Source organism: Vespa velutina, chromosome 18 (assembly GCF_912470025.1).
Source record: "Vespa velutina chromosome 18, iVesVel2.1, whole genome shotgun sequence".
NCBI lineage: Eukaryota > Metazoa > Arthropoda > Insecta > Hymenoptera > Vespidae > Vespa > Vespa velutina.
In genome coordinates, this window is record NC_062205.1 from 3,673,165 (window position 1) to 3,961,522 (window position 288,358).

Sequence of the window (288,358 nt, forward strand, 5' to 3'; positions counted from 1 at the left end):
TTGCACTTATCGATTAGTCGCAGTACCCGTAGGTAGAATGTTCTGGAACATCGAGAAGCGCCCGGACGGCTGCGACCTGAAGATCATACGCAGAGATTTTTCAAACAACTTCGTAATTAAACAATTCTTCTATAATTTTGTATAAAATTGTATGACAATAATCGAATCAGAGAAATAAGTAGATAAATTGAACGTATAAAAGTTGGATTATTTTTCTTTTTGTTATCATCGGCAAAGTTATAATACATTGATTATAAATGTGACAATTTTATCATTTGTTTTTCAACGAAATCATATTAATATTTATCTATCCTTTCCTGAGTTATGTTCTATGAAGGAGATTCTTCATGCATAACCGTCGAAACCCATGCAGTTAGCATGTATGACACACGCAACGATACTTGTATCCTACATTCTATATTTAGGCAGAGTTTGCGGTGTTCTACAAACCAGTCTCAATCTCTACATGTTATCTCATTCTTTTACAAATGTATATTTTTCTCTTATTAGATCGTAATTTACAAAGATATTAATCGTCGTTTCCATTTTAATTCTAGACTAGTTTAATGGCTCAATTTATAAGAATTTATAGTTCTGAAACGAGCGATCGATGAACTTGATAGATTAATTCTTTGGTAAACTAACGATCCATTATGTTATAACAGATTCATCGAGCAGACGGTACTTCCGCTCGTGAGAATGAAATCTCAACGGATCTTTTCCTGCAGAGCGCAGATGCACAACATTTCGTAATGCTCTAAAGCGATCCGGACCCCTGTCTCATTATGCATAAGAATAAGAATATGAGAATAATGCGTATAGAAAAAAATTTTCGAACGTAGACGAGGTAGACGAGTGAATGCTCCTCGTTACATTTATTCCCACGACGGGGAAATTGCATCTAATTATAGATATCGAAATATCTACGTTATATATTTTCAAAACTACAGCCGATATTAATTTATCCTCGTTCGTTATAAAAGGAAAAAAAAATAGAAAAAAAAAAAAAAAAAAAGAAAAAAAAAGAACGAGAGAAAGAAAAACAACGATAAGAGAGGCGAAAGAAGGAAAGAAAACTACGTTGTAATCAACATCGATGTCCTTGCTAGCATATCACGAAACGCCTAAAAATAACGTAGCATTACGAGTTCCCTTCGAAAACGCGTAATAAAAAGGTCATGGCGTAGTTTCTACACGTTCATCGAAGGTCATTTCGGGAAGCTACGCAGTTCCAATACGTTGTGTTACGGTTAACGTTCCTTCCACAGGGAACGAGAATCCCCTCTTTCTTCTCTCGTCGTATTTATTAGCAGGTCATTCTTTACGGTTTCGTGCGTGTTTACATGCGCGTTTCACGTCTTTTTGTTTTTATTCCAAGTAGAATTCCTTCCTTTATCCACCATATAACTTATCATGTGGTTTTCCGTTTTTATATTTTTTCAAAATTTCTTTCCTTTAAAAATTTACACGACGTTCATATTTTCGATATATTTTATCTCCCCTTAGAACTGCGAAACTATGACTTTTTATATTCGAGAGAGTCTTTTTTTTTTAACTACGTAAAAAATATGAAATTTTCTCTTTGCCTTTGCAAACGTATTGAAATTTGTCACGTTATTTCTCGCCTTTAAATTATTTCCTTCCCCGAGTTTTCCTTCGAAAGACATAAAATTATCTCGTACTGTTCTTCTCGAAGAGGGAAAAGAAACAACGCAGTTAGAGAAGCAAGGATCATTCGAGAAACGTCCTTCGAGAAGGGAACTGCGTAGTGTACTCGGTTTCGCCCTTTTTTAGGCTCGAAGGAAACTACGCAGAGGCTTCTGGCCATGGTCACGTGAAATCGAAAGAGGAGAGCGAGCGAGCGAGCGAGCAAGAGAGAGAGAGAGAGGAAGAACGTTACAGCAAGCAAGACGCAATATTATCTCACGACCGACTCGGTCGGTCGTCGTCGTCGTCGTCGTCGTCGTCGTCGTCGTCGTCGTCGTCGTCGTCGTATTTGATATTTCTCTTTCTCTCACTCTTTCTCATTTATTCTTTCTCACTCTACTTGCTACACGGTCATTCGTATATGTGTATATGCGTGTAAGCCGGTTTAATCTTGTATCAGTGCATATATGTATTATTCTCGGTTAAGTGTGAGATACGTTATGGTGGGGTCTGGAGTGGCGGACGTGCCAGAAATCCTGTCCGCTTTCGACCGATCAATACTCTATATTTCCTCGATTTTCGATAAACCATTGAAAAATTAACATTGAACTTGGTGTCAATCGGTGTATCGCGTAATGATCGAGATAACAGTAAGAAAATATTGAATCGTTACGAATAGTTAAAGGCCAAAAAGAATGGAATTAAAGGAAATTGCGCGTCGGGAATAAGACAGCGTCGTCGCAGCGCCATGCAGCGGCCGACGATTCTCGAACGTTCGATGCCCGGGACGTGCCGACTATATAAACGCAGCCGGCTGCCTTGGCTCGGTGCATTCGTAAAGAGACCTCCGTTCAGTTCGGACGCAGTTAGCATCCAAAGATTCCCCCTCCATTGAGGGACGAGTCGGAACCTTCACCGGCTTCTGAACCCTTCGCTTTTGTTTTTTTTTCGTGGTCGTCCAAGGCTACGGGACAATACCAGTCGTGAAAATGTAGACGAGCCGGGCATCGCTGCGGAGCGCGACAGTATACCGTAAGTTTGTTTTTATATATCACTTTTCTTTTCCTTTTTTTTTTTTCATTTAGATTTACTTACGTTAGTATTTCAATAAGCCTTTTCAATGGATTATATTCCGATGTTTGGAACGGTCAAAGTTATTCAATGTATCTTTACGATTACGATGCTTTTTTTTATTTATAATAAACAATACGATATATACGAAGCGTGATATTGATGACAAAGGTCAACAACGATCCTGTAGGATGGATGAGTGCGTTTTATATTTAAGGATATAAATGTGAATTCTGTTTAGTATCTCTACATGTTATTGCGAACGAGGCTCATTGATTGTATGTAAATCGTGTAATAATATTTTCTTTTATTTTTCCCCACAAAATCGATAGTGCTTTGTTTTCACATCGATATCCATATCACGTAACTCGAAATGTCTATGGAAATGATTTAATGTTAAAAAAAATGAACGTAGAAACGAGTACGAATTTAAATATTTTTATTATATCGTATACATTTGAATATTTATATAGGTATATACATATATAAAAATATTATCTATAGAAAGATCATAGAGAGTTTATTATATCATTTTTCTTTTGTTAAATCATTGTTCCTTTGTTTCTTTATTGGTTTCATTTTCTACTTTAGTCTCGATCTTCGTTTCTAGCGATTTTTCCGCGGGCACGCCGGTCTTAACGATGTTTATAATCCTTTCGGTTCCAGGGGGTTCGGGCTTCTGAAAAAAAAAAAGAAAAAAAAAAAAAGAAAAAAAGAAAAATAGAAAAAGAAGAACGAAAGTACAACAAACAAACACAGACATATTTTTATTTCACTCTGATTCCTATTTGTATGAGTTATCACGATTGTTTCTTTTCTAGTGAACCCTACGGGGTCGGTGCTTGAACAATCCGTACGCAACGAAATCTGGTCCGATTAGGCTTTGAAATTTCTTCACGTTTCGAACAAGTTCGAGAAGAATACCTCTGAATATAGGTAAGCGGTCGATGTACCGAGAATATTACGAAGTACATATTTTCTTTAGTATAACATAAATATATACGAATCGGTGTCGCTACTAACTAATTCGGAGGTGCGCAAATTTTGGAAATAGAAAAGAATTATCGTATTTCTAAACGAATCTACGTATGTTAAAAAAAGGAAATCCGTCGATTCGTTCAAATACATTAGCGTTTTGGAGCTAAGCCGAATAATAATAGGATAATTTCAAAATTACGAATAAAAAACTTGATAAATACAATGAAAACAAATTGATAAAAAGTATAAAAAGGAAGAAGATACAAACGCAAAATATTTGAGCTCTTTAACGTTTGAGTTACGTAGCGTCACTTTAAATATTTCAATTAACAAAGAGAAACCTATGTTTATTTATCGGCTAAATAATCGTATAAGCTAACGAATTATTAATTAACTAATGACGAAGTTTATTCGTAGAGTCGAGGAGGCACTCGAAGATCGTTTGCTCTTTGTTTTTTTTATTACGTTAAATGGATCCAATTCTTTCTTATAAATTCTTAACATTCGTATCGTATCGATCTCATAAGAATTTAAATTAAAACGAAGCGCTAAGATGCAACGAGCGCTTCTCTCGATCTCGAAAACTGATAGAAAGAAAGCAAAAAAAAAAAAAAACAAAAAAAAAACAAAACAAAAAAAGAAAAAAAAGAAAATAAAAAAAGCTAACAAAACGAAAAAAGTGTACTTTTGTCTTGTCAAGTACTTGAACGTTAATAAGTTGTATATTCTTTTTATCGTTTAGCTCAGTGTCGTAAAATTAGATCGTGTGGGCAACCATCTGTAAGAGCACGCAATAGCCTAGCAGGGAGAAAAGAGAAGCCCCCACGGCATTGGAAGGTTGGAATTAAAGGTTGGAAAGAAAAGAAAGAAAAAAAAAAAGAAACAAAGAAAGAAAGAGGGAGGGACGAAAGGTGTCCCGCTGTCCATTCGCGGTTTTCGTGAATCGACAGTAGCGGAGAAAGCAGAGGTGGGCGAATCCGAGGCTTATTATAATTTCGGATTCGCCTGACGATAGGAGTGAGGAGGAGCGGGAGGGAAAGTGGCAGCACAGATAAAGAGAAAGAAAATTACCTTTCTCGGTGCCGTAATTGTTAAAACACCGTCGGAGGAAAGCGTCGAGGTAACGTTGATCGCATCGTAATCCGTGGGCAGAACGTATCTCCGCACAAAGTGTCTACTGATAAATCCATGTTCGTCTTGTCTCTCCTCGTGTTTGGCTTCGACCACAACGTTCTTCTCGACCGTCTTCACTGTGATCTCGTCCGGTGAGAATTGCTGAACGTCCAGTATTACCTGAAAATTAAATGAAACGAAGGCCGAAATAACGAGAATGAGATTAGTTCTTTCCGATGACGAGAGAGAGAGAGAGAAAGAGTAAAATATGTATGATCTATAAAACAGCGTTGGGTTCACACAATCGCGGGTTGGACAACCTCCTCTTTCAACGATTTTCGTTTCACTTTTCGACAATTTGAAATCATTACTTGGAATAAGGGAATAGAAAAGCGAGTAGGCAAATCTTTCTTTACACATCGTGACGCCGTTCAAGCGGCCGTTTTTACAAATTTCTTAACATCGTAAATAACATCCACTTAAAAATTGTTCTACATAATTTTGTCAGAGAGAGAGAGAGAGAGAGAGAGAGAGAGAGAGAGAGAGAGAGAGAGAGAGAGAGAGAGAGAGAGAGAGAGAGAGACGAAGAGGTGATATCCGAAACTTTATTGTTTTTTATAACCGGAGAGGTTTAGAAGAGATTAGAGAGAGAAGTATCATAAACGTGGTCGATCACCGGACGATTTCAAGTAGGTTTTCTTTCGAGTTTAACATTTCTTTTGAGAAGACTCTTTAAAATCTGTCTTTTTTTTCTTAACCGATGGTGTCCGAAATTGAGAAAAGAAAGCTATAGAGTTCCTATTCGCGAGCTTGTTGGAGCTTACTTTTGAACGATTTTTCATTCTAGAAAGTAAAAGGAGCAGCGTCGATTGGAAATCACAATCATGTAGGATCGTCGTGCTCAAACGGGATTTTTTATATTGAAATTTTCATGTAACTTCGAGTCCTGGATTATTTTGCATAAAATCGTACAAAAGATAACCGGGAAGATGTAGTTGCCAGGTACACCTACTTGTTGTGGAATTGTTCTTTTCGCCTATTAACAAAAGCACGTAAGAGCACACATACAAGTAGGTGATTCGAAAGAGAAGAACGCGTGAGTGCGATCGCATCGTATAGATGACGAAGTCACATTTTCAGGGGACACAAATATTTTACACTTTCATCTTTGAACAAAAAATAAATCCATAAAATCAAAAAAAAAAAAAAAGAAAAGAAAAGAAAAAAACAAAAGAAAACAGAAGAAGAACAACAAGATCCCAAGGTAGTTCGTTTTTCGTCGTCCCGCTCGAAGAGCGTGGACGGAATCATCATCCATTGATTGTCTCGCGATCGTACTTTCCGTGAAGACTCTTTCATACGGGAGCAGAAAAATAGTGTGAGATCGGTTTGTACGATTCCGTCGTTGAGAAGTAAAAGCCTTTATTTTTCTAAGAAAGAGTTTATACAGGAGAAACCGCGACTAGGTCGTCGATTTACATTAACGAAAAAGGGCGGCCCCCTCGTTAGGGGACGCTTCTTCCGTACTTCATATTTCTGGTTCGGTTTATTCTCCAACAAGACTGATACGCGATTTATATTAGATCAACGTTTTCTTTCATTCTCTTTTACCGGTATAGCTTCGTCGCATTTTTCGAACGTAAAAAGGAAGAAAAAAAATTGTCCTTCCTCTGAGATTCAACTAAAAACGTGCTGATGAATACGTCGAATGCGGGAAAGTAAAGAGAATAGGAAAGCTGAGTAGAAATAACGTTGAGAGAGAGAGAGAGAGAGAGAGAGAGAGAGAGAGAGAGAGAGAGAGAGAGAGAGAGAGAGAAAGAGTGAGAAAGAGTGAGAAAGAGTGAGAGAGAGATCATCGTAAATCTTTTAATATCTGTGATTACGCGACGTATAGGCGCATGAAAAAAAAAACAAAACAAAGGAATCGTAAGTCGGAACCGCTCGAATGGTAACATTTTACACTTCTTTTCCTTTAAGGAAAATCGTACTCGACTTTTTGTCATTGTCTTCTCTTGATAAATACATATATACGTACACGCATACACGCATATATATCGTTTCGTCTCAGGAACACTTTAGATACCTGTCTCTTTTCGTCTGAAATAGAGCCCCCCTTCTGCGGGAGGGGGCCGCTCTCTCGATAATAATTCGATAGCTCAGAAACGAAGAGAAAAACCCGTGCTCGATTTTTATTAAGAAAAGAAAAGAGAGAAACAAAGATATAACGCGATATCGCTGATCAAGTTGTAAAACGCTGCTAAACATTTGAATCCGCACGCGTCTTACGCGAGGAGAGATTTTAAAGCGAATAAAAAAGAGGAAAAAAAAAAAAGAACAAAAAAAAACAAAGAAAAAACAACGATGACGATGAGGAAGGATCGTGAAAGAAACGCGAACGATAGCAGCAGCAGCGGTGGTAGTACCGGTAGAAGAGAAAGAAGTGGCAATGCCGGTTGTAGCGGTAATAGAGAACAGTTTCCGGGCCTTCTGGTGTTCCGTATTTTTCGCTCGTTTCGTTAGCCATCTTTCGCACTTATTTTTTCACCCTTTTTACCTTACGTTCGACATCGGCTATAGCCGTTCTATCTATATTCCGTAGGAACGAGACACTCGAGAGAGAGAGAAGACTCTCTTGTTGTCTCACTTTTCTTTCGAGTTTTGGTTACGATATTATTTTTGATCACTCGGTGAAGGTTTTCCTTTTGTCTCTCATTATCCTTCTCTTTTCTTTTTTTTCTCCTTCCCTTTTAAAATTTACCTTCCCCCTTATCCCCTATGTATCCCAAGTTTCCCATCCTTCCTTCCTTCGTTTCCTAATTTCTTTTCCTTCACGAATGCGACTCCCATTTTTTTTTTTTAGGCGATTCCAATCTAAATAATCTGATTCCTAGATATCTACATATTATATGTATATTTAAATACGATTTATATGAATAATATATATATATACACACACCGTTGTTCTTTCTTTGTCGGAAAACGAAGATACACGACACATTCTGTAGTTTTGACGCTTTTTTTATACTTGATAACAAAAGAACGATAATCACTTTAATCTGTATATCTCAGTCCAGGTTTATAAAAACAGCGATTCGTTTTTTTGTAAACGACACCGATAGATTTAGGGGGCGTATGTTTTATGTTATTCGACGAAAGTAAGCCGACTTACCGTAATAGAAATCAAAAACCATTCGAAAGGCTAACTTTTGATATATGATAGTAATACTATGCTATTGTAGGATGATGTATCTCCCAAGCCATTTGATATTTTGAAAGTTGTTACTACTACATATCGCGACTGTTGTGTAGTGCTTCGAATAGCATTCTCTGCTTCTTTAGAGTTCACGATATTGATAATATCGAAAGTGGAAGAATATTAATCAGACTCGATAACATTCTACAGAGAGAAAGGAAAGGATACTTGCACTTCTTAAAGCTGCAACATACGGACCGAAATTCGTCCGAATTAACGAGTCGTTTAATCGCAAAGAAACTCTTTACCAACTTTTGAAGCTTGAGGCATTCCAATACACGCGACACACGAGTGTCGCTTTTTCTGCTTCTCTTGTCTCAAAGTATAAAGATCCAAAAGAGATATACAACGAAAAATCATGTAAGGAAAAAAAAGAAAAAAAAAAAAAAAATAAGGAAGGAACAGCGACGTGGGGAAAGTATTGAAACGTTTTATCCAGTTAATGTCAATGACATCGACATGTAAATCAACGAGACAAACTACGACCTTGAAAAGGCATCGAAGAATATGAACGGAGGAGTGCCTTTTTTATTTTAACCTTTTGGAAGTTCGCTTCTTTCGCGATAACTTTTCTTTAAGTTCGAACTTTGAGTCCATCTTTCTTTGAGGCATACATTGAATGTCATATTTTCTAGTCGAGAAAAACTGAATTATATATATATATATATATAAGAAAAAGAGAGAGAGAGGAGAGCAAGGGTCGCGAGTGTTCATAAGGAACATCATCAAAGCATCGACTTGTAAATTTTTTTTTTTTATAGAAAGAATTAATACTCTAAAGAGAGCGTGTACCTTTAGATAAAAAATAAGCTGTCCCGGCTATCCCACGACTTTCAATTATTCTGAAAGTCGTGGGATAGTCGTCGACCGCGTTTCCTCGTTACTGGTATTACTGCGCAGAAATTCAATGTCTAAAATTATAACGGTGATTTACTAAAGTATCCTTTCGTCTGTTCTTTGGAAACGATTCAAGAGAAACGCGAGTTTCTACGACGTTCCGACATATTCAACGAGGACATTATTTCGATTTAAAATCGCACGAAAACTCACGCTCGTATTTTGCGATTAATTATTAAAAGATATTGACAAAAATTACCTAAAATCGCGTAAGAAGCCACTTCCAATATCGAAAGAAGAGAAACGGAGATAATAATAATAATAATGAGATAATAAATAATATTAAGAGATTTTTCGAGGCGCGGAGAATTTTTAGGATAGTGTTTTTTTATTTTTTTTCCTTTGTTTTTTCTTTTATCTTCTTGACTTTTTTTTTTCAATGTATGACTGATCGTCAATTAATTACAATTACTCGAGTGTAGCATTGAAAGAGAAAGGAGAGAGAGAGAGAGAGAGAGAGAGAGAGAGGGAGAAACCGTATTTGTATTTCCTTTGTTATTAGTATTGTGAAAGTGAGAAGAAAGTAGATTAGAGTTCTACTAGCAATCGTCATTTTTTTTCTGACGATCCTCTTTCTTTGCAGAATCATGTATACATCGGACATCAGATGTATACAGGATTCTGCAAAGAAAGAGGATCGATTCTGCGTTGCAGTATCTTCGCCGCATAATTACATTGTTGCATAATTTTCAATAAGTTTAGATTTCATAATCGCGAAAATAAAGATGGGAACAGGAGGTGAACGTGAAAAAATAAAAAAAAAAACAAAAAAGTAAAAACCGTTTCGTATAACCTGAGAACTCCGACAATATCTCATACCGTCGCGTCATCTTTTTGCAATGCTAAACTTTTATCGCTCGAGGAGATCATTTTTCGTGTTATTGTGCTAAGTTCCTGAACATAATATATCTCCGCGCAGTAACGTGTTAGGTTATACGAATGTGATACAACACGAACGGGTAACGTTCACTGGCATTGATTTAATTGGACCAAAGTAGTAATGGAACGCCAAAGTTGCAGCGATGTTTCCATTTATGCCGTTTTACGATGTAAAACAGGTTTCTATCTGTCAGTCGGTAAAAAAAGTATCATCGACGAATAATAAATAAATTGCACGAAATTGTTGCACCAGATCGCACTAAATCGCACATAATTGCACTTTGACCCCGACAACGATTCGCGATTTGTAACTTTCAAACAAAGTCAAGAATATACACTTTATCGATAATTTGACGAAAATAAAGAATCCAAAGAATTGTGGAATATACCAAGTCTTAGAATAAAGAAAGGAACAAAAAGAAATATCCAAGCTCCAACGATGAGACTTTGAGAATCGCATAGAGTACGAAAAATCAAAGTAATCGAAGTAATTGAAGTATCGAGACTCTCGAATGCATCGTCTTATGTGTATAACGAGATAACAAAAAAGGAAAAAAAAAAGAACAAAACAAAAAAAGAACATTTAAGTAACGGATGTGTCAAGGTATGAACGTTCGAGTTTTTTGCCTACCTGAAAGTTATCTTTCTCCATTTTGATTGTACTCGAACCACCAGAGTTTTGTCGTGTCACCGTTCTCCATGGTCGGTAGTACGTGCTGTTGTTCCCCAAAAGTGAACGAAACGGAGTTGGAAATGGTCGGTTGATGCCGAGGTTGGAAAATTCAGAGATCAAATCGTCTCGATTTAGTCCCCTACCGAAGTATTGATCCCAGATTCGTGACACAGGACGATCCATATCCTCCCACCAGTCGCGGAAGACGAGCGGTACAATGGACATTTCTATAAACACAGACGATTCAAGAAATACAATTCCAATTGTTTTGGATATCTTTCTCCATCCTTGGTAGTCAACCGATAAAATAACAATAAAAGAATGCGAAGAAAAACTTGAAAAAAGAAAGGGAGAAAATAACAAAAATAAAAAAAAAAAAAAAAAAAAAAAAAAAAAAAAAAAAAAAAAAAAAAAAAAAAAAAAAAAAAAAAAAAAAAAAAAAAAAAAAAATAAAACGAGTAAAAAATACAAAAAAAAGAAAAAAAATATTAAAGCTAGCGCAAAATAAGCAGATGTGTGTTGGGTTTACGTAAACGCTAATGACTAACGATCGTATTTCTTCGAAAATAATCTTTAGACTTATATCGTTAGGATAAAAACGCCGGTACCTCGTAAGGTTCCAGATTTCTCTTAGGTCGAATAAAAACATCTAATCGCATTTATTATCTATTCTCGTTTTTCTTTATTTATTTTTAATCTATTTATTTATTATTAAAACACTGATACTATTGGTAAAAGTTCAGTGTATAAGTGAACGCATTCAGAAAAAATGGCGAGCACTGTTGCATCATCGACACCCAAGCGTTTCGAGTGAAAGCAAAAGAAAGAAAGATTTATTCTCGCCAGGTGCATGCATTATAAGGGAGACACATTTTTTCGTCAAATTCTTTTCCTTCCTTTGATATCACTAATATTCGCATTTAAGTGCGAACGACAACTCTCAAATAATTTTTACAAATTTGAAAATTCCAATGCAAAATCAATTAGATGTTATTTCGCTTACTATTATTATTATATAAGCGTTACGATTAGGGATTATCATATTTACGAATAATAGAATATAAAAATTCTGTTTATCTTTTCGCAAATTCTCTTTCGATATAATAAAGTTTAACGTACTTACATTTAGAACGTTAAAAGTTACTACTCGCGCGCACAATTAGGATGGTAATTTTATTCAATTAAGGCTCTTTCTACTAATCTTGTTATCTGATTATACGCAATGCATCCTGACGCAATGTTTAATGTCTATCGCTTATTTAGAATTGTGGGTATCATCGTCCCCGTTTCTAAAGCATTTCTTAGTTTTATTTCTTAAATGTCGATTATCATTATTAATTTTTTTAATCCACGATAGGATAATTATTATCTTCTTTTATATGCATTATTCTTTTATTAGAAACAATGTAGAATATTTTTTAAAAGTTCCGTCGTGTTTTTAATCATCGTATAAGTCAGCTCACATATCGATCGATGCTTTCTGTATTCAAGTAGATATGTTTTCAGGGTTTACACTCTCGTTATGTTGTTACGTATTATAAGAACCAATCAACGATAAATATCGTTGAGTTTGAGCTCGAAATAAATATAGTACGACGATAAATCTATATATCTATATATGTGTGTGTGTGTGTGTATGTGTATGCATATATATATATACATATATATATACACATACATACATACATACATACATACATACATATACAGATATAAGTTTTATTCACCCGATCACACACGCATGATAAAAGCGCGTAGATCGATAATTCATCAGGAAGAAAACTTTTGATCGGCGGACAATCGATCGACCAACGAAATGATTAAACCGACTAATTATCATTCCGTAAGATGAATCAATAACATGATTCAACATTAGTCGTGTTGCCAAGATATACGAATATTTAAAAGTCGAAAAGAAAACCGACGAGGAAGTGTCAACATCGAATTATCGGTCGCGTATTCTGCTATAGAATTTAAATGTTGTTTCTAGAATAGTTTTTAGTACACTTAAGGGAGATTGCGAACGTAAGGATTAGCTTTTCGAGATAAGTCATTGTCGGATAAAAAAGAATGTGTAAAATCTTAACGTGTTTTTCCGGTAAAATGGTTTTAATGATACATTTGAAAAAGGAAGTAAAATAAACGCATATTATAGCTCGACAACGATAAAGATTTGCGACGTTACGTTATACTTGAATAAGACTATTAAAGAAATAAAAAAGAAGAGAGAAAGAGTATTTACAAGTTTGAATGTTTTATCATCATTGTCGCTTCTATATCCTTTGAAAGAAGAGATGAACCAAACCTGACGAAATCCATTTTCTCATAATGAAAGATCAATATCAAGATCCGGAAGAGGATTTTGTTAAAGATGATGCTTTATCCGTCAATGATATACATTACTAACATTCCTCGAACGTGTGATCATCGGAAACAGTAGGCGGTTTGTTCGACGAAAGTTACTTTTCTCTGACGGTTTTAGAATCATCGTAGAAACGGAAAATGTGACCTTTCGGTTTCTTAACTTTAACAACATAATCTCCGAGTATCTTTACATACTAGCTTTAGACTTATTGTGAGACACCGTGATGATATAACCAGTCGTCTTTATCGTCCGAAAGCTATCTAATATGTGACAAACGATTTTTTCGTGATTACGAATACAGAATGTTATAATAACATGTAAAAGTTAACATTAATAATTTGATGTTGATCAAACGAGATTATGGACTACAGTTAGAAAGAGAAAATCAATCTAAAGGATACTTTATCGAGCAGATAATAAACCATATGAACAGAGAAAAAGGAGTTAAGGAGAATTCGATAAAATAAGTGAATAGGGATAGACATCCTTTCGAAATAATAATTACAGCTACGTTGCAAGTATAAGCGATTCAAGCTAACTTATTATCGAAATGTAAAGAGAGTAAAGAGGGGGAAAAAAAAAAAATAAATAAATACACGAAAAAATAATTAAAATGCAAAAAAAAATACAAAAAAAACAAAAAAAACGATAACAAACAATAAAAAATAAAAAAGAACGATAACAAACAATAAAAAATACAAAAAAAAAAAAAATTGGAGAAAGTGAGCGAAGAAGGAAAAATGCAAAAGGGGAACATGGAAAAAAGAACAACATGCAAGAAAAAAGTCGTACTACCGTGCTTTTCTGTTCTTTCTTTTCTGGACAGAACGGTGAATTCTAAACACTTGGAAAGATGAGTAGAGAGAAACGATATGGACGGTCGAAAGATCCCAATGGGTCCGAGTAAATTGTGATTTCACTTTCTAATTCGCATCGGCAAAAGCGCGCTGGGAGCTTAAATAGTCCGCGTCTCGATCTTTCGAAATGGAGAGAAGGGGCGGGCGCCTGACGTTTCCCTAAAATGTCACGTGACGCGTATACCGACTGACTTACCCTTCTAAAAATACATTCCTACTAATCGTCGCGAAGAAATACGTACCGCGTCAGCTACCTACCACCCCCGCAACTCTGATTCCATCGACAGACAACGTCGTTTTTCATTTTGGGGTTTCTTTTTAGAAACGCGAATGGCTTCTCTCGCGAACGTCAGCAACAACGCATTGCATCGATAATCCTTTGAGATAGCATGCGATCTACGGATATTTAATCGATACACGCGATCTGTCGTCATATCGATCGATCTCGTTTCTCTATCCCCTCCCCTCCCCCGCCTTCCATCACGTTAGTAAGAATCTTACGAGGGACGACACGATGACAGTATTCTCCAATTAGGAAGAAAATAAGAAACGATGTTTCATTGTGTCATCGCTTTTTCCTCTATTCTTAAGTTAATGATACAAACATATCGGAATAGAGATCGGGGAGGAAACAAAATGGAAAATACACAGTGACGAGCATGGTGGTAAAGCTACGTAATATCAACTTTCCTTTAAAAGAGGAGAAAAAGTGCTAGAGAGAAGAGAAAGAGTCTCACTTGTTTTATCATCCTTTGATATAAAAATAAACAAACGGAAATAAGAAGAGAGAAAAGAATAAGACGCGTGCTTTTAATACTGAGAAAGTCTAAAAGTTACTCGTTATGGAGGAATAGTATCGCAGAACATATATATATATATACACATATAAAACCATACGTATATATTTATATATATATATATATATATATAATCGACAAGCTAATTATCTCTGTCGTTATCAATCCTTTTCTCTTCGTTTCGTCCTTTAGAATATCGTCCAGCTAATTCACTTTATCGCATAGATTACCTTCACTTGGCAATGCTCCCGAGTATTACTCTTCTATGCATGTAAGAGTACGCTCTACATGTTATTTAGGTTATTCTCTCTAATCGAGAGTTAAGAGTTTCGATGTCTAATTTTTCATACGTTAATAATCATATCGATATACGAACAAGTCGCTAAGACTATTTTCTTATATTTAGGTCAATGGGTAACACCTTGCGACATATTAACGGGCTACCGATTTAAGATCATAATAATCGGTAAATTGATAAGAAAATAGCAAACTGGATAAGATAATATAGGTATATGTAGCGCATATAATTCTTCTCTGAAACAAAAAAGAAAAAGAGGACGGAAGAGCATTTCCTTAGTTAGGTGCGAATACGTGTGACAGCTTGATGATCGTAAAGTACTAACATTACTCTCCAATAGATCTTTTTCTTTTAATGTTATGTCGAGAGAGAAAAACAAAGAAAATGGACGAGGAGTCGTCGCCAAAAAAAAAAAATATAAAAAAAATGAAAAAAAAAAAAGAAAAAATAAAAAAAAAAAAGAAAATAATGAGTTTGATGAGTGTATTTGTTAGTTTATGAAAACAGTGTTTAACACTTTCTTTATTCGTTAGTTACGAAATATAAAAGCAATTATCGTCGTATACTAAAAGATAATATCTACTATCTATTAAGATGCTCCTTGTGCTGCGAAAATCTATATCCATTAGCGGCAAGTGCGACTTTCGATATTGCTTAAAAACTGCACAACAGTCCCGAGACAATTGGGGGAGATAGTTTCTCGTTAATCGAGAAAATTCTCGGTATCTTTTCGCCGATAAAAGAAAAAAAAAGCGATCAAATGTGTATCCTTATAGGAAGGAACATCTAAAATCTTATCTACCGTTCGAGAAAAAGAAAAAAAAAAACTATTGAAAGTTTACCCATCAAAACATTCGCCCGTTTTATGCTAAATAAAAAAGCGGGAAGCACTGGTTGATTGCATGATAAGATCTAAAGTAATGATGATATCTTTGCTTTTGCATTTCTTCGAATAACACACACACATACACACACACACACACACACAAAACACACATACGCACGCACACAGAGAGCATTCGAAATAGAATATTATAATATCGTTCAACAAGGTAATAGTTGTAACGATAGGCTGGATTAAGTGATTAGTTTAACATATGCATAATCGACTGGTAATATTAATTCCAAACATATGATACTATACTTGTACGAATAACTCACGAATATCGCATTAGACTTTAGCAGAAAAAGCTCGGTGTATTTTCGTCTAGAGATAAACTCTTAAATGTCTCGTTGGATTACTGGATAAAACGACTTTGTTTTTTCATAAAAAAGAAAAAGAACAAAAAACCCGGTAGTGTGTTTGTTGTTCGTTGTACAACTCCGTTAACATGCATATACATTAATACATACGTGTATATATATATATATATATATATATATACTTATGTATAAATACTTGTATGTATATATCTATCTATCTTTTTAAATACATGTTGCTCGTTATACGACAACTGCGTGACGTGCTTATACATTAATACATACATACATACATATATATATAAGTAAATTTATATATACTTATGTATAAATACTTATATGTATATATCTATCTATCTATAAATGTACACAAACCAAATAAGGCACACATGAAACAATAATTACTATCAGCTATAAAGTTTGCGATTTAATCGTCAATGATTTCTTATATATCTTGATGGCTTGACGGTAGTATACATCATTTTGCTGCTTGTGTTTAGAATACGATAATCGTGAATTCTTATCATCATTTTGTTATAACTGTGGGATTGGTACTAACCGTTTGTACGATGTGTATAACCAGAATATTTATAGCGATACCAATTATCTCGTAGGTCTATAGAAACGTGTAGATGTGTATCTACTACTACTACAGTGTGTGTTATACATAATACTGATTCTCATCTCTTTAATACAAATCTATTGTACGCTCCTGAAAGATTTTACATGAAATTTTTACTAAAATAGACGAGTTTCCGGCTATGTTTATATAAAAATATATCAATGTGTGCTACGTTCAAAACTAGAATCCAAAACTCCTTTTACTGGCTGAGAAAAACAATAAAGTGAAATCAGATATAAATAACCGAGTATTCTTATTTTTTTATTTATTTATTATTCAACCAATCGTCCTTCCTATAAAACAAATAGATTATATTTGAACTTTACGCTCCCAAATATATTACATATGTAATAAATGTATCATTGAAGCTTGTACACGTCCTATGATCAAAATCATTGAGGGAGATCCAGAGGAAGATGAAATTTTTAATGGGTGAAATAAAGGTATGAAAAGTTTTATTTTGAAATTATTTAAACAAAACAAAAAAAATATACGTATCTATATAAGCAGTTTTTTTTTTTTTTTTTTTTTTAAATATACTTCCTATGAACGTGCAATGAACGTAAAGTGAATCTAAAACTAACTTGAGGTGGGATATATATCTATGTAAAAAATAATGTTGGAATGCGCAAACATAAAGAACAGCTGAAAGTATGATTGAAAATTTTTATTTCCATTTACAAAGTTCTTTGATAGAGTCACAGTAATATAACGCGTAGAAAATATAATGAGCTTTAAAAAGTAACATTTCTTATTTCTTATCGTCTCTTGTTATTTTACCTCTACCATGTCTGTCCTTACATGCGTTCGGATTGGCTTGTTGAATTTTTAATAGTAACTTAGAGGTTTCAAGCACACATCTTCCTATAAAAGAAATAGAGAATTAGTTAACGATGATCGTTTTGTCGCAACAATGAAAATTTTTCCATCACTTTTATAATATTAAAATTTTAATGAAACTACGGATATAGCGTTTCTATGATACAAATTTTTAAATTCTTTTCCTATGTATTATGCAACGTGTTTTATTAATGCTTCTCATTGCTTTTATATATTCTAATATGATGAATCAAATTCTATTTATAAATATTATAGTAGTTTATCGTGACAAGATATAACGATGCTTTATGAGAGATAAAATTAAATGTATAGAAAAATATCCGTGTAATTTTAGTAACACTTTTACTATCTTGAAAACAAAATTTCTTGCAGTGTAATTAGTCGATTGATAAACAGGCTCTGCTGAGCATACTGCGAATTCTAAAGATGGTAAATATATATCTGTAGAAATGTTAGCGTCATATTCTATATTTCTACAAGTACTTATACACATCGTTTAGAAAAGTGTGCGATGATGATAAATGAGCCGTTTATGCGAATAACTAATTATTACACTTTACGAGTTATAAGAAAAACTCTATATATTCGATAAACAAATTCGAGACAATTCTATGACGATAATTTTGTCAAAACGATGATCAAGATCGTCGAATGAGAAACCATTTTCGAAGAATACAATCCTTTTGAATTATTAAATCTTTAATGAATTATTAAAATATCTTTGTAAAATTGTGAGGTATTTCTTCAAGTAAAAAACACTGGAAAAGGTAATAACATGAGACTATAAACAAAAGTTTGAAATTCGCATACAAATATTTTATTATTGTAAAGTTTAGAAAAATAATTTAAATTGCATCGGAATAAACTAATAAGCATGAATGAAACTGAGAAAATGCACTATTTCTTAAGCCGATGAAAATATTTATTGCGATTGATTTTATATGAATAAATAAGAAGATTTGTAATTTTTCTGAAACAAGTTATGGGTAAAAAATATAATACATGGTAAACTGGAAAATAAGATATCAAGAGAATTCAAAGATTATCAAGGCAAATAAGCGTTTTAAAAATTCTAATGTGATAAAGAAATATTTAAGAGTATACACTTTAAAGTTGAAAAAGACATTCGAAGTTGTAAATTCTTTCTGTGAAGAAGAGAAAATAAAATATGCAGACGAGTAATAGTTACGACAAAAAAAAGAAATAATCTCATATGAAGTAATAATACGTATTGTTAGAAAAGGGAAGAGAAAATATCAAAATAAAACATTAAGCGATAGTCGAGAAAAAAGCTTTCAGACAAGAAACGTTTGAATCATTGATCGTTTGAGAGGCTTGAAAACAGGATGCATAAGTACTTGAGTAGATAGGATTCTAGACAGATTTAAAAAGCACGACATCCAGAAAAAGCATTAAATCTAATGACGGATTATCTTCCATGAAACAATGCACTAAAATTTACTTGCAATTTAAGGTATGTACAATGACGAGTCGTCGATAAGTATGGACAAAGGAAAGGTAGCAAAAAATCGTACAAAATTTGGAAAAAAGTAGACACATGCCTGTTATGTCGCACAAAGACGAGAAAAAGTGAGCGAATTATTAATAGGAATCTTAAGCATGGATAAAACAAATCTTTTGCGAATATTTACCTTTTTTTTCTTTTTTTTTTTTTTTTTTTTTTTTTATCGATGAGTAATCGTGTGAAATAAATCGCTGGATATAAAATTAGTAATTCGATTGTCCTCGTCGTTGTCGATTCGTTTTCTCTCCATTTTCACGTAGAAATGGAAATGTTTGATCCGTGCGATCGCGGTCAGTCTTAATTTTCTCTTCCTCTTTTACGCTTTTAACACAATATATGGCACAGTCGAGAATCCAATCTTTCGAGCTCCCGTCGTAGTCTATAGACTTTACCCTCTCGGAGCGTCTATAGACACAGTACGGACGAGCTATGTAAAGACAAGATGCGCGCGCCTGTTTAACGATCGTCTAGAGAAGACATGGTAGGAGAAAAAGGAGGGCGAGAGTAATACCTCCTTTAACTTAATATTTAAAAAGCGCGAGATAGCCGACGTCCGAGACGTCTTTCCTTTTCATATTTCAACGGCGCATTTTTTATGAACGCGGATCACGAGCGATTTATCCCTTTTACCACGCCTCTTGAAACTTCGTAAAATCGTCGTTGCACTTTCAACAAAGTCGCCCCTTTGGTATACCCCCGTGCTCGCCTCGCATCCTCAACAGAAGGCGAGCTTTGCTTTTGTATTTTTAGAATTGCCAAGCCAGCCAATCGTTCCGCGCTTTAACTTCCTTTTCACTTATACCTAACTCTATCTACGTAGCTTTATATGTATGTATGTACGTAAGGGACAATATATGATGATAGGAAAGAGTTAGAGTCAGAAAGAGGAAAAGAGAGAGAGAGAGAGAGAGAGAGAGAGAGAGAGAGAGAGAGAGAGAGAGAGAGAGAGAGAGAGAGGGGAATTTAATTGCAGGTTTGCTGTCCTTGCGCTATCTCTAATGTCCCGTGAGAACGAATAAGTCTGTCTGCCGTACAGTTCGTCTTATATTTTTTCTTTCCTTACATTTCTTTTCCTTCAGCTTTTTACTATTTTGCTATCCTTTCGTTCACTCTAACTTTTATACAAAAACTATTTGCTCTTGCTTCTCTTCTTTTTGTTGGACTCCTTTATCTATCTACGAAAAGGTCTATCACGCGAGAGAATGAAAAAACATTCCAATTCTATTCTTCCCTTTAATATGTCCATCAATTTCAATAGTCAACATTCACATTTTGTATACTCATTATTATTATTATATAAAAAAAAAAGAAAAAAGAAAAAAGAGGATATTCTTTGACGAATCTCTACTTTCTTCTATACTTGCTCTTTTCTACAATCGATACTTTGCTTTCTCTTTGTCTAGCTTTTTGTCTATTTCGTCTTTATTACTACTTGCTTTTAGATACTTTTTTCTCAATCTCCGTCACTTCTTTCTCTAGATTCTCATATCTCTATCGTATCTGTTAATTAATTAATCCTATATTATGCTTTCCTATTTATCTTGTATCTATCGCAATATTCCTAAATTCTATAATATCTTTCCTATTTTTAGCTCTATCTATTCTAATTGCTATCTATCAATGCTTTCCTTTCATTTAAGTCCTTTTTGAATATCCTATATATCTTGTACATTATCTATTCTATCTATTCGACTTGCTATCTATCATTGCTTTCCTTTTACTTATATCCATTCTATATATCTTATATATTATCTTCTCTGTCTAAATCTTTCTTTTACTCTTCGTTTAAACAATTTCTCATATCTCTATCTTTCCTGTTTTTCTTCGCTATCCACTCTTCTTACAAGTCTATTTATCGATTAGAGAAAAGAGTCGTCAATTAAACATTCTTACCCCGTCCGTCTCCCGCGTAACTCCAGATTTACTAAACTAGAAGAAATTATCGTATAACGCGTGTCGATTCGTTGATATTCATGAATTGAATTCAATTGATCTTCTAATTGGTCGATGTAATATTTCATTCGAAAACTATATATAAAAAGTATACTTCCTCAAAGAAGTTCGTCGTGTGAAATAATAAACGGACGATAACCGTGTGCGTAAAAACCTTCGGCTTTTGTGTCGTGCAAAGTACAGGAGCACGTCGATCGGAAACAAAAAAAAAAAGACAAAGTAAAGCAGTTTAGCGTTAGGCTACGATTTTAATACAGATATAGATTAGGAGAGAATAAAAGAGAGAAAGAGAGGGAAAGAGTACAATGTACAAATTGATATATTCATCGTTCAGGTTCGTGCCGACGTAGCACCAATTTGTACGTAACATCGAGACGTCGTTGGTTTAACGCCCGGGAGAATACCGTTTCTCTTCTAATTTTTTTTCTTATTTTATTTTTTGTCTTTTTTTTTTTTTTTTTTCTTTATTTTTTTACACGGCTTACTTCGATGAAGTATTTTTATTTATCGATTTCTCCAGATTGAAAGTAGTTCGCTTATCAATTCCTTTTTTTGGGGATATTCGATTGAAATGAACTTTGCTATTTTATTTAGGATTTTGTCGCGCGCGTTAAAAGATGTTTCTTCCATCCTCTTTACTTGCTAGAAAAATATTTAGTCTCAATTGGAAGCATCGTAGAGCTGTTTCACGGATGATCAATATTATATTGTATTATGTTCGTGTAGAAATATCTTTTCAAATCGTATAGAGTTTTTCTTAATATAAAAGAAAGGATTTATCTTTCGAGATAATATGCTGCAGTTTTTCTTCGATCTGCATGTATCTTTTATGTATTTCGATACCATTGCGTAAATTATTACTCTCCGATATTTCCTAGTCTATATTTATATATATATATACATATCATATCATATTTCCGCGTATATAATCTAATTTCTGACGTGTTTTATATTATACTATATATCTGCATACATGTACATACATACATTTCAAAATGATTTTCCGTCAAGTCAAGTAACAATTACAATCACTTTCTTTATTACATTTATATTCGTATCTATTCGATAAAAAAATAATTTAGAATTAGTATTGATCGTTGAAATATTTCCTAATATTAACATGCTGATAACATGCATCTGCCAACTTATAGTTCTCTTAATGAGTATTTATTTTAGATATATAATATTTATCAAGCTGCACGTAATCTTATAAATGTTATTTCTAATTAACGCGACTAAAAATGTCGCGCCGTTTATATTTTTTTTTTTTTTTTTTTTTTTTTTTTTTTTTTTTTTTTTTTTTTTTTTGATTAAATGAACAAATATACTCCATTCCTATATTGACGCTGCACGACTTTCGTTTTTTGCATGCAACGACGATAGATGTGTCGCTTGTTTACGTGAAAATCGATAAAATCGATAATGTGTTGTACATATTGATTATGAAAGAAATTGATCATATCTCAATGGCAAATGATAATTTTATATTGATATATGCCCAAGTTATTTAGAGATTCGTCTACACGTGAGAGCGATAAGAAAATGACACGTCATGAACAATACTATATATATATATATATATATATATATATATATATATATATATATATATATATATATATATTCTGCCCAGATAACTGATATAAGATAACATAAAGAAATAGAAAAGATTCATAAAGATTTTTCAATCAATTTTTCATTTTCATAGTAGTAATACAAAGTATATCGTCCATCATTGTAATGATCAAATTTACTAATATTACTTTGGAATATTTACGTACATAAAAATTTGTCAAGTAATTTGTTATTTAAATATGATCACTGTTTCGAAAGCATGAGTATGAAGTTATACACTGATACAATACTTTATTACTGTATCAATTTTTCGGGGACGGTGCTTGTTAAATATCACGTCTTTCATCAAAGAAACAAATACAACGAATTTTATAGAGGTTCCTTTTTCAACTTGATTATCTCCATTTGGATTCATTTTGTATTAAATCTTTAAATATTTATAAATCTGGAGAAAGAATAGAAGGCATAAATCAATTGCAAAGCAAGTTTTTAATCGCTTTACTATTTATATTTCATGTGTGTGTATATAATTCACATATTTTCCGATGTCACAGAATTATTTGCATGCCTATGAATAAAGATCGAAGGCACTATATATCCATAAAATATTTGATCTTTTGTTTTCATTCCGCCGGTATTACAATCTGATAATTTTACTTCTTATTGTTTCATAGTGTTTGCAAATTGAGATAACGTGTATATAGGTAAGAAGCCTAATAGACCATATGCTAAATCTAATCTATTCTATTATATTAGCATAGCCATTATTGTTATGTTAATAATCTGATACTGTGTGAGAAAAAAAAGTTGAGCAAACTAATGATAAGCTAATCATATAGTGTCTAGATAAACCAATAGAAGTACGCTTTTTGTAATTGGCCGAGTTATATATTTTCCAATTTATATTCGCTTAAAGGGAGCGTAAAGTTACATTTTATAAGACTACTAACATTCGATGAAATATTTTTTAAACGTATAAGAAGAAATAGAAAATCGTATAAGCGAGTTATAGAAATAACAGAAAGAAATATTACAATTTTAAAAGAAATTACAAAGAGCAAAGAGAAAAACAAACAAAACAAAAAACTGAATCTAAAACAACTATGCCATTTTTGAAATATTCAAAGATAAAACATATACCTCTGTGTATATAAAAAAAAATATACTTTATAAGAAGATACATAAGTTATGGGGGAATAAAATGAAAGAATATATCGAAGAAATTGATATAACGACGATTCCTATTCTTAACTTTCCCTTTTCTTCGTAGTAATAGCCAAGTAACAAAAGGAACCGTGATGAGGTACAGGTTGAGAAGTCAAAAAAGCACCATCGTCTGGCGATAATGACATTATCATTGATTTCTCTTCAGCCATATCCTCTAAATTGATTAATGAGTCCAATGGATCGTCAGTAACGTCGATTTTGCCAGGCTAAAATATTTCGACAAACACTATAAAAATTGTTTACATGATTTTCTGATCAGATCGAAAATATAATTTATAAGAAATCTAAATGTTCCCTATTGAATTAATGAAACTTCTCTGACATCAAAATGCAAATCTATTAAAAAGCCAAAATAAAAAAAAAGATTAGAAAATCTAAATAAAAATCGGATCCTCTATCGAATAAGTACTAACAAGTGTTAATGAACATTCGAACTAGTTGCAATAAATGAGATTTGATTAAATGACAAAAGGCGTTTACAATTTTATTACAAGAGTCATACCCTTTGCACAAATTGGACAAGTTTTATCACTCTAGAAGATACATTTGTTTTATACACGAGATATCTGTCAAACATTGCAAAATATTAAATTAATAATTTAACGAGGAAATAAAAGAAAAGAATATCTGATATCTTCCGATTGGAAAAATTCCAAGTAAATCTTCTTTTCTATCAATTTTTTATGCTACAAATATATTCAACATCAAAAATACGCTATGCACATTTATTGTGTATATATATATATATATATATATATATATATATATATATGTGTGTGTGTGTGTGTGTGTGTGTGTGTGTGTATAAAATGATTATAGAGAAAAAAGAAAGGTGATCAATTAATAAAATACACTGACTATGAATCTGGCTATATCCGTAAGACATTCGATAATAGGCGGTGGTTTGTCGAAAGGAGGCCTCAATTGACTTTCTTGAAGATTCAATACTAAATAATGCATAAAATCATTTCTAAGTCGCATTGCTGCAATATCGTGGTTGGTATTCATCAAGAAACGTAACCACTTTACTGCGTTTTGCCGATCTAAAGCGAAATAAGTAGATAAATTTTCAATAAATCGATGATCTATAACGAATCAATATCGCAGCATAGAATATAAAAATGTTTTAAAGGGATCTGCAGGCAAACGTAAATATAATTAATTACTTATGTATAATATAAAAGAAAAAAAAAAAATGATTGCAAAATAACATGCTTTAAATTTCACATTCACAGAGATGTCATAATACGCTTATGAATGTATTAATGTTACCGAAGTAATAAGATTCTTTTAATAAAAATATAAAGAATTATAGGAACAAAAGATCATATTTAGAATAAATTTTGGAAAGCGAGTTTTTGACAGACAAAAATATATTTATATAACTATATGGAATGAGGCTATATGGCGGATGTTTAGAAAAATAGTAATTAATACGAAAAATTCCAAACTAAGCGTATAATAAGTATACACGTAGATTTTCCATTTTAATTAATATACGTGAGTAATAATTATTAATTAAAAGGAATACCGCGAAATCTCTTCATGTCGATGACCAGGCGTTTGGCCAGGTAAAGGTTATAATTGCAATCGTAATTAAGACTAGCTATGTCATCGTCCATTCCTTTTTAAAGTAAAAGAACTATTTGTATCTTTAGGTGAGAAATTTAGGGATATCTTAATTGTAATTCACTGATGATTCGTTACAAATTGAACAAATCAACAAATAATTTTTCTTTCTTATCGTCTCGAGGCTTATTATACTAACTACATTCACATATTCGGAAAGGGAAGGTCGATACTTCTTTGATTTTTGTCTCCCTTACGAAACTACATTCGATTGTCTGACAATAAATAATATGCAAAGATTTACGAGGAAAAATATCAAATAGAATTATGGATAATTAAATTCTACAAGAGCAAAAGAACGAAACAATTCTTTCTTAGGAATAAATGAATAAGGTTCGTTGCAAGAGTATATATATATTCATACATATATACACATAAGTGAACATATATACACATTCTTCTAAACATCTTTATGTAATATAAATTGACATTTCTTGGCCATTTTTCTTCATATTTTATTAGTCAAGGCTGGAAACAAAAAAAAATCATTGAAAATCTTAGGCTCGTTTATCAGAAATATACTGAAGAGCTGCGATGTTCTAATTTATGATTTTCTTATTTCATGAATAACTCTCTTTCTCCCTTTTTAAATATTTTACATATTCATATGTATATCAAATCTATTTTCATGTTTCTATTATCTCCTTTTATCTATTTTTAAATTGTACTTTAAAATATTTCTTGATCGTACTTGTCATGTTTTTGGCCTTTCAAAAATTTCATGTGATATACTTACTCGAATTAATTGTTATTAAACCAAGTATAATAGTATAAACATAATAATTAAATTAACTATTGCATATTTTTCGGATTCTACTTTTGGAAGATTTGAGTTTTCAGATATCATCGGACGAAGTGAGTGACGAATGGATGAGAAAAAAAAGAACGATGTTACATATATTGTACATATATGATATAATTAAGGAACAATAATGAGGAAAATTTTATCTTTTAACCTGCACAATCATGTGTATATATATATATATATACATATATATAATATATAATATATGAAATAATTAATTATATAAAGAATTAAATGGAAAAATTGGAATACTATGATGCTGAAATTGTATAAATTGATTTACGATAATTTATTATGGAATGGCAATGATATAAATAATGATAAATTCAACAAGATGTAATCAACTCCCATCCAATAGGCATGAAATAATAAAAGTATAAATGAATTGCGGAATATTTCCTCAAAATATTTCTTCATTAATACAGGTTGGTATTTTACATAATAATGTATATCTTACATGTAAATAATATATTTTGAATATTTGATAAATGTGTTACATAATGATTTTTTTTTCTTTTTTTAGGGATATTCGTTCAGAAGAGAAGGAAAAGAAAATTCTAAATGTTACAAAATTTGACGATTGAAGTATGAAGAAATGACGACAGAAGACTTCTTACTTTGAAAAAAAATTCTATAACGAATTACCTGAAAAATAGATATAAGAAATAATGTGATTGGATTGTAGTAAGAAAGACACAACAAAAAAATATTTCTAAAATTATATTAAAATATCTTTACATTGTAATTGATCGATTTATTAATGTATTACTTAATGAAAACAAAAAAAATTCGAAAAATATTTGTAGAGTTTACACAACGTAATACTATAGAATAATTCCAAATAAATGAAATCTAAAGATTATTCCCAAATGTAATAAATTGTATACATATTAATTATACTATAATGAATTAATTACAAGCAGATTTTTATATAAATTATATATTATATATGAATAAATCGAAGGGATTTTTTCCAAAACGTAAAACGATTTAATTGAAAAAGAGTTTGAAGTTAGCTTTTAAATATATATTTTGCTTGAATGAAATTAAAAGAATATAACAATACTTAAATCAAGACGTATCGATATTAATCCTTAATCAAAAATATTAAAACATGAAATTTACATATATAATATTGAATTAAATGTATAGAACGAAATGAAACATATAAAAATAATATAAATGACACAAATTAATACATATTGTCGTAAGAAATAAATGTAGATTAGAAAGACATTGAATCATCGAATTGTTTGAAATTGTATAATGAAAACTATTGGCATAATGTAATACAAAAATTATGATACAAAAAACAACTCAGATTATCACACACACACACACACACACATATACATAAAGATTAAAATAAACATTGTTTAACTACAATAAACACATAATTAATTTTTTTGTAAACTCCTTGCTCGTGCAGATTATCCGAAAACCTTATCTGAAAAATCCTACCACTTCTTTTGACATCACATTCTCCTGTCACAGAAATTAATTCTCTAAGCATTGAAATGAAATTCTTCAAATGTAATTCAGGAGAACGTGATGATTATAGAATTATTATTCTTTATAATAAAAATCATTAATAATATATCTGCAGATAAATGATCAGTAAAGTCTAAGGCAAAAAAGTCGGTAATACCGGTAACTGGTAATTTCATTGAGTTGATGATTGCGCTTAGCTGGTTATTTCGATGAGTAGGCAATGTCGATAAGGTTGGTAAGTCGGTAAGTCATTGATTAATTATTATAGAGACACTGAATTAATGCCTTACTATTTCATAGACACTGTAATTCATTGATTAAATTCGATAGCTACATTCAGAATTATTTATAAACTATTTCATAGATACTATTTCATGTTTATATTAATAATTTATTTTCAATTAACGAAGAGAATTTTATTCATACATAGTAAATATAAAAAATTTAGGATTTTTATGAATACATATCAATCATAGGCCGCCCAGATAAAACCACAGATAAATTATACGTAGTATAAAAGAGATAGGGAATTTGTAAAAGTTTACATAACATCGATTACAACAGTGCGATAAATATTGAACGAGAAAAGTATTGTAGATAGCGTTTTCTATAAAGAAGCGCAACCCTTTCATTGCATATATATTTCAGAAAACTTTATAAAATCTCTGTCTACATTTTTTACGAATCACTTTTATTCGTACTATTAAAATCGATATATTCCTTTAGTATTTGTAACGTCTGCAAATAAACATTTTTTATATATCGAGAAGCTTACATGCAGTATATAAAAAGATTTATTTAAAGTGAATTACGATAGAATTATTTATAACTTATAAAATTATAATGTAAAAGATTATTTGTATGAATATGAAAAACACTTACGTATCGCGTTTTTTTTTTTTTTAAATAGATTTTATAATTTTTACTACTTGAAAAAGTAATGATTAAGTTACTGTTCGTAATATATTGCAATATGCTGCTGCTGTTTTGATAACCTATAATCGAGATACATTTAATTAACAATATTAGGGATTATAAGAAAAATTTGTTGAACTGTTTATATACCTGACCAAAAGTTTGAAGAGATAGTTCTATTACGTTTCCTGCTGTAATTCTCATGGGACAATGAGATATAGCCATTATTAAAATGACGCTCTTGGCCTTGTTGTTTGGCAAACGATACCAATCGAGTATGCAGGACGTTACAGCCACCTTTTCTGCCTATCATTATCAATTACTTTAAGAGTTATATATATATATATATATATATATATATATATATATACTCTTATAAAAAAATCTTTTAGTATACGTACGTAGATGAGAGATAGTAAAATGTCTACCTGTAAACTAAGTTGTTCACCGACAAAACAGAACATGAAAATATGAGATGTTATAGATAAAAGCCCGACGAAGTATGTACAAATACTAGTCAGGTTGTGGTTGCCCCATTCCTTTAGAATTATTGAGATCGTGTTAGAGATAATTCATGTTAGATAGGAAAGAAAAGTAAAAAATATTAACACGAGTACCGTAATTAAACAATATCCAAAGAAACACATGGTCAAGGTGCAACCCATGAGCTCGAACAAACATATCTGTTGCATCGTAACTTCTACCGTTTGCAAAAAACTACGAAGATGCGAAACGATTAGATAAATTCAATAATTAACATATGACTACTACAATAAAACAATTATGATCAAGTGGTAATAAAGCGATGTTTTTCTACCTTCGTACTTTAATTTGATGCTCGACCGTTATAGAAATCAGTTTATTCGTTTGATCTTCTCCGTTATCTGTCTTTTTAACGATACCTTTGATTAATTTCACGAGAATTTCGAGTTGTCCGCAAGCATGCATGACGAAAAGTGCCGCTAAGCCACAGATCGCTGTGGTAATTGAATAAGTTACCAATCCGGAGACGCACTGCAGGCAAAAGACGATCTCATAATTAGGACTGATTTGATCGTCGAAGAAGACATAGTATCCGGAACAGGGAAGAGGCCTGATCGTAATATTTTGAAGGGTTACTATCTTGCCCCTAGAAAGGGGTAGAAAAACTCGATTGAAACCACCACTGCTATACATGAGAATGCCGCAAATGAGAAGCAATCGCCTTCCGAGTTTTGCTTTTTTTTTCATTATCACACGATAACTTTCGATTTTAACACTTTTCCAATCCTCTTCGACGTGCCTCAGGCAACGAGCGATTTGGTTTTCCTGCAAGAGCAATCCGCTATATTTCGCTATCGAAATGACGTTGTAAAAGATGAGCGGTAATTTTTTCAGCTTCGAGCCAGAATCTTTTTCGATCAAGATCAAATGAAGTATAGCTGGTACAACGAAGAAACCCAATAGAGAGTAGCTAAATAAAATGACGAGAAGCTTTAGCAGACTTTCCGTACATTCCTTTTTCTTCTTCGAAAATGGCCATATGCCGAGTGTACGAAGCAAGTAGTCACACAACTCGGTCGTATACCCTATGTCTTCTTTGTAATTTTTATTCCCTTCGGTCATAACAAAGTTTTGATTCCTTATCGATATTTTCTTTTAGCTACTTCTCTTTCTTTATAACCCTAACAGAGTTGCAAGATGGTTGCGTTTGAATTGCTTCTGAACTATCGAGAAAATTGCCGCGTTTAAAATACTCCCTGCGGAACAAAAATTACAATATTGTGCGCCTGCGTATTGTTCGATAATTCATGAAGCTTAAACTTTAACGTTTTCTTTAATTCCTTCGAATGATTTTCCGAACTAAGAAAGAATCGAAAGAACGAATAGAAGCGTTATTTCAGTGCTTTTATTAAAAAATTCAAAAGGAAAGTTTATCGTGATACTGTCATTTTCTATGTCTATTATAAACTTCGTTTCTCTTCTTCTCCCTTTGACGATCCCTTCGAGAAAATTCATCCGATCTCAAATTTCCATTGTTCTATATTTATTAATCTTTATACCATTCATTCGGATATACGTATTACATTTATACGAACATAAATTTAACGGGACGACACCTTTATTTGTGTCGAACGATAATTGCGTCGTTTAATTGTAAGACTCGAAGAAAGAAAAAAGATATTAAATCCTTCCGACGTTTCTCATTTTCCAGAATTTATTGCGAATCTTATGCAACCATCGTTCGGAGAAAATTCAGGTAGGCAGCTGAAGTCTTGCAAACCTGGGAAAAAGCACGATCATCTATAGAGATTTAATCAGGTTCGTCTATCAACGTAAGGGAGACCTACTCACGTCACAAAAACCTTGAAGAGATAAATCAAATATCTTGCCGGCTGTCAAACGAGATGGCCGACTAGAACGTATGATTATCATTACCAAGTCACTTATAATGGCATTGGGAAGACGATACCACTCGATCGAGTATGTTGACTCGCCGACCAGCTCGCTCTTTCGATAATAACGCGGAATAAGTAAAGATACATTTAAAAAGAATTATTAAAATTTTGTTAAAGGTGAATACCTCTTCTTTAAGGCGATCACCAATAAATGATATTATAAAGACATTGACGAAAATCGAGGTCATCAGTACGCCATACGTCATCATACTCAGAGTTTCTTTATCTTCCAAATCCTGACAAGTTGAAAAATTTATTTTGACTTGAAATTAAACGTATGAACTTAGGTAAGGAAGAAGGGAAAGGAATGTAATGTTTTCCAAGGGTAGATTATAATTATCAATATTCACGATCAATAATCATTGAATTAGTTTCTTATCTATAATTATAATCTTCCTCTATGTGAATGTGCGAGTAAACAAATTCTTTCTCTCTCTCTCTCTCTCTATCTCTTTTGTACATACCACAAGGACACCAAACTCGAGGAAACATATGATAATGGTACAGCCAACCATTTCACAAAGAAATACGATATTCAATGCCTGTTCGATCTTCTCGGCGTACCTGTAACATGGATTTCTATGGATTCGATACATGGATTAACAAGGAGGAAAGATGAGGTAGGAAAAATAAGAGCAATGTAAAGACTTGCCTGATCGCTTGGAGATGATTATCAATGATGTTGCATATTCTCTTACGTAGACTTTCATTTTCGTACTCGAAAATCGTGTCGATCTGTCTACGGACGACCTCGAAGAGACAGCAAGCATGCATGACACAGCTTGCGATTAGACTGTAAACGCCACAATTTGTCGAGAGTATGAGACTACTGACAAAGATTTGGCCGACGAAAAAGATCTCGAGAATGGGGGAAGTCTCGACGACGAAGAAAATGTAATCACTGAGATAAGGTAGAGGTAACATCGTCGTATTGTCATCCTTTACAATTGGATCGGCTATCAAGGGTATAATAATATGATAGGGTAGAGCCCCGCCGTAGGATAAACTCAAATAAGCGATGGTGAAGAGTCTACCGATCTTGGCACTCTTTACCATCACCGAACGATCCTCCTCGCACTCGACATCTTTATATTGCCTTTCCATTTCCAGCAAACAATATCCAATCTCTTTTCTGTTGATAATCACCGTCCAAAATTTCACGATCGCTAGAGTACTAAATACCTGGGCTGCGATAACCTTCATCATTTTGGTTAATTTTTCCGCGTCGAAATACGTATAGATCAAATGAGGTATCAAAAGGCAACACATCAAGGTAAAGACCAGGCTGATTTGTGCATACATTTTAATCTTGTCAGACAAGCTATCACTTCGATAGAGTGGCCAGATACCAATCGGCGTCAAAAGCGTTCTCGCCACTTTCACCACGTAGTCAACATCGGATTTATATCGATGATTACGAAAGGCTAACTCTCGATTCATTCTTCCTTAAGAATCTACCGAATGAGTTTCCCTCGCGCTTGTCGTCGCAAACTTATTTCAATACTTGCACTTATTGTTTTGCGGCTCGACCCTAAAATACTCCCTGCGTAATTCAACGATCGATCCAAGACACGTAATTTCGAGTAAACTTTAACGTCTAAAACGATTGCAAGTATACGGAAAGAAAATTGGTCGCGTTTAGAGACACGCGATATCAAACACGAAAGCAAAGCGAATCCATTGGAAATTGTTATGATAAAACAATCGTCAGATGCGACGCTACTTTTCGTTGCTATTAATAATGCAAGAAGATGATTTTTTTTTTTAGCGGACCGTACGGCTCAGTCGTCGTTCGAGGAGCGAACCGAACGCAATATTTCGTTCTTGTGAATCGTATTTATCTTGATAAACCTAATTTCCTCTCATTTTTATTTTATTGTTTTTTTTTTTTTTTTCTTTTCTTTTCTCTTTCTCTTATATAACATATACTTGCTGAAACGTATAAACTGCATTAATTTATGGCATAAATATGCGCTACGACGTACTGGATGCCAAGCGCTCATCGGAGCCGTCTAACGTTTTTCAACAACTCGTTTCTCGTTTTCCAGTAAGAAAGTGAGCAGGACGGAGAATTCAAAAAGAGAAACGTCGTTCGTTTCGTCATCGTCGTTCCTCGGGTAACCTGGTTATGTTCAAGTCCGATTGCATTTGAATCTTCTCGATATCCTGCAACGTCGTTACACCCTGATCCTGTAAGGAAAAAAAAAAAAAGAAAAAAAAAAGAAAGGTAAAGATCTTATTCAATATCGTCGATCGAATATAATTCGGCACTTCGACTCACGTTTAATTCTTTCCATTTGTCGTAATTGTGTCGCATATAAGTAAGCATTTCTGGCATGTCAATGAAAGCTACGAGAAATAAGTGTTTTATTATAATTCGTTCGAGTCAGATGTAAAAAGAAAGAAAAAAGAGAAACGATTATAGATAACGCACAGTCCCAAGCTTCTATCATGTCGTTTATAATGAAATCGACGAAACCGATCTGCGATTTTGGTATCGAACAGGTCATCCGATCAAACATGGGCATTACCACTGGTATCTTCAATTTTTTTTCCTCGTCCGTCTGAAGAAAAAAAAAAAAAAGAAATAGAAGGAAAGACCTTGAATACAAAGTTTATTGGCAATTTTATAACTAGCTAATTAACTAAAAATATTCTTTCTAATAAAAGTAAAATCTGATGTATGAAGTATGGACGTGCTTTCATATCTTTTATCTATAAAAAATCATATCGATGATAGTTGAATGAAACTAAATTAGAAACTCCAGGGACAGAACGTACTTGACTAAAGTATTCCTCAGCAATTCTTCTAGCCCATTCGATGCAAGATCGCAAAGGCCTTGTCGGATTTGACACGTCGGCACATTTTATCATCATTCTCTTTACCATCATTACATTTTCCGGCTGTAAAAGTACCGTCACATCCACATTTTCAGAATTGTACTGGAAAAAAGAAAAAAAAGACAAGAAAATAAAGAAATACTTTATTAATACAGTAGTAGGAATTCGACGAAAGATTCGTCCTACCTCCATCGGTTGATCTTCCCCGACTCTTAAGCTACAGACGTTCATAAATCTCGCCAAATGTTCGAAGTGTTTCGTCATTTCCGTCGCCAGAATCATGTCAATTATGTTAGTCCTTAATAGCTTATACGTATCTCGATCTAAATTCTGAAATGTAGACACGATGTCGACTATTTTATGATACTTTATTCGTTCATTATTAATTATCGTAGAGAATTCGTAGTAGAAGGTAACCTTACCTTGAAAATATTCACTTTGTCGTCCGAGAGAGATAGCTTGAAGGTTAACGCTGCATGGTGCGATTCGAGGACCGATAGATCATTATAAAGGATTGCCAATTTGCTGTTCGAGTTACTTAAGAATTGGCTATCGAATTCGAAATAGACAAATGTTGACATGATATTGGAATTTGAAATGGCCTGTAAAAGAGACAAACGTGATTTTGTCTTTACCTGGATCGACCAGGATGATCTATGTCATGGGTGGCAGCAGCGATCAAAGCAGCAACCTCGTCGAGCGGATCCAATATTTGCTTCAGTCTCTCCGACTGCATAAATCTTGCCGTAGCTTGCATTACGTCTGCGGCATGTGTCGAATTGTGATAACTGTTGCTCGATATGTAATTGGCCTCGATTAAGCTCAGCCAATTGTGCATGACCTTTTCGTCGCAGCCCAATCTAGTCGGCACATCGTACATGTTCATGATGTTCGTACCGAGAAAGATTAATGGCCTATGAGAATGAAATTTTTCTATAATTTTTCAACTATCATATATAACATAAATGATTGAAAAAAATTAAAACTGACAGGGAAAAGAATTGCATAAATCTCGTACCGTTTTTCTGTCAAGATCTCGAGCTTAAATATATCAAAGTTCCATTCGAGACTGTTTTCCAACAGTTCCATGATCTCTTGGGGTCCTCTAAAAGACTTCGGGTGGGCCCTTGTAGATGCGACGCTTATACCTCTTACGTTGGATAATCGAGCGGAATCTGCCGATGATCTTCTCGAGTCCCAAGGATTACGAGAAGCCTGAGAACGATTAATAAAATTAAAATCATACTGAATAGAGAGAGAGAGAGAGAGAGAGAGAGAGAATGGTAAATAAAAAAGAAAGGAAAAGGAACTGTTACCGAAAGTAATGCTCCAACGAGATCTGTAGCGACAGGATCGGTGTAGACTTTGTCGTCTCGAAGATGCGGAACATACAATTCCGTTGTTTTCAATATTTCTATTGCCTGAAAAAAAAGCCAAGCTCGCGAATACGATCGAAAACGAAATAAAAGACATTTATTTCTACCTTGTCGATCTGAGCGGCTGTTTCGGTATTCGTCGTTTCCGTGATGGCGTTAGAAAGCAAAGTGATAACTTTCGTAATTGGTGCTTCCAATTGTAGACTATGAAGCTTTTGCAAGCTTGATCGTCTATGCCCTTAGACAAATATCGAATAATACCCATGAATAATTTTGATAATAAATGTAAGACGATAGTAAATGTGAAACCCAGTTTACCTTCGCTAAGGGCAGATTTCACGTCCGACGATTTTCGGGTCGAAAGTATACTCATTCTTTGCATTGGTTGCAAAGGACTGTTGATCGGACTCAACGGGCCCGAATTTTCCAATAAATATAACGTATCGTAAACGTATATAAAATGAGTTGCCTTCCTAAGAAAATATTAAAATATTAACTCATGTCAAATGTCTTAGTTATTAATTGGTTAAAAGATTAATAAAAGATCAAGGGAAGGCAGGAGGGAGGTGGGGGATCTAAATTCTACTAACTTTGGTGTAATACAAAATGGTATTATTCTGCAATTGATCGTTATCATTTGATTGTTTTTCCTCTTGCAATTCATGTTTCCTTCGAACTCTCTGCCCTTGCTCAACTGCTGCTCCATCAGAGTAAAGTTTTCATAATGGACTATTTCACCGAGATTTCTTCCTACCAACTCCTCCGTTTTATATCCTAATAATTTTTCGCTCACTTTGTTTAGAAACTGGAAGAGAAGAAGAAAAAGCATAATGGATCGAACGGAATGGATCAAGGAACTAACTGAGATAATTTTTTTCTGGAGAAAGAATGAATACCTGTACGATATTTCTTTCGTTAGTTATGTGAACCATATCGTGACATCTGTCAAGAGCCAAATACAGTGCGTGAGCCGCCGCCAACTGTGTTTTCGGTAATACTGAACTGGTATAAATTCCTACTAATTCGTTTATCAATATACCCTCGTGCGAGCACTCCATAAGTGCCTAAAGTTTAAAGATACGAATACTTTGTTTATTTAATTAATAATTAATTAACTATTTTTCCACGCATTCTGCTCTATTTCAAAAGAGCGAAATTAACTTACTCTTGAAAATCCTTTCTCCAACAAATCCAACGTCACGATCTCGTCTTTCTCACTGTTCATAAAGTATCTATTGTAAATGATACTTGATTAATTTAATAATAATAATAATAATAATAATAATAATAATAATAATAATAGGTTTCTTTTTTTCTTACAGAAAGGATTTGTTATCTCACTTACGATTTTTTTACGAGTGCAATAATAACGGAACTGTGATAAACTGGACTAGATTTGATTGCTCTGAAATAACGAATGCGATCAATCAAAACGAATTAAAAAATAAACGAATAACGTACAGTATCGTTCAAGATTTATCGCATTTTCCCGTACCTACAAATCGCATCGCCCTCGACGGCTCGTTGTCCTCTGTGATCAATGATCACTAATTCGTGACCTCGAGTTTGAAAGATTTCTACGGCTTTTTCCGCGTCTTTTGCCACCGATACGCTCCAGCCCAATCTCCTCGAAATATTTGCAAGAATTTCCATTTGCTGATCATCTTTGCTAAAAACTAATAATATCTACAGGAAAAGGAAAAAGGACGAAATGTTGATTAAATGGAAATAAATAAGCTAATAGATAATCTCTAAATACGAATAAGATACGTTCGATGCTTGATTTTCGGAGATGCTTACTTTTATAAGCCCAGGAGCGCTTGAGGTCAATAGATGCGAGTCGATATCCTGCGGTCCTTTCTACAAAATGAATTAATGGAACAATCTTACGAGTCGGAAATTAAAGAAAAAGAAAAAGAAAGAGAAAGAGAAAAACGAAAAAGAAAGAAAAACAGAAGAAAAAGTAAACGTCAGATTTATTGTAAGAAAAAAAGCAAGGCTGTCCAATTGATTGAAGGAATCGATTTTTAACGTACTTCATACAATTAGGTCACATCGTCAAGAAATAATTACATACACCTATAAAATCGTTATCAAGATATTGCGATTTCAGCTGTCTGTAAATTATCGTTCGTCTTCTAGATCGTGGAGTCGACGAAAATCCATTTACCACCTTAAATTCAATCTCTAAATCCTTCATCTTTATTTTCTTAATCCACAGGTTACTCTGAATAAACTTTGACGTGAAATCAAGCAAGAAACAGTGCCAACTACGTTCGAAGATAATTTATAATCGTTTTTCTTATTTATATTAATTCATATTGACGTACCGTTATCGGTATTGAGCTGTTCTTCGACAAACTTGAGAGATCGTGCATTTGATTTTTGGTCTTATGCACCGACCATTTTGAGCTCATGCCACCACATATCGCATCAAAGAGACTCGAGTACCACGGGTAAGATTTGTTATTACTGTTATTGTTATAATCCTCGGTCGAACCAGAAACGTATAATATCGGTTGAGTCGATCGTCTTGGGATATTCATCCTTTAAACGATCGTTCACACTCTATGTACAATCCATAAAATTCGTTAAAACTCGTTTAAAAGATGTTTAGAAAGAAATATCTTTCCGGAGGAAAGGAAACGATGCAGCGTGACACTGATAAGGATTAGAAACTGCAGAAAGTGTTTCTAAGGGACAACCGTAACGATACTGATCAACGTTGATCGGATAACAAGATTGTCTTTACGATATTGTTAGAAACAGAAGTCGAGCTATCTTCGATAAGCAATTTCTTCCAATGAAATGTTCGTGTAGCTTCGTAACAATTACTGATAATGCATTTTACGTACATCCGATAATATTTCTCATCTTACGAAAAGGAAATCGTTGTAAATAATCATTTTTTATTTTCCATGAATTTTATTTTCTATCAATTGGCATCGAATGTATCTCGCTTTTTAACGAAACCGAAACATCCTAAATGCGTTCTTGGCGAATGCACCCGACAAAGTTTATATATAGAGTCGAATGTTTTGTTTTTAGACGACTAAAAGACGATACGTTTCGTTGATACGTAAGCTTAATCTTTCTTTCGTTCGGTCTATCCTTTTTTCTCTTTTCTTTCGGACAATCGACGTGATATTTTTTATATACCTTGAAAAATCATTCCAAGGTATGATCATCTTCGATCGTACTAACAAAGATCCTTTTTTTACAGACACTCGGTATACGGACAATATGTACAATAACTGATAAGGGATTCGGAGGATGAACACGCAGCGAATTGCCTATTTCCTACCTACGTTAAAAAAAAAAAAACGTCATGTAAAATGCTTCACATTCTTATCTCCGATTAAAGGCGCGCGCGTACGTGTAAATGCGCGAGAAGAATCGAAACGTCATTCGTATACGTCACTTACGTAGCGCCGATAACGTAGTACAATTGAAAAAGATCAACTCACTATCGCTGGATAATCCGCATCCTCTTCCAAAGAACGACGTATTTCCTCGAGCATTTCCTTTTCCGCCACGATATCATACATGTCCGCGCGTTCTGAAACAAATCAATTATGCCATTAAAGATAATCCAAGATCATTCCGAAAGAGAAAAAAAAAAAAAAAAAGAAAAAAACGGAGAAGTAAATTAATGAACAATACATTCAAACAAAGTTGCGTCAAACAAATTAGAATTGGTCGATCGAAAAGCATAATTTTTTCTATTTAATTCGCTTATCGTCTTCTTCAAACGAAGATCGACCTTTTTAAACTCCTTGAAAACATGTGCCGGCACTAGTCCTCGGGTTTAATTAAAAACCATTAATCGACAATCTATGACAGTCGTTGACTCTTCTTCATGAGAAGTCAATCGATCGATAGGATAATCCTATGTAAATCTTATGAAAGAAGATAAAACGAGAGAGAGAGAGAGAGAGAGAGAGGGGGGGGGGCAGAGGGAGGGAGAGGGAGGGAGGGAGGGAGGGAGAAAGCAATCTTACGCCTACTTACAATCATCAGTATCGCACTGAAATATCAATAGGCCATAAAAAAAGAAGAACAACGAGGTTAAACGAGATACACAGCTTCTTTCTCGAACGAGTTTCTTTCGGTAAAGTTTATTCGTATACGAATAGATCCGCGTTTAAAGATAATTGAGCGAAAGTGGAACGGCTTAATTGGTCGTAACTAATACGTGATCTACGAGGTCAATAAAACCATTCTACAAAACTTTTCAATCTCGCGAACGTCTTTACGACATTGTTTATTGTTGATGGAGCATTCGTCAACGAGAAGAAATTTTATTAATACTTCATTAACGTCTTGCAATACGTCATTATTAATCCATACTATTCTAGACTTTTCATTATGTGCTATGATAGTATCATTCATTAGTTATATCAATAAAACGAAAACTATAATCGTTCTATTCTATCGTAACCCACGAATATATCGTTTGAACGTTTGATAAATCTTGAGTGCCGATAGACGCGAACTTATATTAAGATCATAGAATTATTCCGTCATGATATCAATAACAAAGTTATCACCGTTCAACGTCCGTTCTCTTTCTATTTATCGCCGATATGAAGAAAGTTTAAAACTGTTTCCATCGGGCATGCTGTGCGATTCTATAGATTTATTATACCGATTGACAATAAAAAATATACATCACTCGTAGGTGATGCGAGTTTGGCTATTACGTAGCATTTACGTACCATCGTCATCGGTGAGTAATTTATCGTCCAAGTTATCATCCTCGTCCGAGAAATAAAACGAGTCCAAAGGCGCGTCCATATGAATGATCTCACGCAAAGTAGGGTCGTCTAATCGTAGATAGCCTAATCGTAGATCGATATTCCCGGGGGCTTTTCAATTCGAAATAAATCGATAGCATGTCCTATCGATCTTTCACTTCGAGCACTCACTTTGATTAGATTTTCTTAGCGAACTCTGACGAAAGTAAGCGAGACAAAGTCCATCGCCGAATTAAACGACAAATTTGATAATTTATATTTTGACTTAAGAAACAGAAAAGTTTCAGTTCTTTAGAACGAGATCGTTCGGTGCTACTTGTCGTTATCTCGACAAATATTTCAAGGATATCATATTCACGAGCGGATTCGTTTTTGTCGTCAATCCGGATACGGCTTTGTCCTCCGATATGCCGATGAGGAATTCTTTAACGATACTGATTATCTCCGAGCGATACATTCGATTATACCTTCGATCGTCTTTTGTTCACCGAAGTTTTATATCTCATCGAGTATCGTTGAAACTCTGTCGAATTTTCGTTAGTTCGTTCGGTGGCACCTCGCGAGAACGATATCTATCGAGTGTAAGAAAGATTGAAGGTTTAATTTGATAAAATACTTATTACCGTGATTACTACTGTTAGACGATAGGATAGGATAGTACGGCAAGCGGAACGCATGGTGAACGATACTCTGTAAGCGGCACAAAGACAACGACTGAGACCGCCGGAGAGAACCGAATCGCTTTGAGTTCAAATTCTACAGGCGAGAGTGACTGGCCCGAAAAGTAATGTGCGATAGTGTCGTCGGAGAAACCTCGATACGATCCTATAGAAGCATACACTATACAGCGTAGTACCTTCGTGCACTTGAATTTGAGTGACGCGCGACCACTCGTTCGACCCTCTCCAACTGTGTATCGTTTTTATCCTCTCTCTTTCTCTTTACTAATCATTCAAACACCACGCACGGACTTTTATTCTAGTAAACGATATTAATATTTTTTTTTTTTACCTAAGGTAAGGCACGTGTCGAGTGTTAACACGCGATTCGACGATAATAGGGACATGTATTCTCTCATTTGCACGATGATCCCTAACTTCATGATAGTTCCATTGATATTTTCTTTTTTATCCTACTATTTATAATCGCGCGAAATTCCAGTCTCCATCTTTAATTTGCCGACATTTAAAACCGATGATTAGAAGGTAATCGTCGTATTTTCGATCGATTAGAAATGAGACAAAAAGAAATGACTAACTTATTTCCACGCTCGAGTCTTCTTCGTAGAATAAGTCCTTCAAATCCAACGTGAAATGGCCGCTGTCCTGTTTTCTCCTGAATTCTGGCGTATCTGCAAGGAACGTCGTTGTCGTGGATTATCTCTCTTTCTCTTTCGTTAAATCTCGGCGTCGTTGACGAATCTCATGGATGAAGAAACGAGATTTTTATTTCCAAGGATCCCGTTCGAAAGTGAGATCGTTAGAAAATGTGCCACGAGTAAGTTCAAAGGCGAGCACGAGCTCGGCACTTTTCATTCTGATTCTATATTAAGATCAAAACACGTAGAGCGGCATTACGATGCGATATATCGAGCGGAGAAAGTTCAACGCTCACGCACGTGCGTTTAAGCGGCTTTGAGTTTAATGCACCCGCCGTGTATTCGGCATTTGAAAAATTTATGATTGATCGTTGTGACGTCCAAATGAAATTTATCGCCGAGAGCTGGATCTCGAGTGTCAATCTTGCCGATTAGCCAGAAATAACCGATTTTGCGATTTGCACGATTGATAAAAAACGGAAGAAACTTTTGTCGTATGTTTTGATTAAAAGCTACAACAAAACGTCGAAGTGAATAGAAAGTGAAAGACAATGCGCGTTACTGATTGATATGAACGTGGAATTCGACCAACATATTCTATGGTTTCTGGTAGACTAGGTCAAGGAGAATTACTGTTACCTAAAGTTCCCCTTCCCTTTCGTTAAAAAAAAAAAAAAAAAATTAAATAAAATACAATAAAATAAAATAAAATAAAAAAAAATAAAAAGCACTTGGTACGTATACGTCTCACGGTATCGCTCGCACTTCACTTTTGTACGAACTATTTTTTTCGAATCTTTCATGGATTTATCCTAACGCTTCGATCTATGTTTCAAATTAATACTCGTAATCTATATTACTGGATTTCGAAATAATCGGCACGACGAAGCACGAAATATGAAATAAAAAAGAGACCGGTAGGAACTCTTTGTAATAACTTTCTCGATAATAACATGGCCTAATTTTCTACGAAGCAGGTGAAACGAGAGGGATAAAACTGAAAGGGTATCAAGGTTATTTGAAAGTAGTTTTGTTAATAAATACTACGGGAGATTCGTTCATTCACAAAATACTTTTCAGGTACGACGAATGTTTGAGTAAAAAACAAAAGAATAAATTATTAGTGTGATCAAATAGCACGAAGAAAATTCAATAACATGTTGGTGAAGGTTATACCGTTTTTCATTTTTTCTCTCTCTCTCTCTCTCTCTCTCTCTCTCTCTCTCTCTCTACCCCGTCTCACGATTCGTTCGATGAAAATCGATACACCAACCTGCACCGATCGCGGAGTCTTTCGCGTCCAACTTGGCCCCATTATGCGATTCCGAATTCCTTTTGTGGCCCATGCACTTGAGTGCACTGGACTTGCATCCCATTTTCACGGCAAGTTCTCCGCCAGTTTGGCTATCTATCTGTATCGTTATTTTTCCGTCGATTTTCTTTCGTTCGATGAATCTCGAAAGATTTTTATCTCGATTCCAAGCAAAATAGAAATGCGTATGTGTTAAGGATTGACAAAGGAATGACGGGGAAAGATCAAAGAGAATCGCGCGGTGGATGGGTGGGTGACTTTATACTTGATAATGTTTAATGTTCTTTTTTAATTTCAAGTTCCCGTAATCGATGTAAATAATAACTTTTTAAAATGTTCACGACTATTAGCCTTATCGTTCTCCGACGAAGATAGAACTTCAATACGAAAGCATAGTGAATATAAACTCGAACGTGTCTTATCGAGACGAAACGTATGCAGTCTTATCAGCGTTTGAACAAAGATCCGTTTGCAAATATGTGAAAAGAAAAAAATCTGTAGAAAAGCGATTCTCATTTATACAGAAAATAAATGGAGAGAAGGAAGGAAGTAAGACAGTTTAGAAATTCTCATTGGAAGGAAATCAAGGAGTTCCTTAAATAGATACAGACAAACACTATTTGTATTCCCCAATCATAGATTTATATGTAGATATTAACTATTTTCCTTCGACGTAGAACAATGTTCAATTCACAAACTCGCACACGTGTACGCACATCGACGAGTACTCGATCACTTATCTGTCTTTGCACATCTTCATTGTAGTATTTTCTCCCTTTTCCTTTTCTTTCTTTGCGATAATGTGTAAACATCGAACACTCATCAGCTGGTACGAAGAAAAGGCGTCATCGTGGGATTAATCTTGCACGCCTACGATGACGATAAATAACAGCGAAGTTACGTTGAAAAGAAGACAACATATCGTGGCGTAAATTATGACGCGATCGAGCGAAATGCAACGCAATTTTTTTTTTCGTTTTTGTTTCTTTTTTTATTCTCCTCGGTTTTCTTTGCTTTCAAGGAAGGAACGACTTTAGAGCATCGACGGAGGATCGACTATCTGTTTGGAGTCTAAAAACGTCTGAGCAGCGTCGTGACGGTGGCATACTGACGACAACGATGAAGACGACAACGATGAAGACGACAAGGATGATGGCGCCAATAGCCATCGATGAGACGCTTATAGTATCGCGAGTAGCGCATTGTTACGCATCACATAGTGTCGAGGTGTGCGCCAAGTTTTAATAAAGGCGAATCCACTTGTAGACGGCATGGTGGCCTCGAACTCACTGACTAAACTTTGCGATTTCTCGAGGACGTCTTTGTTCGAGAAAACGAGAGAGAGAGAGAGAGAGAGAGAGAGAGAGAGAGAGAGAGACTCCAAATTACGCCTATTTTGCACTACGATGCAATTTCGTAAAATCGATAAGCTCACAATCAGACATCTTTCGATATTTCTTCGTAAACGTCATTAAGGTATAAAATGTTTCGTCATTGGGAAATCTAGATTCGATTGTGTAAGAAATTGAGTAACGGCAGCATGTTTCTTCTTTATTTCGTTGTCTTTTTTATATCGTGCTACATAGTATTTTTTAACATAGGAACACTTACATCGGATAGAATGATAGAATCAAGTTTGTTTATCATGAATTACTCTATCAATCTTGTATATACTTTCATATCAATAAGTAAATAAATATTAACTATGTAAAAGCAAAAGAAAAAAAAAACTAATAAAATGGATCATTTTTCTACAATTAGCATTACTATACGTACTCTGTATATATATGTACATAAGCTAGAAATTAATCTAATTGTGTATTTTGGAAAGTTCTCAATGGAGCTGCTTTTTCGATTAATGGAAAATTATCTTAAGTGCGGACTTAAGTGTTATGTCCAAAAGAAATTGAAAATATTTCCTTGAGTAGATGATTATCATTCGAAAGGTCAGCCGGATGATCTTTGATACGTTTTTCGAATTTCAAATGTTCGATCCTTCTTCTCGATTTCCATACGTACTAGATTCAAAGACGATACTATCCTTGCTAGCCAAACGATATATAGGCGAAGGATTGTCTCAAGAAAGCAACTTTGTTTTGTTAAAGAGAGAAAGAATAAGAAACGGCATACAATTTACCTATGACAAATAAACGTCTGAAGAAGCCGGCGATCATATAAAGCGACTATTTGTCTAGGGTACGTTTTAGAATTTCCGTGACGTAAGTTATCTTTACTCAGATCTTATCACCCATTTGCGTGAATCTCTCTCTCTCTCTCTCTCTCTCTCTCTCTCTCTCTCTCTCTCTTTCTCTTTCTTGATATTTTTTTTTTGCCGATCTATTCGTATGTTAGAAACTGGTATGCGCTTGTGCCGCTACGATTCGCACATCGATGTTACTCTTTTTATTGCGTCGAATCATTTAATCTAAAGATTATCGAAAAAAAAATTTTTTAGTGCTCGTTTCGATTTTCTCTTTCTCTCTCTCTCTTTCTGTTCTCTCAACCATGTCACTTTCTCGAGATCTTGTATATCTAGTGACTAACTATATATTTATAAGTATACATATATCTAGTTATTTGTTTGTCGTCGTCCTTCTAGTGTTTACGTGTTCAGATGATAAAAGCTTTTTTTCCTGATAATAACATTAAATGACACGCATTTTTTATTATATTTTCATAATCGACGTCACATAATTAGTATCGATATTATCGATACTCTTTCTAGAAGCTACGTTCTCGTCGTTTGACAATGGAAGCTTAAACTCATTTCGTGACTTCCGTTTCGAACTGATTTTGGAGGACATTTCTAGCTATAGATAGACACGTATAGATAGGTTGGGCCATATGTAGATATATATATATATATATATATATACATATATATATAGGTAGGTTGGGCTGTACATCATCCAATGTCGATCATCGAGGCAAGTTAACATGCAAGACCACAAGGAAACGAACGAGGGCGAACAATTCGAGCAGGTTTATAAGGTTCGTTTTTAATGCCGTTTATATAATATTTTCAAAAAAGAAAAAAAAACGAGCATTCTTTCTCCTCTTATTTTATCATACGTTATAACGAGCTCTCGCATCGATAAGGTTCTCTGCCATGAACGAAGCTTGAAGCATCTGCCAACCGTTGAGGCTTATCTCCGTGAGAAGCACTTGCGACTCTGCGCCGATCATGTACGACTCGAAGAATGGTCACCTATAATAGGTAGCATCGCGAGGAATCGAGATCTCGTGGAAATTTTGATCTATAGCCGGTCGCGACGTAGAAAGGTGCGAGAGAAGATTAATAATGAGGAAAAGCTCGAGACTTTGTGGTAAGATGCCGTTTGATAACAATCTTTATAAAAAGTGATTGGCGAAGATGCTGAATTTATGCGCATTCGAAAGTGCGAATAAATTATACACAATGATGGACTTGAAAGACAGCCTACTGCTGTCTGGTTATATAAATATTTCTTTTCCACCTTTAAATTACAATTGTTTTTCTCTTGTTAACATTGAATATTCTATTTTATTTATATGTACATATGCAAGACAGATTTAATATATAAAAAGCAAGATAGATAAAAATAACGTTATATTTACGATCGACGATCCGACAGACGTATAGTTTCTTTAAACAATAAATTTTTTGCAAGGCGATACAGAGCAAAGGAGCAACAACAGCAACCGATACTCTATACGAATTTCTTGCTACGTTGTTTGCTGAATTCCATCATGATCTGCACGAGAGAATCTTCGGCGTTGAAGTCTCTCGTACTCGATGGCATTCCGCTTTCACCGAAATATTTGCGTATATTGTGCGACGGTTTCGTTGACAATATTACTTTAGAAAATCTGTCTTTGCCGAAGTGTAGCATCGGTGATACAGGTCAGTAGATATTCGTAATAGACTTGACGAAGAAGATACGTTCATGGATTGAAATGAACATTTGATGACGTAGGTTGCGACATGTTGTTGAACGCTTTACAAGACGTTCCAAATTTGAAGACTTTAAATCTTTCTGCCTGCTGTTTGACAAGCAGAAGCGTCGGATCGTTATCTTTGTATTTAAAGAAAAGAAATGCGAATATTTCGGAAAATGTTTGTAAGGACTTGAATATCGAAGAACGCAGGAAAAAGGTAACCCACTTTTCTTCTATTTCTTCTATTTATCAATGAAAATTTTTAAGAATTCAATGATGATTTTAGAATTACGGATTGCGTACACTCGTACTGAATAAAAATAACAAGTTGAACGATAATGGAATACGACGATTGATGAACGTTTTGAAGAACGATTTTTGGCTGAAAATATTAGGACTGAGGCATTGTGGCATCACTAAAATTGGAGCTGAGATTATCTTCGAAGTTCTTCGAACGAATGGAGTATTAACGACGATAGATCTGAGGGAGAATGATATACCGAGTGAAATTTTACGATCGATCACGAAGATATTGAAACAAAAGAAAGGTGAAAAAGAGGAATGGATCTCGACGAGAAAGAAATCGGATCGGCGATACGAAAGAGACGCAACGTTTCGTGAGAAAAGATCGAATCGTACGAATACTGCCCGTCGAGTACTCATCGATAGAAAAACGACGGAGGATTTCACAATATCTTCTCGCGAGATGAAAGATTCCGATGAATATGAATTCGAGGATCTCTTTGATTTCGATAATTTGGATAAGTTCGAAGAGTCCAAATTGAATTTGCAAGATTTGCAATTGCGACTATCGAATCTAGTTTCGAGCAACGAGGCTTTGGAGAAAGAGATAAAGAAAAAAGGAATATCATTGGAGGAGGAGAAAAATCGACGAATCGAAGCTGAACAAACTTGCGAGAAGATAAAATCGTTGTTGGAGAGGTTTAAAGATAAACTTATCGTTCGATCGTGGACTCGTTCCGAGGAGGACAGTGGAGATAATCAACCTTTCGACGGTCTTCGGGGAGTTCTTAGAATTTTAGAAGGGTTTTCTACCGCCGGTAAGTTATCCGCAATCGAAATGCAAGAAATTCATATTGAAGGATGAAGCGTTAGTTGATAAGATAGAACGTTTCTTACGATAAAACATTAAATTGCGTTTTCATTGCTAACGAAACATCTAATAACAATATATTTGCTTATCGCATTGAAACGTTTACTTTTTAGATACGACCACGGAGAGTTCCTTGTGCTCTCGGTATTCCGAAAAATGATAAATTTTCATTCGTTTAAGCGTATGTATTCTTTATAAATATTACGATTAGAAAGATACGGTGTTATCAATGCTGTAATATCGACTATTACAATTTTAGTCGTTTCGAGGCATCGCTGCAAGGTGGAGCGTGTAGTTAGATTTTCCGAAATGCTCGCGATCCGATAATAATTTAAAATAATAATTTAAACGAAATTATTCAAACAAATTAAATTATATCTGTATCTATTTAGACAAGCCAAGAAATGATTATTGGGCCGTTCTAATACGTCAAGTTCTGCTTTTGGAATAATTCAGACATCGAATTTAATGTCGAACATAAGTTGATTTATAAATAATTTCTATCTTCGAGATTGTGTCCGAACTAATTTTTAAAAGCAACTCATGAGACTTATTAAACATCTATCTTTCGTCATCTTGGATCAACGCTAGATCAAAGCATTTAATTTATGCAATCGGCTAATTTACCCTTCGCTTCTCTTGTTCTTCATCTCTGCCTTCTTATATTTCTACTGCTGGCAGGCATCTTTTCCCTACGGAATCGCATGAAATTACTTCTTCCTTTAGCTACGCTTCGCCTTTCACGGGTACTTTCCAGTTTTCAGCTTCACTGACGGCCGCTTATGCTAATGTCGGAAATTCTAATCCCGGATTAAAATTGTTAATTCGTTAAATGACTCCTGCGAGTCTGCGACTTATTTATACCCGTCTTTTCTCTTTCTTCGCTCTTGGAAAACGAAATGACTCTTTTCTAAAGTATTCGACGACCACAAATCGTGACGGTCGGTGTCGAATTCATCTCGAAGTTAGTTCGTTAGAAGTAAACTCGGTTAATTGTTCGAACGATCAAACGTTCTTCCGGAACATTAATTTTTTCTAAAACGCGCGCAAGGGCGGCATAAAAAAGCGGAACGATGCTGGCAGTAAAAAAGAAAAAAAAAAGAAAGAAAAAAAAGGAGGGGGAAAAGAAAAAATCAGAAAAAAAGGAAACACGCAGTTTTGGAACGTTGCCGTGATGATATTCTCGCGAATTCTAGAGATCGAACGAAGAAGATGGACGAGGCGATAAGTTAAGAGCGAAGGAAACTAAATTCTTTTTATTCTACATCGTCGAGTTTATTAGCATCGAACTCAGTGTTTCAGTAGTATTTCAATTCTGTTAGTACGGCCAGCGATATTAGATAACGTAACTTTGGATGTGGCACGACATGGTGTTCGATGGATATTTGAATTTTATCAGATGGAAGAATTTGTTAGTTAGAAAATCTCCAGGAGAGAATTTTTTTTTTTTTATCTCAAATCGATCAAAAACGAAGTGGTGTGGGCACACGCGAACTGTTCGATTATCGGACGAGAGAAACGAAGGGAACGAAGAGAAGGAGAAAGAGAACGAGAAAAAGGAGGAGGACCCTACCGCGGATAAATTCTATCTGTCGAACGTCCGTCGGCTGTACCTGCCAGCATTCGTTGCACGGCAAACTGCAATTAATCCGTTTTATAGATGCTGCCGATGTAAATGAAGTTTCCGGCCGAATGTCCAGCCACGGAGAGAGAACGAGAGAGATCGTCCGATGCCGAGAGTCCGTTAGATAGAGCGAAAAAGTGAGAATAAGAGAGGGAGAGAGGGAGAGAGAGAAAGAGAGAAAGAAAGCATCGATAGACAGAGAGGAAAGGAGAAAGAGGTAAAGTCTGAACTTGGTCGATAATCGTAAAAAAACTGAAGCTTTAACCATTCGATAGTAAAAGAGAAAGCAATTAATAATAATCACCCTTCGCAGCTTTTCTAACGTTTAAAAGCGAGTTTCTTAGTCTTTCGATAGATTTATAAAGAAATTTGCGAGACGATTCGCAGATAAAAAACTTCTCTGCTACGATTTCTTCGATAGAGTTCCTTCAATGATTTTATACGACTATAAATCTCCTGTCGTTCAAGTAATAAAAAAAATCATTATTATACCTATTCTACTAGTACTATTTGTATTCTGCCTCAAGTATTGATATTTGTTGAAAAATTGTAGAAAGTATTGAAGAGTCCAAGATAGAGAGAAACAAAGAGAATACTCGAAACATCCTTTAACGTGTATGTCTAGTCGTTCTCTCGGGCATGTTCGTGGCCGAGCAAAAGGAGTTTTCCGTGTCGACGGGACACGATTTACGAAGAAATCGTAACGTTATGCCCTGATATCGGGAGAAGAGCTTCTCTTGGCATTTGGCCCGTAGACGATGGTTGTGACCTGACCTTAGGCGTTCATGATGGATGAGAGGACGCAGACTTTGCCGACAGCGGCGCAATACTGGACGCGAGCTAAGGAAGACGTAGATGCAACATGTGCAATTCGAAAAGTACCTATGTGTTTTCGTCCTACGATATTACTGCATCAAAGGAACAACTGCAATGTCATTCTAAGGAAGAAAGGCGAGAAATTTTTCAACGACTATTCTTTTCGAAACTCGATAGATATTAAAGCGTATCTACGTAAGGGATGCTTCGTCGCATTTGTGCTATGGGGCTCACATGTCGAAGTTATGAAAATTAATAAGAAAAATTGCTCATAAATTCGGTTGAAAGCCAGCCCTTCTGCGAAGGACTGAGGCACGCGCTCGCACGAGTACGATAGAAGGAGGGAGGGAAGAGGCTGCATCTTGGCTCGGCAATAAAATTAGAATTATGTCGCGGCCTCCTCCTTCTCTTCTTCCTCCTCGGCACCAACGAACTACTTTGGAGCGAACGAGGAAGGATGTGGAGGGGGGTAACGGAAGATCCTGGCGTTTGTTAGCGGCGCCGGAATGTGTCCTTGGCTTCTTAACGTATGAGTTACCCACCAAGATTACATCCATGTCTTACACCCGAGAGCTCTTCCTCCCCCAATGGTTATTAAATTCTCCCAGCCCCTTCTACCCTTCTCTCTTTCTCGCTCGATGCTTCTGGAGTTGACTTATGGCCGTCAACGATACGTTGGAAAATAAAAAAAGCCGGAGAAAACGGGCCGCGTTTTTCAACGCGGGAAAAGCGAGTGAAGAAAGAACGAAGGGCTTCGTGTGGATGGCGCGCAAGAATTTTTATGAATACTTTTACCGACGCAGTACGTGAGAGAGAGAGAGAGAGAGAGAGAGAGAGAGAGAGAGAAAAGGCGGAAGAAAGCGCGTAGCGTTTGCAAGAGATTGGCTTCAGCTTTCAAAGGGAACGCGATACGCTTCGATCGAAAAGTAAGATGATTCAATCGGGAACGTCACTATCTTTTCTTCTCTTTCATTGAATTTTTAGTAAAAAATAGATGTCCAATTCCAATCTCACATTTTTGAAAGAAAAAAAAAGGGAAAAGAGAGAAAGAGGGAGAGAAAGAAAAAAAATAAGCGAACGAATCGTGGCTAACAAGTTGACGAAAAAACATGGTCCTCCCAGATTGATTTCTCTCTCTCTCTCTCTCTCTCTTTCTATCTCTCTGGAAAAGAGGAAAAAAGAAGTGAGGAACACGGGGCGTTTTCGATCGAGTGAACGAGCGACGATATCGTATTTGGTTCGTTAAAATATAATAACGAAACGAGACTCCGTCGGAGGTCGAATCGCTGACGAGCTGCCAGTCGCGGAACAGCAATTTAACCGTGAAACGAGGAGCGAGTCGTTCGCCGCCGACCGCAAATAGCCTCTGCCGCGAATTCACCCGAATCCGGCCAAACTCCATTCGCTTCGCGCTCTTATCTTCTATCGCGGTAATCGAAAATCCACGGCAATCGACAGGAATCTGCCGTTTGGTATGTAACTTCGTCTCTTCGTTCAAACGAGGGCATCAATATCTATGTATTAACCACGTACCTACTAAATACGTAGGTGTATTATAAATATCCTAGCTTTCCATTCATTTATATACATATGTTTATGACTTTCCCTACGTATTTGCCGATTTTTAAAAAAGCTCGCTCGGCTTGGACGACGACGACGACAACGAGAATGACTCCATTGATGTTTTATTCGCCTCTTTTCATCCCGGTTCATGGTAATCACCACACAAAGAGAATTTTTCGTCAGACATTTCTTTGTCGTGGTAAATAACGCAAGAGTCGAGTCTTTCCTTTTTACGAGAGTATTAACGGCACCAATCATTTTCTCCTCTCATTTAGTTGCAATGAATTCGGCGCCATCGTATCTCGCGTCTTATTTATTTCTATGTTAATTTCGTATGTTCTTTCCTTTTTTTTTCTTTTTTTTTTTTTTTTTTTTTTTTTTTTTTTTTCATTATTATTTCATTGTACGTGAAAAACTTACTGGAAAATGTGTTTTTTCTCTTTTACGGGAAAATTCGTGGCTGATGCTTTTATCATCCAACGATGAGAATTCTTTGAGGAAGGATATGGTCGTAACGATTAAAAGGAAGCTGAACCAGCTAGGATGGAAGTAACAATTTTCAAGGGGAAGTAGTGTGGACTGGGCGGCAGCAGCGACGTCGACGCCGCTTGGAGTGAAAGCCTTTAAGAAGCTTACCTCGATGACGGTGTAGACTCTTTGGAAAACGAGAGCAAAACATTTCGTCAGAAACGATACGCGCTCGCAAGCATGGAACTGAGAGACAGAGAGAACGAAAGCGAGGGAAAGAGAGGGAGAGAGAGAGAGAGAGAGAAAGAGAAAATATCTTTCATCCCCTTTTCCTTGTGTATTAATAATGGAAGCAGATCCAAATATACGTTTCCGCGGATGGCCTTTCGAGTAAAGCCCAGCGCGATACTTTCTCATTTCCGACTTGGATCATCCCTTATCCTGAATTATTTCTTCGCGATGGTATCCCATTCTTTAAGGAAGAAGAAGAAGGATGAGATGGGGATAAATAAAACGTTCCGAAAGGCTCATCGGAAACCGGTTTCGTCATCTTTTATCATCCTCTCTTCTGTTTTTTAACGAAATGAATCGATCAACGGATCGATTAAAGCTTATATTTACCATTTACGTCATGCGTCAAAATCTTCGTGCTCATTGGGTTATTTCAAAAAGAAAAAAAGAAAAAAGTGAAAAAACTTCAAGATGGAATTGTGCGGTCTCGATAAAAAATTCGTAATTACGAATCGCTCTGAACGTTATCAAATGTGATGTTTGAACGATATAAGGTAACGACGAGTGTAAATTCATTGTTCGTGAATGGGGTAGTAATCTAGAGTAAATTTTTACAGTCGATGTAATAGGTAAGGTCGACGCGTCGACACGTTCTCTTAAGCGAGCAAAGAAATCGGAATATTCCAGAAGGGTAAAATGGTACCTACTCTTCCCGATTCGACGGTTTTATAAATGGTGGGTGGGTTTGAAAAGGGTGGTCGGGTGGGAGGGAGTTGAAGGGGGAACGGTGGATACGGCGAATTAATTCTCCGCGCATAATTCTCTTATCGTTGACCGTCCTCGGGCCTGCCACTTAATAGGACGTTTGTATTCCGAGTACTTTCTATTCCACCTGCCATTCCCGCCGTTGCTGATCCTACAGAGTCGTAGCAGTAGCAGTGGGAACAACGATGGTGTCGGGAGAGGCCCTTCGCAGGCTCACGATCCTCCGATAACCAATTCGTTTGCGAGGTACGCTTGCGCATATAATGATTATTCAAATCGTCAGGCTACGTTAGAATTCCTATGCTGCTGGTAGAAGAGAGAAAATGGTAAAGCGAGAGTAAGAGAGAAAGTAAGAGAGCAGGAGAGAGAGAGAGAGAGAGAGAGAGAGAGAGAGTTCGAGGTTAAAGGGATGCAAGCAGAGAAGGTCGAAGAGGTTCTAGTGGAAAGATCAAATCCAACAAGTATGCAATGATCTGTGGTGTGTGATCCGGACCATTAGGTAAAGCTCCGTTTGTCTTTGTCTCTCTTCGTTTCGATTCTGTCTCTCTTTCTCTCTCACTCGCTTTCTCATACTCCCTCGTTCGAGGACACAGACAGAAAAGGGTAAAACACGTGTTTCCGCGATGGTTTTTGTCTGAAATCTCTTAGAAGCTCCCCCTGGCTCTCTCTCTCTCTCTCTCTCTTTCTCTCTTCGGACCTGCTAAATCTTCGACTGCAATCCGCGGCACGTGCGTTTCCAAGATTCATCCTCTTTTCTCCCCATGTTGTCATCGCGACGATATTCGACTAATATTACATTCCAAAAAGAATACTTTTCTGGAAAGAAGAATTTAAATTTCTACGAGGAAAAAGAAAGCGGTCGGAAAAACGCATTACGTCGATTTCATTGACACAACTTCCCGAATGATGTAATTGACATTATCAAATTACAAACGGAAAATTGAAAGAACAGAAAGATAGCCAATTCTCGTCAGATAGGCTAGAATTGTGGCGAGTTTTTGTTGCTTGTGTCAGGACATTTTCGAGAAAGAGGCGTAAGTGCAGAACGAGTAGATCGGACCTAATCCCGTTCAAATTTCCGGCCTCGATGCGCCTAAAGGAATTAGCATTCGATCTCGTCGTTCGTGAAGCGGATTGAAACGGGGGGAGGATGTTTCTCTTGGGAATCGTTCCTGGCTTTGTTGGGGAAATTCTTGTCCAAGAGAATATTCGTTTCGTTCTGTTTCTCTCTCTATCTCCCTTCCTCCCCCCCCTCTCTCTCTCTCTCTCTTTCTTTCTGTTTTATTTTTTTTCATATTGCTGTTCCAGTAAAAGGATAAAAGAGAAATAGAAGAAAGAATCAAACAAATGCCCGATATTTTTCAGTCACTCGTTACATCACTACGTTTTCAAGATTGTTGAACGTTTCGAGTTTGTACATTCTCTTGTTTTCTTTTTCTTTCTCTCTCTCTCTCTCTCTCTCTCTCTCTCTCTCTCTCTTTCCATTTATAATTATCAACATCTACGGGTCGCATCTATCGAAGACGTTTGTAACAATAATCAAGAAGTTGAATTCGAGAAGTTTTCTCTGAATAAACGGACAAAGTGATTAAATGGGCGGTCGCAAGGAACGAGTCGAGTTTTCACACTTCGAAATGGAAAGACAATTCTACCGCCGACGTAGAAGGAAACGCGAATTTCCTTCGTTTTCCAGTTCGCCTTGGAATGATTGAAAACGCTTTGCCAGATTAAGTTTCGTAATAGTCCTAAGAGAGAGAGAGAGAGAGAGAGAGAGAGAGAATAAAATGACGACGCACCGTGTTAATTTGATCGAACAAGATGGTATGTATCTTTTGATAGGTAGATAATCTCATAGAAAAATTTTATGAAATACTTTGCGAAGATTGTTACACGTTTTACCTAGTCGTGTATAAAAACGCACGAGTAGATGTTAAAAATGTTCAAAATTTGACCAACTGTCTCGTGCATCGAGCAGAATATAACTCGAGGAAGGAAACAAGATGGCGTGTTTCAGCGACATAATCCAGAAATGGAAAGGTAGTAGGTGGCTGTGTAATAGTAGCTAGCTGCGAGATAATGGCACGATCCGTAGAGCTAGCGTTAGGTAATAATGTTACCCTATCAGGCATCGATTAGGCCCTTTAAAGCACCGGCAATCGAGCATCGCTGGTGCTGTTCGCCTAGCTCCCTCATTAGCTTGATTACCGGAATTGAGAAATGATTATCGCGAGGAAAGTGAGAAGGAAACGATGAGAAACAAAGATGGATTCCAGCTTTTCTACGTGTTTTCACGATTGAGAATATCGATTTAGAACATTTTTCTTATTCCTTTCTGTCGTTACTTCAATTCTTTTTCGTTTTTCCTCCTTCGAATCACGTTATCCCCGTCGCAATAATTCCCTTGTGGCGCTCGTAACGCGCTAGATACGCAAAAGGATAGTAAAAAAGGATCCAAGAGGTGGAGGAAGAGGAGGACAAGGGGAAGGAACGAGGAGAAACAAAAGTACAACAATACGCTCATCTCTCGAGTGGCAATACGAAATATGGGGGGTGGTTCCAACGTGAAAGTGCATATGTTGTACGCAACTCCCATGAGCGCCCAGATTGAAACGGGGATGAGGGTGGCCGCGCGTAGTAGAATGAGAGAAAGAGATAGAAAGAGAGAGCAGGAGAGAATGGGACTGGAAAGTGCCATGGGGTTGCGAGTTATGAATTAACTGTCACCACGTCTTTGATTTGTGACGTCTCTCTGCTCTTTCTCTTACTCTTCTCTCTCTTTCTCTCTCTCTTTCTCTCTCTCGCTCTCTCTCGCTCTCTCTCCTTCGTACATGCTTTTACTTCGCCGCATTCTCCTATATACATCGATTCGCTAGCTTTCCGCCGTGGCTCTCTCCGTTTTCGCGCCAACTTTCTTTTTCCTTTGTTCTTCCGCCCTCTTTTCTCCATTTACCGTCTCGATTTGCCTCCGTTTGATTGATTGAGCACGATGGAACTCGATTTCAGTGAGTGGCTTTCTCCCGTCCATGGTCACAGACACACGCACACACACACACACACACACACACACAGACGGGCGCGCGCGCGCACACATACCATCTCTTTCTTTCTCTCACTCACTAGGTGTCCCTCTATCTGTCAGTCTATCTTTCCATCCGTCTCCCTCTTCCTTTCAGCCGCTACAGTCACGGTACTAATAACGGCGTTAACGTTCGTACGGCCTCAGGGTCAATCTTGTTTTCTCCCTCTATCATTCGTCCTTCTCGTTCATCGATCTTCCGACGAAGCTAACGCTTTCGCGCGTGACGTTCTTGATAAAAGAAATTATCCGAATGTCAGAACAACTGTAATTCAGTGGCGTGCTGCGAGTATATTTCTACGAAAGATTGCGATGTCGACTTATAACAAATCAATTTTCCACGGAATATCTTCCTTCGATCTCTTTTTCTTCTTCCTTTTTTTTTTTTTTTTTTTTCTTTTAGATAATAATTTCCATTATTATCGATAAACAGAAAATCGCCTTGAACGGAATTGGTTTATGGATTCAATATTGACTGATGATTCTTCTTTCTATTAGTATTTACTAAACGAGCATAAACTCTAAAAACGTCCTTTAGCTATGAATCATGAAAGTATATACGCTGTGTAGAAAAAAAGAATACAACACGTAGTCATTAGGCATACGTCGCTTCGTACGTTCGAACGTGTGTTTATTTCCATTGAGGATTGCTTCGGGTAACATTCTCACAGAGAAGATAACTATGATCCTGAGGGGAAGGAAGATGGTGGAAGATAATGATTGATAGTGAAGCGTATTCCGTTTTACCGAAAGTTCTTACTTTATCGGCGAACTTATCGTTGAAGAGTTAGCGACGAAGAACCCTCTTTTCCTCCCGTCCTTCTTATCCGCATCTTCGCCGTCAACCTTCCGAGACATCGATGCCTCGCACTCCCGCCGCGAGTCTAATTAATTTAATTAATTATCAAGAAAGTTTTACGTGAACTCACACGGTGCCGAACGTAAGACGGCCGACAATTTCCATGGTTCGCCGATAAAACCTTGCCGGATATTGCGCAGATCCAACGGCAGGTTCGACGGAAACGCCATCGCTTCGTTTCGATGTATCTTCGTTATATCGAATCTTTCGATTTAAATCAATATCTTATAAGCGAAGAAACTCTTTGAACTCGAACTAATGAAGGAGACGCAAATAAGAAGTACGTTCAAACGTTTCTCTCTTTCTATCTATCCGAAGATTCCTCTTCCGTAACGTTAATTTTTTAACATTCGAAGCAAACCCTTGGCTGGAGCTGTACGAAGTAAACTCCCGAGTTAACTCGATACAATTTGCCTCGCAAAGATCCGAAGTACTCGGAGATCGTCCGTAAAAGTAAAAGCTCCGACTACTTCGCGTTCTTTGGCGACGATTATCGAGCGATTTTAATAATTCATTTCGCTGCTACGACTACATCGACGCTTCACCGCGTTCCCATTAAGGTCTCTTTAACTTTGTCGATTCTCTCTACTTTAGTGCATCGAGCTAGTCCTTCGAGCTCGATTCTCTAACGTTAACTTGGTGGCTTCGAAGACGGCGGTCCCCTTGGTAATTCTAAACATTTTTTAAGAAGGAGATCGAAAATGACGAAGGAAAAAAGAATGAGTTGAAGAAAAGCGGGTAAAGAAAGTAATAGAGAAAGAAATATAGAAAATGAGATGGTATTAGAAAAAAAAAAAAAAAGACGTGTAAGTAGTTGAAAGGAGGAATAAGAAGAGGGGAGTAGGAGGAAGAAGAGAAGGAGGGAAATAATGCGGATGCTGGAGGAGAGTGGTGCCCGACAAAATTACAATTTGGGGGATGTAATTCCGGCCGGGAGAAATGGCCTCCACATACCGAGACTCCCGGCTGATGGTGGTAGTGGGGCCGAGTAGATGTCTCGGTGTGCAGAAGAGAAAGAGAGAGGGGGAGAGAGAGAGAGAGAACGGGGAGAGAGATTTATCAACAGCTCGTTTCGCACTAACTAGACGGCGGAAACTCGAAAGATATTGCATCAGCGAAGCGATGATAGCGCCACGACGACTGGCATTAAATTGCATCCGGTCGTTGCAGGAATTTAGCCGCCATTACCGTGTCCCTCGCACGGCACCGACTCTCTGAGAGACTCCAGCTCCTTGGGCCGAAACTGAAACCGCCCGTTTCGGAAGACTACGATCCTCTATATGTGACACATACTCGGAGACACGTACGTAAAGTTAGGTGGAAGATGGTAGGAAGACGCGTCAGGTGTCCCAAGGATAACGCTTCGTGATAGTAATCGACGAGCGAATATGGATGGATTCCTCGCTTTCTCATTAGGTTTCCATTAGAGACCTTAGATATCTATTCCTAGCTCGACCCGCATTTTCGAGAATCTATCTGGTATTTCTGTCCTAACGGAAATCATCAAATATTTCTAGATAATTCGTCCTTATTATGTTTGTCAAATTGTTTATAAACTGATCAATGTATTTTTATATTCTCATTGATATTGATTCTTATATTTTAATAATTAAAATAAAAAAAGAAAGAAGGATTAATCACGACTAACGACGAGTAATTTTTTCAAAATGTTTCAAAAGAGAAATCATGATCCTATAAAAAACGAGATCCGACAAATTTTTTTCTATTCTCTCTCTCTCTCTCTCTCTCTCTCTCTCTCTCTCTCTCTCTACCTTTCGCTTAGAATCTCAGGAGTGAAGATGGACGAGAGGATGAGTAATTTATCCATTTGGCGGTTTTGATCAGAGTAAGAGCCCTCGAGGCACGAGTGTCCTAAACTCCGACCTCAGACAATCCCCTCTCGGTGGATCTCTCTCGTGGAAGCGATCCACCTCTGCTGCCTCTTCGCCCGCAGCTCTCACCAACGAGTACTACCGACATCACCGACGTCACCAACACCACTACTACTACATATATGCTTAACGCGGCAACGTTTACTCGATCCACTCACGTTCCATACCGTAGTTCTCTTTACGAAACAACAACCTGTTATACTCCTATCGTAATTTGCATTTACAGTTTAAACGAACGCACCAGACTCAAGTCAAAATATTCGTCATTTTAAAAAGTTTTTTGCGCGTTTTCTATTTCATATATACGTTTGATCTACGATCTACAATTTTCAAGCGATTATACAGTAAATAGTATTTTGATGTTCATTCGTTCGTTTGAAATGTTCGTACGTACAAGAAATGATGACATTTGCTCTAATAGACAACCCGACGAACCCAGCTTTTTGTGATTTTTTCTTCATAAAGCTAGATATTGAAAATAGAATCTTGATGATCCTTCGCGAATAGGACTTTTAACTTAATAATATATGTATATCACGGGTATCGAGAAGAATCGAAGATAAGCTAATTTATTCGCCAAAGGATCGGATCGATCGACCGATTGATGAATTACCTTCTCTGCCTTTTCATTTTCGTAAAACGAAGAAAAACCTCAACGACGGCTTTCTTTACGGAGTTACGATAAACATCGACGTTGGATGGTGCTCTTAAATTTTCGCAAAAATACACAGCTCGACAATTTGCGTCGGCGGCATTAAGAACGCGGTTCGAGTATGCATTAACCTACATTTCTAGCTTACATAATTTCAATGATGGTGCGGCAATACCACGATCGATACCACTTCCTTTTTAATTTCTGCAACGGGTCCGCCTTCGGCAAATATCTATTTGCAACTTCCTCCATCTACCTCCATCCTTCCTCCCTCTTTTCTCCGATCGTACCGAGGACGATGCGTAAAGTAAAACGCTTCGATTATGCGCGTATCGCGCGACATAGTGGTAAAAGCGTAGCACACGACTATCGTCATTAACGGCAGACCACATTTAACGCGTCCCGATGTCGATGGTAGCGCCGCGCACGAATTCAATCCTTAAAACGCTTCTCGTACCTATCTTGTCCGCTATTCGATAATAATTACAGAGAGGAACAAGATTTCCAATAGCATGAGAGAAGAGCGCATACATTGGGTCTACATTGTTTCGGACAACACGTGTGCCGCGCTGCGCTGCGCTGCGCTGCATTGTGTTAAGCCGTACTGTTATGCGGAGAGAAGACTTCCGTATGCCGCGGCGACTGCCACTAATTCGTATTTAAAGCTTTATCGAACGCACGCGTATCCGTACAACAATTTCATGGTTCACAGAACGCATCCTGCAGGCAGCGCCGTGGGTAACAGTACGATTTTACCGCCATTCCCATTCAACTCCCTACAGGCTTGCGTATATATTACGAACGTATAATCGTGCTCATACTCAACGCGAACTAATTCTTCGCAACCCCCGAAGGTACCAGCCCTTTTCCAACGGTACTTGAATCTATGGGAATGTCTAGGCTAAAACCCATACGTATAAATCCTTCCTGTAATTCGTTCTGTTCAACGATACGTTCTAATTTATTCGTCGCATTCTTCAACAATTTATATTTAATATGGTAATGGAGGGATGAACGGTTGAGAACGATCGTCGAAGCAGGAACGCCGAATTAAACGCGACGGTAACGCCCTTACGAGGATTAAACGTCTACGAGCGCGTGAATCCACTTCGAGGATTAATCAAAACGATCGTACATTAAGGGAGTTTCATCTTCGTTGTATCTATCCGTCCATAGACGACTATACGATCGGTTCAACGTGCTTCTCGACTCTCTAAAGCGCAAAGCTACACAATCGAAAGATCGAGTAAAAGCTGAAGGAGTTTGATCGTTTGACCAAGCGGAAACTCAACAAGACTCTAAGTTTACTGGCTAACCCTGCGCTCGCTACGATGCCTTTTCAAGACTACTTTCTTTATTCCTTCTCCTTACCCTCCTCCTCTTACACCATTCTTATCACTAAAGTACTGATACTTGCACATTTCTTCCGCTCAAAGAATTTCACGCCAATATTTTTCCTCCCTTGACAATTTTTTTATCGGCTAATATTAACTCTCTATATCGCCGGTGGATCTCCAATCAGACTTGCTTTTAGATCACTCACTTTTAGACGACTTTCCTTTTCTCTCGTTGTCTCGCATATTGTTTTACTTGCCTTTTATTTTCCCCTTCCTTCGTATCCGATGCAATTTTAATCTCGAATTTCACGAAAATTATCCTCCCGTTGGAACGGCTTAAGCGACCAATGCACGAGATTGCATGCCTGTTATATCTATCGCTGTCTATACCAATACCGCCGCTTACTTTTCAGAAAATATCAAACTTGAGAATAATAGAAGATCATATGGGAATAATATTTTTAATTTATACCTATTAGAATAGACATCTTTCGCGTTATTTTATACGCTATTATATTTTAGCTCGACTTATTTCTCTGTATTTCGACTTTTAATGATTATTCGAAAGAATAAGCTGCTGATTCTTATGATTCTATTTACTTACGATTTCGTAGAATTGTGACGTGCTGGTTGTCCGACGGCAAACGATGATTCTGTGACGTTACTTATAGCTACGGGAAAAGTAAGAGGCTCGTCGCGACGATTAATAATAATAGTAACAATAACGACTTTATTGCCACATACATAAATAGATGGACATGGCCGACGTACAGCGTACAAGCTGGATCGCATCCTGATCCTTTTACAATAACTACATTTTTTTCTTTTCCTTCAGGTTTACCACAAAACGCGATCGAAAATAAACAATCCTGAATTATACGATTTACCACTAATTGGCATTACGAATTAGGCGTTTTATCGCGCATTGAAGAAAGATTCGTTTGTCGTCGCTAAAGGAGAGAATATCGTTTGTCGGATCGAGGTTACCTCTCGCAATGTAATCGATGTTAGACCACTTCTTCGTTCGCTCATTTGCGAAAATAAAAGACAGTGTGTCTAAGAAAAAGGAGGAGAAATAAAAAGTTGAACTAAGAAGAAAAGAAAATGTAGAAAAAAAAAAAAAAGAAATTAAATGGTTTACGGAAAGCGGATAGACGAGGAGCCGTAGACTTTTGTTATTTAATGATGCTTTTGATGTCTAAACGGTAACCGCACGTTACACGTTTTCACTGCTATACAAGATATACATCGCGGGGTAGCGCCAGCAACAATGCTACATACACATAGATGTCCGCAGAACCCTAGGAAATCCGCATCGTCGTCGTCGTCGTCGTCGTCGTCGTCGTCGTCGTCGTCGTCATCGTCGTCGTCGTCGCCGTCGTCGTCGTTGTCGTTGTCGTTGTCGTTGATCGAGTCTCCGCGCATCACCGGGCACACACGACTTGCGCGAAGTTACTCCGTGGGTCGACGCGGACGCACTCTACAAAGGGTAATATACAATGTGCGATCGAAATCCAACGAATCGAAGGAGCGATCGAACTTCCTAGCGACTCTCTCCTTTTCGCTACGTAGAAAATCTCAGGTCGAGCGAGTATCGAGGAGTAATTCAATCGCTTCTTCAACGGGTTCGATTCGTTTGATACTGTTGCAATGTTTTCCAAAAAAAGGCCTCGTCCTTTGATCCACCTGCGGTAGATCGCGGTGTGTTTTCCGTCGTCCGTACGAGGATCTTAAGTCGCACAGACGGTTCTACGAACTTTATTTGCACAATGCGTCGGCGCATTAGCAAACGGATTTGTCCGCTTGACAGATACCCTCAGGTCTGGCAAGAAAGAGCTTCCCGTTTGCGCAGGCACAGAGCTGATAAATGCTCGTCTCTCTTTGATTTTGATGAGTAGAAGATCTAGAAGAGCGTTGTTGTTGTTGCTGTTGTTGTTGTTGTTGTTGTTGCTGTTGCTGCTGTTGTTGTGGTTGCTGCTGTTGTTGCTGCTGTTGTTGCTCTTGTTCTGGTTGTTGTTGCTGTTGCTCCCTCGAGGATCGTCCTTGGACCGTTACAGCTGTCTTCAGACCTTTTAGAAAGACGGATTTGGAATCGAGCTTTATAGCACCGTGAATGCTTTGTAATTTCAAGTCGGTCAAACAAGATGCCGAAATCTCGTTCGCCCACGATTCCAATACTACCCGCTGAGGTGCGCTGATCTTTAATGATCTTGTCGCAGATTCCAACCTACGAGAAAACAGATGGAGAACATTTATCATTCTTCTTCGTCTTTTCCAATGATTTATTTTCGATGACATTCGTAATATTCTTCTATGCTTACCTGAGACCTCTGCCAGATTCTCCTCTAACTAACGGGGTCTGCACGCTGCCCTGGAAAACGGCACCCCCATCACCGGTTACCTTCAACATGTCTGCTCCTACCAGAACTTGTTCTCTATTCGCGGAGAAAAGAACACCTCCTCTTGGATCGGTTATTCGGAAACTTCTCGAAATGCAGTCGACGCGATCCTCACCTGAAACAACATCGAAACTCTTCAAAATCGAAACCCTTATACGTTCTTTTTGCTTTTAGAGCGAGCGATTAAATAAATCGCTCGTTCAGTTCTCTCAAAATTATAACGTATTGTTATTTTTTCTTACCCACGGTTAATTTCGCTAACAATCGACCATCATGCGACCTCGCCGTGGCCGTAAAATTGCTCCACGATTCGAGCACTAAATTTTTACCTCTTCGAGACCTAAGGCTCGAGGCCACGAGGGCGTCTAGAATAGCGGCCTGACCTCTTAGCTCGATCCCCCCGGGCACCACTTTTAGCGAGCCGATACCCTCCTGAAAGAAGAGGAAATGATTGTCAGGGAAAGAAACGGACTATCGAACTTTTCTTGCGACGAGAACGTCGATAAAAATGCATCTCCCTCTCTATCTCTCTATCGATATCCGCTATTTTCCTTGCGAAACGCTCGCATTGTACGCGACCGCCTTTACGAGCTTGCGTATTATGCAAAAAAAGAAATGGAAAATGGAAAAGAGAGCAAATCAAAAAATTTCAATTCGAAGGAATTGTATCTCGTGATAATGTCAAAAATGTATCTTGTATAATAAAATGGCTAGCATTTGGCATTCTTCGAGCTTTGTAAGCATGCAATAGCTATCTGCCTCTTATCGTTTCGAACCTTTCAATAATAAATCCAGTGATGAGCCACGTGCACTCTATACGCTACGGCCTCTATTGTGCCACTACTACCGTCACTGCCGCCGCCGTCGCCGCCGCCGCCGCCGCCGCCGCCGCCGACGCCGCCGCCGCCACCGCTTGAAATATTTCGTGTAATATTGGAAAATCGGCGTAGGCAGAATTTTATTTCTACGAGGTTCGTCTACCTCGTACATAAAATATATATCGAACAAGGAATAAGATTAGAAAACGGATCGCAAAAATGAAATGTATTTATAAATTGTCAAATCAAAAACCGATATGTTAATTTATTAGATTTTCCATCAGTTAACGGGAATATATAAAATTTCTTTCTTTTTATTAAAAATAAAATTTTATTGAAATGAATATGTAGGGAGCATTATGGATAAATGATAAAAATGTTCTAACGCTTTCTTAGTTATAGCTTCAAAGAATTGGTCTATACGAAAAAGTTAACTTATCTTAGAGGTTTAACTTTCACAGTCATGGAACGAACGAGGGCATTTTAAAGATTTTATATCGCCAAGGTACATATATCTTTATTCATCCCTTTTGATTGATTTCCAATGATTGGTCGTTCGATCGAGGGACAATTTATCTGTTATTGCTGTGGAAGAAAGGAAGAACGTGGTCGTTGGGTAGTCGCCAAACCTACGATAAATCTAAACTACCGACTAATTTTCCTCTCGGTATGCGCGCGTATACGACACGTTGATTCGAGTTCACCAGGTTGATGAATTTTTAATGCTCGGAAACGTGCGGGAATTCATTAAAATGAATCGTAATCGTTTCGACTTAAGCTACGACATACAAACGTCTTTTTAAAGTGTTAAACTCCAGCTACGTTATAGTCCGTCGAAATCTTGAAAGGGAATGGAATAGATCCGTATTTTTTGCGGACTACCTTTATAACGGCAGTACTCTTTCAGAATCCTGCATCGATCGGGCGAGCGTCATTGTGGTTGCAGTAGGTTTTCAAGGTACTGCCACTCGATTAGCCAAATCGTTCGGAAAACGATACGATCTTTGTGCCTCTTCTACTTAACCGTAACCGTAAACTTCGATACCATCGAGAACGATGAGAGTTCGAAGAACGAGAGATAACGTTCATCCCTGTTTCTTTTTTTCTTTTTTTTTCGATCTTCTTTTCTTTAATACCTTTCTACGAGCTGAATTTAGAATTAAAGTGGATATTTTTCTGATCTTCCTTTTTATTCTTATATTTAATACATTGAATGCCAAATCTCCAGTGACGGGCATTCAATTTCGAAGATTTAAAAAATGTAAAAATGTTTAAAATGAAGATTTTTGAAATTTATTTTGCGACATATAAAAGACTAAAAGCAGACTTTAATACGAGTAAAATGTATAATAAATGGTATGACAGCGAGTTGTTCTATAATTTTTATTAAAAAGATTTATCCAAGGAACGTAGATTAATATACCAATTTTTAATTAGATCAGTAAAATTGATCTTTCCTCGTAATATCTTTGAAATTTCTATTTCTAAAAATTAAATAAATCAATTTTGTCTATTGCTCTTTCGTTTGTGGCTATTGGTTTTTATTGACACGTTGATTGATAAATTATATGTTGAAGGAAAGAATGAACAGATGATGATAAAAAAAAAAAGAAAAAAAAAAAATTAAAGCCATTTTTATTTTATAATCATGATACGTTGGATGTAACCGAGATGAGTGCGAGTTGAATCGAACGCGAAATAATTGAACGTTAAAGTTACAATCGTACCACCCGAACGTTATAACTTAAAACTTCTTGGCTCTTTCGCATACTATTTTTTTAACGGTATGCTATTATGAAATTTTAATCCTCAGATTATAGGAAAACGAACGTTCTTTCCTATATTTTTTTTCCTCACTTGTCCACATCGTTCAAACGGTAGATTATTCATCCCAAGGAAGAGATGTTTGCAATAATAAATAAAGATCCAACGCCAATAATAAGATTAATAACGGAGACCGTTTTCTGGTTGCGTCAAAGTGTGATCGAAGGAGTAGATTGAAATTACTTAATGGTCAATGAAAATCCGTGATAATCGATTAATATACTTACTTCGTATACTTGTAGATTATATCCTTCGACGTGACCGATGATTAATGTACTCGCGTTTCTCCTTATAATCGCTTAAAGTATCGTTTTCGTAGAAGCACAAGATAGTTCCATCTTACGTAAAAATATTATCCGTTTACATTTTTTCGTCTCTCTTAGAGCGCAATTTTTACATTTTAAATATAATTTTATTCATCGTCGCGTCCATTGATCGTTTAAATTATTCGTGCTTTTACAACTCGAAGAATATTTCTCGTTCATCGTGGTGATCGATTTAAATTTATTACCCGTGCGGGTGTGCTAGATATATACATATTATAATACACGAATAGATATGTATATTTACAGGCGTCCGGTGTGGTGCAAGGGTGTCGTTCGTGGCACGGGCATTGCTCCAATTTCTCCCCTTCGATATCGCCAGAAATGCGGAAACACGATTCGACGGCGAAGCATACGTGTAGGAGGAGCTCCTCGTTTCTCCCTCTTCCTCTCTCTTCCAGGTTGGAGGACGTAATGAAATCCAAATAACATCCCCCCTCCCTCCTGTAAGCGTATATCATCGTAACGACGCCCCCGGACGTTAGTCGGCTGCTCGCCGTCCATAAATTAATACAAAGCGCGTTATTTACAAGGATTATAAGAGCATTTCGTTTTCACGCCCTCGCCCTTACTATAGACCCTTGGTACGGCTTTACTTTCGTCAACTTGTTCTTCGTTTTCCGATCGTACATCGAGATACGCCGGATACATTATCGACGAATAATCAAAAACTTTTTATTATGTGAAAAGTTACGTTTTACGTCGTATAATTATACTTTAAGTTAACAAACAAGGATGTAAGACAAAGATTATAATACTTTGAAGGGAAGCCACTTTAATCCATACCAAGGGAAACATTTTTTCCGCATAAGGGACAGAGAAAACAGTCTTATCAAGACAGAAATGGAAAATCATGCGCGGATTGTACGAGGTTGAGCGCAACGACACGTTGGATGCTCGTTTAACTGCGCGTGTTTTATACGTGTGCGGTGTGCGGTGTGCGGTGCTTACACGTGGAAACGTGAATGCAAAAGCACATCCTTGCGTACTGCTAATTACACGTATGTATGCATGCGGTACATACACCGATGCTAATGTACCTACCTACCTCACGTAATTATCCTGAGCTGGACGAAACTCGCCCAACTCTCGCCATGACTAAGATAATCTGACTCGAAACCTACTGTCATCGCCCTGCAGAGAACGACCTTCCACCTTCTTTGCCACCCTCTCCATCTACCTTTATTCGCTTCACTCTAGGGTATTCCAATTTCGTCTTGCTCCACGAGCTTTCTCTCGCATGGCTTACAGATTAGATCAGCTTTAGGAGAAATCGAAGCATACAATGCCGATCTCAAAGCCGATGACAACCTCTACAAAATTCGTGCTTCAGGCGAATATATGGAAACATTCCTTATCTCGTACAATTATATGCAGGATGGAGTAATAACTTTGATCACTTTGATTATCTCCCTTTTTTTTTAATTTTATTAATTTTTCTAATATTATAAATCAGTTCCAATCTAAACTTTTTTTTGGCAAAATAAAATGAGTTTCTAGTTCGTGAGAATTTGTTTGTAAAAAAATTGTTTATAACAAATTATTAATTAACAATTAACAATACGCTGGAAAAAGTAGAGAAAATTTTGCCCTTTAGAATGGTATCTGATTCAAGTCTCTACGACTTTTAATTCCAGAGATATTCCCATGTAAATGAAAGACGTGCCTATAAATAATTATTTCTCTAGTAGAAAAATAATTTGTTTATTAATTATGAATGTAAGTAAACTTATAAGTCAATCTCGATCTGCTTCGTTTCATTTCTTTTATTCTTTTTTTTTTTTTTTTTTTGATAAAATAAGAAATTTAGTTTATAAGAATTTGTTTATAAAAATTGTTTATAACAAATTGTTAATTAATTATTAACAATACGCTGGAAAAATAGAATAAATTTTGCTCTTTAAAATGGCGTTTGAATCAAGTCTCTATGACTTTTAATTCCAGAGATATTCCCATGTAAATGAAAGACGTGCCTATAAATAATTATTTTTCTAGTAGAAAAATAATTTGTTTATTAATTATGAATTTAAGTAAACTTATAAGTCAATCTCGATCTGCTTCGTTTCATTTCTTTTATTCTTTTTTTTTTTTTTTTTTTTGATAAAATAAGAAATTTAGTTTATAAGAATTTGTTTATAAAAATTGTTTATAACAAATTGTTAATTAATTATTAACAATACGCTGGGAAAATAGAATAAATTTTGCTCTTTAAAATGGCGTTTGAATCAAGTCTCTATGACTTTTAGTTCCAGAGATATTCCATGTAAATGAAAGACGTTTATGTTGACACACTGACCTATATAATTTCATTCATTAGCTCGGTGACACACTGACCTACATAAATTCCGAGAATTTACGCGACCGTACTACTACTACTACTACTATTACTACGAACAGCTGTAGCATACGAATAATGAATGAAATCTTTCGAAGGCGATATCTTTGGAACGGAAAGTCGTAGAGACTTGATTCAAAGACCGTTTTCAAATATAATTTATTCTTTATTTATTTAAATATTACAATAATATTGTTATAATAAAATCGATTTTGTTAATAATTTTTAAAATCAATTTTTTTTCGTTTCTTTCGTTATAAGAAGATAATTATAATGTAATCATAAAAATTTTTATTATAATTACATAAATTTCATTTTGTTTATTTAAAATAATAAATAGAAGATCTATTAGCAGTCGCTAACGTACGTAACCGAACGACCGAAAATTTGAAAGATTTTCCTTTCGTAATTTATTATACGTAAGCGCAGAATAATAATACATAAAATAAACTAAGAAATCATTACTATCTTACTACTACTATTTACTTACTACTACTATTACAACGTTTTAATCGTATCTCTCTACATCGTTCCTTAGCGGTATTTAAATTAAAATATCTCTTAAACTAATAATTTTTCGACAAAAATGGATTAATATCTTTCTATAGAGAATGGTCCAGCTGCTTCGACCAATGTTATTAAAAAAAAAAAAAAAAAAAGAAACTTCGTTTCCTTCACGCATCTTTCTATAACAAAATTATTATTGCCATATTATGGCCTACTCTCGCGAAATTACAATTTTTGTGAACGAAGTTTCTTCTCCGTGTCTTTAAAAAGAACGGAGATATTTAAAATGATCAAAGTTATTGTCCCACTCTTCTCTTTTATTTCAGCTCTCTCTTTTTTTCGTTCGATTGATTTAATTGCTACGTACGCGTAATAGGAATTATCGATCATACTTGCTATTCAGAAATACCCTTTCCTTGGAGCAAGTCCGGATGCTATAAGAAAAAAAGGGTACGACTTGCAACGAACTCGTTCGTCATGAAGAGATCTCTCTCTCTCTCTCTCTCTCTCTCTCTCTCTCTCTCTCTCTCTGTCTCTCTCTCTCTCTCTTAAAAAATAACGAGCTGCCTGGTGACGGCAATGACGTCACTAGCGGCTACTGTTTTTCTTGCCTTATTTATAACATATACTATCTCTATATAGAAAAAGATATATATTTGTGCTAATGGTAACAATTATATAAAGACGACTCCGAGAGGCAGCGTGCCCGAAGGGCATCATTAATGCCTCCGAGTCCGATTTTCTCTTATAACGTTGCCTCGTTCCTTCTTCATCCTACCATCTTCCTTCTTCTTCGTCCTCTCAACCCACCCAACTTTATCTTCGTATTGCCACTCTCATTCGTTCTAGCACAATAATTTATCGTACGTTTCGTTCTCTAATTACTTTTTGCCTTCGTTGCTCAAAACGATGAAACTCCCGAGGATGGCGAGTGAGGACGGGAAGAGCTTTTTTCTTTTTCTCTCGAGTGCGTGTTTTCACGTCGCGCGTTTAATTACAGCTGAAAGTGAAAAGACTCAAGGCGAGAGTAACACAGCTTTATACGTCAATATGAAGATATAGAATTATATTGCAAAGCGAATATTTGTTTTCAGTAGAAATTTTGATCCGATTGATTACTTTCATTAAAGTCTCTCAGTATTAAACCGTTATAGTAAATCTTTGCGATCGTGCTAGATGAAAATGTGGTTTAGGAGTAACAGCCGAAGGTCTACGTCCAATCCTGCTAGATATAATCTCGCTGGAAACAATAAACTCGACTTTCTCCGTGTCTCGGAAAGCGAACGAGCGTGCGACCGAGCGAACTAAAGAGAGAGAGAGAGAGAGAGAGAGAGAGAACTAGGAAGGGCCTATATGCACTAAGCTACCACCATGATACTGCTTACTATACGACTCAAAATTCATGGAGCCCTACGTACTATATTACACTCGCACTTGGTGGCTAGGTGTTATAATGGATATCCTTTAATACCGACCTGCCGTACATTTGTACGCGAGGGAAGGAGAAAGAGAGTATGAGAATTTGCGTTTGTATGTACAAACAAAAGTGCGTGTATGCGTGGCTTGAACACAAAACACATAGACAAGCTAAACGCAATGAATTTCTTGCTCCTTCCGTAATGAGAATAAACATGATTTAGTTATTATAGTTGTTCCAACTATAACGACTTGCTTTTGCAAGCCAGGAGCAACGGATTGATTATTATCCGAGATTCATTTGAGCATTCGATGATATAGTTATATGAAACGCCGAGCATTCTGGTCTTTAATAACGAATACCCTTCTACTATGTTTTAATTAATGCCATCATAGGACGATCCTTTAATCGGGAAAATGATTTAATTTCGTCGAGATATTGCTCGAAGCGAGTTGAAGTAACGGCGGCGGTTGAAAAGAGAGAGAAAGAAGCTCGAAGATAGAATGGTATAGAATAGTAAAGGGTGAGAGGTCGACGGGAAAAAAGGGAGGACGAGACACTCATCAAATATGAATAGATGGAAAAGAATGGTGGATGAAGGAGAAGAGAAAAGCACGAAGGACATAAAATATTTGCTGGCTCGCGGAATGCATTCCAGTCTTCTCTTCTTCTTTCTCTTCTTATTCTTTTCACGCAACCGAGAAAGATGCCTTGCGTAAAAGCGACGGACTATTCGACTATACTAGACTCTCGTTGCACGTGTCGTCGCTCGACAAAAAAAATGTCAAAATTCTATTCGCATCGTTTTTACCGTCGATTTCTATGAATTCTCGCGAACAATGGCATCGCGAGTATATCCATCAAAAGAACTTTATTATTATTGTACTATTACGTTGAATATTATTTCGTTCTATTATTTTGATTTTTTCCTTTGTATATTTCAATAGTTCTTACGAGAACGTTCATTTACGAATAAAATGTTTATAATATGAGTTTGTAAATAAAAGATGAACGACCGGGAATGTATATCTAATAGAAGTCAAACGTGAGAATTACTTTGCTGTGTATAAAAGAGAGATAGAGAGGGAGAGAGAGAGAGAGAGAGAGAGAGAGAGAGGGAAATCGACGTGATTCGACGTGTCTCGACGTGTCTTGATGAGAAGCGACTTGGAGCTGGCTCGCGCGAGGTGCTTTCGAGAGGAAGTTGAAAGGGATAACTAGAGGAAGAAGAGCGGAAAAAAGAAGCAGAAGGGCTTACATTTCCCACGGGGCATTCTTGGCTGCTCCCAGACTCCTTCTTACTTACGGATTGATACTCAATTTCCAGCGAATTTAGCTACCATCGAGGGATCATTGCGCCAAATCGCGAGGCTCTTTTCGATTTCGAATAAATTCGATAATGGAGGTAGTTGAAGAACCGGTTGTGCTGGCAAGACTAGAGAGATTTTCTTGGTGAAAAGTTTGGTGTTTGTTAAAAATAATCTTCGAAAAAAATTATGTGAATGTTCATCGTGAAAGGGCGTAGAAGAAGGCAGTGAATAGACTGACCATAGTGCCGAGATAAATCGATCAGTGACACATCGAACGGAAAGAGAAGTAAAAGGAGTGTTTTCCTTAGGAAATTATGCTCGTACGGACCACCAGTAACTGGTTCTCTGTAGTAATTTAAACGCGTTTGCTTTTGCGCCTCCCTCGGGAATTACGAGTCTCGGCTGAGAAGGGTCGGTTAATTATGATTGCTCGAATTAAAGCCCACGAAGAGAAGAAGTGTAAGCGACGATTTTCTCCGCGTACCGATATAACGTTTCCGGCAATTAGAAGAAATTATATTAACCGCCAGTAGTGGACCTTTTAACCTCTCTTTCGCCACACCTTTCCTTTTGTCTTCTCCCTTTCCTCTTCGTGCGCCAATGGAAACGAATGATTATCGGTTGGTTTGTTATACGTATGACAGATCTCTTTCCGACGATTTTTTCGAAAAAAGAAAAAAATCATTGGTGTCCCTACGAAACAAACGTTGAAATTTTTGGTTGAAATGTAAATTGGAACGAGATGTAGTTGAACCTCGAGAAATCTCCATTTATAGGACGGATTCCGGGACAACGTTGATAACAATACTCGAAATTCGTAGGAAAAAAGAGCACGTAGAATCGAACGTACGTGCGACATTCGAGTGGTAGAAACACAATGGATCCTCGTTCGCACCAATCGCGAGTGAGGATGTGCAACGGCTGTGACATACCTCCAAACTTAGGATTCATTATCGAACAAAGCCATCATACACGTTTGCTTGATCTTCTCGAGCGATCGCGAAGCCTTTTATGAATCGTATACATTAGTATTTTTTATTTGCTCGCTACACTAGTTCTCTATTAATTTTTGCGTCTTCCTTTCAAATTGTTCTATCGCATCTCACAAGTGTCATAACATAAATCAACAAATACGTAATTGCGACTATATTTTTTGAATTAGATTCGGGAAAAATCCCATATCGTTTTTCGAGCATCCACAAGGATACTCAAAGAATCGATACTTACGGAAGTGAATCCCATGACTTTAAGAAGCCATACAGTGAGAGCGAGATTGAGGATGACGATGACCATGAGTGTGAGGACCAGAGAATACAAACACCTTTTCCTCCAACCGTAGATGCCTAACCTGAATCCACCTTTGCAGGTTGCAGCAGAAGACGTTCTATCTTCGAGAACGGCGCTGCTTGTTTTTAAGGATTGCGTTGTACCGAGCGTCTGTCTCGTTCCGCTTCGTCGTTGAACACCCTCCGAACTTCCTGCCTCCTCCGACCAACCACTTTGATTACGGGACATTCTGGAAAATCGATGATTAGAATAGTTCCGTTAGTACTCACTATAAACTGATATCGAAGTGAATTCAAATAGGGATAAAATATATCCAAATTAAATGACAATATTGTTGAAAATGGATAACAAGAGTTTTAAATTGACACGACTTGGAAATATTTAATAATCTTTACTATGATATTTTTAAATAGACTAGTCGGCAATAGAAATCTAACATCGTTGCGAACCACTTAAAGTTTCATGTAGATTGATAAAGCCCGTGCAGTAAGTGAGGAAGGGAGATAGAGTTAGATGTAGAGAGAGAGAGAGAGAGAGAGAGAGAGAGAGAGAGAAAGCGGAGAATAGCTTATGTTAGATAGAAAATCGAAGCATAGAAGACCCGCAGGGTTATGTAAAATACAAGATAGTATCTTCCCTATTGGATCTGTCCTCATGCGTATATGTATGTGTTCGTGTCTCAAACGAAAACAGTGGTAACCCACGAATGAATAAATTATGATAATAATTAGTAACGGACTAAAGAGCGATTGTGCATGTTAATGGAAAATCGCTTTTCTCACACTTCTAACGGCCTGGCGATTAGCAGGGGTAGCAAGCGTATCGTTCAATCTACCATTAACACGATTCGACGCGTTAGATTTGATGGAGCCCTCCCCCCTTGTCGATAATAAAATCGATCGAATTTCATCCTGATTGACTCGCTTAGGATCTAATCATTCGAAAAGAATCTCTTCTGGGAAAAATAAAAGCAATAGAATAAAAGTTAAGACTCGTTTGTATTCTTCGAGCAATGGAAAGAGAAAGATTAGAAGTACGGAGAAGCGTGAGAACGTGGTAGGTGGAGGAGAACTTATGCAAATCTGTCCGCAAAATGCCTGACATTACTTTCCTTCCTAATCCCTCGGTTGGAGTTTCTCGAACGAACAAGCCACCTTCGCTCGCTATTACTTCTTTTTTTTTTCTTCCCACCACCACTCCCCCCCCCTCTCCCCGCCCTGTCATCGCCTCTATTCATCTACCTCCTTTTCTCACCCTCATGCTCTCACTCTTCTTCTCTTAGCTCGTTTGTATCTTCGAAAGGAATCGAGCATGGAAGAAGCCTGCCGTAGGAGAAAAAAAAAGAGAAAGAGTAAAAGAGAGAGAGAGAGAGAGAGAGAGAGAGAAAGCTGAAATATTCAGTCCCAAGTTTCGCGATAATTATGCCTCTCGTGGCAGTAAAGAGCTCGGTCTGCTTGAAATTAAAAGCTCCGAAGATAAACTCTCCCGAGAAAAGGATTCTCTGCCGTTGGTGCTGCCGATGCCGTTGTCGGTACTAACGCTTCTGGCGTACGAATTTTTCTTACGGCTGGTCTAGACGAAAACGTGAAAACGAGCACGGCGTTTGCTTCACTTTTTTTTTCCTTTTCCCTTTCGAGCAAATCGTGCCGCTGATTAAGAACTCGAAAAGACTAAAAGGAGGAAGGTTAAAAAGAAACGAAAAATGCCAAGGAGCTTGATGTTTCATTATTCACCGTTAGCATTAAACGTTCGAAACGTTTTCTCTATTTGCATTTTTCCACCACTTCTCTTTCATCATCCCCTCCTCCCTCATTTCCTCCTGAGGGATGTCTTCGCGTCCTCGAAAAGAGATTTCTTTCGCGTCTGCTCACGGAAAAAGGCCTCCGGGGAAATTGGAAAAAGCTTTTCCGAAAATTTCCTTTACGATATCATAAATTTGGATTAAAACGTAATCAGCATATTTACGCCTTTATGGTGTGAACCAACGGTAGAAGGAGAGTATGAATTTATTTCACACCCTTGCATGTACCTTTTTCACGAAATATGAAAACGAACCTGGCGCTTCTTCGTGCGCGTGCATAGATATCAGCGTGCAGATATATAATCGATCTAGAGAAAATGATCATTAGTGTCATCGAACGTCTATCATTTAATTTTTTTTTTTAATAAATCCAATTTTTACTCATTACGTCTAATTAATTAACAATTGTAATCCTTGTACAGGAACGTATGTTTTCCATGTACGTTTCCGTAAGTTCAAATGAATAATGTACCTAGTACGAGTTGAAACGAGTAAGTACCAAGCAACGAAGAGGTAGAATGAAAAAGTTACGTGTTGGTTTAACCGCGCACGAAATCATCATTGTATACTTAAAACCCTGTTTAAATCCCTTAAGAGCGTCCGACGTGGTACGTGGAAACTCGACTCTTTCACCCTCTTCCACCCCTCCCCCCCCCCCCCACGCCGCCGCCTCTTCTCCATCTCTCTTTCTCACTCTCGCAGCTTTTATTCCCTTCCCTTCTTTATCTATCTCTTTCTCTTAGCTTCGTTTGGATACACGCACGTTTTCACGTCCAAGAATAAGTTAACTTCATCTTTCATTGAATGCGTTGTAATTCCTCCTTAACACCGTTGTTACGTTGATCGTATATTCGATAAATTTCGTAATATTTAAGGGAGTTAATTACAATATTATATTTGCCGTTATTCGTAAAGCTCAGTATTCTCAGGAATTATAGGCGTGCATGGGAGCGTCGATATTCGCGCGGTCGTCTGCTTGGCGCCTCGATAAACGATCGTGAGCACGCAAAGATATAACTTCGTACCGTCGATTGGTACGATTCATTGGCGAAAGAGACGCACGGGAAAGTTGCGGGCACGAAAAGGAGTCCGGAAGATAACGATTCGCAGTCACGACAACGTTAAGAGGAAAGAAGAGAATGAAACAACGTTAAGAAGAAAGAAGAAAGAAATTCAGACGAGAAGCAAAGCCATTTGTAAAACGTTCATATAATTTACGCGGCCAAGTACGAAGGTACTTTAATAAAATTATACGCTACGTACTTTACTTCAAAATGAATTTCCAAGCAAAGTGGACCATTTTTCTCTTGGCTAATCCAATTGTTGTTCTGATTTTCAGACACGACAGGCATATCCTGAAATACTTGAGATACATAAAATTTTTTCTAGTTTCTTACGTTTAATATCAAAATTTAAATGTCTAATCCAACGTTTAAACGGTTAATTTTATTAATTAAAATTTTATAGAAATAATTAAATTAATTTATTTCGCTATGACGCGAAAGTACGTCGAAGGACGTGCGTTTACGAAGATAGGAAAATCTAACGTTCTACAAGCCCAAGTTTCCTGCCATTAGTAAGCCAGTATCTATTGCTTACGCTTATGTAATACTGTATTCCGAGCTCATACCGACTGCCATCGAATTCCACGTTGCACGCATTTGATTCGAATTTCAAGCGAATATAGCTCGGTCTTATAACCAACAGCTAGTATTATCGCTACTATTGTTCGTTATTATTCTATATTCACTGTTGCTGGAAAATCGTGTCTATAAAGCGAATATGCCTGACTGTTTTCAAGCGTAGTCAACCATTATACTTTTCGATTAAAGTCTCTGGAACTTAAATAAAATATTTAAACAAAAGTATGCGATCAATCTTACGGCCACGTACAATATTAAAAAAGATAATAAAGTGATATTGCGCGAAGGAAAAATATCACATGGGAATATCACGTGGAATGCGACGAAATTACGAAAATCTTTCATCCTTTTATAAAAGCCTACTCGACTACAGGGAATGTAAATCTGTCGTTAAATTCTTTCCATGCTGACCGGTACAATAGATCCAACCACGGGCTCGTTCGATCACGATGAAAGGATCGCGGTGGACCGTAGTGGATCGTAGTGAACGAATCCTTCGTTCCTCTTCGATCGACAAAGAGTTTAAGAGCGACGAGTATCCCGATAAAATGATACAACGAATAGGAGAAACGTTTTCAAGATACTTGGATATTTTTAACTCAACCGCTATTTCTCTGGTTTCTATCGGTTCGCGAGAGAACTTTTATTTGGCGAAAGTTGTTCGAGCGAAAACTACAAATCGAGCAGGCACCTAACGGAACTTTCTCGATTGCATCATTAAAAGGAAAGAAGCAACGGACGCGTATTCTATTTTTCTTCGACAAATACACATCCATCGAAAACTAGAAAGACAAGAGAAGAGGAAAGAGAAAGATGTATATCATCTGATCTTTGCATCAACAAGGCTTCCTACTTGCAATACGCTCCGGGCATACGCTACACATTCGTTTCCTCTGAAACAACGCCGGGAGAAACTTTTGCCTTGCCTACTGACCTAATAAAAAGAACAACAGAGGAAATGGAGACTACGCAACGCTTCCAGGCGGAAACTTCTCGAGGAATGGGCTTGGAGAGGTTCTTGAGAAATGGGCGAGAGAGAGAGAGAGAGAGAGAGAAAGGGGGGGGGGAGAAAGAGGGAAAGAGAGAGGAAGAAGGAAAGAGATAGCGAGTGTTTCAAGGACACGGACGAGTTAATTTTCCGGCATCCACGTCGAGCCTCCATTGGAAAGCCAAGGGTTTATCAGGTGGTCCTTCGAAAGCCACAATTCTGCGGTCTCTTGCGATCCTTCTCTAAAAGGAGTGAGTTAGACTTTAGGCTACGTTGACCAATTCATTTCGTCAGTGGACAGATAGTATTTGTGCAGTTTGAAAAGGGACACGTTGCTTTATACATTGGCGAGGATCGCTCTGCCACAAGTCAAACATAATTTAACTCGAATCGCCGCTAATAGACTCGTTTTTCGTACGACCTTTCTCTCTCTTTCTCTCTCTCTCTCTATTTCTCATTCTGTCTCTTTCTCTTTCTTCTTGAAGCCTTTCACACAAAGAATAGGGCAGAGCGGAAATTGCTCGGTAATTTTCATGAAAAATGCCAGAGGTTTACAATACGACCGTTCGAAGGCCATCCTCGTTCTCGTTTGTAAGGGACGTGTGCTACGGAAATTACATCCTCGTTTCCAATTTTCCTCCGGCTACGACGACCTTCATTGCGATATAACGACCGTAGCAAAGTCGTGTTTAAAGGCGCACAAGTATTACTAAGAATTACTAGTACCGATACAGCGAGTATTTTCATTTCTTCTCCTCTGTCTTCCCATCTCCTAACCTCTCTCTCTCTCTCTCTCTCTCTCTCTCTCTCTCTCTCTGTTGCATTTTAGAGACGGGTGAGAACAATTTTACTATGCTTGTCGCGATTGCCGCGAACGACAACGTTTCTTTCGAGTTGTATTAAAATAAAAAAAGAGAGAGAGAGAGAGAGAGAGAGAGAGAGAAAAGGTATCATCGCAGAAGCAAATATCGACGAAATTACTCGTGTGATGGTTATCGAGTTTACGAGCAGAGAATGGGAAGAACATTTTGTCGATTGCACTCGCTCGCGGAATAGGAGGATGCTCAAAGAAGAAGAAAAATCGAGGGGCAAGAGCGAGAAGGTAAAATGACTCAGGAGCAAGATGTTAAGGGGCTCGATATTTCCCGAGGGAATGGGCAAACCCTTAAGGGTGGTCAGTTATTGGTCATACGATTCAATCGGAAGAGGAAACGTGGCAAGTCCACCATCTTTTCGTCGTATATAAAAGAATCTAGAAATCTATTCTTCTTCCCTCAAGATAATAAATCAAGTTATAAACACAATCGAATAAAAAGTAATGGAGATAAGAGTGAGCTTAGTTAACGCTGACTTAGTTATTGGAAATAGAAACAAAAGACGATCGATCGATACTACTTTAGAAATCGTTCAATTATGAGTTCCCAAACTTTCATCCTCTTTCGAGCGTCTAGCATGAGTTAAAACTTGTCTTAATTTATGCGGGTTACCCCTCTAGCAAGCCCTCTTCTCATTAGGAACACTAATCCGTGCTAAAAATAAATATACCAGCCATTCTCTCGAGTTGGTTCGCTCTTTACAAGCACCCGCTCGGTACGATAATAAATTTCACGCAAGAGTCGGTGAGCGTAAGTAATCAAACGGTAGACGACAAGTGGGCACTATGTTCTACCGCATCAACGTTTCTCTCTCTCTCTCTACTCTTGTGAAAACTCGTGTCGTCGTTGCAGCTTCGTGTGACTTCCTGCCGAATTACTCTCCCTCTGTGTAAACACTCGGTAACCGCGGAAAAAAAAGCACTATTAAAGAAGAGAAAATCTCTTGCCCTGGTCGTACTCCCTCGGGAATTTTCACCAGCTTCAAAGATGGAGGCTCAAATGATGAAAAAGGGTAGGGAGATTCTATTTGAAAGGACAACGATTGGTTGGTCGCGAAACAACGCGATAATAATGACAGTAAATTGGTTCACTTCCGACATTTCCAAAGAGATATCAACGGGAGAGAACAGTTATGCTCGTACATTTATGCATAAACTATAAATGTTTATTAGCTGACCGCATCGGGAATCATTAAAAATCATAATTTACGTTGCTTTATTGGAATAATAACAACGGGAATATATCGCTGAATCCAGACTGAAATTATTATAATGTTTGGCTATGATATTTATAAAAATATCCCTGGGAAAACAGATTATTTTCATTTTTAGAAATCTATTACCGATTAATCATCCTATCGTCCTTTATAATCTTTGCAGGAGTGACTCGTTAAAACTCATTGATAAGTAAAGTATTGATTCTCTCTCTCTCTCTCTCTCTCTCTCTCTCTCTCTCGGTGTAAAATATAGCATGATCTATAATATCGCATCATCGTTGTTCATTCTACGTAATCCAACCTTAGCCTTCAGTTCTTAGGCTGAAAATGGGAGAGACAACGAGAACAGGAGGAAGGAGGCTGAGTAAACCGTCGTAGAATCGACGTACCGAGCTCCTGTCTCTTGGGTCCATTGCACTCTCACTTTGGCTGCTTACCAGAATCACTTCGAGAAAGTTCTTGCATTTTCGAGTCGCTTCGCTTCAACCATTCTAGCTATAACAAGTGCATTTTTATTTTTTTCCTTTCTTTTTCTTTTTCTTATACCGAGAAACTGGAGGAGCAAAATTTAAAAGCCAACGGTACGTCGTTGAACTCGAGCGATTTTAGTTACCGTTACTTTTGCTGATAGAAATGGACGCGAATCTACCAGTCTCTTCTAAGAATAAAAAAAGAAAAAAAAAAGAAAAAAAAATAGAAAAAGGATAACTTGTTAGAATGCACGCAAAGATTTTTTAATCTCTCAAGAATAACTCGCACAATTGCAGATTACTTTGCACGTCATTCTACTACATAGGTTAAAACGTTATTGTAAATTAATAGAAGAATAAAAAAGTCAACATGTTCAGACTTGATCGTGCATTTCCGCAAACCAAAAGGTTCAAGAGATCCTTCTCCATCGTTGCTATTGAATTTATTTTGCGATATCCAATGGATCTAAAAATACGATCGTGAGAAATGAAAAAGTCGAGAAGAGACGAGATATCGAAGACACAGAATGAATAACGCCCCGATAAGAAAAAGAAGAAGAAAAAAAAAAAATGGAAGAAAAAAATTACAATAACGTTAGAAGAGAATTCTTGAGCCATGAGAATGAAAGAAATGCTGTGATCCTGGTGGGTCAAGAAAGACTCGGAATAAAATGTAGCACTTCGGAGAATTTGTCAGGAAAAAGAGAGAAAACAAGGGGTACAAAGAAGTGGAATGAAGAGTCAGAGGTAAAAAGGACTCGGAATAGCAGAAAGTAGAAGCGACGGAGAGGAAAAAGAGGCAATGCTTCGTGCGGCACGTTTCTAGGAGTCAGAGGAAATCGGTTTAGCGACCGGAAGGTGCTTTGATCGCGTTACCGGCCCTATCTCGCGGATTACGAACGATCTTCGACTTTCTTTCTCTTAACGTTAGTCTGTTAGTCTTCATCTCTTCGAACCCAGCTCTCCCCGTCTTCTTTACTTTTTTACCCTCGCTTAGTTCACCCTCTACCTAAAACTCTATGTCACTTTCTCATTCCAGTCATTGCATCTTCTTCGTACTTTCATTGAACCAAATCCGTAGATATTTCAATCGAATTTCATTGTAATCGCATTGTCGCACTTAGATTGAGGCTTGATATTTCTCTGACGATAAACGACATGCGAGTCACCGTGAATCGGCAAACGCGACCGACATTAGACGAAGTGAGGAAGGAAAGTCCGTGGGGCGGCTAATTCGTTGCGGTTAAATAGAAAGAGAAAGGAGAAAGGAAGGGAGGGGGGGAGAGAGAGAGAGACAGAAAGAGTGGGAAGGTTGCTGTTGACTTTTCGCTTTGGCATCGTTGACATTTCCCAACGGGCAGGCAAAGAAGACGACGACAAGGAAGGTGATGCTGCCAGCTTCGATCTCTTCGCCCTCGAGCTTTATAACCGTAGCTATAGCTCTCACTCCACCTCGCTCTTAACCGCTTTACGTGTATCCATGGCTTCTATAAAGGCACACCGAACGGCTCTTCGAAGCGAAGAAGAAGCTGGAGCATCGTCGAAGGTACGCGTAAGTAATATCCTGGCCAGAAGCGTTCGGGCAATTCCCCTTCGAGGTTGAAAGAACGACTGGTAAAAGAAGGAGGAAAAGAGAAGAGGATATATATATATATATATATATATATATATATATATTCGCGCGCGCGCAAGCGTATCTCGGATAATGGATTTATCGAATTTCGATTAATTTCGCTTTAAATTTTCGCTTCTCTCTCTCTCTCTCTCTCTCTCTCTCTTTCTGTCTCTCTCTTTTTCTCTCTTTCTCTGTCTACTTCTATTTTACGAACGAGCTCACGAAGAAAACGACAAGGTTACATTATATTACATACGTCTACGTGCATCCAGATATATAACATTTTACGTTATCCGAATATATCTCCTAATGGATACAGTACGCCCATTGGATATGTATATCCGCGTACACATTTCCTCGATCGAGGTAACACGCTCACGTACGAACGGACACGCGTATGGACGCGAAACTACGTGCTGGTAATATGTAAACTTTAGCGTAGACCTCCGTATATTGACAACGTAATGTAGGTGGGATCATGAAGGGCATCGGTTCCTATGTGCATATCGTATCACACCAGTATAGGACGTCATAAAGCTTTAATGCATTGACGATCATAGACGAGAATTCTATTCAAAATTTCTCTTTCTCTCTCTCTCTCTCTCTCTCTCTCTCTCTCTCTCTTTCCTTCTCTCTCCCTCTCTATTCTCTCGTCCTTCTTAAGTACAAATTCGTCAAGCGAACAAATTAAATGCCGATTACTTTCGTCAAGAAACTAAAATCTTTGAGAGCGAGGACTGCTCAAAGTTGACGGTGAACATTTTCCGCTTTCAAACGCGCGTCAACGATTTCAAAGTCACAGGAATTAAACTCGATCATCGTGCAATCACGTTACTCGCTCGTCCGCGATATAACTTCAAGTAGAAATTCAAAAGTCAACGTCGACTTTAATTGCGTTTGATAAACTTAACCAATTCTTTTCTCGTATACGTGCCAATTTAAAAGCGATATTCCCTTTTTTCCTTCCTTGTGGAAAAATCGATCGAGCTGTATTCTTTAATTTTTCTTCTACATTCATCTATCACGACGGAACAAGTCGATGTTTTTATCCGGCTCTCGCTCGCGGTTTAACTTTCGATGCACGCTAACTTTTATTTTCGCGCTACGTTTTTATTATCCGTACGTACGCAGCGAGTATTACGACTTGCCGGGTAATAAAGTAATACCCTTCTTCTACTTCCTCTTTCATGTGAACGGAAAGAGAGAGAGAGAGAGAGAGAGAGAGAGAGAGAGAGAGAGAGAGAGAGAAAGAGATAGAGACTTTGGTCTTGTATAAACGAAGGACGCGATGGTTGATGTTATCCGTAGAATTCCAACGACCCTTTCTTCGTCTCCCCATTCCTGTCTGTTCTGTCTGTCCTTTTCTATTTAAACAAAAACGATTCTACGAGGCTCATGGAACTACGCAGAGAACGAAGATAGCTAAGGTCGCTGCTGCTTAATACCACACCGGTTACGTCAGCCAATTTTCTAAAACTAATTGAAAATCCTAAACTGCTCTCCGTAAGACGAAAAGAAAGTGGAAAAGAGATAGAATGGGGAGGGGAAGAGAAAGAGAACATTGTAAGAGACTTCCTAACTCTGTCCTCCTAGAAAGAGAGAGTATCTTCACGCCATAAAATCGGTCGAGACCTCTTACAGAAAACGATTAAAAATGTCGATCGATAACCTTGGAGAATAAAATTGAGATTGAGAAGTATATTTTAAGGGATAAAGTCGCTCGATACGTTCAGCTTAACATATATACACGTTCGATCTATCCATAAATTGTGTATACCGTTGTGAACAAAAAGGTTAGAAAGGTCGGGAGATAGAGAGGATGCGTACTTGGATCCGATACACATGGGATTTTCCATGAACTAACGTCACCTGCACCGTAATAATTCTTTTCTCTCTCACACTCTATCTTTTTCTTTTTTCGCTTTGACGCTACGAGACCGGCTTCGCTATTTTCTCTACGAATGAAAATGATGTCAGCCATCGATCAGGAACAAAGTGATATTTGCTTTCAGTATAGCTTCCTTTAAATTTAAAATTAGAGGAAACCACTTGTTCGTCGTACCTCTTGCTCGAAACGTTCACGCGTCGTCACGCCCCTACCATTCTCGAGTTATATTCGATTTTCAAAAAACGATCATGCTCCTTTTCGTGACGCGTTTGGGTTAAACTAAGTTAAGCTTCATACTTTTTGCCTCTCTCTCTCTCTCTCTCTCTCTTTCTTTCCTTCCTTCTCACCTTCGGAGTCGAACGTCGTCGAGGTTTCGGTCGGATGCGGGTTGGTGTAAATCCTAGGCAACGCGCTGGACGTTTGGGAGCTTCGAAGTCGGTGCCAGTGGTCGCGTCCGACGAGGGTTGAATTTATAACGAGCCCTGGCGAATTTATGAGACGGTATTTTCGGGATCGAAGCTACGTGGGCTTCGTGTCCCTATCCAAGTCGCTCTTGCTAGTACTAAAGCATTGGCAAGAATAGAAAAGGGAGCACGGGATAGTGGGAAAGCGAAGAATATGTGCAAATGTAGACTCTAATCCGAGAGGTGGTGAACCATCGACGGAAAGATTTATCTCAACGAGAGTAGCACAAGGTGACTATCCTCACCCACTATCTCTCTCTCTCTCTCTCTCTCTCTCTCTCTCTCTCTCTCTCTCTCTCTCTCTCTCTCTCTCTCGCCATCTCTTCTTCTTCGTCCTTAGCATTTCCTATCCTATGTCTCTCTCATCTTCGATCCACCGACGTTTTCAAGGAATTTAAACCCTGGGAATTAAATTTGCCGGAGTACTCTGTTAACAATATTTTATACGTACATATGCCTCGAAAGTTTCGACTCGATGTCGCCGTTCATTCTCGAGAGGAGCAACGATCTCTTGCTCTGAAATTCTAATACGCGAGATGTCCATAGACGAATCAAGTCACCTTAGCAGTCGCGCGCAAAATCGAATCCCACGACGTGCGATAACTCGTCGGAAACTTGGCCAAACTATCTCAAAGGCGCGTGAACGATCATGTCGATAAATTCAACATCGACCCCGATTCGCCGGAAATTATCGGGGATTTCCGAAAATGATCGGCCGCAGGACTAATCGTCGTCGAATGGTCGCTCGGCTAAATCTGAATCGACTATATTCGCAAGACGAATAGATTCTAATATTTTCTCGAGGTTCGCTTCGAATTTCGATTCGTCGTCGAGTAAATCGTGTCGATATTAATTCGATATGATATTAATTTCAGCCTCGAGCGAAATCGAGAGTCGTTCTCCTTCCTTGCCCTTTCATCCTCGTTCCCCTTTGGCCACTGGGACTCTCTATACACAGGGTTTGAGCCTTCACCCTCTGGCGAAACTAATCGAATGAATAAAACAGCAGCCGTTAACGAACGGGTCGGTCCCTCTTGGCCACGGTAGCGCCGTTCTAGAAACTTTGCTAATGGAATCGCGTTCGTTCCTAAAGGAAATATTAAATGCCGCTTTTGTATGATCAATTTTATGTACTTTGTCGAGCTATCCGCGAATCTTGCGTAACGCATGTCGAACGAGAATCAAATAATTTTTTTGACAATTGGTCCTTCACTGAGAAATTCTCCATAGGTTTGAAACCAAAGTCATATCGTCCCAAAGCTCATTTGTAAGAAATTAAAGGCCCTTGAGATAATTGAGCCCTTGAGTTAACAAATTTCTTTAGTCAATTATACCTTATTTCTTATTACGTTTCTTCTCATTTTAATTCGCTTTAAAGGAATAAAATGAAAATATATAGAGGAGAGTAAAATTTTGCGTAGGCTCGAGCGTTCTACCGTTTTAACATTAACTTGACGCGATTAATTGAAGTTTAGTCTTGCGCGGACAAATGCGATACAGGATGCGTTGTCTTCTCCGCTAAAATGCCATCATTTTGGTCGACACGTCCAAGTGGGCTACTCGGACCAAAGCCGTCGCCATAGTCGTTGTCGAGTTGGAAGGACCGACCGCATCGACTCGTAGAGAGTTTGAGAGAAAGGAAGAGAGAACATAGAATCACATTACCTACCGGCTTGAAACACATCCTCTCTCTCTCAAATAGTACGTCAGCGAGAATACTATGGTAGAGATAGAGAGAGATAGTAAAAGGGACGACAATCCGTTTAGTCTAACTTCGTCGGACGCGAGCATAAGCTCGCACGAAATTATTCAAGCGTTGTCCGAAAACTCAACGTTGTCTCTTCTCGAACAACTTTGAGCCAAGTTATGTTGGTGAAGAAGATGAAGAAGATAAGCAAGAAGTTACATTTTCCGAGTTATTCACAAATAAATTATTTTCTACTAACGATTGATATAGAACCTAACTACAACATTCATTACGAATTCTTCGTTTTAAATCCAGAATTTATTACCGCCTGTAACTTAACCATTTTTAATGTTTCGTAAGTGTACATGTAAAATGACTAATAATGAACAAACGATAAATTCTAAGCGTTAATATTTCGCTTGTAAACTCCGGAAGTCATTGTCACTGTGCTTTCGCAATAAGTAGATAAGTAAATGTAAAGAGTAAATGAGTGAAAAAGAAAGGGAAAGTTAGAAAGGGGGGGAGAGAGAGAGAGACGCAGAAAAGGAGAAGCGGCGTTAAAGTGGAAGGCAGATCGGAATCCACGTGTATGTGAATGCGAAGGGATACAGAAAGACGAAGAGAGAGAGAGAGAGAGAGAGAGAGAGAGAGAGAGAGAGAGAGAGAGAGAGAGAGAGAGAGCAAAGCGACATTCGAGACGGAACTCAAACATTGGCGTAGCCTTTAATTCCCTCTCTCATTCTCTCCAAATCTCTCTCTCTCTCTCTCTCCCTCCACCCCCTCATCCCTCGTGTATACATACACTTACGTACACATTTGCGCGAGCGTACAGCCGCAAAGTCAACCGAGGCACGGTGCCCTCTCTGCGTAGCTACCAGCTTATATTATCTAGTTACCCGCGCGGCTTGCAAGTCAAACAAACGAACAGATAGCGGGGCTTCGAGTTTACGATCTTTGATCTCCCATTCACCTCTTTTATTTTATACTTTTTTTTTTTTCTAGCAATTTTTTCATTAATCAAGCTTCGCGATATTATTTCGTATCCGATTTTGAAATAATTCTCATTAACACGAAAGGATCGTTAGATAGTATACAAGAACTGGTACACATAGTAAGGAGTAATGTTTCGATAAACATTCCATGACTCGCGTATGTCGAATTACGATCGTCGAAACGCCAGTCTCGAAAATGGGATGGTTAAGGATAGAGAGATGGACAGGAGAGCGGTTTAAGTGGGGAACGCGCGCGGAAGGAAGCCGAACGGTAGGTACATCGCGTCTGGAATTTCAAGATTTGCTCGACGTGTACGTGTCACCGAGAAGCTCCTCTCCTCGTCTAGAGAAAGACAAAGACATGAACGGAGAGAGAAGTATATCGTTCCTCCTTGCATTCTATCTACTCCTAGACTTCCTCTCGGCTTTTAGGTCGGGTAAGCTCTCGCGGAACTTCCGTAATGCGTTAATCCGGCAGGCACGTATCTACCTTGTAGGAGATAAGGTCGCACCGGTCGGATCGTAACGACCGCGATTCTCTTTCTCTCACTCTCTCTCTCTCTCTCTCTCTCTAGCTCTCTCTCCCTTCCTCTTTTACTCTTTCTCTCTTCTCCTGCTCTCCTATTCGTGTCTCGTCTCTTACTCATCGGTGGACTTGGACCTGGTCGTTGTCACGGTTTCTATGTAGATAAATTTTCTACCTATTCGCCAACTCTCTCTCTCTCTCTCTCTCTCTCTCTTCTATAGCATAATCGAGTCTATGCGATAATCAAGATTTTATCTCAAGTTTTACGCAATCTTCTCAACATTTATTCAGAATCTTCAAAACTGGAGATCGATTAGAACATTACGAGGCATGACTTTGAGTTACGACTTGCTTCGACTTGCTCGACTTGATAACAAAATGAATACTGAATAGGAATTTTTTGAGAGGAGAATGATATCAAAAGAAGAAAGAAAGAAAGTAATCGAGAATGACTCTAATCACGCGGTAAGCCCATGAATCTACTTGACATTTCATTACTAGTTCGGCCAAGTATTCTATACAAACACGATTTAAACGCATCAGACCTTCTCTGGCGTGAATATCGCAAGTTAGTAGTTATTTAGCTTCTCGACGTTCGTGCGAAGTATGTATGCTCGTACACATAAGATGAATAGATAGATAAACAGAAAGGAATAGAGTAAGACGAAAAGCGCAAAACAAAACAGTAGATGGAAGGAAGATGACATACGGTAAAATCGACACGGCAGGTTAACTCGCTGGGATGAGAACAGTTTGGTTCCGAGCGAAATTCGACCTAAACTTTGTTTGTCACCGACGCCATTCTGTTGTCTCTTTACTTTATCTCCCACCTCCTTTCACATCGCCCTGTAGGAAACAGCGCGGCGGCATCGCTCGAGCTTTTCCTACTTCCTCTCCTTTACACACTGCGCCTTTTGCATCGTACCGCCCAAACCTGAGCGCACAGGGTGATTCCATTATCGTCGAGTCGACGTCTTGAGATACCCCCGTGGAATATTCCATGGTTTAGACTTGTCTCCTATCACGGTACTCCTTCCTCCGTTCACTGCCTTTGTTCTCGACTATCATCGGGATAATTCGAAGAAAGTCAACGCGATTTTCTTCCCTCGAGCTTAGGATTTCTGATTATCAAACTTTTTCATGAAATTACGAGGCCTCGTTTTTGGAGAAATTCGATGAAATACGAAGATACAAGCGGTTCGAAGTGCAACTCCGTAGGCTCGATTTTCTCGAGAATGAAGATGAGATGAGGAAAAATCGGGAGCAAACAAAAACTTTCGAGTGGCGCATTTTTCCGAGATTGGTAAAATCTAGCCGTCGCGTTGAATACAACTATCTATGGAAAAGGGCGAAGAGGGAGGTTGAAAGGGAAAAAGACGGAGCAGCAGCGATCTATATAGGAGCTTTCAATTTTCGCCTTCGTCCACCTACGTCGTTTTCTAAGCGGTGCGCGCATCCTCCTTTCTATCCTCTCCCCTTCGACGTCTCTCCGAACAACGAACTTATATTCCCATCTTTGAAACTTTCCTAAGCGCTTTCCTATCCAGTTCGAAGAAGAGGATGCTTGCTACGACGATGGCGACATAGGTAAGTGATTAAGCGTCAAGCGTACATAGCGTCTTGGCTGTGCGATCGAAGAATTTCAAGCCATTTAATCTGTTATCGACGTCAGATATTGTGAGCGCGTTTATCTTGCCTCCGATAAAAGTTATTTTACACCTTTTTCGAGAAAAATTATTTTACATTTTTTTCTCTTCGCAATCTATTTCCTTTCAGTTCAATTTTGGAATATTTTTACTGATTTATAAATTATCGGACGATCTTAATATTTGGTCAATTATTTTTAAAATATAGTTATTATAGATTCGAAATGAGCGCTCGGTGCCAGGTGAAATGTGAAAACGATTCAGATCAATTTGGATTTTTGCACAACAGGTTCTTTTTGACTCACTTCATTATTAAAAATTACACGTATGTATTTTCGACGTGATAAAACGTGTCGAAATGAAGTCGAATTCTCTCATTTCTTTGTTTTCCCGAGGAATTAAAAGTGAACGAGGACAAAAGAAGATTGCTGAACGTTTTGTAGATAATAAGGAAAGTACTTTATCAAATTTACTGGGAGCAAACGAAATTGGGACATCTAATTAGTTCGTTCTTACTACAGTTTCTATCGCTTAATAACATGATACGCTCTTCTAAATCTCTTTATGTTAGTAAATTATTACGTTTGTTATCAAATAAAAGCATAAACGCATGGAACAATTAAACCAGTAGTTCTAATATCTAAACTCATCTATTTCTCAATTTAACTAAATTCTCAATATTCAATATAATTTTGAAATATATCCGTACATTAGTCTGTATATCATATATAACAAAGACGAACATTATTTCTAATAGAAAAAAAAAGAAAGAAAAAAAAAAAAAAAAGAAAAGAAAAAGGAGTGGTAAACTGTGATTCAATTACATCAAGACTCCATTATAAATCGTCTTTCTAACAGTTTGCATATTGTATAGATCGAGTGAATATCGAATAAGTTTCTTCCTTCCTTTCGTTTAATATTGGAGGAAACATTAGAAGCGAAAATGTAATAGAGAAAATGGAAGAAATCGAGGGATTCAGAAATAGTTGAGATAAGTAAAAGAGGATGAGGAACGAATTTAGACGGAGAAAGCGAGAGAAAGGGAGAAAAATGGAAAAAAAGAGAAGAAGGAAGAGGGGTTGGGGAAGGTGAAGGTGGAAAGAATAGGTAGCGACGGGAGAGTTCCTATTTAGCGAAGATCTCGGGCAGATCGCCTCGAGGGTAGGAGACAGTTTCCGGCTTAGCAATTCGTTAGAAACTCCACGAAGCCGGCCGAACCTTTCGCTTCCTCGCTCTTGCGGCGCACAATGAACATTTTCACAATGGTCATACATTGGTCATTCCAGATGGTCGGGTGGAGAGACGTTCACCCTGTCTCCGGTCCAGCCCTTTCCCCCGGGAATAGCAGCTCTAACGGAAAGACCTGGAATGGAAGGAGCTGGATAGAAGGAAAGTTGCTTTCACCTTTTCCTTTACCTCTACGTCTACGTACGACTCGTATCGACTCGACGATGGAAACATTTTGTCGCGGAGAAGGAAGAGGAAGGTGGTCGAGGGAGTTGCAGGGAAGAGGCCGACGAACGAACTTTATTTCGCAATAAATGCAATATAACTTCCGTTTTGTACGAGAGCGTGCTTCCTCGCGATCCAACCGAAAATATCTTGTGGTAAATGAAATGGACAAATTCCAGTATGGACTTTCAACGTACGCGAGGCATCTCTTGGATTTCTTCGTACGATGGAATGAGATTTGGGGAATAAAAGAGGGAAGAAGGAAAAGAAAAGGAGGAAGAGGGGTGTATTTAGTTGTTCGAACGAAAGCGTTTGCTTTTCTCGTTCGACGTCGCGCTCGTTAAATTCGACGAGCGATTTCTTCCTATTATCTTCCTTCTCCCCTCCCTATCCCCTTTCGGAGACGATCCGAGCAAGAAAATTTAACAGGGAAATCGGTATATGTACATATATCAAATTTCGAGAGAAAGAGAAATATAAATGTCGATCTCTTTCTAATTTCGATCATGCGCGTTGCGTCGTTACATTACCAGAAATGTCCGAAAAATAAATCGGTCGTAGCTCGTGAAATGGTTACATACGAGCGTCGGTATGCATCAAACGCCTTGATATCATTTATCCGTCCAGCGTGTTTTTAACGGTTTGTATACAGTGCGCGCTCGCGCAAATATATCGATCGTCATTATCGCTCGTCTATGTGTGTATGGGAAAGTACACCGGACGTAAACCTATTACTGTGGAAATGATTTAAGCTATGAGATAAATTTGGTTGCTCCGACAAATATTTCCTCGAGTACGAGGCGTTCATTTTATTCCAGTCGAAGTACGATCTATCGCGAATAAAATCGATCCTTTTATTTGTAACGTCATCGTAATCGTATTTATCGACCAAGAATTTTCCTGAGACTGTTATAAAAGATTGGAGTTTTCGACAATTGTCTTTTCCTTTTTTTTTTCTTTTTTTTTTTTTTTTTTTTCTTTTTTTTTTTAGCGAAGAAGGACTATAGATATAAAAACGGTAGATGAGCGAAGAACAAAGAAGAAAGATGATATCAAACAAAAAGCACAAACGAGGCACGAAAAGGCTTTTTCTTCTTTGAGGTGCCTACGAACAAAGGATAGTCTGTTTATTTCCTATTAGCATAGCTTCTACTATTCGCATACGAGTCTAAGGTATTTATTTAATAAAATGCTATGGACGATAGTGGTCGAACACGTGGTTTCGAGGTAAAACGACGAACGATAGTACGGTAAGCACGTTGCCTGCGGAAGAGCCAAAAGAAATTCTCGGAGCTTTACCTCGCCTACCATATTTCCAACTCTCTCTCTCCTTCTCTCTCTCTCTCTCTCTCTCTATTTCATTCTGTATGGTTTACTTTTTCTCTTCTTTTATCTCGTTCGCTTGCACAACTTTGCGTTTCTTCTGTGCTTTAAACGATCTTACGTTAACCTTCTCAGGTTATAAAAATAAAGCGATCTCCATTCATTTAGGAATATGAAAATGTCCTTGAATCTTTCGCGAGATCAATATGTTTAATCTAATAATTATTTCGTTTCATTTATTCGAGACCAAGTGTAAACAAAGATCTATCTACTACGTATAAACGTTGTTGTTTACGTGTATAAATATATGTAGCCAAGTTGACATGCGAATCAGTTGCTTACAATTTGCCATCGAAGTAACACCGTGAAAGCAGCGTTAGGCAAACGGTATCATTTAAGACGATTACCGAGACGTAGTAACCTAGACGCAACCCATGCAGGATTTCATTTACTACCGTTTCTCCGAATCAAATTCGATCCTGGCAAATGCCAAATCGTATAACCATATGTTCGTAACTACCACTTTCTAAGATTATTATATTGTCGGCCAGTGATAACGAACTTCTCCTTGATACAGCATCCTCATTTAGTCCAGTTCATCCAGTTGCTGTTCCAAAGTGGCAAACCGCTACCACAGGAATTCCTATGGCAACTTGCCAGATCAACGTTATAGCGCATAAACAGTTAACTCGCGCTGCTTTCAGAAATCATAGTACGTTAACTGAAATTAAACTGTTCCTTTTTCCCTTTTTCTCCTTGCTCCTCGACGTTCTTATAGTTTCTATAAATTTTATAGATATTCTTGATTAGGTTTTTTTTTCGAATTTCGTAGGAAAGAAAAATTTATAGGTACGGAAATTAATCATCATTGTTAATCGTATGCCATTTTAAATAGAGAAAACTTGAAAGCTTAAAAAATATTCTTTTATACGCGGAGAACAGATGGCATTTACAAGTTCTACCTTTTGTCGGTATTTGCTTTGTCACTCTTTTTCACACGAGCATGTCACGTTTTATAAAAATCATTTCGTTCTAAAGTCTTGTTCTTATGGTTACGTTTCCGCGCATTAAAACCACAGATCTTCGGTTTCTCATCGGATACGAGCGTTCGTGTTTTTTCTACCGTCAGTATGTACGTAGGTCTTCAGGATTGTATCTTGTATCGATCGAATCGAACAAAAAAGATCTCAACTATTTTAAAAGTAGCGTCAGCTTCTCTGAAAAGAATTCGATAAAAATGAAAAATCAGAATTCGCGATTTGGACTTAATAGTTTTAATAGAAAGTAACTAAAATCAATAAAAAAAATTTCTGAAATATTTAGCATGGAGGAAATTTTTTTTTCTCTTTCTTTTTTTGTTTTTTTGTTTTTTTTTTGTCTCGTTAAATCGAGAAAGTATAACGTTAAACTACCCTATTAAAATTCGATATTTTTCGAAAATACCGCTAATGGAAAAAACTCTCAAAGTGTAGTTTATTTAGAGGAAAAGTTGAACGAAAGGAAAAAGAAATGAAGGAGGGAAAGTAGGAAGGGAAGAAAGAGGGTCGCTCCGTTTGCGTTAGGTCATACAGCACACCTGCCGTGCACGGCTGACGTATCAGCATACTGCCGCGAACTTTATCCTTCCTTTCTAAGATCCAAGAAGGTAAAGATGCGCGCAAGACCGATCAACATCGGTGCCACCGCCATCCAGCCGAGTCTTTTACCACCTTTTCCTTACCTTCTGTCTCTCTTTCTTTAACCAAGCGATAAGAGTAAAAGAGGGATAAAGAAAGAGAGTCCCGAAGGAATAGAGACACGACAGAGACCGAAAGAGGTTTAAGAGTCTAGGGAATAAGAAACAAGACACGTCGTACCGATATGTACCACTCGTTTTCTTACTTTCAAGATTCTAAAAGTTTCAGCCGAAGGTAGTGACACTGCATCCATCTTATACCATTATTTCTTACTCGACATCGCCTACGCCTAGTTCTCTTTAACCAAAAATCAGCCATGTACATCATCCATGTACATCGTTAGTTAACGAGTAAGCGTATAGAAGTGAGAGTAAATAGTAACGAGAAACTTGGCAATGATATCGATTAGAAGAAAACAAAACTGTTAATGAGAATAACTTTTATGTACAGAAGGTCATATTCTTCTTATCTTCGTACATTACATGTAGGCATATCGATTATTTGAGCTACGATAATTCTTAACCTCTATCGGGAATATTCGTCTCGATCATCCGACACTTCTACATCTCAAAAAAAGGTATATCAGAAAATTAGTACCCGAGGTAGCTTCTCTATTAAATCTCTCAGGTCGCGCATTCTATGTTGAAGGAACCGCTAAGTCCTACAGTAGCGGGTTACGTGATCTCGTAAAAATGTTAATGGTGGTGTCGTACGTGTGCCCGAATGTGTAGAAGTCTTGCTGAATTCGTACGCGCGGATGTGTGCTGGAGTAAAGCAAAACGAACACGTACGAAGCCGGAATACTCTTCCTCTCTATCATCCAACAGGGCTTCCACTTCCGACTGTTTTCTTTTCTCATTCTCTCTCTCTCTCTCTCTCTCTTTTATACATACATGGTTAGTCGTTTCTTTTCTTTCCTTGTTAGTCGTCTTTATTTATTTTTCTTTACCATTTCGTCCAACGCTTCCGTCGCCCTTCATCACATGGCAAGACGGATTCCACCATTCTTTTCTCTCTCTCTCTCGTCCTCTCTTCGAGGAACGATAAACTCTCAAACGCCATTTGTCTCCGGTTTATGGACGCCACGTAAGACTACTGGCATCAACACCGTTGTTGATGATGTCCATTTGGACGCACAGCGTGGCCGCTCAACTGTTTCCCAACGTAATTCTCAACTGTTTCTTTCCTCGTTATTGCTAGAACTCTTCGCGGATAGAACAGAACGAGGAGCTTCTCCAAGATTTGGAGAAAGAGCTTTTTTTTTATTTATATCTACTTGCGAGAGCTTAGCGAATCGAGAATTTACGAGTACGAACTCGACGTTCTTAATTAAATAACGATTATTATTACAGTAATATATGAACGTACTACGGTAATATATGAACGTAATACGGTATTGGAAGATGAAAAAAGAATAAATTGATGTAAAATGATATATGTCTTGTAGAACAATCGTAAAAGGTATTAAGTAAAACTTGACGAAATATTAGCTTCGAGATGCTTTTCGTTAAACGTTGTCATCGAAATACGCAATTAGCTGCTCGCTGGATTTCCAGACCGAGGACCGATTCGATTAACGCGACCACTGCACAGAATTCGTTTAGAAAATGAGACGACTAGCTCGGTAACGCGGTTAATTGTTTCATTCACAGGCATCGCGACAATGTCGTCGTCGCAGTGAACGAGCTGTGGAACGAAGGGCACTAAAAGCAAACGTCCACGTCGTTGCATCTAATTTCGTATTTTGAAATTCCTCCTATTTCGAAGACAGCAAGATTATTCGCGGGTGGGAAGAGGAAGAAGAAGCAAGAATATAACAGAAGAAGCGAGTTTAACCGTACTTCAGCTGTGGCAGCAACAAAGTTTCGCCTTGTCAGTGTTTTACCAGTCGGTGGAAAGGGGAGGTTGGCTCGTCTCGCGAGAGAACGAGAAGGACGAGTATCTAGAATAATGTTGTTACACGCTTCCCCGAGCTAAAGTGCAATTTTCGGAAGATCACATACTGAAACAAACAAAACGAGCTTGCTGACGTTAGAGGAAGCGTGCACCTAAGAGGACGATCAAGATAAATAGACGAGAGTCTTTTTGTTTTCCACTGGAAATAGTCATTTTACGAAACGTTTCGTTCTTTGCGAGGCGATACCTTCTTAAAGATAATGCAAATTTTAAAGACAAACCTTTGAATGGTATGTGACAAACTAAATCGTAGCTTTTTGCTGGCAAATAATTCGTGTATCTCTTGGAGTGAGAGTCCGAACGATTCTCGGGGGAGGCTCTCGAGCAAGAGGTGTGGCGAAACTCCGTAGAGAGGAGAATTCTGGTGGAGAATTCGGGAGGAAAAGCATTGCCAGGCCGTGAGCATTGCTCTCGGACATTGAGAGGCGTCGTGATGCCGATGGGTTTACCAACGCGCGGCGTGTGTGCTTCGCCAAGGGTAGTTGCTAGAGAGAGGGAGAGGGAGAGAGAGAGAGAGAGAGAGAGAGAGAGACCAAATGGGGAGGAGGAGGATTGGGTAGAGACGTGGCGATGCCAGGGCATCCAGGGTTATCTTTCGCATGCAAACGCGGTCCTGCGCCTGGCTGCATTCCCATAGAAATCGCACGTTATGCAAGTCGTATACACGTGTTGTACGCCTAGTTGCAGGTATATGTCGAGAGTTGCGATATATCCGACACTGACTTCTCTCTCTCTCTCTCTCTCTCTCTCTCTCTCCCTCTTCTCTAGCCTCGAACAAGGTACCTAACGTTGAGAGATGATAATACAGACCCATGGGAGCCTTTTCGTCTCATGCCACATGACCGCCTTATGCATATCTCTCTCTCAGACTCCTCCCTTTGTGTTCTATCCTTCAACGAGATGAGCGAGAAATAAGGGATCCTTCGCCAAACGATTTGACATCGGTGTCACCATAAAATTCATATTACTTGTATACTGTCCAAACTTTCATTATGGTTCTAAATATGCATATAGGAGTACACGTGCATTACATTTGGCACGCGTGATATATCCATCCTGCCATTCTTGATATCTCACGTGCGACTCGTAGAAACCGAAGATTTTCTGCGTATTTTCAAGATTGTGGCAGTCGAGGCGGCATATAAGGTGAAAGGGTATTTGAAAAGTACAACTTGAGATGGGATCCCATGCCAGATCCTATTTCCAGGAATATAAACGATCATGTCTGAATGGAAGCGAGGAATAAATCTAAAGGAGCCTGTTCATCTTGGCAATGATCCTGCGCATCTTATACCTTATACTTTCCAACCTCGATCTCTCTTTCTCCGTCCATGCAAGGCCTCCTTAGTAGACGTCTGCAACTTTACGCGCTGGATTTTGCCTCGACGCAATCTCTTATCCTCTCTTCTTTGAGTATAACCGTTTATCGAAGAGAGAAAGAGGGAAGAAGAGAAAGTGAGAGAGGATCCAAAGACGCACGGATGATCGTTAAAATATCGGCAAGCTGGCGAATCGCATATCCACTCGATCAATTCAAAAGTATCTTCCATCTTTCTCCGATTCAAACGTCGCTACATCGAACATCGTATTGCTGCTTTTCTGCTACGAGGATAAAACGTTTTCCGTGATTCTCGATACGCCGGGAAAAAAAGAAATCGAAAACATTAATTCGCAAAAAAGCAAAGGGGACGATTTCGAAAAAAAAAAAAAGGAAAGAAACAAAAGGAGAAATAAAAATATTTCTCTACGACTTACGATGAAAGTCCAATGTCCTCGAGTCCCGAGGGTTAACCCATTTCCAATTTTTCGATATTCGCGACGTTTCATCGGTGTTTCCCCGATTGAGGTTTTCCTGCTTCCCGAGTCCCTTTATTTCCGACGTGCGTTCGACAGCAGACAGCGAGAAAGGGAAGAATGATGCAGGATGAGAGTAGAGAGAGAAGAGGAATGAAGCGAGGAAGCCAAATAGAAGAACGTTTCTTTGTACGCCCAACCCTTCCTCTCTCTTTCTCTACCTCCAGCTGCTCTCCTTCTCCCTCCCTCTCTCTCTCTCTCTCTCTCTCTCTCTCTCTCTCTCTCTCTCTCTATCTCTCTATGTTGCTTTCTCGGTTGTATGTAAAAAAGGCCGATGCTGATCAAACGAGGACGCTTCGCGAAACACGGCTTGTGCATCGAGAAGGAAACGGAAGACGAGTATGTTCCATCTTCGAGAGCGACGCCGTCGCAGTTTGGAAAAAGGTAGACACCTGGTGCATCCTATTCCGGTAATCCTTGAATCGAGATATACGTCTGCCTCACAATGGATGAAAGGAACGTCGTTTGTCGCGTCGTTTTGTCTCTTTCCTATGACGGAAATACCACTTTTCTCTATCGGTCGAATGACAGTGACGCTTCGTTAATATGACTCGCAAAGAAACTCTTCTTTTCTTTACCAACCGCTTTTCTTGGCAATTCACGTTTTACAAGTTCATTTTAACGTTTGAAACGCAAATCTTATCTCAAGGATATATACAGGATATATACGAATACGAGAAATTGAGTCAACAGATATAATTAAGGCATTACTCGATTATTTACAACGTACGCACACCCTTGATACGCCTAACGAAATAGCAATGACTTCGAGAACGAAAGAATAAAAGGAAAGAAATATATATACATTATATATATTTATATATAAAGGAAACTATCGATTCGTTTTCCTTTATCGTGCCCATAAAAATGCCAGTTTTTAAAAGGGCTAGCGAAAAAAGACGTCGGTGCATAATCGTATTGTTATCTCTTGATTCGTAGAAACGTTTCCGTCTTTCGCCCGGTAAGCACACTGGCAAAATGCTACGGGAGGCAGCGATATGTTGTATGTATGTACGATAATGCCTTGCTTCGACGGATGAAAGGTTTCCTTTATTCGGGAATATAGGTATACGTAGAAGTAATATATAGATTGTGGTACGTGAGTGTACCACATATGTATATTTATAAACGCGATAATATAGTATATGTAAATATACGGATGTATGTACTTAGGGTCTTGGCGGACAATGGCGTTGTATTTCGACTCAAAAATATACACGATCTACTCCTATATCTCGAGGCCGTATTTTCGAGTGCCTCGATAAGATGGACGCCGAGCTCGAGGATTGTTTCTCCCAGATTATTCGACCGTTTCGACCTATTTTACGATATTAATCGTTCCGTGGCCTCTCGTTCTGCCAACGTAAAAACCCTTTTCATTGTCTTCGCGTACCGTGAGATTCACGTAGTTCGTATGAGAAGAAAACAGAGAGTGAAAAAAGAGAAAAAAGAGAGTATCTCAAAATTCCAAATACAATGGGAACTCAACTTTATCGATATGTTCATTCGAACGACCGAGATTCTTCTCTCTCTCTCTCTCTCTCTCTCTCTCATATCCCATATGAAATACTAAAGCAGCTGTAATACATCACATAGAATTTCCTATGGTTTAAATAAACGATATTCGGACAAGAATCAATGTATAGGAACTAGTACGTGAGAATCCGAACACTTTCGATATGCATTAGCGTATGTAACACATACGTACTTATCCACCTATATTCCTATGTTTCTTTTACGCTGACGATGCAAAGCATTACAGGCTGCAAGTAACTTTAGTTAATTTCTATTAAATTCTACCGGCATTTTCGTCACGTGCCGTATTCCAGTCACAGGTCGCGCGTCCATGTTCTCTCCGAGTGTAACAGTCGGGACTTGCAGCCTTCTCTTCCCCGTACGTCACAGCTGCACATCATAGGATACTATACGTGTATGTATGTTTCTCTCTCTCTCTCTCTCTCTCTCTCCTGATGCATCCTTTACATTCATGCATGTGTGGACGCACGCGCACAAAACCGACATTTCTACATAACACGTTCATCGTTAGAAAATATACGTAACTTGTACGCGTTCGAAATTCTCTCTCCTTCTTCCCCTCTTCTCTCTCTCTCTCTCTCTCTCTCTCTCCCCCTCCCTTTCCCCCAATCGTAAATACATAAATAGGCAGTATCGAATATCAAACGGTTTCGCCACCGATCCTATTGATATCGATATCGAGTTACAGCGAGGTTTAACTCTAGAGCCGATGTACGCTTCAATACGGCCAACAAGATAGATGTAGCACTCTGTGCGTGTCTCTTCTCCCTTTCTCTCTCCCTCTTTCGTGTGCACGTAACACGGCACCGTTAACAGCGCGACTAGATCTTTTATTTTTGACATTTTCGTAACGCTGAATCACGGGTTTCATGAACGAGAATTTCCTATGATCGAAGCGAGAAAACATTCCGATTGTACATCCACTACTGCGAGATGAGATAATATCGATTCTGTAGATAGATTCGAATAGATTCAATAGATTATTAGCTTCGTATAAATGATAAAATGATTAAAAGAAACATTTTTCGTAATATCATTCTCTCTCTTTCTCGTTCAAGCAATAAAGGTAGATATTCATTCATTAAGTCCGATAGATAAAAATACGGCTAGGAAAAGATCTAACGAGTTTTTTGATACTGTTTCTCTTTGTTCTTATTTTGCATATAACTATGTCCATGTATCTAGATGTGCACCCTTACCTTCCGGTCTCGTGATTTTTTCATTTTCGCACGAAGCGGCTCTCCGCTAGTGAACGAAGACATTCCAGCCCGTTCGCTGCCCCTACATTTTCATTCTTCTGTTTTTTTTTTCCCCCTTTCCAATTCATCCGCATCCTAGCGTCTCGCTTTTTCGCTCTCTACACTTTTTTTACATCTTGCTTCGCCAATACTCTTTTTCTTTTTTTCCCCCTCGCGAGAACACTATCATCAACGATGGACGTTGTCTGCGAAAGAAAAATATTTCCAATCCTCGATACCTGTCCTCGTTTGATACTTCGCCGTACGCGCTATTTTAACACGATCGCAGCAAATGACGTAAACCGATTATATTTTTTCCAACTTATAGACGATTAGTTTTTGGTATTTAATGCAGAACAATTATTATTACGGTAATCTACTGTTTCATTGAATATAATAATTATAATTATTTGGAAACAGGAATATGTTATGTAAGTAAAATAGTTATGGAATCAATAAAATTTTTGATGCAGTTAATCAGTACTGCGGTATTTCACTGTTTTATTGTATATAATAATAATAGAAATTTTCAATTAGCATTAAATTATTATGTAAGCCGAGAACAATAATAAAATTAATAAAATGTATGATTGCTAATGTAAAAGGGAAAAATATTCCTACTGATAAATTTTGATCTCTAAATATTGCAACACGTATCCTGTCAGTTCATAATGTCAGTCATTGCCAGTTTTGATATTCTAGGACCAAAGGTGAATTGGTCATAGCAGTAGGATTGTTCGAAGGGAAAAGAATTCGAGGTAGCACAATCTTTTTCCTTTCTTTTTTACGAACCTATTGGCGATTCGCTTGGGAAAAGGATATAATCCTGGATTCCCGTGTCGAACATGGAATATAGAAACGAGGAATAAATTTACGCGTACGTCGAGAGGCGATAAATATTTTTTCTGAGACAGGCTTGCGCTCGTCGACGAAATGATTTTATGAGGAAAGTAAAATAGATTTCTTTTCGATGAAACCATAAAAGTTCTTTATTTTCCCACGAAGAGAAGAGAGAGAGCGGGAGAGAGAGAGAGAGAGAGAGAGAGAGAAAGAGAGAAAATGCAGATATCGACGAATTAATTAGATTTTCTAATTTTCCTACATTGCCGTCGTAGTGTAATTCATCATAACAGATAGAAAAGACGTGCTAAAATTAATCTATATTTCAGCGACGTCAGAATAAATTGCCGGAACTTTGGGGGAAAAGCAACGCTTCGCAGTTTGAACTAGGAAATACGCTGTCACGTTATCGAATTACAAATAATATTACTTGATATAATAACGATTTATCGTTGATATCGAAACGGCGAAAAGTCAATATTTCGTATAACCGTTGGTAATTTTAGTTAAATCAAAGTTCCTAGGGACAAATAGTTCATCGATCGTTACAAATACTGCCACCATTCTTGGATAAAGCCAAAGATAATTATTTCCACTTTCAAAATGTTGCGATACTTATCTTCACTTCGATACTTTCGAACTTCCATTTATTTTGATAAAAATCTATCTCAAAGAAAGAAAGGAAAGAGAGAGAGAGAGAGAGAGAGAGAGAGAGAGAGAGAGAGGGGGGGGGGCGAATAAACGAAGAAGCGCAGCTTTTACAGGCCTCGAAAGCAAGCATCTATCGAAAACTTATTCGAATCTATTTTTATTCTATTCGACTACTCTTGGAATTTATCAGGCGTCTGTAAAGTGTATAAAGTATGTTCTTTGTGTCGTAGTAACGCTCGCTATAGCAGTGAAGTATCTGCCAAACAGAGAAGAATTCTTCCATCAAGTAGGAAGAAGAACGTGATCGAGCTTTCGAAGCGTTAGCATTCAACCTAGTTTCACGCGTATCGCCGAATAAAGAATCTGTATCTTTCTTTCTATCTCGCTTTCTCTTTCTTCTTCTACGACGCCAAAATACAAATCTCGAAACGATACGAAGTGATTCGAAACGATAGATTATGTATAGTACGAGGGAACCTTTACGCCGGAGGCGTCGATTTCGAGGGCGTTAGTAGTGAACGACAGAGGGCCAGGGGGTAAGGGAAGGGAATAGTGGGTATGCAAAAGGGATGGGGAGTAGAGAAAGCCGAAAACGCACCTAAACGGGCGCATCGGGCTAGAGTAATGTAATCTCGTCATCGTTGCTCACGCTTGTCGCTGGTAATAACGATTATTTTCGTGGTTCCCGACGTGAAATAAACGCCTGGTTCGCGTATCGCTGCAACGCGCCAGTTCTGCAATATGCTTTGCGATATAAATTTCACGCGATTTCGCGGGATATGTGGCGAAACGTCAATCTATCCTCGATCGAAGCGCCACTGTACGATAAGAGGAGGAGAAGTAATAATATTGCGAACGAGTAATAATATCGCGAGAGATAATGCTGATTGTCGCCTTGCTATTTTAATTATCATAAAACTATTGCTATAATAGCATATAATGGAGAGAAAAAAAAAAAATCCTCGTCTATCGAACGCTGCAACAGAGAAATGGTTTCATGGAAGAAAAGAAAAGAAAGAAAAAAAATTTCTTATTTAATCTAGCATCTCTATGAAGATTTACTGATATCAAATTGAATAAGATTGAATAATAAATAAAAATCGAAAAAGTTGGATTGTCTCGATGCTAGGCGAGAGACTAGATCGATCGAGAATAAATCGACGAGCGATTCAATAATTATTGAAAAAACGAGAAAGGCTAGCGCGTGAAACGACGTCGACGACTAGAAGAAGTTTTGCGAACTTTTACTTTCCCCCTTTTCTCCCTCTGAGCCGAACAAACTCTTTGGCTTATTTTCCAAATGCAAATATCCGGAATAATCCATATTTTACGTCAAGATGATACCGCGTCCTCCGTAGCTAGCAGTCTAGGCATCCACTTTCCTTCCTTCCTTCCTTCCTACGGTCTCTTCTTTTCACGCGTTATCTCGCGTGTGGAAAGTTTATTCGCAAAGTTCTCGAGTTTCGTCTTCGCCGTCGTCGTCGTCGTCGTCGTCGTCGTCGTCGTCGTTGTTGGACGAAGAAAAGAAAGACGGTAGGAGCGTGCGCCCCCTTGTGAATCTTTCTTGATCCTATGGAGTATTACGCGAATCTGTCAAAAGTATCATCTTCTCACCTCCCTCGACGTCGCCGCTCCTAAGTCGTCGGAACGTTTCCACTCGAGAAATCGTGCGGAACGGGAACGAAATGATGCTTATTTTTCGTATTCCACGGTATATCACATAAATACATACACAGACGTATACATGGACTATGTACAAAAAGAATCCGTCGAATTTTTTTCCTCCATTGTGCTTTCTCCTCTTTTCTCCCGAGAAGTAGAGGATTTTCGTCTACAATGTTTTCTATTTATCGAGGTTCTCCATTGAAAATCTCGTTGTTCTGACGTACAGGAGCTTGAGCGATGGGGTCGAGCGGGGTTAAATTTCGTTTAATACACGGCCGAGGAGAACAAGGCAAATACGATTTGTCCAAAGCTTACGCTTTTGTTTATCCTCGAGGACGCAGTTTCGACACGAGGGCTATTGCGGAAGCGTACTCACCCGAAAGTCTCTTCGAGTTTAACTTGGAAACAAGCCACGAGAGTCGTATCAGCGGTAAATCCACCTAAACGCGCTTTCCCCCTTCCTCTTATTGCGCATAGAATGTGAATACGTGCGCGACCACGGACAAGGTTTGTCACTTTAACCGCGAAAGGGAAGTTCCCACGATGTTTATCGACGATCGTCGTATGAATCATATGAGAAATGGAATAATACTCTATTAAAGAGCTTTAAAAATTTAAAGAGTAAAGAGTTAGTGATCTCGTTAAACAAATTTGCTTAGAGAAAATGCAGAAATGGAAGAAGGAGATTTAACCTCGATTAGTTTTAAATATACATACTTCTGCTAGTCCCATCTACTGGGGTTTACGGGGGAGGGCGGGCGCGGGATCCTTTATGCGTTTCTAAATTTGCTCAAGAGCCGAAACGCAAATATTAGCGACGTCTTACCCAAAGATCGTACGGCTGCTGCGTGTGCAGGAGAGAGCGAGAAAGTGGGAGGGAGAAAACGGCGAAAAAAAAAAAAAAAGAAAAGACAAAGCCGATAGGTCGTAAAGAAACTCGAGTATTATATGGGAAGAGTCGAGGAAATATCGCAAGAAGAAGCGGGTAAATCGCGATAACTCGTGCGAGAGCCTCTTGCCTCGGAGGGAAAAGCGAAAAGTTTTGTCGAAATAAGGAATAAGAAGAGATATCTCCGAACGAGATAGCGAGAAAGGTTAGCAACGATGGTTGCTAGCGGAATTCTCTCGGTGCTGCAGCCACGGAAAGGATGGTTGAAATAACGTCATGGTATTTTCTTTCGATTTTACCGACCGAACTGAAGGAATCGGAAGATCCGACGATCGCCTGAATCGACGGAACGTATCGCGATAAGGTATCGAAGGAGGCGGCTCGTTAATTTTCCGAAAAGTCGTTAGAAATCCGCACTCGAGAAAAACATCATCTTTTTGGGCAAATGGAATCGGGGAAACGATTCGAACGGAAAACTCGATTTCGCGATTTTACTTTTGAAATATGAAAAATAATAAAGCGAAAGAGAGAGAGCTTTCCGGGAATTTTTAGGATTTTGAAAAATTAATACGATAGCGGGACTAAAAGCGATAGCTTACGCTTATATTTTTCTCTTATGCACTCTCTTCCATCAGCATTAAAATATTTTATTATTATTATTAGTATTATTATTATATATCCTAAAAGAATGAAAACCAATAAAGCTTTCAAATATTATGCCGATTATTTACAAAAAAAAAAGAAAAAAAAAGAAAAAAAAATAGAAAAGTAACATTTTTGTTTATAATTTCTTCGAGTAAAAATTTAACGGGAGTCAGTACAATTATTGATTTTTCAAAATTTTCAAATGATAATTTTAACTTCGCAGACACGAGGATTCATCATCGGACTGCATACATCTACGATACCTCGACGCTAATTTAATTTAGTCACAACGACCAAGGTAATGCGTGTAATTTCTCCCTCGTCACCAGGTACGTATGGACGCACGCGTTAAAAAGTTATCGTTAATTACAACACATTCTATCGTCATACATAATTGGAAGTTCTACGGTAATTAGCGCGATAATCCAACGCACGCTCCTTTGAAAATTTGATAACGTTCAGCTTTTATGACGGGCCAAAGCTTCGCATTGAGACGCGTGCTTATTATTTGCCCAACAGTGATTTGCCAACGGATAAAAGGTAGGCAAAAAGAAAAATGGAAAAAAATGGAAATCTTCATCCAACTGTTGCGAAGATCTCGCGCAGAAATGAACGTATGACGTCACGGATACGCGGGGATGATGGAACCAATTAAAAGTTCGCGGCCAACGAAGCCAATTATCTACATTGGCGCAAGGAGAATATAGTTAGGGTGCTTCGAAAATTGTCTTTGTTCGAAAACGCGAAATCGCGTTTGTTTTGTCGAACGAAAGACGACGACGACGACGACGACGACGACGAGAAGGAAATTCGAGATGAGGAAGCAAATATTTTCATGCTTTTAAAGGAACTGTTTAAAAATTTTTCATTGTGTTTGACGGAAAATATGTGTTCCGTAAAAGAGCAAATTAGAAAATGAGAGAGACGTTTCATAAATTGTTGTATTGTGCAACTCGAATAAAGCAAATGGACCTCCTTCTCGTTATATTAGGATAATCTTCTTATGCACGATTTAATTGGTTTTAAATTTATAGAAATAAATAATACATTAGTTAACGAATAAATATTAAAGCGAAAATAATGATAATAAAAATTATATTATCAAACTTTTGTTTACTGAAAAGGAATAAAATATTAGATTATTGCGTGTCTCTTATCGCGTAATAAATTACATTAAACATTATCATTTTGTAGTCACATGCTTTTAAGAGATAAACAAAATATCGTCCAACTTTTCTTCTAAATCTTCAAAATTAATTTTTTGAAATATTTTTTCGATTTATAACAAAGGACGCAATTATTCGCAGATAAAAAAGAAACCAAGTTTTTTCTTTTTTTTTTCTTTTTTTTTCTTTTTTTTTTTAACCATAAAAGCAAATACGAAAGCTTCCCAAGGATGGATTAAAATGTACAAGTTTTTAGTAAACGGGAATCGTGAAATTAGCGACAAACGTTTTGCGAAATCAAAACGTTATAAGCTTTTTCATATATAAAAAAAGAAAAAAAAAAAAAAAAAAAAAAAAAAAAAAAAAAAAAAAAAAAAAAAAAAAAAAACCATTGCCCTACATCATAGACTCTTCAATTTTTGCCGTTTAACAGTTTCCTTCGTAATGCTAACAACGATAAAATAACAACGACGAAGACTAAGCGAAAGATGATGAACAATCTTAACGTTATAAGAATTAAATCGAGCTAAAAAAGGCGGAACAAAAATTTAATTTACTCGTAGATATGATAAAATCGATTTCCATAATTCGTGTCTACATGTTTATAAATGCAACGAATCGTGGTATATCTGGATTTAAAACGGCGTACTCTTGTTACTCGTTAACGATAGTTGGATAGCTTACTTATGGAGAAGGTGCGTTTTCCGTCAACGAAAAACAAATAGCGTTCGCGCGCGTATCCCACGCTCTCGACATTTTCCATCGTACGTAACAATCGATATCGGAGAGATAATGAATAAACGAGGAAAAAAAAAAAAAAAAAAAAAAAAAAGAAAAATAACAGAATTCGTATCAATCGAAATCAGTTCTATGCATTCGCCGTCGCAAAACCACACATTAAAACTGATCGGAAAAAATAGGACTCGTGCAAAAGTATCCAATAGGAAATATACATTTGTAATATTTTACTTTCTAAATAGAAATATTTTTAACGACACTTACACTTTTACGTTCGGAATCAATTATATTCTTTATAGTATCGTCGAAATGAGGATGTAATTATTCTTCAAGTTGAAAAATATCCATTACTATTTTTGGCAGTATGATGAGAACGGGTCAGCGAAGAGAAACCAATCGATCACGCGTTTCGTTCTCACGAAATTGTAAAAAAATGTCCCGTTTGAAATTTGTTCGAGTTCGAACAATCCATGTATCAAAGAAGGATATTCTGTTTGAAACAATGTATTTCTTTTTTTATTAATCGGAATAGACATCCGAAATATAGTCTACGTTATTCCATTCGACAAAGTTAATTTCGTTAAGATACCTTTGTAAGTTGACTTATAAAGAAGTAACATATTTCGTATATGAAAATAGATAAAAATTCGTCGAGAGGAAATATTTATCCAAAGTGAGAATGATCGAAGGAAAAAAGAAGGAGTAAGCAAAAGGTAAAGGAATTGCAAAGTTCTGAATTGTTTTTTTTTTTTTTTTCACCGAGCCATTTGTCAAACTGACGACACGTAATAAGAAAAACGAAGAAACGCGTATATTTCGTTCTCGTCTATTCTCGTTTTTCGACGTTTCCTTCGTGCCCGAGCAGCAATTTTTATTTATACACATATATGGTCTTTACCGATATCTCCAATCTTTGCCAACGCCGAACTCTAAACGCTTACCGACCTATGTTGGCACGCGTTGCACCTGGGAATCACAGGGTGTAACGAAAGATAATCGGTTCGACCTACTAGCTGTTTGGTTCAAATTACATCGAGGTAGTAACAACGAGAATCGCCTACGAATTTCAACATGAAAAGTATCAAAACGGATATCAGAAATACAAGCACGATCGTTCGAAGGGACAACGAGGGTTGCGGGTGTGCGTGCCGAGATGTTGGATAAAAAGGGTTTTGTGCGCTTCGAATGTATTTTCGACGGCTTTAACGCGAGCCGTTTTCTAATGCCCATAAAACTCGTCGATTTTGAAAATGATTACAGCAGTGCTGAGTACAGATATGTAGGTAGTTAGGTAGATAAAACGCATAAAATCCGGCCACAGGGGACGATGGCGAAATGAAACGGAGGGGAATAATAAAACCGGAGTTCATCGTCGGATCGAACGACGACGACGAGGATCTTGATTTTTACTGTCGTTCAATATCCTCTTCGGGCTTCGAATATAGATCGAGAGTCGCAGCGCTTCCTTTGCTGGTCCATAGGGCTAGTGCATTTTCAAAATAGCTTCGGAGGAATGGATATTGTGGTTACGAGACGAGAATATACTGGCCGTCACACGGAAATCGATATACCGAGCGTATAGCGAATGGGATTTCCTTACTACGATCAAATCCTTCCTTCCTATCTTTCTCTACCTAGGCGAGAAATGCCGAAGGATACTCTCCCTTCTCTGTTGCACGCATCGCGATTTTCAGCGAGACGAGTTCGATCGCTTTCCCGCTTAAATTCATCCTCTTCGCATATCTTTTATCGGAAAACCTTTTGCTCCTTGATCTTCGCTAGGGCAATATTTACGTTTTCGAGGACTTTATCATTTCTCGTAATCGTTATTAAGTTCACATTCGTCGTAATCGCAATTAAGTTAAGAGAATGTATAATAGAATAGCGAGAAGATCTTGGAGAAAATAAGTCGTTATTCCGGTCTCTCCGATACGACATCGACCTGGCAGCCGTTCAACTTTTCCAAGAATTCTATGCGATAATTTTAGTGACGCCATGTGCACCGGTTGCACTACTAAAATTATTCCCATCTTGAAATGTAAAGAACAGATACGGAGGAAGACAATTTGTAAAGTTTCAAATTAATTGTACCTAATCGAAACGTCGAACAACTCACCTCACTTTGCTTTGCTCCGAACGTGGTGAATCCTCCGGCGACTTATATCTCTTGCCTGGCTGTAACAGAGAAGAGAAAAAAGGAAATAAATAAATCGATAAATCATCGACTTGGTCGATCAATTGCTCGTGGCAAGCAATCCTGTATGATACACTTGCAAAAAAAAATAAAGTAAGCGTAGTGTTCGTTATTGCAAAAACCAATCACGGACTCGTTACATTATAATGCTTCACCGAGCAACGGCAACTTTGATAAAAAACAAGCAGATCTCCGGCGCATTCGGAATCGTCGAATAGCCGCCACCAACCGTCAGCCCTGTTCGGTGCGCCGATTTTGTAAATGACGCGCGTGCCGAGTTAACAACGTTGAAAAGCCCTGGGAATAAAATTTTTGTCGATGGCCGAGCGATGTTTTGACCGATCAGAAAAACGGCTTCGTCCAAACCATGTGCCGGTGCGGCCAACCAGTTGGCGTATTTTCATCGAGCGATACGCATTATGAATTCACGCGTTACCGTTCGATTCGTTACCTCTTTCAAGTGACCCTAATATTCTTCTTCCTACTATTACGATAGAGACGTACAACTTGTCATATTTTTCTATTTGACATAAGTACACGAATTAATATTTATACGTTTAGACTTTTTCTTTTTTTAAGAATTATTACTCATTTCTTCGTTGCGACTCGGTACTCCACAAGTTCTTCTTTGATAAAGAGATAAGATGAAAGGCAAGAAAAAGAAAGTAAAATAGAGATAATGTGTAAGAAAGACAAACATACGATCGATCGCGAATGTATGTTCCGTGCATCAAGTGTTTCTAGTTCAAGCGGATCTAATGGCAATTGTATGGAGAGTGCTTTGGCGTTCTATCGGTTGCAGGCATTGTAAGCGCGGGCTTAGGGCTGATGTGAAATCAGCCTAATCACCGGGAAGTGTCGCCACTACACGGTGCTAATCCGATCGCAGATGCTCCTTTCGTTCTCTCTCTCTCTCTCTCTCTCTCTTTCTCTCTCTCCCTTCATTCGCTCTCTCCCTTTCACTGTCTCCGACTGTCCATCCACTCGCATCCGGCCATGTCCCGTTTGTTCCCCTTCTTCCTCTCTCTCTCTCTCTCTCTCTCTTTCTCTCGCTCGCTCTACATTGCTACTCGCTCATCGCGTTTCACCCGCAGTGTTTGTTTGCGGCTACGTTAGTGTATCCTAATCGTGGTCGGCCTGCTTTCGTCCGAAATCTGCGATTGACGAGAACTACGCGTTGAATTAAACAATAGGACTCGCCTGTCTATCTTGTGCACGATTTCAACGTTTCCATTTGAATAAACAAGAAACGAGTAATGGTAGTCCTTGTGTACGTAAACAGTACGGTGGAGAGTATTTTGTTCGTCTTCGAACGAATTCATTATTCTTCACGACTTTAGGCTAATGTTTTAAAGAAACATTATAGAAAGCTATATATTCGAAACGTGGCTTAGAGCAGACATTTCATTGTAAATCGCTTCTCTGCACATCTATAGGGAAGTGTCATGAAATTCACTGATGATGGACGCTTTCAAACCCGTACGAAATGCGGGACTATAACGATGCATCATTGAATTTAGTTATCTTCGCCAGCAGGAATCACAGGACGATCGAATATTCAAACGCATGTGAATTGTCTCGCTTGTTCGATTCGAAAGCGTGTAATTTCATTTATCTTTTTTTTCTTTTTTTCTTTTTTCTTTTTATGGTTTGGTCAATAATTCAATCAAGCTCTGGTTAAATCTGCTCTTTTTGTTCACGCAAAAGGCACAAGTGAGGTATGCACGACGTCTCGCATTTTTCCTTCGAGTCTCAAGAGTCGGTTTAAAAAGATGAGAAAGAAAGAAGAAAAAAAAGCAGAGAAAAAGCGTTGAACAAAAAAAAAGGAAAAAGAATAAGGGATAAAGATAAAGAGAGAGAGAGAGAGAGAGAGAGAGAGAGAGAGAGAGTAGGAAAAAGCGCGGGAAAAATGAGAAAGGCGAAAGAAAAAGAGCCGTGCGTGGAAAAGAAGGAAAAACGGTGTCGGCATGAGCGGAGGAGGTAAATATTTTTAAAGCGAAGAACGCGCGCGTTAGAGAGAGCCCCTCTCTAATTAGCTTGGTATACGAAGTGGCTTTTTGTTTAATTAACACGCTTGCAGTAAACTACAGCCACGTACTGCCTAACCCCTACCTGCTCGTTTCTTCTACAAGCCCATATTTTATACTCTCCTTTTTCAACCTTCAACGTGTCTTCCTCCTAACACTCGCCTTTCTCATTCTCTCTCTCTCTCTTTCCTCTTACCCTCCCTTCATCTCTTTCTCCTCTTTTCCTCAACGTCGTACTCGCTTTTCGTGATACATTCGATGAGTATTAGTTTGCTTAAAATTCGTATTCAAGGGTGTCGAGTTTAAAAAGGGTGTCCTCAAACGAACGAGTTCGTGCGAACAAACGAGCTTTCTCTTTTCTTTTCTTCTCTCTAGTCTTCCTTTTTCAACGAGCTCGAATGCGTTAGGCAACAAAAGGCGAGACTTTCGATATCGTACTTCAATCGATTTTCTCTTTTAGCTTTTTTCAAAAGAAGACTACTTTGATTTCAATGACTGATTAAATCTCGACTCTGATAATTTTTATTCTATCAAAGTTACTTTTATCTCTCTCTCTCTCTCTCTCTCTCTCTCTCTCTCTCTCTCTCTCTCACTATCTCTTGAAAGTATATGAAATTCATTAAAAAACAAAGTGAAATTTCGAAAGATAAGAAGATATAATATCACCTTGTATTTTTTACAATGACCGTGGCCGAAGTTCTTCAATAACAAGTTCTGCTGTTTAAAATAGGAAAAATTTGACCTAGCTCGTGCGTGCGCACCATTTGCGTGGCATTAACGCGGAATAAAATGAATAAGCGATTTCGAGACCAAAGTCGAGGTGAGAGTTTCGTTAAAGGCAGCACGATGACACGCGAAACTGCGTTTAATCCTACGCAGGCACGGACTACGAGCCACGATTCGGTTCGGTCTGCGAACAGTCTCGGTGTCGCTGGACGTTAAGTGCAGGTGGCGTGCCGTATTTATAGCTTCACCGTGACTCCTCTTTCTTCCTCTTTCTACCTCCTCCATCTTCTCATTCGACGTTGTTGCTTTATCCTAAAATCCTTCGCTTGCAGCTACCATGTTAACTATTAGCTATTAACGTTAGTAAACTTTCGAGTCTTCCTCGAAGATTAATTAAAGTCGTTCCATAAATGATTAAGAGTTATAATGTAATGGCGTAAAATGGAAAATGATAGGCAGGCAGCACACTACTAGACGAAATTATTCACTATTATTACAATTATCTTTTAATAATAATTATTACATTTCCCTTATCATAGAAATATCGAACTCGATAATAGTATTATGAGAAAAATGGTATTACGAAAGATAAGTATTATCGGAGCAAGAGACAATCAAATATTTAAAAGATGAAGGATGAACTCTGGAGATGGCACTAATAAAATTGACTCTCGACGTTTACGTGTGAGAAATCATTCAGAGGAATCGTCCATTTTAAATCTTCCCGCGTTACGCCCACGGAATAATCGCGATAATCGTACTGCGTCACGAATGGTATATATATATATATAGATGAAGGAACTAGCTGCTCCCGTAGTATGGTTGCCTTAACGAGGAGACTTCCTCGAGAAGTGGTCGAGTCGGCTCGCGAAGGGTTGCTAAGAGGGGTGCATGATAGGAAAACGCGAAAGTCGAGCGGTCAACACTTTTACCCTCGGCCGTCTCAACGCCATCAGATAACATTCCGTTTTCGTCGTAGTAGTCACTTTCAGCCGGTGTTAAAACGGCGGCCGCTGTACACGCCGTGGTTAAACGGTTAAAGTCTTGTCCGAACTCGGTGAAACTCATTTGCTCCCGTACCGGTTATCTCTTCGTTGAGATCTTTCCTTCTCTCTCTCTCTCTCTCTCTTCCCTTCGAACCCTGTTGCCTTTACACTCACACCATCTTCTTAACCTTCCGCTCTCTTACACCGATCGTTCTCGACTATTCTATCTGATTCTTTTCCTTTTCAACCCTCACAAACCTCTTCCATAGACTCCTTTGTACTCCGATTAGTTCTCTGTCTCGACTGCACAGGCCAAATTAATTTCGCTCGCCTCGTCGTTCGAGATACTGCTAATAGTGCGATCATACTGTGATTATGAATAAAATGTCGCTTGAGAAAAAAAAAACGAAAGATATTAAATGTCTTTTTCTCTTCCTTTTTCCTAAGATATAGAATCGTACGGAGAACGCTTAAGTTATACGTTCGACGAGAGTTATAATAATTCGTAATCCATTTGTATGAAAGTAGAAAGAAACCCACGAGAGTTTCTCAAAGATCGTCTTTGAAAAGTGGAAAGAGATTCGATGCTTTAAGAAAGATGACAATTTTTCTTTTGCTCATACACACGCACCCATTCTCTCTCTCTCTCTCTCTCTCTCTTTCTCTCTCCCTTTCTCGCTTTCTACGACATCTTTCCGAATGCCGACAGTGGACCCAGCAGCACCTACTTGCCGGAAAAAGGTCGATGATCGATGGTGTTTCTACGGGAACGTCGCTGTTTGTATACCATACCTCTTATGATCCAACGTGAATTTATCGCTAGAACGTTGCCAAAAGTTCTCAAAGTTCAAGGAGGACGCGATAGAAAAAAGAGGGAAAAGAAGAAAAAAAACGGACCAAGTCACCGTCATTTATATCTTGAACATTCGCGGTTTTCAGATCCTTGAAAATACCAAGATATGGAATTTTTCTTATAGAAAGAGAAATAAAGGGGGAGAGAAAAAGGAAGCATGTTTCGAGTTTTCAGAAGCATTCTATATTTTCCCATCGAATTCACGATAGGAAAGCTGAAAGAAGAATCGAGTAAGAGAAACATTCGTCGACAACAGCAAAACTAGAACGATACTCATGAATAATTTCATTCGGTTATATACAAGAAACATCGGGTACCCTTTTTCCTCTTCTCATCGTCTTTTACTTTTCCCCTTCTGTCAGAGCATTCGATTGAGCATCGTTAAAGGGCAATGATCGACGATTCACCGTAACGGCATCGGCCCCGCGAGACTGCTTCGCACTGAATTTACAATCAATGCACTTTCACAGAAGCGTATCGCTGATAAAAATACATTATCAGCGTCCATAATCATTTAACGGAAATAACAACGCGACATATTTAGACGCTTGATTACGATTGAATTTTATTGCGCTGGGTAGTACAATTTGTAAGGCGTTCGTTTATCAACACTGATTTATCGTACTTTTTGGTTAACTAGAAAATAGAAATAGTAAAATTCGCCGGTCATCGATTATTGGTAAAGGATAGATAGAGGATTTTTTCAAAGATAAAGCTAACGGTGAACTATCGACTCCTCCTTTGTCGTGACGAGATAATGACCGACGTAATAATGCTCGACGATGTCCAGAGACGATCCTCATACAGTACTCTGCAAGCAATATGGGTCTCGCAAAACACAACGTCGGCCTGGTCTCTCCCAGTGAAACAAGGAGGAAGCAATGAGACCATAGGAAGAGGGACGATGTTCACTGGTATGTGTCACATAATCATGCACGTCACAATGGTATTCCGCTTGTACGTACGAGCGTTCTCTGTATTGGAACATCGACCGACTGAATAGGAGATACTCACGTGCCGGATAGTACGAGGATATAGGATACCTGTATGAGACACTAACAGCAGCCACTGATTATTGCAACCCCTATAGCAAAGAGCAGCGATCTACTGTCTCTCTCCCTATTCTAGGCCTGTCATCGTATTCGAGATAACGAATATCTGGTGTTTTAAATCGACTAACACTTGATCACCTTGGACTCTATCGGTGGATACATTCGAATTACACGAGTACGATTATTATTTGAGAAACGATCAATTTGCAATTAACGAGAGAAAAAGAAAACTTTCTCTTGAAAATAATAATAAGAGCCGACGTTTCGCTACACGAGAATATATATAAAGAGAGAGAGAGAGAGAGAGAGAGAGAGAGAGAGAGAGAGATGATGACCAAAGAAAATGGAGTTAGCGAAGAGGTAAGAAGATCGTACAAAGAGGAGAGCAATTGGAGAGCGGGCAGATTTCAAGACGGACAATTCGTTCGATTGAATCTGAATCTCACAAGTGTCCTTGAGCGACACGTCTTGCCTTTTCGAGCCGACCCTCTGCCCACCATGAAGAATCGAGGAAAGTAGACGAAGAGAAAGACTTGTAGAAGAATACGAGGCGCGAGGTACGAGGCTATGCTCGAACGAACGAGAGAGAGAGAGAGAGAGAGAGAGAGAGAGAGAGAGAGAGAAGGAGGTCGACTGGAAGAGCAACAGGTGGCGACGTCTAGCTAGCAGGCAAGCACCCCTATAGCTTCCATCGCAACTTCGCGCCTCCTCCTCTTCCTCCTGCTCCCATCGTTCCACCTCCAAGCAGCACCTCCAGGCAGCACCTCCAGCAGCACCGGGAGCTGCTGTCTCTACCCTACGAGCTGATCCCAGAGAGATAGCAAAAATGTTTAATGGGGTGAACTCGCCGGAAAATACCAGGCGACCCGCGTTGCCTTGTAACGCCGCCCTGAAAATGTCGTTTCCCTCGATCAGTTTCGCATTAACGACCGAGCCTCTGCTTATCGGAACTCCTCCCTCTCTTCCTCCTTCTCTTGGTGTCTCACTCTTTAGTATCGCGAATAGCACGGATTCTCCTTTCGCAGATAGGGTACATTAACCAAACGTAATTCAAAACGTTCTCTCGCTCGCACGTCGTAAATACATAGAGTGGTGACAGTGAGAGATAAAGACGAGAAAGTATAAAACGACTTTTGTGATTTCGTGACGACAAGAAAAGAAGACGTTTTAAAATACTTTTCCTTTTCTTTTTTTTGTTTTGTTTTAGAATCATCGAGCAACAGAATTACATGAAAAAGGAGGAAGAGAGATGGGAAAAGATTATCTTTTACAGATTTTAATCTTATAAAAAGCGTACCGTTCTGAGAAAGATAGATAGGAACGAGATGCGAAATTTTCCCTTGAAATTTATACAATCTCGTTGGTGTAAAGTTCTATCAGCGAAATAACCACGTGCGTTTCCACGCGATTAGTCACGAAAAATTATTTAAGTCACCTTCATGTTTTTCGAGCTCATAAAGTTAAATTTAAAGGCGATATAAAACGGAGCTTTATATTCGCCGTTGATGAAAATAATAAAAATTCTTTTCTCAATGCTCTCGCATTTCGGAAAACTTTAAACTGCGGTAAAATTTTTAGTACGATGTTAATTTAGTCAGAATTAAATATTTGAACATGGAACATACGACATTTTCGAAAAGCGGAAGATTCTAGTTGATCTTCATTTTCGTTCTATCCCCTCCTTTCTTTTGATCTGTCTCTCTTTCGTTCATATAAACCAACTCGGTTTTGCATCTCAAAGTGACCGAAGAGCATGAAAAAGAAACGTGCAATAAATGTTACCGTGGTCCTTTCCGGCTCGAACCCTCCGGGCTGTCTCTCTCTCTCTCTCTCTCTCTCTCTCTCTCTCCCATTTTCTAGACAAAAGAATTCCAGAGGGAATGTGAGATTACACGACACGAATGGACTCTTTAATAGAAAGGTTTCCAAAGTACCGGTAAACAGGTGATTTCATCTAAATCTTTTCCATTGTAAAATTAGAAGAAAAAATTCAAACGAAAAGAAATTAACCATTAACGAATTCATTTTGCAGAATTTCTGAAAAAGACCACGCCAATTTTTTTATCCCCGACGATGTCAAATTAGAAAAAAATTTTAAAGAAAGAGAATTACAGCAACGAGCGAAAGGAGTATAGAAGAGAAAGAAAGAGGAAAAGAAATCTGAAACTACCCGCAGTTTGAACAAGATGAAACAGGAAAGAGTCTCACTTCTTATGCTAATATCCAAAGCGATCCACCGACCACTTTCATAAAGAAGACGATGCTTTTCCTATTTGCGAAATAAGACCGTCGAGTTTGTTACAGAGGCTGGTTGGTAGTAGTGGCGTTTGTGGTAGTAGTAGACGGAGGGTCGGCCGACAGGGTGGTTTTGGTACTTGCGATAGAAGGGGTTGTTATGCTCGCGGCATCTGCCACCACGCTATCCGATATACGATACTTTGTTTGCCGAGTCTCGCGGCTGGTTTTCTACGTAGGCGCTTGTATATACGGAGTTACCTTTCAGTCTCATTCCCTTTTCGATCCACCCGTGGCAGGAAGGGCTTGAGATTCGTTGTTGCAGTTTAACTGAATAAATCTGAATACCCGAGGTCGACGACGCGCATTTCCGCGAAAGTCCGATATTTTCTTTTCTCGAAACTCGAGCCTGAATATTGTTGGAAGGGGAAAATTTGCTCGACACGAAAGCTACAAGATATATCTGCAAATGAGAGGCTCAATGAGTATACTGTAATGATTTCTTTTATGGTTTAATGAAAAAGGTGAAACTCGTATATACGGGAGAATAAATTCATTAATAATATGAATAAAAAGAAGAACGTAACGTGGATTTTACTGAACTTGATAATCCAATCTTCTTCTTTAAAAATGTCTTACGCGTTATCAAAATTGAATGAACGAAATGTTAATTAAAATTAATTGTAAAACTTTTCTCCTACAATGAAAAAGCAATACGTACAAATTATTTGTCTCAATGAAAGAAATTAGGATAAATATAGATTGTCGCGATTCGATATTCATATATTTCGTAAAAATTCGTGAACGAAAGCAAACAAACGAAGGCGAGAGAAGAAAGAAAAAGAATTTAAAACCTGTCGCATCGAAGGAAAAAAGAGAATTTAAAACGTGTCGCATCGAAGAACATAGCTAGCAATCTCACATGCAAATTGAGGGGTAGGAGGAAGTTGAAACGTGGAGAACGAAGGGGCTGAATAGAATGGAATGGGGTGGTCAGAGAGATGGGGGGGGGGGCAGGGAGAGAGAAAGGTGAATTACTGAAAGAAAGAGGTGGGTAAGGAAAAGAAGAAGTAGGAAGAAAGAAAGGAAAGGAAAGAAAGAAGGAAGGAAGAAAGGAAGGAATAAGAGTAGGAGGATACTTAGGGAAAAATTTGTTCTCTTAAGATTTCTCTATGCAAATCTCGTACCTTAGCGTTCCCTTGGCCGCACAGCCGTGCAGGTTACATTTGCATTTTACATCTACATTCATACCTGAACGGCGCTACTAAGCCTTAACACACAGGTGTGCGCCCGCGTGCATTCCCTGTCTCTCGTTTTATTAATGATCCGTAAGTGTCGCTAACCGAAGCGAACAAGAAACGACAGGAGAGAGGGAAAGAGATAGATATGTAGGTGTGTGTGTGTGTGTGTGTGTGTGTAAGTATTCCAATAATTGTTACACCATTAATGGTTTCAGGACGATTCTCTCTTATGAATAACGAATAATTTTATCTTCTCTGCACACATTCATAGAAATAAAATGCAAATAAAATGTTGTTTTTTCTTAATATTAATAAAATACAAGATAAAAATGCTTTGAGAGAATAAATGAAAGAGGCAAGGAGAGAGAGAAAGATAAGGAAGTTCGTTCGCAATTGCGAGAATAACGACGTCTCTCTGTGAATGAAAGGTACCGTTTTCATTAGCGAATGGAATGTCTCTTAACTAAGAATTGTTCCTAACTCGAATGCTTCTCAATCTACTTTATCTCTATCCGTTAACTTGGAATCCATTGGACACGCCATTCGTTCCTTCTTGCATCGTCCAAATTATGAACGATTTGGATTATCCGATGAAGATTCGATGAGAAAATGAATAGTAAGGAATAAAAAGAGAAAAAGATATTTTCGCAGTGAAACTTGTATTATAGTTTAAGAAAACAAAGAGAAAAGGGGGAAATGAAGAATAGAGAGAGAGAGAGAGAGAGGGGGGGGGAGAGGGAGAGGGAGAGAGAAGAGGAAAGAAAGGAATAATGTGATTCCGCTTCCGCAAAAATGGATAGAATCACGTGGAAAAGTTCGTTTTGCACCTCTCGTAACTAACTTTCGTTCTCGCTCGTTCCACTCTTGTCGTCCTCGTTTTTTTTCTATCCATTTTAGTCGGAGAATCGGCTCGAGTCTCGCGTCCACTGATTTCGTTTCCATGCTGAACCTTCGTCGTTACGTCACATTTCGTCAGGGAAATTAAATAATTGCATGATAATCCCGTGGATTACATTCCAGTGGAATCGAGTTTGCAAATTAAAGAGTAATTAATCCTACGCATCCGAAAAATTTGCACGGCCAAACTCTGATGGTAAATAATTTACGTATCTAATAAAAGCTCGGTGACGGATGTTGCTTGGCCGAGAAGTTGCTTTCGCTTTTTTCCAATTTATTTTCATAACGTTGAGGATGAGACAGGATAAGAGACAGAGGCAGAGAAAGAGAAGAGAAAAGAGAGAGAGAGAGAGAGAGAGAGAGTAATAGGAACGTACGGACCGATTCATATAGCGTTTGCTTTTGCCGCTTGATAAACTTTGTGGTAGATTTCTATAGGAAACCACCATTTCGAAGAGATCCACTTCGAGAGAGTAATTATCTCGTGAGCACCTTTGAAGTAGCCAGTGAACTATTTGGAGGCAACTAAACGAAGATGGTTCCACGGTCTGCCTTCTGAGATAGCTGATCGAGAACCGAGCACGTTTCTTGTAGTTATTACGTAAGTTATGGCTAAAAGTCTACGAATGAGACAAGGTTATTCGTTTCGAACGAAATTAGAAAAGCGTTACGTGCTAATTCAACGATAAAAGTGTCTGCACGTTAAATCGAAGGTTAGTTAGATAAGTAAGTATCTATTTATCGATGTATCGAGATGCATTGACTTTTAAGAAAAGATTAACGTTAGACGACTAAGATCGGTCTTTTCAGGAAGAGTTTTTAATTACGACTAAAAATCAAGTTTACTCGATCGGTATTGAGATTGTCGACGAAGGAGACGATTATTAGATTTCCAGGGCAACAAGCTTGCTCTTCGAAGGAGGGTCGAGTGGAGAAGGAGGACGCGGAGAAGGAAGAAGAGGACGCGAGAGAAAACCGGCTAAATAGTCGACCGTACGATTCGAGAAAATGGTAGAAGGGGATAAAACTATTTCTCTTACTTTTACGGCTCGTCGGTTGTGATTTGAATACGCTAGTGAAATACTCAGTTAGCGGCGCGTGCCCTGAATGCCTGATCGCTCTTGTTGGAATCGGTTAAAGGAGCCACTCGTTAACTTCGTTCGAACGACATTAGGCGCAGCTCTCGTCCTCGCCTAACTCGTTCTACGATCGGTCGATACGTTCTCTCGAAAAAGTCGAGTACTCGAAACTCGAGCAACGAGTACACTCAACAATAGATTCTTATTCCTATCGAACGAGCGATGTTAATGATTACGAATGCAAAAAAAATCTGACAATAATTGGTAGAGAGAGAGAGAGAGAGAGAGAGAGAGAAAGAGAGAGAATTACTTTGAATAATTACTTAGGGTTAAAATCACGACGTGTATTCCTAATCGTGACGATAATTCAATGATTTGATATAATTCGGTATTTAAATGAAGTTAAAATAGTTTGCAAGAGCGATTTGTCTTAGAGAGTTTGGTGCAAGTACGCGACGTTCCATAGCGGTGCATCTCTCATGTCATATTATCGTAGACACACGGACTCCCGCACACCAAATACGCTTTCGTAACGATGCATCGTAGCTTGCATGAGTAATTTCGACTATGCGCGTTCGCCTATAGGACGTTATTGGAAACTGCTTTGATACAAATTCGAGATAACGAGACACGGAAGGGGCCTCTCGTCGCCGCGTGAAATCCCAAAAACGAACGTATTTGTTAGACTAAAATATCGTGTCCAAATTTTCAAATAACAATTTGCTTTAATAAACGATTCGCTTTATTCTAATAAAAAAGATCATTGTAATTTTAAGCGTGCAATCATTTACTTGATAAAACAACGCTAGTAACAAAGTTCACATTTTTTAAATGGAGAAAAAGAATGAATGACAAAAGGATGCGCGTGTATACGTGTACATGCGAGATTCAAAGAAATACTTTGAAAAGCGGAAGTAAGCGATGTGATGGTCGACTTTTGAAATTAACTATCCGATTTACAAGGGCCTTTCACGAAAAGTACTTTCTCGTCAATTTCTCTTACAACTAATCAAAACTTCCTTCCCGTTTTCGCAAAAGAAAGAGAAAGAGGAACAGTTCTATTCGATTTGAGAAGCACTTTGATTCATCCCTTCGTTTACTTCTGAATGATCAACAATAATTTTCTCTCGGTCCTCTCAAAGCGTTTCTAAAAAAAAAAAAGAAAAAAAAAGAAAAAAAAAGAAAGAAAAAGTCCTGCAAAAGAATTCGTTTATTTGTTTGCTGCTGACGTTGATATAAACTACGTATACAGGATGAGAGCGAGAGCAAGAGAGAGAGAGAGAGAGAGAGAGAGAGAGAGAGAAATAGTGAAAGATTTTTGCACAAGAAAGGTAAGCACGCGAAAAGTTTCCGCGTATTTTAAAGCACATATCCGGCTTACTGGCCAGCAATATCGCGAAAAGTATTTCATAGAGGGGTATAAAGCTTCCCAGCGTCGATCTGTATCCGTCCGTTGAATTATTAAACCATTCGTGGTATCTACGTGGCACAAAAGTGTGAACCTCGCCTGAAAACCACAGAATGGCTTTAATCTTACTGCAAAACGATTTTCCAGCTGTCACAGAATGATTACTTTAAAGCTAGTAAAGACGGTAATATCGATACTTTGAACAAAACTTTGAACAAAACTTATCCTTTATATTTTAAAGCGATGTATGATATCATGAAACCTTTGAAACGTGTAATTAAACGAAATTTTCAAATTCTATCCAGTGAATCTTCTATTCAGCGAACAAAGTATCGAACTCCGTTGAATCTAACGAAGCAAAAGTTTATTAGTTCCTTTTTCTCTTTCGTTAAACGCACAGGCGAGGAAAATCGATGGTATATCTGGCGCGTAGGTTTTGAAAATGAAATAAAGAACAGTCTCCCTTTTCATTCGATCTCGCAGGAAGGAAACCGCGAAAGTACCGACATGGTAGCTCGGCTCCAATCGGTGAGTTTGAGAACAAAGTCGATATTAAAATCAATCCATCGTCGTGTGCGAGAGAGGAAGAGTTCGACTGAGTTTGTAACCTTAAGAGTTTCACCTTGCTCGCCTCTCTCTCTCTCTCTCTCTCTCACTCTATCTATCTATCTATCTGCTTTCGTTTCACCTCGTGCCAACTATATATTGAACTTCAGTCAAGTTTACTCTTCTATTTGCGTTTCACCGCATCACCACGGAGGGTTAAGAAAGCTCGGCACGAAAAGGAAAAAGAGATAGAGAGCGAAAGAACGAACGAAACTCGATGAGATGATCTCTTCGTAGCTTTAAGTTGCACACTCGCGTCCCAAGTAAGTACTGGAATTCTCCTTTATCGTGCGACGAATACCGTCTTCTCTCCTCGTTCTCTCTCTCTCTCTCTCTCTCTCTCTCACACCTTCTTCGTCCCATTTCGTACTTATTCGCTCTCTTCTTCCGAAATGCAAGTACATTTAAAGTATGCCCGTGGAAAATTTGTAATTAACGTTAATGGTAATCTTTTATCTATTTCGAACGAAAGTTTGGAGCATACAAATTTCTATTTCTCGTTATCAATGTCGCTTCGTTTTTATTTTTATATTGCACATTTTCCCATGCAAATAAATTTTATTCAACTGTGAATATTCAAATGTCTACATCCTCACAGTTCTATGGGCGTTTTATTACATTTAGTTTAATTAGAATATTAACAAATTTACATTATATCGTAGCTGTTCATCGTTCACATGTACTAGTTTCCCTTAATTGGATACGCGTTCGCGTGTTACAACGATATATTGAAAGTGATAATTGGGAGACTTCAAAAATACGAGATGCAAGTATTTCTTTTTTTGTTTTTTCGTTATCGTTAAAGCTTCGTAACTATAAATAACATTTTGCTATAGTAGCGATCGAAAACTCGCCGCTTTTCCATCGGTTTTTCCATCTTTGTTCTGTGATTTTGGCTGGTTGATATTAATAATGTCGTTTTTGATTAAAAACGGCATCCGCAATGCTCAAAAATGCATATCGATGTTGGTAAATAAATAAATACATATATATGTATGTATATATATATATATATATATGTATGTATATGTATTAAATATATATTATATTTAATTTTAGTGATCCCATTCTGTTACCGTAGGTTGAAAAAATTAAAACAATAAATTCTTCTCTAAAATTTTATAAAAGCTTCTATCTTGCAAGGAATATTAATTATAAATAAGATCAGTAAAATGATATTTTTACGAGCAACGTGGAATTTTACAAAGAATCTTACATTACGATGTATTTAAAAATTCAAGTGAATATATCTACGAATGCCGTCATTTTCTTTCGTTTCTGACACGAATTTCATTAAAGGTTAGTTATTCCTTAACCTTCGGTGTTCCATTTAATGCATAATTTCGCATTTACAATGACGCAAAATTCACGAAACTTTCTCGACGATCTTTTAAACGCGGGCAATAAAATCGTTTCGAAATTAAAGCGGTACTCGCGCAAGAATTCTCACTTTAATTCGCACGACGTCTTTGTCGGTCGTTTTTCTTCTTAATTTCTTTTTTATTTACGAACGTGGACTACACGTGAATTTTCTCGAGTGTTGCTATTCCAGAGAGGCATCCTTTACGATTATTAATAGGAACATTATATTTCCTCGTAGTCAAGCGAAACAGTAAATCCTTTCAAAATAAGAAATACGAAGAAATCTTAGATCTCCATCGAGGAAAACTAATGTCGTGTCACGACTACTATAACCTTCGCACATTAACCGCGCGATGCTTATACCTCCTTCTTTTTACGTAGCTTAACATGCGAACGCTTAAAGAGTTACGTCATTAAAAAAGGTGGTATACGAGCGGCGAGCATTAATTAAAAATAAGTCGATAAGGTGGTCGACTTCGTTGAACGTTCAGTCGAAGAAAACCAAGGAAATTCGAGTTTCAGAAGCGAATCATTATAACGGGGGAGATGAAACTACGAGGTCGTTGGGAAGATAGGGAAGGGACGAAGGGGTGTTGGAAAGGACGGTCGTCATTAAGGTTATACAAATCGGCGATCGGGCTCGGATGTTTAACGAGCACAGACTTTCGCGAATATTCACGACTGGGAGCAGCCCTCCGACCGGAAGCTCGAGACTTCTGTAGCAGTAAGGCGCGTAAATTAAACATTTCGCTAGTATTTTAAGCGCAAGACGGGGAATTCGTCCTCTTTAATGAAAAGCTTTCCAGTCCTTATTTTCGAAGAGCGCCTTAAGTTCGCGTCGTTTCCAGCAACGAGCCACGGATTATGATCGCCTAACTGCGCGGTAATTACGCTTAACCGGAAAAAGAAATAAATGCTCGTATTTTCAAAGGATCTTACATGTCTCGCAAAACTTTGTTGAAAAGAGAGAAAACAAATATTATCCTAACACCGTCGATATTTTCAATTATACTAATATTAGTAATAATAATTTGTATTAATTATTTTGCACTTTAAATTGACAATATTTATGATTCACTCGGAATACACAATTTGTATATGTTCCAAGGGAGAATTACGCTTTGATGTGTCCGAAAATAACAGCTCGTATACGCCGGTAATTTACACCTAGTGAAAAATTTTAAATGCCTCGAGCGAAGAAGAGCGTCGTAATAATACGTCTCTCGCACGGTAAACATTAATTCAGCGATAGCGGCAGAAAGAAGGAAAAAAAAAAAAAAAAAAAAAAGAAAAGATCCAATGCAAAGCCAAGTGAATTACTTTTGCCGTTGAAACGCCATGACTCGTTCGCATTTTTAACGATTCTATCTTGACTCGAGTAACTTTGACCTTTTTCTCTCTCCTTCCCCGTTTCACTGTCCAATCAAATTCTCTCTCTCTTTCTCTCATTGCCCGCGTGCTTCTGCGTCGGTCATTGATTAGGATCCGTAGTCGCGCTGCGTATTAAGGCTAAACAATTGATTGTATGTTCCAATAATCGTTAACAAGCATTAAACTTCCCTTAGGTATTTCATCAATTCGAACGACTTCTTAAGCTTAAGCGAGAGAGAGAGAGAGAGATGCACAAGATCCGAGAGGAATGGAAGAGCAATTTAATTTAACGACGTTGAAATCATTGGAATGGATTTCCTTCTTTATACATTATTTTTTTCTTTCCCTCTCTATACATACGCGCAGGTGATCTCTAATAATAAAAATAATAACGGGAGATGAGCAAATAGAATAGTGAATCTTTTGAACATTCAGTTTAAAAGTCCGTACGTAGTTCGAAAAGCATATATATGTGCGAGACTTACATTTATAATTGGAGATTAATCGGACGCTAATTCGCTTCGGTAATACGAGGATCAAATAAGAGATCATAGATGGGAATCGACGATGATGATAGGAGAAAGTAAAGAAAGGAAGCTTCTCTAACCAGGATTCGTTCTACGCAAGCCTCTTCTCAATGCTCCGAGAGAAGCATCGAGTGCCGCCAGTACATGGAAAATCGATTTCTTTACGGCGACTTTAGCGGAAGGAAGATCATAAAAGTAGCAATAACGGGAGGGTAACCGAACGTATTACTTGCGTATTTGGGTAGGAAAATTCGAACGAGCCTTAGAATCTGTAATTAAACGGGACAGCTTTGAGTCGCATCGTGTTACCGCGTTGTACGTGCTACCCTCTACAGTTAGTCCGACCACGAGAGCTTTTCCACGCATAAAGCTTTAATGCTCGATCCATTCTCTCTCTCTCTCTCTCTCTCTCTCTCACTCTCTCTGTGCATCCTTCCCACAAATTTGTTACTCCTTTCTCACTCTCGCACTCTTGACCTCTCTGAAAATACACGGGACAACGGATACTTGAACGTCGAGCTTTCGGTACTTTTTTTCTATTTCTTTCGACGCGTTCACTTTTCCAATGGGACTCCATTTTTCTACAATGAAAATTTAAATCGCTGTCTCGCAGTTGAGAAAAGAAAAACATTGGATCTGACTTTTCATTTCTTTATTGCGAATGTAAAGCCGGCTATTGCCTTTTGTTGGTATAGATATTTTGTACCGTATAGCCAACTGGCTGAATATACATAGTTTTAACTGTACTTTATACGATTCATCGGACAATGTTATCGCATCGATCGAAACGAAATGCACGGAAAGAGCTTCGCAAGCCCTTTTTGCAAGCCGATGAACACTTTATAACAAACGTTGAACGTACGAAGACATTTATAACGTGGCAGTGATCCTTAAACGCGTTCGATTGCCTCGCGGCATACACGCTCGAATCGTTATTATCTAACGTTCGACTATTATACGCTGCTAGGGTTCAAGGAAATTATCCTACCACCTGAGTAAGCAATCCATTATCGATCTCAAAGGTAGTTTCGCCTAATCATTCTCTCGCTATGGCTTAGTTTCGCCAAGAACGTGTCTGGTTCTAAACCACCAATTCTATTTCGAATCGATCCTTTTATCCTTTTATCGAGGAACACGAAAGAAGCTTTTTTCGAACTTAACATTGTCTCCCATTGTATCCAAGCGTTTCGAGCTGTTCTCTCAAATGTCAAGGTGGAAAGAAATATCGCCGAGGAAACTACAAGGAAAGAAACTATTCCAAGATCACACTTTTGACCGATGCAAAAGTTTTACCATTACAAAGAAAAAAGAAAAGAAAGAGATTGAACGATCAAGCCATCGGTTTTTCTCAAGAAGATGTTCGAACTTGTCTCGTAGTAGAAAGCCGTTATTTGCTAACCGTAGATGCACGTGTACACGTAGCTATGTACACACGACATCTCACCAACGATCTATCGTGTTTCGAGTTAACGCTCTTGTTTCCACTTCTATCTTCGAAATATCACTGACTCGTCAAGCTACTCTTTCTCTCTCTCTCTCTCTCTCTCTCTCTCTCTCTCTCTCTCTCTCTTCATCGAGAGCATCCTTCCATTTTCAAGGAGAGCACGAGCCGAGAGAAATACGTAAATTACGTGGGTGGGTAGTGTGGCTTCTGGCGACGTGACTGCAGCTTCGTTCGTATTAAAGTTATGAATATAAATCACGAACCGCTCGTTCCCTCTTCTTTTTTATCCTCCCCTCTCCCTCCCATCCCTCCCCCCCACTCTCTCTCTCTGTCTATCTCATACTCTTACACCCGTACATACGTAGCCAGGCCTTTCTTTGCATCTCTTTCCAAGCTTTTTCAAGGAGTCTACTTCTCTCTTCTTCATCTTTACCGTTAGCAACTTCGGCAGCAAACTGCACCAACAACTCCTGATGTCAAAGTGCCAGCCCATTATTCACCTATGTCAGAGTTCATGTCTCTTTGGCACGCACCTTAGCTGTCAACGTACACACTTCCTATTCGCTCGCTCTCGCTACTACTACTCGATCGTTTCTCTTTTCGCTCTAACCAACCATCTCTTGTCCCGAGCGCCCTCGAAGGAGCTCTTTTCGAGTTCCCCAAGATCTATTCTCCTTCTCCTGATCTCCCTTCCTACTCTAACCTTCCTCCTTTTCCCTCCTTCCTTCCTGCCTTCCTTCCTTCCTTCCTTCCTTCCTTTGGGATCGAGAGGTTGTTTATCAAGCGCACCGTGGACAGGAAATCTTCGTCGACGAGCACCACCGACGAGAACCACTTCGATAAATTCGATATCGGACATTCACGTGCTCTGCGAACCACATTCATCGAGTTTTATCGTTATTCTTACAAAAAGCTAATATACGAATTATATGTGTTTTAAATTTATTGATACTACTCGCTCGTTATTAGTTTATGAAATTAAAGAATCATTGTTTTGAAATATTTAACGGGATATGCTTTTGAAAGTAATGAGTATTTTGAATATTTATCGCTCTGAATATACACTCGGCTATTATCGCTTGTATCGACCAAACGTTACGCTTTGCAACAAAGAAACGAATTAATATTAAAATGACTTTACCACGATGAAATTAAAAAATAAAACGTAGGGTAGAATGGAAATAAACGGAAAAGGGAAAATCGCTTTGTGGAATAGGCGCTTCTTTGATTCTTTAACATAGTCACTTTTGACGAGCATTTGATGTCCGATAAAATGGATATTATAAAGAGGAAAGAACGTGGGATATTTTGTACTCACAACGAAACGAGTATAACAGGAAAGTAACAAACTCGTTTTTATAATTGCGTCGTGAATTTGTTAAAACGTTCATTTAGTGGAATGTATGATATATCTCTTGGGCAAAGTTGCGATATGTTTTCTCATAACGCGATATTTGAATCGTTATCTTACCAACTACTTCGATTCCTTCTTTCGTTTAAAAACTTTCGTCGACTATCATTCCGATTCGAGATTTACAATATTGATATATACCGTATATCAATGCATATGTAAAATACAATGAGTTGTATTAAATATCCGAATTGAATTCAGTAGAGAAAAGTCAATAGAACACAGAGTTATGATAAGAGAAAGTAAGCACGTTACGGGAGGATGATGCAAGAAGATCGGTTTGTTTTCCTTCTGTTTCTTACTATCTCTATTTCTTGGCGGCGAGTCGAGAACGATGGCAGAGATATAGCTACGTGCGTATCACGGAGAGAAGGGTCGAGAGAGATTCGAACGATCACGCACGGATGCGCTCTCGCGATCTGATACATCGCTGTTCCGAATCTGAAACGTATCGTTGGCACGATGTCATACATATCCGATGCCAGAAGCCATGCGCTCCTCTCTCATTCTCTCTCTCTCTCTCTATTTCTCTTTTTTTTTCGCTTCTTCGTTTCTTTCTCTAGCTCACTGCACCGAAGAAAGATTTTTCTTATGTCGAGATTCCTTCCAGGATACCACGATTTTTCAAACCCCTTTTTCTTTTTTCAATCCCGTCAACGAAAAATATCATTAGATTCCATCATTTATTTTAATTTTTTCTTTTTTTTTCTTTCCCAGAGATTCTCGAAAAAGTAAACGCTTGACTTATCGAGTTTTCTATTGTAATATTTGAATTAATCGATCGATTAAAGTATTTGCTTCTTTTCTTCTTTTTTTTTTTTTTTTTTCGTTCAAACATCACCGATCAGTGCTGCCGCAAAGGAAGTTGATCGTTGCGGACGTCGAAAAGTTTGCGTCCCGCGTTCCTTTCCTTTGGATGGGAAAAGAGCGAACGAAGCGAAAGAGAGGAATGGGACGGGTCGTTGAAAAAGGTAAAGAGAGAAAGAAGAGAAGGAAGCGATTTTCCGCTCTATCGGGTGAAATTTTCCCGCGGATTAAATTCCGATTGATAGTTTCGTCGAATGCCAGTACTACTTTTTAACATAAACGTAATGAAGCTACTATCGCGATGTGCATCGAGGAGGGTATTTTCGATAAAACCATTGAGAAAATGAAATTATCTCGTAGTTTTGTATAGAAATATAATTTCACGAGAGTGACAAAGAGACAAGAGAAAAAAACGAAAGAGAAAGAGAGAGAGAAATCGAATGGAAAACAAAGGAAATTCCTTAAGACCGTAGATTTTGTGTAGAAAAAAAAAAAAAAAAAGAAAATGAAAAAAAATGAAAATGAAAAAAAAGGTCCAAGCGAATCGAAATAATCAAAGTGAATAATTTTTCAACGAGCTCGGCCAAACACGGTCTATGCTTTCGTCACGTTGTACGAGGGAAATCATTTTTTGTAAAATATAGGTTCGAGCACGTACATACCTACTCGAATTTGCTTGCGAGGACAAATACAGCGGAGTTGCGTTTTCGGCCCGTACAAAATTTGTTCGTGAGAGCGAGCGCCGCGATTTTGGATGGTCATTTATTAAACATACCTTCATTAAGCACAGTCTGAATATTTTACGCGATTTCGCGCGGACGGATATGGATCACGCCGCAATGTTAAATAGACTAAAGTAATAGCTTTGTTGATAATACTGGAAAAGAGCCGCGTATCGGAGATACGTGCAGAAGTTATTATTCCGGTGTGACTTCGTTGTTGACTTTAATAAACAAAACGAGCTTTCGTTGCCCGAAAATAAAAAAAAAGAAAAAACAAAGCGTGCTTTGCTTAAAAATAGGTGATCTTGTCAAATATCCAGTCGATCTTTCAAAATTGAAATAATACTTTATCAAAGTCTATTCAACGCGATGAAATTTTTCTTCAAGTAACAATATCAAAGCTAGAAAATTGGTTCGAACAAACGCGAACGTCAGCGAAATAGAGACAAATCCTACCACCGTTCTTGTCGAAGTCGAGATCGCAAAGTTCGAAAGACGACCACTTTTTTCTCCTCGTAATTAATGCACGGAACAATGCTTCTTTGTCCTATCTACCTCTCTCTCTCTCTCTCTTTTTCCCATCGTCTCGAAGCTTTACAAGTTTTCCGCGTGTAGTTTTCCTCGTTACAGAGATTTTCAAGAATCTCCATTTATCTTCGCGATCTCTTTTATTCCTTACGTAAGGCCACGCTCCGTGATTCAATCGATTACTCGAATTTATCTGTTCGATTATCTTTCAATGGAAAAGAAAAGAAGAAAGAAGCTGAAAAGTCGAATTTCACGATAAAAATTTCGGATCACAGCCACAGGACTTAACGTTCGTAAAGGTATTGATACATTTATACCCGATGAATTTCTGTTTCGATCTCAATCGATGATGAAACGCACACGTACACGTAACTGTATATATACGTCGTACGTATATACAATGGTAAATATAGGAATAGGGAGTGTAAGGGAGAGTGGGAGTGAATGAGAGAGAGAGAGAGAGAGAGAGAGAGAGAGAGAGAGAGAGAGAGCGCTATAAACCGCACCGAAATGCAGAGACGGGCCCGGTCGTTGTAGGTGAACGCGATAATACAGTAGCATAATGCCACCCAATATAGCATAAAGGGGTTGACGCGTTGATGCTGTCACGTGCCAGCCGCGTCCCAGAGGCTATTGAGTACGTGACACCGACCTGGTCCCCCTCTGCAAAGGGAATTCTCTCTCTTACACGATTCGCTCGTTAAACGTATTGACTCCATACCAGTGTATCGTCCCTTTTTTGCTTCCCTCTCTCTCTCTCTCTCTCTCTCTCTCTCTCTCTCTCTTTCTGTCTACCTATCTATTTATCTATCTATTTCTCTCTATTTTTTATATCATGTCTGTTTTCTTTCTCTTTCTTCCTATCTACCCTCGCTTCCCGCTCTTCTCGATTTATCGACGATCCATAGTGACAACAAGGTACTCCATTTTTCTGTCTGTTTGCTTAAACGGCACGCGTTTTACTACCAACCTATTTCGTAACAATAGCGATAACGTACTTTTTCCAGACGAGATCAATTGGCAAACACTGCGCCAGAACGGTCCGATATTTTTTTCTAAACGAAACTTAAAACAAATTGGATTATTTATAAATAATTATTGAAGAGTAGACGTGGATTATTATTATTATGGAGCCATAGTCGAACGTGCAATCGGTATGGATGAAACGTTCTCTAGCACGCATCTCGCGTTTTCCCTTCTAATCAAGCTCGCGTTTACAAATGAACTTCTCTTTGATAACTCATACCGCAGTCGACGATGACGACGACGACGACGACGACGACGAAACTGCCAAATACCGAGCAGAGGCTCACGTAGTCCACGAATCCTTTCTACAATTTCGGCTCGCTCAATGATTCGTAATTAATTCTTAATCCTTTATTCTGCAAACTTTATTGAATCATTTCGGTATAGTCATGACGTGGCAATTATCCAACATTGATTTTTTACTCCTTTTGTTCCTCCGATCAAACGAAATAAAACATTGATTCGTTATTTTGATTATGGTTGTTATAATTAACAAAAAATTCGTTTCTGCCGACGTTATTGCTATTTCTCTAACTCACTCTCTCTCTCTCTCTCTCTCTTTTCTTCTATCAACATCGTCGTTTCGTTTTTCACGGTAGTACACTTTCCGAGCGAATCGATTTTATTTCCGAAAATTATACCGAATTTTATTTCATCGTGATTTATAAATATACGAACGTCGAACAAATAATCGAATAGGGAAAAACGTAGGATGATATCTGGAAACGAAGCTTTTGCCGAAGGTAAGCTCACCGTTAATGTTTTAAACGATCGTTGATACTCGACCGAGAAAAGCTTCTCACAGAGGAAGTAGAAAGTTTAAGGAAAAACGATAGGAGTATCTCTAACGTTTACTTTTTTCATGCATATCCTTCCCCAGCCCCACCCCCTCCCCCTCCCCTTCCCCCGTTTTCATCGCAAAACGATTCGAGCTTTCATCGCGAAACGATGTTTCTCCTCGAAGAGCAATTTCATCGATTTCGCGACCACGAGTACTTATAAGTATTATATTAGTAAGAGTTATTTATATGCTTTCGATATCGGCAAGTGGAACGTCTTTAACGACTGCGTGCATATGCGTCAGAAGGATGATTAAGCGATAGCCTCGAAAAGATCTGAATGAAATACGATCGACAATAAGCTTCCGTTGGGTGCTTGATGAATTACGACATTGGATCCTACGATGAATATACATGCGACTAATGGCAGTGAAATTTACGTTCTACACGTTCCGATCTGAGCCATTATAAATGCGCCCGGCATATCCCCGCTACGTCGACGTATGCTCTCGCCAACTTCATTAACGTTTATAATTGAGAGCTACTACACGAATGGATCGAATTACCTTTCCAAATGTAACGATCACGATCCGATATTATTGATTTGTCATGATCTTTTTATTTTCGATCTATCGTATGATACAAGATCTACTCGCGAGATTTCTTTTTCTCTACTCCTTAAATTTTTTTTCCTCCAAACGATTAGATTTGCAAAAAGAAAAAGGGTGAAAAAGAAACAGTCAAACTAGTCGCCCGTCGAAAGTTCTCGAATCGTAGAAAAAGCTCGCTCGTGGTATCCTCCTACCACGGTGTGCCGAAGACAAAAGCGATAAATTCCCATTATCCTCGTTCGCCGTCAATTTTAACCAATTTAGAAATCCTTCCAACTTTCGTCCGTTTCGTCCGCAAATTTTCGAACGAACGCCGGCAGTCGGTTGTTCTTTCTCTTTCTCTTCCTCCCACGCTCGCTCGCGCTCTTCCTCTCTCTCTCTCTCTCTCTCTCTCTCTCTCTCTCTCTTGCATTTTTTTCTATTTTTGTTTCCAAAAAAATTCTCGGCTAAAATCATCGAGCCGCAGCTTTTCAGGGTAAAGTTTTACGAGCGACCATGCGATCGCTTAATCATCGCATCGACCGTTGAAAATAGTGGATATCGCTTTTTCTCGCAACAATCGGATATTGTAAAATATTATCCTCGAAGGAGACAAAGGGAAAGACCAAGAAAATCATGAAAAGAAACATCGTACTTTGAAGATATAGATGCCCTTCGGTAAATTTTATGGATAGTCCTCTTATTTTACGCGGAATAAAAAGTTGAAATTATTTTGTCTCCGACAAGAATTAACTATATAAGAATATTCTTGACATTTTTTTCTTCTAGAAACTTTAAATTAAAGATACAAAACACTAGAAGGAATATATCTTTTGTTAAGATATATATCTCATAGGATGAATGCAATAGAGAAGTAAAGAAAGTAAAAATATCTTCACTCGTTACTACCGCACGACGTTTATAACTGGACATTTGCCTCTATACGTATCTACGTACATGCAATGATCTAGATATATTTAAAGGCAGCTGTATCCATTATGCGTCGTATTCGATTCCAGTTTATCGGAAATTTCTAAAGAGTCGAAGCGCGTGCACCTTCGCACGAATACATTTTCTGCCAAGCGAACGGATCTTCTTAGATCGTTTACCCTTCGGCTCTAACACTTACATGCATAGTAGATATATGTACATCTTCATAGATGCTCGGAGAAAGTACGACCAAGGGAGAATCTAAAGGGTCATTTGAAGTGTGTCTCGGTTGTGAAGGAGAAAAGTGAAAAAAGATTTCTCGAGAATCCTTGTGGAAAGAGGATATTATACGTGCGTTGATTCCTTATTACGCGCATCCTTCGCGCGACAAGGAAATATTGATGTAATTTTAAAATGCGAATGGCTCTCCTTACAAACGTGTAAAAGAAATGAAAAAGGAGGAAGAGACGAAGTAGTCGAAAGATCGTCGAACAAAAGAAACTGATGGTACAAGGAAAGCACATAGAGATAGAGAAAAATCAAGATTGGGAGTGAATCTTGGAAATCTCGAAGACGGAAGATAATGAAACATAAATAGAGACAAGAAGAGCCCAAAGGCACTGGGAGAAAATCAAAAAGTCGAGGGAATGTGGTATTCTTTGAGTTCAAGTTTCTTTCGGCGTTGAAAATGAATTTGTATCCTCTGTACGCACTTAGAGTTGCATCGGCTTACCATTTCCTTGCTCTCATTCTCTCTCTCTCTCTCTCTCTCTCTCTCTCTCCCTGCTCCTTTCCTTATTATTTCTTTCCTTCTCTTTTCACTTACATTTTGATTCTCTCCTTGATTCTCTTGCGTATCGTCCTTACTTCGAAGTCATTAAGGACGAATGAAAAATATAAAAAATGTTAACACAGTCGAACGCGTTTCATTCCGCCAAAGAAAGGGAGTATGGAATTGACTGTAGTGTTTTAATTACGGCGATTATAACGTAATATCAAAGTTTGACTCACAAAATTAGCTCGTTATTTCTCATCGTAGTACATTTTTCGTATTACAGTTATCTAACGTTTGTCACCCTTAAAAAGAGTTACTCGGGTAACGTCGAGACTTCCTTCGATTAATCTCATTTTAATCGTCATCGTAACTTCACGAGCCCCATAACTTTTGTCACGATTAATCGTCGAAATAAGATGGTGTATACGATTACTAATCTCACTGGTGCTTACACGATAGCACGAATAGACGAATTCGTTATCGAGTCAGACACAGACCATTAGATGCAAATAAGCCCAGCGACCAATTCGTATGGTTGGCACGGCTCTTTCAACGAGTACACACGCACAAATACATGCGGGCACACAGACAAACGAATATCGTTTCTATTCGCTAACCTATCCATCTTTCTCTCTCAGATTCCTAAGACCTCAAAGCTCGAAGTACGTCTTAATTACAGTTGCCTCGAGTCAATCTCGATGGTAATTAACCTGCCGTGAGTATCTCTCCGGTTCCATCGGTGAAACGAGGATGTACCCTTCTCAACCGATTGCGTATGCGTGAAGTGCAACTAAATGGGAAAACTTGCCAAAGAAATCTTTGCCGTCTCTTAGATGACGGTAAACGCGAAAGTGATTTTCTCCAATAATTCTCAAATTCTTCCAAGATAGATGAGAGAGAAGACAGTACTTTAAATACTTTCGATCGAAAGAGAAAAAAGTTAATAAGGCAATTACCTGATTACGTGAATTTTACGTAAATTTTATGTTCGTTGTAATCGGAAAAGAAGCGAAACTTTCTCACATCGACTTTTTCATTTGGTTGTTCGCCGATGAGCTGCCTACCGCGTTGTTCCTTTCTACATGGTATCCGTAGAACGGTGTATTAAAGGCCGTCAGAACTTTGCGGATAAATTATCTATTAGCTGCTCGACCCGCAGGCCTGTCGACCATATTTCTCGACGATCCCACTCTCTAACCACTAAATAATCGCATTGCCTAACGACGTCACGGCATTGCAATACATCGCTGGAAAATATATCAAATAGGCATGACTTTTCGACAACGATAGCCAGGAATCCAATGGGCAATCTCCAGCTTGATCTTTTTTCACATTTCGTTAAAGAACTTACAAATTTAATTACATTTAGTAAGCTTTCATTGTAATTTCGTATAAAAATCTTATTAATGGTTAAACGCTTTTCGGTGAAAAGGAGGAAAAGGTGGAGAATAGATAAAAGTAAGGAGAAGGTAAAATCGTCTTTCCCTTCTATTTCCACTCTTTTGTTGCTCTCTTCTTTCAGATTCCATATAATGCAGGTATGCGTTAAATGAATCATCGATTTGTCCATTCTTCGAAACATTTCGTTCGACGATTTCTCAAGCATAATGGTTGTAACAGACAAAAAGAATAAATATAGAAAAAGGAGAAGAGAGAAAGAGACGATAAAAAGGAAGCAGATAGAAGCGATTGAACGAGGCTACGAGTTACCCGAGGTACTTTAAAGGATACTGAGTATAAAATGTAGCCGCTTTTTTTTACTCCCTCTTTTGAAATATGTATACATATCGCAGCAATTTCATCTTGTTGAGAATAACAGGATGGTTAAATTTTCATGTTTTATGATATTAAACGAAAGAGAAAAAATAGGGAAAAAGAAAACAAAAAAATGACCGGACGAGATAGCTTTGTACGCGATAGTTCGAAAGATACACGTTTGACCGAGCGCATGGTCAATCTCTATCGTTGAACCTGAACTTTGGTTCGTCCTAACACTTTCTATCGCTTTCGTTAATAGAATTAATTATAATGTGTCTATCGGACTCCGTTGAAATAACTATCGATAGTAGATAGAACTTAACGTACGATTGCTGAGAAATAAAGGGTTCTTCGAATGAAATTTTATGTTCCCACTTTGATTTACTTTTTACCAAGTACTCATAAAACGTTCCTTATTCATTTTCGACTGTTCATTTATTTTTTGAACGAACGTTGACAAATGACAAAAACAAAAAAAAAAAAAAACGAGTTAAGATAGGAATGAAAAGAAGAGGCGAGCTTTAAAGATAAACTTGATCATTAAGGATTAAGCAAGGAAAGAAGAGAAAAAGGGAAGAAAGAGAGTCTGCTCAGGAATGAAACGAAAAGTTGGATGTTAACGTAAAACGTTAGAAATATCGAGGAGCTCGCAAAGGAAGTGCATCGACTCCTGAGGTCGAAGCGCAGGGGGTCGCAAGTTCACGTTCGTGTTGCGGAATCGCTGATCGCTGGACGTAGTACGTACGTAGTATGTTCGAACGTATGGGGTTCGCATGCCAAACTACAGGTGCCGTTGCATAGGCCCATACATAATGCATAACACCGAGACTTCCCGAGTCGTTTCACGGCAAGCTTTCAATCGCGCAAACCTCCCTTGCATTTGACCCTTATACCATGGCCCCTGCTCTATCCTTTGCCCTTACGTTCGATGGGAACGACGAGCTGATAAGATTTTCTTTTCTTCTACTTTCTTCTTAGAAATTTCTTTCGCCGTAAAATCGATGAAATCCGATTGAAAGAACCGACGATACGTTTCGATAATTCTACAAGAGCACGAAACACGCACGACCGAAAGATCTTTTTCTAAATTAAAGAATATAAATTCAATATCGATTTTATCACTTTTCTCAATTAGCTTTGTAAATTGAGTAACTATTCTTACGTATACGACTGTCGCTGTAAGTTTTCCTTTACATAATTCGCGTAATCCATTTACCTGTGGCCCGTTCGATCCGAACGTATTTATGAAAAAATTTTTCACTGAAAAATATTTCACGACAAGTAGTCGAAAGATATTCGAACGTAATTTCGCGACAAAAGGACTAAAACGTTTCGATCGAATGGCTCGGTTTTCCGTGACGTAACGTCTACCTTTCTTTCCTTTTTCTTTTCCCTTCTTTTCATTTCTTTTCCTTCTTCGTAGTTATACGAAACACACACTCCTTACCCATACTTTTTTTTCTCTCTTCCTCTCATTCTGACGAAGAAAACGAGGCTACTTTTCTCGAGGCGGCTATTAAGAAAATAAAAAGCATTTAGACGTAAACGGACCAAATAAATCTTCTTATAAAACAAGTCATATCTACGAAACATAATTATGAAAAATGCAAACTGTACTATATATTGTTTATAACGGGAATACGACAGCGAGTCGATTACGTAACGAATTTCTATTCGAACCGTTCGGCTTTTTATTTTTAAATAATATCGCATAATTATGCTCAAAATACTTGAACGCTATTAATAGAAAAGATTTTCTCGGTATACGGTGAGTATATTTTTTTAATTTTTCGTGTTATCATTTACGAGAGAGGTGCTTTTACTTAAAGCTCCTATTACTCTAAACGTGACTGTCCCAAATCGGCTTTTCAAAGGATCCTACTACCCCAGCAAAGACTCCTCGTTTCGTTGACTAAAACTACGCAACAATTGTATGGTATCCAACGCACGGGGAAGCAAAAGCACAAAGAGCTTTCGAATTGATTCGATTCTCCTTGCGTTTTACAGCCAAGTAAACGAGCCAACGAATAATTAATTCATTATAAATTATTCATTGACACTTCTTCGTTTCGGGCTTGAAAATTCGTGAGATTTAACGCGTAATTTAAAAGCAACCTCGCGATACCACGAAATTAGGTACATTCACGCGAGAAGATCGATTAAATATTCATTTATTGCGGAGCTGCGGCAGTGGTGGTGGTGGTGGTGGTGCTGTCGGCGTAGGCGGTCTTGCATCTATCCTTCACCCTTTTACACCCTTTGAGTGCTTTCTCTCTCTCTCTCTCTCTCTCTCTCTCTCTCTCTCTCTCTCTCTCTATCTCTCTCTCTCTTTCTTCTCTCTTCTTCGTTCCGTCGTATCTTCTCCCTTTCCCTTCACCACGCTCGATACACTCGAGGCGTTATATTCGCGTGCGTAGTTTATTAGCCATAACTCCGGCGAGGCAACAAATCGTCCCTCTTGGCTTTAATGCTTGCCGCGCCTGAGAGAAGAGAATGTAAAAGAAAGAGATGAGAGAGAGAGAGAGAGAGAAAACGTGAGTATGAAAGGGTAAGAAAGGGTACAGAAAGCATGAAACGAGACGAACTACGTCTATGAGGATGTGAGTGTACGTGTATACGAGCGTACGTTGAAACGAGCTAAATGAAAAGAGAAGAGGAGAAAAAAGAAAAGAATGAGAAAGGAAAAATGCATAAATGAGAGAGAAAGAGAGAGTCGATCCTAAACGCATTTATGTTACCGGTGACCATCGCAAGGAGTCTCCTATAATCATATCTTTTTTACAGCAATTACCAGCGATTCCCTTAAAACTCTACCGTCCAAGAACCCGCATTATTTTCTGATTTCAAACTTAACTCTTCGTTAGACGATCGTCACGTTACGCGACAGTACCGTCTGTCATTAAGCGGTCATGCCCTTTCATCGCTGTACGATGTCCCCTTTTGGGAAAATCACCCTTGCATTTTTTCGGATCATTGATTTTCGATCCGTCCGATACAATGAAATTTCAATTTGACGCCATAAGAGCGAGCTCGTAGAGCGTAAAGAGCACTCGTTCCCCCCTTATCCATCGTTTATATAGACGTCAAATGCTCGTTCGAATCCACCACTGATAATGTTTATGCCACGTAAAACTATAATAGAAGCGTTATTGGAAAAATTTATATAACGAGCTTTTTCTCCTACTCCTCGAGCATATTTAAAACCGAATGGAAAAGCAATTTCGAAGCGTCGGCGTCGGAAACGAAAAAAAAAAAAAAAAAAGAAAAAGAAAATAATAAAAAAAAAAAAAAATAAAAGAATAAGAACGTTCCTTTCGTCCGTCACTCGCAGCCGGAGGAAGGAAGGAAGGAAGGAAGGAAGGAAGGAAGGAAAGAATAGTTTTTCGCGGCTTCGAAAACACGATGGACGTTTAAACGATATCGTCCGTAAGACGATACTTATCGAGCGTGTTATTTCCAATGGGGCTAACGCTTCCAAGTTTGATGGTACGATCAAATTTTCTTCATCCCTTTAGGATTAATTTCGCGGCGTTGTTTGTGACGCGACCGAAACACGTAAGCTTGACTATAATTTTTCTTTACGATACACCTTCTCGCGGCAACTCATTTTTCCGCTGGCGTGCGATATAACGATATCGAGGAGTCCACCGAGGATCGATTATCGATCGGAGGTCGACCCTCCGAACGAGATGAGGTAAAAGTGTGTACCTTCCCTTCCTCCTCTACCCCCCTCGCCCGCCAGTGTTGTATAACTCGTTGCTTTAAAGAACGTACCGCGTCGAGTTATTTAAGTGACTACTCGACTACGCGCGTTATTTAACTTTTGCAACAAAAATTCCACGCATATATGTAATGTTTTTTTTTTTTTTTTCTTTCTTTTTTTTCAACTTTCTCGTTGACATATATTTACGGTTTTACGTGTTTAAACTATTCGTTATTTGCTTTTATCGTTGATAAAAGCGTATGCAGTTTTTATTACGATGTAAATTAAAGAGAACCAAAGAAAAACGTATAATAATAGTGACTTATTTAGTTGTACAAAGTGTTTATCGTCGTTCATGGTAAAACGATTAAGATATTATTTGTTTTGGTGAAAAGAATAAAGGTATTTCGTATGCGAGATTCTCTTTAGTATTTCCAATGGGAACAAGAAAACGGTACATTTTTCGACGCTCAGTTCGCATAATGAGAGAAGCTCAAACGATTCGTTTAAAGTGCGAGAATACTTTCAAATATGTCGTATAACGGTGTGGGTGGTAGCTACAGATATAGGTGCACACGTATACCGATGCTCGTCAGGAAATACAGAAAGTTTTTCCTAGAACGTCATAAGTCACGCGTGACTTTTGCATTCCGGAAGTAGTTCGACGAGTTTGAAGAAAAGGAAAGAGTCGATATCTTCGGCCGGAGAGTCCATTACTCTGATAAAAAGTACTCTGATATTTGCTCGTATTCCTATAAAAAAGAATTTAATTTTTTCGATTATATTACAGTAGAAAAAAAAAAAAAAAAACCAGACAAGAATATAGTGCATAAGTATAATCGAAAGAAGACAACGTCATAAGGAAATTGTTTTAATGACTTTATATCGGAAATCTCGCTCGCTTAATATTCTCATATTCGTTATTTCGTATCGTAATCGATGGGAAATTGACGACGAGAACGATTTAAATCGATAAGGAAAAGTGCAAAAATATTATCTTTATTAATTATCGCTTATTTTAAGGATACTCACATATACGACATATATAATATTATATTGGACCTTTTTTTTCGTTATTCTTGTAACACGATCTGAGAATAAACTCGGGGAAAAAGTAAATAGATTTAGCATATCAAGTCGCAGATAAAGCATTATCGTCGGTTTTGCCTTTGACGAGAAAATCGTGGTATCAAAATGCGCTTGGGCAAGCGATCTCCTTCGAGAGTCGTGAAAATCCTTGCGGTATGGTTAAAGAGACGGAACGATGTTTATGTAGCCGCCTCAAATGTCCCGCGACATTAGTCGAGACGGAGGCAAAAGGAAGGAAGGAAGGAAGGAAGGAAGGAAGGAAAGAAGGGAAACGGATGGAGGGGTAAGCGTACGATGGTAAGAGGGTATTGAGGAAAGCGTAGAAGTAACGGAAGAGAGACTTAATTGGGTTACTCGAGTCGCCTCTTCAACTCGATTAAAGCATCCTCTCACGGCATAAACATCTTCCGAGGGGGATGCCTCGTGTCAGGAAACGAAGAGCACTCCGAGTACTTGCTTAACTAGCACCGTTCCAGTCATTTCACAGGCTTTCCAAATAAGAGGCGATAATCTCCCTCTTTCCTTCCTCTCCATCCTATTCTCCCCGCCAACCCTTCTCCCTCTTTTTTTATCCAGCATCCACTTTTACACGAACGCAATTTCGCCGAATCGATTCGTGTTCTAAAAAAATCGCGTTAATTACTAACGTTAAAGGGATAGCTTGAGAAAAATCTAACGAGTTATTCCGACCTAAGTCTCGTCTTTAGCCTTTAATGGAAGATAGTGTAGTCAATTAACCATTAGAAAAAAAATCATATGAAAATTATCAATGTGTAATTTCTCGGGATGTTCCCTTTTAATATTCTCATCCACCTAGCACATATGCCTACGATAGAGATGCAGAGAGAGAGAGAGAGAGAGAGAGGAAAGATCGAATGTATACTTAGCAAGCAGCGGATGGCCGTAACGATCATCGGCGAAGCTAGCCGCGATCTAGTTAGAGCAAAATCGAGGACCGCACTACGGTAATTAGTCGGCTAGCGCATGGTTTTGCCAAGCAAGCCCCTTTCCCTGTCGGTAGCACCACCCTCGCTATATCGCCCCTGACGATCTAGCTTTCCTCCTGCGAGCTAATCCATGATCACTTAGAGCGCGGGCTGCCGCATTGTGGCCACCGTTAAACCTCTCTAATTTCTCACTCTCCGCGTGGGTGCTTCGTTAGTCGAACTAGCTGGCCCGTATCTTGACCAACGAAACGGCATTTCTCCGACGAAATCAAACGCGAGACTCAACGACGTGCCAAAACCGTATTTGGCTAATCGTACCGTAGCTGAGTACTAAAATTCATTGACCCGTCAAAGAATACAAATCGTTTAATAAATTCATTTTGACAATGGAAATAGACCATTGGATTCTATACCGTCGATCCTTCATAAGAAAAGATGTTAATTTTACTTGCGTGCAAGTTTTATGAATTTATGATAGATGGACGATGGCTTCTCTACTGGTGAAAGGACCGTCTTTATTCAGTGGCGGCTACCTTGATGTTCGTTTTTTCAATATTCATTCCCTAGTAAAGCGAGTAGCTGAATATACTCGAGGTATCTTCAAAAAAAGCTCGGTAGTCGCGAATCAAAGCTTTGGTCAACTGCGATTTTTTTCTCTTTTTTCTTTTTTTTCTTTCTTTTTTTTTTTTTTTTTTTTTTTTTTTTTTTTTTTTTTTTTTTTTCAAATAAATACGTCGGTATGAATATTTGCTTTTCCTTTTTATCGCTCGAGATTAAGGAAAGAATTCTTTTCTTTTTTTTTAATTTTTTCAATAGCCTTGCGATCCGTAAGCGGAAACTATATGAAAAAATATATGAACCTTTCTGATAAGACACATATACGCACGTACACAAATTGTTGGAAGAATAAAAAAGTGAATAGCAAGTAAAAAGAGGATCTTAAAGCGATATTAGCTTTTTTTTTTTTGCTCTCGTGCGAAATTACAAGGAATAATAAAATAATTACCCAGCCGTCGGTGTGTTGGTGCGCTTGAATTTCGGTCGAAAGACTGAGTCGAGATTTCCCGTAGCGAAGAGAAAGTGTAAGGATATTATTGTAGAAGGAAAGAAGCAGAGAGAAAAGTGTAACAGGAAAACGAAAATGAGGAAGGGCAGAGCGGACTGAGCGAGAGAAAAACGTTGAGCGATAGGCTAGAAACAAGGACAGAATGTAAGAGAGAAATAAAAAGAGTGGGAAAGGAAGGACGGAGGATGAATAAAGAAACTACCCTGTTATTAGATTTTAACTGCATAGCTTCTCAAGTGCCTTGGCTAATTCTTCAGGGACTCAAAAGCCTCGGATATTATTATTTGCCTGTTTTACCTCCTTCTACTTTCCCCGCCACGTACTCTCTCTCTCTCTCTCTCTCTCTCTCTCTCTCTCTCTCTCCCTCTCGTTTACTTTTTTCCACCGGAGCTTTCTCTCTCCCGCATTTTTGCCTCTCTCGTTTAGATACGCCATGGCGGCAGTGATGGTAGAGGCCGTGCTCGTTTTGGCCCCGCAATAATTCCAGAACTCTGAGGGGTACGCCGTCGTGTCGTGCACTCGTAATTATGCGCGGTGAACCGTGCATTTCGCATCGCGGCATTATTCGCGAGTGTTTTTCCTGGCCCTCCGTTCCGCCGCCGCGTTCACCGCTTTTTTTATTTCTCGTTTAACGTTCCTGGGGCTACGACATCAACGACGGGAAGAGGGGTTGAATACGAGAGGGTCGAAGCGACGAGGAAGGTAGCGCAGTAAGAGCGTAATGGATTTTTGGCAAGCGAAACGATTAATTTGCCGCACGAATGGCGCGTGCAAGCACTATCCTTTTAGATATGCTTGCCATGTCAAAATCGCGTCAGTCTCTTCCTCTTTCCCTATTTCACGCTTTCTTTCGATCGAGTGATCAGCTTCTCTCTTTCAAGAGAGTATCAATCGGCAAGAACTACGTTTCGATCGAATTAGATTTTCAAGATATTTTACCAACTTGTAGAAACTCAATATTATTGACTTATTGTTAATTCTAGATTTATTACTTGTAACGACTTTCGATTCAACTATCTCGATTTTATCTCGGTTGTAACAGTATAGAAATAAAAGGAGAAATAACTACGATCGTAGAAGGAGTAAATAGTAAAGGAAGAGAAAAAGGGAAGAAAAATCGATGAGCGTCGTGAAGACGCTCAATTTACGTTTAGGTAAAGCAAGATCGCGAGTCGTTGCGACGTTGAGAAGAAAAACAGGAAAAGAGAAAGATAAAAATGGTTAGAGAACGACGAACGAAGGGAAAGGCTTGCATCAGCGCTCGCTACGTGGAATATAAAGAGGAGGTCACTCCTAGGAGGATCACAGTTGGCGGTTTTCCTCTTACTTCGACTTTACTGCCGTCGCCTTGAGAGTTTATGCATCGTCGGAGTATTTTTTCGAATAGACTTTCTTCTCCTAGTCTCTCTATCTCTCTTTTCTCATCAAACCAATGTCATTCTTTTTCCATGAGAATTCCTTCGTTCCTCTAAGATTGAAATATTTATATCCAAAGCGAATTTTTGTGGGATATACTTTCCATTTTTCGCGATACACCCGGTAAATAAGACGAAAACCGTTTCCCGTTTTCCTGTAAGTCTAAGAGGGGTGTCCGACATCGTGTAGTTTCCACGAACCACTCCATTCACACCCTACTAGATGGGTTAACCGCTACGAGTAGCGCACCCGTGCGTACAAGTACGTAAGAGGGAGGGAGAGAGAGAGAGAGAGAGAGAGAGCAACGAACACAATCCATATAGATACATACGCACACAATACAGGCACGCCCTTACATCTTTCGTATGTACGCACGGTAAACCGGAGTAGGATACGTGGGGTCCGCACTGCCATAGTCTGGTTTCCTCGACGATGTGTACAAGGAAGGGGAAATTGCTAGCACTTCGAACACAAGCAGACGTCTTCGGTGTGCGTGAAAGCTATGCCATGTGTAGGAGTAACGCCAACAGAGTCGACCGAACGCTCATCGGACGGCCACTGGACGGGCACCGACCTCTGATACACACTCCGACGTACACAAGGAACCCTCATGCACGCTACATATTTTGGGGAAACACTAGCGATGGCCCTTGCTCCTCCCCCTAGTACGTCGGTCGTCTCGAAGCTACCTAGGAGACAGGTCCTCCCGCATACGCGTTAGGAAGCACCTAATACCATTTCCTATCTCATGCCTTGGCTCATGCTCGAAACCTAGCTCGATGTACTCTCCGCAGTAGAAGTTGGCACGCTACGACGAACCACTTGGCACGGTTCCGTCGAGGACAAGCTTTTTTTTCCGATACCATCGCCAGAACACACACCCCCAACTTCGCTTACCATTTTTCCTATACTTAGGAACCGTAGCCGATCAATCGGGATTTCGATTTCAAGAGATAGGCCAATCCGTTCTAAATTGTCGTAAAGGATAGACGAAACGCATAAGGTGAGAAGATGGAAGCAAGCTCGATTCACACCTAATGCTAACGCGTCCTTGAGAGTTTTCGTATGTTAGAGACACATTTACAAGGAAAAGATTTACCCTTCGTCGATACGTAAAAGCTTCGAATCCCGATTCCTCTCTTCTCACAGTCCACCGCTTTCCTCCTCGATTCCTCCATGGCAGTCACACGGAGAAAGCTCGAGAGAGCGAGAGGACCAAAAATAAGCTTGAGGGCTCGAACTCTTTCGAGCGAGAACTCTTTTCCTAGGAAAAGGAGAGGAACTACTCCGATGTCGATCTTTTCTTTTACCTGAATATCGCTTTCTCTCTTATCCGCTTTAGCGAGGTTAAAAGTAAACGATAAGAATGCTTCCGATAGAAACGGAAAGAGAAATCGTAGATCGAAGAATCTCTGTCGTCTTCTGTCCTTTTTTTTTTCTATGCCAAAAAATGAAAAATGGATCTTTCATCAGAAAAATATTTGATTATTCGATTATTAACATATATCCACTAGTATTCAATTGCATTTAGCTAATGCCACCAACTATGTCATTCCCACGATTATCTTGATATCGTGTTGATGATGCCATATTTGCACTGTAATCTATTGGCAAAAGAATTATAGTCGAACCCCTATGGAATAATGCAAACTAGGCGAAGAAAATCGGACGGGAGGCCATTGAAGCGGAATTAATGTAACACCTCGATTGTCTGGATATTATTAATTATTATTAATTAAGGCGCCAAGCTCTTCCTTCTTTTTTCGGACGAATTGATCGCACAACGATTCTTAAACTATATATATATATATATACACACACACACACACACACATATATATACATATACAAAAAGAAAAGGAGAAAAGAAAAATGGTTCGGCATCCTTGAAAAAAGAAAAAACCAAGAAAGTAAGGGACAAAGCCCCGAAAGTCAAACTTCTGGCGACGATATTAACATGCGTTTAACAGTGGTGGCAATAGTAAGACAAAATGGTTCTGCGCAAAGCGTACTGGTACCTGTAGTTTTCATGCAATTTGCTTTGCAGCTGCGAGCACTCGGTAATTCGTTACCCCGCATCGCTGCTTATACGCAGTGGTCGCTAATGAGGGTGCCAACGTGTACTCGTGCTACTAACGAATAGTTAATACGTAAAAAGCGACGTGAAAGAAGTTTTCGACTTTAGTTAGTCTAGTCCCTTTCCCTTATATTCGTACTTCCTATTGGAAATCAAATTAGTCAAATCTCATTAAAAATTACCTCTCTCGAAGCTCTTCAAATTTAACACCCGTATATCCTATCCAAAATTAAATTAGTCAGATCTCATCAAAATATTACCGCCTGAAACTCTTAAAATTTTATTTTGATTTGATCTCATAGTAATACTCTTTTTCAAACCATAACGAAAATCTTCCTAAGTGTGAAAAGAAAAATAAATAAATTTTATCAGAATTGTACAATCTTAAGAAAATTCTATCACGTTTGTTAATCTTGTCTCGTCTAGAAAAAATGCTCCCGTCCCTTGTTAACGCCCTTTGTCACGTTCCTTCGTTCACTCTCTCTCTCTCTCTCTCTCTCTCTCTCTCTCTCTCAACTCTCAAGTACCATCTTAAACTGCAATTACCCGGCGTTTATCTTTGATTTCATCTACGTGTCTGTATCCACCTCTAACCTTTCTTCCTTCTTTATGGCGACACGGCAAGCTGCTTATTTCGAAATTGCGTGGATTCGTTTCGCGAGAATCCTCGTGGCATTGTCGTCGACGCTTTTTCCCTTGTGGCTCGTTACCCTTGACGAGCCCGACCAGCACCCCCCGCCCTCCGCCCCCGCCCCCTGCCCCCCGACCCTCGACCTTTTTTTATTTCTTTGAATTAGATGAGTCGTCTCGCGAAATATCGAGCGCACGAAATAAAAGGAAAAAATGAGAAAAAACGAAAGAATAATAAACTAACGGACCAAGAGAGAAAGGAAGAGAGAAAAAAGAAAAAGAGGGCGAAGAACGGTGCAATTAGATACGATTGTCGGCGCATGCAAATCGGTACTCTCTCTTTCTTTCTACCTTCCTCTTTCTCTTTTTCACTAATTTTCTCCCTCTTTTCGGTTTTTCCTATGCGCGCGTTCTGCGATTATTTAAAAATCGATATAAACGACGAGAAGAAATATAGAGGAAAAAAAAAAAAAAAAAAAAAAAAAAAAAAAAGAAGAAGAAAAAAAAAGAAAAAAGAACCAAGCGTATAAGAGAAAAGGCCAACAAGGAAAGAATTAAAGTTGAGAGAGAACGAAAACAGAAGAACAAACCAAAGTAACTCGTGCTATAGACAGGTGTGAATAAGGAGAAAGGAAATAATACGAGGTATGGTGTGGTATCAAGGGAAATATTTAAAAGATGGAACAAGAGATGAGAAAAGATGTTACGGAAAACAGTTTTGAAAGTAATACGTATGCGCAAAGAGAAGAAAACGAAAGGAGAACGTGACGCAAGTGAAAGAAATTGTTTAGCAAGATTTTTACAGCCTACTTCCTAAAGAAAATGCTATGCTACGCTATTTGTTAAAAGCGGGAGCACTAACGACAATTTTCTCCAGCTATAAATAATGTGTACCAAAGAATCTAAATGTTTTCGATAGTTATTTGTATTAATTTATTATGTAAAATTTTTATGAAAAGAAAATTTGGCGATATATAGTTTAATATATGGGGGAAAAAAATGTGAAAATAGTGAAAATATTTTTTAAAATATGTAAACAGGTTAATGCGTAATTTTTGTCATCCTTTTGTGCTGCACGCTATGATAAATTAGGTGAACCTTAATTTATTTGGATATTCAATGTCACTGATATAATGTTCACTCTCACACTTTGTCACTTAGGTACTCTGGTACTTTTACAGTTATTGCTACACACAGGCGCTATATGAGCTTTTGAAAATTGAAAAGGAGCAACTCATATTCATGTTGCTAGCTCCAACACTCTAGATTATCCCACATAATTAATTTCTACTTTGGATGCCGAAATGAAGTCGGCCGGTGGATTGTTCAACGCGAGTCGAGGCATGCACCGGCTACGAAATTTACCAAATACAAAAAGAGAACCGGAAGAAGATTGCGTTATATTCTCTCTCTCTCTCTCTCTCTCTCTCGCACGCTCTCTCTAGGCATAATCTCGACGAGCTCCTATTTCTAACGCCATCGTAATTAATGAAAAATAAGATTTATATGATGCTGCATACAAGTGGAAAACGTTTTCTTCTTGTATCGGCCTTCTATTCTTCGAATATCACAAATGAAGCAGGCACCGGGAGAAGAACGATAATGCGCCTATTTGTGTCCAACTAACCGTCGTTATTTTAATAGCAACGTTAAGCGTGGTTTCTTCGCTTTAATTGCGATATCGTAGGTTGCATATGTGCACTTATATATAACCATACTCGTATAGAATACATACGAAAAAAATACGTGGTAAAAGTCGTCGAGAAGCCTTTCGAACAAGTCACACTTCTCTATAAACCGGCAAGAGAGAAGAGAAAAAAAACGGAGAAAGAGGACTTAGTAATTACTTTAATTATATCCGAGTTCCGGTTCTTGCCTTTTTGCCCTTCTTGCATCAAGGCCGTTGAAAAATAAAAAAAAATGTTAGTTTTCCTTAACATTTCGATTCTCCTGATACTCTTAACAAACAAGATGTTATATTTTTCTCGATGTTATAACGAACGAAGGTAGGTCGAATATAAAGCAAAACTTTTTATTTTGCATAATGCGATATGTAAGACGAGATTTATTAGCTCGAGACTTCTGATTTACCACTATTTTCATAAATAGAAGGAATAAAGTATTATACTAAAGAATGGTGAAAATATATAATTCCACACTTACGTCAGATCTTGAAAAATCCTTTTTCTAACATTTTTTAACATTAAGCGGATTCGTTGGGAGAAAACGACGAACCAACAATGATAAGATTTTAAAACGGACTAAAGTGGTCTTAAACCAAGAAATCTTTAAAAAAACATTGTTCCCTTTCGTAATATCCTTTCTCTTTTCCCTTAACTTTAATCCCCGTAGTGTCTCATCATGGAAAATGATCCTTCGAGAGAACGAAGATCTTTTCGTTATTCTTTGATCTCTGCTGAAAGAAAGGCTCTACTCTCAGACTCCATGCAAATTGGTCGCAAAGGTATATTACAAGACGAACGATACTATTTGTAGAATTTTCATCCCTATAATTATAGGACCGTGCGTGACTCGCGAAGAAACGATTAATATTGACACATTCGATTCCAATCGTATTAGAAGGATATCGAAAGAGGAAGTACTTACTTATAAAAGCGTTACGAATAAAAGGGTTCTATATATAAAATGATAATATAAAGAAAATTTAAAAGCTTATTTGTATCTGTGAACGGACGGAAGGGAACCAACTTATCTTCGTCGGAAAGGCATTAGTAGACCGGAAGAAGGAATTTCCGCTCGTCAAATGGCTTGACAAATCGAACGTCCACTACGATCATCATTGCGAGCCTTCAGCCTCGTTCATTTTGCAGAATCATCGATTAAAGAGTCACGTGTTCTTTTTTATTTAGTTCACTTGGAAAAGGCGTTTAAATGGCCGTTTGCAATCCCGCTGCGTTCTACGTTTCGCATACATACATATGTACTAGGTATTCTCCGGCCGCGAGAGCGGAACTGCATTTCGATTTAACTTCTTGACGAGCTGTGTAGGTGCATTTGAAGTCGAAAAGTATTTCGTTTGAGAGATAAAAGCGACGATTTTTTCTCTATGCTGTACATTCTATTATTATCATTTCGCTACAACTCTCAAAGCAACATTTTCCAACAAGTGTCTTGTAATCTTGTACGTATAGGGTGTATACAACTGGATATAAAGGTTAACGATAACAACGAATGAAGGCAGAAAGAATGAATTAGCCTTTATGATAAACTAATTTGAATAGAAACTTCAGGATAACCCGATTGTGAATAATTGTCGAATAACTCGAAGGAAAAAATTTCGGTCAAAGAAGTCTCGTTTTTCAAAGTGAAATCGGAGAATGTATCCCACGGAATGACGGAGAAACGTATCCGCCCAGCTCATAGTCGAAAACGTTAATAGCGAAATTATTCGGGCGTTGAAGTTCGTAATGTGAGTGCGATTCTGTGTACGGGGCCCACTTGGATCCGAGCCGTTATTAGCATACCCGTCTCGCTTCGCATGCACGACCATCCGAATACACGTGCACGTCGAGTTAAAAGCGCAATCCACGCGTCTCCGCTCGCGGGAACACGCGCGTATGTACCTGTGGGGACTCATAACAACTGCCTAATAATGTCTCCTTCCTTATATCACGCTTAGAGTCCCCTAACAACGTCGAAACTTTGCTCATCTCTCCTCTTTCCTCTTCTTCTCTCCCTCCTGCTCCTTCGCTCTCTCTCTCTCTCTCTCTCTCTCTCTCTCTCTCTCTCTCTATCTATCTATCTATCTATTTTTCTCTTTAATACGACATTTCTATTTAAAAAACTCTTGTGAGTTTTAAACTAACGATCTCTTCTGCGATCATTGTAAAAATAGGTACATGGATTCATTATAGAAATGCTCTAATATAACGAGCATGTAAGGGAAACCTCTCTTAAAAAATTACATTAGCTTTGCTTATCATCTTGTTATCTTCATAGAACCACCATAGAACGGTCCAATGAAAGAATTCTTTTTAGGTCATATTTCATCTATTTCTTCTAAGTATTGCTCTTTCGTAAAATCGATTTGCCAATTACTCACAGTCTTTCCGAACGATTTTTAACGTTCAATTAATATCAGCGACACAAAGTGTTTCTCATCCGTCAAAATTTAATGAAGAAGTCAACGTATCCGGAAAATATGTTCTATTATTTTTATCTTAGGTGAAATGGCAAAGTTTCTAACGTTTTCAACGAAAGAGAAAATCTCTGGTTTGTCAAACGCTTAGCTTATCCTGAGTCTCTTTTGTCGTCAGGTATCTTTCTAGGCAATGTACTTTCGTGAAAACGCACACGGATATACACATAATTTTGCTTTATGGTTCTCGAGCGTCAGCTTAGACGATATCGTTGCAGCTACCGGTGCTCGACAGGACCACACCAGATTCAAGAATAAAAGGCTTTGTCGGGAAAACGATAGCTGCTTCCGTGAGCTCTGTTCTCTATCATCTGGTCGAAAAATTATAGCACAGTGAAGGAGTAGCTCTCTCTCTCTCTCTCTGTGTGTGTGTGTGTATAGAAGATAGACGCTATCAACGTTCACGATGGGGCTTCTCAATAATCTCTTCAAACTTTTCAATATCAGTTCGCTCACGAATGTAATAATAAACGAAAATATATCTATCTTCATAAATATAAAATCACAAAATTCAAACAGAAAATGAACATTAAAAATCGAATATTAATTAATAAGTATTGCAATAAAATTGAAAGGACTTTTTTCGTACTTACGTCTCTCTTTATTATCCCAAATAGAAAGGGAAAATGTTTCCTTCTGATCCTCATCTTACTCTTATCTCTCCTTCTCCTTTAATCGGTCCTTAGTTGAAGACTAAGTCGACAAGAAGAAGAAGAAGAAGAAGAAGAAGAAGAAGAAGAAGAAGAGGAAGAAGAAGGAAAAGACAACTTCGAATAGCGCTAATTGTATTTGAGTTATAGCAGTAACGTAGTTACAAACAGAACAAAAAAAGAATAGGAAGAAATAGATACGCGTTCGATAATTAAGCGGTTAGCCAGCTAAGATTCATAGTGCCGTTACGGTTGGAAGGTCTATCTATGGATGGGTAGAAGTGATGAAAGGAAGCATAATGTAAGATATGGCTGTGGTGTATACGAACAAGGAAGGTGTATGACGACGTTTCGAGGAGAACAGCCGAAATGGTGCATAACAGGTCAGCCTTAGGATAGATACGACTGAAATTGGGTTAAGACGGCACCGTTGGGAACAGTTTTGGATTATCTCGCACATGTTACCCGACTCGCATTTACCGAAACACCGTTCGGGTACCTCCCACTATTCTAATAGTCACTCTGTCTCTACTTCTCTCTCTCTCTCTCTCTCTCTCTCTCTCGCCCGTTTCTACTTATCACGGACGGCGTCGCGAATAATCGAGAACGGAGAAACTAACAAGAAGACGACTATTCATGCTTATTTTTGTAGCGCAACTAATACGAGAATTTATTGATCGAATTATAAGGGGAGAGATTTCTTCATTATTAATGGATAATTTGATTTAGTATCGAAACGTCCAAAGCTATCGTGACCCGAATAAAGGAAATTACCGACATCGATATTGGAAATCGATTAATTTAATGTATCGCAACGAGCTCGTCCAAGATCCTTTCCTTACTTTTACTCTCTCCTAATTTTTTACTCAAGATTATTTCGTACCCTTTCGCACACTTAAAGAGTGATACAGCGAATTTACAACGATATACAACGTTCTTTCTTTCGCCTTTTTATACCTGTCCCAGCTCTCTTGGCCGCTTTTCGTCTTGTACAATATTTTTACCGTCTGACGAGAAAGTCAACGAGAGGCTCGTCGTACGACTAGGGAACGCCCTTTTTAGAAATAATAACGAGCTCAACCATTAGTCGAGCGAAATAATGATTATTTCGAGAGAACAAAGTACAGGATATATTATTTCTAGCGTAATAAGAATCAATCACGATATAGCGTTAGATACTTGAACGAGAGAAAAAAAAATGCGAATGTTCAAATCGGTATTCGCTATCGCGATGTCATCTCTGTGTCGAATTCCTTTTGAAAATTTACCTCTTTCACCGATCCCAGCACACTCTCGTGCCGTTTGGCCCACCTCCGAGGTAGAGTACACCCTCGGGGAGGAAAGTAGGATGAAAGAGGAAGGGATGGGGATAGAGAGTAGAAAGACGCGGGGGTGGTTAAATGTGTTGGACCAACCTATGCATGCTAATGCCCATCTTACGGACTTGCAAGCTCTAAGCTTTACGACACCCGAACCTGTGGATCTCTCAGCTCTGCGACTATCAAATTGACTCTATCCCGCAGATTCGAGCTTTTTCCTGGTCAACAAGTTTGACGCGCCGTTTCTAATTATTCTACACAATTTCCTCTAGATTTAAGTAATTTAAATTTAAATATTTCGCTTGGAATATTAACGAATATCGCGTTGATAACGAAAGAGAAAATATTGTTCATTGATAGTGCTCAATGTTAAATAAAAATTCTTCCTCTCGAAATAAGTCTTCGGGGCTTACGACGTGCAACCACGCGCAGGTATAGGTAGGTACATTCTATTAACATTTGGCATCGTTCCAAAGCATATCGCAATCTTCCATTTATTTTTCGGCGGACTACTACCGGATCTACCGGCAAAGTCGGACTGCCTAAAGTTTGGAGTCGAGTTACTCGCGCAACTGTTCCCTTCTCTCACTCCCTTTATTCTATCCTTGTTTTACTTCTTCCTACTATGCACCTACTATGAGCACGGGCTACGAAGACTTTTGTTACGACCGATAGCGGCGTAAGTAATACCAGAGAAGGATTTCGCGATAACAGGCCGTATCTCGTAAGCCGGATTAAACGGATTAAGTGACTGTCTTCGTGCAGGTCATACTTTGAGCACACGCACAGTCTATCGAGTTACGCGTTAAGGATCATCTCTCCTCCGTACCCCCATCCCCGCCCCCAACCCCTCTCTTTTTCTTTCATCTAAGGACAATACGAACTTATTGTTGGTCGTTTCTCTTACGCGATTATTCTTTCTTCTAGCTGACGATGATCCTCAAAGCTTACGTTACTCGAGAGTACTATATAACTGGAAATTTTTATCTGCTACTAGAATCACTGAATAGCTCGTTGCTTTAAACTTATCGCTTGAAAGTGTTCCACAAAAGAAAAGAGGAAAAGGTACGAGAGTGAGAGTGAGGGGGAAAGCGAGAGAGCCAATTTGAGAATATATCTCGAATGAGGAAACGACGTTTCCTCGAAGAAGGACGAAGCTTTCTTCCCGAGCGATATTAAAGCTTTTCATTGGAATACCGAGCAAAGAAGCGTTTACTCGCAATGATGTCAAGACGAACCAGAGCGCCTTTGGTTGATAGTTAATTTTATACGGGAAAGGATGCGTGAAATAGGTAGAGAACGCTCCTTGTTTTGAATTGACAGACATTCTTACAATTTTTCTTATTTTACACTTTCTTACATCCTACTGTTAAAAAAGACCACTCAGCGATCCTCTTTCCATCTTCGAGACATCTTTTCATTATCTTTCATCGTCGAAGCGTCATTTTCAAATCTTAAGTTTAATCAAATAAGCCGATTACTCGAAGCAAAACAGTCCAATGGAGAAACGGTGAAGCACTTTCGTTATTAGTCACGAGCGAGACGAATCATCCTTCGAGTCGAAAAGCGAACCTCCCTTCCTCCCTTTCTCTCTCTCTCTCTCTCTCTCTCTCTCTCTCTCTCTCTCTCTCTCTCTCTCCCCCCGTTTCCTCTTCCATGTCCTATTCCTGAACAAACTCCATCCGTATATACAGTAGTAGGTACCTACATAGGATAGATATATACCAAACGTATAGGAAAGCTTTTCCGATTCTGACCGGGACGAACTTGTCTCGATGCAGTACGGAGTTTCTCTCGCTTGTCACTCTTGGATTTCGACGAAAAGCCAAATCCCCGCAGCGACAGTACTGGAAAATTAGAGATTCTGCCTTTGCTTTGCATTTCGTGGCGTAGCATTCTTAATGGATGGATCCATTGAACGATCGATTAATAGAAAGAAGCCTTTGTCGTTCATCGAAAGTGAAATAAACGTAATTGCTAACGGTGAAACGATAGAAATGGTCGTTGATAGAATAAAAATCCAAATGAAATCAAATTGTAACGGAGAAAGGAAGAGAAACGGAGTTAAAGAGGAAGAGTCGATCTCGATATACGAGTACGTACGCTTTCTAGAAACGGAAACGTACATTTTATACGAATTGTATATGTTTTCGTGGAAACCTCTCGGCTTCTGCATGCCTGAATAATTTAGTCGCATTTTCGTTGAGAATAGAGATGTTTGGGGTTAGGTAATTTCAACACGGGACACCCCCTATATAGTTTCCATCGCGTATATCCTCGCATCGTTTCAGTTCGGACCTCGGCTTCGAGCGGAGGCGGATTCTCGAGGGACAGTACCTCGTCTTTATGCTTCCGCCGTTTCGCCAGCAGAAATTGGAACGCGGGGATTAATGTTTCGCAATTAGAGATCCCACCGAGTTCTCTCTAAGATCTCGGATGAAAAATCTCACGTCCGAGGTTATACTCCACGGAGTTTTGCACGATGCTGGTTAAACCTGTCCGACTTTTCGCGCTCTACTTGTCTCCGCTTATAATATTAGAAAAATCGTCGTGGTCGTGGCAAAGGACGTATCTCTAACTTTCTTTTTTCTTGACAGGATAATAGGAAGATAGAAAATTTGTTTCTCTTATTAAAACGCTTTTCAACAATAACTTTCATCGAAAAAATTAAATGCAGCACGAGTCGTCGCTTGTCCTTTTTATATTTGAAAAATTCCCTTTTGTAACATCGCAAAATTCTTTTATTTTCCGATAAGAAAGGGGGAAAAAGAAAAAAATGAAAAATAAATAACGAACATCAGAGCGTACAACTCGACGAACGAAAACGGTTCTCTTTCATTTTCACGGATTGAAAAAGAGTGGAGCTTTGGAAATAATTACCGAGCTTCGATGTCATCTAGAACTTTTAACGAATACTTTGATGCCAGAAAGTTTGATTTAATAACTCAAATAGCATTTTTCTTAATTGTTTTAATCTATTAGAAACCATATCTACGACGTACGTTTTATCGGACCGATACTTTTTATACGACTGACAATCCAGAAAGACAAGTTTAAAACAAGAATCTCGTGATATCTCCGAATATCCGAATGTCACAGTTGTACGATGTGCAAGGTTTTTCAATAGGAATTTCATCGTGATCGATGCGACGATTTCAGCGGGATTTAAAACGTATTTCGACGCGCTCCCACATATCGTATCGCTTTTTCTTCGTGCCGTGTCCTAAGGGAAAACTCGCGCATCGAATAAAGTCCGATTTTCCGGGACAATTCTAATCGTAAATTTTCTTTCTTCGTGCGATATCTTTTCGGCGATGTTAAGAATTTTGATTGACGTTCCTAATCGAAATTCAACGAGAAAAACCAAAAGAGAGGGATAAATTTTTAAGAGATACGTTTCTTCGGATGAAAACAAAAAAAAAAAAAAAAGAAAAGAAAAAAAAACAAAGGAAGAGGAAAAGGAAACTTTTCGATCTCTCGATGGTCAAAAACTGAGCTTTACGCAAAAGAAGGCCATTTTCTAAGTGATCGTTCGAGCACAAAGGCAAGCAACTGCTTTCGTCTCTCGAGCGTGCTATACGTAGACGGAAATCCAGACAACAACTGCGAGAACGGAACGTTCGATCATCGGCTTTAGGACGGAACCAATCGTATCGACGCTGGCCATTCACCTCCTACTTCTCCTCTATCTATGGTACGTCGATCCTCGGCCTCGTGGTATCACCGTCGACGAACCGAAAATCGGGATGTCAATTCGAGTTGGTCCGTTTATCCATAGCCGTCGATCCACTCGCAACGAGTTAGAGAGACGAGCCGGTGTGTGTCTGCTGCTTGCTCGTCGGGACAAAATTACAATTACACCTCGTAAATTATTTAGGAACATTCTGGCCAACGACGAAGGTGGAACGCTGGCTAAGCCACCCTAGAGAGAGAGAGAGAGAGAGAGAGACAGAGAGAAGATGAGCAGCGAGAAGGGCGAGGGCTGTGCGAGCCAGTAGTTCTGAATCGAGGGTGCTGGTAGTCGGGTCAAATTGCAACAAATTAACCGCGTTAATCACCCACCGCGAGACCAAACTTTTCCCGCCTGTCGGCCAAACTTTACGACTCCCTTCTCTCTTTCGCTAATGCATAAATATTGTCCGATAAGGTAGGAATGCGCTCTCGAACCTTTTTACGCTTGGCTATTCTAAACTCTCCTCGTAATCGGTGGATGAAACTCGCGTCGCGTTAAAACTGTTAAGTCCGTTTCACGACGTTTCCCCTCGTCTTTTTAATCGATACCTTAACTTGCAAAAGCGCCGACGAAAAGCTCATTGACTTTATTTATTTCAAGAAGATCCACGAGTCCTCCTTCTATTTTTTAATACTATTATAAGCTTTTTTTTTTACTTCGTACGTCTCTTTAAAAGAATATACCTATATCAAGCAGTGAGAGAAAGATGGAACGAGATATAAGTGTGGGTGATATAATATTAGCACAAAACAGTCTTGTTTACATTACGAAATTATTGCCAAGCTGGCGCCCCGTTAATACGAGCCTGAATTACACGACTACACGGTGGCCGATTAAATTAACGATTCAGGGTGTCCTCTATTACTGGCCAAGTCCGGTGCTCTCGCCTTGTAATAATTAAAAATCGCTCGGCGTTGCGCTAATAGGTGAGCCCCATCGTACTAGTATTTTTTGGTTGGTATTTCGCGGCGCTAGTTCGCGCGGAAAATTAGCTACCGGCTGGCAATGCCGCGGGTACCACGATTCGACCGATCGAAAATGGTTATCTGAGAGAAGAGCTGATAGTAGTTTAGAAAAGGGGATGATGAGAACGGAATGACTCGAATCAAGGAACGATATATTCGAGAAATGGCAAATGCAGAAGAACGAACTTCGAAATTCGTTCTTTTTCGTTTTTTCTTCGTCATTTGACCGTAAAACTGAAATCAAAGAAGATGTAACTCTATCAGCAGTAAACTTCTGTCATCGCGCACCTTCTTTTCCAGCTTATTTCGCCGTTGCAACTTGTTAGAATTATTTTACTTGAGGCTTCGATTTCGTGTTATTACGTAAAGCTAGAATATAAATTTCAGTTATTCAGTAATATTTAGATCGTATGTAAAAACGATATAGAAAAAAAAAAAAAGAAAAAAAATGATTTCAATCGATATTTTCCTTAAAGGTAAATTTTGTCTATATTATATCAAATATTCGTTATTTCAACGAATCCCTGATCTCGGTGGATTTTCCATCAGTTTTAACGTGATATTATATCTATTAAAATATTTGCGTTGGTTGATATTGCGTTTACTTGTGTTTGCCAAGAGTAGTGGGGGGAGGGGGTAAAAAAAATGTTGCACAAAGGAAAAATGAGAAAAATAATAAGAGAGGAAAAGGGAAAGGATCGCATCATAGGACTGACGGACGAATGTACGAACAAACATGCGCGCTCCATATTGAGAGAAGTAATTAAAACACTCGAAGAATAATGTTTTGTCAGACTCCAACGTATTATACTTGGGGAATGGTATCGCAAAAAGTCTGTGCTCGTTCTCTCGCCTAAAATTTTTTTTTAGAGGTTGAGTGAAAATAATGAAAAGGGGCTTTTTAAAAAGGAAACTTGAGAAAGAAAGATAACAAAGAAAACGCGAAAGGGATAGAAAGAGAGATAGAGAGAGAGAGAGAGAGAGAGAGAGAGAGAGAGAGAGAGAGAGAGAGAGAGAGAGAAAGAGAGAGAGGTAAGGGTCCGTGCGAATCCGCGTGCAATCAACTAAGCAAACTTACCAAACAACCCTTTCGTGACCTTCTCCCTTCCTTTGATACATAAACAAGTAGGTACTCGTGTTTCGGCAATGATTACACGGGAGTACTAATCCACTATTATATTTTTCAAGCTTCGAGAAAGCAAGTTTTCCATTTCCCTCGGTCACATTCGATTTTTCAACCCGTCCATTCGTGAATGGGAAAAGAACGACTTTATCTTGTTTATTCGAAATTCGATGAAACTACCATCGGTGAAAACGAAAGATAGAAGATATAGAGGTAATTAAAATAGAGATATAAGCTGGCAATCGAAATGAAACAACGAGTCGATAGGTTCGTCCAGTGAGGATCGGTGGTGGTGGCTATCCACGAAGTACCGTAAATTTTGTCGCGGTCTATATTCAAGCACGTAGAGGTGCTGGCTAACATCGAACGCTCGACATAATAACGCTTCGATGCTGATCGTAAATTTACCCTCGGCATCGGGCCTCACTACGGATTTAACCGCTATTGGTATTCCCTCTTTATACTCTGCACCGATTTATCCTTCTATCTTCTTCGATCTACAAAACGTGCTTTTTCTCACCATCCTACGAAAGCTGCGAAATTATTTTTTACTTTTTTCTTTTCCTTCCAACTCTTCCTATGCTCGAATCGATTCCTTTTTCATCTCTTCCTTTCCTTTGCCCTTTGATGTCATCGCTTGAAGGACACGAGATTACTTCAATCTTCCTTTCTCTGTCTTTCTTTATTCCAGTAAGAATTTACACTAGAAAATGTAGGTTAAGCGGAGTAGTAATTATGCTCTTGGAGTGTCCCCGCGCTTAAAACGCATCTTCAACATTTTACGTCTTCTTTCCGGTAGACAGCTTTGATTCGGGCCGACTATTCGGACAGAATATACGTCTTGGAATATAAATGGAACGATTGGATCAAAGAGAAAGAGGGAGCGAGAGAGAGAGAGAGAGAGAGAGAGAATAAAGGTCATAAATGCGAAGATAATACTCATGGAATCTTACTTTACAGCTGGATTATCGCGCGTTTCCTAACGATATCGTTGGAATATCGAATTGGTCGAAGATTGTGGCGAAGGTCAACCTATGAAGCTCCTCAAATTCGATCTCGTGGCTTTTCGATACCGTGAACATCCAAGAGAGTCTCTCTCTCTTTCCCTGTATTTATCTGAAGACTTGCTAGACCAATGGATACTAAAGACACCTTCGAGAGATTCCGTAGCAATAGAGAGAGAAAGAGAGAGAGAGAGAGAGAGAGAGAATCTTCTTGATTGTAGAAGAGAAAGAGGATAGGAAGCCAGTGAGGGTCTCAGTTAGGATAATGCGCTCGCAGTCGAGTCATTTCATAGAAATCGCAATGGCTTCCCGAGCTTCTAGACTTCATGCGTGTACCTCTTCTACGTATATGTTCTGATCCAGAGAAATTCCCAAAATTGCGAACATTACCACGGACAAAGTCTAGGTATTCGGAATCCTGATTCCCGTAGGAGTATACGCCGGAGACTTCGATGATAACTGTTTGAAGATTCTACTTAAAGCGAGAAACGTTCTAACGTGTTTGAAAGTAGATAAGCTCGATCACGCGTAGAAAATCGTCGAATATCGTCAACCTTTTTGCGACGTCGATTTTGAAACGTATACATAATTATAGGAATCCAATGCTTGAGCATTAACAATAAGTCCTCTTCTCCGAGTAGATACCTAACGGTTACGACCTACTTTTTCATAAATTTCAAATTTCCACCCTCCTATTATTTCTCGCGTATTCTTTATCTTCTAAAGCAGTTACAGAGGATAATACCACCCCCTGGGAATGATTTAAAATTTCAAGGATTGAACGCATTGTCTCGTGATATGCGACGACCTCTTAACCTTTTCTAAAGATATCACACGCCTGAAATAAAATCATGACATTCTCGATTCCAACGAACACGATTGTTCAGGGTCATCCGACGTCAGCGAGTGTATATATATATATATATACATATTTCCAAGTAATTCATATTATGCACGAACGGAAAAATGAAATCAAACGTTTCTGAAAAGAAAATAATAAAGTTGCAACGAACGTAGAAATATTTCGAATAGAAGAGCAACGAAGGTTGGTTGCTGGAAGGAACGTGCTCGAAACCCCATGAATTACTAAGACGTAGAACGTATAAATATAAAATAACGCGAGATATAAGGTGGAGCTCGAGCGACGTTAGGCTACGGCATAAGTCTGACGTAATGATACATCACCGTAATGAAGGAGCGCCTCCATGCGACGAACTCCACTGGCTCTTCCTGCTATCTTTCTCTTCGCGCGATAACAAATGCAATCGTTCTCTTTCTTTCTCTCTCTTACCCCTTTTCCTTTACGATTCTCTTTCACTATTCTTTTTTTGAAGTACAAACCGGAGAAATTTCAAGATCGATCTGATTCCCCGACGTTTTTGAAGGAATACGGGAAAAAATCATTGGTATTCATTTTATTCCACTTTCGTTACCAAATTATATTCATCCGTTATCAAATTCTTATCCTACGATTAGATTTTCGAGCAACTTTAGTTAGAACAAAAGATAGTGTTGTTGAGAAAAGAAAAGAAACAATCTACGATATTCAAGCTGGACGGAATATTTTTCTGGTCAATTGCTCGCTTTTCTTGAAGTCGGACTAATTACGTCCTCTTTCTCTCTCTCTCTCTCTCTCTCTCTCTCTCTCTCTCTCTCTTTCTCTCTGTACTTGGAAAATCCATCGAAAGAAGCTGATAAGTCCGGTCGAGCGATTTTTCGAAATAGAATTCTTGAGAGTAGAACTCGTCGTAAGGAGCTTAAAAAAGAACTCTCAATGGTTTCTTCGGCGAAAAGAAACGCCGCCGAATATACCGGAGAAAGTAAAAGCATCTTAAGACTCGCAATCTCAATGCTAAGATTTTCTGGAATGCGGGATTAAGAGAGAAAAACTTTGTAGACGAGTCGTAGTTGCTTTGACATTCAGGTTCGATCAATTATCCATAAGAAGATATCTTGTCATATCGATCATCGAATTCTTAAAGATACCGTCGTGAGTCATTAAAAGTTCAAACATCTTCGTACGTAAATACATATATTTAAACCGTCGCAAGAAAACTAATGGGATGAGACAAGACGAATTTGAAAGAATGGAAACCGCGCGGGAGGGATCTACGAGAGAATCGAGAAGAAAGACCTCTTGTTGGTAGGGGGTTTTGTGAAAGGGAGAGAAAGAGCTCATGCATATGCCACAATCTCATTTGACTGCATAATCGCATTCCAGTCTCGCGGGATCACCCGTGTCAACGAGTTACATATTTTTTTATTCCACATCTTCTTTTTTTCCTCGTACGCTTTTATTCTCCCACATCCGTTGTCCTCATCCTCTTCTTCCCCATCCCCCTACTCTTCCTTTTACGTGTCGTCGTCGTCGTCGTCGTCGTCGTCGTCGTCGTCGCCGTCGCCGTCGCCGTCGCCGTCGCCTTTCCATTTCTACCATCTCCTCTCGCTGCTAATTCGCGACGATTGTTTGATCCCGGTACGGCCCGACCAGCTCTCCTAGCTCGCTATTCAAAGACCCTAAGATAGGAAATGGCTCTTTCGCCATAATCCTTTGCCCATGACTTCGAACCACGTGGGATTTACAAAAGCTTTTTGACCAGACATTGGCGAATATTATACCAACTCTATAGCAAATAACATTCAACTATTTTTAGACAGTTTTATCATACATGTTAATTTAAATAATTATACGAAATTATTGTATATTAATTCTATTGCGTTTACAATTAACTTTAAGAAAAAATTATACTCTTATTTATCAAGGATTTTCTATACCAACGGCTCGTATTAGTCCGAGCACTTTCCAACACGAGTGATGCTGTGTTCTCCGTAAACACAGAAGTAAAACAAGAAGCGAACGCGTCTTATCTCGTTACCGAAACAAAACAAAAAAAAGAACAAATTACAATCTAATTGTAATTACTGTTGCAACGATCTACTAATAGTGCATATTTTATGATCATTCAGGGCTATCGAATGACAGAGATTAAATAATAAACGACATAAAGGTCGGAGCTTCGAATAAAACACCATTGAAACCAAACTAATCATTCGATTGATCTTTCAAGAGATAGACTGACCTACCTTAAGCGGTCATCACCTCGTGTCCTTTGTAAGATACAGAAATAAAAGAAAGAATAAAAAGAAAAAGAAAGAGAGAAAAAGAAAAGTGGGTCATCTGGGTGAAGTATCCAAGGACAGTGCAAGTAAAGAGGTTTGAATAATATATGCGTTCGTCAGACGTTTCTACTTACGAAGTATCGAATAATTCGTATCCGGAAGCAGGTTAAAGATTGACGTCACTTCCGGCCGAAATTATAATTCTTTTTAATCTCCAAAAAAAAAAAAAAAAAAAAAAAAAAAAAAAATACCTTTTGCCTAATATTTTGCGAAATAAAACATTGGTACATAATGGATCAAGAGAATTATTTTTTACGAATCTAACGGAAAAATCTTTAGAATTGATTGATATTAATATATCAATCAATTCTATCGCAATATAATCACATTTACAACATGTACGTGTTCTATTTTATAAAAAAGTTCTGAACAAAAAATTTGTTACATACTTTATATGTTTCATCTAGCTTATTAATTTATCTATATTTATTAAAAAAAATTCAAAACTCCTTGTCTTAGTATATAACGAGTTTAATTTTAAATAACATGCAATTGTATTATTTTTACTCACTGCATAAATTCTTTCAAAAAAACAGGTAAAACAAAAAGTCGAAGCGTATCCGTTAATATATGCGTTCACGTATAGAAGTCGATCGCTAACGTAAATTCACAGAATCAGAGTCCATACCAACGAGGTAACCGAAAAAACCTTCCTCCAATTCGAAGTTCCGTTCTTCCGACGTAAATCTCCCATAAACATGAACGTCGTTGGAGCATATAAATTCTCAAAAGAGGCGTTAGTACAGTGACCTACATAATTTCTCGAAAAACAGCTGGGTAACACTGTCATATGTCTTTAATCTATGTGTTTCATGTACGAATACCGATTACCGATAAAAATTCTGCGATTTGAAATTCTCGAAGGCAACATATCCAGAGGATACAACTCTTTAAAGTCTTACTAATCTCTCTAACAAGGGAGAAACGTTTCCCTTGAATACACACGTATTGTATAAATATGAAATACATTTTTCTGTATTTCATACTCGTTATCTGTTTAATCGATATACTGACCTAATTTCTGTTGAGTTACCAAACCAAGTTGAATTATATTTTTTATATACCTCGCTTATATAAACTCTCTAGATCGATCTAAGAAATATTCAAGTATTCAGAAGGAACCGTTCGATATCGATTACATCGTTTGTGCCATGCTACTGACATGGTCCTTTCAAACACGAAAGTTAAAAACGCGAAGGTACAAACTTATTTACAGATCACTCCACTTTACGAGTAAAATTCATCGAAGACAAGCGATCGACTCGAAATAACTTGAACCGATATATTATGTAAATATTTATAATTTATCTTCACTGTTCGCGTAACTCTTCGAACACCATAAACGACCTTTCAATGTATCTTCTCAAAAGATCGATCGAATGATCCTTACGCGACGATTTCCTTACGTGATATGACATCCGAAATCATACGTCGATCGTAGTGATCCTGCACATGCGCAATCCCGAGGGCCAAGTTTAGTACCAGGAGGACCTCGATCATGCCCTCCCACCGAACTCGTCCATTCTTAGGATACGAAAATCGACCAAAGAAGTAGGTCAAATATATGTTTTTAAATAGCCTACTTCTTACGTGTTTTTAAAGACGATGTCCCAGGATCGTGTCGCTTATCATCGATTTTCTTCATTCAAACTCATTATATCTTTAATAAGTATAGATAAATGATCTATGAGAAAAAAGGCTATGTAAATACGCTATCTCTAAATCAGATAATTTGGTAAGGAGAAAAGCCGTGATGAGTCACTATATATAAACAGTTTACACCGAAGGATTGCTAGATCAGATTCCATTTGTTCCGCCTGTCAACCTATGACATATGTCCCAACCGTGCCGACATACGTAGGCCCTACACTTTCTCCACCGTGATGGCTCTTTGCGTATAACTTGTAGGATAGGTACCATTACGTAATTGCTTTATAAAAGAGATATTAACGATACAAACCATAATGAAGTTTTTAATTAATTATGAGTACGTTATTACTCAAGTTATTTCGATTAAACATGATTTTCGTTAATTGTGACCTTAATTTCCTCTTTCCAACGAATTTCCAAACATCTAAAATGTTTCATGTAATACAAACAGTCAAGAGAGCGAGTTAACTCCTAACATCGAGTATTGTAGTGAAATATCGAAGACTCTCAATCGACTCTGCTGTTCTAAACATTCTTCGTAACGTAAACAAGGGTTGTTCCCAGAGGTTTCGAGAGACGGGAGGAAGACACCAAAATGGAAAAGGTGGAGGCAGACGGACGGACGGACGGACGGACGGACGGACGGACAGACAGACAGACAGACAGACAGACAGACAGACAGAGAGAGAGAGAGAGAGAGAGAGAGAGAGAGAGAAAAGGTAGAGAAGAAATTTATTGGACGTAAGTCTTAAAACGACTTCGACAAACACCGTTAATTCTTAAAAAACTTTGTTGCGGCATTCGAGCGATAGCAAGAACGATCTCATCGGTCACGCTACAAGCTTTTCCTCCCGTTTCCTTTCAAGCTAATTCAACTCCTATAGCCGAAGTGAAAATAGAAAAATCTACGAACCAAAATTCGTCTTTGAAAACTAAGTCCCGGAATCTAAGTTACCCGTTGGATCTCTCGTCTATTCGTAAAAGAATAGCCTCTCATTTTTCGATCCGAGTTAAGCTTCCAAATCGATTGGTTTCTCGGTACTCTCCAATGGAGTTTAGCTGCCACCAAGAAGATAGAAGCACTTGGTCGCGCTCATTGAGCAGGATTGTCGTGGCGAGGGCATCAAAGCGAAGAGGAGCACTCCACTTATCTCACAATCACTTAGAAAGCGATCCTCTCCTCAGACTCCACCTCCGGAGCACGACTAGTCCTCGAGCTGGTAAAATTGCATATCTTCGCGAAGCAGCAGCATTTGCAAGCAAATCCCTTGGTGGTGCCGTTGATAACGGGCGCGCTACGTGTACGTACGGTTTTACCATTCTTCCTTTCTTTCTTACGTTTGCCTTCGTCTTCGTCATTCTTCGTCTTCATCTTCTTCCTCTTTATCCTTTTTCGTGCTGTTACATGCGGCGTATCAAAACGTGAGTGCGCCACAGCCACGTAGCTAATTATCCCCAAGAGCGTACGAAGGTCCTGAAGGTGATCTATTCGCTGCAAGGAATTTCTTCGAGTGAAAGCGAAGCGATGAGGTAGATGAGAAAGAGAAAGACCGAGAGAGAGAGAGAGAGAGAGAGAATGAGATAGGGGAACGGGAAGAAGAAAATGTAAAAGGACGAATAGAAAGAGGGTCAGCGAGGAAGGAGGAATGCAAATGAGAGAAGGAAAAGTAGTGAAGAGCCAAGGAGGGAACTTCTCTCTTCTTCCCTCTCTCTCTCTCTCTCTCTCTCTCTCTCTCTCGCACACACACCCACCGTTTCCTCTTCCTCCCTCACTCTCTCGAAGAGTAGAGCACTGTAGAAGGCAAGCCAACCTTGTCGGGGGTCAGGGGAGGAATGAGAGATGTAAGGTAATTAAAGCGAACGTGCACCATCTTGTAGGAGATTTAAAAGCTCGTAACTTTTTATGATTTACATTCCTTTCATTTAGTCGCACGTTCCTACGGATAGACTACCTTTCTCTTCCTACTTTTACTCTAGCCTTCTTCGTTTCCTTTCCTCTCTTCCAGACACCTCCGCCTCTTCCTACGCTTTTTCTTCCACTTTCCTCGAGCACCGGCATCTCGCTAGCCCTGTCTACCCGCCGCCTTCGTTCTACGTTGCAATCTCAAGATTACGCGAGACAACTTGGCCAAACGCTTCGGAACACGAGTTTCCAACTCTTTCGCTTGGCTATACGCTTACCAGACTCCATCGTGCTCGTCTCGTACGACACGTAGATTAATCGTAGCCTTAACTCTATATATATATATATATATATATATATATATATATATATATATATATATATATAGTGTATATATATATATACACGCACACACACACACACACAAATTTCTCCTTCCGTAAATTTTAATACTCTTCCTATTAAAGCTCGAACATAGTTGTAATTGCGATGGACCGATACCGTAAGCAGTATTTTTGTGCAATATCGATTTAGAAAGGTCAGCTTGTAAGTTCGCATCGAAGCTCTTTCCGATCACGAACCATTCGGAAAACTTCTCTCCTTTCTTAGATCGGTAGAACATTTTTAATGCCAAAGTTTCAATTGTATTGTATTCTCTACGTATCTTTCCTTTACAGAAGGTGGTCTGAGTTTACGAAGACGACGATACCATTCGTGATAAGGACGAAATTAATCGCGAATAGAAGTCAAGAACTCGAAGGGAAACCTAACTATCTTATACATTACATACTTACGTATGTATTCACGTAGATACATTGAGAAGACGAAATTAGGCAGGAGTAAATTCGACTTGCTGCTCTCACTGCTCTTTCTCGGGACGAAAACGAGAGAAAGATGGTGGAAACATATATCCACGTATATCACTTCAGTCTCGCGGAGCGTTTATTCGAAGACAATGAAAGCATTAGGGATGCTCTCTGAATACGGTTTCTACAGTTATTGATTAAGTCGAATATACTCTATCGATAATGAGATACGCATTCGTGGAAACTGCGTGAGGAAAGATTTGTTTCTGTATCGACGATCAGTCGTTTTCAAATCAATCTATAGTTTTCGCCTTTATTGTCAGACAAAACGATTGCTTTTACCCTTTTCAATTTACGTTCGAATAGACGTAAACGAGAACGTCGTTTACGATAGCGCAAAAGCAACGAAATATCGTGTGGCAACGATAAATGCGTTAAATATCAGCGAAATCGTCGGGTATAACGACGCGCGCACCCACTAAATGAGATTACAAATTCAAATACTATTATACAAGAGGTTAACAAATATATCTTGGCGAACGTGTAATCAAATGTCTGGGAATAATTGCCGGTGACAATTTAACCGTTAATGTGCAAGCCATGGTACAGAGTTGGAAAGAGAAAAGGGCCAGATAGGGTGAGATAGGAGAGAGACTCGCTATTCAGTCTCTTGGCGATTCAACGGTACTCAACGTGGAGAGAACGAAAACGAAGAGGCAACCCGACGACACAGAGTGTTCCTCTACTTTCGAAATTAGTCCTACGATCTAACCGCAATGAGCTGCTCCTTTTCAATTCGAGTCGCACGACGAGAGATCCTTAGTTTTCGTTTATGTACGCCGGATCAAAGTTGACGCACGGAACGCACGTTAACGGGTAGACGTGCTCTTTATTTTCCGTTCCTGTTTTCGGCCGAAGCACCGCAAACTCTGCGGTTTGTTTAACGCGCTTACTCCTGATATTTCTTTTTTAGTGTCATGAGCCGAGTACTCGGTGTAAGCTTTAAGCGGCTGCCAGTGATGTAGTATATAGGTATATAGGTATGTGGTATACACTCCTAAACTCCACATTTCTAGAATTACACGAAAAAACCAAAAATGAGAATAAGTAGATACGTCCGGGAGTTTTCTGCTGGCCATTTTAATTCCTTGATCGATATTCTCTCAGCAAGAACGATGCTTTTTGAAAAATACCGCGCGTACAGAATTCGAATAACAACGTCGACGGTAGAGGACATTGAAAAACAAAGTACCCGAATAAGGAATAGAGAGATGAGAGAGAGAGAGAGAGAGAGAGAGAGAGAGAGAGAGAGACGAGAGGAGGAGATTGATTTGTCGCAAAGTTACCGACGAACTACGTTTGACCATTCGTCATTAAAATATGCATCGGTATGCGTTCTCGCATGGACGAATCGGCAATTGCGAACGGCTTTTCCAATTTCCCGTCTATCGCTTCGTCGATGATTTATCCTTGACACCGCGTCGTATCGTAAATTCGAAAGTATCGTTCAAAAATCGTAAAGAAGTCCATGTTCCAATCTCCGTCGAATAGCATCGAGTGTCGTACGACCGAGAATTAAAAATCTCGCGCAGACAAGAAATATCTGCTTTTTCTACCTTCTATCGGCAGCATGCGAACGAGCTTGCCGCTACAAAATTTCTTCTCAATATGAATTTCTCGTCTACGTTTTGTTACCTTTACCTCCATGAAATTCCATAATATTCGTGCTTTACGCACGATGTCTAATATTTTAACGAATTTCCCTTCGCGAATTTCAGTTTATCTCAGAAAATCGATGACAATGACTGAAGGTTAATATTTTATCAACGAGCTGTTGCAAAATTGTGAAACTACATAATCGCTTTTTCGACGTTGTCGTTATATATCAATGGACAAAGAGTCGCTTAGAAAATTATTACCGCGTACCTACTTATAAATGACGTTATTCATCGTCAGAGAGGAAACCCTCTTTCTCTCGTACCGTTTCTCCCGGTCCGCACAACGTGCACTCGATCTTTCGTTGAACGAACACAAGATTGAATTAAATATAAAATCATATTTCAGAAATATCAGCTAATAGCAATTTAATAAAACCAATTTTGGTAAATGTATAAAAGCAAAAATTTCTCCCTTTTTGCTCCTTCTGTTTTCGGCTTTCAATCACAGAAAACATTAATGGTTACTTCGTTTCGGCGTTATCAAACTACAACCATTCCCGAGTCTGTCGCAAACCTCAATGATCGATGATCCATCGGCGTAATAACTATTTTATCGATGAGTAAGATCAATGGAAAAAGACCGAGCCATGAGGGACGCGCGTTCGTAGACGTGCACATCGATACACGACACATAATGTACGATTTATGGAAGTCGAATATATAGTTGATAAGGCCACGAACACGGGAGGATAATCTTCGTCCCGTTCCTTGTTATCCAAGCTTATCGAGGCTACCTCTAGGTCTGGTTAATTTGATTGGATTTGATCCGATGACGTACGAATTTTGGTCAAGACGCTAAGCGTCTGAAAGCATTCGCTTAGAAATACAACATTTTCGTATCTATCGACGTAAAGAAAAAAGAAAAAAAAGAAAAATAGAAAGAAAGAAAACAAAAAACGAGAAAGTAACTCATAATGCTGTATAATTGGTTTGATTTGGATACTACTGTTATGAATACAGAATATTATCGTACTCGTATGTTTAATCTTATCCATTAGCGAGATCGTCGGTGTAGAATCTCGTTTAACGTGCATTAATTATGCATATTACGTATTGTATCTGTAATAAACACTTTGAAAACGAATACGTCGATAACCCAGAGCGCATCTTTTAGCTCGTATCTTAAACAATAGTAATGTTAATCTGTATAATACTTTGTACGATCGGCCATCGAAAACAAAACGAAACATCGAGGTTTCTTAAGTTGCACTTTCGGTAGTAAGGAAACAAGGTTTATCGAATCCAATAGAAGAGTTTCTATCTGCTGACCGCAGTTACTTGAAGAAGGAATGGAAGAGCAGCTTCGAGAAGCGATATAAACGATCGCGAGAGCGACGGAAAGAGAGTGGATGCTTAGCAAGAGGAAAGAGGGAGAGAGGAGGAGGGGGGGGGCTAGAAAGCTCGCAAACTATATCACAGCGGCTTAAAGCAACCCTTATATACCGTCGGTGTAATCTCAACTCTGCCTCCTTTCCGACGATCTGTCAGCCGAGTTAACCGAGCGGCGAATTAATTAAACTTCTATTTACGATATCGACGAATCAGCGATATCTTCTTGCTCTCTCTCTCTCTCTCTCTCTCTCTCTCTCTCTCTCTCTCCTCTCGGTGCCTAGCTCGGAGGCTGTTATCGATATATCGCGGAAAATGTAATCATTTTCTTAGACAGACGATATCCTCGAGTACGTTTCATTCCGATTGCTTCTTTACCTTCGAGAAGAAATAATCGTTGGAGAACGCATAAATGCAAGAAAATGCCTTCGTTTCTCGCTAGTCCTTGACGAGAATTTTGTCATTATTACAGGTATTGAAATTGTTCGTTCTCGTATATTGAAAAGTCGAGCCACGACATGTTTATTCCCTTCTTGAGAATTTGACTCGTGTTATAGCTGGAGATCGACAATATCGTAATAAAAAAGTGTTTCCATTCATACGACATTAAATTAAATTTTTTCGATCGGAGACGCCGTTCGAAGGAATGAATTCTAAACAAAGAAAAAAAAAGTCACGCCGACAAATTATCGACGTTATTACAGAAAGCAAGTTTCGGAGAAATTAATAATTGATTTTAAGATCGATCGCTTTGTTTCTTTTTTAATCGTACTTTAATACAAAGCCTTTGGATTTATTTAAAAATTCAAATCCATCGGCGAATGATCGAGACGTCGTCTTAAATAAAATTCTCTCGCGTGAGCAATGTAATTCGTTTTTCCATGAAATAAGGAGAAACTGTACAAGAGCCAAGGCATTCGCACTCCTCGAACAAAACTCGACTCGGCAAGATCGACATTAAATGAATTTTCTTTGTCGCTGCATCATCCTTTATGGCCTACTCGTTCGACCGAATTAAAGTTTTCGTTTCTCTTGTTTGAGCACAACGCCTCTATTCGTATTTAGGACGGAGACAATATCAAGTAATCCTTTGGATAATTTAATCGAACGGAAGGGTAAGAAGAAAGCCAAAAAGTACTCTGCGATTGTAACCTTATAGTAACGCCGACTAATGAAAGAATCAAAAAAAAAAAAAAAAAAAACATAGGGTTCGAGTGAAAAAGTTAAAATATATCTTCTTATCGTTGATACGAGCTAAGCTACGTGCACGATGAAAGTTGCAAATAAGGACGTTGGTAACCTCAAGTTGCTACCGCGAAGTTACGTATCATCTCGCATTGGCTAGCGTGGCTTTTGTGTGCTTTAATACGACGCGTCTGCCGTCGTAACGAGTAAACCCACCGAGGAAACAACGCGCACGGTACAACGTTAATCGTGCCTAGTCCGACGATATGACTTTGGCGAAAAGCTCTCGCAGAGTATTCAGCGTCTTCTCTTGTTTCAAGAGAGAAAAGACGATAGAATGCTGCTGCCGAAGGAATGAAGCGATCTCGACGATCTCAACTGTAGTTGTTTGAAAGAACAGAAGGAAAATCACGTAACCAACCGACCAATGAATGTTTAAAGGAAAGCACGTTTGCATGACTATTTTTGAAAAAATGCGAAATCCGTCGAAAGAGAGATCAGAAGAAAAATCGAATGAAAAATCGCTTGTACACTGGTGCATTCGTCGTTCGTCATATTCCTATTCGTCGAATTCCTCTATTCGAAAGTCAAATAGACTTTACCAATTCCAACGATTACTTCTCTATAAAGCGGTACTCGAATTGCATTATAAGGCATTGTACGCGTGCCCGTACGCTTCCTCTGGAGGACTCGTAAAGGGAAGAAAGGAAGAAGTTAAACGTGGGGTTACGCTTAGCTTCGGAAAAGCCCTTTTCGTCGACGAATTAACGCAGGTACGTAGCTTTCGCAATTTCTCCGTCGGTCTACGCCAACATATGGCGATTCGATCTGGCACGTATGTATATACACGTGCGCACTAAATGCGCGCGCTGTTTTTGCGCACGCAAAACTGTCGTGTTTCGACGTGGCATCGTGGCCCGGTCGTTTCGCAATAATATACCGGGTGTCCGTAAAATCCGCGAACCGCAAGCACCGCACGATCCGACACACGTGACGCTGGCCAAGCGTGCGGGGTTATAGGTGGAGGACGTCGGGCTCGAGGGGTTGAGAGGGAAAAGAATGGGGGAGGACAGTGGTAGAGGGAGAAGACCGTTTCAGCCACGGCTCGGCCGTGCGGCGGGACAAACCACCGAACGCTCGTTCTGTCCGGCTAATTTACTTTTTGTATTTTCGGCTTAAATCGACCAAGCGTGGCCGATAGGTGCTCTCGCTATCTCTGCCATTTCCCAACCGTCTCCCGACGGGTGCGCAAACCGAAAGCTCCTCCATACGCGACCACCGAAAGCTTTCCTCTAACCGTGAATGCCAATCTCCTCGTCCACCGCGAAGCGATGCGTCTCTATTTTTGTTTTGCCTTCCGCTCGATCGCTCGTTTCTCCCATTCCCTCTCTCTCTCTCTCTCTCTTTCTCTCTCATTCTCCGATCCGTCAACCAACGGTTCCCTTCTCTCCCTTGCTTACTCCATTCGTCCTATCCGAAAACCAACGAGAGCTTCACCGCCACGGCGGACGACCGCGTTTCCGCTCAAATTTTCCCGATGGACGCAATCGCTCGCACCAGGAGCGAACGAATGAGAAAGAGAACGGAGAAGGAGGGAGAATGCCATGGCGTGATTCCCTTTGGTTCTAGATCCGATTGTCGAAACCCCGTTCGCTCGATCTCTCTCTCTCTCTCCCCCGCAGAAGCCTCCTCCTCCTCCCTCTTTCCATTTCACGGAAAATGGGAAACTCGTACCGCAAGCTGTTGCATCGACCTCCGGCTCGAACGCCGATCTCTCTCGCGGTTATCCGACAGAACGATGGCTATTGAAGTCCCTTCCCACTTCCCGTTTCTCTTCCTCCTCTTCCTCGTCCTCCTCTTCACCGCTTGTTTAAATACCGTCGCGAGGGTACTGGATGTATGTCATTTAATCGAAACATCCCGATGTAATCTGGTGGCGCAACTAAGCACTGCCTCGAAACTCCTCGACTTTCATCAACGCAGTTCTACGAGCGATCGATCCTTTCTATTTTGGCCAGCTAGTTCACGAGGAACGTACGTGTACTTCGACGAGGGCTCGTCCGAAATGATTAATTACTATAATTTGCATAAATATACGCGATGCGTGAAATCGCCACCGTTAATCTCTCACATCCGCAGCATGCGTTTTCTCTGTCGTGGAATTTCAACTACCTAGTTATATGCTACCTCTCATCAATGAGCAAACAGAAAAGTACAGTTTACAGGAATTTAGGAAACATGATATATTTCGTAAGAATATTCATGATATAAAATTAATATTTATAAAAACGCACAAAAGTATAATAAAATTTCATAATTCGATTATTATCAATTAAATTAACCGAATAAAATATTATATCGATCTTTACAATGTTTACAGCGCGAACAAATTAAAATAAGTCAATTCGTTTACTTTATAGATACATATACTTTATATATACATGTGTATATATATATATATATATATATATTATTAAATGTCGAGAAAAAAAGAAATTAAAATATATTACATAATTTACACTACCATTCTGTTTTGCTTCCTATCAGTTTTCTAAAATACTTACCACGGAAGTGGTTAAGATAGGCGAACTTCCAAAGAGTCACTGACACATAGCTTCTACAAAAACTTGACACATTTCTTCCTTGAAAATAGAACAAATATGAATATGGACGTGCGCTCGACAGACGTCGTCCCTTTTCAAATGCGTACAAAGGTCCGCGATTTTTATCTTCGAATTTATCAAGCGAGAAATGTGAGCTTTCACGTTGAAGGTTATAAATTTGAGAATGAGAAATAATCGACAAATTGTATTCAAAATGAAATATTCGTATTTTATGATTCTGCAAAAGCATCACACTTGTTGTTCATTAGGGAAAAGAAAAAATATACGAAATCGATTTATAATAAAGTCCTTTTTCATGTATTTATCCGGTTATTACTGGGGAAATAACGAGGTATAATAATATAATAATGAAATTTTATAGAGTGAATGACATAAAGTATGAGAATGAATATTGTATGAGTGACATTGAATGTATACATGCGGGTAACACGTTCACCTATTTTCGAAGAGGACTCTCTCTCTCTCTCTCTCTCTCTCTCTCCCCCCCCCCTCCCTCCCTCTCTACGTTATGCCAAAGCGATAAGAAATAATTTGTAAGCTATAGTAGAACGATTGTGCGATCGAATGAAAAGGTTAAAAAGTGTCAAGAAATATTACATAGATATTTCAATATCTATTTTGATTACGTCTTATATTATTTTCTACATTTATTAAAATTCTACATAATTACATAATGTATGTATTAAGGCAATTATTTAAGTAACGTACAAGAAAATGACAAGATTCCGATCGTTGAGCTTCTTTCTTCATGGTTCTATTTTAAAATAACTAAAATAACAACAACGGATAAATGTCGAAAAAGATGTAGGATAACCGACAGAAGAATCGCCCGAGTAAAAACACCTTTATCGATCTTTTAGAGTGCACTTACATATAGTTCAAATTTAGAACGGGTTCACCGATATCGCTTAACCGTTGCATTCTTAATTCGATACTCGGCATGTCGAGAGAAAAAAAAGAAAAACCGAGAGGAAAGAAGAGCGCACGGCCATGTGCCGTAATATCGCCAGCGATTGCAAAATATTTTATCCTAATATTTTTTCCTTACGCGAGATACATCATGTTAATGGGGTAGTTGCGGGCAATTTATGAGAAAAAAAAAGAACAGGGTGATTACGGAAGCGGGAAAACGTTCTCGACGATAAATACCGTAAGATAAACATACCAACCTCGTGAAACGTAAGAGAATGTTGCTAATCGTTATTCGATCGTTGAAAAGAACATTGCTCGGCCATTCGCTAATCCCCTAAGAAGATTTTCGAAAGAGAAATACAGCGATCTCGCGACCTCTTGACCCAAATTTGACCAAATTTGGATAGATGCGATTTAACATCTTGCGTGCTTCATCATCGTTCCATCTAACTAACGTTGCGCCGAATGATTTATTAACTTTTTAATAATAAATTGACTCGTTATTGCGACCGGCTATTCGACACACACGCGCACACCTTCGAAATGAAATGCATATAAATCCTATCGCGTTGCTCCGTTTGATAAGAGCAAATAACCTGCAAAATCTCTCGTATACACGATTTGTTCGTACGTTTCTATGTACGTATAAATATTTTTAAAAAAGAAAAGGAGAGAGAGAGAGAGAGAGAGAGAGAGACTAAAGAACCGAAAGTAAATGAATAAAAGTTTAAACGTTCTGTTGTACTAAAGCTCTTTGAATATCGATCTCGAACATTATTTTATTATATTCTGATAAAATATTATCGATTCTCGATGTAATTCTAGACAAGGGGCAAACTATACAATGAAACTTCAAGCGAGCCACATTTTACACGAAAACCCTCGCATCGCGGAATTTGTACCTAGCCAGGAGCATTACACGAGTTTTTAATATATCTACGTTTCTCAAATAACGCTTAAGCCCTTTTAGGACGTACCATTTGTTATCGCTTCGATTTCATTCATAATTATTTCATTCATAAATTTTTTAAATAAACCAAATAAATTTTTTTAAATAAAACTTATACAACTTTACAAGTTTACCGAACGATCATATATTTATAATAATAAAATAATACGGTCATTAGGATTGATGAGAAGATGGCGTTTGTCGTTTCGACCGGCTCTCTATTTAGCGGGAAACACGAATTTGAGAGGAGCGTCTGAAAAATTTGCCATGACCAGGCTAGTGCTCCTGACCAGCCATGAAGAGAGAGAGAGAGAGAGAGAGAGAGAGATAGAAAGGGAGAAAGAGAGGAGAGACCGTCGATTCGTTGGTTGTAAAATGCTAAACAAAGCGAAGCACGAAAGAGAGGTTTGCTCGTTCAAATAACGCGTCTGACCCGGCCCGCTAAATAACCAGGCGCGACGAACGAGCGCAGCACGGCGTTGTTTTCTACCGGAAACTCGTCGACTTTTTCTAAAGCAACCTCCATTTTTTTTCTCTATTCGTCCTCGACAACCATCTCTTTCTCTCTCGCGTATTCAAATTTTCCGATCGCTGCTGTTTCGTATTATCGAAAATATTCCCCTTTATTTTCTTTTTCTCATTCGGACCGAACGGAAATATGTTATTCTCTCGGATTATAAAAAAGAAAAACAGGAAAGCGAGAAATATGAAAAATCAAAACGTGGATTACGTTTCTCGTATGCGTGAAAGCGAACGTCTTAACGCGCACGAGTAGAGTAGAAAAAAGCTTTAAACTTTTATCCCGCGAACGTGTCCCTGTACGCTTGAAACTGACGCAAAGATCGTAGTTTATCAACGCGTGGGATGGGTTAATGTATCGCGAGAAGATAGTACCGTGAAGAAAGTCCAACGCGATCGTACGTTCTCGAGCTGTCGTCCTCCCTCTCTCTCCCTTCCTCCCACGTCTCTCTCTCTCTCTCTCTCTCTCTCTCTCTCTCTCTCTCTCTCGGCCTCTCTCGCTTTCTCGACGTCGACGTTTCCGTACTCGTATAGGTGTCTCTGGAAAGTACATTCGAGAAGAGAACCAATGAAAGCGTAAAAAGAAGAGAGGGAAAAGAGGAAAAAAGAAGAAGAAAAAGAGGAAGAAGGATGCGAGTGCTTTGACAGAGGTCGGAAGAAAAAGCAAAGGTTAAGGTAGACTCGTGTCACCTGAGGAGCTTCGGACGTGATCGGACTTCTCACCCGTAAGGCCTTCCAAAGAGTCACCTTCTCCCTCTCCTACATCCCTTCTACATCCCTTTGACGTCCTTTGACGCCTTCCTCGACGAGCCCTATCCTATCTACGAGATACTCCGAAGAAACGTTCTCTCTACCTGTGGTTTTACGAGCGACCCCTGTCTTGCGCTTTCAAGCCACTCCTCCTCTAGCTCTCCATCTCCAACTTTTCTCTCTCTTTCCCCCACTCTGCCATGTCAACTTCGGAGAAGGTAGCAATTTCGTAGCTTTCGCCTTCTTAAATGATTCCGACACGTATCAAGCTTCCAAGTTTTTTTTTTTTTCCCCCTTCTCTTTCTCTCCATAGGAAAGATATTTAGGACGATAAGAAAACGATCCGATAAGTAATTTGTACGCGAGCCAATTTTATTGATAATAGATAGATATACGGGAGTTGAGAGAGAGAGAGAGAGAGAGAGTGAAAAGCTTGAAACTTGTTTCTCCTTTTTATTTTCCTCCTTTCAACCCGTCCCTTCTCCTCGATCACTTTTCTACGCGAAGCGTGTCCGCGGTGCTTTCCTTCTCGGGGTAATCTCCAAGAACTTTCAGAGATGGATCGTCCCTCGGGGTGGAATCCGACGGTCGACTTTACCCTCTCGGCATTTACGCAAACAAGCGGAGAAACTACGTTTCCGTCGTTGGTGTGACTTCCTTTCTACCTTCCCCTTTTCTCTTTCTTTCTCAACGTAGAAATTATTTCGAGGAGAATATGGCGACGATAATACGCCCGTGTATTCTCAGGAGATAGCAACTCCGCGGGTAGAAGTAGTTTTTCAGATTTCCTTCGGCCACTTCAAAATAATAACTCGGTGTATCGACGGCTTGGAAAAGTTCGCGGGCCGCTCTAGAAAAATTTCCTGTCTCGAGATTCCAATCGTCATTCGCGCGCTCATTTTCCCTTTGTTTTCGATACATAAGAAAATGCGTGATATCCTAAGGCTTTTAAAAGCTCTGCTATAAACGTCGTCGGATGTAAAAATCCTTAAACGTTTGTACAAACCTTTCGAAGGGAGACAACGAAATAGAAAAAGAATGGAACTAGAGAAATGAAAAGAAGAGAAAAGCGAGAAAATTCGCTCGGGTAAGAGGAGTTAAAAAAAAAAATTGTCGAATTATTCTCTCAGTCGTCGGATATATCACAATTTATTTAGGAAACCTCTCGTGCTCGTTGTCTCTCTGCCTGCTATTCGAAAGAGTGTTTTGCCTCTTTCTTTTACTCGGAAAAATTTTATAATACATTATATAATACGTTCTAGCTTTCTCTCTAGCGAGAGATCGAGTTCGCGACTACATTCGAATTCTAATCCGCGGGAATTCTTGTAACCAGGGGCCACCGAGGGACGATATTTCGAGCCTCTACCTTCGGATTATTTATAGACCTTGTTCCCGTATAATATATTTAGGACGTACCCCGGGTGGATACGTCACCGTGACCTCTCCGCGACCCAGAGATCTTTACCCTTATGCGTTTACGTTCCTCTCGAATCCATCCTTTTCGGCGATCTCACAGCCCGATATGTCTGCAAGTGTACACCCACCGTGTATACATCTATCTCCTCTTGAATTTCATTTTTCCTGATTTTACGAGATTCGGAGCCGAGCCGGTCCGCGTAACGTAATACTTTTCGCCTTCCTCGCTACCTCGCGAAAAGGTTTGTCGCGAAAAATCGAGAACGTATTTCCGTTCGAAATACCAAGCGTTGAAAGGTAATACGTTCCGATTTTTCTTTCTTCCTCCTTCCTTTTTTCTTTTTTTTTTCTTTTTTTTTTTATTTCCTTTTTTTCCTTTTTTTCTTTCCTTTTTTTTTTCTTTCTTTTTTTAGACACCGATATCTCTGCTTCATCCGTTTAACGAGAACGAGGTGATAAAAATAAACGAGCCCTTTCAGGCGTGGCGTAACGCGAAGCCGCGATTCGTGGCCTTAAACAAATGACGGCTACGTCAAGTTACGAGGAAGATCGCGGCACACCGAGGGGTTATTTCTCTTCGACCTCAGATTGCAGGTTTTTGTGGCAGTTGTTAATAGGCACTCGTACGACTGGCGATAAGGATCACTGTCATTTGTCTCCCTCGAGAAATTTTTTTAACGGGGTGTCGGCTCCTCCCAAAACTTTCCCTCGATTCTCGAACGAGCTTTCGTATCTTTTTGATCTCAAAAAGGTTAAAACAATTCGGGCTCGTTCGAATCGTGACGAGCTGATCATGATCATTCGACGACAATCCCCTTTCTATACCCTTTTTTAATACACATCCCGCACTATCGACCCTTTAATTATGTATCGATGCTCATTATAGCTTCGCTAATTCGCTCGTTCGTTTCACTACGAACATATTTATTTAACAGTATTTCGCGAAATACGCAGGTAATATTTCGCACGATATGGCACCGTATTTCCGTCCGCATATTTTTCAACGAAGGAAACTAGAGAAGCGTAGGTCGGCTGGGTGAATAAAGGGAGAAAAAGGAAAGGAGGAGGGCGTTGGAGAAGGAAAATTCACAAAATATTTCTACCTTTCCTGAATAGTTTACATCTCGCGTAGGTTTACCCATTTTAAAGCCGATCAGCACTGTATTCCGTTCTCTGAATTTGGGTATAGTGGAATTGTGATTTTTAAGATACGTGTTGATCTCTCCATATAGCCTTAACTTCGAATAAATATGTTCTCATGAACGGTACAACAAAAACGAAGAAAATGAAATGAGTTATTAATGGCAACGGAGAAATAAAAAGGTCGATCCTGCTAATTACCAATTATTTTTTTTCTGTTACGTATAGTTGGATCATTAGCGCATCGACAATATATCATGTGATGTTATTAACGTCTATTTCGTTCTACGAGTGCGTTCGTATCGAAATGAAAATATATTGCTATCAAAATATCTCTTATTCCAATCGTATAAAAACATATTGTTATATATCGCGTAAGCGCTGATATGTCGATTACCATCATCGTGATAAATGTTATAGCACGCGATCTGCTCTCTGCCCTAATTAAGCAAAATATGATTTCTATAGACAACACTCGTACGTATCTTGAGCGCTTACTCATTACGAACGTTGAAATAGCTACGTATATTTCTCTCTCTCTCTCTCTCTCTCTCTCTCTCTCTCTCTCTCTCTCTCCGTCCTTTAGATTTTATTAAAATATTGTAATTAAAAAAGGATAGGATTTGTTTTATCAACGTGTTTATTATTTGGAGTGTAAAATAAGTAATAGTACGAGTCGCAATACTTGATCGCTTTAATCTGATATCGAACCGTTTTCTACGACTCTGTATAATGATCGTTGCTTCTGGCAAGAAACAAGCACAAAGAACTTAAACAAAGGAAGCCGATAAGTAAAGTAACATTCCTTAGCGGCCGGCTATAAAGATTTTTTTAAACCGTTTTTCATTTGGTCGTAATTCGGAGAACTAGAGAATGAACGAACGGAAAGCGATAAGAACGACCATTTAAACAATTACTCGGATATTACCGTGTCGTCGGAAAGACAAAAGTGCGCACGTACGATCGATTAAAATGGCATTATCCAAAAACTTTCCTTAATATTTTACAAGAGTGATATATAAAAGGAATCAATTTTGTAAAAAAAAAATTGATTTAGAAACAAGTATAGTTTATATCGAATATTATTCTTTCCTATCTCTAAGCGCGATAAGAGACAATTTATAATAGGAGATTTCAAAGAGCTGAAAAAGTCGGTGACAGTGAAAGAAGAATGGCCGAATCTCTCGTTAGACAGCATCGCTTTAATATTACTTTCCGATCGGCACCTTCGACCGGACCTTCGACGAATCCGATACACCGGTGGCAAAGGCAACGGTAGTAAATCAGTCGACGGGAAAGCTGCCATTCCCGTTGGTGTTGCCAACCTCGCTCTAGTCAGAGAGGGTTGGATGGGTAGGACAACACGTAACTGCCATCGATATGCAAGTACTCGCTTTTCCAGCTTCCTTCGACATCTCTCGGAGCCACAAACAGTGTCGACCGTTTAGTAACCTGGACTATAGAAGTGCATAGGACCTCTCGAAGGTTACGAAACATACACCATCGATCGTGGTTCTTGCAAGTCAATCAAGATTGATGTAGATTCCTATAGAGTTCGATGTTGATCGCTTTCACCGGCAAAATGTTACGAAACAATCAAATCATGAATAGCCTCTCCCCCTTCATTCAAGGACAGAGAAGTTGATTATTTTTTAAGTTAATTCGAAGATTGCTTTTCTTTAATCGTACGCCATTTTAATCTACGCGCCTTTTTAATCATTTATGCATCCGTTCGACAACTCGAGAGAGGCAGAGAGAGAAAGAGAGTAATTAAAACCTGTTATTACAAAAAAAAAAAAAAAAAAAAAAAAAAAATAAGAAAAGAAAAAAATAAAGAATCACATTTGGCACAAGAACGATTTGTCGTCTCTCATGATTTTACGATTTCGCAACTTTTGAAAATGGCCTGAGATCACAGGAAAGCCGACGACAAAAAGAAGAATAGTAGAAATGAAAACTAAGACGAACACTATGCCATCTCCTGCGAGTACAATCATTATCTATGCGCCCCTAGAGATCTCGAAAACAACGATCGGTTGTGGTCGGACCTTAGGCGAGATAGTAAGAGCGAAAGGAAATCTCTGAGCCGCATCCTCGCGATCGCAAGGACACGCGGGACAAACGATGATAGATCGTACTTTCTTACCGAAGTCGTTTTTTATTTTTATCTCCCGGGGCGATCTCCGATATCTGTACGTCCGATAGATCGTTTATAAAAACAAAGTATCAGCTAAAATTTTTACCTTTGCCACTGTTAACAAGATGTCTGTTAAACCTCCGCTTTGTATTCCAGTGGATCGACTTACTCGAAATTTTATGAATCGTTTTCGATGCGTACCTAAAGTTACAACCAGTACTTTCCGATTTTCTAAATGTTTTAGTACTTACCAGTTTGTTCCCAGACCTCTACAACTCAATGCTATCTTATCAATTTTTAAGAAACACCATTCTCTTTAAGTGCACATCGATCAGAGGTAAGTTAAAAGAATGTACGTTGAACATATAATTATCTAGGATAATAAAGGCCCCTATACATACACATACATATATATATATATATATATGTGTGTGTGTGTGTGTGTGTGTGTGTGTGTGTGTATATACATGCATGAGAGAGTAGGGCGAAGCGAGATAAAAGAAGAAAAAAGAAACACGGAGACACGATGATGGACGCTCTTTGAAGAGGAGGACAGTTTCGGTCGCTGCAGGAATCAGAAATCGATTGTTCGGCAATAACAATTCGGTGCACTCAGCTGAACAGGAGGAAGAAGCTCGATATAAAGGGAGAGAAAAAGAGAAAGATGGAACGGGCTGAGAGAGAGAGAGAGAGAGAGAGAGAGAGAGAGAGAGAGTGGGGGTAACCGAGACTGGAGTACTACTTTCGCGTCGGCCCAATATCTGCAAGTGCATTTTTCCAGATATCGGATGGAAGACAAGCGGCCGAAATAGATGGTACGTAGACGAGGACAGCCGACGATACCAAAACACACCGATTCTTTCGAGCACGCGCGGACAAAACAGCCTCCTATTTGAACAATCAATCTAAAAGTAGGAAAAGAATGTCCTGCGCACCATGTGAGACCAAGCTTATGAGACCAAGAACGTTCGACATTTCACTTATGCAAGATATTATTCTCTCTGTATCTTTATAAATGCGTGTACATAAAAATGAGAAAAATGATATGGTCGTTAGAGAAAGAAAAGGGAAAAGAGGAGAGACAGAGATACGTCTTCTTACGAACTAGAGTTAGGAGTGATACGGGAAGATTCCTTACATCGTAAAACGCTCGTATCTTCCGATTTGGCGTTATGGCCAAAAGGAAATAACACGGTTTACAATCATCCGATGCAGTATTACCGTGGCACGAAAAACGAACGCCCGGGGAAAAGTAAAAAAGGAACGTGCCGCGAGAGGCAAGTTAAACGACCTCCTGAATCATTAATTCTATTGTTCAGCCTCTAATGATTTTCTAAACATCTAAAAGATTTAACCCATATAAAGTAGATACGCGGAACAACGGACGAGTGATCCATACCGAATACTCTTGTCTATCGCCACTCGTTATTCCGAATTCATAGATATGTCTACGTTCTACTAGATGCATATATTCCTTCTTCGAATATGCGGACCACTAAAAAATGGATATTGCTATGATATATAAGCGTGATCCAATTTACCGAAGGTGCATGCAAAAATTTTTACGTTTATGACCGGCAACTCATAATGTTCCGGGATGCCTCGAAAGCCCATCGTGCGCGCAAGGCTTTGTGGCCTACAACAAGATTAAAGAGAGAAAGGATAAAGTATGAGAGCGCTAGGATGATGCCTGTAGTAAAGCAATCGAGGCCCGTTACTATTCCCTCTCTATCCATCTCTCTCAGTGCGATAATTTCGCTATCGAAAGAGTCAAACTCAAAGTGGTAATATAATGCAGAATATAATACGTAATTAGAAAATAAAATGTAAAAATATGTCGGTGTATAGTGATTATAGAAGCATCACTACCACTATTGCAGTAGCATCAGCAGCGGCACTAGAAGCAGCACCGTTGGCCCGGGAAAGTCGAAGCGGGTAAGAGAAGAAGGGTAACAGAGAGAGAGAGAGAGAGAGAGAGACGTGAATAAGAGAAAATTAGAATGGTTGAGAAGACGGTAGGTGGGCGGAAGGAGAAAGACAAAAGGGTGAGAGTGTGAACGGATAAAGGCTGAGAGGAAGAAAAGGTGCGAGATAGTCGAAGGCGAGAATAACTAACAGTGATGGGAGTGAAAGAGTGAGTGAGTGAACGAGCGAGCGAGCGAGTGACTGAGTCAGAGAAAGATAGAGAGAGGGTGAGAGAGAGAGAGAGAGAGAGAGAGAGAAAAGTGGCAAGGGTTGCACAATGCTGGAACGAGGGACGCGTAAACTTAATTGACAAGCACAGGTGGCGCTTAAACCTGACTACCCTTCGCCCGTACTTAACTACTTGCTCGGTGTTCTGCCTCTGTAAGATCGAAGCGGCATTCCTGTTTGCAGAACCCGCGCAAAATTGCTGCTTTCGTGGAATGAAGTTTTGTTCGACGAATGAACGAACGAACGAACGAACGAACGAACGAACGAACGAACGAACGAACGAACGAACGAAAGATGGAACGGAACGAAATTGAAATCGCGATCCGAGCGGAACAGCAATTGAACCGATTCAAGGGTTTCTTGTCTTGAGGTTTACCTAGTAAGGGTATCCCCCTTCTTGCTTTCCCGTAGTTCTTCCTTCGGTGACCCTCGTAGAAAAACGAGACTACCATAAAATGCAAATTGTATGATGACTTAAGGCTTGATCCACTTCGTTTCTGAGACGAACGAGACGACCGGGAATCTTTCTTCGAAATATAAGACGGTAAAACAAAGAAAAAGGATAAAATAAGATTCTCCTCTCTGTTTCGTATAGTTCGAATGAAAGACGAAACGATAGAAATAAAGTATTCCTATAGATTTAAACGTGGATGACTCGCTTTAGCCGGATTTCTCAACGTTAACTATTATCGTTTAGAACTACGCGTATGAATCTTTAATCATTCTGGTTCACTGTACGTGAAAGAGGCTCGGCGGTTTGCATTGCACCCTCGTTGGCTGAGCGCGTAAAAAATTAACGACCTGTCTTCCGGGGTCAAACACGACGTCGATCGACACGCCCCTTTGGAGTAAGTGAAGCGGATACGATAGAAGAAAAGAAAAAAAGAAACGAGCGGATTTTTCATCTTTTTCGCTCTCTCTCTCTCTCTCTCTCTCCCTCTCTCTCTCTTTATGTCTTTTTCTCGTACGTGTAAACCATTCTATAGCAAAGTTTACAATATCATAGTGGTTATCGACTAGGGATACTTTGTCGATAACGATGTTAAGTTTTTTTACTCCAACTCGATCGAACAGCAGATCTTTCTCTTTTGGCCGATCATCCGAGCATTCTAGATGTAATCGTGATTTATACAATTTCATTGGAATAATGCATACGTAGGTAAGTAGCATTTTCTTTTATTAATTTATGCATTTTAAATTTGTAATTGATTCGATTCAGAGTGCAAAGAACTTATGGCTGAGATCGAATTGTAAAATTTCCATCGGGTAGAGAAAGTCGACGGAAAAATTTAATGCACGTAATCTCTTTAGCGACGATCGTTGGCTCTCGAAGTGTTCGCGCAGTTTCGGGGACTAAAATCTATCGGAACTGGTTTCGAAGGTACCGTCGAAGGTACAGAGTTACTCGATCGACGAGTAATGGTGGAAGGAGAAAACGGCCGACGCACGATGGGGGCCTCGTTTCGAGAATTCGACGATCATTTCAATCGTCAAGCTCGACGTTAAACCAATTATTCGTGCTTCCTGGTAAATGGAATTAACGATTCCAGCTCGTTCTGCCGATCGTCGGGGCATAGCTAGAGAAGGGAGCGAGAGAGAGAGAGAGAGAGAGAGAGAGAGAGAGAGGAGATGCAGAGGATCCACTCTTGCCCCCTCCCCTTACACCTTCCTCCATCTTCTTTTTCTTGTTCCCTACGTCATCAAGTATTTATCACTTTTAATTTAAACTTTATCCTCTCGAAAACGCGTTCTATTAGAGAGAATGTATTTCTTCGAAAGAATCTAATTTCTTTTTTTCTTTATTTTTCTTTTTTTTTTTTTTCATATTCGTCAGGAGAATAACAGGAGGAAGGGAATATGATGTAGGTAGAGAAGTATCGAGGAGGAGGAACGAGGAAACATTGTTGTACCGCGTGTCGGGCGCTTAACACTGCCTTGGGCATTTCATCTAAAAGTATATTTAATGCCGTACACACAGTCGAGCGTTCGAATGTGGCCCTTCTCCTTTCCCTAGCTCTTCATAATACGGCAGTGCAGTAACAAGTATAGGAGAAGGCGTGCGCGCGCGCACTCTCGCAAGACGATGAATTCAGTTTACGACGCCTATTTTCCTGACCTGGCTACACCCGGATACTTTATTATTGTCGCATACTTTCAAGCACGAAAGGACGTGCAAGCGTACGTATACATCGTCAAAGAGATTTTCCGCTCTAGAGATGAGGAGAGACCGAAAAGGGGGAGGGAGAGAGAGAGGAAGGGTCCGAGATAGAGGATGCGGTTTGAATCATGGACTCTTAAAAGCGAGCTCCAACGAAACACGAAACATACGGGGATACTTTCATATTTTCCATGGTTAAACGGATAAAATTAAAACCATAAATCGTACGATCTTTCAATCGGTCGTTGCGTTCACTTCCATGCAATGCCAATCTAAATGATAAATAAAATCGTGCAATTTTTAAAGGAAAGAATCGATCGAATATTCCTTACTTAAAACCGAAAGACTTTTCATTTTTTTTTTTTTTTTTAACAGAGAATGTCGTTTGAATTATGGACTCTCAAAAACTAACGAGAGACAAAACGTCCAAGGGTACTTGCAAACTTTCCACGATTAAATGGCTAAAATTAAAACCATAAATCGTACTATCATCCAATCCGGTAGTTGCGTTATTTTATATACAATGCCAATCTAAATGATAATTAAATACGTGCAATTTTTAAAGAAAGGAATTCTTTTAGATACGACCCTTGATACTACAAGTTTGTTGAAAGTTGTTAAGATAAAAATATCATTCGTAGAGATATCAAGTGAGTACACGAATACACAAAGAGGCAGGGAGCTGATACGATCTCAATGTTGAACACGTTACGACCATTAATAAATCACGTTTAAGCGTTTGTCGTGAGTTACTCTCTCTCTCTCTCTCTCTCTCCCTCTCTCTCGTTTGAACAAGCACATGGCAACGTCTAGTTGCATCGGCATTTAGTATTTATCATTGTTTAGTCTGGAAAACACAAACGATTGTAAACAATTCGACTTTGACCTTTCCTTTAAGCAAACGCTACGATACAATGATCAATTACGAATGCGATGTTATAAAAATCGTCAGAAATTCGTTGACGCGTTTTCCTCTCTCTCTCTCTCTCTCTCTCATTCCTTCCTTTCGAACTTCTAATTGTGTTTTGACTCGCATTTACTAGCTTTCCTCTTCCTATCGGAACGCGACCCTCGTCCGATATCCTCTTTACGAGCTTTCCGATCTCGTTGTGGGATCATAAAGACACCCTTCGCTCGCCGATATAACATCGAACTTAATAAAAAGGAACTATAATGCAATAAATATGACGACGTATATTTCGGCATAGGATATAAAAAAATTTTTCATCCAACAAAGAAAGCACTTTTTTTTTTATAAAGAAAGCTCTTATTGTAATAAAAGCAGAATAAACCGATGAATACTTAGATTTTAATTTAGAACGAACGAATACGGTTATTCTTAAAATAAATGTTGAATGACAAGACTAATTTTGAGAATTTATATAAAGGGAGAATATTTTTAGTAGGTAGCTACGTATTAATCGATAATATATAAAATTCTATGAATTTGTATGTGCCAGCCATACAATTTGTTAAAATCTATTTTACGTCGATATTTGCAAATGTATATAGGCCAACGATGTCTCTACTTGGTACATCGTGAAATAATATTTTTTTTTCAATATCCCTAATTGAATTTTTCTAACGAAAATACATGAATTTTTCTAAGGATTTTGTCGAAAACACACGTGTGTCACGCTTTTATCCTTGATTCGATGAAGCCAACTCTCGAATTGGTCAATACGTTTACGTTCTTACACGCGACATACTTAATTACGTACAAAAGAACGTCGATTAAAAAACATATTATTATTATTTTTTTAAAACACATACAAAAGACAGTAACTTATTCCCAGGAAAAAATATCTCAGCTAGTTCAGAGGATAATCATTTTTTCTTATTTTGCATAAGGAATTTTCTACGGCGATGCCTAAAAAGTTTCGCGTGCCGTACTACGAGGTCGACGATCGAATAAAAGGCTTCGTGACAAGATTCTACTCGATCGAGCATGACCGTCTTTTTTTGTTTTTTTTGTTTTTTTTTTTTAAAGAATCACGTTTGTTGGCTCGATTCAATTTACACACGGTCACGTTATGCATCTACGACGACAATGCATACGAAAATTCGTTTGAATCTTCAAACGAAGATTCTCTCTTTCATATCTTATGTATAAGATGGAATGTATAATAATTTTATCAGAGGTTTTGCCGGGAAATCGAATTACCATACGCACGAGCAACTCATGCGCAACTCGATGAAACTCATCGTCTACGAATATCGAGGTGATCTATCGAATAGGAAATATTCAATCTTTACCACGAATACGGGACATCGCGTATTCTTTAAATACGCATGAAACAGAGGGAATAGAATCGAAAGGTATCTTATGAGTACTTAAAAAAAGAACGAAGAGCTCGATAAGAGGGCAAAAGAAAGAAAAAGTGATAACACAATTATAACGAAGAGTCCGTCAGAAAAACTTCAAAGGATCAATTCCCATTTTCAATTAGTTTCGCGATTAACATGAAACTAATTAAATACAGATCGTTTCCGAATCATGGTCGAATACGAGCATCGGTCCAAGCATTTGCTTTGGAGTATTCTTAATTATCGTAAAACTCAATTTTTCGTATCTCTTGAAACTTCAAAGAACACATAACTTCTTGTTATAGTCAGCCCGGGAGAAGGATTAAAACAAAAAAGTTAAAAAAAGATAGAATTCCTGTCTATCGTTTTCGAAAGATAAGACGAGAGGAGTCGTCGGCTTATCTATCGTGGAAATGAAATGCGTGCTTCAGCTCGATGGAAGGAAAAAAAAAAAAAAAAAAAAAAAGCAAAAAAAAAAAGAAAAAAAAAAGAAAAAAAAACGTGATCCGACCTATCGTTTCGAGAAGGGCGATACCTCGTAAGGCAGCGAATGAAACACGAAAAGTCGATTTCCTGGGAGGGCCGACTCGATTCGTCCGGGGGAAATAGATTCTCGCGAAGTCTTTACATCTTGAAATCGCGAGGAGAACTAGAAGAGAAACGAAGAGAAGAATTCGGTTCGTTCAATTTATCGGAGCGTTAATTCCAGACGAATAGCGGACTTTATCGACGCGCCGCGTTCCTCATGTTCCATCGGAACGCGGAACTCGTTCGAGAGGGAAACGATAACGGCGTCTTGGCCTTTGCATTTACCACGGACAGCTTATTACTCGAGAAATCCGGCATTGCTCGTCACGAAAAGCTTGATAGTTGAGTTCGATTTGGAATACAAGGCCGAACTTGCACGCAACTTCATTGATATGCTCGCTTCAATTAATCCTCTCCTTTACGTGCTAGATTTAACGTACCGTGTACTTGATTTATGATAGTACACGATTCCGTGCTCGATGCAGGTCGCGTTGTTTGTTGCGCAACAAGACCAACCGTTCCTATTTACATCACGACAAAATGCTCGAAATACTTGCTGGCTGCGCGTCACCAAAAACGAACGAGCCAACTCGACTCGACGACCGAAGCGGAATCGATCGCCGTACGAATCTCCTATATTTTGGAATTTAAGTAGGATTCGATATAACCTACCTCTCGAATACCGCGAATAAATCGTAACGTTTCGATCCTTTTGAATTACACTACCTTTGACCCTGCCATTTGCACCCCGGTATTTTCATTTAAATTAGATATATCCATGTATCTCATGTATTCGTCACGATTAATCAAATCTCTCTCTCTCTCTCTCTCTCTCTCTCCCTCTCTCTCCCCCTCTCTCTCTCTCTCTCTACGATATATCATAGTTTAAATCTAGTTTCAGAAAGGGTTCCTCCTCTGATCTTAATCAGCTGTATCTATTCGTATGCGTAGATTTCAGTACATATGTAGAAACTGAAAGAGGAAAAGAGAGAAACAGAAGGTACGTGCAATCATCAATCTCGCTATTCTAGTCGAGTGGCACTAATTCAGTACCCTTGTCTCCGATCTCCTTGTCAAGTCCCAACTTCGTATACTCTTAGCTCCCTCTTCACCCCCTTTAACCAATGTGTTGTACGAAAGACAGGAAGGCTTTCCGTTCGATCCGGGATCCAAATAAATAGGAGGCCATACATCACGCTTGAAATCGGAGTTCCACGATCGAGCCGGATCGTCGCCTTACCGTTTCTACGTGGATAGAACTAAAACACGTACGACGTTCGCCTTCCTCCTCTTACTCTTCTCTTTTCCTCCGAGTAATCGAAACGTATCCGAGAGTTATCAGTCACTGTATTATTTCTAAAGTCAACTCTTAAAGAACTTTTGAAAGATTCGCCCACTCCTCGATATTTTAACATAGAAAGTAACTTATTTAACTCGATCATTTAGAGGCTCGAAAAAGAAAAAAAGAAAAAAAAAAAAAGAAAAGAAAAAGATTTATACGGTTCACCTTGTAATATTAATATTCAGAGAATAAAAGAAAAATATCAGATAAGTACGAGCTATCGTGACACGAGGGAAGTGATGATAATTCCAATGGAAAAGAGAAGGGAATAAAGGCCGAAGGAGAGGACGAAGAAACGGAACAAGTCCCATTCATTCAGCGTACCTACGGGAAACTGACAAAACAGTTGATACGCTATGATATACCTCTTTCTCTCTCACTCTCGACCATGGGCGCGAACGAACGTGCGGCTGAATATATATGAGCTACGAACGACGACACAGAGAGACGGGGAAGAGAGAGAGAGAGAGAGAGAGAGAGAGAGAGAGAGAGAGGGAGGGGGGAGAGAGAGGTGGAGGGGGATTTCGGGAAAAGTTTCGCGTCCAGGATAGCGAGAAGGAAGAGAGGAAGAGAATAGAGAAAATATGTGCGCCCATTGGGCAGAAAAGTGGAGACGGTCGGAGAAAGAAGGACAGACTGCGTGAGAACGGAAAAACGTCATCGGAAGATCCTGATTTACAGTGGCAGGAAATCGGTGCGGTGAACTTTGCGCTCGCAAACGGGAGCCAACAAATTTTTTTTTTTCCCCCGTGGCTTTCCACGGCACTCGACGGGAACGACCGACGATTAAAACGAGAAAAAAGAGAAGGCAAAGTCCTGAGCTTTTAATGTATCTCCGCGGTCCGTACTCTTCGATATGTCGTTTTCGATCGATTTCATTCGACAAAAGTACCGAGCTTTCCGATGGATTTATAACCTATCATCGTCGCATTCTCTTATACAAATTCGTAACGCATTTCGTTGCTAACACATTTATTAGCGGATAATTATAAATAGAAAAGCATCTTATATCGATATACGAGGATAAAAGCAGGACCGACTAAATGAAACTAAAGTCTCCTTTGCTTTTCATTCTCGCAGTTTATATCGAAACGATCGATTAGAACGGCGAATGTGACATTTTCACGAATATCCTTTCGAGTTGGATAGAAAGGATGCAGTCTTCCCTCAGAAACATGTACGTCTCATTGACGCAAAGCGTAAGGTCACAAGCGAGATATTCATTTACGCGAGATTAGATATTTGTACGTGAGTTCTAGTAAATGCAAAACTCATTCAGCGTGATAACTTATTCGAGTGCTTTATATGATATCGCGGATGGTAGGCGATATGAATTTTTTCGCCGCATGATGAATCACGTTGGAATACGGTAAATTATAAGACGCGTTTACGAGGCGTAAAGCCAGTTTATAGGCCCATCCTTTAAATCATGACAGTAACACAATGCTCTCGGAAGACGGGATCCAGTTCTAAGGTAATTTTGGCTTTGAAATTCTCGAAGCTAGCCTGTAACGACTTTCATCCGGCACGGCAAATAACTATGCAAATTCTACCACGAGTTACCTAAGTACGAAGGTTTCTGATGGCGCCTTACTCTCTCTCTCTCTCTCTCTCTCTCTCTCTCTCTTTCTCTCCCTCTCTCTCCCTCTCTCTCCCTCTCTCTCTTGTGTGCTTTGGCCCATCAGGAAACGGACTCATAAACGCACGCACGTTCGAGATCGAGCTATTCCTTTTTCATGATTTTTAAACGCCCACGAAAATCCTTTCGAATAATCATAAAAACGTTTTATCTCGCACATTTCTATTTCGATGTAAGTGCTACAAGAACTACCCATTTCACACAACTATTATTTTCTTCGCTAGTAACACCAAAAGTACCACCGAGATGTATTTCGAAGCGTATGCAGTGGTACAATATATAGTCGTGCGAACTTGATCTATATAGTAGTATGGTTCAAATGTGCACGCGTTGTATGAATACGTGCGGGTGATGAGCAGAATTCAGAATTCAGAATTACGGAGAATTTGCGGCCAAGTACGATATCTAATCGCCAAAGGGGGAATCACAATAGCTAAAGGGATCCCCTATCACCGTCATGTTTCACGAAATACTCGATAATGGCCGATACTTTGATCCATGCGAAATCCACTTTGACCAAATTCAAGGAGGATCTATTCTTGTGTCCTCGATATCTACGAAATAATAAAACACTTTCATAATGATCCGTAATGTCGAATAATTTCTTTCTTACGAATCACTTCGTATAATATTAATTTTTAATTAATTAATAATTATCAGAAAGCATGAATTCATAAAAACAAATATCGCATGAGTATTGAAGTTATTAGGGGAAAAAAATCATCCCCAACGATTTCTCTATTTCTGGCAGGATTCGCTGCAAAAATTTCCTTCGAAATGCAAAAAAGTCCTCGAAGGTACTTAAAAAAAAGAAAAAAAAGAAAAAAAAAAAAAAAGAAACAACTCACCGTGTGGGGTGACCAATGATGCGGCCAAGTTTTCGTCTCGTGTCCATTACCGTCGACCGTTTGACTCGTCAGAAAAACGACCCTCCTGTCGGTACCGCCACTTCCTGTGCCGGTGGTCGTCAAAAGAGCTGCTCTGGCTCTCGATCCGCCAATACTTAGAGTCGGTGACGTATCCATTTTACTACTGTCACAAAAAGAAACGTAAAAAAAACACCGCTTGCTATTATATCTTCGCTCTTTAACACCTTATGAATATTTTCATTGAATGAAAAAAACTGTCCTTCGTTATTTCGATTTCATTAATCGTTTTAGAAAAGCATCGCGTTTCGTTAATGAAAGAGCCGTATTGCAGCGTGCATCATCAAAGAGAAACTTTCGTGTTTGATCGATAGAAAAAAAAATTAATTAAAAAACCGAAACGCTCGCTAGTCGATGAAACGAGCTACTTCGTTTCTTCTTGAGCTTTTCGGCGTGATAAGTAGGCAAACGAGATTGGACGGGATTCATCGAAAATAACGAGCTCCGTCAGCTTCAGATTGCGCATCGAAAGAGGCATTGAATACGCGCTCTTTCTTTCTTTTTTTTTTTTTCGCCTGTTCTTCGATCTCGTAATTACATCGAACTACGCTATAATCAATTTATTATTCTTCGTAAAAATTCTGTAAGAGGCGTACTCGACTGTTATCACGATGAAGAATAAATAAAATGACGGTGAAATTTCAAACAATTTTACGGAAAAATATTATACATTTAAAGACCAGTGGCGTACGAATATTTTGAAAATTACGATTGGGCCATGCGTATCACGAAGCTATTAAAAGTTTATTCGTTCCATAAAGTTATATAACGCACACCGGTGTTCCAAATTACATTACGTGTCTCTATACCTCTCTCCCTCTCTCTCTCTCTCTCTCTCTCTCTCTCTCTCTCTCTATTCTTCTACTTCTTCTCTTATTCTTCTCTCTTTCTGTATGCAGAATCTACTTTGGAGATCTTGTCTGAACTCGCGATAGTACGATAATAACCTCAGTGAATCGTCACTTCCACACATATTACTCGCGTCTACGGACATATATTGGAAGATAAACATTGAGGATACTCGAAGGTCGATACAAAAGATAAAAAAAAAGAAGAATAAAAACAGAATAAAAATTATAGATACATCGAGAAAATAATTGAACGCAAATTAGGAGATAACGGAAAATGTTGCAAAGCTAAGTGAAAGGATTCAATGAGGGTAGATAATCGAGTTCGTTATCTCGAGTGAAGAACGGTAGCTGCTTTTGCTAGAAAGAAAATCTCAGATAATAGGAGAAAATGTGGTGGAGTACGTTTTTCAATGAGATTTAAGGATCGTCAACGATCATTAAGGAGATGAATGTCCGACTACGACTCGACACGAAACGCATCGCGATTAAGATAGGAAAAATGGAAGAAAGAGGTAGAATGACAATAGCCATGGCGACCATGCTAGCACTTACTCCTTAATTAAATCCTGCCGCGTCCTTGCGCTTTAGGGCGAAGAGTTGTCGCCGTTACGAGGACACTTTTCTTTGTTTTACGCCGAGAAAATCATCGAATGTGCTCCGATTCTCTCTCTCTCTCTCTCTCTCTCTCTCCAGTTTGCTTTTGCTCACTCACGGTCACGCAGTCGATTCGCCGGCTCGCGTGCACCTTGTCATTATGGTAGGTTCAATTATACAGCGAATGCCCGCTCTCTAGGTGTCCCTCGAGCGTGTTCCAACGGAACTCACGGCCTTCCTTCAATCACGAGTCATTACGCGCTGAGATTTCACGCACTAGATCGTCACGGGCGTTACAGCGAAGTGCCACTTATCGGTTATTCGGTCATCGATTCGATCGCTTCGACGGTAACACGATGATAACGCGTTTTCGATAAATCGAACAAGGTACGATGATCCTTTTCATACGATTTTCTCAACACTTTTATCGTTTCAAAATCGGTATGTCGTCGAATATGTAATACTTCTCGCAAATGACTCCCTTTCCTTTGACGTTTTCCGAATTAATTCATCGAAAGAGAATCGAAATGAGACTTCTTCGATTACGGTGAACGAACACTTTTGAGGGATTTAATTGTACGGAGAATCAGGTTCTTTTTCTCCTTGCAAGTTCCATCGGTCCATTCTCTCTCGGTCTTTCGTTCTTATTCGGAAGATTTTCTCTTTCGAGGAGCTTCGCATTACGAAGCAGACCGAGCAGACGTGACCTTTCAAAAAACGCCCGGTGATATCAAAGACTTTTTTAGAATTTTAATAGTTTCAAGCAACGATCCGGCCATAAACGCTACTTTCTTCGACATATTTCGTTTTCGTATTCAGAAAACAAACGTGTCCAACAGGAAGACGAATAGTTTCAATCGTCGTAAAATTGGATCGAAGCCGTAAGGAAGGAGTCAACGAGGACGACGACAAGGACGACGATAATAACAACGAAGCGTCGCGTACGAAACCGCGCACGACACTGAACAGCAGGAAGTCTCGCGCTCAAGGCGAGCCTCTCGCAGATTCGCGGGCTCACGTGTGAAATTCTTGCGCATGCACCGACGCCTATCTTCTCTCTCCCTCTCCCTATCGTTCTTCCCGTCCCCCTCCAGGATACTTTACGTCCGTCTCCTACTTTTCGAGTCTCTCTCTCTCTCTCTCTCTCTCTCTCGCTAGACTACCCCTACCACCATCCTCTTTCTTTCCCCCTTCCTTCATTCCAACTCTGGCGTTCTTCTACCACCTGCCCCTCATCCTTTCTCTTCCTTCTCTCCTCTTCATATTCTTTATCTTAGTATCCTTTCTTATCGCAAACACAAGTCTTTCGCGATGCGACAATAATTCGACGCGATCTACGGCAGGAATTATAGTTATCTAAAAAATTAACAGAACAACGTTCGACCGAATCTTCGATCAATTATTCGAATCTATTTTCAATACTTCAAGAAAAAAGTACATACTCTCTTGAGTAGTTTATTTTCTAATCGAAAATTCGAAGAAAGTTTGTTAAATAAGCTAAGAAATTCGTATCCTAAGGCATCGTGTAATTAAAAAATTATATCACGTTGCCGATGAATTATTTCTTAGAGACTTCCTCGAAAATGGCCATCTTCTTTTAAAAAAAAAAATACAGATTCCTTTAGGTATCTTTAATATTTCTCTGTTCTTGCGTAAATCTTTCATTTCCCATTGAAATTGTCCATTACTTTTGTCTCTTAAAATAGTCAAATAGGTGAAACAACAAATAATAAAGAATAAATATTTTCGATCGATCCGTTCACCGATTTTTCGCGATCGACGATAGGTAAGTGCTCACTTACCTGCTTCTATCTAAATTTCTCTTCGTATCTATCGAAGAGAAAACCGAGAATTTTTCGCTCGGTCGTCTACGTTACACCGTATTATCTTGAATCTTCGTTTTGGTGCGTTCGATCTTATCGGTCGATCTCGAGAAAATCACTGCGATTAACCGCCACAGGAATTTTCCGCGCGATACGACGAGAGATTCGAGGAAGATCGACGCCGAGGGTCGGAAACACGAACGACGACTCGTAAAACGCGATTTTATGCCGGACTCGACAAATTGAAATATAAGACTCTCGTAACTCGGTCCTTGGCTTCGTCTAGGGAAAATCCAGGGACAGATTCTCTTCTTCTTCGTTGCCTTTGTTTCCTCCGCATTGCCTTGGTCATCGACTACCGATTCTCTTCTTTCTTCCTTCCTTCCTTCCTTCCACATTCTTCTTCAGATCATACTTTCACGCTCCGGATATACAGAGTATAGGAACGACCGAATGAAAAATTTATCCATTCTCCGAGTAAACATGGAAAATGTTAAAGTTCACGATTAAAATTGATAAGCCATAAGTTAACTGACGTTAGATATCACTCGAGTGGTTTATTCGATTAACAGAAAGCCGAGCCAGATGTTATCTCATCATTTTCGAAGTCTCACCGTCCTCAAATATCATGCCCTTCTTACATAATGTATAAGCCCAAAGTGGTTCTACGATTCGTATAATTTATCGTCGGACGAGAAAGACGACGAATCCACGAATTCCTTTGAACGTACCGAATCGACGGTGATTTATATTTAATCGAACGATTTTATCGTCTCGATTCTCTCGACATCGGGGATTCTAATACCGTCGTAGCACAAAGAGCAAGCGAAAGGGGTACCTGGAAAAGGGCTGAACTGAGAGGGCTCGAAGGTGCCGAGAATGAAGGATAGAAAAAAGGAATGGGGGGAGGGGGGGAGGGGGAAAGAAAAAAGAAAAGAAAGAGGAGAGAAAGATAGAGAGGAGAAAGAGTTTGAAGAAAGATAAATAAAAGAGTCGCGATAAGGAAGATGTGGAGGAAGGGGCGCGATTAAAAGAGACGCGGGCGCGCGCGTCTCGTGAATTAAAAGCGTCAACCCGCTAAGAGATCAAGAATTCCCTTGTGTTTTTTTTACTTTCTTTTTTTATCTGCAAAACTCACTTCTCCTCCACCGCGCTTTTTCTTCGCATAACCTCCGCGAACTCCTCGGAGTCTCATCCTCTCATCTCTCTCTCTCTCTCTCTCTCTCTCTCTCTCTCTCTCCCCATCCATCTATATATCTATCTCGTGGTACGTTTGCAACGGAGAAAAACGACAAAAAAGGAAAGGGAGAGCAGGGAATACGGAGTGGGAGTATTCTCATTCCGATTCTGCTTTTCCTTCGCGTTCTCAGATTGAAGAGGCCTTTATGACTGGGTACCGCTTTATGGCACGGCTTTGCCGCTATTATGCGTGCATCGGCCGGTCGTTGGTGGTCGGGACGAGGGAGGATTGCAGGTTGCGCGTTAATGGAGAACGCCGCATCGGTGAACGAGCGTATATGATTTCGGATAGTCAGAATCTGAAGAAAGAAAAAGAGATGGAGAGAGACTCGAAAGGCAAAGAGTGAGGATAAGGGTAAGGGATGGAGTCTAAGGCGTTAGAAAGGTTGGAACGAGGAAGTGCTCTTTGGATTCCGGCATCGGCCATTGTCAGGATAACGAAGCCAAGGCGAGATTTCTCTCTTTTCATCGGCGCAAACCGAAACGATATCTCGAATGAATGATCGTGGGGATCTTGAAAATTCTCTCTCACTCCTCATCGACCCGCGATGCTTCGTGACGTAGCCTCCGATGGATATCTACCGTTCCTATAACGACCGCTCGAAATTAAAGCCGTTGCTCTTCTTACCTCGATATACCGACTATATTAAGGATATCTTTCTCTTTACGCTTTGCGTCTCGAGAGTTGTTTTACGCGCATCGATAGAATCTTCTTGAGGTTGGAAGATTAATCTCGACGTATTTCCATCAACCTCCTACTAGGTGTACTAGCGATAGGAAGCGTAGAGGAGGATGGAGCTTGCTACGAACGTCGATACGAATATCGGGACAAGCTAATATCGATGGAAAGAATTCGTAAATCCACGCCCGAGTCTCTAACTTTCGAGAATCGGAAGGAAACGTTAATTAGCGCCAAAGAAAATCTCTCTATTATTGGAAATGTTTATTATTGGTATTTGGGATTAAGGTATTTTGGCATTAAGGGATTTCTCGCGAAAATTCAAATAAATCGGTTCTTTTATTTCAGACATATATACCTAACAAAATATGCACATGGTTGCATTAAAGAACTTGGTCGAAAAAGCTCCGCTTTTGAAGATTCTCCCCTGGAGAAAGAGAGAAAGAAGAGTTCTGGTACGGTTGAAACATCGGAAAGGCTTATTACGCGCATTGCGCCGAGAACTTTACCTATCGCCGCCGGTACACTCTCGCATATTTTAAGCCGGCCATTTTTCAGCATTTGTGCTATACATCCACGTCGAATTTGCATGAACCGACGATTCGAGGCTTGTTCCGCAAAACTTTTGGTGTTTCTACGAAACCGCTTGGAAAAGCCGTATGGGCTTAACTTCCAACCTGCGAGTACTTAGAGACAGGCACACACCTGACCCTTAACTTTAGTCAGCTCCCTTTTAATACATCCTATCTTTAGCTACGAAAAGAAAAGGAAAATATGACGATTAAACCACCAAATCGATTAAAAACAAGAAAGAAACGAAGCCGCGAGAAACTCTAACGGATGACGCTACATAAATATTCTTTAAAAGTGAAAACGATCGAGTCTCGTCTTTGCAACAAATTTCGTATCGATAACTTTTTCTCCTTCTTCTTCTTCTTCTTCTTCTTCTTCTTCTTCCCCTTTCGTGAGTCAGGCGAATGTGTCCAGGACACTTGGAAAAAAAAGTTCTCTCGCGTAAAATCATATTCATGAATTCACAATCGAGAGGCATTGACCTAATCCTAATACCGACGTCGTCTTATTTATGCAGCACCGCCGTTTTCGCAGTTCACACCGCCGAAGACCTTAACGGCTTTCAATTTCCGTTGGCCATCAATATTATTTAGTTTAGTTTGGACCACCTCCACCTCCTTGCACGGCACCCACCCCCTTCGGCATGCTCCTCACGCCTCCTCCAAGGAAATTACTTGTCCTCTCTTCCCTCCAGCTCTCCTCTGTTATACCACTGCGCAACTTCGTCTCCCTTACGTTTGCCTTCTTCCAACGTGCCGTTGCCTGTGTATTGGTGAACGACCAATGATAGTGATAGTGCCGCTGGTACTTCTGCCGCCACATCCCTCGACAGCCAGCGCCAACAACTTACGGCCGTTTGTCTCCAAAACTCGGCGCACCCCTCTAACTCTTCGTGCGCGCTCCTCGTTTAGATACTTCAGAAAGAAAATCTTCCTTCCCGTCGTGCCGCTCTCCGTCTCTCTTCAAAGACTCTCAGCCTTCGAACGCGATTCTTTGTCATCTATATCGAGCCCTTAAACGATCGCGCTAGAAGATTTGCTAGGGCGTGTTCACGATGGACTCTCTCTCTCTCTCTCTCTCTCTCTCTCTCTCTCTCTCTCTCTCTCTCTCTCTCTCTCTCTCTATTCGTATTCGAGCAAGCTGAGAGAAATAGAGATAAAGGGAGAAGATAGGAAAATCGCACATTTCCAGTTATTAATATCGAGTCTCGGGGAATGTTCGATTGAATCGAAAACTAAAACCCGATAGACTCGCACCCGGACGAGCACCGATGCATTTTCTTGTAAACCCGTCCACGTGTATACACATCTCGACTGCTCTTACCACGGCTCGCCGACGACGTAATAGAATTACAAACCAATCCGGCACGTAGATGTTCGCGGTGGAACGGAACGTTTCGCAAGTTTCCATGAAACGCGATCGCTGGGATCGATATTCTCTCTCTCTCTCTCTCTCTCTCTCTATCATTCTCCCCCTTTCTTTCTCTAAGCGTCCTTCTCAATTTATCCCTTTCCCTATACAAGAATCCCTTCACCGAAGTCCACCCTTTCGTGCACGTATTTTCACTATAAATCCTCGCTTTCCGAGCAAAATCATTGCACGGAATTGGTTTATAACGAAGCCAAATGCGACCAAAGGGACAGACTAGTAGAAAATTTCTCTTTTGATTTTTTATTGCTTTCGCGAAGAAAAAAAAAAGAAACAAGAAAGAGAGAAACAGAGAAAAGAAAAGAGGATCAGTATCGAAGAAAACGGATGCAGGTCGCGCGCGACGATGAACAGTTTGCTATCTCAGGCGAATTTTTCTACGATCTACTCACACTGGACTGGAGCATAGAGAGAAAAAGAGTTGAGCTATAGCGTTCCTACGGTAGTTTCTCAGGACCGATTCTAGAAAGACAATGGTGTACTTTGTGGCGTCGTGATTAAAACAAGAGGGCGAACACAACGAGCGCATGAAGAAACATGAGAGTAAGAGAGAGAGAAAGAGAGAGAGAGAGAGAGAGAGAGAGAGAGAGAGGGAGGGAGAGAAAGAAACAGAGAAGAGGGGTAAAATAAGAGGAGGCAGAGAGGGAATGGATGTTCGTCTCTTTTCTCTTTTACTCCGAGTTGGCTTGCCATTGGCTGAGGGAGAAAGATAGAGTATAAAGTGAGGAGAAAGAGAGGAAGGAAGAAGCGAAATACAGAGGCAGAGTTTGGAGTTCTTTTCATTACCAGCGAGCTCACCTCGACAACGACAACAATACGAAGCTCAGCGTGTACACGTCGCTCGCCGCTAGTTTAGCTCTTATCTTTGTATCCCGCGTACGTATATCCGCGTACACAGAGTAGGCGGGGTTTACAATGTTTTGAAAACCTTTGAAACGGACCGTCCCGGACGACGCACCGCTCTTCTTTGCGAATCTCCCGGCTTTCTCTCTTTTTCGTTCGTTCTGTTTTTCTTCTTTCTTTTTCTTTGCCTCGTTCTCTTCCAAGTTTTTTCTCGCCTTTCCGCGACCACTTCTTAACAAACTTTTACGAAATACTAAGGAAACTTAAAGAAAAGACAGTCGGCTGATTATTCAGAAACGTATATATCTCGACGAGAATAGGACACATTGAATGTTCACGCGAGACTACTTGTTGACAAGAAAATGATACCTTTCGAGGATTCAAATTACGTGATAAGGAAGTATTACGAAGGATTCAATCTTTCTTGATATTCTCTCGAGTCACATAGGCTTGGTGTGCTTTTTCTCGTCCTTCTCGTCCTAGAAACTCGTAAATCGCGTGACGAGAACGTCTACGTCAATCGATGTTCGATTTAATTAATCTTATGGCGAATCCTTGCAATAGTCGGGATACGTCGACAGGTAAATGTAACGTTAACCACCTCTTTATCATTCCGTTATGTGTGTAGATGGTGTAGGAGATACCGCGTGATCGAATCATGAACTGGTCCGGACATGATAACCTAATGAACGTGCTGAATAATGATCAGTTCGCGATTATCCGCTGTCTATTAAATTGATTCATACCGATTCAAATGAAAGGAACGATTTGCAATGTAAACCTTTCTATAGAGACTCTGCTTGAATGGATATGTATAATTCCCGCAAAGTATAGAAATACGCTGTTCCTGCTGGTTCATTTTCGATAGTATTTCTATAGGTATTTTACTTAATGTCAAAATATGGAAGAGCAAAAGAGAGAGAAAGAGAGAATGAATACGGGAAAAGCTAATCGCAATTAATGAAAACGAGAGAAAGAGAGAGAGAATCAACCCTGCGATTGCCCAAAAGTAAAATAATAACTTCTCTTTGAAGTGAAAAAAATCGTATTAAAGGTTTTTTTCTTTTTACGTCGCATCAACCTGAACACAATTTCTCGTTACTTTCTCGTTCATCCGTTGAAAGAGCCACATTTTCGATCTCTCCAACACTTGTAACCTGCTGGATGGACGAGGCTAGAAATCCAAGCGAGCACTTTTTAGAGAGTGTGCTACTAGCCGTTTCTCGTCGAAAGGTGAGGGTTGAGAAAGACATAAAGGGAAGAAAAGAGAGAGAGAGAGAGAGAGAGAGAGAGAGAAAGAGAGAGAGAGAGAGAGAGAGAGACAGAGAGAAGGAAGAAAGGTACCCCGCCGCAAAGGCCTCGGGAGGGGTTTAAGTCGGACTTACACGATATCTACCCGGCACACTCATCGGCTACTCTACTTTGTCCTTCGATAATACTACTCTGATACTAACCTCAGACAAGACACTCACATACACACTAGCTAGCATTAAAATCATTACAACGTTGAAACACAAGTTTCCAAAAAGATGCGAAAAGCTAAAACACTGACGAGAGTGCTTACGCTCAGAGAAACACCAATTATACGTCATTACGCGTCCTTTTGAACATTTAGCTATCTACCTATAACGAACAAAATCGTCTAGTTCTTGAAAATTTTGTTTCGAATGGCCTTTTTCATTTCCTCGGAACTTACAATCCTTCCAACGAAATAACCGCGGACGTTGACGAATCTCGCACAATATCGTAAAATTTCTCGCAATGTTCCCCGCATTCGTTTCCCTCGGAATATTTGTTGTAACCACGAAAAGGATATTTTTTGTTCGCTATTATACCTAACGTTCCTACATTTTAGTCTCCCTTATGTGAATTTATTTCTATTCGTACGTCAACCTTAAAAAGACTTTCTCGCGATGCATCTTGTACCCTCGATCAGTGTCAACGATCATTTTGCATAAAGAATAAACCAGAAAGAAAGAAGTAATATAAAGAGAGAGAGAGAGAGAGAAACCAGCGGTTCTCAATTACCGGGCACAACTTTCGTATTCCGGAAATTGAAAGTCTGTGACGTGATATCCGGCAAAGACCTTGGCGTTCTCCGCTGAAACTTCGCGTTAACGAGCCGAGTAGGAAAAAAAGAAGAAAATATAAAAGGAACAGGAGAAAGAAAAAATGAGGTAGATGAAGAAAGAAGAGACAGGCAAACTCGCGAGACGAGAAGGTTCTTTCACGAAGAATGCTGTTTTTTACTTTCTTCTCATACCCTCTCTCTCTCTCTCTCTCTATCTTACACGCACACACACACACACACATCAACGACAACTCCTATCGCTCTTCTCCGCAACGTGTTCAAACTTTCATTGGCGACAACAGCAACAACGAGAGGTGGGACGCGAAGTGGGTGGGAATTTCCCATTAAATTCCCTCCTGTCAATTCGTGCTATCTCGCGGCAACGATCCGACCGTTATAATCGATTCGGCCTGATTTCGGTTAACTGCCGTCATCCAAAGTTTAGCGGCGTGTCTCCGCGAACGAGCCAGCTTGCATTCTCGTCAGGCATCAACCCTCCATATCGTATAACCATCCTCTGTATGGAGAGCAAGGAGTGAGTCCCCGATCGCTGCTCTTCAACCCCTCTTTCGCCATCTCTCTCTCTCTCTCTCTCTCTCTCTCTCTCTCTCTCTCTATCTCTCTCTCTATCTCTCTCTCTTTCACTCCCTCTCTTTTGGACGATTCGCTCGGTGCGGTGCGCCGAGGGAAAATCGTGAAATCCGCGCACGATTGTACGTAGAAATGAGATTTCATCTCTCGCGCACGTCGATCTCATGAAAGCAACGATTCCGGGCGAACGAACGCAATGTTTCACTAGCTATCCTTTTGTTTCTCACAAAGCTTCCATTTCTCTCCTTCGTTCCTTTATTTTTTATGATTATGATTATTTTCATGAATGCAAAGACGACTGCCGTTCGAGTTAATTCATTTACAAGCCATTTTCTCTTTGACGCCAACTTTCTCTCTTTCTTTTTCTTTCGTGTATTTTCATGCATACATACAATAGTAAAACAAAAGTGGAGCTGCGAGGTAATAGTAAAAAAATTCATTACCTTTCGCTCGCAGCGTATACGACTACCGTGATTCGTTTTTGAAAAACCCTAATTTAATAGCTCTGATATTACTTGATTTTATAAAAAATGATAGAGATAAGGGAAAAAAAAAAAAAAGAAATATCTTTACGTATATATGAAAGATGAAATTTTGAAGTTAATTTAATTTAATATTAAAAAAGTAAAAGAAAATGATAAATTTTCGAGGCTAATCTAAACAAATATTCTTTTCGCGGAACGCGTGGCAAAGGGAGAATCTTGGGACACATTTCAGTGTGCTTGTTTCAGCCCCATATGCACCTTCATTCGGTAATCCTTTTCGGTGATCCCCACAATGGCCATTTCTTATACCTTTCGTGACTATGTCTTTAATAAAACTTGATTTTATCAAAATAAGAAATATAACTATTTACGAAACACAATAGTATGAATTTAACTTGGAAAGAAAAGGAAAAGGTATATTAGAGAGATTGTGCTTCGCGTTTCATCGTTTAGTAAAAAACGCGATTTCTACGTAATGTATAATAATGCAATTCCAAAGCGTTTTGTATTCGAATTAATTATATTATGTCGATAGATACTCGACGGGTAAATTCCGGACCGCGAGTAAAGACACTGCGTACCCTGAAGTACTCGAAATTGATCCTAATCCGTAATCCGGCTTGTTCAGCCTCTTCCGCCTGCTTTCTCTCCCAAGGTACTTAGCACTAGGACGACGAATCCTGTGCGAGATAGAGCAAGAAAAAGAGATAGAGATAGAGAGAGAGAGAGAGAGAGAGAGAGAGAGAGAGAGAGAGAGAGGGCTTGGAGGCAAAAGACAAAAGAGAAGAAGGCATCGGTCTTTCTTTTCTCTGAGAGCGAGAGCCACTTATATTTGAAAGAGCAGCAGGTGTGCGATGTTCCGTGCATTATGCATGATGCGACGATGCTTAATGTTCGTCCGAATTCTTCTTCTTCCTTCTTCATTGCGCATACTTCACGCCTTTTACGATTTTCAAATTTCCCTCGCCAACATTTCCCGTGGCCGCTAACATTAAAATGCTAATAATCGAAAACCCCTTGGTAATTACGTCAATCCTCGACCGTCTTTCGCACCGATTCGAATAAACGCTTTCGATTACGCGAATTTCGCCAAATATGCATCGTTGATTTCCGCTTATGTCCTTTTTGTATTTTCTTCTTTTTTCTTCTTCCCACCTTTTTCAACTCGAGCGCAAATCATCGCTTGTTATGGAAATCACAATCTGTTCTTTATCCTCAATCTTTCTCATACATTACTTTTTCCCCTTTGTTATTTATTTTATCAACCCCTATCGTTTGCGATTAGAAACGATCGTTAAGATTAATCCTTCCCTTATATGTATGTATGTATGTCGTTGCATCGTTGGACACATTACGCGCGTATCTATGCAACTATACGTGGAATCGCGAGCACAAAGCGATGAAGGGCATTATTACGTGATTAGGCTTCCTATTCACGAGAAGAGACAACAGCGTGCCTTCTGTTATTCGGCCTACAATGCCTACTGGTTGGGAGAATATCTATATAATAATAAGGAAAAATAAAGTGATACTTTAAATCCTAAATTTCGAAATAAATCTTTGAAATATATAGACGCCATTTATTTTCGATAAAGAAAGTTTTATGATTAGGGTAAAATAAAACAAAAAAAAAAAAAGGGGGGAGAAGATGGGAAATAATAGGAGGACAGCAACGATATTAGCAGTGATAGTGAATACAACTACGAAAGTAACAAATTAATTATTCATGCACGTTCAACGTCCGACACCAAACGCGCGCCGCCGTCACTTTGTAGCGTCCTACACAAGGCAGCCGTGTTGTTTAGCATGACTATAGGAGGAGAGCATGGCGAAGCTGCTATACCATACGTAAGGAGAGAGCTATAGGATGAGAGAGAGAGAGAGAGAGAGAGAGAGAGTAACGTCCGTAGCTCTAGATATATAGCCTTTGTAACGCTCGTTCCGACGGACGCGCACGTAATGGCTGTAATTAATGCGACGTACGACCGATCGAAATGGTCTACGGCTCCACGCTTGGCCGCAGTCACACGGTAATGTCTCTTTCCAGTTTCGCGTCACTCGTCTGTCTCTTTTACCAACGCGACGCCTCTCCAGTCTTCTCATTACGTTTCTTTCTAATTTCAATTTAATGAAATTCGACCAATTTTGACAATCTGATGCGAGATTATGACTTATAAAATTGGTCGACTGCCAAGGATCTTTAATGAAATCTTGTCAAAAAATAAGTATCGGCGCGATAACGCTTGTTTCAATGAACATCGATAGACCGAAGGACACCGGGGCCAATGCTCAGGTACCTTTCAGCATGAAATGTGAATAGCGCGATCGCATTACGTTGCACTCATTCAACGCGATTAAATTCAACGAAATTCCAATTGCCTCCTCATTGAATTCGAGCTTACGGTTCGACAATTGTCATAATACACATTGATAATCGATACTTAAAGAATAGTAGGGACATAACAGGAACATCCTAAAAATGAGAGCCTGGAATCGAATGGTTCCGGCATGTAGATCAAGACCGTTCGAACGAAGAGGTTCGTTCGTTCTTGGCGAGGCCGTTACGCTCGAAATTCACCGAGCCGACATCTTCTCCTACACCATTTTTGCACGATCCCATCGATCAAGTGTGCAATCTCGGTTACCGGAAGTCGAGCCACGAGCGACCGTTCGGAAGTGCCAACGAGTAAAGAACGACGGCAGCTATTTTATTTCAGTAGAGACGCCCGGCACAAAGGTATATATACATAGATATATCTACTCGTGACGATTCATTTTCTTTTCCACGTCTATGTCTTACCAAAGCTTATCTCGTTCCGTTTTCTTCATCGATCTACTTTTTACCCTAATTTAAAATCAAGACGATAAGAGGGATTAAATGGAGATGCAGAATAGTCGCATCGTTGATTCCTTCTTGATCCAGAATTTATCGTACGAAAAAGATACGGCGATCTTATAGTACATATGTACAGTATATATATATATATATATATATATATATACGTATACACCCTCACGTTATAGAAATGAAAGTTTCTAACAGGAGTACGCAACTTTTCTATTGTTAGGCGAGAAAGAGTTGAGAATATTCATTGAACCTGGCAAAACGGCAACGAAGAAGCTTAAATGTTATTTTAGCCTGCACTAGTATCGCAATACGTTTTCCAACTCGAACATCCCGGAGATAATAAGAACGCGGAGAAGTAACTCCTATCTGTCTCGATCCTTGTCTTTCATTGGAATTAACGCGAGAGAATACGCGACGATCTAACTACGAAATAAAGGTATAATTATTCAAGGATTTTAACGAATTCGTCGAATGTTTGCTCGGAGTCGTGAAATAATTTCGTCGTAGCATCGAATCTTCTTGTTAGTTTTAACGCCCCGTGGAGTATTTCAACGGTCCATCGACGTTCGATTGGATTTCGATATTTGGTAAACAATAGCAATTCTATGGCAAGCCTCCAAGTAAGACTTCCGTTCATCCTGTATGTATGTACATCTCGACTATGAAACAGGCGAGGCTGCTCAAGGAGAAGACGGATGTAGCGCAGAAAGGATAGGAGAGGGCAAGAGGATGGAAGGTACAGGAACAACAGAAGGAGGTGCCGGAGGATCCTTATCTCTCTTATCCTCGCTCTCGCACTGTTTCCATTTCGAATCCACGAGCAGGGATTACTTAACAGAAGGAATTTATCGAAGCGAAAAGAGAAGGCCTTTCTCTCTTGCTTTTCGAATTTTCCCTCTTAACCTCTCCCTTTTTCTTTTCTCTTTTATATTTAGTATTGAGAGAGCAATAAAAGTATTATTTCCTCTCGACGATAAATTGAATTAAATTATTTAAAAACGTTTAAACATCCCGATTTATCGAGAATTCTCGTAATCTCCTTGGATTTGGATTTAAGAAATCCAAAATGAATCGTCCATTTAATCGTCGAAGCTCACGAAAAATACGTTTTTAACGACACGTTATACGTAATACGGGACACAAAGACACGAGGAAGACGGCGAAATGTTTCGAGAAGAAAGAAATACGTAGACGAAGCATGTCAAAGAGTTATCGGTAATTGCACTGGCCTTCTCGGACCATTGCCTTTGATAGCTTCATACTTTACAGAATCGAATGGAAGTCCACAATCGTGTCTAGCTCCTTCTTTTATATACTGCTGCACTGAAATCTTGGCCCGGGACAATAGATAATAGAAGGAATATTTTCTTCGTCCACGCGAAAGAACGATCGTCCAGCGTAATATTTGAGCATGTCCAAGTATCGATTGCGCGTTTCATTACATTTTTTTTTTGAATTATTTTTAAACCAATGTATACGATCGAATATCGAACATGTCACATCGAAAAGAAACGAAATTATACATATTATTATACGTATTATTATCTATATAGAGAGTTGTGGAGCGCACGTCGCATATGTATGTAAAGTATATCCTTTATCTTCTAGCTCGTTCCTGTAAATGGAATAGACCTAGCAAGGCGAATATACAACCCTCCGACGAATGCCTACTTTACTCTAATAAATAATTAGTATATACCGTGGGAGTGCCGAAGCCCTAATTTAAGCGGTCCTTCCGTTATACGTAGGTAGTAGCTAAGCAGTGCTTCGGTGGCTCTAAGGAGAGAGAACCGGAGAGAGAGAGAGAGGGAGAGGGAGGGAGAGGGAGAGAGAGAGAGAGAGAGAGGGGAAGGGAGAGAGAAGAGAGAACGAAGCAGGAGAAGATCGAGAACGGCACTATGTAAGAACCACCACCCACGAGTCTCCCCGCTAAGTAGATGCTTGTCAGCGGAAACTTAATTAAATATCCAAAGTGGATGCCGGAATTACTACAATTAGTATGACTGCTCTTCTGACCTGTTCTTATTACCCTGCTAGACTCCCGTCTTCCTTATTCGCAGGTATTACTACTTAATGTCTAATAAACGTCACGACAACCGTGAGTGGTGCGTTATTTCTTTCGCGAGAGTCAACGAGAAGGAATTCACTGTAATCCAGGACGAAGGATAACGAGTTGCGAATATAAAACTTGCTTCAAGCTTCTCGACGTCCTTGATGTTCCTGTCTCACCCTACTCTCTCTCTCTCTCTCTCTCTCTCTCACTCCTTCTTCCTTTCAACTTTGAAAATCTTCGATCAAGTTTGTGAGAAAGATTCGTTGAAAGGACAAGTAATGCACGATTTTTTAAAGAAGCGTACTCCTGATTTTTCCCCTTCTACATTACGGAAGATTGTTCATCTGGCGAAATAACCACGATCATGAATAGAAAGATACGACGACTTTGTAAGAAACGTTAAGTCATTCGTTAGATGGAAATAATTGAGGGATGCCGACGATATTTCTTTCGAGAGTACGAGAGAGGCGAAGATAGAAAAAAAAAAAAAAAAAAAGAAAGGGCCAAATACCAGACACTGTCACGTAAATACAAATCGAAAAGACGTTCTTTCTTATTTCAAGTATTCTTGGATCGTTCCTTCGAAATGGGGGAAAGAGAGACAAAGGAGGAGAGTGAACTAGAATACAGGGAAAAGAGAAGAGAAGCTTAAAGCTTTTGTCTTGTTCGAGATTTTTCTTCGTCGATTTAATTGCGGAAAAAGAGACGTTATGGATGGATGATGGTAAAGAGAAAATAAGAGAGAGAGAGAGAGAGAGAGAGAGAGAGAGAGAGAGAAACTGAAAAAGAGCAGTGGTCGTTTATTAGAAATCGAAGAGACACTCGTACGAGAAGGTCTTTGAATTGCCATCGATGATATCTATTCCTGTAACATGATCGACATTCACGGATGATTCAGAAAGTGTTCATTTCTTTTTCCCTTTTTAGAAGAGATAACGTAAAGATGGGACGATAGGAACGTTCATTAAGAGAAAAAGCTCGTTTTGAAAAAACCTTTAAAAACAATCTCCTACTCTATGGATGATAATATCCCTTTATTTTTCTCGTTACTCTCGATTCGAACGACTATTTTAGCACGTTCATTCTCCTTCTTTTTCTTGTCTCTCGCACGAGCTTTTTCTTGTTAACCTCCTACGAGTTTCTACGCGTTAGAGTATCATTATCCATCATAGCCCGAGAGAGAAAGAGCCGTGGTAGTCGTCGAACCGTAGCCTAGGAATACCAGGAGACTAAAATCTACTCCATCTACTCCGTCCTGTGCCATTCGTTTTTCAACTTTTCTACGGAGAAAAAGTTTTGCGTTCGTTCGTTCGCAAACAAAATACGTGAGCTAGCGAAAGAGTTACATATACAGATGAAAATTGAGAAAAGAGAGAATAAAATTCAAAATAAATAAATAAATATATAAATATACATATATATATATATATATATATATATATATATCGCCGAAAGCATATTAGCTTTTTCCTAGCATGTTGTAAACTTTAAATTTGCAACACGGTGGATGGGGTAGCTACGATATATCGAATTTTATCATCCCTACTTACATCGCCGAGTTTCTCCCCGCAAGAAGACCAATACGACGACGACGACGACACAGGCGGCCAGATTTTAGGAGTGTGTTTCGTGAAGCAAGAAAAAGAGCAAGAGAATGAAAAGCAAAGGGAGAGTAGATCGAAAGAAAGCAGATAAACAGAGACAATGAGAAAAAAAGAAAAGTGCTAGAGAGAGAGAGAGAGGTATACGATCGGCTGTATAGTAGTATCTATTGGCGCAGGGAAGACGGTTTACAACGGAATATTGTCCCGTCTAAGCCGCTCTCCAATATTTCATCAACTTTCTTATTCCTTCTTTTTCGTTGCTTTCTTCGAGCTTTCCTCCCACCAATCGCCTTCCCACCTCGACTCGAAGAAAAGGAATGGAAAGAAGGCATGGTAAGAGTGAAGGGAAATATGAAAGGAGGGGAGAAGATGCCCCTGAATTCTTACTGGCATCGAGTCCCTGTTGCCTACAGGATTTCCTCGTCTTCGTCGTCCTCGCTCCTGGGAAGAGAAACCTATCCTGATCCCACCTCTTATCGAAGAACGGGAATGGGACGCGCAAAGTATGTCTAAGTATTTTACAAGAATCAGTTCGTAAGAAAATGCCATCCACTTCATCTCCACTCTATTTTTCTTCTTTTCTTTCAACTATTTTCCTCGCGAACAATTCGCGAAACGATTCGAATTCTCTCCAGGCGAGCATCCCTTTCGTTCGATCATCTTTCTCTTCTTTTATTTTTCATCTCCCGCTTTTTCGATAGGAATTTAATTCTATCTATCTATTTCTAACTGAAAACTGTTTGAGAAGAGGCTCTTTTTTTTGTATTATTTATGTAGAAATGAAAGCAATAGACGTGTGGTATTTGTTGACGATATGTGTATCTATCGTTATCGATATTTAGATATACTGACAAAAAAATAGAGTTCAGCGTTGGTAGCAAAACAAAAACGAACGAAATTAAAGGAAACAAATTTGGAAGGAACGTAAACCGACGAATTCGATGTGATAAGTTTCATAAATTAACTTTTGCTAAAACGATTCCGTCTTTCTCTTTAATTTCTCCTTTGGCTCTCTAAGTTTAGCCATAAATACGCATTATAACGTGAAAATATACTACAACTAATATTGTTTGACCCTTTATCTAAATTAATCCATTTGTCTCTTTTCTCTTATTATTTTTACGATAACTCATGATCTCAATCCAAATGGTTTTAATAATATATTTAAAAGAATTCTTTAATCGAGAATTATAGAGGAGTGATTTTCGTTGTTATCGCAAAAGAGATAAATTAAATACGCATACGTTAATTACACTAATCGTAATACTTTTAACATATAGAATAAGAACGTAGACAATATTAAATAGTATTTGTATTGACCGTAATGAATTTTTTAAACAGAGATGCACTTTTATGATTCTCTAGTTTTTCTATTTCTAACCACGCATCTCGGCCATTCGCAGGAGCGGACATACTTCGTCTATGTATAGATATATGTATATGTACCTATGTACGTTACGAGCTGCACGGTACTCGAGACGTAAGGAATTGCTTTCGCGAAATTATTTCCCTTATAAATCAGCGGCCATACGTTTCGATGTCGTTTCGACCTCAGCTCGAGACAATCTCCGGTCTCTTTCTCAAGTTGATACTGGTAAAGGCACCAACAACGTAGTTTCGCAATAACGAAAAATAATAGAAAAGAAATGACGCTTGTTTACAAACGATACTTATTTTTGACTTTTTCCAAGAATTCATTGCTCCGAATCTCGCCTTACTAGTTTGTAAATTATACGAAGGACAAAAGAATAAAGCCCTAGAAGGTGACTATTGTTAACATACAAGCATAGGAGCGGGAAAGACGGCGTGAGAAAGAGAGAGGGAGAGAGACAGCGAGAGTATAGGTGGGGTTTTGATTCGGTAACAGGACGGCGATAGTGGGGATGTAGTAATTTGTCGGCTTGGGAAGGCGGCTGGCTCCAAGCTGATAACAGGAGATGGTCCATTCTCCTGTGATTCGAGTCCTCCCCCCTCCTAGCTCCAGTCAGCCTCCTCTCTTCGCTTCTCTAGCTCCTTCTCGGACCGAGAATCTCACCAGTTCTCTTCCCACTCTCGCGAACGTGCCAAGCTCTTTCTTTCGGCCCTTTCTTCCTTTCGCGGATCTACCTAACCTAAGACTTCCCCTTTTCCAATAGATGTGTCGTCGCACCGTTCACATTCTACTAGGTGAAATAAGATTTTAAAGAGGTAGTAGCGATCGGTATGTTAACTACGTAATCGAACCTGCAGTACGAAGCGTACTCCGGTAGTCGTAAACTTTTATCTAACGCCTTCGAAGCAGCGTTCTATATAAGAAGAAAGGTGGAGAGAGATAGAGAGAGAGAGAGACAGAGAGGGAGAGAGGGAGAGAGAGAGAGAGAGAGAGAGAGTGAGAACAAGGAGAGTCCTTAAATTTTTACGACTTTGCATTGCAAATCGAGAGGTCGTAGCGACACGGAACGTATGGCTATTGTAGTAAGCTTCGGGGAATATAAAAAACAAAAAAAGTAACGCTAGTTTTTGAGTAAGTAGGTTGCATGCATTAATTTGCTACATTTCGCGGTTGGGAAAATTTATCTGCCAGGACTGATTTCCATGCTCGCTGCTTGTTCCGCATCGCATACGTTTTACATGGGGCAAATGTAAAACGCTTGATTTACTACCCGGCTCGCACCCACTCCATAATTTCTATGTGTCGTTACGACTTTTCAAGCGATACGCTAACGTCGACTTGAAAGCGTTCGTTCGATAGAATGCAAGAGAGAAAAAAAGAACAAAGTAGAAAGATTAATCATAAAATCGATTAGAAAAGCGTGCAATTTATGGAAACAAGAGCGATCTTTTATTCGAAATATCAAGAGAAGTTTCAATTACTGGAAATAATTTAAACTATTGTTGACATTTAACAAGATCAAAACCGTAAAATGAGCCTACGATTTTTTTCTTATTTCATTCATTGTATTCAATGAACATAGTTATTCTCTTCTAAGCTCGCTTAACAAAACTTACTTTCTTTCTTTAGGAAACATCAATGTTTCTCGCGACGTTCCTATTTAGGTACGATCCAAAGCGTCCAATTGGTTTAGCATTAGCGTAGAAAACTTTGAATTACGAATGTGCCGCGAATATCCATTAGTTTTTTCTCTAACTCTCTCTTTCTTCGCCTACTTGAAAATTTGTACACGGCTGCGACGAGTCTAGCATGTTTCTTGGATTAGAATCAAGCTAACGTGTGTGCGCGTATACACACACATATATATATATATATATATATAAAAGTTTTTTTTCGAGTAGGTACGCGAGAACGCCACTCTTGCCGGTGGTAGTAACGTTTCTTAGGGAAATAAAGCGGTCTCTTCCATTATCCATGTAATTTTCAATTTTCTCTGCTTGAGATTAACGATATAATAAAGATAAAGAGAAGCGCGGTCGGTGAATTTATAGTCGACAACTCGAGAACCATGGTATACCGTACTAGAAAGAAAAATACTGTTTACGACATAATTGTCTTAATAAACAAATGCGTACTTTTGAGAAGGTTATTTTCTTTGATAGAAAATAATAAGTAGGTGTATTTAAAAACATAAGAAGAAAGGTAACAAAAAGGTCGTTTCTCAGAACGAAAGAGCAGCGTGTTTATTTATGGAGAGTTCAACGAAACAAATATTTACTATTATAATTACCTTTCCCTTTATAAAGCGTCAATAAACGATATGCGTAAACTATGATCCCGAATTGTAGAAAAAAAACGGGAAAGAAACACGGAAAGATATACGGAGAACGATTGAGAAAACTTTATCGTGAGACAGCCGTCGTCATTGTCGACGCAATTAACAGTAACTTTAGGTATGTCGGAGTCGGCGTTGAAACAACATCGGAGCAGTTCTGATATCCGATGCTGCTTAGACATTCGCTGCTCAAATATTCCTGGAGTCTCCGCTTGTGCTTCGAACGCGGATCGCCAGAGACGCCGGAGACACCTAACTGAGCACACACATTTATAAGCGACGCATACAACGAACGTCTCGGGACACACAGAGAATTCTACAAGAAGGAACAATTCTCGAGTAGCGTGGAAAGAGAGAGAGAGAGAGAGAGAGAGAGAGAGAGAGAGAGAGAGAGAGAGAGAAAAGACTCGTAGGTATCAAGGGTGTGCGAAGGATGCAAACCTGACACGACAGGTACTTACTGCACCAAGACACACATACGTATAAATGTGCAGTAAGAGTAAGATAGAAATAGAGGAGAGAAAGAGAAAGACGATCTCTAACGCATTCTCATGACTGTCGACCAAACTCCCGCTTTTACTCCCACTTCTACGTAGAGAGAGAGAGAGAGAGAGGGAGAGAGGGAGAGAGAGAGAAAGAGAACTTTTTAGTGAACTGTCAAACTTTGTCGAGCCACGAATTATTCGTTCCAACGCATTCCCCCAGTGTGCTTTCATTGAACATAACAGAGATCAAAGACTCCGGCGCGAAATGGATTAGAATTTCAGAAACACGAAACATACTTTGGTCCATCTCTTTTCCTCTTTCAATCAACATTGAAAGAAATACAATCCTCTTTCGCTTACTAAATGTTATCGATTTTCGATCGAAGGACTTTAACTAAACAGACGAATGAGTTATTTTCGGAGGAATTATTTCAAGCTTTTCGTACGGCATTCATTGTAAACCGATTGACCCGCAACCAATGCGTTAACCTATTACGTTCTTTCCTATCGGGTATTGTAAATCTCATTTAATTAAGTCTCATGTAAAAAGTTCTAACAATACCTTTCGATCCCGTTTGCAATTTCGTTTTCTGCTGTCTCTCTCTTTCTCACACACACACACACATACACACGTACGTTTCCGATAGCTCCCTGCTCACTTCTCTTCCCTTTTCCGCCCACCATGCCACAGAGTCGATCGCGCGAGACGAGAGAGAGGGATGTATTTGATTGATATTCGATCGCTCATTGTAATTGACCGAGTTTACTAAGAGACTATAAAGAGAGTATACAAATAATATGATGCATATAAGAGAGAAATATTTTTTCTTTCTTTTTCTTTTCGTTTTTTAGTTTCACATTTCATTTAGGAATAATATGAAAGAAAGTTTTTACCGTCTAGTATATAAATTGTTCAGATTCAAGGAAATCTAAGCTCTGTCCGAAGGAATTCGAAGGGTGCTTTATAAGAACCAGCATGAGAAATATGAAGAAAAAGCGTGAGGAATGGAAGTAGCATAAGAAGAAAAATGCAGAGACGACGATCGAAGTATAGCGAATCGGCATCTACCTATCGATCGCTCACGTACGCTCCTTTGTAATTTTATTTATGCCACGTTCGACCTGTTGCGCCTTATCTCCTCGGTTCGTTTTGACGCGTTTTTTTTTTCCCCCTTCCCCCGCCCCACCCCACCCGCCCCCTCCACTACACATTCCTTTTTCCTCGTTTCCTTTTCTTCTTTTCATTTTACTTTCGATCGTCCTTTTCGCATAACGCGATTTTAATAGCTTCGAGCTTGTATCCATGTTCCATTACTTTAATAATATCGACCGAAAGCTTACTTCGTTTCAAACGTCAGACGCATCGTCATATCATCGTTCTATAAGCTGTTATTAAATAAATGAAATGCATTGAAAATTTAGCAACGGTCTTGAAAAGACTCAATCGAAGTTCGAACACTATCATATATAATAATATTCTGATCGTCAATCGTGAAATCGTTGGACGAATAAATAAATCAAAAGAAACATAAATTACAGGAAATTCTCCGATAGAATATTGATATTTGTGCGCTATGAATAAAGTCATATTTGGCGTATAAAATAATTTGAATTTACCACCGATAAGTAAAAGTACTAGATAGATATACCATATTGTACGATATAAATGGAAATATTACGTTCCGAATGAGAACGCGAGTAGATACATTTTCATGAATATTATTAGTTCAATCGTTTATCACCCTAAACGTCATCGCGTCGGCGATAATATTTATAGACATAAACATGGAAAAAATAAAAAATAGAAAAGAATAAAAATTATATATACGAATGTAAACCATGGATACGCGTAGAAAAAAGATATAAAACATGCGAGTGTAATATGAACGACCGAGCTCCGACCATTCGTTTCTTCGTTATTTTCTACTTTGAATAGTCGTTTAAATTCAATAAGTTATAGAAAAAAGTATTCGTTTTCTGAAATAGAATAATGTTAAAATAAAATGTTAAAATATCGAAATATATTTTTAAATACAAGTGCAAATAACTATACGTGCTATGCACGTAGAAATTAAAGGGGAATTAAAAGAAAGAAAGAAAGAAGGAAAGAAAGAAATAAAAGAGAGATTGCTTTTTATCGTGGAAAGAAAGAAAAGTAGGAGAATCGTTGATCGCTCAAGAGAGAAAATCGCAAAGTGTATATCCTTTTGAGAAGGAGCAACGATTCCGGCATTCGTGCAGTTTCAATGCGGAAACCTTCCCCGACGAGCAATTATTTTCGTCTCATTGTCCCTTTCGTCGAGTAGCGAATGAGACGTCGACGAACGGAGACGAAGGAACGACGACGCAGTCCGGTCGACAGGAAGTGGCGGCAGCTGAGACTCCGGAAGAAAGATGGCGACTACACACCGGCGTCTATTCTACCAACGACTATTCTCGCCATTATCGTCAGCTCGAGTGAAATCGTTGAAGCATGCGACGAAAGCTACGTCAATGACAAGCAACATTTACGAATCCAGTTAAATCAACTTTATTTTATTTGTTCTTTTCATTTATTAATCGTCGTGTCGGTGTCACGTCGATCGACTAACTTTTCTTTCCGAACCATTCTAATCTAGCCCAAGTGCACGTAAATGCGCATAATCTTTACGCATTGCATTCGTTTATTTAAGGTTATTTAAGGTTATTATAGGCTACTCCTATTTTGAATAATGGTGACCGTGATCTTGATGAACGAGATCACAATATAAAGGGCACAAATTTCATCTAGGACATATTTTTTTCGAATTTTTGAGCAAAAGCTTCATTTTCTCGGAGAAAAAGGTCGTCTTAAAAATAATATTTTATATCCTAGATGAAATCTTGGTCTTTAAAAATGAAATCTTGTCTATCAAAATTGCTCAATTCTTTTCTTTCTTCGGCTCTCTTTTCTATCTCTCATATATCTTATCTTTCTTTTCTTCTTTTCCAAGTATCATCGAGGGATAGATTCATCATCGATTATTTTGCGAGAATACGGGAAGGATAGAGAGAACACTTGCGCGCATGATTAAAATTTCTACCTTTGGGATTTCGTTTTATTTGCTCGAAATATTCGATTGGATTACGTTGCGAATGCCGATTTTAGAATAGAGTCATTGTTAGTCTCTACATGCAACAACTTGCAAGTACTACAGACCTGGCTTGGCAGTACTTGCGATATATATATATATATGTAGAAATCTAATTGTAAATCACTATGCAAGTACTAAATAGCAGCATATTTCAATGTATTTTCAAAATCCCTTCAATTTAGTTCCGATCAAACACTAAGCCTTATTAACATAACCAATAATACTTTTACAGACAAATAAATAAGATATATATATATGTATATATATGTACATATATAATTATCACGTGTGTTAATTATATATATATATAATATTCTTAATGCTTCTTACCACTTAATCGAACTCTTGCAACTGCGATGGAATGGATGTAAATTAATAAATTTGAGAAGAGCCAGAACGATTTTCACAACGTATTTTCGAAAGCGCCGTCTTTCTGAGAACTTTCGCAGCGGCCTTAATCGTCGCTTCGGATAACTACAATCAATTGCGAATCGTTTTTATCCTTTGCGCCAATGTATAATCATTGATATTTAACCAACCGTCGAGAAGCGACCCATTGAAAAAATCGATGAGGACGTTACCGACGAGGTCGACTTCCGGCAATGTAGGAATTACAAAGACAAAAGACATCTTCCATAATCTTAAAAAGAAAGTGTCCTCTTTGGGAGAGTCGAAGGAACGAAAAAGCGTAACAACGTACGAGCACCTTCGTTTGATCGATAAACTCTTTCAAAGTTTTTTTATTCGGTATAAACTTCGGTCGCTACTAAATTTACGTGTCGAGGAGGTAGCTCGAAGAAAAATCATTCGAGCGTCTACGGTACGATAATTATAAATAAACGTTACGACGAAACAAGGTGTACTTTCTATCGTTGGTATGTGCAATCGATCGAAATGGAAGCCGAGGTCGTATTGTTACTCGACGAAGAAGATAAAATCCGTTCCAAGCACAAAGTGTGTATAATATACGTTCTAATAGTTGGAACGAATTATTCTTTATCTTATGTCACGTTATTACAGATGGGAACGTCAAATTCCAAAGGATGAGGATTATTGGGAACGATACATTCGTAAGGAAGAAAAAAATCTAATAGTAAGAGATTCCTATTCATATTTAACCAATTTCCCTTCGATCCACAGATATCCTCAAAGTTTATATCGTTGGATTCGTAATGACGACGACGCGAATAATGTCGATTATTTAACTCGTAACGAAAGAAAATCTTTCGCAACGAATTTTCCGCCTTGTAGGTTAAAGTCGTTTACCAAAGAAAACGATCTCGCGAGTATTAGTGAGCCTATAGTTACGGTCTTTCCTCCTACGTCATCGAAACGACCTACTAAAATATTTACTACACGCAAAGAGGAGTACAAGAGGGCTCTCGCTGAAGATATATCATTTCGAAAAGTATATTCCTCTCTTTTTCCTGTAAACGCACGTAATGCTTCCAATGAGAACGCAAGAATTAAGACAAAAACTTATTTGAAAAAAAGTCGTTCTTTTTATGAAAACGATCGTCCAACAGGAACGAGCCGAAATCGAAGGAAGTCGTCGACGAGTCAAAACGGGAGGACTCTTTTAAAGGCCATAAATAAAAACGATTTAGAATCAATCGGGAAACTCGTCGATAAGATCGAATTGTCCGATGATTTTGATTTTAATCGAGAAAGTTTTCATTTCAACGACACCGACGATCGTTTCGATTTACAATTTAGAACGACGCGAAGCAAGAACAACGATCGAATACAATTTAATTCAAATTTAGAAAATAAATCCGAATGCGCGATATCTGCTTTAACGAAACATACCGAACGAAATAAAAGAGCTTCGGCCGATGGCGACTTCTTGAAATATTCCGTTCGATATGCTCACGAAGCATTGAAACGTCTAACGAAAGATTTGCGCTCTGGGAATTTGGGAATAAACGAAATGACAAAGAAGGTTGGAACAAAGGAGGATACTGAAAAATATGAAAAAAAGTTTATAAACATTTCCCCTATCTCGTTGAAACCTCTATCCAGTCACAATCGCATCGAGGAAGTCGAAGATTATTTGCCGCGTACGTTGAGTCTAACAGAGAATTTTCTAAACGGATTACCAAAGATGTCGTATTTTCCACGAAAGAAACGCGATCGATGTCTTTCGTGTTTATATAAATCCCTCGAGGAGATCGGCATATCCTCGAGAAAGAACGCATACGATAGGAGGAAGGAACAGGAGGAGGAAGGAAAGTATCAACGAAATATATCCGTCGAGTGCGAGAGCAATGGTGACGTTAGTTTTGCCGAGTTCAAAGACGAACGAAATCAGTGTGATTTCAGGGTGAACGAGGAGGTTGGATTCGCAACGAGACGTAGTAGTAGCGGTAGTAATGGCGACAGTATAGAGGAGGCAAACAAATTCGGCTTTCCGTATATACAAGGAACCGGAGAAGGGAGAACGTCCGTCAACGAAGTTAAGGAGACGGAAGGATGTCTGCCAGTTCCGGAATTAGAATCAACGAGTCCAAATGATAAGAGGATACCTTTCAAATCCATCTCCGTGTCGTCGGAAAGATCGAGAGGTGGTACCTCTAATTCGGACGACGACGACGACGACGACGACGACGACGACGACGACTCGAGCGTCGCATATATGGAATATTCGTCGACGAGATCAAAATACAGGCCGGCTTGTCACGCACCGACCATTTTGTCTCACACCTTGGAGCCTCTCAGAGCGTTGAAATTAAAAAAGTCGACGAGTATGCAAGCACGCATGGCTTTCAACGAAATTAACGACGAGTCGCCGACTATCATCGAGGCCAACGAGAGAAGTCGTGAGATCGGGTTGAAAAAAATGGGACAAACGACGATTCCGATGGATACGAAAAGAGGGATAAACGAGGGTGATTCCAAGTCGATGAAAAAATTGATCAAAATAAAATCCGTTTCGGAGAATTTGATCATCGACGCCGAAGTCAACGATGCAAAGGAAAAATCTCTGTTCAGAAGGAGCTCCAGTTGTAAAAATTTCGAATGGACTTTGAAGGATTCTACGAGAGGTACGTCGTTGCCGCCGCTGCCGGGCTTACGCTCGCTGGCCAAGGACGAACCGTTGTTTTCGAAGGAGGAGATCGAAGAAACGTTAAAAAATTTCGAGAAACGTAACGCATCGCCGACGTTCGCGTTGTCCACTCTATGCGATATGTTTTTAAATCGAATTTTAGAGTCGAACGATAAGCGAGATAGGAGACGTGATAACATAGCGAAACGCTTGGTGAAATTATTAGTAGAATCGAGACGTTATTCGAATCCTGATAAGTTTCCATCTGACCTGATATTTTCCTCGAAACAGCGACCGTTGTTGAACGGGCACCGATTAAGGCGCATCCTACCCCTTGATTCTTACAATCTGATCGCACCTTTGCTGGGAATGCCCGAATACCACCCGAGGTTAGACATGGCCCCTCATAAAATGGAGAAAACGATTGAACCGACGAAGGAACGATCCGATAAATCGGATTTGATCCAGGAAACTCTGGACGATCTGATCGTACGTACATAATAAATAGATCCATATCGTCTAATAGAAAACGAGACAGACACTGTATTAGAGGTATTATACGGTCAAGCTAGAATAGCGTAAATAATGCAAAAGCTATAGGAGTGGTGTGACGTAGGGCTACGTCATACACACCCAACCAAGCGATTAATACCGATCGCTCGCGGCTCGATAATCAATTTGTTAAGAACGCAACGATGATCTTTTGCTTCGGTATTAATCTTGAATTTTATTTTTCCGACGACGACGAGAAATTCTCTTTTATAATTTCTAGGTACACCCGCCGTCTTCGAGGGACAGCACGGTCTCGTGCGAAGAGATCGGAACGGCGCGCTACAATCCTTACGGACTTTTTATGAGAAAAGAGAGACGCAAGGTAAAGAGAGTCTCCATTTTTCAAACATATTATTTATCCTTTATCCTACGTCTACGCTTTGTTCTTTACCAGGCTGTCGTTTGGCGTCCCTTGACGGAATTCGACTTAAAGGGCTACGATCCACAAGCCACTCTTCGCATGAGGGCCGACAAGATTACCACGGACATATGCATGGAATTTTGCGATTGGCTGAGAAGCTTGGGAGGCTTAGAAAGGGACATCGACGAGAGGATTCTCAAGGACATGTTCGAAATTAATTTTTCAGCGGAAGCCTGTAAAACGACACAAGCGAGTAAACGATTTCTATTGGACGACGTTGGGATATGTCGTATAATGATTAAATATAATATTTAAATAGATCAATGTGAAAGAGATGGCTACCGTTCCGACGGACGTGGCATTGGCGAGATTGTGTCACGGGACGAGCGTATTGGCGACAACGAGGAAACAACTCGAGAGAGATGCCAAGGCTGAAAGTAGACCTAAACGCACCTTGGCATTTGGTACATCAATGCCAACCGATCTATTATTCATACCGCCTAGTAATCGCGTTCGAGAAACCTGGCTCAAGTGTAAAAACGTGCCACGAGAGCTCGAAACGATGGACGTAGTTTGGGATGGGATAATTCATTTGGAGAGCGTGCAAGCTTTCGTTAAGTGCTTACGCATGCACCCGAAGGTATCTCATTTAATGGCTCATATGTTATTTTCTTATTTCTATAGGATCGAACGATCGATGATCTATATTTAATGATTGTAGGTTAGCCCACCTAAAATGATCAAAAGTGCTGTACTTCCGAAAACCATCCGAAAACCGCCGTTTTTTAAGGAAAATAGCACAGATATATAAAAGGAATCTTGACGTCAATCCTCAACAACACCGAACGTAAATTTATGTCAGATTATTTAACGTTCGGAGATTTCTAAACGAGCTAATCGATTTACAATATAACGAAGAAAATGTCTCTGGATGGGATACCGTGTAACCATACCGGTTTAGCTCGGATTTTCTACGCGCAAACACGAGCAGGCGTGCCAACCAATAATACCGTTCGATGACACGATACCAAACGCCCGTTTCATGTATGTGGCGTACGGTTAACCCCTAAAGCCAACGTAGTATCCCGGACGATTAGGAATCGAGGGTGAAAAATCTACGAGCGCGAAACCATAGCGTTAATTTGACTATTCACCGAAAACTATCATAAACGATGACGTTCTCTCGCGGTCAGTCTAATTGATCTATCGCCTTCTTTTATTCGTTTTTATTCATTTATTTTTTTTTCTCTTTTTTTCTTTTTTTTTTCTTTTTTTCTTCTTAGATCCTCTCCTCGCTCGATCGAACGCATTAAATATACCTCGAAAATCGTTCGTGGAAGGGTATTAACGAAGTATCTTCCGGAGTTAGACGTGTAACTTATCATGGATCATCGTTAAGCGCGCCGTCGATAATGACGTAGGACTCCCGACCGTAAGAAATATCAAAAAACGTAACGTAAAGCCAAACTCGACTCGTAGCATCTGCTTACGACAGGAACACGTTCGGGATATCGCCTTCTCTATCGTTGGTTTCAAACCCGAGGCGAGATAAGGAAAAAATAAATAAAAAAGAAGAACTCTTTTCTTCCCCTCTCTCTCTCTCTCTCTCTCTCTCTCTCTCTCTCTCTCTCTCTCTCTCTCTCTCTCTCTCTCTCTCTTTGGCAGGCTTCGTCCACCTTCTCGGTTTCGTTTCTCTCCTAGCAAATAATTTCGTGATAACGAGCATCGAATCGATGTCAAACGCTTCGCATTCGTGCCACCAACTCGATGCGAGAATAAAGATTTTCAAATTTTTTTAAACTTTCCACGTAGCAATATAGAAGGATAATAGGTATAAAACTTGGACGATTTGTTGAAGAAAAGTAATCTTGTGAAAAATAGAGGCTCTTGTCAAAAATATATGATAAAACGATGAAAAGAAAAAAGATTTGAGACGAAGGAGAAGGATGTGTTCTGCCTGCTGTTCCTTCGTCGTTGTTACGCGCAAACACGTGGAAAAATCTAGCCGCTCACCGCAAAGACAGCCCTCGACGTTCCTCCGCCACGTTCAATCCTTTCCCTCACGTTAATTGAGCTAAAAAGAAGAAAAAAGAGCGTCGTCGTACGTTTGCCTGCGTACTCGGTTATTCGTTATTCGCGCAGCTCTTTATTCTTTCTTTCCCAGGAATTTCCCACGAGGCCAGCGGCCCTTTCTCTCCTCTCTCTCTCTCTCTCTCTCTCTCTCTCTCTCCCTCTCACTCACTTGGTGGCGCTGAAGAGAGAAGAAGAGAACGAAAGGGCGGCGGAATGGAGATCCCGAAAGAAAGCACAAAGGGACTGTGCAATGAGAAAAGAGGACGAGCACGAAGAACGAAGGCTGAATGAGGTGTGTATGAGAGGAAGGAGAGAAGAGAGTATCGGCGCATTGGTCATCGCCCGTTCGTTTCGCTTCACTTGGAACGAAGACTTGCGCTCGAGCGAGAAATTTAACAAGGCACACGCTTCCGAGACCGACAATAGCCAACTTTATGTGCCCCGTCGAATGCTCCGATTTTAATTACTTCAATTTCAACTTCCACTTGGTCGTCCGGTCATCTCCTCTTTCTCTTCGTTTATCCGTCCGTCTTTTTACTTGCATACGAGAGCAAAAGTGTCTTTTCGAAACGAATCGGTCAACCTTCCAACGAAATATCCATACGTAATGTAGAATAAGTGCGTTGCTTACATCATTGCCTTCGTCTACGGGCACTTTATTAGAAAATTTACAAAGTCGTTATCGATCGCTTGCTCGATTTTAAGTAATTAAGTGGGTTCGATGTCGCAACGTCAACGTCCTTGTACCTCCGCTTAATGAACTCGAGTTTGGTAGCACTAGCAAAGTCCGTTAATTTTGTTTCACCCTCATTGATTTTATAAATGGTCGAAGAGACGTTCGAAGGTCTTTGGAAAATTCGACGTATTTGTCGGGAGCATCGAACGTGTCTGGTAGATCGAACCATCTCCTCGTCATATCTCTCTCTCTCTCTCTCTCTCTCTCTCTCTCTCTTTCCCGTTTTCCCATCATGTATTATTCATTTCGCCAAGTTCGCACTTAAAAATTCTGCCTTTCGATCGCCTATCTCGAGCCACAACTTCTCGTTCGAGATTTCGAAGCAAAGTCACAAAGGAAGGAAGTACGTACGTAGGTAGTCGGGCCCTTCGCAAAGTAGATTGACTGCAAAGTAGATACGAAGGGAATACGCGAAGAATTGCTTCACGACGCTCTATTTCTTTCCCCTCTATTCCTCTCCCTCCCTCTCCCTCTCTCTCTCTCTCTCTCTCATACTCTTTGCTATGAATACACGAGATCGAGATCGCGAATCGAGTGGAATTTCAAGGGAAATTGAAAATTTTTGTATCGACGGGAGATCAACGAGTAAATCTCAACGCATCGACTAATTCCTGAAACATCGATTACCGTTATGTCTATATCATTCAAAGTGATCTCGTTGAATGAATCATCGCAGAGAGAGAGAGAGAGAGAGAGAGAGAGAGAGGGAGAGAGAGAGAGAGAGAGAGTCGATTGATTGAAATAACGGTAGAGAACGCACTACTTAAAGTCGCATTCTCTCAATGAAATTGAAACGAAAAACGATAATCGCGCTTAATTGTGTAAGGCGCAGTAAGCGAAACGTTAATGCATTATACCTTATCGTTCTTTCGATTACGCGTTCCTAACAGCGATACGATACGAAATTAAGCTCGCAAACACACTGCAGTCTCTCGTACGTTTACAACGACTGGATCCTGAAATCGTTCTGCGGTTTTACTATTATCGCCTCGGTACATGTAATTACAATCTGTCGTTTCGTTTAGTATCAAGATAGAAATGTGTACGAGGATTCGTTTGAATTTTCTCCCTGTCTATCGACGATTCTCCCTTTCCTTTCTCCGTATCTCTTTATAAAATCTCTTTACGTTTTGTTAGTGCCTTTCTCTTATATTATACTCCAATTTCAAACAATTATTATTATTATTCCCTCTCGTCGATCGTCCTATTAAAGATTTCATGAATAAAACTAGGACGAACGATCCTGGTACGTGTCGAGCAGTTATATAACGTGTATAATGTACATATGTACATTCGCGTAAGTGGAACAAACTCGTGATTTTTATAAACCTTGGTTTATTCAAATGATGACAACTCGTCGAAACGACTATTTTCAAAAAAGAAAGGGAAATAAAAAATGACGAAGGAAGAGAGAAGCGATCCCGACAAACAATGAAAACCAACTATCCCTTTTTTCGTTTTAAAATACAGGTGGCTAAAAGAAACGTGCTTCTAGGGCGATTCGCTTCGTAACACGTTCGTTGCTCGTGACATACGAAACGGCGCAAACGTTGTAAGCGTATCTATTTGTACATACAGTATCATGTATGTGAACATGTATGTGAAGAAAAAATTGGTGGGGGAGAAAGTGACGCATATGTATGCTCTTTCGTAAATCAGATGGGAAGCGTTTCCTGCTGGCAGTACGAGCTCGTTCGATCTATTGTTGTAAAGTCTCTAACCGTGCCCGTAATGTCCACATGAGCCTATTATGAGTTCTATCTTCATTGCCTTTGCCAATGGTTGTTGCCACTTTTCGCAGCCCTGCTTCTCTCTCTCTCTCTCTCTCTCTCTCTCTTTTGTGTCCGTTCCTTTTCCTTTCGCCCATACACGTATCCCACATATATACGAGTAAATACATAGACGATATGATGTATGTAGGTACACACGTAAATGCAATACTCGACTCTTCCGATTTCCACGCGTCGGCACCTATGGTCCATCGATCCGCGAGCAACTCTGTTATCGTTTTCCGGAGCAGTCCAACGATAAAACAACGTTAAAGCTAACGAAGTGTGGACCAAACGAATAAACGAGAGTTTCTTTTGATCCACGATACAAAACGTAGCCGCTTGTTCTCGAATTAATTGGCAGGAACCGAAAAAAGTATGTGAGGTGAGAGAAGAAAAAAAAAGGGGAAAAAAAATAGAAGAAAGAAAAAAGAAAAGAAAATATCGTAACGCGCGAAAACTCTGGAGAACATTCAATCTCTTTATTTTCTCTACTTTTTTCGATTGAATCGTTAACACATACGTACAAAAGTGGATAAGAGTGGATCCTGGTAAAGGACGAACGGTGATGAAGAAGATGAAGAACCGAGGATGCTCGAATGAAATTTAGCCCGGCGCTAAACGGAACGTCGATGCCTATCCTTACGAATTAGTTACAGCGAGCGGGAAGAAAATGAAGATACGCTTTTTCTTTTTCTCTTTTTTTTTTTCTTTCTTTCCTTCTTCTTCTTCGTCCTCCTCTTTTTTTTTTTCTTTTTTTTCATCTTTTTCTTTCTCTTACTTTTGCATCGATTCGAGTCCCTAAAAAAGGAAGAGAAGATCCTTGTAATAATCTCGTTCCAAAGAGAAGCAAACGTCGAAAGTAAGTTCGAGCTCTTCCTGCTGGCGGTTAATTTCGAACCATTCCAACGCATTTTGCGCTCCGCGCTCTCATAAACGCTTGTAGAAACGAATCTCGCTTTCGTAGCCGATTCAAAGCCCGTAATGAACTTTGGCTGACATCCGGTTTTACCCGGAAGGCCACTCCCATTACAGTAGACTCTCTCGGTATCGTTACATCGATGCAAACATACCGAAACCAACAACGATTCTTCTGTTTCGTTCGTGCGTCACGTATTATTGTAAAGGACGCTAGCGTTGATGACGAGCCTTTAGCTTGTTTCCTCCTCCTCTTCCTCCTCTTCTCCGCTTTTGTCCGAGTCGCTCAGTCTCTCGGTATCCTTTGAACCGTTGACATCTCTGTTCAGTTTTAATAATTTACGTACGATCGATTTACGCTTGATAAATGGTAAAAGCTATCGCGTTAGAAGCGGTTAGCGATCGTTCCTCGATCGAATTCGATGTGAAAAAAGTAACGAGCGAAAGGTTCGTCCAAATTTTCTATCGTACGTGAAAGCGATCGTTCGTGAAAGGGTACGCTCTAACGGAGCTTATTTAAAATGGCATTCTGGACGTTCAACTCGAATGGATTTCAAGCTTTAAGCGAGTCGATCGATCCTCGGCAAGGGAATCGTTATTCGGAGGAACAATTAACGTGTTTCGAAGAACGTGGAAAACTCGACGGGTTTCCATCCCTTTCTACGTTTCCACGTTTCTGAGTTCTATGCATCGCAAAGAAGATGGATGGATGGATAGAGAAACAGAGAGAAACAGAGAAAGGCACGAGAGCTTTTGCGTAGGCTTATTCAAACGCTACTACTTCTCTCAAACGCCTGACATCGGGACCCTCCTTCTTCAAAAGTAAGCAAAGCAATTAGACAGAATTACGAAGGAAAGAGAATGAGAAATAGAGAGAGAGAGAGAGAGAGAGAGAGAGAGAGAGAGAGAAAGCGCGCGTAAAAAGGGAGCAAGCCGGGTGAAAAGTGGGTGGTCGACACTTCCACTTGGTTTAACCAAACCCTCGACCATGGACGAGCATACATCGTCGTCTTCTTTTCAAACCCCTAGTCTCTCGAGAGATCCGGACGCGTTACGTCCCTGCCGCATGCGATATACTTACGTATATGGGACATCACTTGAGATTACGCAGTTGTATTGCGATAACATCAATCGAAAATTAGTTTCATTCTTTTCAATTTTCAAGAAAAATAAAATAAAACGACACATATCCGACGAGTACGTTGGAAGATAGCCGTCGAGACACGCGGCTATCGGATACATCGAAGAAAATCCTAAAGGTATTACCTTACTTTCTACGTTCGTATACGACGTGAATACGTACATTGAAAACGCACTTGCATTATCCATTAGTAGAAAAAGTGCATAACGCAATACACACTTGGTTCTCTCTACGTGTTCGTTCTTACAACACCCCGGACAGAGGGCTTCTCTTTCTCCTACGTTCTGGAAGCGAACGACGGGTATGGGGGATCGATAGGGGATGCCGAGCTCTGCATAGGGTGGCATAGGTTCGCATCGTTGCAGAGAAGGCCGCAAAGTATATTTACATACGGAGCCTCGGTCAAAGCCTTTACTTTGCACGAGTATTCATGCACTCGTCTCCTGCCACGACATTCTCCGCTGGACGGAGAATCCACTATCGTTCTCTTATTCGACCGAATTTAGAATGATACTCTCGCAAATCCATGCACCTCGAGTAGAAATTTCTAAACGAAATTTCGAAACCCCGCGCCTCGACGTTCAGCATCCCGTGAACTTTATTATCCAACATTTTCTCATCGACTAAACTCATCGAAACTCGTCTACTCTCTATTTCTCGATTTTCTCCATAAAGCAGCATACTTGTTATCATAGAAAAAGTTAGAAAATTTCTAAACGACCTTCTCCGATAGTTTATTTCTCGCGAACGCTTCGGGGTTGTAGGACACCGAGAACCGATCGAAAGGCTCTCTCTCTCTCTCTCTCTCTCTCTCTCTCTCTCTCTCTCTCTCGGCTCATATTTTTCAGCATTTTCGAGTAAGATAAGCCCGTGGGGTAAAATCACGCGAGGCATCCTGTGGCGAACGGAAGAGGCGAAGGGCGATCGAGGGTGTCACTGACGATCGAAGAGGGGAGGAGGGTAATTGCGCGTCGGGTTTGACTTATAGCTTCTAAATCAGTGTCAAAAGGCTGCGACCCTTGCGTACCCGTACTGCTTCCTGACAAACTTCGGCAAATGTATTTTAGATAAACTTTGATTGATATCGCGCCAAATTGTGCCTTTCTTAATTCTTCTCTCTCTCTCTCTCTCTCTCTCTCTCTCTTTTTTGTGGATAAAATTCCTCGGAAATATATAGAAAACGCATCGAAATATCGAAGAGCTTTTTACGTAAAAGGAATGCGTACGAAAGATATCAAGAAGATTTAAGCGTTTTGCCTGGATACTTAGCTCTCAGAAATAGATATCATGTTCGAGTAATTCAAGCCGTTGCCAGGTGCTTAGCAAAGTTTCAATTGTACTCTTCGTGCATGATACCAGAAACGTTGCCTCCTCATCGTCTCCTTCGGCTGGTAAGAAGCAGCCAAACGAGAAAGAGAGAGAGAGAGAGAGAGAGAGAGAGAAGGCTGGTTAGCAGGTGTACGCTTGCTTCGCGTTTGGTGCTCGAGCGCGAGCAATATTTATTAAGCGATATTTCCCTAATTATTTCTCTTACGATGTGCTCCCTGCGCATCCGAATCTACGCGTACTCGCATAAAGCGGCGAAAGTGCACGTTGGTCGAAAGTTAAGCTACTCGGAGACATAAACATCAGAAAAACGGAAAAAGAGAATGCGAGCGAGTACGCTTGCCTTCGTATTTTTTTCTCTTTCTCTTTCCCTTCTTTCTTATTATTTCCTTTCCTATTCCTTCTCACTTTCTGTTTCCGCTCAGAAGCAAGAAACTTCCAATGTTCCGAGAAAGAAGTTGGGAAATTAAACGCCGCGATACCGCATATTGTGCAAAAGAAATCTACAGACATTGCGTCTAACTCGATACGCTCGTCGTTGTAATTATTATCATTGTCATTACCATTATCATCGTCATCACCATCGTCATCGTCATCATTACCATTGTTATCATTATTATCATTGTTATTATTATTCGCCGTCAAATTATCAAAAATTCGAGCTGAATTTTCGTAAAATCTTCATGATCCTTAAATCTATCACTATTACGAGGAGACCGATTAGATGTTAACTACCGATTTAATAAAGCAGCTAGTAGTGACATAAAAACGAAGCATAATACTCGTACAAAGCGTTAGCCTTGTAAAATATTCAATAACAGTTAGTCGGAGTGGCAGGCCACGAATATAAGACAACTATTATTCTAGACGCCTTACAGAAGAAAGAATCTCGCCAACTACACTTTCCTCGCTTCCGAAACGAGCTTCGTTATCGTGCACGATGTTTATTACAAGAAGTTGGAAAGCTCGGACGATAATTGGATGTCTTAAAGAGTCGAAAAATTGGTACCATGTAAAGAAGAAGAAAGAAGGTTCTCGGAGAGGCACGAAAAAAGGATCGATTCGTACGTAGCTCGAGCGGCGATCTTCCAAGAAAATGGAAAAAGGATCTGAAGCAGTAAAGAGGGAAAAAAAAGGATTTTCGATTCAATTTCGCTCGGTGGAGTTTGAGAAAAATAGAAAAAGAAAGGGAGAGAGAGAGAGAGAGAGAGAGAGAGAGAGAGAGAGAGAACAGTCGGAAAATGTAACGATCAAAATAAGCCCGGCGGACAAATTCTTCGCTCGCGGAACCAACTCGAGTCTCGCCTCGTACGCCGTCATGTGATTGCGCCTCGAAATAGAGCGGAATAAAATTCACGGCTCTCTCGAATAGGAAGGTAATTACGTGTAATTTATATTACTTGCCATTGACATGCAAATCCACGCGAGCCATGCATGTCTGTCCCTGATATCTTCCGTGGTACTACTCTCATCCCTCTGCCCACCTCTCTGCTCACACCTCTGCCCACCCCATCGCCCTCCTAACTCGTCCGTCTTTCCGACACCCACCTCCTCCTCTTCCTTCTCTCTCTCTCTCTCTCTCTCTCTCTCTCTCTCTTTCTCCCTCTCTCTCCTACCTCAAACTCGGTTCGTTCCACAATTTTGTACGACTTCTACCTCGACCCCTCTTGCCATCGCATTTCTCGGTAATTTCTTTCATTTCTGCGCTACGCGGTCACTACCGGAGACCGTACGACCGTTTAAAATTACACTTTGAAGGAATAGAATTTCGAGGCGAACCGAAACGCTCCTCTGATCCTTGGATTTCTTTCTGATTATTTTCTCTCTCTCTCTCTCTCTCTCTTTTGCTTTTTGTCTAAATTATGCTAGAACTCGTCTTTCGTTTTTGAAGGATCATCCGCCCGCCAAGTGTACCGCTGATGCCGTTTCATTCGACGACTTGTTGCTGCGGAACATTCCGATATCGGATTATTCGCTATATCGTTCCGGCAAGTGCGAACGAATTAGATACGTCGAGACGTGTTACTGCTCACGAACGGATAGATAAATAGATGTGGATGATCGAAGCGCGAAAGCGAGAACGAAAGCGAAAACGAGGGAGACGAACGATAGACGAAGAGACGACGGCTTAGATACGGTCGAATTGACCAATAGCGACAGTCTTTTGATCTAAACTAAAATACAAGCCCGAAACAACGGCCAAAGCAAATCTGCTCAAAGTGCTTGCCCTCTTCAAAGTACTTCGTTTCGTCCATCTCTCTCTATTCCCCACGACGACATACCCCAATGACCAATTATCTCTGTATCTTTGCCGATGACAAGCGAACCGCGCGTAAACTGTCAACAGGGGAAAGGGTTTGGAACGTGTCAAGTTATCGGGAAAGCTTCGTCCGGAGAGGCCAACTCTTTCTTTTCCCTCCCCTCATCTCTCTCTCTCTCTCTCTCTCTCTCTCTCTCTCTCTCGCTCTCTAGTAAATCATTGCAGTTTCTCCTTCCCTTTCCTCCACCCCTCTTTCCTTTAAAAATTCCCATCGGGTTTCGTATTTAGGTATACTATCGTCGCTCTCATTCGTTTTTCGTCGACATCCAAACAATGGACATCCGATGTGAAATAGGACGCGGATTCTTCGAGGTTTCTAGACGTCTTAGAAGCTTCTTGTAAATTAACGCTTAAACGTCTCGTTTGATCTCCGATGAGCATTGACAAACGTAAGCTCGTTCGGAATAGGCCGATTTGCTTGGAACGAATTCGATGAATCGCGATCTATAAGAGGATGACAATTAATGTGGAAATATAATGGATCGTTAACGTTGTCCTCATTAACCACCAAGAACGCTTTATATATCCATTCGATCTTTCGTCGGCCATCGGTGACGATGAATGTTGCTGAAGAGGCCGTAAAATGAAATTTTTCCATTCACCCGGGAGAAATAATGGTTTACAAAATAATCTTTGAATTAATGCTATATGTAGAGGAAAGAATGTTTCATAAAGAAGCTAAAAGAAAAGATTTTTAATTAAAAGATTATATAAAAAAAAAAAAATACAAAAAGAGAGAGAGAGAGAGAGATATATCTGTAATATTTAATTCAGCGTTAATTGCGTCGCAACTCGTTGCATAAGTATCCGAGCAGCGAATAGACTATTTGACTTCTCTTATTCGAAAAAGTGTAAACACAAACTATGGATAATCGCTCAGTAGTCAATTTTGGCTGTATTGAACGCATAGACGAAACAATGGCAGCTTTCGATGTCTCCTTTCATTTAACGTTTCCTCGTTCCACGGACTAATCTTGCAATAGTAATCCCAGTGCCCCCTTCGTCCCGTCGAGAAGGGATATAGCGTGCGATTGTACACGTTAAATCAAATAGCCGACGTGACGTTCATTCGTAAATAACGCACGTCGCATGCTAACGCTCGCGAGCCGTCGTACCTTTATATTCGTACCATGAAATTAGCGAGGAAATAAAACGTAATTCATTATCCACCCTTCCGGTTTCTGAGGAATCTCTTAAATATTTTTATCAGGATTTTTAACGTTCCACGAGGATTCGACCAAATATATTGCACAGGATAGTTGCTAATCGAGACTCGAGAATCGTTTCGTTTGAGAAGCGACCCATCCTGCAGAATTTTTCTAAAATTTTACAAAGGCCAGAGATAGGGAGAAAGAGGGAGAGAAGAGTATCGTCGTTTCCATCCGAGAGAACATCGCGTTAATTCCGGCAGGACGTTACATTAATTCCAAATTGATTTTGGGCAAGCGGAGAGACGCTAACGGTGTCTCTCCCATGACGAAGGATCACCGATCCACGGAATACCCGGCTTAGTTCGCTCGTAATTACAGGCCAGGACGAGGCTTAGCCCTTCCTTATTTATAAGCGAGCTGTGCCACGACTTACGCCATCGACTCACGACAGTTTCCTTTCCACTCGAGGGTTGGGCTCGGCATTGTCAAATGCAAAGACTGCCGATCGGTGATCGGTCAAGGAAGAGAATTAGAAGAATGGCGAATCGGAATCGCAAATGTCGAAGCTTCCTAATCGAACAGAGAAAACTTTAGACTCGGAGGGAATCTTAAGAAGCGATGTTTCGCTAGATTTCAGACTCGAGCTTATAGCCTAGCCGAGATCGCAATTTTAAATCGCAGCGCGCGCATCGCCGCTAACCGTTGGTCACGTCAACGGCTATCGCATAAGGGAGGGTAGTTAGGTGGAAAGGAAGGAAGGAAGGAAGGAAGGAAGGAAGGAAGGAAGGAAGGAAGAAAGGAAGGAAGGGGTTGCTAGGAGGGAGAACGGCAGGAGATGGTGGTGGTACCTGGCGCAAAGTAGAAGGTGGGGTAGAAGGAGAAAAGAATGGAGGAGAGAGGATACGAGAGAAAAGCGGAAGCGGACAGCGGTAGGATGGCTCGGCAAAAGTGGCCGAGAGGAGAGAACGGAGATGGCAGCGGCGAAGAGTAGAAGAGAGAGGCTCGAAAGGGCTCGAAGGAGAGAGAGAGAGAGAGAGAGAGAGAGAGGGTGTTGTAATGAAGCCTCGCGGGAAGGGACGCGGACGCGAGAGATGGGTCGATGAAGATGAGAAGAGCGAGGAGGAAGCTGCTAACAGGTCGAAAGAGAGAGGGAAAGAGGGCGAAGGGGTGGCGCTTGAAAGAGGGAGAAAAAGAGAGACGGTAGCTGCGAGAAGGAGAACAGAGAGGGATAGGGCGAGGAAGAGGGAGAGAGAGAGAGAGAGAGAGAGAGAGAGAGAGAGAGGTAGAGGAAGATGTCACGGCACGATGCTAGCGGTGGTGCTGGCGGTGGTGGGAGTGCGAGAAAGGGTGGGAGACGAACGACACCGCGAGGAGAGGCGCGAAGGGAGCTTCGAACGAAGGGACAGAGCCATAAGAGGGTTGATGGTGGCCCGGGGTGGCTCCAGTATGCCAGTCGCGCGTCAAACTCCCGAAGGAAAGCACGTACGAAGGTTCTACGTAACGCTACCGCCGTAACTACCCCCGAAACTGCTCCCTCTCTCGTCGACCGACGCACACTACTCCTTTTTCCTTCCTACGACCTACTCGCTTATCACGTGCCGCCTACTATTTTCTCGTCGTCGTCCAATCTACTTCTAATCGTCTTCTTCTTCTTCTTCTTCTTCTTCTTCTTTTATTTTCCTCCTTCATTTCTTCTTATCCTTTCGCCAAGAGGAGTGCCGACCCGTAATCGTTGGACCCGGTCAGTGGAGCAGGTGCCGACGATCCATCGCGCAGATCCTTTTCCGGAAGATCTTTTCTACGCGCTTATACTTCGGTCTCGTCGAAAGAAAACTCCTCAAAGATTGACAGGTAACTCTTCGTTTAATTATATTTCTCGCGATCGTTTCGAAGAAGAGAATACGCGTCGGAGAAGCCCGAAGAAACATCGTCGTGGGCTATCTCCTAAGGGAGAAAATACTCGATCGAGATAAAACTTTATGACTTAGATCTTTTTTTTACTCGTTCGAATCACTATTGTATCGATATCGGTAGTATCTGTGTATCGCGCGCTCTTTGCTCCAAGCTCTTTTCGAACGCATAACGACACAAAACAAATTACAATTTACGCGATTCGCGTAACTTTTACGACGTCGTCGTGTCATCGTCTCGCGAGCAAATATAGATTTTATAGCACATCTTTCTTTGCACCGTTTCTTTCATTCGGATATATCGAAAACGATCGCTATATTCCAAAGACCGTTTCGTCGTACGCCAGAACGTAAACTCGCCTTTATTCACCGCGCATCGAACGACCGATTTCGTATCGTATCGATACCGAGTTATCTCTCGAATTCTATTCTTGAGAGATATTTAGATCGTATATGCCGTGCGACACGTTAATATCGCTATGACGTTAAAATCAACTCAACACTTTGTAACTCAACTTTTTCTTACATCATTTTGTAATAAAGTATAGTACGATATCAAAGTGGATAAAAGGAAAAAAGAATTAAATGAATATTTGATCGTAGAACAAAGAAGGTATATAAGCAAGAGACAAGCGAATATGGCGCGTCGTTCAGTCGACCAGATGCAAAGAGGCGGATATCTCTTCCGTCTTGCACAATCGCATCTTTGTAATCTTTACGACGTTCTAACGGAACATGCTCTTTAATATGCGAAATTCCTATGCGAGATGCATAGTTTCTCGTAACTTTTCGATCGGACGTACGTAGTTGCACGTAGTTATATAGGTATAGATCGTAATTCTTCCGATATCGATCGTACGGATCGATTTCTCGTCATTGCGTCGATCTAGTCAAACCTGCGTATAACTCTTTTAAAAAGTGGAGCTCGCGGCCGAAATGAAAGTTCGGAAGAGCCGGCCTCTCGAGCCTGCTGCGTTACTCGTCAAGTACGCACCGTTCCTTTCTAGTTTCAAGCCCTCCTCCTATCTCCGCTTATCACCGGCCATCCTTTCCTTCGTATCACTTTTGACGCTCGATCATGAAACTTTAACGTTTAAAACCTCCGTATTGCCATTGTCGCATTGTAAAAACGTCCGTAAATTATTTCATAATATCATCGTGAATGACTTTTCATTATTGTCCTAAGAATATATGATACGAAGATTATACTCTTCGATGTTGACGAGACGTAGAATAACGAACAGGAAACGTTGCATGAAAATGTTGCATTTAAATCCTTTGTACACACGCTTCGTACATACATCTATTTAATTCCTTCTACATGGAATATATCTACCCTTATCATAGCTCTACTTTTATCATTGAGAAATGATAGACGACGAAAGCAGAACATTTTTTTCTTTTTTAAAAGAATAAAACGATTTACACTCGTCCGACGAGTTTTTATAGGCGAGAAAGATTATTATCACGAACTTTGCTATACGTAAAAATGATGTTCCTCTCGTCCGTATATCACGTCGTCATTGACTCGGAGAATACGGAATTTAAACTTACTTTTACTTTTTCTTTGAGAGATAAGAGGATAAAGCGAACGATCTAGAAGGCAAAGTTCGTTAAATGGAAGGAAAAATTCTGGCTAAATCAACTATTAAGATAATTGTAATAGTTTAAGAAGAGCACGAGAAGAAGAATAGGAAAAAAAGAAGATGACAGGAAAAAGGGAAGGGAAAAAAGAGAGAGAAATAGAATATATCTATACGTTTCTGATAAAGATAATCGAGGATTTAATACGAATATTCTGATTTAATGTGACCGGAAAAGTTAAACGAATCGCTGCATTACGCGGCTAATTACCATTCCCCGATCTTCGCGCTAATGAATTTCGACGGAAAGAGTAGTATATGTGAGAAAGACAGAGAGGGAGGGAGGGAGGGAGGGAGGGAGGGAGAGAGAGAGAGAGAGAGAGAGAGAGAGATAGTACCAGGTGACGAAAATGAAAAAGATGAGAATAACTACGAGACGACGACAACAAGGACGATGACGACAAGCTCCGTAATATTCGACCCTCGATGAAACAGCGCGAAACTCCTGAGAGAAGCTGAAACGATGTTTAAGGAAATCTTCCCTTAAGTCGAAGGCCCGTACCGTTTAACGCAATTGGGGCTCATTTAAAAATCCCATCAAAAATGTACTTGGAAATATCTGCGTGTTCCTTCCTTCACCACCTCTCTTTCTCTCTCTGTCTGTTCCTCAACCCTCTTTTTCTCTCTCTCCCTCTCTCTCTTTACTTTTCTTCTCCCCTTTAACCCCCTAGGCTATTTCTACAGCCCAGCGATCATCCTCCTTTATCCCATCTCTCCTTACTCGACACTCTCCTTCCCTCTTTTCCTTAACTCTCCTCTCTCTCTTTCCTTCTCCTTCTCCCTTTTCCTTTCTTTTTGTATCCCACGCTCCAACACTCCTCCAGTTTCCGGGAAAGAACTAGTCACTACAGTCAACGAAAAGAAAGACGGAACGAATTGTCTGATTGGATTGTAAGTTCAATTTACACTACGCTTCGTGTTCTATTTTCCAACGTGAACACCATACGCACATAGACTCGCTCGTTTCGTAATTTATTACGATATCGTTCGCACAAAGCCGTCGTGTTTTGCAAAGCGAGATTCAAAGCATGCGAACAAATGAGACTTTCTCGGACGAAGGACGTAACGACGTAGCGACGATAAAGGAGCTCGATGTAGTCGAAAAAAGATTGTTGGATTTTATACTTGCGAGAGAAAAAGAAAGGAAATAGAGAGAGAGAGAGAGAGAGAGAGAGAGAGAGAGAGAGAGAAGCATGGAGCGATACATTTGCAATCGGCAATAATTGAAAATCTTATTCCGGAGGATGATCTTCGTTAACCGTAAAACAGGATAAAACGGAACTAGCTCGCGAGTGGCCATGCCGACTGGGTGAAAGGTCGAAATGCGAGCGTTGAATGATTCGATGATTGCGCGCGCTTCCTGGAAAATTCGTTTTTCCTGCGCGAAAGGGCAATGCGATGGAAGTAACGAGCCCCCATTGTACGAACCACTTGATTTTTCTTTCCAGCCTAAAATTATCCCAGTTATATTTTTCACGATCCATCTATCATCGTATAGGTCACCGATTAAATAACAGGCGGTATCGTTCATTGTTACGCATCGAAAGACTTTTTCCGACGAACCATTTTTTTTTTTTTTTCTTTCAACAAAAGGTTGCCTCTATGTTCCTCGCTTGTTCCCTCATCGATGAAAAAAGCCGACGCGTCCCCACTGAGCCTTTCTTTCTTTTTTCTTTTTCCTTTTTCTCGACGGATAAAATATTTCATTGTGAAACTCCTAAAATTTTATGACATCGGGAATCGGTTCGTCGTTTTTACGATGCTTCGCGCGCGCGTCACCGCGAGACCAACGATGCGAAAGCTGAGCTTTCCAGTCAATAACAATCACAGCCGAGTGTACGTTAGCGAAATTAAATTTTCGTTGTTCGATCGTTGTACTCGTGAGACAGCACCTCATCTCGTTCGTTTGCTCGTTCGGCAATTTTTTTATTTGCTTCGCGAATAAGAAATTTGTCCTTCGAAACAAAAGGATAATGTGTTTTCTCGTTTACAAAATTATTGAATTTTCTATAAGTAAACGATCCTAATACTCGCAAGAGTTCATTTATTTCGAACATTTTAATATTCGCATATATCTTTTTTATGATCGACCGACAAACGCTCGATAAGACAGGGAATTGACGGAATTTTTAAAGGAATAAGATTTATTATCTGTTTCGTTTATTGCCTTTGGCCTCTTTCGCTTTGAGAATAAAATAGGACGCGTAAAACTTTTATTCGGACTCTGTGTTTCAAAACAAATACGCATTCGTCTCTCGTATCGAGAAATGAAGTCATTCGGTCTAATATGAATTGTCGCTGTCGAAAGATCATCTCATCTTTCGTACCTATCTCGAGTTCTCTTTTCCTCTTTCCTACATTTTAAAGTCTATTATAATCGTAATAAAGCCAATATATATATATATATATATATATATTTTTTTTTTTTCTTATATTACGTCAGTAAAATATATCCAATTATTTCATTGCAAGCGTTAAGAAGAAAAAAGTATATTTTTTTTATCCGTAACTCGATACATTTGTCTCGTCTTTTTTTTTCTCGAGACGGCTTAGCTCAAACTCGAGTCGAAGGAAATATCGAAAATCAAGGCGTTATCGCCTGCACAAGCCGCTTCCGGCGACGTTGTCCCTTTAAAGGCAACTTGCCTTCGTGATATCTTAATCTTTAATTATCGCGCCTTCCTACCGCCCTTAATTATGACGTAATTGCAATTAGATAGGGTATCTGTGTCCTGTCGGAAAAGTTCGACGCCCGCAACCCTCGGCGAGCTCGTCGGAGATACTCGGTTAGTCTCGGCGACTTCGACATTGGTGTCATTATTGGAGGTATCGCAAGTTAAAAGAAGATCGTCCAGTGATACTTTTCGTTTGAGTCGAGTCGATAAATAATACGTTAGCGACATAAGAGAATTTGCCTCTTTGAAAGATTCACGCCTCGTCCTTAATGCATTCGGCGATGAATATAAAAAAGGGAAAACGCATTAGGGGCGTCGTCGGGTGGAACGCGCGAGACTATATATTTTTCCGGGAAAGACAGGAAACGATTACCCCTGGTGCGAACGTAATTACGATAGGACGAGGTACGAGGTAGAGGCTTACATGTAAATTGCTGCTTAAAGCCCGATCGTGCGCGTCAATCCCAGCAGCTAGATTAGAAAAAGCAAGAAGCTTCTTACATGGCTGACTAGACACGGGTTTGCCGTCGTCGAAGGGATAGAAGGAAGAAGAGAGAAAGACGAAATGAACTAGACTGAGAGGGCCGAAGGAGAAACGAAGAGGAAAATGAAGAGACCGGAACCAAAAGAAAACAAGACTACTCTAGCGAATTGCGTGTCCGTCGGCGAAGAATTTATCGAGCATCCTCCGATAAGTCTAACACCTCGAGCAATCGAAATTACCGAGTAGTTAGACGATAAAAAGGTAAAATCTCTAAGAAGATGAGATCGATAGGAGAAGGGAATAGGATGTCATTGTGAAAATGGCGTAAAAGGTAAAAAGGAGGAAGGAACGGCCGGAAAACGTGATTATCGAGCATATATATATATATATATATATATATATATATATATATATATATGTGTATATATATATATATATATATATGTATATATGTATATATATGTATGTATATGCATATGTATATGTATATGTATATATATGTATGTACAAGTATGCATATGTATATACGTAGGTACGTGTATTCCGGGTGTAAAAGTATTTTCACGTGCAGATATAAAATACTCGTCTAGAAGAACATTCTCCGAAGAATATCGCTCGACGGTGAAGGTATATAGTCGACAGCTCGCACCGATTCTTACATAGCGAAAGGGAAGAGCATAGAAGAGCATTCGACGTAGTACGTAGTTATACGCAGGGAAGTATATGCGCCCGGCTATCCTATCTGCGTGCATACGTCCGCCCTCGTTTATGTATTTTCCTCTGGCTCGAAAGGGATCGAGAGTGTCGTGAAAGGAACCGTGAAGAGTCAAGACCGTCGAATCGTCTCGAACTCGAACGTAAGTAGGAGCAACGTTGAATTCAGAAGATGATTGATTTCGCAGATAAATTCCGCCTCGTGCCACGATAACCATATTTCTTCGCGCTTGAATTCAACAAGGAGGAGAAGCTTTTTACAAATGCACCGAATTGCCTTCCTGATTATGTACATATCGATATCTTCTTCGGTAGTCTCGTGTAAAAATCACCGAATCGTTAGCTTCGAAATTTATTATAATACTCCTCTCTTTTTTCCCCTCTTTCACTTTCTTTTTCCTAAGCAGACTTACAATTAGAAAAATAACGATGCTCGTTGGCAAACGAGGAGAATTTCTGGTAAGAGCGAAGGACAAAGTACGTCGGTACTCACAACGATCGTTTCAAGAGCGGCCAAAATCGTGAGTCTTAACGATTCGAAGCGCAAAAAATTAAATTCCCCACTTCCGTCTCTAATAGAACGGCCAACTGGGCGTTCGTCGGAAACGACCGAGGATCAAATTAGAAGCGAAGCCTCGAAGAGTTATAAAATTTTATTTTATTCGTCGGTCGGCAATTCGCTTTGGATTTGTCGTTGCCAGCTTCGAGCTTTACCATTCACGTGCATCGTCGATCGTTCTTCGAAAGGAACGCCTTCTCGTATAGTCCAGTTTTCCTATCTTCCTCTAATCTCTAATATTTCCCCCTCCGAGAACTTATAACCATACGTGCCGATTGTGCGTCCTATCGAAATTATTCCAACTGTAGTAAAAATAAACGAATTAATAATAGTGAAACTCGATGATACCCGATCGATGATCGGTGCAAACCCATCTGAAAAGAAAGATTCTCGATAAACGTGAACGAATTGCGCTCGAAGCGGGTGCTACCTGCCACAAATGCTCGACGATGCATCGTCGAACGGAAGCGTTGGCTTGCGTGAAGAGCACGTGAGAGGTGGAATCCCATTCTGGTAAATACCCTTTCTATATAACGGGAGTACCTAAAGAAGAAGTACATGGGAATAGAGAGAGAGAGAGAGAGAGAGAGAAATAAAGTGTGTGTGTGTGTGTGTGTGCGCGCGCGCGCGCGTATATGCGTATGTGACGAGGAGGGTAGTCGAGCTGGCACCCGAGTAATAGCGGCTGAACCATCCGGCAGAAAATCTCTTTCGCTGAATACGGTAAAGTATAGGAATCCAGAGAGAGAGAGAGAGAGAGTGAGATGGAGAGAACGTGCGTGAAAGATAAAAAGAGAGAACGCATTATAATGGATATACGCAAGCAACGCCGCAATGCATACCAAGACCCTTCTGACCATTTACGTGTACTCAATCCCCGTTTAGGCTGACTCTTTTTAGGCCGCACCTGTGGGGTCGCCTTCGACTGGTCATCCCTATTATAGTGCGCATGCGAGAAGGAGAGAGCGAGAGAGAGAGAGAGAGAGAGAGAGAGAGAGAGAGAGAATTGATCTTGATCCGGTACTTTGCGAGCGGAGAATCGTCGCTCAGCGATTACCGCTTTACCGCGCCAAATAGTTACGATTACCGAGTTCTCTCCTAGGAATATCACTCTATTACCGTATCTCCTTGTTTGACGCAATCTTCCAACAATTTTATTTCTTCGTAAGCTCATTGCCGACGTACGTGCTTCTTTTCGTTCGTATGTAGGTACTTAACAGCTAATTCTCGAGGAATTAGATATGCTTACCTAGACTTTACTTTAACGATCTCCCCGATAGGCTCTTAAGGAAAATTGCCAAGTTTCATGACGCGGCATGTTTAATAAATGATTAAAGTTCGATCGGCGACTCTGACCACGTTCGTTTCATTCTCGCTCATTAACTTTGGCGTTTGGGAAACATCGCGGTTCTACGATTTTAAATTGTTCCGCTCTGCGGTACACTCGTACCTGAATATACGCATCTACATTTATTTAGATACGTAAATACATAGGCGCACGTGCCGGCCATATAGGCGCGATCACGAGCGTCGTTCAACTTCATAATCCAGCCGTAACGTTGGATCATTAACCGCTTGTTCGTTCGCCGAGCCGTAAGCGATTAGCCGTGTCTCTCATTAAGTACAGTCGCGCCTGTAATCGTCGATATGTGGAAAACGTTGCTTCGAATCCAACGATTTTCAACGTGCTGCTATGCACGGAGGAATTGCGTGTCCCGATGAAATTGACCTTGTGGAACGATGTAGCCCCTTTCGCTTCGTCGTTCGATTCATCGACGGCCGAGCGGACTGATCGTTAATTCCTTCTCCAAGAACTCGTCGATATTTTTTAATCGAGAAATGGTATACGATTCGTAGATTCGAACATCATTGAGAATCGGGGGGGGGGGAGAGAGAGAGAGAGAAAGGGAGAGAAAAATCATTCGGTTCGAGCAGTAAATTCGAGGTAGATCTCGAAATCGTAAATCGGAGTAACAACGGTGGAACAATGCGCATACGCGGGTCACCTAGTTCGTTCGCAAAAATTAACGCTTAAGCCCCCCTAGATAAAGCAATTCTAAACGATCGTTGATCCCGATAAGCTTCGGGTTAGAGCACTCGGATATTCGGCGCATCCAGCGAACATATACGTATGTACAACGAGAGAAAAGCCACGATACTATACATCGCTTACGATCGTTGCCATGACTCGTTGCACACTCCTGCCGTGGGCTATGCTGCTATTTACTACGTATTTTTTTTTTTTTTTTTTTTTTTTTTTATTCTTCCTGCAACCATCCAGCCCCTACCACGTCCTACCTCTCTATCTTTCTCGTGTTTCCAAACACGGTGGTATAGGCACGTGTAGTATACCTTGGAGTTATCGTCGCGATATTTTCGACCAGCGGATTTAGCCCGTACCTATTTCTTTCCCTTGTTTCGCATTCTCTGAACGTGTTTTTTTTCTCCCGAAAATACGAGTATCGATTCCTTCCAGCAAGAAGCAAAAACAACGCGAGAGAGAATATTTTCGAGTTATTACTTGGGTCATCGATACTCCTCTAATGGCACTTGAATTTCTTTTCTTTTCTTTTTTCTTTTCTTTCTTTTTCTTTTCCTTTTTTTAGTCGACTCGCGCGATCGACGTAGTCTCTACGCATAATTAAAGTCAACGAGAACTTAGATTGGCGAGTATTTCGCACCCGCTCTTTCGCAAGCTAGTGGAAGAGATTGATGCTTTGCAGTTACAGAAACTTTAGCGAAGTCTTTAATTGGAAAAGACGAAGAGGAGTAGGAGAATGGACGGCCGTCGACCTTGAATCGCGAATCACTCAAACGCGTCTTTTCTTTAAATTAAAATTACAGAAAAAAAAAAAAAGAAGAGGCAAACAAAAACGTTGGATACGTAGGTCGAAAATTTCGAGAGAAAGGAGTGAAAGAAGAAAAAAGAAAAGAGAAGAGAAAATCGCAATCAAATTGTTTCGCCAGGACGTCTACGCGAATTTATTCCTTTCTCGACTTTCCTTCGCTATCTCAGTTTTCTCTTTCGTCGCTTGCTACTTTCACGGTCGATATTAGATGAATGGAAACGACAGAGACTTATGCGAAAGGACGAACAGGACGTAAGAGCGAGAGACGAAAATCTTCCTCGTTCTGTCTTTTTCAAGCTTTTCAAACGCAAGTACTCCATCGTCCCCTCTTTTGCGTGCGAGCAATCGAGTTTCAAAGCGAAGCAGTAACGTATGAAGACGATTACGCGGTCGTTCAATGAGAATGAAAGAAACATGGGGACGTTGAATGTTTCAGTAACAAGCAGATCGTTGACTCAATACTTTTGTCAGGGTCTCTTAGAAACTTTGTTCCTGACGCGAATAAATTAAATCATCTTGGTGAATCGTATTAATACGATTTAACGTTCTACAATAATAATAATAATAATAATAATAATAATAATAATAATAATAATCGCGATAAGACCGACAACTTATTTCGTGAACTCGGAATACCGCGTTAATCCGATAAAATAATTAATATGCAAGCGATTAAACGCGTAATGAATTTTCCAGAGATAAAAAGGAGAAAAATCGTCGGTCGACCATAACGGTTCGTAACTACTTCCACTTCCGTATCTTCCTCGGCTTATATCGACTTACACTACTGTGGTCGCCTTAATCTCGAAGCATATCCCTATCCAGTATCGAGTAATTCCTAATGGAATCTCAGAGACGAGAAAAGGCGGAAGACGGAAGGTGTATCTAAATTCATTACAGTCTATTTCGTGAAGTTTAATTAAATAAGAAACTCTAAGGAAGAGGATCTTTCGTTGATCGGAGGAGAAGGAGAACGAAGGAGGAACGACAATAAAGCTTTCGAGAAAGAAACGAAAGTATCGAAAGTCGAACGCTTCGAACCGAACAAGCGTCTATGTTTTTTTTTTCTTTTTCTTTTCAAAAAAGAAAAAGAAATATATATCTGTCCTTTAATTTTCTTCTTTTTGTTTTTTTTTCCTTTTGAACGTTTAAAGAGCGCCTTTTCTATTTTTTCCACTTATACGTTTTATACGTTTAAATTTGTAGATAAATGACAAGGATATGAGCTCGCATAAAAATATGAAATTGTTCGTGAAAACTTTACGTCCGTCAAAATTAAAATGAAACTTTAAAGCTAATTTAATAATCTCGGATATTGCAATATGCGTAATTGTAACAATCTCGAAATTTTAACATTTAAATTTACTTTGACGATATGTAACAATTAATGAAATTCACAACAATAGGATGTATCAATTACAAATATTATTACTTTTCTATCGTATATACTATCAGTGAGGTTTCGAACGTGTTTCTCGTAAAATTATAAAAACAATCTATCCATTACTCCTGCGACATGTATGACTCTCAAATCAGATGCATAACATTTGCCATTTGAACGTTCTAGTCAAGAAGAAACAAAAGAATAAAATAAAAGGTTAGCTCGATATTCGGACAAGCTTGAGTAGCGTAAAAATTCATAACGCGTACGACAAATATTGGAAAACAAGTTTGTCTAAATTTTATTCTGCAATCAACGAATCGTAGCACGAAACACGGTTGTGTGACTTTAATCCAGATCAATGATCGCACACTGGGGAATAGGATTAAATATAAATATGCATTGTCAATTGTACAGTTTAATCAGAGTACAAGTGGAAAGAAAAGAAGGAGAAAATGTACAAATTTAACTTGTATCTTCTTAATATATTGCTTTATACTAGAGAAAGAGAGAGAAAGAGAGAGAGAGAGAGAGAGAGAGAGAGAGCGCGTCTCAATTATCGCTTCGGCGCCGCGCCGCATCGTTCTAATTTTCGAGCGGGAAATCGTCCATGTAAATGAGAACGTCCAGAAGGACATTGCTTTTCAAAGTTACCCCCCTGTGACAATGAGAACGTGCGAGTGGCATAGACGTATATAGCTTGAACGCACACATGAAGAGACGCGCATGCAAGCTCTCTCTTTCTCTCTCTCACTTACGTACACGCACATAGACACGCACACAGACACACACACACATACACCCTCTCTCAATATAGCAGAGACAATGAAGTTAGGAGGAGAAGGAGAGAAGGCTGTCAGATGGCAAAGTCATGATAGTCGATGCGCACCGTGTCGAGCTAGTATTCGTGAACAACGCGTCTCTCCATACACACGTCGAAGGCACAATGTGTGCGGTCACAGTAGTAACACAGACGGCAACTTGTACACGAGCGAGCGACCAACCAAACGACGACGACGACATCAACGACGACGACGACGACGACGACGACGACGACGACGGTGACTACGACGACGACGACGACGACGACGACGCCGACGACGCCGACGACGAATCGTATCTCAAACGGAAGGCGCAATGCGCATTGTTTCGCCGAGCTCTCCGACGTTTGACGACGCCGGTGAAACAGACGTTTCCTTCGAACCAACCACCGTGCAACTTTATAGACACCCTTGCTTGTATCGTTTGGATCGTCGCTTTCGACTTCTACACTCGCGTACACTCGCGTATACGATCGCACTGATCCAAACTTATTAAATTGAAGCGATCCTTTAGAAACTTTTCGATTATTACCACGTCTCGTATCTTCGAATTGTATTCATATAAATGTTTAACTCGTGGACTCAATCGATACTGCGATTAGAAACGACGACACATATTCTTCTCCATTGAAAATGTCTTTTTTAAATTCAACAGAATATATTAGTCGTACCGTTTCGTCTCGTTCGTTTGCAAAGCTCGTGTCTCAGGATTTAGCGACGATTAACATCGCGTGAAAATCGATCTCGACCTCGAGGGCGCGCGAGGACCCTCAAAGAGGGAAGCGTGCTCGAGGCAGCCGTTCACCTCGTTCGTTCGTTTCATCCGTCTTATCGCTCAGTTCACTCGGTCCGCTTTACCCTTCGCGTCTAGTTCGAATGAGAAGAGAGAGAGAGAGAGAGAGAGAGAGAGAGCAACGAGGCGTGCGCCGACGTGTGGGTGCCTTAAACCGCTCGCTGTCTCTCGTCGTCTCTCGCCTTGCGACTCTTCCTCCCTTCGCGAACGAGCGACCTCGGAAGAGCATCACCTCCGACCCTTCGACTAGCACCAAGAGCAGTCAGCCTCGACTCGACTTCAGTCAGCCAGCCGGAAGCGTTACGCTGCGCTTCCACGCGAACAACTACGAGGACGACGACGACGGTTCGATCGCGAGCATTGTAGATACGTGCCGAGAGAGAGAGAGAGAGAGAGAGAGAGAGAGAGAGAGAGAGAGAGAGAGATCTGACCGAGGTCAATGCTTCAAGCTGTCACATCAGAGAGTATCTCGAGTATATTTTTTGCTTGAGAATACCAAATAGAAAATTCTTTCTTCCTTTCTATCTTTTTCGACAAAGCTTCTTTCCTCCTTTGAATTTTGAATCGCACCGAAGACTAGTTCCCTAGTCTTTTGCATTACTTTCACATATATATTATTCATTCGTCGTTCCGCGACTCATTCCACGCGTTCGATTTATCGTTGTTTGCTCTTACGTTTTTGCAAATTATATTAACAGATAGGAACGCACGATATTGCAGACCTTAAAGGAAGATAGAGATAGAGATAGTGGGAAAGGGAGGTAGAAAGAGAAGGGAGCGAATAGGTAGGGGGATGACGGAGCCGGCGCTCTGTAAACTCGAGGGTAAGGCTAGGCTTATACGCGTACGACGTTGGTGATGATCATGGAACCGTGACGAAGAGGATCGATGAAAAAGATTGAAAGGTCGTCTTTATAGGTACGCTCTTCATCTCGTTTATAACGAGACCGCGGGACTTGTCCGGTACGTTGAGGAATCACGCTTGCTGCCAGACACTCGCCGTTATATTTATTAACCTAATGGCGTCGCTCTTAACGCCTTCTTCTCGCTAGAACCTGGCGGTAAACTTTTCTTCTCCGAGATAAAAGGACGCTTTTAAGAGTGGCTTTCATTCGGAGAAAATAATTTTCAAGGAAACATAGAGAATAAATAAGAAAGAAAGAAGTTTTTCATATGACAAAACATGAATTTTCATATTTTTTAATTTTCTCGTCCAACCGACGTAAAACCGAATGATCGACCGACCGACCGACCGACCGACCGACCGACCGACCGACCGATTGATCGACCCCTTGCTCCGAACGTAATTTTATTTCTACGATTTTAAGCGATGCTCCGAGCCCTAATTTCGTTAAATGAGTTGTTTGCTAACTCGGTTAAATTCGCAAGCAGCCAGGCAGACAGGCGGCCAGCCAACCAGCTATCACCCGATCCGTTCTACCGACCAACGTCGAACCGGTCGACAGGGTCTCGTACGGGTAATGGTTTGACATGGTTATTGACGTTTCAGTCTGCAATCTAATTATTTGATATACGTGCTTGTCTGCCATCACTGTGGAATACAGATACGTCAGTCATCAATGTCCTCCTCTTCGCGGCTTTGTCATTCCTTTTCTCTCTCTACGCACGACCAGTAATTGTTACTCTTCTTTCTGGACGGCCCCTTTTTTTACGTCTTTGCAAGCCTTCGCAAGCGAAGAAAGAATCGCTTTAATGCTAGCCACTGATTTTACGCTAGCAACCTACGACTTTACGCGATAACGTATGATTAAGAATACCTATTAAGAACACCTTTAAATTTTTCAAAATACTTTGTTCCCTTATAAGATACTCTAACAAGTTATTTAAGTACCTTATATTATATTTCATAATTCACGACTGCGTTGACCCGCATCCACTGAAATGGCGGCATCATCTACGTAACGGAACGGATTTACTGCGGTTGAAATGTCATTCAATTCTGATTATGCACGGTCCGTAATTTTGTCATCGATGTAATTCAGTCATCGAGAAACATTAGTGTCATCTGTCAGCGTGAAACACGTTCATTTGTATAAACGTACGCGGACCGACGTATTCGACCGGCCAGCACCTCCGATGGAAAAGTGAAGAGTAATGTTGTCTATGCAACGATCACGAATACGAAAGTTAATCGATATATGCATATGTAATATGCAACATCAATCGAAAGTTACAAGTACCCTAGAAAGTTTATGCGAGCTTTGTCAATTGTGAAGATTAGAATAATATTTTACATTTTCACAAATAAGTTTCATTTCCTCTCGAATGACATTTTCATTGTTTTATCCTTTATTCGAGTAAAAGGCATTAGTACATGTTAACGAGCACAAAAACGAACGTTGAAAAATCATTAATAGGAAGAAAAGACGATTCGACGTTTCGATTGTATTTGAGGAAGAGGATGGAAATCTATTAAGAAAACACGAAAAACACGTTAACGGATCGTTGTAGCCGGAGGTAGAAAGGAAAGTGGTAGCCCGTTCAACCTATATATTAAGTATGTATGCGAGAATGGAGTAGCTAGTTACTGTCTGATCACAAGGGCGGTCGGTTGTACTGCTCCATAACAGCGTTACGTTATAGGCTGGCTTGCAATATACACTCGTTCCCTCGTCCCCTTCTACGTCACTCTCTCGGTCCTTCTCCGGTCCTTCCCATCCTGTATACAAGGGCGAATCTCTGTAAACCAAACTACTTACGAGCGCGGTGGTAGTTTAGTCGGCGCACCGTAGTTTCCATGCTCCGCCGGTGTACTTAACATAATTACAGGACGCTGTCGCATTGTTTCGCGTCACGATGCCTTCGGGACAAGCGGCGATAAAGGTCGAACTTTGGTGCGATCGCGTCGTTTCTCCATGCTGACCGGTTCTCTACGATTTCCTATATACGTAACGAACCATTTCTATATATTTATGCAATGTGCACCTATCAAAATTTGTCGATTGGATAATCGATGAAACAATAATCGTCTAAAAAGAGTAGAAATTTTTTATGAAGTCCGAGACAATTGTCAAAACTGCACTTCTGTCTCGTTGGAACAAGATCGATCGAAGTAGTACCAAAGAGAAGGACCAAAGCCAGAGCGAAATGCCAGGTTTTCGGTGTAGCGCGCTTACAACAAAAAAAAAAAAAAAAAAAAAAAGAAGGCGGGAACGAAATCAAAGGACGAGAAACGATCGAATCGCTTTTCGGGCGAATATTCACTATAGCCGGAGGGAAGGAAATTTAGTCGCTTAATGTAAAAAACGAGCGCTTTAGCTGACGCCTCGATCTATGCACGCGCGCACGCATGCACTCACACTCTTGCCGATTCTCGGTGATCCTCGGCACTATGAAGTCGCCTTTTTAAGCTTCCCTGCCGCTGTCTCCCTTTCCCCGATATTCTCTCGTCTACTAATAGGATGCCCTGTCAAATTGCGCTTTTCACGAAGCTGTCTCTCCTTCTCTCTCTCTCTCTCTCTCTCTCTCTCTCTCTCTCTCTCTCTCTCTCTCTCTCTCTCTCTCTCTCTCTCTCTCTCTCTGTACAGACGGCTTTTCTATGGAAAAAGAGCACAGTTACGACTGGAATGTATGGGTGCATAGGATGCACACGATCTTCTACCACTATTTCTCGTAATCGCTCGTGCACGCATACGAATACGTGACGAGTATCCGTACTCGTGTTGGTACGAAATTGTCACCACCGAGCACAAGTTACTCTGGACAAGGTTGTAACAATGCTATGCTACAGTGGCTCGCAATCTAACCACTCACATTCCCCCTGGGATATATCTTTCAAAGAAATAACATTGTAATTTCATTAGGTTTCTTGTCATTTTCATTTCAGACATTTCATCCATTTCTTTTTCTTTCCATTCATCAGCCCCGATTAAATAAATTTTACGTAAAGATTTGATCATTCTATCTTTTCCTCTCGCCTTTTCCAATCATCCACCTACGGGTATCGTACGAATATCCGTTATTTACGTCAAAACGTAGATGCGTCATAAAAGGCCATCGATAATAGTGCATATATCGGGCGCGCTTATCAAGTTCATTAGGGCAACGATTAATCGACAAAACAGAATGTTTAACGATCGCCGGGTTATAATTTTGTTGCATACCCGACATAATATCGTAAGCACTAATTAAATGCGAGTCGTGCGTAACGATCGCGCTGATAGGGCGACTAGCGTAATTTGACTGCGTATTACCACCGGGATGTAATAGAATCAATAATAATTATGCACGCGTGAACGTAGCAGGTAAGTCCTCTTAATCGGGGAGGTGCGCTCGGGGAATACGAGAACGCATATTTTGTTTCTATAATTGTTGTTGTTCGGATAAATCGTTGAATTTTACGATCGATCGAGCGTTTAATTTAAACTACTACGGTGGGAGAAGAGAAAAAGGATAGGTAAGAGCTAAAACTGTTCGTTTAATTTTAAATAAAAACGATCCTCGTTACGGATCAAATGATATTCGATTGAGAAAATCGGGATGGCACCCACGCTACCATCGTCTCTCATCGTTCATTTTATTTCCTCTCGTTAGAAAAACGGTAACTAGATACGTAAGGCACACAATAATACGTAGACGCCCCGAGAAGATCGATATTACAAGATTCCATGTTTTTTCATAATCCAGGTAGAGAGGTCCTATGAGGATAAGTCGCAAAGAAAAGAAAGCGGAAGAAGGAATAAAGAAAGCGGAGAAAAAGTGAAGCAAGCATGGACGCAGACGTCCGGGTTTCGTGACAGGCGAGCCGTTCCATAAAACTTGGTTCGTTGTCGACGAAACCTGCACGATCTGTAACCACGTCGACGATTCGAAATTTATTAATCTACGAGGGAAGACGGTCTTGCTGCGATTTAAGGGCAATGATCCAATAGCAATTCATAGAGGTATGTCGTTACGGATCTTTACTCTTGTGACTCCTTATCGCGAATTATTTTCGAGCGATAAAGAGTGAGAGCGAGAGAGCGAGAGCGAGAGAGAGAGAGAGAGAGAGAGAGCGCGCGCGCGCGCGAGAGAGAGAGAGAGAGAGAGAGAGAAAATGTGATACCGCGAGAAAGAAAAGGCGAGGAAAAAAGGAAGACTGGCCAAGCGTGTCACCTGCACCGACGATGATTAACGCAGCTAGCAGGTACGTATACTATGTTGGCTTCTTTCCACGTCAAGCGGCACGTGTCGCGAGTATAGAAAAAAAAAAAAAAAAAAGAAAGAAAGAAAAGAAAAAAGAAAAAATGAAAAAATGAAAAAAAAATTCAACGCCGTCGTTAATTACCGAAGTCTCCCCGCTACTATGAAATTAGAGAGAGATTAATATCGGCAGCGATAGTATAACGCAGCCGTGTAGCGGCTGCGTCTGATGGAATAAAAATAAAGTCCTTTTTTTTTTTTTTTTTCTTTTTTTTATTTCTTTTGAGAAAAAAAGTGGTAACAAGATCGCAAAGAAATGGGCACATATATAAAGAACTCTTCGGGAAAAGAGAGCTGTTTGATTTATTCATTAAGACCTGATATAAAGATAACATTCAAAAATAATTATTTCCATCGGCGAAATATTATATATCGTATATATCCTTTCTTTATAATTTTCGCCATGATACGTTGTAAAGGGAATTATAGCGATCGAATATTCTTCGACAAGAATTTTTGCTCAAAGTCAAGAAGCTTTATTATCTCATAGTCGTTTCCGATAAACTCGCTCTATCCTTTCGTTATGCGTCAGACATACGGTAGGAGAAAACGCGTTAAGGGAAAGGAGATTGGGGACCGGTGCGGCGTTGGTACGAAGTAGTAGGTATGCATCACTCGAGGTCTGCTTAGGGGTTTACTTAACTTGAGATTAGCTCGAGGTTAATTCACTTAGAAGGAGTCGGGCTCGGGCACTGCTTCGGGCTGCTATTAGGTATTACTACTAGCATTAGTATTACCAGTTTACTCGAGCCCCGTTACCAGGGCATGCACCGTCTCTCTTTCCCCTTCCACTCTGTTCACATATGCTCCCTTCTATATGTATCTTTCTCTCGTTCCTTTTCTATTGCACGCAACTACGCTATCTCGAGCCGTCGGAGATTCCCTATGAGAAAGCGGATAGATCCGAAAATTAACGAGAAGATTTTAGGAACGTAGTAAGACCGTTCTATTTCCTCCCGACGACCTTCGTCGCCTCTAATAACGACTTTTTCGGATTTCCGCAAGAGTCGGAAATAAACGAAGTCGGGAGAAAATTCAGCGTAAAATCAAGCAGGGGTTCTTCTCTTGGTTCGTATAAAAAATACAAAACTTTCTTAGGCTGTTAGAATCGTATGAAAATCATTACGCGTCTGGGCGTATAATAACGAATCTCAATGACGATCATTCGCGAATGAGGCACAGACGCGAATAATATAAACGTTCTCCTGAGTTCCTCCGTTGCAATGACGTTTCCAGTTTTCCTTTCATTATCGTATACTATTTTGTCTTTTTTTTCTCGTTCGATTCTCCAAACGAAAAGATTTTTTTTCTATTCTACGAATACCCTTCAATTCCCTTTCGATCGCATCTATACGATTCAATCTCGTTGAAGGCGAGATCGCTAATCGCATCGCTCGTTGGTTATAAAATAGCATGGATTTCTCTGAATAGAAGAGACCCCAAGAGTGGACCGGCCGCGTTTTCCGTTTAAACGCCAATCGAAATTCGCGCGTAACGCGTCCGATTCGGCCGGTAAGAATAGCGATAACGAATCGTTCGTCTATCGTCCATCGGTGAAAACGGAAACGTAAATTCTAGCGCCCGGCCGCTCGAAGAGTCGTTCGAGTGACCTCGCAAATGGACCACGCCTGTCCGACAGAGAACAACTTTTCAATCGCCGAGCATAAAACGAAACCACATCGTTTCACGAATTTCCTTCTTTCCTGATTGACAAAAAATTGTTTCTCTTTTGATCTACAGATTCGTAATCTAACGACTCATTGTAATACGCGATAGTAGATATCCAATTTCGCAGATTTTCTATTTCGAAGCTTCTTTTTTGACATCGAACTCATTCGAAAGGTTCCTCTTGGAGCACGATCGCGCTCATTTCCAGCAACGAGTTTATCCCTAACAATTTCGCGAGAACGCTTCGCACCGAACCGTAAACACATTGAAATGCACTGTATTAAATTGCACGGCATATCGTAAATCGAACTTTATCTTTCTTCCCTCTTTTATTCCTCTCTCTTACTCTTTCGGATTCTTTAAAAGACCCAGGCTATACGAAGCCAGAAGCACGTTTACTTGAGCCTCTATCGCTGGAATCCTTTTCTCTAGCCTTTCGAAACGAAGGATACACGAGTCACGCACAATTTCGATATCGAATATAATTCAAATAAAGGGAGATACGTATAAGTTTCTTTGTAGTTTCAAGGATTCCTTATACGACGATTTTCTATCGCAAAATCCAGGATAATTGACTGCGCGAGTAGGTAGCAGAATATAAAGACGCGAATATCGATAAGTGCGTATAATGGAGAGAAATCGAAAGACAGAACGAATGGTAGATAGGGACGATTTCAATTATAAACAGTGTTGTATCGCAAAGTGGTGAGCACCAGGCGTGGTATTAAAGCCAGAGGCTTCGTTTTTTCTCCCGAAACCCGTACCGACGACTGCTTTCCACGCGAGGACATTCATCCGCGTTTCCATTGAACTTCGGGCAGTCTTTTTCACCCTTGCTTCGCCGTACTCGGTGGCTGCCTCGCTGGATCCTATTATTTCATTAGATCATCTATCTCCTCGGTACGTTCATTCGGTTTCTCTCTTTTCCCTTCTCCTTCTTTTCGCAGTAACATATTATTGGTCGGCTCTCTTTTTACTTCTCTTCTCTGCCCGTCCTCCAACCCCTCCCTCTCCCTCTCCATCTCCCTCTCCCTCTCCCTCTCTCTCTCTCTCTTAATATATAGGTTTATTCCGTCTATCTACCAACTCATAATCTTTATCCAAAGACATGCGGAGAAATTCTTTCATTTCCAAAGGTATTAATTTGTTTGAAAAGAACGCATATTGATAATAATGCAATAAATTGAAACTTAACGATATGTACATTAGGATTTTTCGAGAAGAAAAAATTGAGGAAAACATTCGAACGTCATTAAAGATGCATTCTCAACATTTCTACGTGAAAGAACCCGTGGAGGGACAGAAAATACTCTGACACAGACCATAGTCGAAGTATACGAAGAACGGTGATCGAACTGTCCGAGCAAATCACAGTATCGTCCAGTTCGCGCTACTAAGCTTCTCTACGCTTCTCGTATTTCGCTCCTTCTCTCTCGCTTATCGTACCTTCGACCATTCTCTCTCGTTCTCTTTCCTTCTCGGTTGTTCGCGAACGTCGGCGCTAACAGGAAGCGATGACAGCTCTTGTGACAGCCACGTGACGTTTGCGGCCATGCCGGTAGGCATCTAATTATCGTTCCATGCGTGGGCGGACTAAAGTACCGGGTGTCCTTTTACAAAATATCCTGCCAGTAGTCGACGTCGATGTCTTTCCATTCAAAAGCTAGGACGCGTATTTGGAATCGATCCTTTGGCAGATTTCGTCTAGAAGATTAGGTACACGCATCTGAAACGGAGCGAATGATAATACGAGTATGTACAATTTTCTTTATACCGTTACGCAACACTATGTACGTGTTGAATGTAAAACAAGTTGTACTACAATACGTGGATGTATTACAAAGAAAGTCATCATTCTCTATTTTTGCCGATATTATTACGATTTGCACCACGCAAATCACGTTATATAATATAGTTTATGGATAGACGAAAAAGTAGGTACAATTTCTCGTTTGCGTATGAAGAAGGTAAAGGCTCAATACCGCGAAAGGGATGAATTATAATTACGTTAGTCGATCGAACAAAAAGTTGGTCGATAGCTTGCTCACGTAGCTACGTAACCGAACAAAATCGGGTATTGTTCGAGAACTCGACGACGGCCAACCAATACCACCCTCTTCTTCCGTTCGTTCTCGGTAGTTACTGGCATAGAACGATTACTACCACTACCACTTCGCTTCTCTCTCCGCTCGGAGGGCTCCTTTCTTCTCTTTTCCTCTCGTTCGTCGTCGTCGTCGTCGTCGTCGTCGTCGTCGTCGTCGTCGTCGTCGTCGTTGTCGACGACGCAACCGCGGACGGCCTCTGAAAGCGGTTCCTGATCATTCGCGCGTACTATATTATTTTTCTCTCGGTAAACTAGAACAGCGTATAGCAGGTAGCGTTATCAAACCAAGCATTGTCTAACTTTAATTGAAAATATTGGAATAAATTTTCCAATAGATGCCGCCAATGAAACTGTCGGCAGGCCGTATGGCCGCTTTCTCTTTTCTCTTTCTCTCTCTCTCTCTCTCTCTCTCTCTCTCTCTCTCTCTCTCTCTCTCTCTCTCTGTATCGCGGAGCCTGGTGGCCAGTGATGGTTGCGTTGACCACGATGTACAGATGAAAGAGAAAAAGAACGAGAGAGAGAGAGAGAGAGAGAGAGAGCAGGGACGTTGGTGAGAAAGGACAGGTAAATAGCCCGTTCGCGGTTCGATTTATAACGGCGCGTATCGTTCGTGCAAAAATGACACTCGGTTCTCGCAATCATTCGAGCGTTTTTGGACGATCGAAAGAGCGCCAACCAAGCGGTCGTCGGTCGATCGGTGCCAGCGCCTATTTCTCTTTCACCTTTATTTCCGCACGACACAATCACGGCACGCGTTGCATCAACAATTTCAGTGATCCGGCAAATCAAGTTCGGTCCGTTGCCTCGTATTCGAAATATGTATATTGCATCATCGTCATCGTTATTCCGTGTAGAGAAAGAAATCGGAGTCGTCGAAACATTCTCTAACCTTTTTCTTTTTTTTCTTTTTTATCCATATAAGCAGATACACCTGTAGAAAAAATCGATGCACAATGGAGTTTCACCCTCCGTTTCATTTATTATACCACTTGTGTCATCCCTTTGATCTTATTCAACGAAAAATATTAATTCGTATCAATAATATTTGTATGATCAAAAATGTGAAAAGCTACTGACCGGTCTATCTAAAAGCAACCATGTAATAATGATAATTACATGGAATGGATATTCAATATTTATCTAAATCGAGAATTACTTTTCGTTTAACGTACAGACAAGCAGACTATTTGTAAACTTTATTATTTACAAATAATCATAGCAACGAGAAAATTGACGCCATTGGCTTTTCGCATCTTCGATACATGTGTAAACATGTTATTAGCACACAGTGATATATTTTTATACATGGCCCGTACTAAAGAAAATTTGGCCGAATGAAGGGAAAATCTCTATTATACGCTATATGCTATTTATTTTTCGCGAATGATAACAATATAAGAAGATCATTTTCGGCGATATACAGAAAGAGCTAACTAGCTTCAGGCTATGTTTTGAATCCCCGATCAGCATGTAAGCTCTGTCCGGTGCGAATAGGCTCGTACCTCCGCGATTATAACAATTAACGGAGGACAAATGGATTTCGTATGCGCGCGAGCGCGCCCTCTTTCCCGGTTCTTGCGACAGGCGGTAATGACGCTAACGAATCATCGTAATAGCGACATTTCGAGTCGTCACGATCGACTCTATCTCTCCTCTCTCTCTCCTTCCCCCTCTTTTCCCAATATAGGACCTGCACTCTCTCTCTCTCTCTCTCTCTCTCTCTCTCTCTCTCTCTCTCTCTCTCTCGCTCTCTCTTTCGACCGCTTATCGAAGTCGATCATTCAATTTCGCGCTGCAAATTGTCCTTGCCGGAAACTCATATCCGGGCACTTCCGGTTCTCCCTCTTCCATCGCTTTGGTCCCCACCCCAGGAAAGAGCTCTATCTCTCTCTCTCTTTCAAGGACGACGAGGAGTCCCAGAAACAGGGAATCACCACCGCTGCCGCTACTGCCGCCGCCGCCGCCGCCGCTGCTGCCGCCACCACCGCCGCCGCCGCCGCCATCGCAGTCGAACCCGATGGAGGATGATGGCTCTTCTAGCTGAGCAACGCGGATGAGCGACGAACTCCTTTCCGGTTGCTCGGTCCCCTTCTCCTCATCCTCGTCCTCCTCTTCAGAATCCATTTCGCTCCATAGAACATCATCGAGGAACCGAGTTTCACCTGAACGTAAGTCGGCCTCTCAACGTTCTTTCTTTCGTCGTTTTTCCATTGAAAATAATGAAACAGTCGTTAACTCTCCGTCCATCTAACATTATGAGATTCTCGAACACGTCGATGGCTTAAATTGATTAGTTTCTCTCGACGAACTTTTTATTTTTGGCGCGACGAATGTTTGACCGTATGTAATTTCGAGTTAAACGATAGTAGAAAGAGAGGTGAGCAAAGCAAGAAAGTCAATCATCGAGGGATCGGAACGGAATTCGCGTTCTTCCGAATAAATGAAACGTATGTCTGTATTACGTACGACGATGTACGAACTGAGGAACGGACGATAATCGAGCCTTGGCTCGCTAACAAGTATCGGCAATGCTTACAATTAGTATCGTTTAGCGGGAACAATCTAAATTTTCGAATCGTTTCGGCAAATATGTATATTCCGGGCAGTCTCGCGAGCAAAGCATGATGCAGACGTCATTATCGGTTTACGGTCCACGTCCAACACTCGCCCGTTCTTACCCTTTAAGAGATCGTCCTATAAAGTCTGCCTAAAAACAGTCTGATATAATCATGCGAAATCCACTGGTACGATCTTATAAAAATCTATGCGATATCATTGAAAATTCAGCGTTCCTCTTGCCGATTGTCATTCGACTTTATCGAAAATCGACGAAATCTCATGAATTTCGTAAGGAACGATACTTTTTACTCTTCCATAACTCTCGACTTGAGAAAGACAAATCATATTCGATTTTGTGATCTACCTCTTTATGGGAAAAAGTCGATCGTATTTATGTGTATCGTAACAGCGAGAATAACTCGTACTATTTAGCTTAAGAGCAACGATTTTCACGTTTCGTTCGGTGCACAAATTAAAAGGATGCCGCCATTATCGATAACTCATTAGGACGATACTCTCTCGACCGAATGAAATTTATAATTTCGAGAAACGACCGAAACGTTACACGCGTTTGTCCAATCGAGAGTTATCGATTATCTCTGCTTCTGCTAAATATTCCGGTAAAACGAATGCGTTTAAAATATATGTATATCGCTTCATTCTTCGTTTTACAAAGTGCTAATAAAATGTGCAAGTAAAACGAAACTTCATTCGCCGGTGGAAGGAATCATCGGTGCGAGTACGATCGAAACGGTCAAAGAAGAAGTAAGACTTGTCCTCTGGCTTTTTATTTCATTCGTATTTCTTTCATTACTCCTTCCGAATAAGATCCTTCGATTTTTTCCAAAGATAACGAGTAAGCAAAGTTATAACGTCGGAATAGAAACGGTTTCCTTAATTTTCGCAAAGAGAATTGTGCGCGATCGTCCTTTCCCGCTTTCCGCAGCAGAAACAAACTAGGCTACGCGTCTATAATGCTCGTTTCATTTCGCTCCGTGACGCGTTTCTGATGATAACGTCACAGTTTCCAGGATCCTTTCAGAGCGATTTAAACAAAAGTTTGTCAGTTTAACGCCGACACAATCGACTAGTTTTACACGCCGTGCAAATTATCATCGATAAACCAACCTTCTCTTGTATTTCGTTAACGTAAAGAGATATACTTAAAAAGGAAAAAAAAAAAGAAAAAAAAAAAAAAAAAAAAAAAAAAAAGAAAATAACGTTTTACGTTCGCGCACACTCGATTTATATTTCGAGAGAAACGATTAAGAGCGTGACTTCGAAATAGAGGACAAAAAGGACGAATAAGAGGAAAAAAGAAAAGGAGAAGAAGAAGAGAAAGTAGTTGGCCTCCCTGCTAAAAATTCAAACTCGCGAATTTACTAGAGAATAAATTTCCAAGTTTCAGTCAGAAGGCGAATCCTCTCTGGCCTCATCCAAGCACGGCCAACCTGAAAAGTTTGACGCATTGTCGGTGAATAATCGGAAGCGATTGTCGCGCCACCTTCGAATAAAGAAAAGAGAGGGCGGGGGAGGTGAGAGAGAGCTTGAAAAGGGGAGAATTTTAAACGCGTTTCTTTCCTTCTCGCATCCGTGCGTAAATATTAATCCGTAACTCATTTTATCTAAGCAAATGGCTAACGTTGCAAAGTAAGTCGCAAATTTTCATTGATTATTCGTTACAAGTCATAACATATTACTAATACCTCGGCACTTGTAAAGTTCTGAATTTAAGGAACCAACGGGAGTTGTGTCTAACCCGATGACGATCACCACGGAAATAGAGAACAACAAGTATTTGCCTTCCTCTCATGGAAGAAACAACGGTCCAAGAAGAGAAAGCAACGGATTTAACGCCGTCATCCATCACAAACGAGGCCTCCTAGGGTAACGTTATCAAATGATCTTATTCGAATACGTACGTATACACATATCTCGCAAAGAGAATCGATCCTTCTTCGATTCCTTTCAAATTGTCTCGTCGAAACACCGCGCGAATATCGAAAAGGATTATACCTTTGAACATACATACGTAGAACGTGCATAAACCAAAGCAAGATTTACGTTATCGTACGTTTCGACAAAAAGGAAAAGAAAGTGCATAAATCGTAAGACATGCAAAGGTGAAACGTGCAAACGAAAATATAAGATTTTCCATTTATCTATCGGCAGAGCGCTTATTTCTGGAATAGGCAGTAATATGTCGTTGCCTTCTTGTATGCCGCACGATCAGGATTTCATGCAAGGACACGCCCCGAGCGTAGGACTACCGATATCCCTCCGTACGAATCCAAAACACGTAGATCAGTATCAGTCCGACGATGATCGTCGAAAGTTGCGAACAAATTATTTACAATTAACGCCAGTCAATACGGCTTGCGCGTCTTTGAACGCTCTCGACGTCGATAAAGGTAAATATCTGTTTTCATTTTTCCCAGAATATTTTTTCTATTTTTTTCGAGGAAAAGATATGTAAACGTTCTCGATTACATTAGCAAAAGCACCAATCTTGAAAGTCACGCAATCTACGACGCACGAATCAAAACATAAACATCCGAGAGAACTGGTATCCACCGTAAGCATGCTTTACGCCAAATTGTTGATAGTGATAGGATTCGCATTGCCAGTTACAGCCAGCATCAGTCATAAAGTACCGATTGCTTTGAATCAGGTACGTCGAAGCAAGCTTATCCATTTCTTTTCTATTCCTTTTCACGAATCAAATGGCAGTGGAAATTATTTGATAATGGTCGAATGAAAAAGAAAAAAGAAAAGAGAAAAAAAATTGGATAATTTGCGACGTTGAGGCTAAAAGTTAAATATTCCTTCTTTTCTCTCTCTCTCTCTCTCTCTCTCTCTCTCCCCCCCCCTCTCTCTCTTTCTCCGTTGTACTTTTTTTAAATGCCATACATCAAAGGATACGACGGAACTCGACTTTTCAGGGGTTTTATTTATACCTCTACCTTGGAAGCGTTACTTTCGTGATCACCATGTACGCCAGCATGCTGAAAGACAAAGCTGTAAAAAAGCTGATACTGCAAGGCAAAAGACAGGAAGAGACCTTTACCTTTGATGAAAAGGGTACACGTGTTCACACTACCCAGGTACAATTCCCTCTATTATTTTTTGTCATTCTTTATTAACGTACTACCACTCATTTGCTCATCGTTAGCTCGAACATATAGATTTGTAGTAACGAAAGAGAGCAAAGTAGGGATTTCTTCTTTTTCCTTTTCTCAGGCACAACAATATGGAAGCTTTTGTTTGAGATTCGGCGCTGTAGGATTTGGTGCCGGTTCATTGGTATTTACCGGATTGCAAATTGGGGCGGAAATAGCTTCCGGGCCATTCAGGGCGATTACACCAGCCGCTAGATTACTCCTGATCACAGCTCAAATGCACTTTATATTCCTTAACAGTAAAAATCTTGAATTTGTGAGACTCGGAGCACTCGCAAAATTAGGTCTGATGCATATGATCGCGACGAATCTTTGCGAGTGGCTTCAGGTAAGTGAAAAACACCTATCTACTATTTCTTTTTTCTTTTTCCCCTCCCCCCGCCCCCCTATATTTTTCTATCGACGAGTAGCTCGATGTTATCTTCTTTTCAAAGATCCCGATTTCAGGTGATTTACATCGTAATTATTTACAATTCACTATCTCTACTTTGAATTTCTGTTAATAGTCATTAGGGAACGTGGTACACCTTTCGTATACCTATATATCTACCTACATGCCTACACGCATAAACGATAATTTCGATATACGTTATCCGTTAAGTGTACAACATGGATGCGCATATTATCAACATATCATTACTTCCACAGCGAATAATGAAGTACTTCGTACGCCTCCTCTCAGTCCAAATCAATATGACGTAATTCGAGCGCAGTAATTCAAACTAATTCGAAAAACATTAAGTAAAATCCTTCCGATGGCTTTACCAATGCTACGTTTTAAAAATGTTACGTTTAGAAATATTTTAAGAAGATTATTGTTTTATTCCGCCCTCGATCGGAAAAATTCGAAATTGTGAGAAAGAATGTGTAAGAACACTTCGTTCGAGAAAAGATAAAAATACGAGGCAAAGGTTCGACCAATAAATGCAAAACTCAAATTACTTTCCCATGATCGATAAGCTTTTAATACCTATGTGAATCGATTAAACGAATTTAGTATTTATCGAAATCGAACGTAATATTTATCGGTATTCAATTCGATATGAATATCGGAAACAAGTCTCATGCGTTTATAAAGCAAAGCCCGCAACCCCGATGTTTGTCGAAATCGAAGTCGGTGCTTATCGATATTGAAAATAATAATTTCGCGATAAAGCGAGATGAACTTTCGGCATTCGTGTCGACCACGAGTCACATGAATAGCAATTGATGCATACGTGTGTGTGTGTGTGTGTGTGTGTGTCGACAAAATATATACACACGTATGTCGCAAAAACGAGAAAGAAAGAAGGACGATTCTCGTGATCAAAATTAATTCCTAATTGATTGATATAAAAGCGATTAATAAAGAGCGTCCAAATTTTGTACGATTTTCTGTATACGCTTCTTGTATGACACCTTTGGTTTCAGGCTCTCATCGAGGAAACACACAACGAGATCGATCAATTGGGCCACGCATACGAGGGCGACGAAGGGATTCTGAAATCGCTTTTAAGCGACGCAAGTCCTTTTCTCTTCCCTTGCACGATCGAGTTCAGTTTGATATGCTCGGTAATACTTTTCGAAATGTGGAAGAGAACGGACGAAAGAACCGAAACGAAGAGTGAAAATTCGGCAAGATCGATGCATAGACTTAGTATCGATTGCACCAGTGCTCATAGGTATTATTTATTAGAAATTTAAGGGAAAAATGAAACATTAATCCGTAAACGACGTAACATTTCCTTTTTCTTCAGAGGCCTCTTTGGTGGAATACTTTTAGTAGCTGCTACAATTTTAAGTTTGATCATGTTTTTCGTTCTGAAAGAAGCAAAGCACAAGATGGCGATACAACAAGTTACTGCCCTAGAAGCCGCGATCTTATCCTTAGGTAATCGACTTTAACCGATGTAACAAATTTGAATCTCTCATGGCGTTAATCTAATCGAACTTTGATATCTCGATGATTCGATATTACGTACAACAGGTGTAGCCGCTTCGATATCCGGTGCTTGGAAGATTCAAAATTTAGAGGAAAAAGTATCGTCGAAAGCGCCACGACTAGATTCGACCCTTTTGACGGCAGCTCAGGCTGGAATTTATCTGCACTGTCTTTTTGGAATAGTCGGTAGCCTCTTAACCATGGGTCCGATGTGGGTGCTGTCGTTAATTACGGATTTCTTAGCTTTGTTGCAGAGCACCTGTCAAACTTTACTCGTTAAAGTAAGTCTCTTTTCGAAGTGCTCAAAGACTGTCGTCGATTTCATCGATTTTATCGCGAGAAAAGTCCGGGAAAATTTTCTTTTGATGCTTTCTCTCTCTCTTTCTCTCTCTCTCTCTCTCTCTCTCTCTCTCTCTCTCTCTCTCTCTCTCTGATTCCACGAATGGTATCGTGTTTAGATCGCATGGCGACGGCGTTGTACCACTGGAAAGGAGAAACCGGGCAAGGAACTGATCACGTTCCTCATCGTCGTGAATATAGCTCTATGGACGGTAAATACCTTGGAGAAGTCTCGTGCAGGTGTACGACCGGATCATCTTCGTTTGTTTGGTGTCTGGGCTTGGACCATTATTACCCATGTCTCCATGCCGCTCGCTATCTTTTATCGATTCCATTCCGCTATTTGTCTCTTCGAGGTGTGGAAGAGTTGCTACAAGTACAGACCGTACAACGAAAACGCTCGTACACTCTGTTGAAAAGCTATCGATTCTCTATCTATAACGTAGTCGCTAGCAAATATTTTCTACTACGTATTAAATTGAAAATATCTTCGGTGTAAAAAGAAAGAAATTTATTTCCCTTTAACAGTAAGAAACCTCTCTACTTTCTTTCTAACCTTTCCGAATAAAATAAAAACAGGTTCGTCGATCATTCGCGATCTTAAACCGTAGCAGAGTTCGAAGCTTTTAATGTAAAATGTAAAAATATTATTGCGCGAGTTCGAGCAAACGCATTTCCATTGTGCTTTCTCTCCCCCTCGCAGAACAACTTCTCGTTCCTTCCCGTGAAAAGTCAGCCATGGATGAAAGGGAACGGGGCGAGCCGCAATTTCGAAGATCGCGTCCACTGAAATAGAAGAAGAGAGAAGGGAAGGAGTTTGGCCCTCTTTTGAAAAAGTCGAGACGACGAAGAAAAGTAAGAGAGTGGAAAGGCTCGATGAGAATGAGATAAAAAGAGAAGGATAGCAATGGTTCGAAATTGACGGAAGGCCGACCTTAGTAGGTTTTATCGATGTGCTCGAGAAAAAAGGGACGAAGGACGATAGCGTCGTAGGAGGTTGCGAACGATGGCGAACGTCGACATTTTGATACGGTTTACGCCGTAAACACATTTCGGTAGCAATCACGTCACGAAGGGAGCAAGTCGGTCCGAGAGCAAGAGAAGTAGCCGATGCTCGCTAACTCGGAGAGAGACGAGGAGAGAGCGAGTGTGCCCGGTGAAGAGCTCTTAGCCAACCCTTTGTGTTGCTCCTAGCACCTCTGCCTCTCTGGCCCTGAAGAGGGCGACCCGGCTTCTCTCGGCCAAAGCCCTCTGATTTACTTAGCCCATCGAGTGCTCTCGGACTCGTCCGCCCAAGAATACTGTATATGCGCTTCTACTGCAAACTACGCTTCTCCGTGCCGTCGTTCTACCGTGCTACCGCTTTCGACGAATTTCGACCTTGTACGAGTACGTCTTCTCGGCTACCTTATAAACTAACCTACATAAATTAACTATTTCTCTCTCTCTCTCTCTCCCTCTCTCTCTCCCCCCCCCCCTCCCTCTTCCTTGCACCGAGTATACATTCAGGTAGCATCTCCATTAGTACCTCCCATTAGAGATTTCCTTCTCCCTCTTGGCCCTTCGTGCCAAGATTTTATTCGGCTCGATCTATATCTAACGTTGCTCTTTCGAGCACGGTTGATTCGGATTTCGGTCGAGTCCTGGTCAAGGGTTCGTTTGAAGAAAACGAAAAGTAGCTGTCCGAGAAAAGTCGGAAATCGTTCGAATTCGTTAGTGGTCCGCTAAAGAACTCGAAAAGCGACGTTGTAGAAGGGTCGTTCGAGTGTCCTTCCCCTATATCTTTTTCTCTCTTTCTCTTTTCCACTAGCATCTAACGAGAATTTATCGTAGCTCAACTAGCGCTAAACTCCGCGAACTATCGCCATTACCGCCATCGCCACGATTGTTTTATCGCCATTCTCGCGCGTGATTTCTCTTCTTCGTGCTTCTTTCAAAACTTTTCATAATGTTTTCTCATTTTGATCTTCGAGAAATTCTCCCTCAAACCTCAAATGCAATGCACCGTAGTCTGGAATAAAGTCTTCGTGGAAAAAGCATTCGTAGTTCGTACGTCGTAAAAATTATTTTCTTTTTCTCCGATGCAAAGCTCCTTCGAGAAGGATTTCCTTGATTTCCCGGACGTTTTATATGTTTGACGTTGGCGAAAGCGGGTCGACAAACCGCCCGTTCGGCCGTTCACACCGAGAAATCTCACGATTTATCGGTGTACCGAGACACCCTCCCTGCCAACAACCTACGCTGATTCCAGGTGTATGGAAAAGAGAACGATGGATAAAAAGAAGAACGACGAGGAACCGAGGAAACCCTGATATATCCGCCAAACAGCGGGATCTCGAACGCCCATCGGATTTATCGGTACTACGGATAATGGATGGTCTAGACGAGGAGACTTTTTTAAATAATACGTTAAGTACTCCATACCATAGACGATCAACGGGTCCGAAAATCTGAACACGTTTCCGCATTAAAACGTAAATGTCGTCGATATCGCCTTAGTTTCTTTTTAAAACTTAAACGTAGACAGGATGGAAAATAAGATTCGTAAGGAAATATACCTAATAGCCCGGAGAGGAGCTCCGACCTTTTTCAGTTAATGCCGATTATTAAGCGCATTCTTGACGGAACGGCAAAGTTTCAAGTGGTTCGAGCGAACGTTAAAGAGAAGCCACAGGGACTCGCGGAGGATGCTCGTCTAGTGAATAACATCGAAATGGAAAGAAGGGAGATGGTCGATCGGTCGATTCTTGAGAATGTATTTAATTCGATTGGCCTTTGCCGCCATCGGGCAAGCAGACGAGAAGGGTGGCAAGAGGACGAGACGAGGCGGGATGCCAGACCATTGTGGGGGTTGAGAGAACCTCTGTTTCCGGAGGAAATGAGGGCTTCGCTTTTCCTCTCTCCCCTATCTCGCCTCTATCGTCCCCGTTCTCCTCTTTGCCCGATAACCGAGCATCCTTTCGCGTTCGACAAGGACGACGAAAATCGTATTTATATTCCATCTCTCGAGCTCAGGTAAATATTTCCAGTGGGTACGCACCTGAGAGTGTCGCGAAACGAAATTCTCCAAGAAGGGGGAAGCTACCCTAAAAATCAACGTCGTTCCACGGGCTACCGAGCGTCTTACGAATTTATCCAAAAATCTTTTTCTCTTTTTTTTTCTTTTTCTCCTTTTTTTCTTTTTTTTTTTTTTTTTTTTTTTTTCTTTCTTTTTTTATCCCCACGGGCGTCCTATTTTCCGCCTAGTACGGTTTACGAGCTTGCAAATTTTCTCCAATTATTTTACGTTCTAACGTATTTGAACGCAAAAAAAGAAAAGAGGAAAGGAAAAAGAATTTTTATATTACTTAATATACCGCGAAAGGTAGTTATCGCCTTTTTAATGAGAAAAGTATATAGGTCCTGCGATTAAACGTAAAAAGAAAAGAAGAGGAAAGGAAAGGAAAGGAAAGAGAAAAATTCTCCGTGTGCGTCGCGCATTCGTCGATACTCTTTCTCAGGGCCATCGTAAAAGTCGGTCGACGTTCGCGAATGTAATTTTCGCTATGTATGCCCGGATTAGAAGCCAGCTCGTCGAGTTCTCGTTTTGCGGCCTGATAAGTATTGCCCGATGCTTCTTCTTGAATGCGTCGCGACTGGAAAAGGTATTCGAGATGATCTTGAAGCGATCGATCGGCCTCCACATGACGTCAGGAACCGCGCCGCTCATACAAAGGCCGGCTATTCGTTATCAAGAAGAGACGTTGCCTCGTACATGCTCGAACCTCATTCAACGAAGACGTCTCTTTGGGATATAGGAAGAATATCCGTGATTGGAAATATATCGTCATTGCCGACATTAAAAACGTTAAACCTGTGATAATGTTAGATAAGCTTTATTGAACAATCGTATTTTTCCTCTACAAAAAGAGATCTACTCGGTGACGAGGATAAATGGCGAATTTGGACAATTGTACGATCGACAAATTAATTTCATTTATTACTATTAGATAGAAATTTTATTCAAGCGAACGTACTTTGAATTATCTATCATTTATGAACATTTATCAATGTCATAATAGATCAACGACAAAACTTTTTTCTTTCAAACTAACATTTAAAAACGTCGAAAGTCGAAAGAAACGTCTCGCATTGCGCCGTTCTATTTCGCTTTTCGAATAAGACAGATTGGGATTCGAGACGACAGGACGAAACTTTTGCTCGGGAGAATCTTGCGGATAATCGGATCATCCGGTAGCTTCGGTAAAAAGACTCACGAATAAAAAGGTTGCGGGTATTCGCAGCCACTGCAAAGGAGTCGCTTTCATTTTGCAAATGATATAACTGAATTGGCTAATATATATATATATATATACATAGTAATAAATTATATATATATATATATATATATATATATATATATATATCGTGTATATTTAATGATGAAGTCATTATTCAATTTTCTTTCGACGAAATACGTGACTTAGACAAGAGATATAACGAACTTTTTACGTCAAGGTATAATGTAAATTCTATTTCATAGATTCTTATTTATTCCAAAGCTTACAATTATACTTTATATCATATAACATAAAATATCAAATTAAAGATCCTATTCGTATCCTCTTATTTCGACAATGCGTTATCATCAAATTTAATCATCATTACTTTTTCTCTTTCCATTGATATTACCTTTATTATCATATTACGAGAGTTGTTTTTCATATCCACGCGTCTTATATGATATCTTACACTTGTGTCGCTTTTCGAATTCCCATAAGTTATGACATTAGTCGCTGTGGAACACACCTGGTTAATGACCGTATCTGTTGAGAATAAAAAAAAGACAAAAAAGAAGAAAATTTGACAAACACATTTCCCAAATATAAAGACATTCAATGGGCACTTTCAAAGCTATAAGAAGCTCCTGTCGTATGTATTTCACAATATAATACTTACTTTTGAAATTCCCATTCGCGATTATCAAGAGGACAAACCTGTCGGGTCTTCAACCACCGAGAGATGCAATGGAAATGGAACGCATGCTGTGTACAACAAAATGCAAAGCTATATTATTAAGGAGAAAAAGCATAATGTCGTAGTAAAAACATAAATATAGATGTATCGTTCTATGATATATTTGAATGGAAAATATATAAGAGAAATTTGTCCAGATAAAATCTATATGGAGCAATTTAAAGCTTACATTGCATACACCCCAGGCTACGGTACATTCGTCGCTGGTAGCAGAGGCTTGATTAGCCTGACATTCTATACATAAATCCATTATATGATTCCGGCAAATGGCACAATTGTCCACGACGATGTCTGGAATATAATAATAATGTTACGATTATACGAATGTTATTAAATAAGACATCTTTCGGGACATACTTGATCGTTTACATTTGTTTTTTTGGCACTTAGCAATATTACCAGATAGAATACATACCCCAAGCCCAAAGTGCCACGGCATTCCACTGAAACAAACAAACGTGCGTTATAATGAGACGGCAAAAATGAGGTTATAAATTTGCCATCGTATATTCGTGATGAATAAAAATAAATAAATATAAAACTTATATTTTCTTTCTTCACTACGTTACGAACCTTCTTCACTTCGAAACGCTTCTTTTCTCCTTTACCGCTACTCGAAGTAGGCAAATCACTTTCTTCGTCGTCGATTTCCATTGCGGACGCCATGTTTAAATTTTGATATGTTTAGCCGAATGACATCTAGCGTTGCACTTGGGCCGTATTTAAAGCGACATGCTTGATAAGAGTGACTGTAATTTTGGAAATGCGCAAATAATATTGAATTCTTTTGGATATTAAAAAAAAGCAAAACATGTTACGGTATACAGTATCGTCTTGATAATACAGCACCGAATAAACAATTTTCCTGCGCGCTCGCACGCACCTATCATCATCGATTATAAAACGATCGTGTACGATTGATAGGTTATTTTTATCGAACAAGTAGTTTGAATTTTAAATTACTCTTTGGAACTAATTCAACAGTTATCGTAGCGTAACCACGTACTCGATCATTCTATACACCTGTTACGAATTCAATTTAATATATTTGTACCTTCGTAAGATTGAAATATGAGGAGAAAGGCAGGCATTGGCGCTATTCAAAAACAGAAACTTGAACAAGAAAAATACAAGGATAAGGGTACAGAGATACAAGAAAATCAATTTGAGCAGATGACCAAACAAATGGAAACGTTTCGTGTTAACTTGGAGGAATTTGCAACGAAGCACAAAAACGAGATTAAAAAGAACGCTCAATTTCGGCGTCAATTCACCGAGATGTGTGCCTCCATAGGCGTAGATCCATTAGCCTCTGGTAAAGGTTTTTGGTCGGTGTTAGGAATTGGTGACTTTTATTACGAACTAGCGGTACAGATTGTGGAAGTATGTATGGCTACAAATTACAAAAATGGTGGCCTCATATCTTTGGACGAATTAAGGACACGTTTGATACAGGCAAGAGGTCGTCGTAAAGAACATCAAGAGATAACGAATGAAGATCTTCTGGCAGCATCTAAAAAATTGAAAATTTTTGGAAATGGATTCGCGATAGTTCCAATAGGTAGAGGCAAACATCTAGTCCAATCTGTTCCAGGTGAATTAAGTATGGATCATACCGCTGTGCTGCAGCAAGCTAGCTTGTCTGGAAATGCGCACGTATCAGGGTCTATGCTAGAAAATGAATTAAGATGGGAAAGAGAGAGAGCTCAGAAAGCATTGGATCACATGGTGAAGGAAGGATTGGCTTGGTTGGACGAACAAGGAGAATATGAAGCCTTGTATTGGTTTCCTAGCCTGTTTACGGGCTGTATCGCGTCCAAAGAATAATATTTTTTAAAGATTTCATCTCAGGTAGGAATCACATTTAAGATTTAGTTTATATTTCCTGTATGAACATGTATTTCCAAAATAGACAAATCCGCCGTATTATGCGATATTTACAGAAGCCAAGATGACGTGATATTAATCCTACGAGTATGACATTATAATGTCACCTGACTTTATTTTCTTCGCTGCATCTAAAATATACAAAGATACTTAAATACGCAAAGAAATTCTACATCCACCATACACAATAAAATAAATATTTTAACATACCTCGGAACACTTTGTACTTTATGTTTAGTAAGTTCTTGCTGACACGAAAATAATCGCTTATTCAATTCCTCGTTCTCCTTTCTTAGGGCATTTATTTTGGCTCTGTGTTCCTTAGTCTTTTCTTGAAACTTCGTTGTCATTGACTTGGCTTCTTCCTTCCACCTTGAACAACCAGAAGAAAGAAAGAAAGAAAGAAAGAAAGAAAGAAAAAAAAAGGGGGGGGGGAGGGGGAAACGTGGAAAAAGGAACAGAACAGAAAAAAAGAAGAAATAAAAAAGAAAGGAGAAGAAGAAGAAAAAAGAAAAGAAAAGAAAAGAAAAAAAATACATTTCAATTACTTCCTACTAAGTTTCCGATGAACTTCCACATGATGCGACAATTCCTTCATCTTCCTATCGTATCGTTCCTGCGCTTTATTCATCTGCTCCAATAGGACCGGTCGACAACAATGTTCCTTGGTTTCTATCCTAAAAGAAATATACACAAATACAATATGGTATCTGTGAAACGATCAATATAAATGAAACTAAAGGGATTTATTGATCGATAATTACGTTACGGGTGAACTGGGCTTCTTCGTTTCCCTCTCCATGGTATATACTTGAGTCGCAAGTGCATATGGACCGTCCTGTGCCAAATAAGTTGCTTTTTGAAAATTGATCTCTAAATCGTGAATTTTATTTTCAAGACTATGTCTCTCGTACTCTCGCTTTTGCATTTCACGATCACAAGTCATTTGTAGGCGTTTGATTTCTGTCTGAAAATTGTCTCTATCTTCCAAAGATCTAGCCAAACGTTTCTCTAAATCATTGCACTGCTCTATTAGGTCTTTTGTTTTTTCATTAGCCTGTTTTACCTGATGCTCCATACTATCGCGATTCTCTTGTTGCATTTTTCTTAATTCATCATTAGCGGCGCTCAACTTTTCTTCTAATTCAATTACTTTAGATTCTAAATGCCTGATCTCCGCGTCATACTTCTTCCTCTGCGTATCGTCATTGTCACGAAGTTGACGTTCCACACAATCTAATTTTTGTTCAAAATCCAATATTTTCGTTCTCGACTTTTGTAATACATCCTCAGAATTCTGACGTACCTTTTCAAGTTCTTCCTGAGAAACTCTATAATCTTTTTGTGCATTATCCAATAGCATCGTTCTTTGTCTTAACTCTGCTTTAAGCTCTTTGATTTCGGATATATATTTTTTCCCGCTTCTTTCATAAACATCTTTCATTTTCGTTATCTCATCTTGTAACATGACGGTATGTTCTTCAGTTATTTTAGACAATCGTACCTCGAGCCTACCTTTTTCCTCTAATACATGTGCTTCCCTTTGTAATACAAGATCCTTTTCTCTTACCGCTATTTCTACCAACTCCAAAGCCTCGGACATTTTATTTTTTGTTTCTTCATTTCTGGCTATCAAAGATGCCGTAAATTTCATAGCTTCGTTCAATTTACTCTCCAACTCTCCTTTTAAATCCATTGCCCTTTGGGTATCCGCTTTTGCAGCAGCTAATTCGGTTTTCAACGTTTCAACTATCCGCATATTGTTCCTATCTTAAAAATGAAAAAAAAAAAAAAAAAACGCACATAATGCATTACTATGGTAATAAATAAAAGATATTATTAGATTCCTCGACGTACCTTTCTCCAGGGTGTCCTTTTGATAAACTTCATGTTTCCTTGTAATATCAGCTTTTTCTTTAAGCAGGTCCTCAATTTTATCCTTGCTAGTTTCCCACAATGCTTGCTGTTTCAAAAAATTTTCCCTCGCTTGTAATAACTTGCCCTCCAATGCTTTGATAGCCTCGGAATAAGTCTCTTTGACATTATCGATATGCTCCTCGTATAATTTGGTACTTTTACCATCGGTTCTAAGACACCTTAATTCATCCTCCAGAGCAGTCACAGTTTTCAATGCTATTTGCCATAATTGAAAGACAGAATCTTTTTCCATTTGTAAAACAGCAAGGCGTTCTTGTAGATTCATTATAAGCTCCTTATTGTGTATGCTCTCGCTGCTACAAGTTTCTATATGAATGCGAGAGAAATGATCCTTAATCAGATCACCAGTATCTCTGCTATCATTTTGTAGAGCTTCCAGCAAAGACCTGATCTTGTTTTGTTCCGTCTACGAAAAGGTTTTCTTTCAAAAGTCACAGAATATTAATTCTAACGAAAAAGATATTTTAGCAAAACTTTTACCTTGCACATAGTTAAGTCTTTTTTAAGAGTTTCCACTGCTTCATCATACTCTTGTAAAATTGTATTTTTGTCGTGGTTACTGTTTTTATGTAAATAAAATCGTAAAGAATGACAAATTTAGATAACAAGCACACAAATATACATATATATATATATATATCATCTCATATGTCGTATAACCTCAAAACTTACCCGTCTTTCGATATATTTTCCAGTTCCGAATCGATCATATTAACTCGTGCGATGACTTAAAAACGAACGACGTTTTCGAACGTTGTTTAATAGGAAAAAGGCATTATTTTTTATCCCGTTCGCTTCTATACCCAAACAATCGGAACGAAAAGTCTATCCGAAAACGCAGACGTCTGCTTTTGTAAACACAACGGAACTTCTTTACCGACCGTACCGGCCACATCTTTTTTACCGATCGTGTGCGTGCGCTGTGCATACACCGACCTAATAGACAACGGACGCATTCAAAGCCAAAGCATAGAATGTAATTTCGAAATCGATTGGGAAACGCTTCATTTCTTTAGAATAGAAGATAGTAGATAGAAAATAGAAAAACAATGGACGATTTGGATGGTTAGAGAGAGAGAGAGAGAGAGTAAGGAAGGTACGAGTAAGTTAAGTAACGTGTCTTAATATTAACCTTAATATTAACCTCCGTCAAATGGAAGAACCATCATGATATATAGATATATAAAACGATCGCTCTATGATGCGTTTGTGCACGTCTATATGATACGTTTCTTTCTTCTTTATCATCGAAATTTTTCCTATCTTTTCCTTTTGATTTAATATCTCGCGAATGCAAATGACACGAGCCGGACAAACAATTTGTTGAATACGACTCGTTGAAAGAGATAACGCTTATGCGTCGCTAATAAGCGGCGATAATATAGGAAGTAGATAAGGATAGCGTTTCTCTTCGAATTGTTCAATTGCCATCAATTATATCGCTCGAGTTTACTCACAACCATTTTAGTTCGTACTGCATTTCGCGCGACAGACACCGGTTGTATATTGTATGTACCTTATAGGCATGTAGGCAGGCATGTGCGCGCGCGCGTGTCCACTGCGCTACGTAACGCATTTATAACCGCGTGCAGCATAACGTGAATATCTTTATATATATATATATATGCCGCCGGATTATGTCACAATACTCTCACATAACAATTTGCCATAACAAAACCCGTCCCGGTGGTACATGCATCTGTTTAAGCGAAAAATCTATCAAGTGCTTTACCAAGCATATTTGCGAATAACTTGACTTTTTTTCCAAACCTCATTATCGTTAATTTCCTTCTAAGTGTGCGCGTACTTGGTTGTTCGTTAACCTGAAACTGACGGCGTAACAAAGCGTATGCATGAGTTAATAGAATCTCGTGGTAATCATATATGTGACGCAAATTTCTTCAAACAGATAGAAAACAAATATAGATAACGAAAGAGATGAAATTCCTTTTTTTTTTTTTTTTTTAAGAAGGCGCCTCGAAAGAATTCTGCAAAATAACGGGTTTGCTCCTTCTTCGAATTTATTTTATCATAAAGTTATGGATTTAATAAGATACATTCGAATGGAGAGAAATACGAGACGAGATATGTATTTAGTCAATTAAAAACGGAATGGATAATGAGGTAATGATAAAAATCATACAATAATCAATCCTTCCAGGAGGGAAATAATTCATTTAACGCGTTCCCTTGTTGAACTGCAAGAAATATTCAAGGGATGGTTTGTTCTTATATACGACGCGATTCAAATACTCCTGATAAGACTTTTGTTCCTCGGCGAGCCTCAAGTTTTCCTCCGCGATCTTCTTATTGAGTTCCCTGAAAGATTTTTTCGTTGATAGTAAGCAAGTCCAATAAAGGTAAAGGGAAAAGATCTCTTACGTCTTCTTTCGATCGAGCTCACGTTGATAAGCCTCGGCTGTTTCAGCGTGCGCGTTCATCAGTCGGTCCCATTCCACGTTTATTCGTTTCTCATCCAATTTCATTTTCTAAGAAGAAAATAACGAGTTAACGAGGGAACGACAAGGGAAGGACAAAGTAAGGAGAGGATTTTATGATCCTCGACAAGGATCCTCGAGACGAGAAGGCCGAGAAAATTTATAGACGTCTATTTCTGGATATACTCGAAGGAGAGAAGAGATCATTGGGTGGCTCGTATTATTACCTGGATTTCCTCCATTTGTCGTGCTTGCTCGTCTCTGAAGACCTTGAGTTGATCGGCCGTCATGCCCTTGTAACGCGATGCGAGCGGTTTCTTCGGTCCACGGTTGCTCTCCGCTTGCTCGGGGGCTTCCGTCAGGAAATCTCCGGTCACGTGATTGTAGATTTCCGCCTTCTTGTCCTCCTCGTCTTGAGCGGCTTCGCAAAGTCGTCGGTGTTCTTGCTCCTCCGCCTTGCGACCGATGGAAAGCTTTATAAATTCTAGTTTCTTCGCGAGCGTGAAATCAAGGACTCGAGGATCAAGGGAAACGTGAATATCAACGATATTTATAAACCGAATTGTAGGAACGAAATTATTATCCAAAGGAAAAAAAAAAAAAAACGAAGAAGATTCTCTCTTTCTCGAGCGAGCAATTATTATTCGTTTTTCTTTAAAAGGATTAAAGAGATCTCACCAGTGCCCTGTTAAAACTCGCGGTGGCCTCGCTCAACCTTCGACGACATTCACGCTCCAACTTTTCCAACTCGACGGCACGTTTGTCCCTCGAGACAACGGCTTCCTGGTACGCTTTCTCGGCATCCTTTCGTTCCTTTTCCGCCGTCTCGCGTTCCTTCCTTTGCTTCTCGATCCACCAACGCATTTCCTCTTTCTTCATTCGATCTTGTTCTCGAAAGTTGTAATCCTCACCTTCGAATCTATACAAAAGTACGCACGCCTCTGCTTCTAATAAATGCAAATACATTGAGCTATATGTTATATTTATATGTTCTGCCTTTTGTTGCGTGTTACTTGGAATAGAGTCGAAGAACAACGTTTAGAAAGTGTATTGGAGTAAGTTTTTAATTTCTTATTTATTTTAGCATTTAAAATTCTTGGACGAACAGCCGAAGCCGATATGCCAAATTATAGGAAAGAGGAATATAAAGATAAGGTACGTATATGCTTATCGGTCAGCTAAACTATTTTTATTTTAATGATCAGGATAACGACGAAAATAATTGTAGGATACTTTTGAGCCGAGGCCAGTCCCAAACGTGGATCATCGTCACTGACTCGACAAGGTAGCGACGTCCTCAGAGTATCCGGATCGTAAAGATCGTAATCCCGACGGTCCTCGCGTCTCTGGTGGAGTCGACGAAACGCTTCGATCTCTTCGTTTATCCGTCGTTTTTCCTGACGGACGCGAAGTAAAAGGTAAGAGAAGGAACGAGGCGATTCTCTTAGGAGGAAAGCTTTGTAAGAATTTCATGAGAACGTTAGATCGAACGAGGTCAACCTCTTACCTCTGCTTGTTCCTTTTCCAATTGCAAAGCGATCTTGCTGCTGCGTACAAGACTCTCGTCTAGCTGGCATTCCTTAGCGCGTTCTTCCTCGCGTTGCTGTCTCTTTTCCTCCACTTGTCGATCCAAGAATTCCTTGTCGATCTTATAAATATTCCGGGAAAAAGGAAATATTACGAAAATTGATAGAAGATAGCTCGCGACGATTAACTCACTCCGATATTTCTGAAGCGAGGATTAAAGATACGTTTTTTTCTTTCTTCTTCTATTTGCCGTCTCCTTTCGATACTCGCCGCGATTCTTCGATCCTCCCCGGTGGTACGTGGAAATTTTAGCATCTCGATGCAAGTTCGACGACGAGCCAATTCAAGCGGTCTCTTGCTGTGCGTATGTACAGGTTATAATAAAACGTCGAACGATCGTCGAGCGCGAGCATGTTCACAGAAACCCTACGAAAAAGCGTACGGGCAATAGGGGAGAGAATAAAAGGGCGTACTTGGTTACCATGGCGAGTTTGATCACGAAACGTGATTTCGAATCGTGTCGTTCGCCTTTTTTTCTTCTTTATTTCTCTCCTTTCTTTTTTTTTTTCTTTCTTTCTTTCTCTCTTTCTCTCTTTCTTTCTTTCTTTCTTTCTTTCTTTCTTTCTTTCTTTCTTTCTTTCTTTCTTTCTTTCTTTCTTTCTTTCTTTCTTTCTTTTTGACAGAAGCGAATGAAATATTTTCCATTAATTGAAATCTCATTACATTTATTAACGTTAAGAGTGATCTCGATAGGAGGCGCATATTAAATGCGTATAGAGAGAGGATTTTCAATAAATATTTCAATAAGAACATACATTACGCAGAGGGGAAAGTCGAAGGAAAATTTAGACATTTTTCTTTGATGCTCTTTCATCGGTTCTCTCAAAACAGAACGTGTTTCATTTATTATCTTGCTAATGTGGGGGCTACTTCGAGTTTAAAGCGCGTCTCAACGGGAATGGAGGGAGCTTAGCCGTACACGAGCATCGCACGCGTTCGACGCGTGTGCGTTTGCTTCGTTATCGTGTCGGTGCATCAAAGTGTAAAGCGAAGATCGTAAATGATCGCGAATACTCGCGATGTGTGATGCATAAACGAACGCGAGAAGAGAGACAAAGTAACGGATGCGAGGCACGATCGCGCGCTGTCTCCGCCGTGCTTCGCGTTTTGTAATAAGACCCAAAGAGACGATATCCTTAAATATTCTTTTCAGTCAATTCAGAAATTTTTATTTTCTAAAGGACTACTCTCCGTAGAGTAGCAATACTTTATTACGTGGCACATCCACTTCTCGTCTACGTTCTTAACAGTTGATATTTACAGAAATCAAATTTTACAACTTCCAAGATCTATTTTGATTTTAATGCCGCACGTTCGCGGCTCTTACGTAAGAATCTTATAAATCTTCTTCCGGATACGCGCAAACGAGAAAAGCTTGCCGACCGAATTGTACATCGTATGGATAAACAAGAGTCATATCTAACGTCTGCACCGATGATAACGCAATCAACTCTCTTTCTCTTCCCTTTCTCCCACTACTCATTATCATTAATTGCCCCTTTGATCGCGGAGACGTTATGAAATTATAGAGAAGTAGGAGAACAAAAAAAAAAGAGAAATGTCCCGTAGAAGTGAAAAATTTGGAAATTCTCGAACAAGGGAAAATGAAGGTTGGCATTATTTGAGACTCGAGCGGAGCGTAAAGAATAAATAAGAGTTTGTGCTTTATATATATATATATATACATATATATATATATATATGTATATATGTATCGTTATTCGAGCGACTCGGGATCGTATTCGGCAAGAGAATCCTTACGATTCTTGGACATAATACATGTCACTTTCTCCACGGCTTTCCATCGCGACGATGTATAATCCATTATTCTTCGTAGAATAATTCGTTTTGCTTTCGCTCGTCGTTGTACGATATTCGAGTAAAATATCATAATATACATGTACTGGGTGTATAAAAATGAAAAGTCACGTTTCATCAAGTGTTTCTCTACTTTTTGATTTTCAACGCGATCAATGCGCGTTATCGTTTCTCGTAGCGATTTTCTTTTCCATATTGGCGAAATAGAAAATACGATTTGTGAGAAGCTTTCTGATAATATCAATGACACGTACAGCGATGACCTATACGCGTTATGTCATTGGAGAGGGACGAGAGATTATAGTCGAAACAACGTCGTATCGCTCCCGTCGTGGCAGTCGGGAGCGATACGAACGAAGAGGAGGACCTCTTCGATCGCACGCGAATATCCGCGAGAAATTGGCACGCAAAGATAATCGCTATCTCTTCGTAATGCGAGTACGATGTTCATTACAGAAGTATATGTATTTGTTTTCGTATTTTAGCATGCTCGTTATATCGTCATACGTATAAATAAATAAAGCGAGCTCGTGCAGACGATGTCCGGTCGCTCTCTTTTGACATCATTCTAGATAGCATGTCTCTCCCGAGGCATATCTAACTTCGACAGATGGAACGTAAATTAATGAGTCGGATGGTAATGAGTAAACCGGAATAATAATAATAATAATAATAACGACAACAATATATAACGATAACACGAGGGAATACGAAGGATAAGGTTGTTAAGAAGAAGAAAAAAAAAAAAGAATTATAAAATCGTCCGTCCAAACGGTAACAAGATCTTTGGGCATAGTTGTCTTTTTTTTTTTTTTTTTTTTAGGCATAAATCGATAAAATGAAGATTCGACGATTGTTACCCTACGTGCATTCGCATTAGTTTCGTTCGGATAATTTCGTTCGAAGGAACGAACGATTTTGGCGCGAGTCCAATAAATAAATAGGCGTCGTTCGATCGGCTCGAGTCTCCTCTCTCTTTCTCGAGAAAGAACTAATTCGCATAGGCAATCGTTATTGCGCGATAAAATCGCGTTGATCGGGAAAGCCGACTGCGGAGAAGTAAAGGAAGAAGCGGGAGGATTACGAGGTCGCGATCGGCGAACTTTAATCGGCGAGTTCTCGTTAATTTGCACTTCAAGTTTCCACGGCAACACGTACAACCGAGCCCAGAGAGCGCGTAAGATACGCCCGTGGCGAAGCGAGACTCTTGGGCGCCTGCGTGGTCGAGTGACGTCATTGGCGAACCGGGCAGCCCATCACCCGCCAGACATTCAGTCTCGTCTTAGCACTCGAAGAGGTCGCAAGTTTGTCGCGCGTCGCTCCCTCTACGCCGAAATCGCACGATATATAACGTATAACGAGCGCGAGAACATATCTATCGTCGTTCTATCCTAAGTCGGGCTATCGCACCTGCTCGTGGTATTTACGCCTTTTGCGAAAGTCAATTCCATTGTGAGAGCCAATCGGAGTGAGGCATAACTCTATACGTTTTCTTTCGTTTCAACGTACGCGATCGTAGAAAAGTGACGATATTTGGCGATATAGTGTTTGACGAGAGGGATAAAAAGGGAGAAAGAAATAGGTGATATTACGTGTTGGATGTCATTTCGAGACAACGATAGTTTAGTAGATAGTCGCGCGGCCGATCGAAGATTGAAAGGATAATCATTGTGGAGCCAAAAGTGAAGAAAGAGAAGGATAAAGTGGAGGAGGAAGAGGGGGAGAAGGGTCCTGCGTGTTAACTTTTATCTCTGGACGCGAAAGATCGATTTATGTAACACTGTGGTGTCGCGTAAGGTCTGTCCACCTTTCCTATACTTGCGCGCATATATATATATATATATATATATATATATATATATACATACAGGTACACATATATGCGTTGTGTTCTCTTTCTCTCTCTCTCTCTCTCTCCCTCTTGTGCGCGCGAGCGCGCGCACACACGTACGCACGCAGCCTTCCGCTCGCTCTTTTCCGTATCTATATCTTGACTCGTACGCGCTTACTATGCGCCCTGAGAGCACGTTTATTACTATGAGATAATGAGCTGCTCGGTAAAGATCTCGTCTGGGAAGAGTTGGAGCGGATCGCAGAGGAGAATCAGCTCGTTGGCGGAGGAGAATACATGCCCTTCTCCTAACGGCGCTGCTTCGAGTTGCGCCCTCTTACAGACGATTCAAACGACCAATAACGTATTGGTCGCGTCCTCGCTCGCCACCACGTACACGACTACATCGAGTACGGGTTTGGAAACGATAACTACAACGACAACGGCGGCGACAACGGCGTCAACGACGACGACGATCGGCGGTCCTGCTGCGGCGGCTGCTAACGTAGCTGGTGTTTTTGGTGCCGGTGGCACCGCCGCAGGCGGCATCGGTCAAAGGATCGCTACGCCACGCCCCGTCAAGTCGATCGCCACGAAGAAAGGAGAAGACACGAGCAAGCTGCTCAAGTATATCGACGATAACGTCATCGGCAAGAACGGCACCTTCTTCGGACCGTTCGGCCGCAGGAAAGGTCAGTGATCAATATGTGCGTTCTTCCAGCGCAACGCTACCACCACCACTACCACCAACGCCTTCCATACTATCCTCGTCATCCTTCGGTCACCTCGCTTCCCACCTACCTCGATTTTGTCAACACCGACAAACAGCCCATTTGACCATCGATATTATCGTGAATCGTTTGTAGCTTTGATCGTCCAAAGTCCTTAATAAACGTGAACTTTTGTACCGTGTTTCTTTTTCTTTTCTTCTTTTTTTTTTTTCTGATTCACCTCCTCGCGAAATGCCTTTCGTTTGTTCTTTACTACTTTGAAAACTTATTCGAGATATCATTGATCCTCGATGAATCGTTCGGAACAAAGGAACAGATTGACGGACGGAATAATGCCGCTTTTTTAATTATTCTTTGCAATTTATATACGCTAATTAAGTAAGCATTGCAAATGTGTTGGAAAATTTACCCCAATCCTATCCAAGCTTTTACATCATTATCGCGCTACTTTGACTGGCCATTTCTTTGTTATCCTATCACCGTTTAACTCTGTATTTCTTGTAGCATTTTTTTTTTTTTTTTTTTTTTTTTTTTTTTTTTTTTTTTTTTTTTTTTTTTTTTAAAGATCTCCATTCGGTATTTCGCTCGTTCGAGGTCTTTTTGTTTCTTTTTTTTTTTATTAACGTACCACTCGTTCACTTATTTATCCTTTCAGGACTTTTTCGCGAAGAACCGAGTTCTTACAATCGCATCTGCACCCTATCGTTATCCTTATCGACCGATCAATAATGTTCTTTCGTATCTCCGAGATGTAAGGAAAAAACCAAAAAAAAACAAAAAAGAAACAATAACCGAGTTTACTTTGGAAGGCGTTTGCGGATTCTCAAAGACTATTTCGTTTTACAAATTGTCGAAGGCTACTCGGACTTTTGGTAACAGCCAGAATTCGTTTACCATCAAAGTTCTCAAGGTCGTTCGTAGAGAAAAATATTGCTCGTTACGCTATCGATCATACGGTTTTATTTTCACTTTATCGTCCGATCAAGCGAATGAATCATTCTCGTTTATTGGACATAGTGTTAAGATATTATCTTTCTCGAGAGGAATTAATTGTAGTAATCTTTTCATTCTGTCTACGATCGAAAACAGTATAACGAACGTTGAAAATACGACTCTCTGTCACTTATCTGTATGAGCACGTGTACTTGGATCAGAAAGAAGAAAACATTTCGTGTAATCAATTAAGTTAATCGGCAAGGCTGATAAAATATCGAATTGGCCGAGCTCTCGAAACAAGATCGTATTTCTCGTCGAAGGAAACAAATACATCGGACTACATGGCGTATTCGAAATCGAGTGGGTAAAACGAAGTGACAAACGACTCTGATGATACTCTTTGATGCCTCGCTCACAGAGCATACACACGCGCACGCATATACGTACATGCATATATGTATACTTACGTACATACATCCGTTCGAGACGAACCACGTGGTCGCAAAGTGAATTGCTAAAAGTGCTACCTACTCACGCACAACCATTAACGTCCGCGAACGTACTCACGCGTACAAATTCCTTCCATTAATCCTCCTAACTAGATTTACTCGTGCAAAGATCGACGACGTTTCTTTTCTCAGAGGTCTGTTGTTTAGCACGTTTTAACTAGAGTTGAATTCTAGCCTATTTCGAGTTGAAGTTACTCATAATATCCGTACACAATTATATATATACATATATATGCGCATGTGTGTATATATATATATATGTATATATGTATGTATATATACATACATTGTCTAACTGTAAATTGTTATCTATTGAGAAGTAGATTTTGTAGATTGGAATAAAAGAAAATAAAAATGACAAAACAAAACAAAAAAGAAATATTATATAAAGAACAGGAAGCATCGCTTAGCTTTATATACACACGCGTGTATGTATAAAATATATAATGTCCGTGCAAATAGTCAGCGAGGAAACTGGAGCAGCGAACGGAAAACACAAGAGCAGGACTTAGTTCAACAGGAAGTTCGATCGTTGCGCTTTCGAAAGCCATTTTATAAGTGACTTTTCGCGCTAAAGATAAAGAACTTGGCTCGCCAACACGAAACAATAAGAATTTGATGGCCATGCCAACGATGAATCTACGGTGGAATTCTTCGAGTTATTCATTAGTTTTCTCGGAAACAAGGTGTTTTTATTAATACGTTTATAGACATTTTTACGAATACATTTATGTCCATTTATTACGATTTTGAAAATTATCTACGAGAACGCAACTCTTTCTTTACGATAGAAAAACAGGTTGTCAGGGATCGACTAAAGTATTACTAATCGCAAGATGTTATAAAAATAATTCGATCGATCGATCGATAGGACGGATAGAAGAATTCGTATTTGACCTCGTCCTAACTCGTGTTGGTGGACGAAAAGAGTTGGACAAAAATATAGCTTCGCGAGTGGCAGCTGTCCGGGATGAGTCATCGTTGTAAAAAAAAAAAAAAAAGAAAAAAAAACGCATATGTATGTGCCAACTTACGTATTTATTTATGATACGTTAAAACGGTGTAAACGATAACGAATGTACGCGTTTTGATTCGCGAAGGACAGACTTATCGAAGATAAGAAGCAAAAGGATCTTATCCCTTGCATACTCGAGAAACTCTGTTTCTTTATCCTTTTACATTTTTTCATCCGTCAGTCCACGTCATTGTGCTCTCGTTTAAGCGATGACAGAGAGAGAGAGAGAGAGAGAGAAAGAGTTTCTTTCTTACCAAGTTCAAGGTCAAGCCCAGAGCATTATTAAATTTCTCTCTGGCCGTGACTAGAGATGCGCGGTTGTTGTACAGGGCCGAAGTAGTAGCCACGTGATCATCATGCAACCGACGCATCAACCAACGTCGAGCCTGATATCGTAATCTATAGAGACACGTTATATCCACTTATTCCCCCTTTTTAACAGCGTTTTGGCGATACGAATAAAACTGATGTTTCTTCTTCTTTTTCTTTATCGGAAAAAAACACATTCGCCGAGATACTGACGTACAAATGACTCTTGTAACCTTAAAGAGATAAAAAGATGGAGATAAGATTTATCTATTTTAAGACAAGAACGTTTTAATCTAAATCTAAACGAGAGAAAGAGAGAGAGAGAGAGAGAGAGAGAGACAAAAATCAATTTCGATTATATCATCTTCGATCTTACTTTCGCTTTTACTCTTTCAAACGATCGAGTTATAGTTAAGTTTCATCTTTCGTTTCTTTTTTTCTCGTCCATACAGGCACACACGAGCATAGAAACGTACGCGCGGGCGAAGAGACGCGTGACCTAGTTTAATTCGTTACAGTACAACATTAACCTACTTCTGTCCTGCTCAACATATCTCTTGTCGGGTGGCTCGACCACCCGTTATTAAAAAATATTTATTTCTCCCCTTGGAAGTTAAGATAGAAGGGGAACTTTTCAGTAGGAGTCGCGTGTTGGCTACGCACCGAAATTACGTTTATATACATACATACATAAGGAGACTATTTCATTTTTATTTTAAGGATGTACATTACTCAAAAAGAGAGAGACGCAACCCTCTATGTTGGTGACAATTTTTTTCCTCGATATAACTATTTGGAGGACAAAAATTCCACGTTTTTTGTTGCTCTTCTTTTTTATTTTTTTCTTTTTCCTCGCAATATGAAATATAAATATCTAACGTTACATTGTAATTTCTTATTGTTATAATTTTTTACTGATTTTCTTTCCTTTCTTCTTTCGGAAATTCAATTACTAAAGCGCCAAAAGTTATTTGATCACCCTGTATATAGAAGAGCTAAAAGTGGATATTACGTGCATAGTACATACAGAGACGACGACTTCCTGCATAATTTCTGCTTCGTGTCCTGCATTGTACGCCGAAACAAAGAACCATATTCAAGGCGTCCGCGAATAGGCCCCGGGGCTTCCATCGAAACACCAAGGCCCTTTCACTATTTCTTTTCTTTTTTTTTTCCTCCTCTTCTCATTCCTTCAAAAGTACGAAGGGTAAAGATATTTTGCTCGGTATTTGCCCTCTCTTTTCTGAAATTAATTTACCTGTCGAGCATTTCTTTCTTTTTTCTTTCTTTTTCCTTCCCTTTTACTTTTATTCATAATTTAATTAACATTCGAGAAGTTTTTGCGAAGTAAACGAATTTTGACTGGACGATTCTAAAATGGCTTTGAAAGATCATCGAGTTGCAGAGAGCGATAAAAATGAGATTATTACGCTTGAGGAAGATCGTGAAAGAGAGACGTTCGACTCGAGAGAGAGAGAGAGAGAGAGAGAGGGAGCTTGGACGATGATTCCAAGATGTCTCTCTTCTTGGATTCTTGCTGAGCATTTAGAAATTAAACCGATGGAAATGGAATTTGTATCTCTTGGCGTGTATGGTGAAGTCGCGCTTGGCACACCTATGTGCTAAATGCGCCAAGAACAAATGGCAAACACGTAAACGTATTTTGTCTACGTGATGCCAATAAAATTCAATCGAGAAAAAACGCGAAACTCATCCTATCTATCGGACCGAATGTCAGAGAGACGTGTTTGCAAACAGACTATTATCAGATAAAACTTTTCGATAAAGTTATCGAGCTGGTTGGATCATCGTTATATAAAATGAGAAAAAAGAAAAGAAGGAAATAATATCTCGTTTAAAGTTCGATTCCCTATCTATCGCGATCGTCGTTAATTGCTTATAATCGATTCTGGTTCGTTAATGGCACAGTACGATGCTTCGATAAAGAGCATTTAATTCTGCCTGCCTAGCGTGGCACAGACCGTCGCAGTCGGTATTCCGTTTGTCCGTCCGACGTTGGTTCGTTGATACGAGAAGAGCAGGGTGAACGACCGGCTTTTAAGTTCTATTCGTTAAGCTCTCGCGAAAGCGTCGAAGCGATCTCGGAGAGTGACGTCATCGTAACGTGCTTCCTAACGAACATTTGTGATTTCGTTAACGCTATTACACAGTGACACACGATCATAATTCGATCCGTTAAACCGATTTTAATCGAACTCTCATCTCTCTCTCTCTCTCTCTCTCTCTCTCTGTTGCGTTGCTCAAGCCAATAAAATCTTCCGTCTAAAATCACGTTATCGACATATGTACGAGCTTCTCTTCTCGTTTAGCAATCCATAAAGATATGAAAGCGGAAAAAAAAGAGTTATCGGCAGAAACAAAAATTTGCCTCGATTTATTATTCACTTGTCACATATTGATTTACCGATGTATACATTGAATACGTTGTACGAGATGTAACTTTACAAGATGTCGCCTCGTAAGGAAAAAGACAAAGCCGATTGAAATTGAAGAACTTAAAACGCTGCTTTTTATTATCGCACCATGGAATTAATCTCGTCATCGTATAACACGCAAATAACGTTACTTTATACAGGTTCTTTTTCCTTCTCATGCCAGGAATTCGAGCCACCGTCCTTATTTCGTCATCGTTATTTTGCACGCTTAACAGCCGTTCTACGTAATTCTCAGGGGTCCTTAAAGGTGTGGCACTTTAATATATCTACATTTGTAACCACGCACATAGAACGGTTAAATTCTTTCTGGTAAAACAAAGAAATACTTTTGCTAAAGTTTCCTCCGTGAAAGGAGAGAAGGAAGATTTGTTCGAATATTACATACTTGTAAAATATAAAAAGAAGGAAAACCATAGATACGTTTTGATTAAATTTTTCCTAAGGAATATTTCGAGCGAACTACATTTACCCCCTTAGAACTAGATAAGTAAAAAGAGAAGCAACGATACTTGACATTTTTTAGACTTTCAACTTAAACAGTCTGCAAACAATTTTTATTTAAGAAGCTTCGAACTCGGTAGTTTTCAAAGTTTAGCAGTGAAGTACTCAAGGCTAACATTGTCGTGTATCTCCTTTATCATTAAGAAGACTATAAGGAGTTGATTGTACTTTTCTTGTTTTTTCCTTCTTTTCTGTTTACTTTTTTTTTGTTCTGTTTATTTACTTGCTTTATGCATTATACGAGTACAACTTTGAAAGATATTCTTCCTGCGACGTAAATTTTCTTTTAGTATCTCACATAGTACTATTATCACTTTAAAGACTTCCTTACCGTACGCAATATTACTTAAACGTCTTCATTCAACGTTCCAAGCATGGTCCATGCAAGTGATTTTAATTCGGAAGTACAGGCCGTTTTTATTCTTGTAAAAGAAGACGAAAGAAAAACATTCCGTGTGTATAGGTACATTTGAATAAATTACAATATACGTAGGAGCAAACATTTTGATAATTAATCCAAAATAATCGATCTATGTCTATGACAAAGCATTGGCAAAAGGCGAGTTCGACTTTCTCGCGAAGGTAAACTTATTGAGGGCAACTTGGAAAAAGTGTGAGTCCGTATTCTTCCGGCAGTGACGTCAGTGGCGGTTGTAACGAGATTACGATCGCCTCAAGCTACCGCGACACGATCTGATATGCCGTTCTCCATCGTCAACGATCCACGTCGTTGGGAAATGATTAAAGGACGTATCGAGACGTAGCTTTTTATCATTTATATATTTTTTGGCCTTTCTTCTCTTATCCTCCTTTCTCTCTCTCTCTCTCTCTCTCTCTCTCGCCTCTTTTTATTTCTCTTCCTCTCGAAAAATAGGTGAGAAAAACGCAGGCCGAAAGAAGGACGATTATTTCCTTTCGTTTCTTCGCAATGACATCACGCCTATTTTAAGAGACGCACGCCACGGCTATCGAATATCCGTTATGATGTACGATATGAGAGGAGAAAGATAGTCCATCTTAAAATATGATCGATTAGAAATTTCTTCGTTTAC

At 39.5% G+C, this 288,358-nt stretch overlaps 13 protein-coding genes and 1 long non-coding RNA gene across 36 annotated transcripts in view; 6 read left to right on the forward strand and 8 right to left on the reverse strand.

Annotated features, from left to right (window-relative positions):
- Window positions 1-2,460: 2,460 nt before the first annotated feature.
- Window positions 2,461-4,572, forward strand: LOC124955357. Its single transcript, XR_007102850.1, has 3 exons — window positions 2,461-2,679; window positions 3,540-3,654; window positions 4,439-4,572. It is a non-coding gene; the product is annotated as an uncharacterized LOC124955357 (long non-coding RNA).
- On the reverse strand, window positions 3,141-14,212 carry LOC124955356 (protein lethal(2)essential for life-like). Of its 2 annotated transcripts, XM_047509669.1 has the most exons (4): window positions 13,672-14,212; window positions 10,470-10,738; window positions 4,768-4,989; window positions 3,141-3,397 (listed from the first exon to the last, which is right to left on the reverse strand). In XM_047509669.1, the coding sequence occupies exons 2-4, from the start codon at window positions 10,734-10,736 to the stop codon at window positions 3,266-3,268; spliced, it is 621 nt and encodes a 206-aa protein (XP_047365625.1). In that variant the 5' UTR covers window positions 10,737-10,738; window positions 13,672-14,212; the 3' UTR covers window positions 3,141-3,265. The 2 variants fall into 2 exon arrangements, with proteins under 2 accessions (XP_047365625.1, XP_047365626.1); XM_047509670.1 differs by lacking the exon at window positions 13,672-14,212 and having other exon boundaries at window positions 10,470-10,765.
- An 8,389-nt stretch (window positions 14,213-22,601) lies between these two features.
- On the reverse strand, window positions 22,602-26,393 carry LOC124955570. Its single transcript, XM_047510159.1, has 3 exons — window positions 25,302-26,393; window positions 24,623-24,855; window positions 22,602-23,976 (listed from the first exon to the last, which is right to left on the reverse strand). Exons 1-3 carry the CDS (start codon window positions 25,390-25,392, stop codon window positions 23,791-23,793), a joined length of 510 nt encoding a protein of 169 aa, XP_047366115.1. The 5' UTR covers window positions 25,393-26,393; the 3' UTR covers window positions 22,602-23,790.
- Window positions 26,394-26,717: 324 nt separating this feature from the next.
- On the reverse strand, window positions 26,718-32,676 carry LOC124955571. Its single transcript, XM_047510161.1, has 11 exons — window positions 31,701-32,676; window positions 31,513-31,627; window positions 31,174-31,284; window positions 30,945-31,100; window positions 30,829-30,873; window positions 29,428-30,245; window positions 29,228-29,327; window positions 29,039-29,149; window positions 28,761-28,916; window positions 28,578-28,690; window positions 26,718-28,433 (listed from the first exon to the last, which is right to left on the reverse strand). Exons 1-10 carry the CDS (start codon window positions 32,486-32,488, stop codon window positions 28,640-28,642), a joined length of 2,451 nt encoding a protein of 816 aa, XP_047366117.1. The 5' UTR covers window positions 32,489-32,676; the 3' UTR covers window positions 26,718-28,433; window positions 28,578-28,639.
- Window positions 32,677-32,913: 237 nt separating this feature from the next.
- On the reverse strand, window positions 32,914-42,902 carry LOC124955348 (high affinity cAMP-specific and IBMX-insensitive 3',5'-cyclic phosphodiesterase 8). 5 transcript variants are annotated; one of them, XM_047509652.1, is made up of 20 exons: window positions 42,614-42,902; window positions 38,733-38,824; window positions 38,425-38,569; window positions 37,066-37,125; window positions 36,761-36,951; window positions 36,611-36,670; window positions 36,431-36,497; window positions 36,162-36,329; window positions 35,856-36,070; window positions 35,584-35,738; window positions 35,373-35,503; window positions 35,206-35,310; window positions 34,908-35,104; window positions 34,525-34,803; window positions 34,312-34,438; window positions 34,076-34,219; window positions 33,830-33,991; window positions 33,483-33,612; window positions 33,330-33,397; window positions 32,914-33,238 (listed from the first exon to the last, which is right to left on the reverse strand). In XM_047509652.1, the coding sequence occupies exons 5-20, from the start codon at window positions 36,916-36,918 to the stop codon at window positions 33,149-33,151; spliced, it is 2,256 nt and encodes a 751-aa protein (XP_047365608.1). In that variant the 5' UTR covers window positions 36,919-36,951; window positions 37,066-37,125; window positions 38,425-38,569; window positions 38,733-38,824; window positions 42,614-42,902; the 3' UTR covers window positions 32,914-33,148. The 5 variants fall into 5 exon arrangements, with proteins under 5 accessions (XP_047365608.1, XP_047365609.1, XP_047365610.1 ...); XM_047509653.1 differs by lacking the exon at window positions 42,614-42,902 and adding an exon at window positions 39,984-41,154; XM_047509654.1 differs by lacking the exons at window positions 38,425-38,569; window positions 38,733-38,824; window positions 42,614-42,902 and adding an exon at window positions 37,302-37,325.
- On the forward strand, window positions 39,265-105,650 carry LOC124955349 (protein Cep78 homolog). Of its 6 annotated transcripts, none has more exons than XM_047509657.1 (8): window positions 39,265-39,994; window positions 43,674-43,879; window positions 45,541-45,643; window positions 45,752-45,978; window positions 46,303-46,535; window positions 46,609-46,787; window positions 46,857-47,631; window positions 49,345-49,795. In XM_047509657.1, exons 3-8 carry the CDS (start codon window positions 45,590-45,592, stop codon window positions 49,434-49,436), a joined length of 1,560 nt encoding a protein of 519 aa, XP_047365613.1. In that variant the 5' UTR covers window positions 39,265-39,994; window positions 43,674-43,879; window positions 45,541-45,589; the 3' UTR covers window positions 49,437-49,795. The 6 variants fall into 6 exon arrangements, 5 of the variants coding, with proteins under 5 accessions (XP_047365613.1, XP_047365616.1, XP_047365617.1 ...); XR_007102848.1 differs by lacking the exons at window positions 39,265-39,994; window positions 49,345-49,795 and adding exons at window positions 104,947-105,052; window positions 105,243-105,650 and having other exon boundaries at window positions 43,411-43,879; XM_047509660.1 differs by lacking the exon at window positions 39,265-39,994 and adding an exon at window positions 47,798-47,865 and having other exon boundaries at window positions 43,411-43,879; window positions 49,160-49,797.
- On the reverse strand, window positions 61,670-195,597 carry LOC124955350 (zeta-sarcoglycan). Of its 3 annotated transcripts, none has more exons than XM_047509663.1 (7): window positions 194,557-195,597; window positions 193,076-193,256; window positions 108,744-108,802; window positions 73,128-73,416; window positions 63,609-63,798; window positions 63,289-63,481; window positions 61,670-63,194 (listed from the first exon to the last, which is right to left on the reverse strand). In XM_047509663.1, exons 2-7 carry the CDS (start codon window positions 193,250-193,252, stop codon window positions 62,750-62,752), a joined length of 1,353 nt encoding a protein of 450 aa, XP_047365619.1. In that variant the 5' UTR covers window positions 193,253-193,256; window positions 194,557-195,597; the 3' UTR covers window positions 61,670-62,749. The 3 variants fall into 3 exon arrangements, with proteins under 3 accessions (XP_047365619.1, XP_047365618.1, XP_047365620.1); XM_047509662.1 differs by having other exon boundaries at window positions 193,076-193,259; XM_047509664.1 differs by lacking the exon at window positions 194,557-195,597 and having other exon boundaries at window positions 108,744-108,798; window positions 193,076-193,197.
- Window positions 195,598-218,899: 23,302 nt separating this feature from the next.
- On the forward strand, window positions 218,900-223,687 carry LOC124955572. The gene is made up of 6 exons (XM_047510162.1): window positions 218,900-219,094; window positions 219,161-221,675; window positions 221,959-222,060; window positions 222,133-222,348; window positions 222,419-222,739; window positions 222,821-223,687. Exons 1-6 carry the CDS (start codon window positions 219,018-219,020, stop codon window positions 222,908-222,910), a joined length of 3,321 nt encoding a protein of 1,106 aa, XP_047366118.1. The 5' UTR covers window positions 218,900-219,017; the 3' UTR covers window positions 222,911-223,687.
- Window positions 223,688-234,992: 11,305 nt separating this feature from the next.
- LOC124955433 (proton channel OtopLc-like) lies at window positions 234,993-266,112 on the forward strand. 5 transcript variants are annotated; one of them, XM_047509873.1, is made up of 12 exons: window positions 234,994-235,384; window positions 258,239-258,504; window positions 260,298-260,545; window positions 260,618-260,782; window positions 261,068-261,306; window positions 261,391-261,566; window positions 261,838-261,999; window positions 262,136-262,402; window positions 263,485-263,735; window positions 263,811-263,944; window positions 264,041-264,276; window positions 264,454-266,110. In XM_047509873.1, the coding sequence occupies exons 3-12, from the start codon at window positions 260,529-260,531 to the stop codon at window positions 264,748-264,750; spliced, it is 1,944 nt and encodes a 647-aa protein (XP_047365829.1). In that variant the 5' UTR covers window positions 234,994-235,384; window positions 258,239-258,504; window positions 260,298-260,528; the 3' UTR covers window positions 264,751-266,110. The 5 variants fall into 5 exon arrangements, with proteins under 5 accessions (XP_047365831.1, XP_047365829.1, XP_047365830.1 ...); XM_047509875.1 differs by lacking the exon at window positions 260,298-260,545 and having other exon boundaries at window positions 234,993-235,384; window positions 260,631-260,782; window positions 264,454-266,112; XM_047509874.1 differs by lacking the exon at window positions 234,994-235,384 and having other exon boundaries at window positions 258,139-258,504.
- A 2,731-nt stretch (window positions 266,113-268,843) lies between these two features.
- LOC124955442 (RING-box protein 1A) lies at window positions 268,844-270,084 on the reverse strand. The gene is made up of 5 exons (XM_047509895.1): window positions 269,924-270,084; window positions 269,766-269,793; window positions 269,520-269,641; window positions 269,273-269,358; window positions 268,844-269,139 (listed from the first exon to the last, which is right to left on the reverse strand). Exons 1-5 carry the CDS (start codon window positions 270,014-270,016, stop codon window positions 269,127-269,129), a joined length of 342 nt encoding a protein of 113 aa, XP_047365851.1. The 5' UTR covers window positions 270,017-270,084; the 3' UTR covers window positions 268,844-269,126.
- Window positions 270,051-271,446, forward strand: LOC124955439 (vacuolar-sorting protein SNF8). Its single transcript, XM_047509892.1, has 2 exons — window positions 270,051-271,201; window positions 271,294-271,446. The coding sequence occupies exon 1, from the start codon at window positions 270,422-270,424 to the stop codon at window positions 271,175-271,177; it is 756 nt and encodes a 251-aa protein (XP_047365848.1). The 5' UTR covers window positions 270,051-270,421; the 3' UTR covers window positions 271,178-271,201; window positions 271,294-271,446.
- On the reverse strand, window positions 270,956-274,035 carry LOC124955434 (sodium channel and clathrin linker 1-like). 3 transcript variants are annotated; one of them, XR_007102877.1, is made up of 7 exons: window positions 273,848-274,035; window positions 273,656-273,734; window positions 273,095-273,581; window positions 272,002-273,007; window positions 271,786-271,914; window positions 271,448-271,619; window positions 270,956-271,368 (listed from the first exon to the last, which is right to left on the reverse strand). XR_007102877.1 is itself a non-coding variant. In XM_047509876.1 (7 exons), the coding sequence occupies exons 1-7, from the start codon at window positions 273,883-273,885 to the stop codon at window positions 271,341-271,343; spliced, it is 1,929 nt and encodes a 642-aa protein (XP_047365832.1). In that variant the 5' UTR covers window positions 273,886-274,035; the 3' UTR covers window positions 270,956-271,340. The 3 variants fall into 3 exon arrangements, 2 of the variants coding, with proteins under 2 accessions (XP_047365832.1, XP_047365833.1); XM_047509876.1 differs by having other exon boundaries at window positions 271,448-271,609; XM_047509877.1 differs by lacking the exon at window positions 270,956-271,368 and having other exon boundaries at window positions 271,454-271,605.
- Window positions 274,036-275,201: 1,166 nt separating this feature from the next.
- LOC124955435 (RIB43A-like with coiled-coils protein 2) overlaps window positions 275,202-288,358 on the reverse strand; it is a 27,877-nt gene continuing 14,720 nt past the window's right edge. For 2 of the 4 annotated variants that reach the window (XM_047509881.1, XM_047509882.1), the window contains exons 2-8: window positions 277,333-277,566; window positions 277,121-277,261; window positions 276,847-277,010; window positions 276,292-276,532; window positions 275,841-276,068; window positions 275,558-275,664; window positions 275,202-275,494 (exon numbers count right to left, since the gene is read on the reverse strand). In XM_047509881.1, the coding sequence (XP_047365837.1) occupies window positions 275,353-275,494; window positions 275,558-275,664; window positions 275,841-276,068; window positions 276,292-276,532; window positions 276,847-277,010; window positions 277,121-277,261; window positions 277,333-277,455 (1,146 nt within the window). In that variant the 5' untranslated portion in view covers window positions 277,456-277,566 and the 3' untranslated portion in view covers window positions 275,202-275,352. Of the gene's footprint in view, window positions 275,495-275,557; window positions 275,665-275,840; window positions 276,069-276,291; window positions 276,533-276,846; window positions 277,011-277,120; window positions 277,262-277,332; window positions 278,022-281,650; window positions 286,640-288,358 lie in introns of those variants that run through there. The other 2 variants (XM_047509880.1, XM_047509879.1) reach the window with 2 other exon arrangements.
- LOC124955432 (serine-rich adhesin for platelets-like) overlaps window positions 279,857-288,358 on the forward strand; it is a 40,119-nt gene continuing 31,617 nt past the window's right edge. The window contains exon 1 of one of the 2 annotated variants that reach the window (XM_047509870.1): window positions 279,857-281,541. In XM_047509870.1, the coding sequence (XP_047365826.1) occupies window positions 281,064-281,541 (478 nt within the window). In that variant the 5' untranslated portion in view covers window positions 279,857-281,063. The remainder of the gene's footprint in view (window positions 281,542-288,358) is intronic. The other variant, XM_047509868.1, reaches the window with a different exon arrangement.

What these genes read in the sequence shown, in the direction of transcription:
- LOC124955350 (XM_047509663.1), bottom strand. Translation starts at nt 193,252, where the DNA reads ATGGATACGTCACCGACTCTAAGTATTGGCGGATCGAGAGCCAGAGCA. An exon ending in ATCATTGGTCACCCCACACG is followed by an intron (nt 108,803 to 193,075) that starts GTGAGTTGTTTC and finishes TCTCTGTTACAG; the next exon opens with CCAGGCAAGAGATATAAGTC. An exon ending in GTTAGCGAAATTAACCGTGG is followed by an intron (nt 63,482 to 63,608) that starts GTAAGAAAAAAT and finishes ATGTTGTTTCAG; the next exon opens with GTGAGGATCGCGTCGACTGC.
- LOC124955571 (XM_047510161.1), bottom strand. Translation starts at nt 32,488, where the DNA reads ATGAATCGAGAGTTAGCCTTTCGTAATCATCGATATAAATCCGATGTT. An exon ending in CTCTTCAAGGTTTTTGTGAC is followed by an intron (nt 30,874 to 30,944) that starts GTGAGTAGGTCT and finishes GCTTTTTCCCAG; the next exon opens with GTTTGCAAGACTTCAGCTGC. An exon ending in GTGAACAACTTAGTTTACAG is followed by an intron (nt 28,917 to 29,038) that starts GTAGACATTTTA and finishes TGATAATGATAG; the next exon opens with GCAGAAAAGGTGGCTGTAAC.
- LOC124955439 (XM_047509892.1), top strand. Translation starts at nt 270,422, where the DNA reads ATGAGGAGAAAGGCAGGCATTGGCGCTATTCAAAAACAGAAACTTGAA.
- LOC124955349 (XM_047509657.1), top strand. Translation starts at nt 45,590, where the DNA reads ATGCAAGACCACAAGGAAACGAACGAGGGCGAACAATTCGAGCAGGTT. An exon ending in AATTCGAGCAGGTTTATAAG is followed by an intron (nt 45,644 to 45,751) that starts GTTCGTTTTTAA and finishes CGCATCGATAAG; the next exon opens with GTTCTCTGCCATGAACGAAG. An exon ending in AGAAGGGTTTTCTACCGCCG is followed by an intron (nt 47,632 to 49,344) that starts GTAAGTTATCCG and finishes TCCGTTTTATAG; the next exon opens with ATGCTGCCGATGTAAATGAA.
- LOC124955433 (XM_047509873.1), top strand. An exon ending in CACAAACGAGGCCTCCTAGG is followed by an intron (nt 260,783 to 261,067) that starts GTAACGTTATCA and finishes ATCTATCGGCAG; the next exon opens with AGCGCTTATTTCTGGAATAG. An exon ending in GTCAAACTTTACTCGTTAAA is followed by an intron (nt 264,277 to 264,453) that starts GTAAGTCTCTTT and finishes TATCGTGTTTAG; the next exon opens with ATCGCATGGCGACGGCGTTG.
- LOC124955570 (XM_047510159.1), bottom strand. Translation starts at nt 25,392, where the DNA reads ATGGACGATGACATAGCTAGTCTTAATTACGATTGCAATTATAACCTT. An exon ending in CGACATGAAGAGATTTCGCG is followed by an intron (nt 24,856 to 25,301) that starts GTATTCCTTTTA and finishes GATTCGTTATAG; the next exon opens with ATCATCGATTTATTGAAAAT. An exon ending in TAGCCAGATTCATAGTCAGT is followed by an intron (nt 23,977 to 24,622) that starts GTATTTTATTAA and finishes GAAATATTTTAG; the next exon opens with CCTGGCAAAATCGACGTTAC.
- LOC124955442 (XM_047509895.1), bottom strand. Translation starts at nt 270,016, where the DNA reads ATGGCGTCCGCAATGGAAATCGACGACGAAGAAAGTGATTTGCCTACT. An exon ending in AGCGTTTCGAAGTGAAGAAG is followed by an intron (nt 269,794 to 269,923) that starts GTTCGTAACGTA and finishes TGTTTGTTTCAG; the next exon opens with TGGAATGCCGTGGCACTTTG. An exon ending in CGTGGCACTTTGGGCTTGGG is followed by an intron (nt 269,642 to 269,765) that starts GTATGTATTCTA and finishes ATTATATTCCAG; the next exon opens with ACATCGTCGTGGACAATTGT.
- LOC124955572 (XM_047510162.1), top strand. Translation starts at nt 219,018, where the DNA reads ATGTGCAATCGATCGAAATGGAAGCCGAGGTCGTATTGTTACTCGACG. An exon ending in AAATCCGTTCCAAGCACAAA is followed by an intron (nt 219,095 to 219,160) that starts GTGTGTATAATA and finishes ACGTTATTACAG; the next exon opens with ATGGGAACGTCAAATTCCAA. An exon ending in AAACTCTGGACGATCTGATC is followed by an intron (nt 221,676 to 221,958) that starts GTACGTACATAA and finishes TATAATTTCTAG; the next exon opens with GTACACCCGCCGTCTTCGAG.
- LOC124955348 (XM_047509652.1), bottom strand. Translation starts at nt 36,918, where the DNA reads ATGGAAATTCTTGCAAATATTTCGAGGAGATTGGGCTGGAGCGTATCG. An exon ending in GAGGGCGATGCGATTTGTAG is followed by an intron (nt 36,671 to 36,760) that starts GTACGGGAAAAT and finishes TCGTTATTTCAG; the next exon opens with AGCAATCAAATCTAGTCCAG. An exon ending in GAAATCTGCCCTTAGCGAAG is followed by an intron (nt 35,504 to 35,583) that starts GTAAACTGGGTT and finishes TATTTGTCTAAG; the next exon opens with GGCATAGACGATCAAGCTTG.
- LOC124955434 (XM_047509876.1), bottom strand. Translation starts at nt 273,885, where the DNA reads ATGATCGATTCGGAACTGGAAAATATATCGAAAGACGG. An exon ending in AAGACTTAACTATGTGCAAG is followed by an intron (nt 273,582 to 273,655) that starts GTAAAAGTTTTG and finishes ACCTTTTCGTAG; the next exon opens with ACGGAACAAAACAAGATCAG. An exon ending in AAGCCCAGTTCACCCGTAAC is followed by an intron (nt 271,915 to 272,001) that starts GTAATTATCGAT and finishes TATTTCTTTTAG; the next exon opens with GATAGAAACCAAGGAACATT.
- LOC124955356 (XM_047509669.1), bottom strand. Translation starts at nt 10,736, where the DNA reads ATGTCCATTGTACCGCTCGTCTTCCGCGACTGGTGGGAGGATATGGAT. An exon ending in TGGAGAAAGATAACTTTCAG is followed by an intron (nt 4,990 to 10,469) that starts GTAGGCAAAAAA and finishes TTTAATTTTCAG; the next exon opens with GTAATACTGGACGTTCAGCA. An exon ending in CAATTACGGCACCGAGAAAG is followed by an intron (nt 3,398 to 4,767) that starts GTAATTTTCTTT and finishes TTTTTTTTTCAG; the next exon opens with AAGCCCGAACCCCCTGGAAC.